Below are 250,262 nucleotides of genomic sequence, written 5' to 3' on the forward strand. Positions count from 1 at the left end.
AGGAGACCACAGACTGGGGGCAGGGGGTGCTTAAACAGCACACTGTTATCTCTCACTCTTCTGGCCGGGAAGTCCAAGATCAGGGTGCTGGGAGATTCGGTGTCCGGTGAGGGCTCATTTCCTGGCTTGCCGACGGCCTTCTTGTCCTCACAGGGTGGAGAGCGACCGAGCTCTCGTGCCCCGTCCTTTTTTTTTTTATAAGGCATTAATTCCACTGCAAGGGCCTCAACCGCAAGACCTCATCCTGTCCCAATTACCCCCCAAAAGGCCTAACTCTTAGGAGTAATACCATCACACTGGGGATTAGGGCTTCGACATACGGACTGGGGGAGGCGGAGAGTAGGCGTGAGCTACAAACCTTCAAGCCCAGAGCAACCGGAAGGACTCATTTTCTTCCCTTTTTTTTTTTTAAAGTTTTATTTATTTATATATTAAAAAAACATTGTTTTAATGTTTATTTTTTGAGAGAGAGAGAGAGAGAGAGACAGAGAATGAGCAGGGGAGGAGCAGAGAGAGAGGGAGACACAGAATCGGAAGCAGGCTCCAGGCTCTGAGCTGTCAGCCCAGAGCCCGACACGGGGCTCGAACTCACAAACCGCGAGATCATGACCTGAGCCGAAGTCGGACGCTTAACCGACTGAGACATCCAGGCGCCCATATGTATGTATCTATGTATGTATGTATGTATGTATGTATGTATGTATTTATTTGTTCATGTATTTATTTTTCAGAGAGAGAGCCCAAGCAGGGGAGGGGCACAGAGAGAGAGAGGGGACACAGGATCCAAAGCCGGCTCTGCACAGACAGCAGAGGGCCTGGCGCGGGGCCTGAACCCACGAACCGCGAGATCATGACCTGAGCCAAAGGCAGATGCTTCACCGACTGAGCCACCCAGGCGCCCCGGGACTCCCTTCCGAGTCCCTACGGCTGCTGACAATTCAGTCCCTCGTGGCCTGTTGGACTGAGAGCTTCGATTTCTTGCCATGTTGTTGGCCGGCTTCCGTTCCTTGCCGTGTGGACCTCCCCAGCACGGCCGCGCGTGTCCTTGAAGCAGCCAGAGAGCGTCTGCTATCCAGATGGGTGCTGCCGTCTTATGCAACATAATCAGAGAAGTGACATCACGTCACCTGTGCCGTATCCCGCAGGGCACAGTCGTCCCACTTAAGAAGAAGGGAAGACATGGGGTGTGAACAGCAGAAGGCAAGAATCGCTCAGGATATTGTCAGAGTCTGTCCGCCAACGCTTCTCAAAGGAAGGTACGGGGTTTCTTTTCTGGGGGTGTTTCAAGAATTGTGAGGGATTTTGCAGCCCGCCCGGCCTGGAGTTCAAGGGTTCTTTTTTTTTTTACCCACGGTAAGCCAAAACCCAGGTCTGCTCACCTGGGTTCGAAGGGCCAGGCAGGGACGGGAGGGAACAGACTCACGGGCAGCGTTCTTTGTGGGCCGGCCTGGTGGTTTGCTAAGCAAAACTCAAGTTGATATGACATAAACAACGTCTGCTGCCTCCAGGGGCCTGCCACAATATTTTCTTTTAAGTGCTACTCGTGCCTGAAATACGCTTCTGGTTTTGAAATGTGGTTCTCCACTCATGCACGGCTACAAATCACTGACTCTCTTATTAAGAGCGCCGTTTTTTATTCTTTACTGGAAGTTTGCAAAGCACATGACGTCATTCCAGATGGGAGACACGCCAGGGCAGTGGGCTGGAGGCCTCTCCTTGGAGGGGGTCACTTTGGAAGACAAGAGTGAGCTTTTTCTTGTTTTAATGTTATTTATTTTACAGAGGGAAAGACAGAACACGAGTGGGGGAGGGGCAGAGAACGAGGGAGGCACAGAATCCCAAGCAGGCTCCAGGCTCTGAGCCGTCAGCACAGAGCCCGACGTGGGGCTCGAACCCAGGAACTGTGAGATCATGACCTGAGCCAAAGTCAGAAGCTCAATCGACTGAGCCACCCAGGTGCCCCAAGAGGGAGCTTTTTCCCTGAAAACTTGGCATCTCATCGATGCAGGACCAGCCCTGTGTGAATGCCTGTGCTCTCCAGAGCCCTGGCATCTGTTTACTCTTTATATTTTCTCTTTTTTTCCCGTTGTTAAGTTTGTAAGTTTTTGCTGCCAAAACAGTGCCTCCAGAAGTAACACAGCTTCCCTTCCTGAGGCCATGATAATAGGAAAAAAAAAATTGGTCCTTTGCTCTGTAATCCCTCTGTACCCCTCACCCCACCTGCACGTCTTCATGATCAACAGCAGGACATGGAGACTTCTGCATGGGATGTGGATGTTCTGGAACATTCTGAGAAGCCAACATAAAAACCTCTGTGTATGGGGCACCTGGGCGGCTCAGTTGGTTAAGCGTCTGACTTGGGCTCAGGTCATAATCTCACGGTTCGTGAGTTCGAGCCCTGCATCGGGCTCTGTGCTGATGGCTCAGAGCCTGGAGCCTGCTTCGGATTCTGTGTCTCCGGCTCTCTCTCTCTCTCTCTCTCTCTGCCCCTCCCCCGCTCACTCTCTGTCTCAAAAGTAAACATTAAAAAAATTTTTTTTTAAAATCTATGTGTATGGATAAATATGCTTATTTATAAGCATATCAGCTAACGTTACCGCTATACAAGATGGACAAATTCTAGAGATCTGTACAACCTAGCGCCTATTGTTAACAATTCTCTTAAGGGGCCAGATCTCACGTTGTGTTCTCAGACACACAAAAGAGCAAAAGGACACAGGAAACTTGGAAGTGATGGTATGTCTCTCACCTTGAATGTGCTGATGATTTCCCAGGTGTGTGCCTATGTCCAAACTCATCAAATTCTATACATTTCAGTATGTGCGGGGGTTTATTTGGTTATCAGTTATACCTCAATAAAGCTGTAAAACCACCTCCCCCAAATGGGGCACAGCTTTTCTTACTAAATGAATCTCCAGGTCCATAAATCAATCCTTCCTTTTCATGGCGGCCCATGACGCCAGGGTATGGATGGATTGCCTTTTCAAGTCCTGGTTGGTGGATGTTTACAATGTTGTCATCAGAAAGCCTCCATCACATGAGAACCAAGTGAGTGTGTGCCAGTCCAATTATAGAATGGGAGAAACTGAGGCCCACAGAGATTAAGTGGAGGGTCCATGGCTCCCCCCCCCAGGTTCTGGTAGATTCCCCCAGCGGAGAGAAACCATGGCGGCCCTGCTATTTCACGCTGCTGCCACACGGTGTCACTGTTGAAGCTTGCTCCCCGTGCAGCCTCTGCTAACAAACAGCCCCTCCTAGCTACCACCAGGAACCTGGGCTCCCTCTTTGCCTTCAGAATTCTTATTTCACCTACTTCTGTCACTGACCATCGTGATCTCTCCTTACAGAGCTCCCTGTGCAAACCCGCCTTTTCCCCAGTGGTCAAGTTGTCACAGAACAAGCACAGCGGACTTCAAGCTGACTTTCAGAAATTCACAGACAAGTTACGGGAACCCAAACATGGCTTTACAGATTCAGGAGCGCAAGTGGTTCAAACCAACACACAATGGCTTGCTTATTCAGACACACCATCAGCTTTACCCACTTCCGTGAAAAGAGGACCCAAACTCAGAATTTGGCTCCCTAGTGTCTGATTCGGCAGCCTGCACCCAGCCGGTTTCACAGCTCCGTGGTATCCCCAGATTTCCAGCAGAGGTGATGATTTTGAGATTCATGTGTAGTCTTCCAGGCTTAAAAACAAAAAACCGGGGCACCTGGGTGGCTCAGTCAGTTAAGGGTCAGACTCCTGATCTCAGCTCAGGTCATGATCTCACCTTTCATGAGTTCGAGCCCCACATTGGGCTCTGTGCTGACGGTGGGGAGCCTGCTTGGGATTCTCTCTTTTTCCTTCTCTCTCTGTCCCTCCCTCACTTGTGCGGGCCCTCTCTCTCAAAATAAATAAATAAACTTAAAAACAAACAAACAAAAAACAGCAAGCACTTCCCCACACATAAATATATACCCTTAGTTTTGTTCAATTTTTTTTTTTGGAAAAATGGTACCTACAGCACATTTTGTAACTTGCCTTTTCCTGAAGCCCATTCATCATGTGGGGCAAAGGAGGGTGGGCAGGGTAGGGACAGTTTTGGGGGGTGGTGAGAATGGGTGTTTTCCTAGGATGATGGCACTGAGTGAGGCTTTACTCTTTGGAGAGAAGGACAGGAAATATGTGTGGACTACTAACGTCCTCCCACCGATACTGGCCTAACTGAGGGGGGCGGGGCGGGGGGGGGAGTGTGGTTTTTTGTTGTTGTTTAATGGAAGGAACCTAAGTGCTCCTTTGTGACACTTTTTTTTTTTTTTTTTTTTTTTTTTTTTTTTTTTTTAGAAAGAGAATGCAGGGGAGGGGCAGAGTGAAAGGGAGACACAGAATCTGAAGTAGGCTCCAGGCTCTGAGCAGTCAGCACAGAGCCTGACTCAGGGCTCGAACCCACGAACCACAAGATCGTGACTTGAGCAGAAGTCAGATGCTTAACCCACTGAGCCACCCAGACACCCCTGTGGCACTTCTTTAAAAAGAAATGAATGACTGCTCCAGGCGAGAGAAGACAACAATCATGATCTGTCTTAATTCTGGATCATTCTAACTCGCCTGCCTCCTAATAGGTTATCTTTGGGTTTGTGGGCTCTGGAGAGATTCTGGAAAAAAAAAAAAAATTCTGCACGTGATACAATCATCTCCTATTAAATCTAAACAGTGTGAAAGTTTTCAGGATAAGAAGTGAAGGAATCCTTTGCACAGATCTCCGACTGGCCAGCTGTTAATTTGATGTGGATCCTTCTACCCTCTGCCCAGTCAGGGAGGGCGGGGCCCAGCCACAGGAGCGTCACCCAGCCGCAAGTTAGAAATGCAGGGTCTCGGCTCCACTAAAGAACGAGAACCTGTCTTTTAAGGCGACCCCCGGGGCGAAGAGAGCTTCTAGGTGTGGTCTGGCAGCATCAGGGCCACGTGGGGGGTAGTCAGGCCGCATCTCGGATTTACCGAATATGCAGAAGCCCCGGAGGTGGGGCCCAGCGATCGGTGCTTAACAAGCCAGGGGATGCTGAGGAAGGCCGACGACTGTGACAGCCGCTGCTGTGGAGTCGGGGACTCTCAGCCCCTGGCCGCTGCGGCTAGGCTCCTCGCTCCCCATCGCATCCCCCAGGCGCCCTCCCTCCAATCCGAGAGAGCCCGCCCCGATGTGGCTCGGTCACCGAGGTACCCCAAGAGTCCAGCTCCACCACGTATCCACCAGGAGCTCCGTTAACGCTCCCTTCGATTAGGAATCTCGGGCCGATCCGGGTTTCCCCGAGGAGGTCAAGCTGGTTTTCAGAGGGCACAAAACCCCCGCGGGTCGAGGCCACTGCACGCGTGGTTAAATGCATTCGAGCAGCCCCGCGGTGCATCCTTTCGTGATGCGAAGAAAACAGGTTCCCTGTGACCCCAGCTCCGTTTCCCGGGGCCGCTTCCACGGCCGGTCCGTCTGGCAGCACACAAACGCCTACAGCTGGCCAGACGTCCATTTCACAGAAGGGCAAACGGAGGCTCAGGCGGGTCTAGGTCGTCACGTCAGAACGGCTCTAGGTCTGGGCAGGATTTCCTCTCTTCATGCAGTGCCTGCAACGGATTTCTTTTTAAAAATAGCAAGCCAGCCAGCAGCTGCCTCTGGGTGTGGGCCCGGCATCAGGCAACGGCAGTCCTCTCATTAGAGAGGATAAAATTGGACTTTCAAGTTCAGGGGAAAAGCTTAGCGGCTCTCGAGTCGAGTGCCAGCAGCTGTGGGGTTTTTGCCGGGGGCCACGGTTTCTGGAGGCCCCTCCGCTTCCCGCGGGGGGCGGCAGGGGGCGCCGTCCGCGGGGAGCGCCGCCCGGAGCGGGCAGAGTTTGCGGACTTGCCGAGGCCGGACCACCCAGACGCTCACCTCCTGCGAGGGCGGGAGCAGAGCTTGGAGCCACACGAGGTGAAAACAGTTGGCCGGCTCCGCACCCATCTGCACCCAGGGGCGAGGCTCTCTGCGCGGCAGGCGGGCGGGGGCCTCTCCGGGGGCCAGCTCTTGAAAAGTGGTCCCAACCCTAAAAAGTCTCGCCGCTAGGGAGGCTCACGCCAGGCACGGACGGGGTTCGAACCCGTGATCTTCGGTTTACGAGACCGACGCCTTACCACTTGGCCACCGCGCCTGCGTTAGAATGGCGGCTCCGCGAGCCTCTATCCTGGCGTCGCTCCCGTGAGCTCGCCCCGCGGGCACGAGCGCGAGCGCGCCCGCTCGGCCCCCGCGGGGCCCCGCCCCCTCCCTGCGGCGGGAGGGGCGGGGCTCCAGCGGGCGCGCGCCGGACGCTCTCAGCAGACTCCAGGCGGCCGACCCGCTGGGCTTGGAGGGTAATCCGGTCCGCGCGTGTGGCGGGGTCCCGGAGTCCCCACGGCCACGGCAGGAGGCGTGTCTGGAGCTCCGGAGTCGGCGGAGCAGTTGTCGGGTTCTCAGTGCCTAGTGTTCGAATCCCAGCTCCTCCAGAGACAGTCTGAGACCTTGGAGGGCGCTCCTCGGAGCCTCAGTTTCCCCTCTGGGGCGAAGCACCCCGGAAGCGGGAGAAGGGATGGCAGTGCTCGTTGCCAGCCGGATTCCCCGGGCGGTCCCCGGCTGCCCTGCGCGGAGCACACGCTCGGCGACGGTTGTTGAATGAATGAGTAAGTGTTTAAGAAATAAGCTCAAAGCTCCTTTCCCCCGATTGCCGCGGTGAAGCCCAGGGTGTCTGCCTCGTCCCGGAGCAGCGCCATCCCCTGGGAGCTTGCCGCCCTGCGACTTGGCGGTTTCACCGGCACCTGCCAAATCACACCCGATGGTGGAGCCAGGCAACGTGGGCTTTCACTAGCCCTCCAGGCGATGCTGATGCGCCGGAAAGGCTGAGCCCGGCTGCGCCAGACAACTGATAGACACATTCATATTTATATACTCAAATGTATGTACGTATTCAAACTTATTTGTATACACGTGGACCGACTCTGCAGTTCTCTTGGATTTTTCATGAATGGATGTATGATGTATTAATACAGCGGCTTGTAGTCATAGAAAATAATCACAAGTGACAGTGGATTATTTAACAAACACTAATCTGTGTTTCGTTAATATTATGCATAACCCAATATTGTAAATTATATATACTACAGTATATACGGTAATATGACCATTCTACAAGGATGGGTTACCTTATTCTCTTTAATAGCTATTAGTGGTTAATTAGCTAATAGTGGTTTCCTTTTGAGTGGCTCTATCGCAGTTGATTTAATCAATTTCTGGGAAGTAGCTTTATGTTGTCCGCAGCTCTTTTGCTGCACAGAACGTTCTGCTATATGCATCTTTCCCGTCTGGTACCATTGATGCTTGTAGGGCATATGAAGACATACAATAGGACACTACTCAACTACTCAACTGTATAGGCAAATAGGAAACTTAAATACCAGGAAGTTGTGTTCACCAAGTTGCTTTATTTTTATTTTTTATTTTTTTTTTAATTTTTTTTTTCAACGTTTATTTATTTTTGGGACAGAGAGAGACAGAGCATGAATGGGGGAGGTGCAGAGAGAGAGGGAGACACAGAATCGGAAACAGGCTCCAGGCTCCGAGCCATCAGCCCAGAGCCCGACGCGGGGCTCGACGCGGGGCTCGACGCGGGGCTCGACGCGGGGCTCGACGCGGGGCTCGACACGGGGCTCGACGCGGGGCTCGAACTCACGGACCGCGAGATCGTGACCTGGCTGAAGTCGGACGCTTAACCGACTGCGCCACCCAGGCGCCCCACCAAGTTGCTTTAAATGTCATGGTTTGGGACGGTGAGTGGAAAAGGCACCAACACTTACCCTCAGACACTGGGACAGGAACCCTGAGACACTGCACCCAGTGTGTGAGATCTTTCTGCAAACCTCACCGCAGCTCCCTAATTAAAAAAAAAAAATTGGGGCACCTGAGTGGGTCAGTTGGTAAACGTCCAAGTTTGGCTCAGGTCATGATCTCCAGGTTAGTGGGATGGAGCCCTGTGCTGGGATTCTCTATCTCCCTCTCTCTCTGCCCCTCCCCTGCTTATTCTCTCTCTCCCTCCCTCCCCTCTCTCCCCCCTCCCTCTCTTTCTCTTCCCCTCTCCCTCTCTCTCTCTTCCCCTCTCCCTCTCTCTCTCTCTCTCTGTCTCAAAATAAATAAATAAAAATTATCAAATTTGGGGCACTTGAGTGACTCAGTCGGTTAAATGTTTGACTTCCGCTCAGGTCATGATCTCAAGGTTTGTGATCTCAGCCCCGTGTCGGGCTCTGTGCTGACAGCCTGGAGCCTGCTTCGGATTCTGTGTCTCCCTCTCTCTCTGCCCCTCCCCTGCTCGTGCTCTGTCTCTCAACAATGAATACATGTCCAAAAAATTAATAATAATTTACAAAATTTTATAAGCATTTTTAAATAGAAAACTCAAGAACATTTTCAGAATTAAAACATTTCTTACTGAGCAATGCCTCTGACTAGTTGAGGATAAATTTGGTGCCAGTGTCTCCCTCCTTTTTTGGGTTGAGCAGTTGGGATGATTGTGCAGAAGTGGCAGAGGCTTAGCCAAAGTTAAAAGAAATTAGCAAATGAAGGAAATTCACATGGGAGCAGAGCCCAGAACTAACGGGGCAGGTGGAGCAGGAATCAGTCTCTTAACAGGTGCTGTTTTTCAGTTTTGTCTTGTGAGGGAAGGGAGGGAGCAGAATAATAGAGGGGCATCTGTAGCTTGTTGGGCAGGTGAGATGCCCCAGGTGTCCAGGATCGGAGGGGCCCTGAGAGAGGCGGGCCCTGAGAGAGGCTGGCCCTCCCACCTTCTGTGAGCTGGGTGGTCTGACTTGACTTAATCTGCCAGGCAGAAGACGCACAAGAGGCCACGGAGCTTGTACACGTGGACGGAGGGTCTGTCCTGGTTCCAGTGTCCCAGAGCGGTACCTGCACAAGGTAGGTCCTCAAAACGTATTATGGAAGGAATTAACATTCAGGGTTTATTTCAGCGCAGTCCTCCTCGTGGTTCTGGGGAACCTCCTTGGCCAGTGCCCTCCAACCACAGTTCCAGGATTGTCCTGACACTGAACTTGTCTGGACTCCTTTTCAGAGGAAGCAGAAACTTTGAATTCCTTGGTGATGGGAGTTGTTCATTGTTCACTCTTGCAGAAAGAGCTTAAATCCAGTGAACGTTTCCTCTTTTCTGCGTCCTAACAAAGGCCCTGGGGCAGATGATGGCACAGAATCAATGTGACCCCAACCCCAGGCCTCCCGCATGCATGTGGGGTGAGAAACCAGGGTCTGCTGATCTGGTGACCAAGCCAGGTGATAGGATGGAATACTTTTGATCTTTTTGTGCCGTCTGTATATTCAAGTCACCTGGATCTGAATAATTCATGAGCATTTGCATTTCTTTTGTGTTGAAATGTCACTTTTTTTTTTCCATTTTAGAAAAAAATATCTAGTTTTAAATCTTCCTCTTTTTTTTCCTGTACTTTTTTTTGTTTCTCTGTGCCCGTCCCCCAGGTTGATGTGGCTTGAAAAACTGAAGTTCTCTCTGGGACCCTTTCTCCTTGCAGGCCAAACTCCTGATACAGCCTGTGCCTGGGTCCTGGCTGCCCTGACTCATGTGTGCTGCCCCCATTTTAGCGGCATTTGATAGTCCGGGAGGGCCTCCACCCACACTTTTTAACGGGAGCCTTCATTGCAACCTTAGCCACACATCTTACTGGGGCCCCCACATCTTGGGAAGACGCAGACCCATATGGGGACCGTGGGGCAGCCTTTCCAACAAACTCCCATGTTACGCTGATGCTGCCGGTCCTGGCCCTCACTTTGAGAACCCCTCCTTTAAAGGATCTTGGGGGCATCTGGGTGCCTCATTCGGTTGAGTGTCCGACTTCAGCTCAGGTCACGATCTCATGGTTCCCGAGTTTGAACCCCACATTGGGCTCACTGCTGGCAGTGCAGAGCCTGCTTTGGATCCTCAGTCCCCCTCTCTTTCTCTGCCCCTCCCCAGCTTGCTGTCTCTCAAAAAAAAAAAAAAAAAAAAAAAAAAAGATCTTGGAGAGACTCATTTGCATGAAGAAGATGGCAGGGAAACCCTTAAGCTTGGATACTTAGGTCACCTGAGTTAATGACATCAGGTTTTTACTGATAACCTAAATCGAGCCTAAACAAAAGCTTCCTCAGCTCCGCTCAGCGTGCCAGCGACTGCGCTGTTAGTCTTGGTGGGTTAGAGCCCAAGGCTGGAGCCAGAGAACACAGCCTGCCTTCATTACTTTCTGGGAGAAAGTCCATGTTTCCCAGCGGGCTGAGCACCTCAAATGCTAGGTAGGGGCCAGGCTGTGAACGGAGCAGGCATAGGACACCCCGAGTAAGGGACCTGGGCTTTTTAATTTTCGCTCTTCTGGTGGGTACGTGGTTGTATCTCATTGTGATGTGCATTTCCCTGGTAAGCGCCTCTTCCTGGGCCCATTAGCCGCTGCATACATCTTCTGTGAAGTGGCTGCTCAAATCTTCTGCCTGTTTTTATAGCTCATTTGTCTTTCTATTACGGAATCCCTAGAGTCGGTTGTATAATCTGGACACAAGTCTTTTGTCAGATGCCTAGGTTGTGACTATTTTCACCAAGTCTGGGGCTTGCCTTTTCAAGTCTTAAAGATGTCTTTCTTTTTAAAAAAAATTTTTTTTTTCAACGTTTATTCATTTTTTGGGGGACAGAGAGAGACAGAGCATGAACGGGGGAGGGGCAGAGAGAGAGGGAGACACAGCCATCAGCCCAGAGCCTGACGCGGGGCTCGAACTCACGGACCGCAAGATCGTGACCTGGCTGAAGTCCGACGCTCAACCGACTGCGCCACCCAGGCGCCCCAAGATATCTTTCAAAGGGCAGGAACTTTTAGTTTCAATGTAGTCGCTTTATCCTTTTTTTTTTTTTTTTTTTTCCTTTTATGTTTCATGCTTGTTACATCCTTTCTAAGAAAGGACTCCCCAGGTCATGTCGAGGTAGGTCATGTGTACCTAGGTCACCAAGGTTTTCTGGAATTTTATCGTTTGACGTTTTACATTTAGGCCTGTGATCGGTTTTGAGTCCATTTATCTGTATGGTGTGAGGTACGGCTTGATGTTCATGCTTTTCCCAGATGGCTATCAAATTATTACAGCACCATTGGTTGAAATGATTATCCTCTCCCCATGGAATTGTGGCGGTACCTGTGTTAAAATTCAGTTTCCTGTGTATTTGTGGTCTGTTTCTGGAGTGTGTGCTGTGTTTTGTTGATGAGAATGCTTATTTGCAGGCCAATTACCCCCCAGTCCTGATGGTTGTGTTTTCCGGTGAGTGCTGAAGTCAAATGTTATAAACCCTCCATCTCCATTGTTCTTTTCCAGAATTGTTTCTTGCATTCTAGTCCTTTGCATTTCCGTATGATTAGTAGAAACCGCTCATCAGTTTCGACACATGCCTGCCGGGATTTTGATGGGGAGTGCATGGAATCTGTAGGTCAGTATGGAGGAAGTTGAATATTTCATTTCACAGTTGCTTCTTGCTGGTGCCTCTGGGTCTTGGAGTCTAAACTCATTTCCTTTGCACTTCATTATGTGAATTTCCTGTGATTTTCAGTGGAGGAGTAGGTGGGATGCTTGTGGTAACCGTGTTCACCTCCTTTTGGCATGCCATCCATGTGAAGGAATGGTGGGGGCCCCCGCAGGACACATCTGGAGGAGAGTTGAAGGAGGATGTGTTGTCAGTGTAATCTTGGTGACAACATTCAGAAGAAGCAATGGTCTCCTGGTTTAGAAAGGGGATCATTGCTTCAACACCCTTCCACAAATAATGCCAACCGTACACCAAAGGTTACAAAGATGTAAATTAAAATTTTCTGCAGAGACATTAGAGTTGTACAGAATGCCCTGGTATCATCTCATCAGATCAATCTTAGAACCTCTAACCTCGGGAAGTCATGTTTCAGTAGATTCATTCCAGAACTAGAGTAAGCTCGAGTTGGCAGCTGTGAATAATAAGTTTTGTTCTTTTTCTTTTTTGGTTTTTCGGATAAGCTCTAAAAAGGTCAGATTATCTGAGGTACAGACATTAGCATGTAGCATTGATGGTGCTTTTATGTATATGTAAAAAAGGCAGAAAGTAATGGAGATGAAAATTGCTATTTATCTTATTATTTGTTCTTTGTGTAGCAGGGGGCCCTACGCTCCCAGCTCTCCCTTCCCCTGCTTCCCCTCGTCTTACTAGGAGTTTATTTTGGGTCATTCTGTATCTTTTTGTTTTGTTTTGTGTTGATGTGTATTTATACATGGGAAGTATAGTGTTTGGGGTGGGATTGATCTTCCCTCCAGCGATACATGTTATGTATCCCTCCTGTTGTACATGTTATGTAGCTCGTCTTTTTAAAAGCTCCACAAAGCATCAGATGTCCAGTGGTATCATTCCCTATGGCTCTAATTCCTTTTAACTGCCGTGCTCTAGTGTGCTGGGTGACTGTAGCGGTTTTATTAATTCCCCTCTGGCTGGGGTTGTTTTGAATTTTTCTTCATTACACACAGTGCTGCCCTTGTATCTTTGCTTGGGCCTCCTTATGCATGTGTGTGGAGGGTTCTTTAGCAGAGATGTCAGGGTCATTGCTTTCCTAACATAACTTTTCTTTTGCTTTTTAGCAGCCTTGAGCAAACATCCGTTTGGTGGCGAGTGAGCTGCTGTCTGTGCTACCAGGCTACAGGAACAATACTGGCTCTGTTTGAGGCTCTCATTAAAAAAATTTTTTTAGCAGTGCCTGGATGGCTCAGCTGGTTAAGCGTCTGACTTCGGCTCAGGTCATGATCTCAAATTTTGTGGGTTTGAGCTCCATGTCGGGCTCTCTGCTGACAGCTCAGAGCCTGGAGCCTGCTTCAGATTCTGTGTCTCCTTCTCTCTGCCCTTCCCCTGCTCATGCTCGCACACTCTCTCTCTCAAAAACAAATAAACATTAAAAAGAAAAAAATAAATAAAAAATAAATATATTTTAAAAAATTATCTAAATGTTGTTTTGAGAGGGACAGAGAGAACGAGCCATGGAGGGGAAGAGAGAGAGGGAGACAGAATCCTAAGCAGGCCCCGTGTTGCCAGCAGCAGAGCCTGATGTGAGGCTTGAACCCACAAATGGTGAGATTGTGACCTGAGCTGAAACAGAGAGTCAGATGCTCAGCCACCTGAGCCACCCAGGTGCCCCTTGAGTCTCTGATTTTTAAAGTCTTTTTTTTTTTTTAATGTTTATTTATTTTTGAGAGAGAGAGAGAGAGAGACAGACAGACAGAGTGTGAGCCAGGGAGGGGCAGAGAGACAAGGAGACACAGAATCCGAAGCAGGCTCCAGGCTCTGAGCTGTCAGCACAGAGCCCGATGCAGGACTCGAACCCACAAATCACGAGATCGTGACCTGAGCTGAAGTGGACGTTTAACCGACTGAGCCACCCAGGCACCCTGAGTCTCTCATGTTTAAGTTTGTGTGGAGTTGGTTGTGAAGAAGCAGAGACAATCAGTCACAAGCTCTGTGTGCCGCATGGCCGAGGTCCTCTCAGCTGGTTGAGACCTGCGTTTTGGGTACGGGTGTGTTGGTGCAAAGTGAACAAACATCTTTGGTTCTTTTCAGTATTATAAGCTTGTAAGAGACAATATGTGAATGTCCCAAACTGGTTCCTTTGCAAATGCTGCACTTTGTGTAAAGTAGTACCAACATCTCCTGTGAATGATACATGGGGTGTGTTTCTCAATGCAGCAAAGAATTTATTTTCCCTTAGCTTTATTAATATTATATGGGTTTTCAAAAACTCTCATCTTGATTCATATTAACCATGAAGTCATTTTGATTGATAGAGACCATTTTCTGGGCCTTGTGTTTGAAGATGACTGTTACATAAATGACACTTGATCTCCTGGGTTGCAATTTTTTTTTTTTTTTTTTTTTTTTTTTTTAGCCAATACAGAGTTTTGGTGAATTTATGCTTGTAATTGGGCCACCTTCCATATACACCCCCTTCCCTTAAATGTAGGAGCAGAAGCAGTGTTTACGTGCTTAAAGATTACATGTATGTTATGAAGTTCAAAGTGACTTTAAAAATGTCATCTCCTGTCATCCAACGCCAATTATCATATCCCCAGATTTGGGTGTGGGAGGTGATTATTCCCAGGGCTGTTCTTGGCAACTGGAAAAGATAAACGGGTGGAAGGAAATGAGAACAAATGTGAAGAGACATCTACCTACAGAGCAGAACATACCTTTTGCGTTTTCCCCTGGTGGTTTTACTTTAGTGCTGTGAAAACATAAATACGTATGTAAAACTTGGGGGCAAAGATGTCGAACGTGAAACGTGACTTTCCCCCCATTTCATTATGGACATGTGCGAATTTCTCCTAGGGAAACATTGAATAAGATTTTACGGGAAACCTTTTAGGGTTGCTCTTTCTGATGGTTCTGTCCCTCACCTTCTTAAAAAGCTGTCGGTGTGTTTTCTTGTGATGCTTTGAGTCCGTAGCTGCTCTCTGGGCACTTTGGTGCTGGAAGTGTGAATGGTTGCTCTGGTGTTTGCCTCTGTGTTTTGCTGGTTGTCATGGTATATTAGTGAGTGCTGCGTAATCTTCTGCTGTCTCTAAAAATAACACAGGGGCAAATATTTGGAGAAAGTACAAACACTACATCCAGACCTCAGCTTATCTCAAATAGAAGCCACTAGTTCCATTCAGGTAAAAACACCTGTGGAAATCGAGAGTGGCTTCTTTCTTTTGAGTTGGGCTGTTTGGTTTTTTGGGGGGTTGGTTGTTATTGTCGTCTTAGAATCTTTCCCTCCCATCTTTCAGCAACTACTATTCTGCTTTCTGTCTCTATGTTAGTTTCCATATCCTGGAGTTTTACATAAATGGAATCAAACAGCATGTATTTTTTTTTTCTCCTGGTTTCTTTCACTCAATATACTTATTTTAAGATTCATCCATATCATGCATGATTTCATGTACAAGAATCCATTCCTTGTTACTGCTGAGTGGCATGGATATTTACGTTGTTTCCAGTTGAGAGCGATTACAGATAACGCTACCATGAACCCATGAACATTTCATGTACAGGCTTTTGAAAGGACATTGAAAGGCTTTCATTCATCTTGGGTAAATAGAAAGGAGTGAGATAGCTGGATCGTGTGTTTATCTTTTTTTCTTTCTTTCTTTCTTTTTTTTTTTTTTTAAGAAGGCGTCATGCCCAGTGTAGACTCCAGTGCAGGGCTTGAACTCACGACCCTGAGATCAAGACCTGAGCTGAGATCATGAGTCATTCATTTACCTACTGAGCCACCCAGGTGCCCCTGTATGTTTATCTTTTTAAAAAATTGGTAAACTGTTTCCCAAGGTGGTTGTGCCTTTCACATTCCCACCAGCTGGGTAAGAAAGTTCCAGTTCTCACCAGTGCTTGGTAGAGTCAGTCTTTTAAATTTAGCCATCCTAACAGGTGTGGGATGAAATCTCATGGTGGTTTTAATCTGTGTTTCTCTAGTGACTAATGATGTTGAGCATTTCTTCATGTGTTACTACTCATTGGTCTTTGGAGAAGTGTCTGTTCAAATCTCTTCTGCCCTGGGGTGTCTGGGTGTCTCGGTCCATTGAGCGTCTGATTCTTGATTTCAGCCCAGGTTATGATTGCACCATTCATGAATTTGAGCCCCGAGTCAGGCTCTGCACTGACAGCAAGGAGCCTGCTTGGAATTCTCTTACTCTCCCTCTCTCTGCCTCTCCCCTGCTTGTTCTCTCCCCCTCCCTCCCTCCCCCCCCAAAACAAATAATTATAAAAAGAAAAGGCATGCTCCTGCCAGGACGTTAAAAAAAAAATCCCTTCTGCATTGTTTTATTGGGTGGTTTCTTTTCTTATCGAATTGAGCAAGTTCTTGATCTATTCTGGATACCATTACGTCATCAGAAATTTGATTTTCAATATTTTCTCCTGTGGCTCTTTTCATTCCCTTAACAGTGTCCTTTTAGGAGCAGAAGTTTTAACTTTTGATGACATCCACTGTGTCTGTTCTTATGCTCATCATTCTTTTTTTTTTGTTGTTTATTTATTTTTGAGAGAGAGAATGAGCACAAGCAGGAAAGGGGCAGAGAGAGGGGGACAGAGGATCCGAAACAGGCCCTGTGCTGACAGCAGCGAGCCCAGTGTGGGGCTTGAACTCCTGTGCTGAAGTCGGAAGTTCAGCCGACAGAACCACCCAGGTGCCCCACACATCATTCTTTTCTTGATGTATATATAAAAGAAATCTTTGCCCAACTCAAAATCACAAAGGTATTTTCCTATAGAAAGTTTTGTAATTTAAAGTTTGGCAAAAATGATCCCTTTAGAGTTAATTTGGTATATGATATAAGTTATGAACTGAAGTTCACTTTTTTGTATATAGAGATAAAATCGTTCCGGTATCTTTTGTTGTAAATCCTGTCTTTTCTCCACTGATTTCCTTTGTACCTGTGTTGAAAATAAGTTGTTCATATTCCTACTTCTGGGCTCTATTTTGTTCCCTTGATCTCTTTTTTTTTTTTTTTTTTTTTTTACACCAATTCCACACTGTCTTAATTACCATAGCTTTGTAAGTCTTGCAATCAGGGTAGTGTTGGTATCCCAACTTTGTTCTTCTTTTTGATTATTTTAGTTCCTTTGCATTTTCTTGTGGATCTGGGAACCCGGTAACAGTTTCTCCAAAGAGCCTGCTGGGATTCCATTGAAACTGTAGGTCATTTTGGAGAAAACTGACATGTTGTCAGTACTGAGTTTCCCAGTTCATGAACATGATACATCTCTTGATTTTTGTTGGTGTTCTTTAATGTGAACAGTGTTTTGTAGTTTTCAGTGTCCACATCTGTTACATCTTTTGTCAGATTTATCCATATGTAGTTCATATTTTTGATGCTATTATAAATGATATTATTTTAAAAATTTCAATTCCTGATTGTTCATTACTGGTAGCTAGAAATACACTTAAGTTTCTTGCATCAACCTGACATTCTGCCATGTTGTCAAACTCACGTATTAGTTGTATTGTGGTACATTCCTCCAGATTTCTACACAGATAGTCATGTCATCTGTGAATCCTGCATTTTATGTCTTCCTTTTTAATCTTTATTTTTCTTTATTGGCTAAAACTTTCAGTACAATGTTGAGTAGAAGTGGCGAGAGGCAGGCTTGGCTAATTTCTGATGTTGAAGAGAAACCATTCAGTATTTCAAATTTAAGTGTGATGTTAGCCGCTGTGGGTTTGCCCTTTATTAGGCGGAGAAAGTTTCCTTCTTTTGCCACTTTGTTGGGTGATTTTTTAAAAAAAATCAGGAATGAATGTCAGATTTCATCATGTTTTCTTCTGCCTATTGAGATGACCATGGCTTTAAATTTTTTTTAGTTTCTTAATATGCTGAATTACATGTTTTTCAAATGTTCAACCATCCCCACATTCCTCAGGTAAACTCCACTTATCTCATGATGCATTATGTTTTTATATATTGTTGCATCCAATTTCCTAAAAATTTGTTTAGAAATTGTGCACGTTCATAAAGATACTGGTCAGTAATTGACTTTTCTAGTAATGTCTCTTTCAAGCTTTGGTGTCAGGGTGATTCTGACATGTAGAATAAAGAAGTATTCTTACAGTAAAGGAAGTATCCCCTCCTTTTCAATTTTCTAGGAGAGTTTGTATGGAACTGGTATTATTTCTTCCATAAACGACTGGTAGAATTCACCAGGAAAGGCCTCTGGGCCTGGGGTTTCCCTTGTGAAAAGGTTTTTCACTCACTATTAATTTCATTTCTTTCTTAGATACCGGTCTAATCAGGTTATCTATTTCTTTTTCTTCTTTTTTTTTTTTTTTTTTTTTTTTTTTTCAACGTTTATTTATTTTTGGGACAGAGAGAGACAGAGCATGAACGGGGGAGGGGCAGAGAGAGAGGGAGACACAGAATCGGAAACAGGCTCCAGGCTCTGAGCCATCAGCCCAGAGCCCGACGCGGGGCTCCAACTCACGGACCGCGAGATCGTGACCTGGCTGAAGTCGGACGCTTAACCGACTGCGCCACCCAGGCGCCCCTCCTTCTTTTTTTTTTTTAAAACCCTAACCTCAATTGTATCTATACTTGGAGCCAGGGCCCTTTTTTTTTTTTTTTTTTTTTTTACTGTTTTTATTTTATTTTTGAGAGTGCGTGCGAGACAGTGCAAGCAGAGGAAGGGCAGAGAGAGAAGGAGACAGAACCTTAAGCAGCCTCCGGGCTCTGAGCTGTCAGCACAGAGCCCGATGTGGGGCTTGAACCCACGAACCATGAGATCATGACCTGAGCCAAAGTTGGATGCTTAACCGGCTGAGCCTTCCAGGTGCCCCTTAGTTGTTATATATTTCTTCTTAAGTTAGCTTTTGCAGTTGGCATCTTTCAAGGAAATTGTTCCATCTAAGTTGTTGAAATACCAACATAAAGTTTTTCATGATAATGCCTTATTATCCACTTCCTGTTTGTGGAATCGGTCTGATGTCACCTCCCTCATTCCTGATATCGGTAATTTGGTAGAGGTTTATCCATTTTATTGATCTTCTCCAGGGGCCAGCTTCTACTTCCATTTTCTTTGCTATTGCTTTCCTGTGTTTCTATTTTGTGTATTTTGGTTTTGACCTTTATTATTTACTTTCTTCTACTTAATTTAGGTTTAATCTGCTTTTATTTTTCCAGTTTTTTAAGATGGACACTGAAGCCATTGATTTGAGACCCTTCTTTTTTTTTATTTAAAAAAATTTTAATTTTTTTTTTTTTTTAATTTACATTCAAGTTACTTAGCATATAGTCCAACAATGATTTCAGGAGTAGATACTTTAGTGCCATTTACCCATTAGCCCATCGCCCCTCCCACAACCCCTCCAGCAACCCTCAGTTTGTTCTCCATATTTAAGAGTCTCTTATGCTTTGTCCCCCTTCCTGTTTTTATATTATTTTTGCTTCCCTTCCCTTATGTTCATCTGTTTTGTCTCTTAAAGTCCTCATATGAGTGAAGTCATACGATATTTGTCTTTCTCTGACTAATTTGACTTAGCATAATACCCTCCAGTTCCATCCACGTAGTTGCAAATAGCAAGATTTCATTCTTTTTGATTGCCGAGTAATACTCCATTTCATATATATACCACATCTTCTTTATGCATTCATCCGTCGATGGACATTTGGGCTCTTTCCGTACTTTGGCTGTTGTTGATAGTGCTTCTATAAACATTGGGGTGTATGTGCCCTTTCAAAACAGCACACCTGTGTCCCTTGGATAAACACCTAATAGTGCAATTGCTGGGTTGTAGGGTACTTCTATTTTTAGTTTTTTGAGGAACCTCCACACTGTTTTCCAGAGTGGTTGCACCAGTTTGCATTCCCACCAACAATGCAAAAGAAATCCTCTCTCTCTGCATCATTGCCAACATCTGTTGTTGCCTGAGTTGTTCATTTTAGCCATTCTGACTGGTGTGAGGTGGTATCTCATTATGGTTTTAATTTGTATTTCCTGGATGATGAGTGATATGTGGAGCATTTTTTCATGTGTCGGTTGGCCATCTGGATGTCTTCTTTGGAGAAGTGTCTATTCATGTCTTTTGCCCTTTTCTTCACTGGATTGTTATTTTGGATGTTGAGTTTGTAAGTTCTTTATAGATTTTGGATATTAACTCTTTATCTGATAAGTCGTTTGCAAATACCTGCTCCCATTCTGTTGGTTGCTTTTTAGTTTTGCTGATTGTTTCCTTCGCTGTGCAGAAGCTTTTTATTTTGATGAGATCCCAATAGTTCATTTTTGCTTTTGTTTCCCTTGCCTCTGGAGTCATGTTGAGTAAGAAGTTGGTGTGGCCGAGGTCAAAGAGGTTTTTGCCTGCTTTCTCCTCGAGGATTTTGATGGCTTCCTGTCTTTCGTTTAGGTCTTTCATCCATTTTGAGTTTTTGTGTATGGTGTAAGAAAGTGGTCCATGTTCATTTTTCTGCATGTCAGTGTCCAGTTTTCCCAGAACCACTTGCTGATTGTTTATTCTCTCCTGCTTTGTCAAAGATGAGTTGGCCATACGTTTGTGGGTCCATTTCTGGGTTCTCTATTCTGTTGCACTGATCTGAGTGTCTGTTTTTGTTCCACTACCATACTGTCTTGATGATTACAGCTTTGTAATATAGCTTGAAGTCTGGGATTGTGATGCGTCCTGCTTTGGGTTTCTTTTTCAAAGTTGCTTTGGCTATTTGGGGTCTTTTCTGGTTCCATACAAATTTTAGGATTGTTTGTTGTAGCTCTGTGAAGAATACTGGTGTTATTTTGATAGGGATTGCATTGAATATGTAGATTGCCCTGGGTAGTATTGATATTTTAACAATATTTGTTCTTCCTATCCAGGACCATGAAATATTTTTCCATTTTTTTGTATGTGTCTTCTTCAATTTCTTTCATAAGCTTTCTATAGTTTTCAGTGTATAGATTTTTCACCTCTTTGGTTAGATTTATTCCTAGGTATTTTATGGGTTTTGGGGCAATTGTAAATGGGATTGATTCCTTGTTTTTCTGTTGCTTCATTATTGGTGTATAGGAATGCAACCAATTTCTGTGCATTGATTTTGTATGCTGCAACTTTGCTGAATTCACGGATCAGTTCTAGAAGTTTTTTGGTGGAACCTTTTGGGTTTTCCATGTAGAGTATCATGTCATCTGCGAAGAGTGAAAGTTTGACTTCCTCCTGGATGATTTGAATGCCTTTTATTTCTTTGTGTTGTCTGATTGCTGAGGCTAAGACTTCCAATACTATGTTGAATAACAGTGGCAAGGGTGGACATCCCTGTCTTGTTCCTGACCTTAGGGGGGAAAGCTCTCCACTTTTCCCCATTGAGGATGATATTAGCATTCGGTTTTTCATATATGGCTTTTATGATCTCAAGGTATGATCCTTCTAGCCCTACTTTGAGGGTATTTATCAAGAAAGGATGCTGTATTTTGTCTAATGCTTTCTCTCCATCTATTGAGAGGATCATGTGGTTCTTGTCCTTTCTTTTATTGATGTGATGAATCACATTGATTGTTTTGCAGATATTGAACCAGCCCCGCACCCCAGGTATAAATCCCACTTGGTCGTGGTGAATAATTTTTTTCATGTATTGTTGTATCTGGTTGGTTAATATTTTTTTGAGGATTTTTGCATCTATGTTCATCACGGAAATTGGTCTATAGTTCTCCTTTTTAATGGGGTCTTTGCCTGGTTTTGGAATCAAGGTAATGCTGGCTTCATATAAAGAGTTTGGAAGTTTTCTTTCCATGTCTATTTTTTGGAACAGCTTCAAGAGAATAGGTGTTAACTCTTAAATGTTTGGTAGAATTCCCCTGGAAAGTCATCTGGCCCTGGACTCTTGTTTTTTGGCAGATTTTTGATTACTAATTCGATTTCTTTACTGGTTATGGGTCTGTTCAAATTTTCTGTTTCTTCCTGTTTCAGTTTTGGTAGTGTATATGTTTCTAGGAATTTGTCCATTTCTTCTAGATTGCCCATTTTATTGGCGTATAATTGCTCATATATTTTCTTACTATTGTTTGTATTTCTGTAGTGTTGGTTGTGATCTCTCCTCTTTCCTTCTTGATTTTATTTATTTGGGTCCTTTCCTTTTTCTTTTTGATCCAACTGGCTAGAAGTTTATCATTTTTGTTAGTTCTTTCAAAGAACCATCTTCTGGTTTCATTGATCTGTTCTACTGTTTTGTTTTTTGTTTGTTTGTTTATGTTTGTTTGTTTTGATAGCATTGATTTCTGCTCTAATCATTATTTTTCCCGTCATCTGCTGGTTTTGGGTTTTATTTGCTGTTCTTTTTCCAGCTCTTTAAGGTGTATCGTTAGGTTGTGTACCTGAGACCTTTCTTCCTTCTTTAGGAAGGTCTGGATTGCTTTATACTTCCCTCTGATGACCACCTTGGCTGTGTCCTGGAGGTTTTGATGTTACCATTTTCATTGGCTTCCATGTACTTATTAATTTCCTCTTTAACTTCTTGGTTAGCCCATTCATTCTTTAGTAGGATGTTCTTTAGTCTCCAAGTATTGGCTATCTTTCCATTTTTTTTTCTTGTGGTTGATTTTGAGTTTCATAGCGTTGTGGTCTGAAAATATGTACTGTATGATCTCTACCTTTTTGTACTTCTTGAGAGCTGATTTGTGTCCCAGTATGTGATCTATTCTGGAGAATGTTCCGTGTGCACTGGAAAAGAATGTATATTCCGCTGCTGTAGGATAAAATGTTGTGAATATATCTGTTAAGTCCATCTGGTCCAGTGTGTCATTCAAAGCCATTGTTTCCTTGTTGAATTTCTGATTATATGATCTCTCTATTGCTGTAAGTGGGGTGTTAAAGTCCCCTTCTATTATGGTATTATTATCAATGAGTTTCTTTATGTTTGTGATTAATTGATTTATATATTTGGGTGCTTTCACATTTGGAGCATAAATGTTTACAATTGTTAGGTCTTCCTGGTGGATAGACCCCTTAATTTTATGATATAATGCCCTTCTTCATCTGTTACAGTTTGTATTTTAAAGTCTAGATTGTCTGATATAAGTATGGCTACTGTGGCTTTCTTTTGTTGACCATTAGCATGATAGATGGTTCTCCATCCCCTTATTTTCAATGAAGGTTGTCTTTAGGTCTAAAGTGGGTCTCTTGTAAACAGCATATAGATGGATCTTGTTTTATTATCCATTCTGTTACCTTATGTCTTTTGATTGGAGCATTTAGTCCGTTGATGTTTAGAGTGAGTACTGAAAGACATGAATTTATTGTCATTATGTTGCTTGTAGAGTTGGAGTTTCTGGTGGTGTTCTCTGGTCCTTTCTAGTCTTAGTTGCTTTTGGTCTTTGTTTATATATATACACATATATGTGTGTGTGTGTGCGTGCGTGTGTGTCTGTGTGTGTATGTATATATGTATATGTATTTTGTCTTTTCTCCACTCAGAGAGTCCCCCTTAAAATTTCTTGCAGGGCTGGTTTGGTGGTCACGAACTCCTTTAATTTTTGTTTGGGAAACTTTTGATCTCTCCTTCTATTTTGAATGACAGCCTTGCTAGACAAAGAATTTTTGGCTGCATATTTTTCCAGTTCAACACATTGAATATATCCTGCCACTCCTTTCTGACCTGCGAGACCCTTCTTTTTTATTAAAGGCTTTTATTACCATTCATTTCCCTTCATGTACTGCTTTAGCAGCATATCATACCCTTTGATATATTGTTTTTATTTTCTTTCAGTTAAAAATACTTATTTTCTCTTTTGACTTATTTTTTTGACCCACAGTTTATAGTTGCCAAATATTTGGGGATTTTCAAAAGGATCTTCCTTTTATCAATTCCTTATTTAATTACATTGTGGGAGGGGAAGATGTGCCTTTGTAAAAAACGCATATTCTGTTGTTGGGTAAAATGTTTCATATGTATCAAATTGGTGGCTAGAATTTTAAAATCTTAAAAAAATCCCTACTCAATTTCTTTTGACTTGTTCTATCAGTTGCTGAGAGGATATTAAAATCTCTGTAATTGTGGGTTTGCCTGTATCTCTTTGAAATTCTGTAATTTTTTTTGTTTCATGTTGTATCTATCTGTTAAGTACATAAACAGAATTGTTTTGGCTTTTTTTTTTTTTTTTTTGTAATTTTTTTTTTTTTCAACGTTTATTTATTTTTGGGACAGAGAGAGACAGAGCATGAACGGGGGAGGGGCAGAGAGAGAGGGAGACACAGAATCGGAAACAGGCTCCAGGCTCCGAGCCATCAGCCCAGAGCCCGACGCGGGGCTCGAACTCACGGACCGCGAGATCGTGACCTGGCTGAAGTCGGACGCCCAACCGACTGCGCCACCCAGGCGCCCCTGTTTTGGCTTTTGATGAATTTATCATTATGATATGATCTTGTTTATCTCTGGTCCTGTTCTTTGCTCTGAAAATCTTTGAAATTTTGTCTCATAAAAATACAGCCATTTCAAAAAAAAATAAATATAGCCATTTCAATAATTGAGTAGTATTATCATAGTGTACCTTTTTCTATATGTTTACTTTTAAGCTATATCTGTGTCTTTATAATTGAAGAGTATTTCTTGTAGGCAGCATAGAGTTAGGTTTGGCTTTTTTAGCCATTCTGAAAATCGCTGCCTTTTAATTGGATTATTTAGACCGTTTACATTTAATAAGACAGTCGATATGGATATGTTTATCATATTCCTGTTTGTTTTCTATTCCAGTTAATGATCCTAGAGGAGATTTAAATACTAAGAAAAGTTGTGATATACTTGTATAGTTACTGTTTCTGGTGTGCTTCATTTCTTTGTGTAGATCCAGAGAGGCATCTGGAATCATTTTCCTTTGTTCTGAAGAACTTCCTTTAATATTTCTTGTTGTAAGAATCCGTAGGTGATGAATTGTTCCAGCTTTTGCATGTCTGAGGAAATCTTGACTTCATTTTTGAAAGATAGTTTTGCAGGTAATAGAACCATAGGCTAACAGCTTTCTTTTCTTCCAATATTTTAAAGATGGTACTCCATTACCTTCTAGCTTACATTATTTGCAGCAAGAAATCTGCCATAATCCATATCTTTGCTCCATTATAAATAATGTGTACCCCCTCCCCCTGGCTGCTTAAACAATGTTTAAATAGTGGTAAAACACACATAACATAAATTTTACCATCTTAGATGTATAGGTCAGTGGTCTTAAGTACATTCAGTTGTGTCACCATAATTATTGTTCATCTCCAGAAATATTTTCATCTTGCAAAACTGTAGCTCTGTACCCACAAAACAATAAGTCTCCATTGTCCCCTATGACAACCTCTGCTGAGTACCATTCTGCTGTCTAGCTGTGGATCTGAATTGTCTTTCTTTGAACTTTTAAGGCTGAATAATATTCCCTTGTATGTATATACCACATTTTGTTTATCCATTCATTCATCAATGGAAATGCGTTTCTTTTACCTTTTTTTGGCTACTATGAATAATTCTCTTATGGACAAGGGTGTATGCAAATATCTCTTTAAGATCCTGCTCTCCTGAGTGTATATGCAGAGTAGAATTGCTGGATCATATGGTAATTCTGTTAATTTTTTTGAGGGAACAGTCAGGTTGTTTTCCATAGTGGCTACACCATTGTACATTCTTATCAACTACACAAGGGTTCCGATGTCTCCAAATCTGCACCCACCAGTAACTGTTATTTTCTCCTTCCCTCCCTTTCTTCTTTCTTTCTCACTCTTTCTTTCTCTTCTTTCTTTCTCTTCTTTCTTTCTTTTCTTTCTTTCTTTCTTTCTTTCTTTCTTTCTTTCTTTCTTTCTTTCTTTCTTTCTTTCTTTCTTTCTTTCTCCCCCTTCCTCTCTCCCTCCTTTCCTTCTTTCCTTTCTTTCTTTTTAGTATTTATCCTAATGGGTGTGAGAGTATACCTGATGGGATTTTGATTTGCATTTCCCTAATGATTATTAATGCTGAACATCTTGTCATGTGCTTATTGACCATTATATACTTTCTTTGGAGAAAAGTCTATTCAAGTTGCTTGTTTATCTTAAAATTGGTGGTTTTTTTTGATTGTTGATGAATTATAGGAGTTATTGGTATATTCTGTCAATGTTTGCTTTATATATTGCATATCTGTGATGTGTGCATATGTGTATAGTCATTATATACTTGTGAATTGACCCCTTTATAATTATTTAGTGTCCTTCTTTATCACTTGTAAAAGTTTTTGATTTAAAGTCTATTTTGTCTGATAATAGTGTAGCTGTTCCTGTTCTCTTTTGGGTTTACTACTGGCATGGAATAAGTTTTTCCATCCTTGCACTTTCGGTCTATGCATGGCCTTGCGTCTGTGGTGAGTCCCTTACAGACAGCATATAACTGGGTCAGTCCTGTTTTTTTAATCCATTCTGTCAAGTTGTGATTTTTAAATGAGGAGTTTCATCCATTTGCAGTTAATTACTGACAGGGGAGCACTTAATATTGCCATTTTATTTATTTTCTGTACTTCCTGTGGCTTCTTTATCCTTCATTTCTATCCTTCCTTCCTGCCTTCGTCTTCAGATGATTTTTTTCCAGTCATGACTAGTTTTGAGTCCCTTCTCATTTCCTTCTATGTATATTCCGTATGTATTTTCTTTGTGGTTACAATGAGGATTACATATAACCTCCTAAAGTTATAACAATGTATCTAAATTGGTTACTTCACTTCACTTACATGTAAAAATCCTGTATCTTTACCTCACTTCCCCCCCTTAGATTATTGATGTCACAGGTTCCATCATATGTTATGAACCCACTAATGTAGATGTAGAATTACTTGCATGATTTTGTCCTTGATATCCTATGGAGGAGTAAAAAATGCAGATAAGAACCAAAATGACATTACAATTTTTTATTTGTCATATATATACCTTTGTTGGAGAATTTTGTATTTTCACGTGACTTTGGGTTATTACGGTCTGTTCTTCCATTTCAACTTGAAGGACTCCCTTTAGCATTTCTTGAAGGGCAGGACTAGTGATGTAGTCCTTCAGCTTTTGCTAATCTGGGGCTGTCTTAATTTCTCCCTCATTTCTGAAGGACAGTTTGTCGTATAATAAAATACTCGGTTGTGTTTTTTTTTTAAGGCTTGTTTATCTTGAGAGTGCGTGAGCATGAGTGGAGGAGGGGCAGAGGGGGAGAGAGAATCCCAAGTGGGCTTCTGTGCCATTAGCTCGGGGCCTGATGCGGGGCTCTAACTCATGAGCCTTGAGATCAGGACCTGAGCCGAAATCAAGAGTCAGAGGCCTAACTGACTGAGCACCCAGGCGCCCCTCAATTGTTTTTTTTCTTTCATCATTTAAATCCACCCCGCCAGCTTAATTGAGGTATTGTGGAAAAATTAAAATCATGTATATTTAAAGGTATACATTGTGATGATTTGATATATATTGTGAAATGATTAGCACAATCAAGCTAATTAACAGACTCATTACCTCACAACGTTCCCATATTTGTGTGTATGTGGTGAGAAAACTAAGACCTACTAAAAAAAAATTTACTCTTTTAGCAAATTTCAGGTACATAATACAGTATGATTAAACACAGTCACCGTGTTGTACATTAGATCCCCATGAGCTATTCATCTTATGCCTGAAAGTTCATACCCTTGACCGACATCTCCCTGTTTCTCCTCCCTTGCTGCCCCTGGCAACCATTATTCTACTCTCCTTCTGTGAGTTTGGCTTTTTTACATTCCACATGTACATGAGCTCATGTGGATTTGTCGGTGTCTGGCTTATTTCACTTAGCTTAATGTCCTCCCGTTCATGTATGGTTTTGCAAATGTCAGGATTTCCTTCTTTTTAAAGGTTGAATCCTATTCCATTGTGTATACACACCACATTTGCTTTTTCCATTCATCTGTCGATGGGACACTTAGGTTGTTACCTTATCTTAGCTACTGTGAATAATCAATGAACACTGGAGTGTAGGTCTCTTTTTTGAGTAGTGATTTTAATTCTTCTGGATGTTTCCTACAGTGGGATTGCTGGACCTATTGCTAGTTCTAATACATAGTTGTATTTTTAGTGTTTTGAGAAAACTTGATGCTCTTTTCCGTAATTGTACCAATTTACGTTCCCAGTGTATAAGGGTTCTGATTTCTCTACATGGTTGCCGATAGCTGTTATCTTTTGACTTTGTGATAATAGTCCTTCCAACAGGTATGAGGGGGTATCTCATTATGGTTTTGATTTGCATTTCCCTGATGATTAGTGATTGGAACAATTTTCCACAAAAACTTATTCACACAAAAACTTGCACACAGCTATTTACAGCATCTTTATTCATGCTTGCCAGAGCTTGGGAACCACCCACCAGGAGATGAATTGATTAATAAACTGGTACATCCAGACAGTAGAATGGTATTCAGTGCTGAAAGGAGACAAGCTGTCAAGCCCCGAGAAGACATGGAAGAACCTTAAATGCATATTCTGAAGGGAAAGCAGTCAATCCAAGAAAGGCCTCATATTGTGTGATCTCAACTATATGACACTTTCGAAAAGGGAAACCATGGAGACAGTAAAAAAAAAAAAAAAAAAAGTGGTTGCCAGAGGTTGGGTTGTGGGGAGAGATGAATAGGAAGACACAGGGGATATTTAGGGCAGTGAAAACACTCCATATGATAGCATGGTGATCAATACATGTCATGGTACTTATTTCCAAACCCATAGAATGTACACCACCAAGAGTGAACCCTAGTGTAAACTATGAACTTTGGGTGATAATGGTGTGTCAGTGTAGGGTCATCAACTGTAACAAATGTACCACTCCAGTGGGGATGTCGATAATGGTGCAGAGGGTGTACAGAACTCTCTATACCTCCCTCTTAATTTTGCTGTAAGCCTAAAACTGCTCTAAGAGAATAATTTTTTTTTAATTGGTCATAAATATGAGAGTTTATTTCTGGACTCTCAATCCTGTTCCATTGATTTATATGTCTATCCTTTTTGTTTTGTTTTTTTTTTTCAACGTTTATTTATTTATTTTGGGACAGAGAGAGACAGAGCATGAACGGGGGAAGGGCAGAGAGAGAGGGAGACACAGAATCGGAAACAGGCTCCAGGCTTTGAGCCATCAGCCCAGAGCCTGACGCGGGGCTCGAACCCACTGACCGCGAGATCGTGACCTGGCTGAAGTCGGACGCTTAACTGACTGCGCCACCCAGGCGCCCCTCCTTTTTGTTTTTAATGTTTGTTCATTTTAGAGAGAGAGAGCGCGCAAGCGTGTGCAGGGGAGGGGCAGAGAGAGAGAGGGAGACACAGAATCCAAAGCAGGCTCCAGGCTCTGAGCTGTCAGCACAGAGCCCGATGCGGGGCTTGAACCCACGAGCCATGAGATCATGACCTGAGCACAAGTCAGATGCTTAACCACCTGAGCCAGCCAGGTGCCCCATACATATCTATCCTTATGCTCATACCAAAGTTTGGATTAATGTAGCTTTGTAGTAAGTTTTAAAGTCAGGAAGTGTGAGTCCTCCAACTTTGTTTTTCTTTCTCGATATTGTTTTGGCTATTCTGGATACCTTGAATTTCCATATGAATTTTATGATCAGCTTATACATTCCAGCAAAGAGTCAGCTGGGATTTTGGTAGGGAGTATATTTAATCTGGAGATCAATTTTTGGAATATTGCCATTGTAAAAATACTAAATCTTCTGATTCATGAACATGGGATGTTTTTTTCATTTATTTGTGTCTCCTTCACTTGTTTTCTGCACCGTTTTATAGTTTTCAGAGTGTGTCTTGCACTTCCGTTATTAAATTTACTCATAAGTATTTTATTCTTTTTGATGCTAATGTAAGTGGAATTGCTTTCTTCATTTTTGGTTTGTTCACTGTTACTGTTTAGAAATACAACAGGGGCACCTGGGTGGCTCAGTTGGTTAAGCGTCTGACTTCGGCTCAGGTCATGACCTCACGGTTCGTGAGCTGGAGCCCCACGTCAGGCTCTGTGCTGACAGCCTGGAGCCTGCTTCAGATTCTTTGTGTGACCCTCCCTCTCTGCCCCTCCCCCACTCACACTCTGTCTCTCTGTCCCTCTCTGTCAAGAAATAAAATAAACATTTAAAAAAATTTGAAAAAAGAAATGTTAGATTTTTAGTGGATTCCTTAGGGTCGTTTATTTACAAGATCATATCATCTAGTATAAATTAACATAGTTTTACTTCTTCCTTTCCAGTCTGATGAGTTTTCTTCTCTTTCTTGCACAATTGTCCTGGTTAGAACCTCTGGCACAGTTTCAAATAGAGGTGGTCAAAGTGGTCATCCTTGTTTTTTCCGTGATCACTGGGGACAAGTATCCAGTCTTTCACAGTTACGCATCATGTTAGCTGTGGGTTTCGTTTAGATGACCTTTATCAGTTTGAGAAAATTCACTTCTAGTACTAGTTCATTATGTATTTTTATCATGAGGGGTATGGAATTTTGTCAGATGCTTTTTTCATCTGGTATAATTATATAGCTTTTGTACCTTATTCTGTTGATACTGAGCATCACGTTAATCATTTTCAGATGTTAGACCAACTTTAGATTCCTGAGATATGCCCCACTGGGTCCTGGTGTATAATACTTTTTATACGTTGTTGGACTTGGTTTGCTAGTGTTTTTTTTTTTAGGTTGTTTGTGTGTATACTCCTGAGCAGTATTGGTCTGTTTCTTTTCTTTTCTGATGACGTCTTTATTTGGTGTTGGTGTCAGGGTGATACCTAATAGAATGAGTTATTTTTTTCAAAGTTGTTTGTGAAAAGTCGGTATTCTTTGAATTTCTGGTAGAATTTACCACTGTGAAGCCAACTAATTAGTTTTTAAAAATTAATTCATGGGCGCCTGGATGGCTCAGTTTAAGCGTCCGACTTCGGCCCACGTCATGATCTCACGGTTCGTGAGTTGGAGCCCCAAGTTGGGCTCTGTTCTGACAGCTCAGAGCCTGGAGCCTGCTTTGGATTCTCTGTCTCCCTCTCTGCCCCTCCCCCACTCACAATATGTCTCTCTCTCAAAAAAAAAAAAAAAAAAATCTGTGTCTCCCTCTCTCTCTGCCCCTCCCCCGTTCATGCTCTGTCTCTCTCTGTCCCAAAAATAAATAAACGTTGAAAAAAAAAATAATAAATAATAAACATTAAAAAATTAAAAAAAATAATTCATTTTCTGTATTTGTTATAGTCGATTCGTATTTCTGATTTCTTAATTTTTGATAGTTGTGTCTTTCTAGGAATTTGTTTTATCTAAGTTAATTAATTTATTGGCATACAGTTGTATGTAGTATTCCCTAATAACTCTCTTTATTTTAAACCTTTTTTTACATAAAATATTTCCAATTCACAGAAAAGAATGGGGGAGAATAAAGAAATCAACTGCCAGTAAGCAAATGTTAATGGTTTTCTATATGGCTATAGAATTCTTAAAAAAAACAGTGAAGAAATAAAATATTCAGTATTAATTGAAACTTACTTTATACCTACTACTACCTAATGCCTTTTCTTTCTAGATGTATCCTGAATGTTGAAATTGATCTTAGAAATTGAAAAATTGAAATCTTGAATCTTTACCAGCCATGTTTTTGTACTTAGTATCTTTGTATACAGAAAACTGCACACAGCATTCTTGTTTTAAAATGTTACTTGCAGGTGCCTGCATGGGTCAGTCAGTTAAGTGTCTGACTCTTCATTTTGGCTCGGTCATGATCTCACAGTTCATGGGTTCGAGCCCCACACAGAACCTGCTTAGGATTCTCTGTCCCCTCACCCCCAAAATAAATAAACATAAAAAAATGTTACTTGACGGGCACCTGGGTGGCTTGGTTGGGCGTGTGACTCTTGATTTTGGCTCAGGTCATGATCTCATGGTTGTGAGATCAAGCCCCATGCCAGGCTCTGTGCTGGGCGTGGAACCTGCTTAAGATTCTCTCTCCCCCTGTCCCTTTGCCCCTCTCCCCTGCAAAAAACAACAAAAAATGTTACTTAGGCCTGCTTCATCCTGCACTTTTTTCTCCTAAGCATTTTGAGATTCTTTTACATGGACACATTTGATGTAGTTCATTTATGTAAACTGCTTTGTTTAAAAGTTCTCCAATTGAAAGGCATATGGGTTGTTTTTCTCATTGGCTCTGTAAACGACGCTTTAGTGTTGATTCTGGCACCTGTCTGGGGGCATGGGTGTTTCTCAAGGAGGTAGACCAACACAGTTAAGTCACAGAGTTTGTATCTCCAACTTGACTAGGTGTTGTAAAATTGTTCTGAAACTCTTGGGCTTTGGGATGTGCTTTAAGTGGCTACAGAAGTCCCAGCCGTGATAGGCAGTGTTGGACAGGGAGTCACTCATTGCGTGTGGCTTGGCCAGCAGGTTCATTTACCACGCCCCAGTCGTGTAATCCAGGTTGTAGCTGGCTGGCCAGGTAAAAGCTGTGCCGTGAATGCCACACACTATTCCTAGGAGTAGCTACTTCATAAAATGTGTGAGACTGAGACTTGAGAGACAGCCAGTTGGGGTGAACCCTTTGACGTAAATGAAGTCAGCTGTGATCAACTGAATCTGCAATATATCCTAATGGAGATGAAGCGTTGTGGGCACCAAGTCTGCAGAAATAGTCTGGGTTCTGGGGTATCAGAAGCGTAGTCTCAAATCCACGCTCTGCTTTCTTTGTCATTTTGGGAAAGTCATTCCCCTCTCGGTCCTCAGTTGCCACATCTGTAAAATGGGGGTAATCACAGTTCGTAGCTCACAGACTTGTGGCTAAATGAGGTAATACGCAGGAAGTGTTTGGCACCGGGTCTGGGATCTTGCAGCATTGACTAGGTTTCTGTCCATGGTTGCATTCCCATTCACCAGTGCTGTGTACGAGGAGCGTGCACAGAAGGGTTAAGTAGCTTTCCGTCATAGTACCTTTTTTTGGTCTGCCCATTTTGGCTTCTGTATCTCCAGTGAATGTGATGTCCTGGTCAGCCTTCCAAGTTGCTTGACAGACATCATTTAAGTAAAGCACATAAAGCTACTATGTCTCAACAGCTCCGCAGACCTTTTCTAGTGCTTTTTTGTTGTAACAAAACCACTGTAACTGCACTCTTGGTCTGGAGAACCTCACCGGCAGACAGCTTTGTTGGCCGTTCTGTTTAGCGTGACTTGACTTCCTTGCAGCCGTGAGACAAGGAGCACAGCAAAGCCTTCGAAGGCCTATACTGGAGTGTCTGATGGGAATTGCTTTAAATTCTTGTGTTTGTGTGTGTGTGTTTTTTTAAGTTTATTTTTGAGAGAGAATGAACATGAGAGGGGCAGAGAGAGCCAGAGACAGAGAATCCCAAGCAGGTTCCACGCTGTCAGCCCTGAGCCTCACCTGGGGCTCAATCCAAGTCATGGATTAGGGGATCATGACCTGAGCTGAAATTGAGTCAGATGCTTATCCCACTGAGCCACCCAGGTGCCCCAGAAGCACTTTAAATTCTTAACTATCAACCTGAATAAAGGCCCCTCCTCCTCATCAGTTAAATTTCAGCTTTGGACACGACGACACTGGCATTTGCTTCCTTTGGGTTTTAGATGCTTTCGAGTCTACTATGTGTAGCATAGGGTGAGTCCACTGGGGTGACCACCTGCCGGGCCATCTTCCGTGGTCCCTTCCTGGATTGATTTGTGACACAGTCCTGCCCAACAAGAGGGTATTCAGAAAGTTGATGAACATCTTTTGTTTTTTGTCTCATGACACAGTATGTGTATGATTTCAGTCACTTGCCATAAAAACTAGCAGAAAAGATGGCCAGGATATCAAAGTGAGGTTTCTTTCTGGAAGCTGAATTTGGTTCAAATTAACAGCCATCAGACTCCTCAGAAGCTAAGCTACGTGTGGGAAGAGCGGTGGGGGAATGGTCATTAGGTGACGAGAAACGCTGGAGAGGATCGTGTGGCCACATGAAAGGGTCGGTGGCATGAAGCTGACATCTGTCACCAAGTTGGGCTTGCCTTGGCTCAGTATGGCTCAGCGCACTTCCAGCCATCGCTAAGCCTGTGTGTATGCGCTGAGAGATTTGGTACTCACCTCGATTCTAGAGCAAATGTGCGTACAGCGTTGGAAAGATGCTCAGGGAGGGCCGTGTCCAGGATCTGAACAGCTTTCCAAGGCCCTATAGGACCCATCCCTGACAGAGTGGTCCACAGAAGATGCTGAAGCCCCTCAAGGCCTGGGACCCTGGAGGGCACAGCTGCCTCCTACCTTTCCAGACCTTGTTTCTCAGACTTTCTGTGTGGAGTGTGTCCTGTGGCCAGACTCCAGCATCTAGCCTGTGGCCGGGTGCAGAGGAGGGTCTCAGCCCAAATCGCTTGTTAACCCTGACCTCACCCAGCCTGCGCTCTCTGCCTGGAGTGTCCCTTCCGTGTGTAAACACCGTGTCTTGTGTGTACCTAAAGCTCCCTGCTCTGTCCTGTGGCCTCTCCTCAAAGGCCGGGGCACTTTCGCACGCTCTCATACGGCGTTGTCTCTCCCGGCAGTGTGGGGGGCTGGGGGGACCTTGGCTGGTAACATGGGAAGTGACAATGTTTTAACCCCTTGGAAGCATCATGTACTTACTGATCTGTTGAGTCGGCTGTCTTGGTCCCTCACTGTCACAGCTAATGACCATCTTGTTGCATTGAGGGAATCAGTGATCTTGCTTTTTCCCTTTTGTGGCTATTGACACGGGGCCTATTTCATAATCAGGTATCAAAATGGACATTACGGTTTCCATCACATTTGCTCATCACCATTTTATTTCCAAAGCAAGGAGGAAAATATAATGCTATTTTCCTCAAAACTTGATTTTAACCATGGGCTTTTGGGTTAAAAATTAGATGCCATCTTACTAAAAGAATACCTAACCCTAAAGACATTTTGTATGGTCTATAAAAACACCTTGTAGTGTTTTGTTTTGTTTTTGTTTTTAAACTTGGTTAAATTGAAGGATTATCTGGGTCTTTCAGGAATTTTGTTGGTGCATTTCCTGCGATCAAAGTGTGCGCGTTTTCACTGTCCACGGATGTCCACATCAACCTCCCCGGGGGGAACCAGGTACTTGATCCTATCTTCCCGTCAATGTTTCCTTAGAAGAATGAACATGGCTTTGGTGTAAATCTTGCCATGTTCAGGTTCGGCCAGTCCTGATTTCTGTCTCGTCTCTCACGTTCCTGGACTTGGGGGAGGGTGGCCCACTTGGCCTGTGAGCTGGAGTTCACCTCGGTGAGGCTACTGGTTTCGTCTGTGGCCAGGTGCTGTGAGGTGTGTGTTTGAAGGTGGGGTCTCCTCCAAACTCCGTGCCCGCGCCCAGCTCTGCGGTGGCTCTCCCAACCCGTAGGGTGTGGCCCTCCCTCTGCACAGCAAGAGCCACAGTACATCAAAATGTTTTTTATTTGAGACACAAAAAATGCAAAATTGCTGAGATATCAAACGTTTCCCGATCGGCTACAATACTGCCACTATGTACAAAAGATCTGACGATCAGTGTGCACACATATAAAAATACAGTATGCGTTGCCTATGTACAGGACATGTGCAAAATGTATGGCGTTCAGACATGATACGGAATTGATTTCAGGGGTGCAAACAGCAAATACAAAGGCATCATGGTTTTTCTTTTAAAAAAACAACATAAAGGCAGTACATGAATGGACCCCCTGATTGCCGTAATTTTTTTATTAGGCTAGTGCTTTAGTAAGCGGGGCTCTGTAGATGGGTATCTTTCTCCTTGTTTTCATAAAGTGAGATGCTAAGACATGATGTGACAATGAAAATAAGAAGAGAAACACCTATCACGCTGTGTTTCTACTGCAAGCAAGAAAAAAAGGAAACTAACCTGTACTTAGGAAGAAACTCTGTATTACTACTAAATATGCATTCTTCTGAAACCAACAAAACAAATCTATACTATTTTACATGAAAACAACAGAGAAATATCTACATCTTTGTGAAAACCATAACCTTAAATGGATAATACCTTTTTGGGACTGATTCTTGAGAGCTCATTAGTCTCAAATTTTAAATAAAAAGTGCCTCCTTTTGGCAAATACTTGGCAATGCCTTTGGTTCCTTTAAAGCGAGTTTGCATTACTACTGGTTACTTGAGGTTAAGTACTTTTGGTAGATACTAAACCCTTCCCTAAATGCTCCGTCTTCCTACCAAGTTAGCAAGTCTCCTTACAGCATCATGTAGAGAGGTAACTGTTACAAGTCTCGGTGATTCTGTGAACTGGGTTAAAGCTTTGTCTAAGTAGTTGGCACAAAGCTCTGTTCAACACAACAGCTGTGCTGATAATCGCCAGTGGCCTGTTTTGATTCCAGACAGCACCTTTGGTCTGAGACCGCCATCCTCGTGTCACAGAACTGTGACCTTTCTGGCTGGTGACTAGCAGAGCAGTGTGTGGTGGGGGGGTGGGGGTGGGGGGGGGGGCGATGAGCACTCTGTAAACGTGCAGCTTTATGAAGCGTGGGCTTCGAATCAGCTCTGCAGGCAGGTTGGCCAGGGGGAGTGGGGAAGACACAGACCCCTCTTGGGTGTCATGCGGGCAGTCACTTCACACATGAGAAAGGCAGCCCGGACGGACGGTGAGTGAGTGAGGGTGGGGACCAGGACAGAGAATTACTGCTTCTGGTGATTTTCCAGTTTTGACTGAAACCACTCAGAGGATGAGCTGATGCGCAGGTAGGATGCTCTCCCAATCCGCATCTCTGCACTTGTAAGCTGTGCTCCCTGATAAACCTGACCTTCCACTTAATGTTCTTTGACGGTGTGGGCTGCGTGGCCTCCAGGGTGGTGGACAGTTTGTGTGGTAGCCCGCTCTGGCGCCAGGAGCCAGCCTGCACACGTCGACAGGGCCGGATGGCGGAAAATGGAGGGTTACTTGTGGATCTGGATAAATGGCCTGTGTTGCTCTGTTGGTAGACACTGGACAGCTGTTCTCCCCGAACTTCTCTAACAAGTCCCTGGTGGTGCCCCAGGCTCCCCCCGGCTCGCCCCAGCCTCCCCCTGCCCCACCGCAGGCAGGAGCCCGATGAGGCCAGGCGGGCCCACTGCCTTCACCGCTTCTCTGTGGCCCAGTCTGTTGGCAGACTAGAGGGACTGTCCCATCACTTGCGGGGACGGCTGCTTTCCGCCTAGGAATTCTGAAAGGGCTCTGAAGAGAGCCGTGTGGCCTGGAATGATTGGGGTTGAAAGGGCATGGGAAGCCTGAGTCAACTTTGGTGACAGGATGGGCAACACGCCGCCGATACGCTGACTGCACAGTTCCGTGGCGCTATCTTATTACCATGACTTTGCTTTCAGGAGGCGGCAGCTGGGAGGCAACACCAGGCTACCTTCGCCCCTGTTCCAAAACCGCACCTCCTCCAGCCTCAGTTACGTGGGTCACAGAACCATGCAGTGTAGAAAGGGAACTGAAATGAGATCTCTCTAGTGCTATAAAAATAGTCCTATGAAACACAAAGCATCCGAGCAAGAAATCCCACGAATTGAGACCGTGTCTTTGTCCAAATAGGTGGCAAATACTGTACAGTAGATTGCACGATTCAGGAGAACGCTAGAACGTGAACCACCAACGACCCGCCTGCAGCGGCTCCCTAGACGCGCTTTGCGGAGATGGACAAGGTGCCCACGTGCCCCTGGGCTTCCAAAGGCTGGAGACGCTTCGGTGTCACTTTCTGTTCGTCCGGCCGCCCAGTGACGTGACCAAGAAAGAACTGCATACACTCCAAAGGCAAGCTTGGTTCTGTCGTGTTTCAGGAACATTTAGGGAAGGAAGCGTGGATGTGAGGAAACGCGTACGTCCTGGAGCCGGCCGTTTCCTTGGCCAATGGCAGTCTGCAAGACGACGCACGACGCGACGCACGACGTCTACGCTACAGGCGTTCACACCGAACGTCCGCCGCCACCCTGCCCTGGGCTTCGATGGCCGTGAGACCCCCCTCGGACAGTAACAGTAGTCCTCTGGACTGCACAGCCTTCCCGTCGTGCTTCGCATCGCGTCCAGACTCAGGTCAGGGGCCTCGTTTCCGTGTCCTCTTTGGTCTCGTCACACGCTGCCCACGTTCCGTGTCCTCCCTCTAACTTGGAACGTGGAGCGGGGACCCCGGGCGGCCGCCCCCAGGCACGGACACCGGGCTCGCCACCCTGGCCGGGCCCTGAAGGAATGGTGCGAGCGGGAGGCCGGCGGAGCCCCGAACGGGAGCCTCCTCGCCTTCCCTTCCGAGGAAGCCCTGCACGTGACAGCTAGAACGCACGTGTGAAGCGAGCACCTTCGCGGTGCGTGGCGGGCAGAGAGCAGGCTGGGGAGACGGCCTTCTCTGCGCCGCGGCTGAATTTCGGAGAGCGGCCTTCCTGGGGCGTGTTTCAAACCCTGTTTGACGAGAGCGAAGGGGACTGCTGAGGGCTGGGACACCCCGTGTGCGCGCGGCTCAGGGTGACAGAAGCCGGGGGGGGGGGGGGCGGCGGGGCCGGGGCACGAGGCGGCGCCACCGTCCCCTGCAGTCCCACGATGTCAGGTGCCAACCTCGTAAGCCTCGTTTCAATCTGAGTGAAGCCCCGGGCCTTGACCTCCTCTGAGAGGAGGAAGGGCCTGCCCGAGCGAACGGCCCTCCGTCCCCAGAGGGCGGCTGGCGCCCTCGCCCTTGCTCACGGGTACATCCTGCTTGGAAGTTTCTAGATTGCATGCGCCGGCCTGCCAGTTCCTCGCCATCTCAACTACTCAGACCACACTGAGCATAACCGCTTCTGCCTCGAACCACTCAGAAGTGCTTTCAACTTGGGAAGTGCCACCTCACAGAGGGCTGCAGTGTGCGGGGCGACCGGATACGGGAAAAACAAACTTTCCTTGCATGTAGAAAGATCGAGAAACCAAAATAAAAATCTGAAAGGAGGTCGGCTCTGTGGCAGAACGCAAACCTGGCAGTGATTCCCCAGTTCTTTCCAGACAGTGGGTCAGGCTGGCTCTTCCCACGTCACTGTGGGGATATCGCCACCTCACGACCCAGAGAGATCAACCCGACCCTCGGGTTCACACAAAGCGAGGCGTAGAGCGTGACAATGGTATTTAACAAACACCTTCACGCTTTTTGGTAGATTGCAGGGTTTTTCTTCAGTTATTTACATTTTATCGTATACTTAAATGACTAGCTTGACCTAACTTTGGAAGTCCTGTGATAGTTGGCATTTTAGAAAACTCTTCAGAAACGACTCAACAAACGTGACAACTTCTATGTAAAAAAAACTACTAAAACCTCCAGTTTTTCAATCTTCGGCCTGATAATATAGCGAGAACTCGGGTATGACATCCAGTTACAAGCCTATAAAATGGGCGGCAGGGAAAAGCGACAGGAGAGGCGGCCAGAGCTGGGGGCTGGCGGCCAGCCTGGTGAGAGTCTAACTCGGAGCCGCTGCAGGAATGTCCCGGCTGGCGACAGCCTTCTCCCCTGCCCTCTCTTTGCAACTCACCAGCTCAGGAGGACCGTTCACACTGGAGCCTCCTGGGTTCTTTGAGATGGGTCTGGTTACCTGAAATCAGTCAGCTTTTCTTTAAATACAGAAATACACATGGCTCAAGTACTCTAGAAATATTCGAGTTATTAAAACAAGTAGAACCGCTGGCTACCCAATCCCTTACCCCAGTGTAGGCTGTACATACCACATGTGAGAGTGTACATACAAGTGTCTAATATACACATGAAAATCAATCTAATCAACCCTGAGGGTTGCTAATAGAATTTTCAGTGTTATCATTCATTATATGTGGACTTTGTACAGTGGTTTATGACCGTATTTTTTTTTTTTCTTTTTTTTTTTACATTGTCTGGTGATGGTGAAAGATCATCCATTTGAATTGAAATTTGGGAATCTAAAGTAAGATTCCCCAAACCACAAAATAAACTACAACACACAAAAAATTATGTTGGTTTCTGAATGGAACCGAAAATCTTCAGCTGGAAGCTGTCCCGGAACTGGCTGGTGCTCTCTCTCCACTGCCTGTGCTGCCTGACCAGGCTCAGGCCATTTCTAGGAAACACCACGTGCAGTGACCTCTCACCTCCCTCAACTGGCATCCTCTTGTGAGTGGAGCCGTCTGCCTTCTATTTGGGGTCTTAAAGCGACCACAGAGGTTTAAATGTAGTTGACGGAGAACCCTCATGTAGTTATCCTGCACACGTCACTCTCTGTCATGTCTTTATCTAAAGGTACTCTGCATTCTTTACTGAAGTCTGGAAAAACGAATGAGTCTTCTTTGACCAGCGATTTTTTCAGAAGGCCCCGTGCTATGTTAAATTGTAGAAATTCACCGCCGGATGCAATATGACATGTTTTCACACTTGGTTTCCAGGCTGTGACCATCTAGCCACCCTTTCTATGACAACATAGTTTAATTGCAACAACGCCGCTATGGATCTGTCTCTAAAAACTGCCCTCTTCAGAACGATCTTCATCTTCTTAGACGTCAGCAACTCGGACGAGAAATCTGTGATGTTAGTCCCATGGCAACGGCAGGTCTTGTGGATCTAGAAAGTCAGTGGAGAACATGCTGGGAGCGGTGGCGCTGAGGGGAGTGAGTCCCGACGTGTTGGGCATGGTAATGTCCAGCCACTCCATGTTGTCTAAGTTTGAGTCAGAGAGGTCAAGTGACAGACAGGGGGTACTTGCAGCAAACTGGGCTTCAGAAGTCTCCATGGGTGAGTGTGAATGGTCCAGCACACTTGAGTGACTCAGCAAGTCATTTTGGAGGTCCTCGATCAGAGAGAAGGGCTCTCTGTCTTCACTGCTGCTTTGCAGGGGAACAATTTCGTTGGCCGAAGGTAAAGTTCCATCCAAGAAAGCTTCTAGCTGGTTCTCTAAGCTGGCAGATAAACTGCTCAGGGGTTCTAAGGAGACGGGTGGTGCCATTTGGACTTGGGGTGGGGGCCGGGACACCACCGTGTTGACTGGCATTGTGGTGATGCTGGCTGTCACTGGTCTCATTTTGGAAATGGGAGAAGGCTCTTCTTTTATAGGGAGGGAAATCTCTGTGTAAAATAATTGAAGTGATTAGTAAGTAAGGACGTGATACTATTTAAACATTTTTATGAATTAGGACAGTTCTTTTGCTATTTTGTGAGGACTTCTACACAGTCCGTCTTAGGGGTAGGAAGAGAATGCTACTGGTCAGATAGAGTCCTTGATCGCCTGTAGGATGATGGCTCTTTTTAGCTGAATGAACATTTTCAGGTTATAACATTCTGATATGCTTTCTAGTCTTGTTTCTTAAGAGCAGTAAGCATGACAAGCAGTGATATGGCACCAGGGAGGAGCTGATGGTTACAGTTATTTGATAATTTGATCTTTGGGTCCTGGTTCCCAGGTACTTCAGGCTTCAGACAGGGTTCACGTCTTGTCCGATACCATAGATCTGCCGTCACAGCAGCAACCACCCTTAAAGTGAACCTTAATGTCACAACTGTGTTCCCAGTTTGTGCAGCCATGAAGTACATTCTTAATATCCTGAAAGCTCTAACTATATTCTCTTTCCTACTGTCATTATAGTTGAACTATATATGTTCTGTATAAAGTTCGAAAGAGATGCAATGCCCACCATCTTTTATTTCTGAATTATAGCTAACACATGGCTCCTTTGACCCTCTTCTTTAAGATGGGTCGCCTTACTTTTCTGCCTTTTTTGTCTTGTTTTCTGAATTTATACAAAATCTTGAAGATCTGGCAAATGTCTTAATAAGCACTAAATATGTGTTATTCCTTGCTGGATCAAGTAGAAAATTAACACCATTTGCATTAGATTGCAGTGTTGCTATAGATACATTTACTTGAATAAAGTATCTTTTTGTACTTTCTTAGGGTATCTGATTGGTTTCGTTCGTATGCAGACACACCAGGAAGGGTGGATTTAGTAACAGCTGTGAGAGCTCAAAGGCTGGGATGCTTAATAAGGGAAAGAACCTACAGGCTGACTCCTGCTTGGGGACTGTCAACCGTGTGTGCTGACTGTGCAACTCTAGGACGGTCTGTGGTTTCTCACTTCCTGTAGTCGTCCCTAGAATTGTTCTGAAAGCTGACAGTGCGATCTCAGTAACCAGGCTCATAATCAACTATTTAAATCTCTGTTCTCATGATTACTGGCCGTGGTTTACAACAGGATAAAATAACATACTCACTGGATTCTTTGCCATTAAAAAAAAAAAAAAACCATGAGGAAATAACTCATTTGATGACTTTGTCACATCTTAATTTCCAAATTTAGGCTGTAAAAATTATTCTTTCTAATCATATAAAAAAAACTTTATTTTCACCAGATTTGGCAAAAAAAAAAAAAAAGAAAAAAAAAAACCATTAAAAGTATCCTAAAATCATGGCCATGAAATGTCTATTTCTTTTATCTCCATGGTGTAGATATACAATGAGTTTAAATTACTTTGTGATGCCAGTATAGTTCTTAGGAAAAGAAAAAAATCTATTTGCACAAGTAGAACTATAGTCAAACATCAAGAATTTCCTGTGTCTTCAAAACCAAATAGTTATGCTATTTAGGGATATAAGCTGCTATGAATGGGGAAATTTTGATCCCTGTTTAAAAAAGTGATTCAAACTCCTTTCACCAAGGTAATTTAACAATACTTTATTCCCAAACAGTATTTGTTGAATTTTTAAAATACTGTTTTTTATATTTGTTTTGAAAGATAGGTTTGTGGAGGTTGAGATACCCTTGATTTCTTTTGTGTGTGGTTAATATCCCTTGTCTCTTTTAAAAAAAAAAATTTTTTTTTACGTTTATTTTGAGAGAGACAGAGACAGCATGAGTGGGGGAGGGGGAGAGAGAGATGCCAAACAGGCTTGGAGCTGTCAGCGCAGAGCCTGATGCAGGGCTCAGACTCGCAAACTGTTGAGACCACAACCTGAGCCGAAGCCAAGAGTTGGACGCTTAACCAACTGGGTCACCTGGGTGGCCCCCCTTATTCCTTTTAAGATGGTACACTATAAAGTCTAAGATTTTCAATTATATGTAGAAAGTGCTTCAAAATTGCCTTTGAATTCTAATAAAGTCACTACAGTCTGAGCTAGGTAACCCGTGGCTGTTAGAGGATTCATGCGTGAAGTAAGTAGAGCACTTTTATCCCATCACATAGGGAACATGTTTGAAAGTTTTTCAGTGTGGAATTTAAATTCGGCTCTCTTTTGCTCTTTTTGAGATGGTCTGTTATTTTCCAAAGGCAGAGATCTATGGATAAAACTAACATTACGTTATTGTTTTAAGCTGAAACAATGGTTTTTCCTCCATTTTATAAGTTTTAGTGTCCTAATTGAACAGATTTAAAACAGTAAATGTAGTTGGAATTAGAAAAATATGTTTCTCACTACTCAAAGATATGCCATGAGCTCTAAAGGAAAATATATAAAAGGTGACTCTGGCGGGTTCTGATGTGACTTGTAACCTACCTCCACTCTTGATAAGTATATCAAAGAGGTCGTCCATCTGCTGACTGTGTGCACTGGAAATCTACAACAAAGAATATAAATTAGCTTTCTTTCATGCGGACCCAGAAGCATTAACAGTTGGGAGAATTAAGGGACCCCTTTCCCCCATTCAGACTTTCTCTCTCAAAAATATAGATTAAAAAAAAAAAACAAACAGCTTCTGCACAGCTAAGGAAACAATCAACAAAACTAAAAGGCAATAGACAGAATGGGAAAAGATATCTGCAAATGACATACTGGACAAAGGGTTATTATCAAAAATCTATAAAGAACCTACCAACTCAACACCCAAAAAACAATCCAGTGAAGAAATGGGCAGAAGACATGAACAGGCACTTTTCCAAAGAAGATGTCCACATGGCCAACAGACACATGAAAGGATGCTCAACATCACTCATCATCAGGAAAATACAAATCAAAACCACATTGAGATGCCATTCCACACCAGTGAGAGTGGCTAACAGTAACAACTCAGGAAACAACGGATGTTGGCGAGGATGCGGAAAAAGGGGAACCCTCTAGCACTATTGGTGGAAATGCAAACTGGTGTAGCCACTGTGGAAAACAGTGTGGAAGTTCCTCAACAAATTAAAAATAGCATAACTCTGTGACCCAGCAATAGCACCACTAGGAATTTATCCAAAGGATACAGGAGTGCTGACTCACAGGGGCACATGTACCCCAATGTTGAAAGGTGTACTATCAACAATAGCTCAGTTATGGAAAAAATGCAGATGTCCATCAGCTGATGAATGGATCAAGAAGACGTGGTATATATTTACCATGGAATGCCGCTTGGCGTTCAAAAAGAATGAACTCTTGCCATTTGCAACAACATGGATGGACCTTGAGGGGGTACTATGCTAAATGCAGTAAGTTAGAGAAAGAAAAATACCCTATGTTTTCACTCCTAGGTGGAATTTGAGAAACTTAATAGAAGACCATAGGGGAAGGGAAGGAAAAATAAGAAAAACAGACGGGGTGGCAAACCATAAGAGACTCTTAAATACAGAGAAGAAACTGAGGGTTGATGGGGGTGGGGAGTTGGGGAGGGTGGGGAAAATGGGTGATGGGCATTGAGGAGGGCACTTGTTGGGATGAGCACTGGGTGTTGTATGTAAGTGATGAATCATGGGACTCTACTCCTGAGGCCAACCTACACTGTAACATACACTGTTACCCTGTAAGTTAGCTAAAGTGATAATAAATTATTAAAAAAAAAAAGTATGCCTCTTCACACCAAGAAACAGACTCTGAACTATAGAAAACAAAACTGATAGTTACCAGAAGAGAGGTGGGTGGATGATGGATTAAATAGGTGATGGGGATGAAGGAGGGCACTTGTGATGAGCACAGGGTAATGTACGAAGTGCTGAATTACTATACTGTACACCTGAAACTATATTTCACTGTGTGTTAACTGGAACTTATTTTTTTTTTGTTTTTTTTTGTTTTTTCTTAATGTTTATTTATTTTCGAGAGAGACAGAGTGTGAGCAGGGGAGGGGCACAGAGACAGGGAGACACAGAATCCAAAGCAGGCTCCAGGCTCCGAGCTGTCAGCAACAGAGCCTGACATGGGGCTTGAACTCACGGACCGCGAGATCATGACCTGAACCGAAGTCAGACGTGTAACCAACTGAGCCACCCAGGCGCCCCTTATTTTTTTTTTTTTTTAATGTTGATTTGTTTCTGAGAGAGAGACAGGGAGACAGAGTCTGAAGCAGGCTCTGCAGTGACAGGATGTGGGGCTCAAACTCATGAACTGTGAGATCATGACCTGAGCAGAAGTCAGTGACTTAACCAACTAAGCCACCACTGCGGTGCCCCGCTTACTGGAATTTAAACAAAAACTAAGAAATTTTAGTTATTATTTTTATCAACCAAAAAAAAAAGTATGCCTCTCACTGATGTATACATTAGTTATGCATTGCTGTATTACACATTCTTCCAAGTTTACTGGCTTCAGATGCTATAGAGTTATCTCCCATTTTCTGTGGGTCAGGAATTTAGGAATAGTTGAGGTGGGCAGTTCTGGTGGGGGCACCTCCATGGGTGTGCAGTCAACGTGCAGTCAACATGCTGGCCAGGCTACAGCCATCTTCCAGCTTGGCTGGAGAGTACTATTGTAAAGATGGTTCACTATATGACTAGCAGGTTGGTGCTGGTTGTTGACGGGGGGGGGGGGGGGGGGGGGGGGGGCTCAGTTTCCCATCGCACGGGCCTCTCCAGAGTGCTGCAGGACTGTCCACATGACAGCTGGCTTTCCCCAGAGCCAGCATCCAAGAGAGAGCAGGCAAGGCAGGAGGAAGATGCCTTTTATGAACTAGTATCAGAAGTCAAACACCATGGCTTCCACCACTTGTATTAGAAGTGAGTCACATAGGGAGAAATGTCAAAAAAAAAAAAAAACCCACAGAAATCTCTTGAAACCACTGCAGGGCGTTTGGTTAGGTTGGGTCTGTTTTTTAGTCATTCTGATAATTTCTGCATTTTAATTGTCTTGTTTACTCCATTTCTGTGTCTTGCATAATCAGTGATAGGATTAAGTGTGGGTTTACCATTTTGTTTTGATTTGCCCTGTTTTTCTTGGTGGTGTTCCTCCTTTCTTGTGTTTTAAAAATACATATTCATTTATTTTTGGAATTCTAACTAAATTTTTCTATTTTGTAAAAGCTGTACTTCTTTAGTTGTATGGGCATGCAATATACAGCCTTCGTGTTTTGTAGGTTACTTAATGCTGTAGCATTGTACACAAGATAGAAAACCCCAGTCAACATCTAGATCCACTTCCACCATCCGTTATTGATATTTTTAAGTGTTCCATCTATGTATTTTATAAACCCCTTTACAATGTTATTTTTTATAGTGCAGGTTTTCTGGTGATGAATTCTTAATTTTTATCTGAAAATATATTTAGTTCACTTTTATTCTTAAAGAGTATTTCTACTTGATACAGAATTCTAGTTTGACAGTCCCTCTCTCCCTTCTATTCCCCACTAAGAACTTTAAAGACATTTTTTGGGTATTTTCTTACTTCAGCAGTTTCTGATGAAATCTCAATCATAAAACAAATAGTTGTTACAGTTGTTACCCTGTGTGCATTGTACTGCTTTTTTTTGGCACTTTCAAGATTTGCTCTTTAACTCTGGCTTTCAATAATTTGACTACGATATGATGAGGCCTTCTATTTACCCTGCTTGATGTTCAGTTAGCATCTGAAAATTACAAACTTGTCTTTCATCATATTTGTGAAAAATTGGATTATTTCTTTTTTTAAACAAATTTTTTTTATGTTTGTTTATTTTTGAGAGGGAGAGAGAGGGTGAGCAGGGGAGGGGCAGAGAGAGAGAGGAAGACACAGAATCTCAAGCAGGCTCCAGGCTCCGAGCTGTCAGCACAGAGCCTGACACGGGGCTTGAACCCATGAACCATGAGATCATGACCTGAGCCGAAGTTGGATGCTCACTGGACTGAACCACCCAGGTGCCCCTATGTATTTATTTTGAGAGAGAGACTGGGGGAGAGACAGAGAGAGAGAATTGCAAACAGGCTCCACACTGTTAGTGCAGAGCCCAACTCAGGGCTCAAACTCAGGAACCTTGAGATCATGACCTGAACCAAAGACACTTAAGCGACTGAGCCATCCAGGTGCCCCTTGACTATTATTTCTTAGAATATTTGGCCTGCTTCATTCTCTTCTTGGAATCCTATCATACCCATCTCAGACTGTCTGCTTTAAACAACAGGTCTCTGAGGTTCTGTTCGCCTTAAAAATAAAATCTTTTCTCTCTTACTCACATTTGGATAAATTCTATTCATCTGTCTTCAAGTTCACTGTCTTTTTACCTGTCATCTCCATTCTGTTAAGGCCATCTCGAAGTTTTTTCACTTTATTATTTTTTCAGTGTTTATTTTGTGAAAGAGAGAGCACGTGCAGAAGCAGGGGGAGGGGCACAGAGAGAGGAGGAGAATCCCAAGCAGGCTCTGTGCTGTCAGCTCAATCCGACAAACTGAGATCATGACCTGAGCAAAAATCAAGAGTTGGACACTTAACTGAGCCACTCAGGCACCTCTTTCATTCTAGATCATGTATTTTTTAGTTTTATTTATTTTTAAGATGTTTATTTTTGAGAGAGAGAGTGAGAGAAGGAGTGGGGAAGGGACAAAGAGAGAGATCCACCACGGGCTCTGTGCTCCCAGCAGAGAGCCTGATGCAGGGCTCAAACTCATGATCTGCTAGATGGTGAGCTGAGCTGAAGTCAGAAGATTAACTGACTGAGCTACCCAGGTGCCCCATATTTTTTAGTTTTATTATTTCCATTTCATTAAAAAAATCATTTCTGTATTTTCTATTTTTTCATTCATTGCAAGTACATTTTCCTTTACATCGCTGATAGCTATAATAGCTATTTTAACACCCTTATCTGCAAATTCTAATACTTGGATTGGCTGGAGTTGCTCTTAATTCACTGCCTTTTGCCCTTCAGAAAGGGTTGCGTTTTCTTCCTCATTTCTAGACTGCATGTGGTGAATGGCTATGAATATCACATAGTGGAGACTCTATTCTGTTACTTTTCTCAGATGAGTGGTTTCTTTTGTTTTAGCATGCAGTCAACTTGGCTGGACTTGGAACTTCTGCCCAAGAAGCATTTGGAAGGTCAGTCACAGCTCACATCTTATCTTTAGTCTGCTCCCATGACCACCCAATGTCTATGTGGCTTAGGAGTCAGCTTGAGATACAGACAGAATTTGGGGATCTTCCCCACTTGTTCCTTTCCTTTTAGGTTGCTCTCAACTCAGCCCTCGGACTTCCCAGGGCATAAAGGCTATGGTTTTTCGACTGGTAACCTCACCACTTAGCTTGATCCCAGAGTAAAAGCAGCAAAAAGAGGGAATTCAGGCCTTTTATCTCCCTTCCTCCGAGTCTGGACTCCTCACCAGAATATGCTGCATCGATTCACTCTTCAATGCCCTCATGTTAGTGCTCTTTGTATTAAGACCAGGCTTTACAGCTGTTATCTGTGGAAGACTTGCTTAGCCAATAGTGAAATTGGAAGTCTGAGTGAAGGTATTTTAAAAACCTCAGCATGCCTGGAGTTCAGTGCTTAACGGTGTATAAAGAACACCAGACAGTGATGTAGAGCTGAGCTCCCTTAGCCTGTAAACAATAACCAGAGACAAACATGGCAGGGATTCCGGTCAGTTGTCTTTGGTTAAAGGGAGGTGAGGTTCGTTCGCTGCTATGGCATGCATCAAGTGAGCAGCACATATGAACCTACACATGAGAACTGGATTTGGAAGGATGCGTCCTACCTATTAATTTTCTCCCCAATTGCAGTTAAGCTCTTTGCCTTTCATTTCATCTCTGCTCTCCTGTGGAGAGAACAGGTGTCACTTCTTACGGACTAATGGGGAGGACAATCTAGTCTAGCCCCGTGTGTTCCCATTGTTTTTGTAAATGTTTAAAACTATTTCTGAAATTTGGTTTTCCCCTCACAGATAAGGGCCCCTGCTGACTATGGAACTGAAGAAAACCTTTTCAACGACAGGGACTGTGTTCCTTTGGCATTAAGCAGTCAGAAGCACATGGTAATTGCACTTCCCGGGAGGCAGGCCACACTGGGAGCATGCCGAACTGTATGCTGCGGCCTGGGACCGAGCAATTTCTGCAGCTGTCCGCTGAGGCGGCTGGGTAGGTCATGGTGACTGCTCACTGCCTGGTTGAGGGGACGGGCTTGTTCGGTGCTTGCTACACAAAGTGTGGATCCTCTGTGAGGCAGGGGTTCTTTCTCGAAACTTACCTTTTGGTTTAGAGGGAGAGGGAGACCAGGAGACCAGGACAAAGTTTAGGGGAAGGTATGACAAGGTTGTTGTTGGGCACCCACTGCGGGCCGGACGCCTTTACCAGTGGGAACTCTCTTCCCATGGCTTGCAATAGGGAGCAATGAGGAAGGCTCGGCGGACAGGGGGACGCCTGGCGCACCGTGCCTAGGAGCACCTGGTTGGGCTGCGGATCAGCGCCCAGCGAAGTCAGGAGGAGGTCGGTCTCCTCCAGAATGCTCTCGCTCAAAACACTAGCAAAATGGTTTGCACAAGCTGGCCGACTGGAGCAGAGGGTTCTGGGGACGCGTGGAAGATGAAGCAGGGTAAGGTAGGGGCTGGGCAGTCCCGATGGCCAGCCAGGTGGAAGACCGTCAGCTGAATGCCCCCGACGAATGGCAGCTTTAGGAAAGAGGGCCCCATAGAGGACTTCTGGGAGGATGGTGGAGTCGAGGACCCTCGGCTCACTTGATCCCACGGACAAAGCCAGATGACAGCCACATGGGTACAAGAGTGACATAGCAGACTTCACACGGGTAATGGTAGGAGAATACATGGAAAAGAGGAGGGGGGGGCAGAGACGCAGTAGGGAATCAAGTTCCTGGTGAGACAGACCACAAAGGAGAGGAATACCACAAGCAAAGAGAAGGGAGGGGAGCAGACCCCACCCACATCAGGCACCCCAAACATCAGGGACCTGAACTGGGAAACGTTGAAAACCAATGGGCCTTAGCTCTGGGAGAGCGGGATGGCAATGGGAAACCGAGTCCCCACCCTTAAAGACCCAGCATAACGAACAACCCCACTGAGATACAGCATAGAAGCAGCAGTTTGAAAAGCGCCTGGGGTATAAGGGAAGGAGATTAATTTTGTATTTACTAATCTCAGAACATGTGCTGGAGAGGCAGGGATCTTTGGCAGACTTCTGCAAGAGCCAAAGAGCTGGTGGGCACCATTCTCCCCCGCCTGCCAAGTTTAGACACCCGACACTTGTAGGAACCAGCGCAAATACTCTCCACCTGCCTTGGTAACCCCACATACTGATTGTCATTCTCTCGGGGACTCACACCATCCGACCTGCCCTGGGCAGACGGGAAGATAACCGCACATACGAAGGCTTGGGGCAGACAGGTGCTCTTATTAGTGGGCAGGGCCGGCAGTCAGAGGCTCTCAGGGACAAAGCAGGGAGAGTGCCCTGCAGGCTGGTATAACCATAGCCCTGTCAACTTGGGCTGAAGGCAGGGATCTGGTCTGATCCAACTACAAGCCCAAGGCAGCCCCAGACTGGCCCTTTAACAGCACAGAGACGAAACCCTGCCACAGTAGGCAAAGTGGGTCACTGCAGCCAACTGGACTAAAGGCAAATGGGGCTCACCCACAACAGTGGGGTGCATGCAACACACGTAAGAGACCCCCTGAAGCAAGTACTTCTGGTGAGCGCGGCACATGGCACTACAGGGTACGACAGGACCTCTTCTTCATGAGGACCCTACTTTCAAAAGCAGGAGACATAGCTGATTTTCCTAGTACAAAGAAACAAACAGGTTTAGACAAAATAAAGAGACAGGGGACTGTATCCCAAAATATAAAAAAGAACCAGAGATTAAGAACTCAGTAAGTGAAATTGATTCCCTCCTGTGTATTTTTAATCACAGAGGAAGCAGAAGAATGGATCAGTCACCTGGAAGACAGAGTAATGGAAAGCAACCAAGCTGAACAACAACAAAATAAAAAATGAGAATAGGTTAAGGGAATCAGCAACACAACAAACCATAACAATATTCAAATTATTGTGATCCCAAATTTATCTGAAAAATTAATAGCCAAAAACTTCTCTAATCTGGAAAAGGAAACAGACAACCAGATCTAGGAGGCATAGTGCGCCCTAAAGAAGGTGACCCAAGAAGGTAAACACTGAGACACATTTCAAATGGCAAAAAGTAGTGACAAAGAATTATAAAAGCAGCAAAGGAAAATGGTTATGTACAAAGGAAACCCCATATAGCTATTGGCTCATTGTCCAGCATAAACCTTGCAGGCCAGAAGGGAGTGGGATGATATATTCAAAGGGTGGAAAGGAAAAAAAAACCTCCAAGAATACTCTACCCAACAAAGGGTATCATTCAGAATAGGAGATGAAGAGTTTGCCAAACAAAATTTAAAGGACTTCATCACCACCAAAACAGCCTTACAAGAAATGTTCAAGGGGATTCTTTGGAAAGAAAAGGCCAGGTTCAGGAATAAGAAAATTAGGAAAGGAAAAAATTTCACAGGTAAATGCAAACATAAGAAAAGTCATAGATTAGTCACTTATAAAAACCCAATTTGGAGGTTAAAGCACAAAAGCAGTAGAATCAATTATATCTACAAAAATCAGTCAAGGTAATTCACAAAATAAAAGGATGTAAAGTATGACAGCATATACATAAAACATGCAGAGGGAAAGAGTAAAAATTTAGTGCTTTTAGATTGGGTGCACACTTAACCATCAACTTAATATATGCCTATGCCATATGCATAGGATGTTATATATCAACCTAATGGTAACCACAAATCAAAAACCAGTAATAGATACGCAAAAAGTAAAGTGAAAGGAATCCAAGCATATCATTCAAGAAAGACACCAAACCACAAGGGAAGACAGCAAAAGGGGAAAAGAACAGAGAGGAACTAGAAAACGAACCATAAAACAAATAACAAAATGGCAATAAGCAGATATACCCATCAATAATTACTTGAATGTAAATGGATTAAATGTTCCAACCAAAAGACATAGGGTGACAGAATGGATAAGAAAGTAACATCCATCTATATGCTGCCTACCAGAGACTGACTGTAGACTAAAGACACATACATTTTGAAAAGTACAGGGATAGAAAAATAATTATTATGCAAATGGAAGCAAAAAGCAAGCTGACACAGCAATACTTTAATACTTTAATCTGTCAGATAAAACAGACTTTAAAACAAAAGACCCTACAGAATGAAATGGGAACAGTCCAATAAGAGGATATAACAATTACATATAGTTACGTACCCATCATGGAAGAATCTAAATACATAAAGCATCTATTACTAGACATAAAGGAAGAAACTGACAGTAGTACCTAAGGGGAGGGGACTTTAACACCCCACTTACATCAATGGATAGATCATCCAGACAAAAAACATGGAAACAGTGGCTTTGAATGACACATTGGACCAGAAGGACCTAACATATATTCAGACCATTTCATTCAAAACCAAAAGAATACACATTCTTTTCAAGTACATATGGAACACTCTCCAGAACAGATCACATATTAGACAAAACAAGTCTCAATAAATTAAAAAAGACTGAAATCCTATCATGCATCTTTTCCAACCACAATGGTATAGAACTAAAAATTACAAGAAAAAAAATATGGAAAGAACAAAAATATATGGAAAGAACATGCTACTTAATGAATGGGTCAACCAAAAAATCAAAGAAGAAATCAAAAAGGAAACAAAATATAAATGGAGACAAATGAAAATGAAAACATAATGGTCCAAAATCTCTGGGATGCAGCAAAAGCTGTTCTAAGAGGGAAGATTATAGCAATACAGGCCTACCTCAAGAATTAGAAAAAATCTCAAACAACCTAGTCTTAAACCTAAAGGAGCTAGAAAAAAAACAAAGCCCCAGGCCAGTATAAGGAAGGAAATAATAAACATGAGAGCAGAAATCAATGAAATAGACTAAACAAACAAAACAAACAAACAACCCCCCCCCCCCCCAAATAACAGATGGAGCAATGAAGCCAGGAGCTGGTTCTTTGAAAAGACCAACAAAATTGATCAACTTTTAGCCAAACTCCTCAAAAAAGAAACAATAAGACTCAAAAAAATAAAATCAGAAATGAAGGAGAAATAACCAACACCACAGAGACACAAAAGAATATAAGAAATACTATGAAAGATTATATGCCAACAAATTGGACAACGTAGAAGAAATGGATGAATTTCTAGAAACATCATTTTCCCAAAGTGAATCAGAAAGAAATAGAAAATTGGAACAGACTGATTACTAGTAAAGAAATTGAATCAGTAATCTAAACACTCCCAACAAACAGAAGTCCAGGACCAGATGGCTTCACAAGTGAATTCTACAAACATTTAAAGAAGAGTTAATATCTATTCTTCTCAAACTAATCCAAAATAGAAGAGGAAGGAAAGCTTCTAAATTCATATTATAAGTCCAGCATTACCCTGATACCAAAGCCAGATAAAGACACTACAAAAAAAGAAAATAAAACTATAAGTTAGTATGATGTCTGATAAACATAGATGCAAAAATCCTCACCAAAATATTAGCAAACCTAATTCAACAATACATTAAAAAGATCATTCACCATGATCAAGTGGTTTTTATTCCTGAGATGCAAAGGTGGTTCAATACGTATGAATCAATCAAGAATGATACATCACATTAACAAGATAAAGAATAAAAACCATATGATCTTCTCAAGAGATGGAGGAAAAGCATTTGATGAAGTGTCACATCCATTTAGGATAAAACCTCTCAACAAAGTAAGTTTAGAGGGAACATACATCAACATCATAATGGCCGTATATGGGAAAAACCCACAGGTAACCTCATACTTGATAGTGAGAAACAGCTTTTCCTCTAAGATCAGGAGCAAGTGAAGGATGTCCACTCTCACCGTGTTTATTCAACACAGTACTGGATGTGAATACACAGCAATCACATAAGAAAAAGAAGTAAAAGGTGTCCAAAGTGGCAAGGAAGAAGTAAAACTTCTACTATTTGCAGAGAGCATGATACTATATAAAGAAAATACTAGAACTGATAATGAATTCAGTGCAGTCACAAGACACAAAGTTAATATATAGAAATCTATTGCATTTCTATATATTAATAATGAAGTAACAGAAAAAGGCATTAAGAAAACAATCCCATTTACAACTGTATCAAAAAGAATAGAATGCTCACGAATAAACTTAACCAAGGAGGTGAAAGACCTGTGGTCTAGAAACTATGAAACACTGATGAAAGAAACTGAAAATGACATAAACAAATGGAAAGACATCCCATGCCCATGGATTGGAAGAACCAGTATTGTGAAAATGTTCACACTACCCAAAGCAATCTACATATTTCATGCAATCTCTATCAAAATACCAACATTTCCCACAGAACTAGAACAAACAATCCTACAAGCTGTATGGAACCACAAAAGACCCTAAATAGCCAAAGCAATCTGGAAGAGGAAGAACAAAGTTGGAGGTAGCACAATCCCAGTTTTCAAGATACAAAACTAGAGTAATCAGAACAGTACTGTACTGGCAGAAAAACAGACACATAGATCAATGGAACAGAACAGTCCAGAAATAAACATGCCTTTATGGCCAATTAATCTATAACAAAGGAAGAGAGAATATACAAAGAAGAAAACATAGTCTCTTCAACAGACGGTGTTGGGAAAACTGGACAGCTACATGCAAAAGAGTGAAACTGGAGCACTTTTTTTTACACCAGGCACAAAAATAAACTCAAAATTGATTAGTGACTTAAATGTGAGACCTGAAACCATCAACGTCCTAGAAGAAAACTTAGGTAATAATTTCTTGGGCTATCAGCCACAGAAACATTTTTGTATATATGTCTCCTCTGCCAAGAGAAACAAAAGCAAAATTAAGCTCTTGGTACTACACCAAGATAAAAAGCTTTTGCACAGTAAAGGAAACCATTAACAAAACAAAAAGGCAGCCTACTGAATGAGAGAAGATGTTTGCAAATGATCTAATTGACAAGGGGTTAATATCCAAAATATACAAAGAACTTCTATAATTCAACACCAAGAAAAACCCAATCCAGTTAAAAATGGGCAGAAGACACGAACCGACATTTTTCCAAAGAAAACATACAGACAGGTAACAGACACATACAAAGATGCTCAACATCCCTCATCATCAGGGAAATGCAAATCAAAACCACAATGAGCCACCACTTTATACCTGTGAGATGGCTGAAATCAAAAACGCAAGACAACAAGTGTTGACGAAGATGTGAAGAAAAAGGAACCCTTGTGCACTGTTGATGGGAATGCAAACTGGTACAGCAACTGTGGAAAACAGTATGGAAGTTCCTTAAAAAATTAAAAATAGAATTACCATATGATCCAGTAATCTCAGCACTGGGTATTTACCCAAAGAAAACAAAACACTAATTTGAAAAGAGACAGGCGCCCCTATGTTTACTGCAGTATTAATTACAACAGCCAAATGATGGAAGCAATCTAAGTGTCCAGTGATAGATGAATGGATAAAGAAGATGTAGTATATTATACACAAGGGAATATTACTCAGCCACACACAAAAAAAGAATGAGACCTTGCCATTTACAACATGGATGGATTTGGCAGGCATAATGCTAAGTGAAGTCAGTCAGTCAGAGACAGACAAACACCAAATAATTTCATTCATATGTGGAATTTAAGAAATAAAACAAACAAAGGAAAAAGAGACAATAAAAACCAGCCTCCTGAACTACTGGGACCTCATCAAGATAAAAAGCTTCTGCATGGCGAAAGAAACAATCAGCAAAACCAAAAGGCAAGCAACGGAATGTGAGAAGGTATTTCCAAATGACGTATCAGATAAAGAGTTAGTATCCAAAATCTATAAAGAACTTCTCAAACTCAACACCCAAAAAACAAAGAATCCAGTGAAGAAAGGGCAAAAGACACGAACAGACCCTTTTCCAAAGAAGACATCTAGATGGCCAACCTACACGAGAAAAAAATGTTCCACATCACTCATCATCAAGGAAATACAAATCGAAACCACAATGAGATACCTCCTCAGACCTGTCAGAAAGGCTAACACTAACAACTCAGGCAACAACAGATGTTGCCGTGGATGGAGAAAAAGAAACCCTCTTGCACTGCTGGTAGGAATGCAAACTGGTGCAGCCATTCTGGAAAACAGTATGGAGGTTCCTCAAAAAATTAAAAATAAAACTACCCTATGACCCAGCAATTGCACTATTAGATATTTATCTAAAGGATACAGGTGTGCTGTTTCGAAGGGGCAAGTGCACCCCCCATGTTTATAGCAGCACTATCAAAAATAGCCCAAGTATGCAAAGAGCCCAAATGTCCATTGATGGATGAACGGATAAAGAAGATGTGGTATATATATATATATATATATATATATATATATATACAATGGAGTATTACTAGGCAATCAAAAAGAAAGAAATCTTGCCATTTGCAACAACACGGATGCAACTAGAGGGTATTATGCTAAGCAAAATTAGTCATTCAGAGAAAGACAAACATCATATGACGTAACTCATATAGATGAACATGACAGAAGGGAAGTAAAAATAATATAAAAACAGGGAGGGGGACAAAACATAATACTGCTAAATACAGAGAACAAACTGAGGGTTGCTGGAGGTGTTGGGGGGGATGGGCTAAACAAGCAAGGGGCATTAAGGAGGACACTTGCTGGGATGAGCACAGGGTGTTAACATGTAGGGGATAAATCATTGGATTCTACTCCTGAAATCATTATTGCACCATATGGTAACTGGATGTAAATGTAACTTGGATGTAAATTAAAAAAGAAAAACACAACAACTAGACTCGTAAATTGCACTATAAGCTAACTAACATGGATGTAAATTTTTAAAAAAAGCAACCAGAGAACCTGGTTTACTGGATCACTATATTGTACACCTATATGTTAATTATACTTGGCTTTAAAAAAATAAGAAGAGAAGTAAAGAGAAACGTGTATAAAACACATGCCCTGGCTACCATCAAGTCTATCCTTAACATGACCCACCCCCCAAGGAGAAGTTAAAAGACAAACCCTGAATTTGTGAGTAAATAGGAATTGCAGGTTACACAGCTGCCGAAATTGTTTGGCAGTCTTCACAGTGAGTGGTATTTTGATTTAAAGTAGCATTTAAAGGAGAAGCATGGGAAATGGCAGAGTAGGTGGATCCTGAGCTCACTTCCCATGGACACATGAAGTGTGTAACTAAATATAGTGAAACTCCCTCTGAAAATGACCTGAAGACTAACAGAACCTCTCCCACAGCTAAAGATAAAAAGAAAGCCACATGGAGAAGGGAAGGAGGGGTGGGGTGTGGTCAGAAACCAAATCCCAGGCACTGTGATCCCTATCACCCATAAGTGGGAGTGAGATCAAGCCCCACAGTGGGCACCCCCAACCTTGGGGATCTCCAATGGGGACATGAACCCCCATAATCTTTGGCTTTGAAAATCAGTGGGGCGAGAGCCAGAAGGCTATAGGGAACTGAGATTCTGCTTTTAAAGGGCCAGTGCATTATATCATTTAGTCTAAGACCCAGCACAGAAGTAGCAGTTTGGAAAGCGTCTGTGGTATATGCGAAGGAGATTTACTTTTTAGGGCATGTGCTGGAAGAGCATAGATCTGTGGGATATTTGTCTATGAATGTAAATACTGGTGGGAGCCAGCTCTGACACTGTCCATCAGTCTTGCTAACGACGCTTGCCCTGCCCTACCAAGTGGGCGGCTTGTTCTGTAGAAGGGTGGGGCCAGCCCTGCCCACCAGCGTACCCACAGAAGTCTTGGCCCAGTCACAACAGCCCACACAGACATCACCCTCGAGTGCATGGTTCTGGTGAGCATCACCTGATTGGATTGTGTCACTGGGCCGTAAGGGACGCCTTCTACACAAAGCCACCACTTTTAAGACCAGGAGATGGAGCCAAGCTACCTAATACATAGAAACAAACACAGAGTCAGACAAAATGAGGAGACAGAGTAATATGTTCCAAATGAAAGAACAACATAAAACCTCAGAAAAAGGACTACATGAAACAGAGATAAGCAATCTACCTGATAAAGAATTCAAAGTAATGGTCATAAAAGATGTTCACTGGATCTGAGAGAAGAATGGATGAACTCAGAACTTCAACAAAGAGACAGAAAATATAAAAAAAGAACCAGTCAAAGCTGAAGAACAAAATAACAGAACTGAAAAATACACAAGAGGGAATCAGCAGCAGATGAGGACGCAGAAGAACAGGTGAGTTATCTGGAAGACAGTGCTGTGGAAATCATCCAAACTGAATAGCAAAAAGAAGAATAGAAAAAAAAATGAGGTTAGGTTAAGAGACCTCTGGGTCAACAACTATACTGACATTTGCATTATAAATTCCTTGAAGGAGAAGAGAGAAAAAAAAAGGGCCAGAAAACTTTTTTGAAGAAAAAATAGGTGAAAACTTCTCTAACCTGGAGAAGGAAACAGATAGCCAGGTACAGGAAGGTGGAGAGTTCCAAACAAGATGAACCTAAGGAAGTCCACATAATAAGTAAAATGTCAAAACTTAGGGGTGCCTGCATGGCTCAGTCGTTAAGTGTAGGACCTCAGCTCAGGTCATGATCTCATGGTTTGTGGGTTCAATCCCCGCATCAGGCTCTGTGCTGACAGCTCAGAGCCTGAAGCCTGTTTCAGATTCTGTCCCTCCCCTGCTCTCACTCTCTCTCTCTCTCTCAAAAGTAAGTACACATTTAAAACATGTCAAAAATTAAAGATACAGAGAAAGGCAACTAATTACATATAAAGGAAACACCAGGAAGCTATACGCTGATTTCTCAGCAGAAACCTTCACAGAAGGTAGCAGCGTAATACATACAAAGTGGTGAAAGGAAAAAAAAAATCTACAACAAAGAACACTCTACTCAGCATTCAGAATTGAGGGAAATTTATAAAGAGTTGCCCAGGCCAAAAAAAGTCAAAGGAGTGCATCACCACTGAACTGGCCTTACAAGAAATGTTAAAGGAACTTCCTGAAGCAGAAAAGAAAAGGCCTTAACTAGAAGTAAGAAAATTATGAAAGGAAGAAGTTTCAGTGGTAAAACAGTTAAAGATAGTAGATCATTCACTTATAAAACTAGTATGAGGGTTGAAAGACAAAGAAGTAAAATCAACTGTATCTACAATAACTACTTAAGGGATTCACAAAATTAAAAAAATGTAAACTATGACATTATATACATAAAAGGGGGAATAAAAATGTAGTACTTTCAGAATGTGTTGGACTTAAGCAAACTGCCAACTTAGAATACTATATACCTAGGATGTTATTTATGAACCTCAAGGTAACCACAAATCAAAAAACCTGTAAAAGACACACAACAAATAAAGAGAAAGGAATCCAAGCACAATATCAAAGTCATCTAATCACAAAGAAAGCAAGAGAAGAGCTATGAGAGGAACTCTGAAAACAACCAGAAAACAAAAAACACCAATAAGTACATACCTTTCATTTTAAATATAAACAGACTAAATGGTCCAGTCAAAAGACACAGGGTTACCTAATGGATACAAAAAAACCCAAGAGCTATCTATGTGCTGCCTATAAGAGACTCACTTCAGACCTAAAGACATATACAGACTTAAAGTGAAGGGATAGGAGAAGATATTCCATACAAATGGAAGCAAAAAAGCCAAGGTAGCAAATATTTAAAAATTTACAACAGACAAAAACAGACTTTAAAGTAAAGGCTGTAATGAGACAAAGAAGGGCACTGCATAACGTTAAAGCGATCAATCCAAAAAGAGGACATAACAACTGTAAATACCCATGCACCCAACACAAGAGCCCCTATATTTTGCAGATACAGTAAATATTAATGGACTAAAGGGGGAAAATTGTCAGTAATACAATAATAGTAGGGAATTTTAACACCTCACTAACATCAATGAATAGATCATCCAGGCAGAAAATCAGTAAGGAAATCATGGCTCTGAATGATGCATCAGACCAGACAGACTTAATACACATTTTTCCAAAGAAGACATCCAGATGGCCAACATAGAAAAGAGTCATCAGGGAAATGCAAATCAAAACCACGAGATAACAACTTACACCAGTTCAGGATGGCCACTCTCAAAAAGACAAGAAGTAACAAGTGTTGGGAAGAATGTGGAGAAAAGGGGACCCTCTTTCACTACTGGTGGGAATGCAAACTGGTGCAGCCGCTGTGAAAAACAGTATGGAGATTCCTCAAAAAATTAAAAAATAGAACTACCCTATGATGCAGCAATTCCACTTCTGGGTATTTTTCCAAAGAAAGCAAAAACCATTAATTTGAAAAGATATCTGTAGCCTTATGTTTATTGCAGCATGACTTACACTAGCCAAATATGGAAGCAACCTAAGTGTCCATGGATAGATGACTGGGTAAAGAAGATGTGACACACACACACACACACACACACACACACACAGAGGATTATTACTCAGCTATAAAAAAAGAGTATTTTTCTGGGGCGCCTGGGTGGCTCAGTCAACTGTTAAGTGTCCAACTTTGGATCAGGCGACGATCTCATAGCTTGTGAGTTCAAGCCTCACATCTGGCTCTGTGCTGACAGCTCAGAGCCGGGAGCCTGCTTCCGATTCTGTCTCTCTCCCTCTCTCTCGGCCTCTCCCCTGCTCATGCTCAGTCTCTCTCTGTCTCTCAAAAATAAAACATTAAAAACAAACTACAGAAAGTATTTTTCCTATTTATGACAGTAGGGATGGACTACGAGGGGTTTATGTGAAGTGAAAGAAGTTGGACAGAGAAAAGCAGATACCAAATGATTTCACTTCTCTATGGAATCTAAAGAACAGAATAAATGAACAAACAAAACAGAAACACTCATAAATCCAAACACACTGGTGGCTGCCAGAGGGGAGATGGGGCGGGGGGATGGGTACAGTAAGTGGAGGTTATTAACAGTACGAATCTCCAGGTACAGAACAAGTCACAGGGATGTACAGTATAGCACAGGGGACACGGTCTGTGATCTCGTAATAACACTGTATGGTGACAGATGGTAACTGCACTTACCTGGGGAACATTTCATAACGTATAGAAGTGTCAAATGACTGTCGAACACCTGAAGCCACTATAATATTGTATGTCAAGTATACTTCAATTAAAAAAAAATAGCATTTCAAATGCAAATGAGGTTCTTGGCTCTGAAATTTGTGTTCGTACAGCGGCGAGCGCATTTTAAACAAGGGATTCAGTGTGAGGACGACACCCCAGGTACAAGCCCACAGACCGTGGCCGCTGGTCTCGCTTACTTACCTCTGGAAGGGAGGACGGGGCACCACGTGTCTGCTTGATGGCCTCCTCGTAGCGGGGAGGGTCTTTTGTCTTGGGGACCGGGCTCCCGAACAGGGAGTGCTGGACGACGCACTGCTGGGGTGCAGGGGGTGAACTAGGCTGAGGCAAAAAGAGGAAGGCACATGTCAGGTCTGGGCAGTGAGCTCAGAGGGCGGCCGAGTCACGGCGCTCCCGAACTCAGGAGCCTTCTCGCCTCCAGCCCGTGTGGCCGATGGCACCGGGGCGCCATCCTGTGAGGGAAGGGTCATGTGTTCCGCGGTAACAGCCAAGCTGCCCCTTAACAACCGTCACCACGGTCTTTGGCTATTTTGTCCCATTAATATTGATACTCAGTCCCTCCACGCCCGAAGCACTGGGTTCTGCAATGCTTTAGGGCCCCATGAGCAAGCACTGTTACTGCTGCCCCGTCCGCACAGCACTACCTTGTTGGAAGCGGTAGGTCCATTCTGCAGGGAGGCAAGTGGTGCGCTTCTGGACTGAAGAACACCGGTGGAGGTCTTGTTCACAAAGGGCTGCTGGACCGCTGGAGCAGGTGGTCTCTCATACGGAAGAACTGAATTTGATGCCGAGTTCGTGAACACCTGTAACGGACAAATATTTTCCATTCAGTCTGTTCTTTGGCTCTTCCTACCGAAGAAAACCGTGTTTTAGGACAAGGCTCGACAGACTTTCCCTGTAAGGAGCCACCACGTGTGCAGTTTAGGGTCTGCAGGCCACGGGGTGTCTGTTGGAACTGTTCACCTCTGCCACTCTGGCCCAGAAGCAGTTTAGACAACGCATAAATCAATGGGTGGGGCTGGCTTCCAATAACTTTATCTACAGAAACAGGTGGGGCGCTGGAGGTGGCCCTCAGGCCGTGGTCTGCCGACCCTGATTTTCCAGCATCCGTGGTCCCTTTACTCAGTGGCCTGTCTTTGATGGCGGTGTGGACTGTACCTTCTGGGAAATCAGCGCTTGCTCAGTATGATTTCTGTCTTAAGCGACAGCTGAATTTCTCATATTCCTCACCAGGGTGGTCTCATCTCCTTTCACAGCTTTCATGTCCACGATTAAGCTAATAATCCCCAAACCCACCTCTTTTCCACCCTTGCTTCCAAGTGCCAAAGCCACATTTATAACCTTTATTTACAAACATAAATTCAGGACATCTCAAATGCCATATATTCCAAACGGAACTTTCCCCTTTCCTTCCACCATCACCAGCCTCGGAGGAAAAGTAATTCTTGGTTTTCCCTTCATTTATTTTTAAAACTTTGGTAAACGGAGCCATCAGTCCTCTGCTCTCTCCCTTCAGTGCTCACACGCCTTACGAATGCCTCCTGAATCAGGCCTCTGTCCTCCGCTGTCCTAATCGAGGTCCCTGCTCCTGATCACGGGAGTACCGTGGCATCCTCTTCACTGTGCCTCCCTCCCCGTCGACCCTCCGCTACAGTTACAGCCTCAGCACACACCTGATGGAGCCCCCACACTCCCTGGCTCCTCTGTCCTTACGGTAAAACCCTCCTCTCTGGCTTGCACAAAAAGCTTCCACCACCCGGCCCCATTTCTGTCCGACCGGAAAGGCCACACAGGCTGCGGCCACACTCAGGTTTTCAGTTTGTTGAAAGTGTCTCCAAATCCTTGCAGGGCCCCGTTTAAAATCTGCCCCCTTCTGAGAAGCTGGCCTCCGCTCTGTCCGGGAGCGGTGAGGACTCCCTCCTGTGGAACTAACAAGTGTCTGTTTAGCCCCCATCACGAGCCAAAGGTCTTACGGCCTTTTACAAATGTATGGTCACTGTGTGATTTTGTGATTGTATTTCACAGAGCTGATTTACTCATAAAAATATTTTATGTACTTTATACCACTAGTATTCTGAAAGAGAAAAACTTACCTCTGCGTTTCTATTGTAAACATACATACGTATTTCTTAAGTGGGCAAGTATATGTGTGTGTGTGTGTGTGTGTGTGTGTGTGAGTGTACACCCCTTCAAAAGGTACAGCTGCTCTGGGCGAGGAGTTCTGGAAGCATACTCCTCTTTGAAAAAGCTGGAATTAATGATCCCTAATTCTAGTATTGAGACTTAGTGAATAAACCCTTATTTCTCCTGGCTATATCCTGTTTTTCTCTCTTTTCTATTAAAGAAAACTGTCTTAACATTGGAATGTTCACTGAGGCGATCACCACCCTAGAATGTTATTGTGAGCCCAAAGTCAGTAATATGCTGCTGTAACTCACTGCATTTCCCAGAGGAGATTCCAGAAGAAAGCACATGATAATGTGACTACTGATGACCTCAGGCGTCAATTTCTATCTGCTGCCCAGACGGTTCACGCTACCTTGGGGCATGTCTACAGGTACACCTAATTATCCAAGTTCTTTTATGTTGAAGATTAACATTCTGGGACTAATAATTCTCAAGGTTAAAAATAATAAGACCTATTTTTGAGGCCTTAAGAGTTTTCTGTCAAGGAGATGTGCACACAGCTCCACCTGCTGGGTAAGAGGGAATTTTTGTAACTTCTGGGCTATTCAACATCACAATTTTTTGGTAGGAACACATGGAGGGGTTACTGAGTCCTAGACCAACACGGTCATCTGAAAGATGAGGAAAATGACACTCAGAGGAAGTAAGTGAATTTTGCATAAGGCCAAATCTGTAGGAAGTGGGGAACCAGAATCCACACACCTGGGCCCCCTGGCTCTTAGCCCGCAAGATGGCAAACTCTTAAATATATAAAGATCTTATTCAAGGTAGACACTGAAAAAGTATCTTTTTCGACTTCAAATATTTCTTCCCAGGGAACAGCACTTCCCCCTCCCCCACAAGATGATTAATTTGAAAAGAAATTTATTTTAAAACTCAAAAAATCCTACATGAGGATTAAAAACAAACTTTTGAAACTTTTACTTGGAAAAGGGCTTTACCTGTTAAGTTGACCAGTCTTTCAGTAAAAAAGAACCCTTTTTCCCTAATAACTGCATAATCTGCAGCCGGATGGCAGGTGGCCTGAGGCCCATCCAGTGGGAGGTGCGTGATACAAAAGAACAAACAGGTGCTTCCCACGGAAGAGACCGCTATGAGGACACTTGCAGAATGGCTGAGCAGATGACAGTCACCATTGGCGACGGCCTGTCACTCGTTAGCATTCACCAACCTTTCTAACTTGCTGAGGCTGACTGAGCACATGTGGCGTGAAAGCTTCTTGCTTCTGAGGTACGGTCTGGGCTAAGCCCGAGGACAGGGTGGTAGCTGCTGTCTGCGGCTGAGTCTGAGTCTGGATTCCTGCTTGTGGTGGAGTCTAGGAAGCAAACAAAATATTGATTTAATTATCAAAATCAAACTCGGAATCAAGAGTGTAGGTGTGGGGGCACCTGGATGGTTCGGTCAGAAGAGCATGGGACTCTGGGTCTCGGGGTTGTGAGTGGGAGCCGCAAAGTTTGGGTTGAGTTTGGGCGTAGAGGTTACTTTAAAAATACATACATAAACTGGAAAAAAAAAAAAGTTTAGATGTGCAACATGCGATCATGTGGGGAACATATCTGAAATGAAGTGATAAAATACTTACAGATAGATACACACTTCATCGACAACACAGTTTGAACCTTAATTCTAAACCAGAGACCTAACACCAGACCAGTTTTTTTCATGCTCTTATTATTTCTTAAGTGGCTAAGATTTTCATTGGGAAATTTTGAGAAAACGGAAAACTGAAATAAAAACGTATAGTGGCTCTACACACAACAGGCCAGGTGTGACAATAATTTTAATAGCAGCAAGAAAATCTGAGGCCTAACTGCCCAAAAGTATGTGCTCCCTCTGGAGACAGTCAGCTATGTGCTGGGGTGCACACGGGCCCAGAATGGAGAATGTCAACTCTAATGAAGATTTGGATGGAAAAATACATGTTTAGAAAAGCTGTGTCACAGAGTAGGCTTTGAATTTCACAGACAGTCTAAAGATCAAACAGGAGAATTAGAATACTGGCACATGCCAAGGACCTCTGGGTCATGCTTCCTAACCTCAGGGGCACAACCCACTGGTCTCTGCCATGAAGAGTATGTGGGTGGGGGGGTGGGTGGGTGGTCAAAGCTGAGGAGCACTGTCCCAGGTGGTTTCTGTTCACCTGTCGCCCACCCACTGTGTGAAAACCTACCAAATGCACTGCATAAAAACAAGGTCAATACACAGGTTATGGAGGAGACATAAAAGAAGGTTTCATGCTTACCAGTGTTTTATCAACTCCCTCAACACCTTCACTCCTAAGTTTGTGGTCACATTTTCCTCAGATGCCCCACATGCCTTAGGCATCTTGACTTCAATGGTGTCTTTCGAGAATTGCGTTTAGGAGGCAGAACACACGAGTGGGCGTAAAAGTAAAGGCCGGGCAGTTAGAAAACCCGGCTCTGTCCTAGAGCAACTTACCCAACGTTTCAAGGCCTCAGTTTCTCTACCTCAAAATGGGTGCCATCACTTAGATCTTCTGGGGGGAAGGGAGAGCTGAAGGGAGTGAGCCATTTAAAATACACGGAGGAGCACGTGACTCTCGATCTCGGGGCCGTGAGTTGGAGCCCCATGCTGGGTGTAGAGATGACTTAAATAAATAAGAAAATAAAGTACGTGATCCTGTGCCTTGCACACAAAAAGCACTCAGCGACACCAGCTATTCTCACGATACTGTAACCGGTATCTCAAAATGTCTGCATGTTCGCTAACGATACTGTGTTCACTAAAGATAAAAGCGATCAAAAGCAGGAAAGCACCGCTTGCTTGTTTTAACTATGTGGAGACAATGCTAGCTATTAACATTTCTGAATTAAATTCCAGGCCCCCGCCCCCCACGCACACATTTTCTGCACCTCTGAGGCCGGTTGGGGTGCATGTATGAGCATTGGGGCGCTCGCCATAAGGCAAGTTTCCGTTCCATGCAGGCTGTAAGGCAAAGGAGTTAGAAGACACACTTCACACCTGGAGTCTGAGGCTGCCTACTGGGAGTTGCACTGAGGTGACATTGGAGCCCTGGATGGACAGCGGCAGCAGCAGCTGAGCGGTTTGTGTGGTCAGTAAAGCCTGAGGCTGAGCGACAACGGCAGGCGGCGGCTGTCCCTGGGAACTCACGTAAAACTGCGGGACGACGCTCTGCTGCTCAGCCTGGGCCACGGGGACCTCCTGCTTGATCACTACGGCCTTTTTGGCAACCAGGGTCTGGCCGCCCGCCGAGACGGGCTGGCCCACAGGATGGCTGGCCAGCGGGCCAGGCCGCCTGGGGCTGGAGCAGTCGGGCAGCGCGGTCTCGTCCTTGACAGGGGAGCCCACGCCGCCATGCTTGGGATCTAACTTGCCGGCCGAGCTGCCCGCGGCGCCGGGCTGGGGTTCCAGCGGCTGCTGCTGCTGCTGCCGCTGCCCTCGCTTTTCAACCTCAAGCTGCATTTTCAGAACTTCCACGAGCTTCTGCTCCTGTTCCAGTTTCCTCTTTAGCTCCTCGATCTGCTTCTCTTTCTCCTGCAGCTTGCGGTCCTTCTCGGCCGCGTCCAGTTCCAGACTCGACAGCGTGCTGCTGGCGGGACTCGGGCTGTCCTCGCTGCCTGTCACTCTCAGCGGCGACGAGCACAGGAACTGCGCGGGAGACATCATGGTCATGATCTCGGTGAACGTGTCTGCCATGCTTGTGTCCTCGGTCCCGAGACTGGACTGCTCGGAGGGGGAAGGCGAGATGGGCAGGGGGGAGCTGACGCTCTCGGCGTGGGCGACGTTGCTGCTTCCGGCAGGCGGCAACTCTGCCTTGAAAGAGGGGCCCGAGCTTGTCACGGAGTTGTGCAGCGTTGTCACCGGCAGTGCCACGGTGACTTCTGGGTTGCTGGCGACGATGGCAGACGCTGGCACCGCCAGGACGCCGCCGGCTGCAACAGCGCTGCTGTTCACTTCCTGGTAGGGCTTCAGGCGTTCAATGAGGTCCGGTTTGGTGCCCGACACCGGAAGACCCCGTAACTTCAGCTCCGTCTTCAGTTCCGACACCTGCAAGTACAAACAAATCACGTCTCTTCTCTCGGTACCGCAACTCCCGACAGATCTACAGGACGCCCAGACGGAAAAGGCGCCTACCGCCTGTCAGCTCCACGTTACCACGTATGGGCAAAGGGGACGGTTTCTCTTCCCGACACACACACGCACACACAGCTACGGACCTGTGGCACTGGGAAGGCTGGAGGTAAAGCAAGGGCTTTTAGAGGGTAATTCCTGTTCTGTCCGAGGATTTACAATCAGAAATCGTGACGAGGACAGTCACATTCATTGAGTAATTACCATGTGCCACACACTGATGGCAGTGCTTTATACTTTGTCTTTTCTCTTCTCTTCTTTTCTTTTTTTTAAAGCAGACTCCATGCCCAGCGCAGAGCCCAACTCGGGGCTCGAACTCACGACCCTAAGATCAAGACCTGAGGGGAGATCCAGAGCTGCACGCTTAAGTGACTGAGCCACTCAGATGCCCCTATTCTTACAATTAATCTTCACATGAGGTGTGGGTGTTATTATTATTATTCCTAGTGCACAGATGAGGAGATTGGGGCAGTGAAAGGCGGACCGTTATGTCCAACCTACCATGGATAACCAGAAGCTGAGCTGAGAGGGGAAGCCTATGCAGGCTGGCCTTGGAGAGGAGATTCTTGACTGTTAACATTTTCCTGCTTCTCCCCAACTCGGCAAGGAGCAGGGAAGAAGAAAATCTCCCTCTGCGGTCACAAGTGTTCTGGTGCCCACACATGGTCTATGCTCAACAAGTCAGAGTTATTACTGATCGTCTTCAAAGAAACTTAATGGACGTAAACAGACAGTACCCCTGAAAAGGTTATCTTACTGTTGGTAAAGCTGAAGGTCTATTGAAAACTTACCTACACCTCAGACAAATGTGGCCCATCATTTCTGTTTTTGTGGTAATTACGGGTGAATAAACTCTACTTTGAAGTATTACCTTTAAGTCATCCAGGCTAGAAGGCAGGGGCCCCGGCTTTCTCACGGAAGCAGATGGATTCTGTCTTGGTGTATTAGGCGTGGTGCTGTTCAGAGCTGAATTCCCACTGTTGTTATTTTTGTCATTGAGTGGCCTTCAAAAGGAAAAGAAAATTAGACTTGATAATAAAATCATGTCTGAATTTGATCCTGCTTCTGCTAACGACTTGACTGTTAATGTGTGAAGAGAAAATCATCATGGTCATGGATTGGAAGACTCAATAGTATAAAGATATCAATCAAATGAGACCCCCCTGCAAGTTTTGCTTGCTTGCTGGCTTGATTGGTAGAAATTCTGAAGGTGATTCTGAGCTATATATGGAAACACAAAGGACCAAGAATGGCCATGGCATCACTGAAGGAAAGCAAAGCTGGAAGAGCCATACCACTTATCAAAACTCATTATAAAGCCAGTTATTAAGATGGTGTGGTGCTGGTACAAGGGCAGAACAACAAATGGAAGAGAACAGAGAATCCAGAAACAGACCCTCACATATAGAGCCTCTTGAGTTATCGCCAAGATGGCACTGAAGTGCACTAGCAAGAGGGTGGTCCTTACGATAAATGGTGCTGGGCCACCCTGGATATTCACACAGATAAAAATAAGGCCCTTAACTGACCCCTACCTCACATCATCTCAGAAACCTAAACGTGAATTATGAAAGCAATAAACTTTTAGAAAACTTAGGGTAATATTTCAGGGTGCCTGGGTGGCTCGGTTGGTCGAATGTCTGACTTCAGCTCAGGTTGTGATCTGGTGGTTCGTGGGTTTGAGCCATGCGTCAGGCTCTGGACTGGCTCGCTCTCTCCCTCTCTCTCTGCCTCTTCCTGACTTGTGCTCTTTTTCTCCCAAAAAAAAAAAAAAAAAGAAAAAGAAAACTTAGGATAATATCTTCATGGCCTTTGGGTAGGGAAAGATTTCTTAAACAGGACACAAAACACACTAAAGGAGACAGCTTTAAGAGTGAAAAGTCAAATCATAGGAGAAGATACTTGTAATACATATTTCTTTTTTTATTTTATTTAACTTTTCAGTATTTATTTACTTTTGGGAGAGACAGAGTGTGAGCAGGGAAGGAGCAGAAAGAGAAGGAGACACAGAATCTGAAGCAGGCTCCAGGCTCTGAGCTGTTAGCACAGAGCCTGGTGTGGGGCTCAAACCCACAAACCGCAAGATCATGACCTGGGCCAAACTTGGACACTCAACCGACTGAGCCACCCAGGCGCCCCTCTAATACGTATTTCTGACAAGGCATCATATCTAGAATATACAAAAAAAAGTCTCACAAATCAGTAAGAAAAAGACAAAACGCAATGGGAAAATCCTGAACAAGCATATCACAAGAAAATCTATCCCAACGGTCCTTAAACGTGTGAACGAGGGCTTAACACCTCATCAGACACGAGGAAAATGGAAAAAGGCACAACAAAACAGCACTGCACATCCAGCAGAACTGCTGCTGTAACGAGTAAGACGCCAATATGAAGCACTCGGAACATCGAGAGCGCTCAATCACGGCTGGGAGAAGTGTGAATTGGTACAACCACTTCGGAGAAGTGTTTTATGTTATCTACTAAAGACAAACCTGTGCCTATCCTCTGACCCAATTCCATTCCTCGAGGGACACCTAACAAAAATCTACATACATGAACCAAAACACACAGGTCAGAATGCTTAGTATGGCATTATTCCTAACAGTCCCAACCGGAAACAACCCAACTGTCCACCAACAGGATGATGGGTGGATAAATGATAAAATACTAGACAGGAATAAAAATTAACTACTTCTCTCTGCACCAGTAAAGATGCATCTCACGAACACAATGTTGAGCAGAAGAACTCATGTGCGTATGTATACCGTAAGACTGCATTTATATAATGTTCAAAAAAAGGCAAAACTAATCAATGGGAGGGAAGTCAGGGAGTCACTGAGGGGGGATGCCAGGGGGCTTTTTGGGGTACTGATATTCTATTTCTGGATTTAGGTGGTGGTTATGGAGGTGTGTTTACTTAGCACTGATTTTCAGTTATGATTTATGGACTTCTCTATCACTTAACACTTCATTTAAAAAGGTGATTTAAAAAATGTGTTTTATTTCTGTACTCATCTTCCCAGCAGCACCAGGTCCCCATCTGGCTTCTTCCCCCTAGGATACTCTTGGCAACAATGACATTTCCTCCTCTGGGTGGTTGACACTGTACAGCCAATTCCATTAGAGCCTCACGCTTTATCCTTATATGAGTCTTGGGGAGAGGTCCCTGCTTAGATGAGCTTTGTCCAGTGGGTTTTTGGAAGATTGTGTTTGAAGCCATTTCTGGCCCTGTGAACAGCTAACTCTTGACGTTCAGCTGGGGTCTTTGAAAACCTGCCTAAATTTTATGGAATTTAAATACTTTAAGTGTTTGCAACGAAGTTTCTTGAAATTTGGGTGGAATGACAAATACTTTATGTATCATTTATTTCCTTTCTAAAAATTCAGTTTTAAAATCTTCTATCAGAATTATGAAAACATTTTATGTAAATCAGAACTTCTCAACCTTACTTATTTTCATTACTGTCTCCACAAGGAGACTTTCTACGAATTTTTTTTCCCTAATCGACCTCCCAGTGAAATCTTAATACCCTCAGGGATGTACTGTGTAATCACCTACGTACCGTATGTGTGTCTGTGCTCTCTTCAATCACAAGCGCAACACTCCCCCCAACCAATTTCTGCTCCCTTGTGAACAATAAATTATTCTATTGGTGCATTTGGTTGAGATTCTCTAATGCTTTACTTGTTACTACGATTAACAGTTCAGTGCTTGCTTCAACATTCGAAATAACGAGAGTAAGTTGGACCTAGGTTCTTTTTGTCCAGATCCACAAAGACAGAAAACATGCTGTGGGGGGACCCTGACAAATGTGATGTCTGTGTGGATGAGAAACCTGAAGTCCAGACACCTGAAAGGACCCTCCAGGAGCCCCCGTCAGTGTGTGGCTACAGCCCCATCTCCCAAGGTACCAGGGGCTGTGTTATCAGGTCAAATCTCACTGCTGTGGAGATACAGACTTCTGCATTCAGCTTCCTGTACTGGAATTTTGATGAAAAGAAACACTGTTTTAGAAAACAACACCTCCACTGTCAGGACCCGGAAATTAAAAAGAAGTGACGTTCAGTCTTTGCGTGGTGCAATAATACACAAAAGTAAGTGACCTTTCCCCCTCTGTGTCCCCGGATCTTTGTGGGTGATGCTCTCCGGGGCTGGGTGGTGTGGCTGCTATGGTGGTGGGGGTGTTTGTGGAGGACAGGGGCCCGGCAGCCTTGGTGGAAAGACAAAGAACCTTTAGAGACCAGATACTCAGCTCCTCAGATGTACTCTTCCCATCTACAAACTGGCCCCACACAGTCATTTTCTTTCATTACAGAAAAGACTGTTTCAAAGATACTACAAAAATCCTTCTATGGGATTTTCAGTTGTCCGGGTTTCCTCACCCGGGAGTGCGGTCAGTAACGTCACCTCCTCCTGGAGGGGCACAGGGATGTCAACGTCGAGCACACTGCTGGTGCATCGTAAGGAGCGCGCACAGGGGAGCCAGTCACCGCTCGTGTCCCGGCTGCCCGATGCCAGAGGAGGGAGGCGGCAGGGGAGGACGCCTCCCTCGGGCCTGGACGGAGCTGCAAAGCGGCGGTGGTCTGCGTCTGATGCGCTTCCAACCCCCTTTGGTCTTCCCTGGTTCCCTTCCAATGTCAACATCTCACTCAGGCCTGCTTGCTCTTAAAATAATAACATGCTACAAAAATTCTTTCTTTCTTCATCTCTGTGCCCTGATGTTTTAGATTTACGTACTTCACAGTAAGGTCCAAATGACTAATAGGTCTAATCTTCCTCGAGATATCAGGATCTTAAAAGAAAAAAGTGCATTGATAATCACTAGCATATGAGGAGACGGTTCTTAACAGAGGAGCTTTTTAGCGGATCTCACTCCTTGTCTGCTCCTAGGAAACAGGGCTCCCTGTGGTGGAATGCTCAGCATACGCGGAGAATATCCGAGTCGAATTTCCACACACCACACGGATCATGAATTGAGTGGCCTGCTCACTGAGAAAAACTTTCAACTCAAATAAACTTTGCACCTTTTTGTACAGTTTGTCTTGTGAGGCCAATGTAAATGTCCCTTTCTCCTGATAACTGAGGGAAATAAGAGACGAGGTATTTTCATTTTTACCCATGTTTCCTGGAAAATGCATACTGAGGACGGAGATCTAGAAATTTCCTTCTGTACATAATTAAAGTTCACTATGGATGTCTTGCTGTGGATTCAGTCTCAGAAGCTGTCAGAAGTCACTTCCTTCTGTCTCTCTCACCTGGGCTCAGACTTTGGAAACATGTTCCTTCTCCACAATTGTTGGTCACCAAGACCTTTAACTGTCTTAGAAACATCTCTCATCTGTTCTTTCCTTCCCCTTATCAATGCCCTCATCTTCTCACATCTCCTTTATTGTGAAATGTCTGTCTTGCCTGCTGCCAGACTCCCCTCCGTGACCAGCATCTCACTGTCCTTTCGTGCACTGTGGCGTCACCACTACAGCCCTCTGAATCACCTACCACGTCAAGATTCAAGGCTGCCCGGCTTCAGATTCCTCTGGACAGCGGCTCTACTCGGTTTTGTCTTCTCCTTTTCATCCCGTTCCTTATTCAGGCTATTCTCCCCGTCATCCCATCAACAGGCATGGCCTGCTCCTTCCTCTGTTCTCGCACGGGGTGGGGGGGGGGTCACTCTCCTTTGCGTGACAGGGCCCCGCCCAAGTTTCGGGCTCTTTCCCACAGAGGTATCCTGCCTGCTTTCATAAAGCTTTCCCTGACCACTCCGGCTTCTACACTCATCCCCCCGCACCCCGCCTTTTTTAAGCTGTTTATAACAAGACTCTCGCTCCTTACACTTTTCTCGCGGCGCCTAGTACTACGTGGCAAACAACAGGCAGATCTCTCCTGGGCGAGTAATTGTGACGAGGCACCGCTACCGTGAAAGGTCAAGGTTCGGAACCTATCTCGGAGGACAAACCCTGGACTCACTGGCACGAGGGCAAGACGCCGCGGGACGGGCTTGGAGGACCAGGCAGTGAGACCGATCGCTGAGCGCAAGCACCCCACGACATCCACCCCCTGGGAACCAGGGACGTGGCCCGCGCCGCCCCTGGCCCCGTACTTGAGCGGCGCGGGCAGGATGGTCTGGTAGTTGTAGTGCTGCTGCTGCTGGCTCAGGATCTGGAGCTGCAGGAACAGCTGCTGCTGCTGGAGCAGGCGGGCGTAGTTGGAGTCCATCTGGGGCTCGCTCTTCTCCCCCTTCTGGTCGGGCGGGATGTACTGGTGGTACTTGAGTTTCTTCACCCGCGGCTTGGGATCTTTGCACTTCTTGCCCCGGTGTTTGTCGTTAGGGTTCTTGGGATGGCTTTGCTGTTTTCGAGAGAAAGACAGGAGCATTTTAAGAGGCGCCATCACACGCGGCCTGTCCTACCGTGTGCCTGAATGCTCTGACGGTGACGTCAAAGAGCAAGGTGCCTCAGAAACTGGCGTAGCCGCTTCGGAAAGCAGTCCGCCGAATACGTTGCCAGAGCTACGAAAGCGTGGGTCTACCTCCCTGGACCGAGCAATCCGGCGCCTGGGGCTCAGCCGGTTGAGCTTCTGACTCTTGATTTCGCCCCAGGTCATGATCTCTTGGTTTGTGGGTTCGAGCCCCGCGTCAGACGCTGAGCGGACAGCGTGGGGCCTGTTTGGGACTCTCTGCCTCTCCCTTGCTCACACCTTCTCTCTCAAAATAAATAAACTTAAAAAAAAAAATCTGGCTCCTAAGAACTTACTTTCTCCTGTTCCTTGTTTTCTTACAGTAGGGGAAGGATATACTCCACTGAGCATTATCTATTCAAGTTCAACAAAGTTACTTTGGGTTTCTTGTTTAGACACACTTGTATCTATTGTCTCCTAGTGAAAAAGAGGCTGTATGCCAAATATACAAATGGGAAAGGATTAGGTATGCTTCCCCCTGTGTCCTGTCTTGCGGTCATTAAAAATATACTCTTTAGAGACTATGTAAAAACAGAAGAGTGCTTCTAATGGAACAAAGCAGACCATAAAGTTGTGTGTTTCTAAGGAAAACACAAACACACACAAAAAATACTGCAGTCTCACAATATTCATCAATTCACTGTCATCTGCTTATTGTGTTATCGACAACAGATTTTACTTCTGGTCGTTTCAAAGTGATTGTAACAATGAGCGGGGTGTGAGTTAAGGAGGCTGGACTCTAATTGTTATGTAATGATACAAGTGACTCAGCCAATGAGGAAGACACCTGTTGGTAAGGGAGGGGGGCAGGCACGTAAGAACCACTGTTCCTCAGACGAAATCTGCTCTTATTTCTTCACTGGCACATTCTCTCAGGAAGGGAGGGCGGGAAACAGCTTTCCTCACAAAAACCCAAAGAACTGTGGTCTGTTTCCCAGTACGTATCTGTCTTCTCCTCTACTAGCAGAGTCCTAGGATCGCCTACCCAGCCTCTGAATGTCACATTCTTAAAGGATGCCTTTTGCCCCAGAATCAAAGCCCTCCTTAAAGAGGCACTCACTAGTGAAGAGGAGAAATTCAGAGGAGAGGAGAGGCAGAGACCTCTTAGGATCCACAGGGAAAGACGCAATGGCATTCAAACAGTCTTTGTGCCATCAGTGGTACGTGTTTGCGGATGTGGGCAGAGGGGTGCGAGCGGGCATTAGCTCAGTTGCCGCTTGCCACACTCTGGAATTTCGGGCTCCAAGAAGAAGTGATGGAAGATGCTGAAATGCACTGATCTGTGCCCTGAAGCCACAAACGCTGGGCCACCCTGACAAAGAGAGGCTGGAATAGAAACAGAGCCTTCTCTGCAGGAGGGATGAGGACCAGGAGAGTGCCAGAGGGTAGCCGGAAGAAGCAAGGAATCCGCCCCAGGTACCTCCCCTGGGAGAGCGCAGCCCTGTGTTCACCTGGAGGCAGAAAGAAGGCTCCGCAACCCTTCAGAGGGCCTGGGTCCTTCCTGGCCTTGTGACTTCTTCGGGCCTCACTTCCTCATCTGGTAGGTGCAGAGAGGGTCAGCTAGCTCTCTGATGTCCTTTTTTAGTTCTAAAAGTTTGAGATCAGGGTTCTGCTGCTTTTGGCAAAAGCTGTATTGGAACTGTTTAGACTATTCCTCTGTTTATCCCCCCCTTTATTTGGCAGCTCTAAATGGACTTAAAAAATTTTTTTTAAGCCTACTATATATTAAAATTTTTAATCGTCCTTGGGGCCTATTCTAACTGAATTGTTTCACCAAGTAAAATTTAGGGAACAGTGCCACCAATGTGCAGGTTCTCGGAAGAACAAAACGAGCTTCAGCGGGCCAAATCTGCTAAAGCAAAAAACGCAGCCGCCTGTCTGAAGCCTCTGACCTGTCATGTGATACATCTGGAGTACCAGGAGCTTGACCTTGTGTATAAACTCCAAAATTACGTTGCCATTAAAGACGTCTGTTCGTGAGGGGCGTGACTCCCCAGTGCTGTGCTGAAGCGACTCTATCCTACTCTCCTCCCAGTGTGTCTTTCATGTCAGCAGCCTGGATGGAAGCAGGATTGGGAACCGCCGACAAAATGTACCCTCAAGCCTTTCCGCGCGGCTCTGGGAGTTTTCTAGAGACCAAATTTTGTGCAATTCTTTGGTGACTACACAACAACAGGGCATCTGCTGAAGGTGGTGGTTTCCAATATTTTTTTTTTCAATTTTTTTTAACGTTTATTTATTTTAACGTTTATTTATTTATTTTTAACGTTTATTTATATTGAGAGAGAGACAGAGCATGAACGGGGGAGGGGCAGAGAGAGAGGGAGACAGAATCTGAAACAGGCTCCAGGCTCTGAGCAGTCAGCACAGAGCCCGACGCGGGGCTCGAACTCCCGGACCGTGAGATCGTGACCTGAGCCGAAGTCGAACGCTTAACTGACTTAGCCACCCAGGCGCCCCAGTGATTTCCAATATTAAGGCCTGACCTAGCAAGTCTGCCCGTGGGTTTTGTCTCCAAGGCTTCATTCAGGCTAAAAGGCGGGCTAGGAGGTGCAGAAACGTGCCTTTGTGTTCCCCGCATGGGCCACAGACAGGCCGCGAGTAAACCAACCTCACACCGGCGCGTGCCGGGAACCCACCTTCACCAGCGACGGGCCAGGCTTTGCTGAGGACACGGTGTTTGTGGGGAGGACAGGAGCGGGGGACCTGGTCGGGGGCTGATCCGGAGCAGGAGTTTTCAAGAATTCAGGAACTGCTGGGGACACTGAAGTAAACTGCTGGAAAAGGCGGAAAGAGAACAAGCGTGTGAACTCGATGGCATAAAATTAGAAAAACCAGAATTATAAGGGAATGACCTCATTTTCTGAACGTCCCCTAGGAAAGAAACAAAAGAAAAATATACTATTGTGTCTGAGACCCAGATGGCAGAATAACAGGCTTTACGTCAACGGACCCAAGTATTTAGTCTTTGCCCCAATGGCAATGAAAAGCAAAAGCTAAATAAGGTAATTCGATTGACTACACCCTAGTAGTGTTTTCTCAGAAATACGGTCAGAACCGCCCTTTTTTTGGCAGAAGCGAAGTCCAAGACTCTTGCAGAAATGATCAGAACGGTACGTGATACTTGTGAGGTTTTCTTGCTGTATAGATCACAGTAATGCCGGCTGATTTAAACGTGGCATTTACTTTCCCTTACGGGCCCGATCAGTCCCCTCCAGCATACCCCAGATCCACGGCCTGGCAGCATTCAGTAAGCAAGATGCCACTCCCTGGAGGCCCCTCCACACACATGTGCTTTACAGCTTATGTCCCAGGGTCTGAGCCCGACTAGCACTCTCTTTAACCATTTCCCCCATTTCTCACAACAGTTGGGCATCTGAACAATGTATTATTCTAAGACGGCCTTGTTTGACTGAGGGCACTCTCACACCCAAAGCAAGAAGCTAATTTATGACCGAGGTCAAACAAGTAGCCACTAAACCTGGGTGTGGTGTCATTTACTAACAGAGGAAGCTACCAAAGGCTTTCATAGCTTTTATCAACAGCCTAAGAGCCTATTTCTGCTGACACTCTACTTTAAGTAGATTTTAAGTATTCACTTACTAGGAAGAGATATTAATTACTATTCTCACAAATCAGTTAAATGTTGCACAGCAATTACTACATGGACTTAACTATTACCAGCCTTAATTTAAGAAAAAAATCTCTTCCTTTATCACTCTGCTGCCCTGCCCACAACTCTCAAATTCATTACAAGAATCAAAATCAGTTCTTTTGCTGATGTACTTGGGTTTAAGAATAGCAGACTGTATTTTCCTTCCTTAAAATAAATGACCTGAGAACTCAGAGGCTATTCAGCAGCAAGAAATATGAAGCTTGGCACATACTAGTTATTCAATAAATATTTGTTTAATGGGTGAATGGAAATTCCTTGTGGATTTACTCATGCTGGGTCACACTCTCAAGGCTGGCTGAGACCGTGAGGATGTGTGTGAGTGTGCAATGAACTGTGCGTACCCATGACGGCTCTCTCCCTAAGCATGGTTTTCCTTTTGCCACTGATTTCCACTTGTAAATAATTACTACTAACAGTGAGGGTTGACAATAAAAAGACGTGACTTTTGAAAGATGGCTATACGGTAACCCCCTTACCCACGGTTTATCTTTCTGCAGTTTCAGTGACCCACGGGCAACTGTGGTCCTGAGGGAGACGATCCGCCTCTGACATAGGGTCACAAGGTCAATGACAGCTTAACCCTACATTACAGGCCTTTGTCATTCACCTCACTTCATTTTCTCATGGAGGCATTTTTATCATCTCACATCATCATCAGAAGAAGGGAGTGTACAATCATGAGATGTTTTGAGAGTGGAAGCCCATATTCACATAACTTTTATTACACTTATAACTGTCCTATTTTTACAGTCGTTAATCCCTTACTATGCCTCCTTTATAAATTAAACTTTACATTGGTATGTACATATAGGAAAAAACCAGGGTATACAGGGTTCTGTGCTATCAGCGGTTTCAGACACCCCCTGGGCTCTGGGAATGCATCCCCTGTGGGTAAGGGGAGAACACTGCACTTGATTTCATTCAAAGAGAAGTGAAAGAAACGAACTTCTCCAGGAGTCTCGACACCTGTACTCCAGGCTGACTTCTGCCCCCAAATGGCCCCGAGACAGCCGCTTCCTTAACGAACCTCTGACATGAAGGGAAGCTGATGGCCAGCTAAGTCACTGCTTTAAGGACATGGTTTTAAATTATTTGTTTTCCTCTCACTTTGCACATTTTTTGGAAGTGAGGATATTTATCTCTGGGTCAATTTTCCCATAGGGAAAAACATTCCTTGGCTGTTAAATAATTGGCATATGAAGTGGAATCACATATTTGTATGTGTGTGTGTGTGTGTGTGTGTGTGTGTATAATATATATGTATATGTCTATATGTATATATATAGTATATTTAAAAATTGTATATACATAGGGGTGTATATTCATATGGGTGTGTGTATGTTTCGTTCCTTGCAGATAAATTCTACTAACCTGGCAAGCTATTTTACCCCTCCAGCCTCCCAATGACTAATGCGATTGCAGTGATGCATTTGACAGCTGTCAGTGTTAATAATCTGGAAAATAATCCAGTAGCATAATGTGCTATCAATTATAATATTTATGAAAATGTTTCTCCTGTATTTCTAAGACCTTGTCTAACTGACTTCAGCCTTGATTACCAGACACTCTCATCTTACTAGCTCTTTTCAGTGTGACTCTGCTACCCAGAAAACCAGAGGCCCCCCCACCCCCCACCCCAGCATTAACACAAGAATGACCCAACTGAGATACGGTGATTATTCACATTACCTTATTTGATGATAAATTCTGGTTAAAATGGGAGAAACGTCTAAACTCTTCTTTACATTTGCCAGTCTTTGTTATGTGCCTTAGAAATGACCCCTTAAATAACCTGACATCCTAGCTAGACGTTAGGATCCTAGTGACTAGAGTTACCCAAAAATCGAGGTATCAGTACTTCTGAAATGACAGTATTCCAAAAAAGATGAAAACAATATACAAGCCATAAAGGACACCACACTTATGTTACCCCATCATAAAGTAAGCAGTATGCTAAAATCTTAAAAGAATACTTCAAATGTTTAAGTTTCCACTGGCACCTAAGGTCACCTTTTGTACTTTCAAAATTTAATCTCGAATGACTCGGAATCTTTCCTCCAAGGAGCTGCAAGCTTTGCTCTGTTTTATTCGATCTGAGTGCTGTTCCCAAGCTACAGGTCTCATGACCGCCAATTCTTCAACTGTCATCATGACACCGTGACAGACAATGTCAGGAAAACACTGTTGTCTAATGAGGGATACTTAGGCTTTAAACAAAACTGAAAAGATTCAGTCTTTGAATCTTAAAGACTGACTTTTCTCTTCTTAGAAATTGCTAAGGGTAAGTTCTGCTACCAAAGAAAAAAATAAGTCAAGGTAAATGTTTAAGCTGATTAAAATTTTATAATGTATCAGGTGTCTGCACTGGTTCCTTCTGAAAAGATGATACACTTGTCAAGGACCAATCACTGTTCTCTGGTAAGTTCCTTTTTTATTAGATTTCTTTAGGCAATCCAGAGGGGCAGAAACTAGATATTTAAAAACAAAGTTTTTTTGGACTGGAGATTTAAGTCTAAAATACATGTGTTTTTAATTTAGGATACAGCACAGATCTTAATTAAGATGGGAATATGCAAATAAGAAATTCAAAATGCAATTATTCTTTAAATATTGTTTCCATACTCTGATCCCCAGACAAATAAAACAAATGCTAGTCAATGAATGGGCTGAATACAAATCAAAAACACATGCTTTGTATATTTAATAGATGGATATTTAATGTAAATTCTAGTTTTGCTAAAATATATCACTTAGCACTGACCACTTTATGTAATACACAGTTACAAGTTAAGATATTTCATTTTTTAAGTTTTTATTTATTTGTTTTGAGAGAAAGAGAGAGCGTGAGCTGGGAAGGGCAGAGAGAATCCCAAGCGGGTTCTGTGCTGTCAGCAGAGAGCCCGACTTGGGGCTCGATCTCATGAACAGTGAGATCATGACATGAGCCAAAATTAAGAGTCGGACGCTTACAATGAGATCATGACATGAGCCAAAATTAAGAGTCGGATGCTTAACTGACTGAGCCACCCGGGTGCCCCTAGGCCTTTTATTTTTAGAACAAGGAGTTGAACATTAATATTTTGGCACAATATCTAGTGAACATTTGGTTGGTATATTTGACCTGGTTAGTAAAGAGGATCTGCATGTATCCCTCATTTAAAAAATCTATTATTTAAAAAGATTGTGGTAAAATACATATAAGTTACCATTTAGGGGCACCTGGGTGGCTCAGTCGGTTAAGCTTCCAACTTCAGCCCCAGTAATGATCATGCAGTTTGTGAGTTCCAGCTCCGCATTGGACTCTGTGCTGATAGCTTGGAGCCTGGAGCCTGCTTTGGATTCTGTGTCTCTCTCTCTCTCTGCCCCTCTCCTGCTCGCGCTCTCTCTCTCAAAAATGAATAAACATTAAAAAAAATTTTTTTTAAGTTACCATTTAAACCATCTGATGTATTAAAAAAATTTTTTTAATGTTTATTTTTGAGAGAGAGAGCATGTGCAGGGGAGGGGCAGAGAGAGAGAGAGAGGGAGACACAGAATCCAAAGCAGGCTCCAGGCTCCGAGCTGTCGGCACAGAGCCCGACGTGGGGCTTGAAGGCACAAACGGCGAGATCATTACTGGAGCTGAAGCTGGATGCCTAACTGACTGAGCCACCCAGGTGCCCCTAAAGCATTTTAAAGTGTATAGTCCTATGGCATTAAGTATATTCCCACTGTTCTGTAACCATCAGTACCATCCACCTCCAGAAAAACAGAAACTCTCTTTCCATCGAACGACTCCCCATTCTCCCCTCCCATCAGACTCTGGCAACCACCATCTACTTAATGTCTATATGGATTTGACTATTCTAGCTCTTAATAAAGTGGAATCATACAACATTTTTCCTTTTGTGATCGGCTTATTTCGTTTAGCAGAATGTCCTGAAGGTTCATCCATGTTATAGCGTGGGTCACTCAGAATCTCCCTTCTCTTTTAAGCCTCCACAACATTCTATTGCATATACACACTGCATTCATTTGTCAGTGGCCACAAGGGTTGCTTCTACCTTTGGCTATTGTCCACAATGCTATGAACACGGCTGTACAAATACCTGCTCAAGTCCCTGCTTTCAACCCTTTGAGGCATTTACCCACAAATGGAATTTCTGGATCATACGGTAATTCTATTTTTAGCTTTTTGAGAGAACTGCCGTGCCATTTTCTGTAGTGACTGTACCGTTTCACAATCCCACCCAGAGGGCACAGCGATTCCAATTTCTCCACATCCTTACCGATGCCTGTTAATTTATCTTCTTTGGATAGCAGCCATTCTAGTGGTGTGGCTTTGATTTGCATTTCTCTAGTGATTGGTGATGTTGGGCATCTTTTCATGTGTTTATTCACCATTTGTTGATCTTCTTTAGAGAAATCCCTATTCTGGTCCTTTGCACATTTTATTTTTTTTAGTGTTTATTTTTGAGAGAGAGAGACAGAGTGCGAACAGGGGAAGGGCAGAGAAAGAGGGAGACACAGAATCCGAAGCAGGCTCCAGGCTCTGAGCTGTCAGCACAGAGCCCAACGCAGGGCTCAAACTCACGAAGCACGAGATCATGACCTGAGCTGAAGTCGGACGCTCAACCGGCTGAGCCACCCAGGTGCCCCTGTATTTCTTAAGTAACACAAAGAACAGCTGTCATTATGAGTTATAACAGGGGGACACGGGAGGATGTGCTAGAAAAGGGTCTTAAGAAGAATCTCAAACCGATGGCGTAATGAGAACAGTCATTACTTTAAATCCTGTGCAGGTCAGACAGATGCTCTCTTAATGACACCTGTAATACACGTAATGTAAGTAGCTCAGCGCCTGGCCCAAATAAGTGCCCAGCAAATGTTGGCCATTCTTTTTTATCCTCATCTCAATTATATTTGATAAACCCTGACTGACTTATGAATACAGAGGAAAGGCCTATTCTGTAGAAAGCATACTTTCCTATTGGTCACAGGAGAACAGAGTTAGGAGCTGGGTTGGAACACAACTTCACAGTTAATGCTGGAAACCAGCTCCAAATCTAAGTCCTCTCAACATGTAAGTTACATACAATGAGATTGGAAGGGTAACAATAGAAATTACCGCCAATATCTTTGATGCCCTAATTTAGGCCTTTATTGATAAGCATTTGTAATAAAAGTTAGTCTTGTTGTAATTATTTAATGTATGTGTACATGACCTTGCTCATTTGGTGAGCTTAAACCTAAGGTGTCTATATTATTTGGGAAAGGTCGTCTAGCTAAAAGTTGCTTGATACAATGGGAAAAAACGTACCAAGCTCCTCTAATCCCGTCTTCATGAAAAGTACACAGAGGATCCGACCCACGAGGTTCCTTCTCAGCCCTACTTCCAATTCAGCACAGGAGTTGTCCCCGCAGCACAGACTTGGAAAATGTCAGGTCACACGTACAGTTAAGCATGTGGGTGCTTATAATAAACGATTAATTAAATGGCTTAAGAAATCGCTGAGGGAGTAAAGGTCTTCAGATTAAAAGCACCAGTTAACAGCTCCTGGTGCTCACATGTAACTAGCTGTTCTTAATTTTCTACAGCTTTCCATTGTTCAAAAATTTCTTAGGCATAAAATAAATTGAGCTCCACCAATGTGTGATGTCTGCTCCATTAATGTTGTGGCAAGTTCCTTTCCATCTGTACTTTGATCGGAATTGAAAAGAAAAGAGAATCATCCAAGGAAGGGCAGTGCTAGTCTCTTACAGACCACACAGAATTACATATTTCAAAGAAGAATTTTTTTTTGGTGGAATGTACATTTTGAAGGAAGGACATGCTGGATATTATGTGTTTTATTATTTTTGTTTTGTAAGGAATCTGTCTTTTATCTGAATATTTTCCCGTAGGTCTCAATCCTCTGGTATCTCTCTGTGTGTTTTGAGAAAGAAGTCGGGAGACAACGTGTCGTAACACATTTTGGAATTAAGCAAGCCATAAAACAATCTTAAGCCTAATTTCCTCTAAAGTAATTATCTGTAAATATAACTTTAAACATTTTTTTTTTCAACGTTTATTTATTTTTGGGACAGAGAGAGACAGAGCATGAACGGGGGAGGGGCAGAGAGAGAGGGAGACACAGAATCGGAAACGGGCTCCAGGCTCTGAGCCATCAGCCCAGAGCCTGACGCGGGGCTCGAACTCACGGACCGCGAGATCGCGACCTGGCTGAAGTCGGACGCTTAACCGACTGCGTCACCCAGGCGCCCCTGTAAATATAACTTTTAAAGAACCAGAAAGAAATTCCCTACACTGGCCCTGAGATTTATATTAGGCCAAATAAAAAAACAATTGAATAGGAAAATTAGAAAAATGTGTTTTAATCATGTGATCAAATGTGTAGCGCGAAGTGATGACTAATTAACATATAAAAAACCCTGGTTCCGGCAAACAAGAAGAAAGCAAAATCTATGACAGTTACTCTAAGTGGGGTCTATGGACTTTTGTTACCTGCCTCCTACAAGTACGGGAAGTCCCACAGAAATCTGGTGCTACCCTACTACTTTCACTGTGTTGTACAAGAAGACTGGTCCACAATGATCTGGAAAACAAGCTATGTAAAAAACACATACTAGTCTTTCACTCCAGGCAATCTGAGGACCACTGGTCTATAGTAACAAAATCCACCATCCAAACTCCTGCCCTGAGTTTCCATTTTAAAGACGAAAAACTAAGACACCTAAGTTATAAGCTGTCTATGTTGTTTTGTTGTCCTGTCTTTATACGGACTGTTTCCATAACAGGGAGGAGACTGACTTTGGGGAAGTACAGTGATAATTCTAAAGCAGGAAAAAAGAAATTACAGAGATAATCTCCCAAGTTTTTCATTCATTCAAGCAATAAGCACTTGCCGTGTGCTGGACCCTGCATGTTCAGGATGATGTCACCAAGATAGAATGAGGGGACATCCCAGCCCTTTGGAAACTTGATGTCTAATGAGAAGCAGTGTTTTCAGGTACTTTTCCCTTGAGCTACGGATGCGAAAGTAATCATGTTTAGGGAAACAAATATATTTTATATATATATGAAGTGAGATGCCTGGACAAATTCATAAACCAACACTAGAGAACAGTGAAAACAATTAAAATACAAAATGTGCCAAAACAGACCCTAATTATCATTTCTAGATGACACAAAAATCCCGAAGACGTTATAGGCGTCACAAAGTTGCCTGTGCAGTTGATTGAAAAACAAACCCCCCAAACCTACAACATACTTAGAATCCTCCTCAAGGATTATTTTTCTTCAACATCAGTAGAGCACAGTTAACAGGGAGATGCTTCTTTAATCGAGTGAATCAAGGTGTGATATAATAATGAGAATCTTTGTCAGATTCTTTCCTTATAAATACTAACACACTTACTACAAGGGAATTTTATGAAGGACATGCCATGTAAGAAGGTCTCAAGGTATGTGGTGCAGAAATTATGTGACAGGTAAAGGTGCGGCAGGCCAGCCTGAGGTTCTAGGTTCTTCTACTTGGATGTCTATGCAGGCAGCATACCCCTCTCTGAAGTGGGGCTTCTGGCGCAGGCCGAGCTGACAGATAAAAAGCAGACTGTTAAGGGTCTGCACGTAGCAGGCAGAGCTGGGGCTGCAGCAACATCAGTGTTCTAAAAGCCAGTGTTTAAGTGCCCGACGACCCCAGGGCTTCACGTGTATTGCACTGGCAATAAACTGACCAGACTGATTCTTCAGGAAACACTGCTATTCCTTTTTTCCTTCAAGGAATTCAGGAATGTCAGCCCACTGGGCGGGACTCTCTCTGGTTAAAGGTTTTCACTTAGAAACTTAGCTGGAGACCAAGTTTCAAGAGCAAAGCAGAAGACTTAATACAAGCAGTGCAGAGACGGGAAAATGCTAATCTCCTACAACACAGGGGGCCTGTCATGAGGCCATCACCAGGCAGATGGCTGACAGGACAAAAATTCCATGTCACTAAAGCCAAGCCCACTCTGATAGCTGTCTGATATCCTGACCTAAACTGAGAACAAACAACCAAGATGGGTAAGTAGAACTGTTTTTTAATGGTATTGACTTGCATACCTGACATTCTTTTTAGCCCTATTTTTAAAGCTCAAACCCAGGGCGCAGCAAATATGTGAGAATACAGTAGGGGCTGGGCTCCCTTGGTCTCCCTGTCTTCCTGCTCAGACCTCAGGCTGTGGGTCTGGTCACTGACCCCACCTCCTTCCAGACCAGGTTCTAGCCAAGCAGAGAGGCCAGGGGCTCTCGCCCTGAAACTCTGATAGGACAATCTGAACCCAGCTGCCTGCACTACCTCGGATGAATCCGAGCCGGAGAGGCTCTGCTCTCAAACGGAAGAACACAAACACTGACTGCTTCTACAAGCCTGGCATCAGTCAGAGCTTGTGCTGAATTCAGTTCAACATTCACTGAGCGCTTCTTCTGTACCAGGCCCGGTGCTGGACGCTGCAGACGCACAGACACATCACACACACACAGACACACACACACAGACAGACACGCACACACACACACGCGCGCGCGCACACACACACACACACACACACACACACTAAAGTAGCTCTCGTCCCTCTCTGAGAGTCAAAGTCCCTCTCCTCAAGGGCTCACAGTTTAGTTGGAGGCATCGACACAATACGCAAACGCATGAATGTATTTCAGATCATGGTGATAAGGTCAGTAAGGAAAATCCTGCGGGAAGACCTAGTCCCTAACAAACAGACATTCAGGAATGAGAAGAAATGCTGAAAGAAAATATGCAAACATTTTTAATCACCAGATTTCCATACCCCTCTGAACCCACGCCTCCCCTGGTGTAAGGGTTAAGGCAGGTAATTGCTAAATTCCTTCCCAACTCAAAAATGCTATCATACTTGGCTGTAACAAGAACATTTTCTACTGAACTTAACCAGTTCCATTAAGTAGTTCAATAGCTCTGGCTTAAAGATAACTAAATAGCATTAAAATTTCAGTAAAGCAAAAAAAGACTATAAGGAGATGAACAACTAACTTATGTGCAGCATAAGACTTCTTACATAACCAAACGAAACATGAACACCCATTGGAAAGTAAGAAATGGGAATTTCCAATGCAATTATTAAAAACTATTTGTTAGATTCCTTTGCATGCCCTAGATTTTCAGTTCCCAAAACAATCTGACACATAATACGTGCTCAGTAAATATTTGTCGAACAAAGAAGTTCAATCTAACCCAAATCAAGAAGCCAGTTACAACACTGAACTCTCCAAACTGTGCGAGGTTTATAGTGAAGGCATTACCTACCTGTGGTAAAGACACAATGACTGTGGGAACCATATTACCTTCTTGGAAGGCAGTTGAGATGCCCATCTTTTACCTAAAAAGGTCCAAATCCATTTCAAAACCTGGTAACTATCCAAAGAAATAATCAGACAAGTGTCCAACAACGTATGCATAAAAAACTATAGAGGGGGCGCCCGGGTGGCTCAGTCAGTTGGGCGTCCGACTTTGGCTCAGGTCATGATCTCGCGGTCTGTGAGTTCGAGCCCCGCGTCGGGCTCTGTGCGGACAGCTCAGAGCCTGGAACCTGCTTCAGATTCTGTGTCTCCCTCTCTCTGCCCCTCCCCTGTTCGTGCTCTCTCAAAAATAAATAAACGTTAAAAAAAAAAAACCTTCTGTGCATCAAAGGACACTATCAGCAAAAGGTGAGGACCAACACAAAGAATGGGAGAAAATATTTGCTAATCATATATCTGATAAGGGGTTAATATACAAAGAACTCCTATAATTTAATAGCAGAAAAACAAATACTCTGATTAAAAATGGACAAAGGACTCAAACAGACATATCTCCAAAGATGACATACAAATGGCCAACAAGCATATGAAAAGATGCTTAACAGCACTACTCAGTAGAGAAAGGCAAATCAAAACCACAGTGAGATACCATTTCATAACACTAGAATGGCTACTATCAAAAGAACATAAACTATTAAGTGTTGGTGAGGACGTGGTGAAACTGAAACCCGTGCATGCGGGAGTGTGAAACGGTACAACCGCTATGGAGAACGGCACGGAGGTTCCTTAATAAACTAAACACAGAATTACCATGTGGTCCATCAATCCCACTTTTGGGTATATGCCCCAAGGAACTGAAAGCAGGGTCTCAAAGAGATATTCCCAAACTCATGTACCTAGGGCGTTATTCACAATAGCCAGAGATGGAAGTCAATGACTGCCGATGAGTGGATACACAGAGTATGGCATATATCCATACAATGGACTGTCATTCAGCCTTAAAAATGAAGGAGATTCTGTCACATGCTACAACATCAACAAACCTGGAAGATATTACGTTAAGTGACATAAAAAGGCAAATATTGCATGATTCCATTTATATGAGGCATCTAAAGGAGTCAAATTCATATGTACGTGTGTACATATTTACTTAAATTCCAGTATAGTTAACACACGTCATATTAGTTTCAGGTGTACAATATAATGATTCAACAATTCTATACATTACTCCGTGCTCATCATGGTAAATGTACTCTTAATAGCCTTCACCTATTTCACCCATCCCCCACCCTAAAGGAGTCAGATTCTTAGAGACAGAAATGCAACGATGGGCGATCATCAGGGTCTGGAAGGAAGGGGGATGGGGCGTTACTGTTTAATGGCCACAGCTTCAGTTTTTTTTTTTTTTTTTAATTTTTTTTTTTTTTCAATGTTTATTTATTTTTTTGGGGACAGAGAGAGACAGAGCATGAACGGGGGAGGGGCAGAGAGAGAGGGAGACACAGAATCGGAAACAGGCTCCAGGCTCTGAGCCATCAGCCCAGAGCCCGATGCGGGGCTCGAACTCCCGGACCGCGAGATTGTGACCTGGCTGAAGTCGGACGCTTAACCGACTGCGCCACCCAGGCGCCCCACAGCTTCAGTTTTTTAAGACAAAAAGTTCTGGGTATTTGTTGCACAACACAAGTGTACTTAACACTACTGAGCTGCAGGTTTTAAAATGGTTAAGATGGCAAAAAAAAGGGGGGGGGAGGGGAGGGTTATATTTTATAGTGTGCGAATTATACTCCCAACAAAAGTTATGTGAAACATTTTAAAAAGCAAGTTACACAACCATTTGTAAAATAAAAGTGTGTGTATAGAACAGAAATGAAATGTAAGAATCTACTGAAAAATGTTAACAGTGTTTGTATTACAGGTGAAAAAGAAGTCTGTAGTTTCCCACACTTTCAGACTTTTCTTCTGGAGAAAATGTAATTACCTTGATATACAAAAAACAGGGCGTGGTCTCTATTAAGGGGCAGAAACAAGAAAGCTGATACCTGGGCTGGAGTGCTTGTAGTCACGGGAGACGGCGATTCACTAACTTTTGGCTCAGTCGGGGAAGCGGCGGACCCCTGCGAGTCCTGGCTGGCTGGCTGGTCTGGAGACAGAGCATCACTGCTGTCTTCGTCAAATGAGAAATCGCCCTGAGTTTGAGGATAGTCCTCCTTCCCAACGCCTAAAGAAAGAAATGATTTTCAACTTAAGTTGACCTTGGAACACCAAGCTTACGATGATAAAGAAGGAGAAACACTGTTTAGTACAAGAACTTAAGAAGCTGGTTTAAAAAAAAAAAAACTGATGGGGCTCCTGGGTGGCTCACTCGGTTGAGCGTCCGACTTCGGCTCAGGTCATGATCTCACTGCTCGGGAGTTCGAGCCCTGCACTGGGCTCTGTGCTCACAGCTCAGAGCCTGGGGCCTGCCTCGGATTCTGTGTTTCCCTCTCTCTCTGCCCCTCCCTGACTCATGCTCTTTCTCTCCCTCTCTCAAAAATAAACAGTAAAGCATTAAAAACAATCGAACATAATGTACTTCCCAGAGGAAGGACACACCAGTCACTACCTACGATGAATACTTGGGGAAGAAAGTCAGATCAGATCAGTCTGAATCAGATCAAGCCTTTGGATCCAACTACCAGTTTCAGGAAATACAGAAGACAAAAAAAGTTTTTAATGACACTGGGAATGCTAATGCATTCAGTAAAATCCAGTATGTGGGCATGGCTAGAGAACAGAAGGCTTTTTCACCAACAAAGTAAGAAAAGTTAGAAGACCCACCCAGGAGATTAAGATTTAAGAGCTATATCAGCAAAGACAAGGTGTGAACCTTGCTTGGACCCTGATGTGGAATACAAGTGTTAAAAAACATTAAGAGCCATGGGAGAAAATGGAGCTATGGTTCGGTATCTGTGGATGAGTCCTACTTCATGGGGAGGCCCAGTTACGCTGATGCCTTGCCTTTTGGGGCCCATTTCTTTGGGACTGAATGTAATCATCATTGAATGTACTACTTAGAATTACTGACTACAAACTGCCTGAGATTTAAACCCATACTCATGCAAAATATGAAGTCCTCAGAGTAATGGAAACAAGACTAGTTTTTATAGCAGGATATTAACTTTTCAAAATTGCTTGCTGAACAAGCGGTATTATTATTTTTTTTTTTTCTGCTAAAACTTGTGCCAGAATATAAAGTATGCGTGGTGAGGAAACATTAGTAACTATGATAAGATCAGGATAAAATGGACAAATTTTACCATTCTTAATAAATACATCTGTCCTCATGTGCTATTTACGTTGTTGAACTAACACTGAACAAGATATTCATCTTTCCTAGAAGTACACAGAATTAAGTAATGAAAAATCTGTACGGATCTTAAACAACACAACAGAAATTAAATAGTATAATGAGTAAGTTGAATTAAGAAAACGTCAGAATGAGGGGCGCATGGGTGGCTCAGTCGGTTGAGTGTCCAACTTCAGCTCAGGTCATGATCTCACGGTCCGTGAGTTCAAGCCCCACGTCAGGCTCTGTGCTGACAGCTCAGAGCCTGGAGCCCCTTGGGATTCTGTGTCTCCCTCTCTCTCTGCCCTTCCCCACCTGTGCTCTGTCTCTGCTGAAAATGAATAAACATTAAAAAAAAAATTAAAAAAAAAAGACGTCAGAATGAAATTGGAACTTAAGGACAGAAACCTCAGACGTGACAAGAGGAACTTCTGTGTTAACTGGTAAGAGATGCTTCATCTACCTTATTACATAAAAAACAAAAAAAAAATCCCAAGAATAACGGGAATTGGTGCAAGTGTTAATCGATTTCGAATTCACCCAGAAAACAATACTCATGATCGGTGCTGGCTTTTTTATTTTAATGTTTATTTATTTTAAGAGAGAGAGAGAGAGAGAGCATGTGCACGAGAGGGGGAGGGGCAGAGAGAGAGGGGGAAAGAGAGAGAGAGAGAATCCCAAGCCGACTCCACACCGACAGCACAGAGCCTGACGTGGGGTTCGATCTCATGAACAAAGAGATCATTACCTGAGCCAAAATCAAGAGTCGGACTCTTAAGTGACTGAGCCACCCAGGTGCCCCTGGTGCTGGCTTTTTAAATTAAATTTGTTTGAAACTTCCAGGTTTCTCTTTCTCCCAGAAATAATAAATTTTTAGAGTCTTGCCTATAATTGCTTCCTTAACACTGGAGTCTACAGGAAGGATGTTTTTCTCTACCAGCTCCATAGGACCAGGTCTTTGAGCAATCTTTTCATTCAGATCATCCGCTAGTCGAGCTCTTTTCAACTTCATCTGAGTAGCCTGCAGGGATGGTTCTGCAAATGTTTCTAAAAGAGGAAACATAGTTTTAACCATTACTTGAATTACTCGGTTCCATAATGTTACTTCTGGCCAAGTGAATCTAATTTAATTTAAACTGGGTTAAACATATTTATGTGTTCTCAACACACTGATGGAAAGAGAAGTAGGCTGTTTAAGAATGCTGTAGTGTACGCTGTATATTTTTAGTCCTGGATACTTTATACCGTCTCTATAATGCCCTTAGACGCAAATTAACATGAACTCAAGCCAAAAATGTGGTACTGCTCTTGTTCATTTATGGTGGCAGGATGACAGTCACATTTGTTAGGTATTGGGAGGTCTGGAGGATGAACACGAGGGATGTGGTCCATCCGTGGCCCAAGAAGTGTCCAGGTGTGATCTGGCTTCACTGCAAAGTCAACTGCGAGACGTGGCACTGTTCTCTTACTTAGTTAGGTCCTAAAGCTTCTCTGCAGGAGCCAAAGGAAGAGCCAGAATCAAATTCTTGGGTTGATCCTTGTGTGTCTCAGTCAATCATCCTCACTAAGAACCTGGGTTTATTTCTGGGTATATAACCTTGGAACATTCAATTACATAGTCCTATGTCATAAAGATAGATGTCAATGGTCATAAAGAAGGCTCGGCTCATCTACTTGCAAACAGGAAGTTGTACAACAAATGCAAAAATAACGTAAGTATCCTAGCTCATTCATCTGGGTAACTGTGTCAATGACTTGGCTTCTGGTACCTCTCATTAACATTTTATTACATTGTTCTAAATAATGTTTAGAAGTGATTAAAAACATGGTGAGGTGCTAACCCCAAATTCTGAGTTGACAGTTGCCTGCCACTTAAATTATATAGCAGAAGGTCTTTTAATGAAAATCCCCATAAGTAATCTCAGGATTAACTGATGTTCTCTTTTTAGTGGGTACAATGTCCTGGCTGAAGCCCAAAGCACACCAAAAGCCCACGGCCCGTGAATTACTCCCCAGCACATCCGAGTGCTTCTCCTTCCACCAGCTGAATTACATGCTTACCAAAACTCAACCTTGATGGTCCACAAAACAGTTCATATCATTTCATATCTGCTGTCAATACATAGTTTAACTACATCTTATAGGAAAATGATAAACTTCAAAAATAAGACTATTTCTAGGGAACCTAAGTTAAATCCTTTGGAATGATTTGATAAAGGTGGGTTATTACAGAGTAAGTCACTGTCAAATTAGGGCAATTAACAACTAAAATATTTGGGAAAAAATTATAAAATCTAGGATTTTCCAACTCAGATTGCTTTTCAAGTGTCTTTATGTTGTTTTTTCCACCCTAAATGGAAATTGTAGATGACGTATGATAGCTGTGCTTCATGCAAGAAAGATGATGCAAACGCCATTCACTTCCCTAATGAGGGCCCTGGTCTTAAATCAGAGTACTGGCTAATAAATGCACATTTCTGTAAGTGAAGATAACATGGGTGACCTCTCATTTTTAACATTTTCCTGTATAACCTTAGGCTGTGGCCCCCATCTTATTACATAAACCACTTCTAACCACACAGGAAGATGACAGGTAGAGAGAATGAGACCATGCAAATCACTCTTAGGGTGATTTTAAATGCTGTTGTTAAGATCTAGGTAGGACAGTCTTCTGCCTTTCTCCTTTCTCCCATCAACATTTCCATATCAGGAATATGTCTGGAATGAAAATATCCCGAAAGTAAATAATTAGACGCTGGGATTTTGGTATGTTTCTGTTTTTGGTCTTGTGATCTCCTCATCTCCACGATGCTGAGGTTAGATTTTAGCTGAACTTCAGAAAAATAATTTAGACTTTTGCCTGCCAAACATCCAATTCAATCAAAATTGGGGTAATGTTAAAAGAAGTTGGGGGGTTTGAAGTTATTTTTTAAAATTACAAATGATATATATTCTTTCTTACTTTAAAAATCCCAACTTGAGAACAGATACTAAAAAAACATCACTTACAGGCCGCTCAGGCACATAGTTGGGTTTTTAACCATTGGGTAATCTTTTCTTCCTCTTCTTCTTTTTTTAAAGCAAATATGATTCTTTTTGATAGTTAAATGTATTTGCTTTGGTTTTAATTATATTAATAAAGCCTGTTACAATTAGAAGGCAAGTTGAAACAGAAGCATTGTTCCTTCAAAAATGTCCTTTATAGGTCAAGGTATTTTTAGGTGCAGAAGGAGCCCCGTCCCCAGTTACTTACCACCACAATTGCTTCTTGAAGATTCACTTAACCCTGACATTTTTTGGTAGCTGTTTCTACCCTACCACTTGAGTTCTGGAAAAGCTTTTTTTAGCCCAATAGACTTCTGAGAACACACTAAGAGTAGTGGAAGGCATATACCCGTCACTTCCCACCCCAGATATGGAGATAGTCACATAATCATAGATTCTTTGGATTAGAAGAGACCCTACTTGGGGATGCAGATACCAACTTGCTACTTGGGATTTGTTTACAACATCCTACTGTGGTGTCATCCTGTGCTTCGTCCCCACCACAACAGCCTGTTTACTGCCATCGAGCCCTTTTCACAATCTGTAATTCATTTGTTTTGCCTGTTTATTATCTGTCTCTGTTACTAGATTGTAAGCTTCATGAAAGCAGGCATCGATCTGACTCATTTGCTGGGTCTCTGGGGTCTAGTTCACTGGCCAATGAATGACCACCTCAAATGAGCATAACCTTATTACTTCTGGAAGAGTTTTAAACATGTCTGACCTTCAGGATATTACTCCTTATGATGAGCGACAATCTAATACTTTGTAATATCAACCCAATTCTAATACTAACTCTATCATTAGACCAGAGGAATAAATATAATATTCCTACTTGAGAAGGGTCTCTGAATCTTTGTGAGAAATTTCCAGATTCTTTCTGTATCATCTCAGGGTTTAACACACTCAAGACTATCACGGGGTCAAGCTCCTAGTCCTTGCTTAATAAATCAGTCTGAGGAGCAAAACAATGAAAGAAAACGTACTCAGGAGCTTACGGGGCGGGGGGGGGGGGGGGGATACTTTCAAGAATGCTCTGTCTTTAGACAGAAAAACATTCTGGTCTGAGTCACGTGTCTCACTAGAGACAGAACAGAACTGTCCCTACCAGCTTCACAAGTGATGAAGCTAGACCACTGAGGAAATCCGGTGGGCTAAGTGGAGAGTATTTATATTAATGGTCAGATCAAGCTGGACTGTTGTGGGTACGTAACGACAAACAAAAATGTTAGGTGTGGGCAGTGCACCACGTAGATATAACAGGGTCCATCCAGAAAGGTGAAAATCTAGGGTTATACTTGTGGCCACTGTACCCTTTATGACTTAATGGGAAAATATTCCTCACTGATGAAGAAATCCTCTGGACCAAAAATGTTTTTCCAGAACAGATGGTAGAGACATCTACAGCACCAGTTGGTGGGGCAGAGTCAGTTCATCAATTGGTTATTTGGAGAATCAAACCTTCCCCATGTATCTAACATAACATTTTAGCTTTGGGTCTTCATGTTGGCTATCCAATTTGGAGGATGTCAGCCTGTGGGGTAAAAAGTTATTAAGATGGGAATAAACAGCAATGGTGGAATTCTCACTTCTTTTCTTGAGAAAATGCAGCAAAATAAGCAGAAATAAACATTTTTACCTTCTAAAATGTGCATCCTGACAAGTTCAGAACGATCTGGTCGGCTCCGAATCTTATGCTTCAAAAAGTTTTCAGTCTTGAGAGAGAGAAAGAGAGAGAGAAAGAGAGAGAGAGAGAGAGAGAGAAGAGAAGAGAGTGAGTCTTACTAGAAATTGTTTATGACTTATTGTGGTTTTGCATTTTTCTCTCAAGGTACTCCATTTAAATAAACTGTATACTCTTTGGTCATGATTTTGAGAAGAAAAGAGTAGCAATTAGTACTTTGAAGAGCTATTATCCAATACATAATTTAAACTGCAGCCTTCAAAACTGCACAGGCACTTGAAATGCATGCTGGCATAAAGTAAGCACTTTACAGACTTTTATTTTAAAACTTGGAAAAGGCAAAGGCTCATAATTTGCACAGACATAGGATTTTGATTATTTAAATATCTAATAGCTACACTTCAGGTCAAGTAAAAATCCACCTAAATAACAAATTTCTTTAAAATCCTAATGTGTTTTCATTGATGAATTCATATCCTTGATCATACTTTCTTACTCAGAAAGGTTCTCAACTGAAACAATAAGGCTTTCAAATGGGTTTTATATTTTATAAGATTCTAAGAGATCATTATCGCCTTCTGGGAAAATTCCTACGGAATTTTTGGAACATGCTTATTTTCATATTGCATGATAGAAGTATTCCCTAAAGCAAAAAGAATGAATGTGCATAATGGTACTTTTAAACAAAAGTAATGAACATGAATTCGATGTGCAAATGGCATGGAAAACTCTCAAAGAATAGAGCGGAGTTGAAACACAGCAACTTCTTTAATTCAGCCAGATTCTCCTGCCCTTGGTCAAACATACAGCTGACGCAGACCCAGTAAGGAAACCACCTAAAGATGTGTGGTTGTCGGGACACCACTTGGGCTGTCGGTCTGCTGGGGTAACAAGCGGCAGAAATACTCCATGGTTATTCTAAAACCTGTTGGTATGCCCCAGCACTGAAATGAAGAAATGCGATTTGTCCTTTATGTACAAAACCAGTTACTGGTTTTAAAAGAACAAAATTTGAACATCATGCATTTTCTACAAACTTCCAAGATTCAACTACCCCAGAATATATAACTCTGGAAGCCACCTGTCCTGAAAATACACTGCATTTTCTCTATGGATATATTTAGGAGTAAGATTGCTACATGCCCACAGGTACTTTAAAATACAAGAGAGAAGCAGAGAAGCAGAACCTCTGAAACTGAAATTTCTTACTCTGGCTCGTTCCAAGCTTTTTATCTGCTCATGGAATGCAGCTGGGCTCTTCAAAGCTGTGAGAAGAATAAGAACCATGTAGACAGACGAGTTAATATTTCAGCCAAACGTTAGGGTACATTATGTTGATGTTCCTTCTTAATCTTACTAGTTTGCATCTACAGTTCCATTTATTACTAGTTCCTTTAGGAGATCTGCAAAATTTGAAACCTTAGACGTTTCAGAATTAAAATCATATATTCACAAATAAAACAAGTGAACAGTGAGGATAGAGTTGTACATATAATGACAATACAAGTACCAGGTCAGACTAGTTGGAGCCAACAGTTGGGCCAAATTACCATCACCAAGGGAACCGTGTGATGACTCCTTGATGGGTCTTTGCTCTTAGTGGCCATAAAAGATACCAGAAAAAGCCCAAATGTCCAGAGGACGTTTAGCCTAGCAGTGGTCTAACCTTGAACACGAGGACATGCTACACTTTCTGTCTAGCAGAGCTGAGTTACCATTCACTGAGACCCCACAATGGACATAGTCCTATGCCCTGTGGTCAATCACAGTTATATCGTGGCTGATCGTCACCACCTCGCAAGGCAGGTATCAGGCCAAGTACAGACGAAAGGCTCAAAGTGGTTACCCAAATTCTCGAAGCCATACAGCTAAATTGTGATCAAAGTGGAATCTAAGTCTAGCATTGTGAATTAGAAGGTGTCATGCTCTTTCTATTGTACCACAGTGCAACTCACCCTAAAGACCTAATGATTCTTTAATATGTTAACTACTAGTACTTTAAATATTCCAGAATCCCAGTGTTTTACTAAAACATCACTTACTACAGTATTTCTATCAATTATCTTTGCAAAATCTTTTGTGTGTATGTCCACCTGTAAGAACTTCAGGCAGTCAGACGCTGTGCATAGGATTTGGGCTAGGTTTACTTGGGCCGTCACCTCTAAAACTTGACTCTCTGGGTAGGATTATTTTCAGCTCTGGTACTTGAAGCACTGCAAAGATTCCCAGGAGACAAGCCCATACAGGTTTCTGTCTAGGGAGCAGCTCCCAAAATCAGACTAGAGCTGGCTTGGCAGTGGTGTTTTAAATATCACTGATACTATTTCATTGATTGGTTCGTCATTGGGAAGGTGGTAGAGAAATCTGGCAGATCGTCAAACCACCTTTTGAGTCTATCATAATACTAGATTCAAAATATTTAGATACTCAATTAATAGTAGTCCAGAAAAGTTTTATTGGGAAAAAAGTCTACTGCAGAGAACAACTGTTCTCATCAGCCAAAAAAAGGTAGGGAAGCATAAATTCATTTTGTAATTTCTTCTTAGTCTTTTAAAAGCCATATAAATTACTTCTTCGAGAGATCAATTTTTAGACAAATATCCATATAAATAATCATAACACCAAAGCAGCCACTCTTCCACCTCTAAAACATGAAATTACCTCCAAACTTGGTGAGCAAAGGTAAGAAGGCAACAGGCGAATATTCTAAAATTAATCAACTCTAAAAAATGAAGGCCTCGAAATACCTCCAAATTATCTACTTGGGCAAGAAAGATTTTATTAATTATAAACAGAATGTGTATTAGTCCTGTAACCGAGATGCACTTAATTACAGACCAGACTGTACTGCATCAAGGATAATTAACTTGAATTAAATAAAGTAGAACAAGTTTTAAAATTAATTTTATCACGTTACTTTCGCGAGTCAAAGTAACACTGGACCTGTTAGGCAGAGAGGAGTCTGATGATTTCAAAACTAAAACGAGGGCTCGTGTTGGAAGTGAGAACTGATTTCAACCTAACTACCCCGTTTTCAAGGTGTTCTTTGTGTAATACAGAATTAATTCAAGCCCATCTTTTACAGTGCATCTGGCTTTCAAAATGTTCTTTGAGAGGACTGTCTTAGGCTGGCAGCGCTGATGCCCGGTTTTCCGTATCAGCTCACGTGGACGCCGTATACTGACTACGTGGACACAACTGAAAGCAGAGTGCGGTCCAGGTTCTTCCCGGACGGGTGCGCTTTGTTACATCACACTGGAGGCGACAGTGACACTGAAATCTTACGTGGCATGATGCCCTGGTCCACCAGCTGTTCTCTCGTCCTCCTCTGTTGGAGCCTCAGCTGGAGCACTGTGAAAAGGAAAGGATCACCACTGAGTTTATCGGCAACTGCAGGTGCCAACAAGCGGATCCCGGAGGAGATACAACTACGCTTTATTAAACCCCTTCTACTTCATAAGCGAGTGAGGATACTACCTGGCACCGTCCAACTTGTAAAAAGAAAACCGATTTGTAGTTTCTGCCAGTTTGGTGAGCTCGGAAGTTCCCTTGGCTTCTTTTTTGTTTAGTTAGTTCATAATCTTAATTTGATGAATTTAGCTAAGTATTTGTTGTTTAAATACAATCACAACATACTCTGCAAATAAACAAAAATAGTTGGCTTATACCTAAGTTAAGACTTGGGAATAAAAAATTTTAACTTGTAGAAATAGAAATGTGAGATTCCTTGACATTAATTGGCTTTTTTTTTTTTAAAAGCAACAAAAATTTATTTTAAGATTGACTTACTCGGAGAGATTTGCTCCATCTGGAACGAGTTTTAAATAGCTTTAATGAAGGCCAAGTATATAACAAAAATTAGACCTGTGCGGTATTACTAATGACCCAAAGGAAAATTTCCAAATTAAGAACTTAAAGTTTAATAATCTTTGCACAAACATCACACCATGTCTCACTCTACAAGTTCTAAAAAAAGCCAAAATCAATCGATATCTTATCTTTTTAGTGAAGAGAAGAAAGAATAAATCATTAGAATTTGTAGAGAATGAAGTATACGTCACAAAATGTGAAAATCCAGTTTGCCACATTTAATAAAAAAAAAAAGTTTCCCCTGTATTTCTCCAGCAGCTTCCTTTCCTAGCATCTATTTTTGTCTGGAAAACGAGCCGATCTTCACAAAAGAATTACGTGAAGTAACTTTGAAAAATACTTTCCTTGGTTTACCTTATGTTCAATTTTAAGTTTCTATTTTGATTTTTGTGGTTTCATCTATGGATGAAAACCAAGGTTAGGATTATTAAGGGTCTGAGTAAGGTTTGCCAATATGCTAAAAAAAAATTACCTCTATGTACTTCTGGAAGAAAGAGAGAGAATTTTCTAGCAAGGGGGTGATGGCTGGCCCGAGAGACTAGCTCAGGCCAGTCACGCACCCAGGCTCAAACAATAAGCAAATGATGGCTCCTAGTTGTAACGACCCCCTGAGATCCAAAGGCACAGGGCCCAGGGCCCTTATATCCTTTGCTTTTTGCTTGCCCTTGTGCTGGGTGCACAGCACAGTCCCAGAGACAGTTCCAAAACAGTCTAGACTGCAAAATGGCTTGTAAACACATTTTCTTATTCAATGCTAGATATGAATGTCATCCTTTACTAAATGCTGAAAATTTTTTTTTGCTTCTTATGGGGGCCGTAGGGATCACAAAGCATCAATGACCTCCCATTTAGAACCAAAGCAACTGACCTAAGATTCTATCACATAAAGCCAAAGAAAAATTTGATGAGTCAAAAAAATACAGGCACATGTTTCTCCCAGTAAAATGGCTTGTGCTACTTTGAATCAATTATGCTCTAACACAAAGATCGTTTCCCTGATAACTTACAGTTTCCTGACGACAGTATGTTCCCACCAAGGTACTTCACTAGGAACAAAAACAGCCAGGGAGATGACCTATGAACAGGATAGCACCCAAACGGCTGCATCCCCTAACATTCTTCTGTGAATGCTAAAGCTAACACTTGTCTGAACTTGAGACGGTCATATTCAAGAGGCCGAATCCCAAGAAGAGGAATACTGAGGGGAGAAAAGGGTCAGAACCATCTCCAGTTCAAAGGCTGACACTTCTGGAACACGGTGGTCCATGTCTGCTGATGTATCTCTAGCAGTGGCAGCCTTCCTTTCTCACAAGGGGGTCCTCAAAGAAAGGTGTAAAATAGAAAGAGTAATGAAAACATCAACAGCCCCCTTCTTTGGTTTAAAACAAACAAGCAAAGCACCGTACTTGTGAGACATTGGGAGACACACGTATCAAACACGATACAGATCTTTAGGGTGCGTGGCATCTCGGGATGATGGACACATTTGCAACAGCTTCATCTGCAAACCACAGTGATGACAGGAAGCCACAGAAAGCCGTGAAGCGTCTCCTGACTGCACGCGGGTCAGCGGCCCTCATGCACTTTGCTGGCAGCCCTGCCCGCCATCAGGTCATTGACTAGACATCACATTCTCATGCTGACATGCAAAGCGCGTGTGCTACCAGGAGGGTACCACACAACGTGGACGCACGTCACCGACGGTGAAGACGAAGCAAACACCAAATGCAAACCACGTGTGTTTTCCATCCGGGTTCCTACGTGGCAAAACAAAGCACCTTTCTTATGCCAAACTGCTTGCAGGGAGGGGAATCATCTTGCCCATCGATTCCGTTCTCGTTGCCTCTATAACCTTCCCAAGAAGCAACATCATCGCACTACAGCGCTACTCAAAGCAGGGGAGGTGGGCAGCCTTCGTCTCCTAAGAGCCACGTACTGGGTGTCTGTTCGTGACTGCACGGAACACGTGTGGGATGCACGGCCAAGGGCGGCAGGAGCAGCAACGGCCAGGAATGGAGGGTGTGTGTCGAACCAGAGACGTGAGGAAGAACATGAATGGAAGAGGCAGAGGTACAGATGACAGGGTGTAAGCCTGATGACCCAGTCTGGCTTAGTTTTCACCTCTAACAGGAGGGGGGCGGCCCTGGACACACTGCACGGACTGTCAGGCACAACGCCCCGTGGAGAGCCTCGGGGACGTTGCCACTTTGGGCCAGTGTTAAAACACAATTACAGTATTTGCCCACATTAAATATAACCAGTCACTCACAACCTGATGGAAGCTCTTCTGAGAATTGATAAAAAGTACAAATAGGTACAGGCTCATGATTCTGGGAAACAGCAAACCTCCTTTGGGTACTTCCCACTCAGCCCATCAGTAAAAAAGTTCACGTATCATAAGCGACAACCAGTCCGCACCCCAAAGGCAGAACGTCCAGCCCAGGAGAGGCGAGGATGGAACGATGCACACAGTGTGGCTGTCCCGCGGCACTGGACAACCGGAGCTGGCAGAACCGGAAGCTGAGCCAGGGCAGCGAAGGCGCGAGGGGTCCTGAAGACAGAGGACCGGACTCTGTTAGAGCACCACTCGTGGTTGTGGGATCAAGATGCTTTCTCGACTTTCTCCGGGGCCCTTATGAATCCGGCCCGGAGACCATTTTCCTCCCTTGTAGGCTCCACACTCGTGCTCCCGTGGACACAGGGAAGGCCCGGCCCGCTGACCTCTGCCGGGCCTGCCGCACGGTTGTCGTTCTTAAGACAAAGGAGTAAACTGCTATCCCGGCTGGTCTCTGGAAAAGTGACACACTCTGCATGTGTCGGTCAGACTGCACTTCTGTAGCCACGAAGGCAAGACTAGAAGCTGGTCCGACGGGTACTTTCTTGGGGTGGCGGCGGGTGGCCGAACAGTTGCCTAAGAAGCCAACGTCCCGGGCAATGGCCTTGCGTCTGAAAACTGAACCTCACGGCATCCTCCCTGGTGCCGAGATGGGCGGATCAACTGAGCTACTGGGCTGACACCACAGCCTCCATCCTATGAGGAGATTAACTAAAACTGAGGGCTCTCCAAGGCTATTTTGCAAATACGGCATGCAAGAGAAGAAAACATGTAAATCTAGAGAATTCTGAGGGAGAAAAAACCATAGTTCCAAACAGTCAGCGAGTGGCGACATCGTTTCAGAAAACAAAGGACACGGTAATAACAGAGCAAATAGAATTCACGTTACCATTGCTCTTACTTGAACATTTTCAAAGAATGCTTTTGTCTTTGAAAAATGTAGAAATGAAAACAATCCAACACATGATCCTGGTAAGTCCTTCAGTTTAAAATTGTTGAGTTTAAACTCATTTGATTTTCTCAACAACGGAGGGGGGGGGGGGTTAGATATAAAAGATACGTATCTCATTATACAGCTAGCACTGTAGTCTCTGCGTAAAAGCAAATACCTCAAGTTGAGAATTCTACGACAGCTCTGTTTCCTGATGACAAGACTCACAAGAGGTGCTCAAAGGACCTCCATCAACGAAGGGAGAGGAAGTGACAGAGCCATTTGCATACTGTATGTGGCACGTCTTTCTTAATTAGCCGAGTCCAAGTCTTTTATTTTTTATTAGAAGAAAAACTTTTCATCTAAGAGTCAGATATGTTCATTACACAGGCTAAGGAAATATACCAAAGGAGGAGGAAGAAACTAAGCAACAAAATCCCTGAGTATATCACCCACAGACACACAACTACTGCAACCATACTGGTGTATTTCCTCTGTCTCTTATCTAGGCCTAAGTTTGGACCCTCTGCTTCCACACATCATACCGTACATGTAATGAAAACTACTCCTTTTTTAATGACTACACATTCTTTGGTGTGCACACTCCATGGTGTACTAAATATCTAGCACGGAGGTGCTTTTCCGATTTATGCAACTATATACAATGATGCTATGGTGGAATTTTTGTGTATAAAGTTTGTTCCTTATTTCCAGGTATTTCCCTAATTCCTAGAAGGAGTAATACCTCTAGTGGTCCATAAAAGGTATGGCTGTGAAGTAGTGAGATGCATTTCTTCGGGGGCAAACCAGCATCTTTGGAAATAATAGCAGATGGGGGAGGGCGTGAATACAGACTACTTTACATCTACTTCATGTAGAGAAAAAAATTCTTAATTATTGAATTTTCCCAAGGTGGACAGGTCTTAATACTTTTTAAGGCTAACCTTCAGGGCTTACTCTTATATTTCAGCAGAGAGAAAAAAATACAAGCAAATTTAAAAATTCTATTTTGTGCTATTCTTTACTACAACAGATGAAAACAATAAATGTGTCAAGGGAAGTGCTGGAGGCTTGCTCTTTTTTTTTTTTTTTTTAAAGAAATGTAAAACTTGGATTTTTAACCAACCACCATTCCAAAAAATGAAAGGGAGCTTACTCAATGTTAAAGAGGAAATGTCTCTGTTATACGGCATCACAGATACTCTACACATTGAAGAATATTTTCTTTTAGTTCCTTTCCCCTGCTTTTTGTTAAATGGATTAAAATGCTTTTGGAACAAAATTTCCAGGTTAGTTTCTAATAGAAAAAAAAAAAAGAAACATAATATGCAATAATGTCTTTCACATAATACTTACACCCCACTTCAAAATTTTCAGCCGCTTTATGAACCAAGGCGATTTGTCTGTTCTCTTTTTTTTCTGTAAGTAGAACGTTTGAAGTGCTTCTATAATATGACATAAAGTGCTTTTTCACTCTAAAGGAAAAAAGCCCCATATTATGCAGCATTTTAATAACTTACGACAGTTCAGCATGAACTGGATAAGCCAGAGCAACGCGCAGTTTTGGCGCAAAGGGCTTGCGAGGGGACATCCGAGGACTGTATACTACAAAAACAGGGCAGAAATGACCCTTTCTGGGAAGTGGTGTGGCAGTGGGCCATGATCTTGGAAATTCTCAATAAATAGCCAGTTTCACTTATGGGGTACGAAGGAGGGTGGGACAAGAAGGGGAGGGGACATAAGCAGCTGTTGGTGCGTCAGAGAACCCGACTGTGGGACATCGGGCAGGATAAACCGCAGAATCACGGGGAATGAAAAACCCAAAATCCTGAGCAGTCAAGGGAAGGCCGGCTAACCAGAGGCCAAAGCAAAGATGGAAAACCAAAGAATACTCTGGAATTGATGATGTATCGACTCTGAAATCAATACCAGGCAAAAACCAGGCCCTGGTTTCAGTTTTTCAATTTAATTTTATTTTTTCAAACAGATGTTTGAGTAAAGGGAATAAAGTAATTGGGGTCTGGCAAAAATCTATTATGGACCGTTTAAACTGCATTAACTTAGGGGCCTGGGGTGCCTGGGTGGCTCAGTCTATTAGGCGTCCAACTACGGCTCAGGTCATGATCTCACAGTTGGTGGCTCTGAGCTCTGCGTTGGGCTCACTGCTGTCAGCAGCCCACTTTGTATCCTCTGGCTCCCTCTCTCTCTGCCCTTCCCCCACTAGGACTCTCTCTCAAAAATAAATTAACATTTAGGGGCGCCTGGGTGGCTCAGTCGGTTAAGCCTCCGACTTCGGCTCAGGTCATGATCTCGCAGTCCGTGAGTTCGAGCCCCACGTCGGGCTCTGTGCTGACCACTCAGAGCCTGGAGCCTGTTTTGGATTCTGTGTCTCTCTCTCTCTCTGACCCTCCCCCATTCATGCTCTGTCTCTGTCTCAAAAATAAATAAACGTTAAAAAAAAAAATTAACATTTAAAAAAAATTAGGGGCCTGATGCTATGAAAACAAGACAATGTTATCATCATAACATCTTTTCAACAGATATGGGAGGGAGTGACAGGCCCCTAAGTCACATCTTAGGACAGTGAAGCCTGAGGGGCCCCATTCAGTCCTGGATGCGGTGGTTTATTAAAGTGGCAGTTGAGTGGTAAAATGTACAACTACATTTGCTTACAGGTAAGGCCGAAAATTTGAAGTCTTGGAAAAATGTGATATTGAAATAGCAAAAGATTGATGAACTTTTCCTTGTCCTTAAAAATAAATGTTTAAAAAGGTGGTAGTTATTAATACTGTACTATGACCACTATTACTCCAGATGCTTGGGAAAAATTACCATTTTTCCCCCAAATATAAAACCATAAAGATTGTTAAAAAGACTTTATTATTTTTTAAAGCAGTTTTAGATTTACAGCAAAACTGAGAGGGAAGGACAGATTTCCCACATACTCCTGCCCCCACACATACAGTCTCCCCCATTATCAGCAGGGTTTTAAAAAATTTAATCCCACCAAGATTCACATGTTCTTGGTGTGGACGGGTACTCTGTAGTCAGAAGGTAAGCAGTCACATCCTGAGAATTCCATCTGGGCCCGGGTCTCAGAAATACACCATTATATGTACCACCAATGCCTCTATTCAAAATCCATGTTTTAGGAGAATCTTTTCTATTTATTTGTTGAAATAAAAGTGACACACACACATAAAAAAGGCATTAAAAAGAACAGTGAACGTTGGTCCATCCCACTCCCCACCTCTAGTCCTCCACCATAAAGGAAAGCACTGGGAAGCTTCCACGGCTCCAGAGGGTGTTCTGTGAATATTCCCAGAATATTAAATATAAAATATGCAAAGGAGATGTATGGGGTGAGATCTTACTATTCATGTAGTTTGGTGATGTGCTTTAAAACACCCCACGAAATCTAGCTCATTCTTACCAGCTGTGTTAACGGCTGTACCTAACGTGTGGAGGTCTCAATTGTATACACGTTAAGTCTCTAGGTTTTTTGCTATTATAAACCAGGCTGCGGTGATTGTCCTCATTCATTTTTTTGGTATCCTTTCATGATGATGATGATTATATAAAACGTATGATAACAGAATATGCATTTCAAATTCTGATAGGGGCGCTTTGCAATCCAAGTGGTTTCAGCACTCTGCAGTCCCACTTACGACGTAAGAAAGGACACTTCTGTTCGTCCCTTCCCCAGTATGTGCGTCATTGTGTCTTAAGAGAAGTTTAAATTCAGAAACAAAGATCACTTCCACTCACCCCAGACCACTGGCAAATATCATGCCAAAAATAATAGTAAAATTTGATATAACTAATAAGGAGTAAAGGACCAAAAGACATCAAAAGAATTAGGGAGGGTGATGGGGCAGGTTTTTGACTGAATGTGGAGACATTTACGGTTGTCAGAAGCTCTAGTTAAGCTTTCTGTTGCAAACCTCGTATTTATTCATAAACCTGGAAGAATTTTCTGATGTTCCTGGGTAGAAACCTCAAGCACAAGACATCTCATTTTTTTCCCCTTCAACACAGCTGAGAGATGTACTAGACAGATATAAGATATATTTAGAATAAAATCAACCAGTACGTGGTAAGAGACTGGATGCTGGGCTTGCAGAAGGAAGACACAACCAAGATGGCTCCTGGGTTTCTGGCTTAAGCACCTGGGTAGACCGGTGACTGAGACAAACGACGCAAGTTGGCCATTTGGGAGCTCGGTCTCGGACGTGTGTGAATTAGAAGTGCAGATGTCAAAGTGACGATGGCTCTGGGGGTCCAGATTTCAGAAGGCAGGTCTTGGAAGGAGACTGAAACTTGAAAGTCGTCACTTATGTGGCATTTAAAGCCCCGAGAGTCCGCTGAGCTGGAGAATACAGAAAGAGAAGGCAAAGGAAGCCCGGGACTCAGCAACAAGGAACAAGGAACGCTAACAATTAAAAGCCCACTTATGGGTCAGCGAGGGGATGAAGAAGACCCAGCAAAGGAAGTCGAGGAAGCCATCTGTGAAGGAAGAGGAGCCTGGAGAGTGGTGTAAAAGTATTTTCTATAAGGGGGTCATGAGGAGCTACTACTCGGAGGGATGGATGTAAGTCAGACCAGAGGAGGCGTACGGAGTAAAGGAGGGGCAAGGGTGTGAATGACGTCAACGGAAGCAATGCTTTCAAGATGGTGCCCATGAAGGCAGGAGAGAAGGCGCAAAGCTTCAGGCCGGAACATACTGGAGCAAGTCTATAACAGATGAAGAGCAAGAGAGAGGAATGGGCAGGGGAGGGGAGGGAAAGGGGAGAACGGGGCTGAATGAACAGGAAGGAGAATGAACAGGAGAGTAGGAGGCGGCAGGTCCCTTGAAGGGAAGGGCGTCCAAGCACACAGAGACAGCTTCTGCTAAGAGCCGCTCCTTCTGGTGCAACAGGAGGGCAAACAGAACGGGGCAGAGCTGCAGGTAGGTATACAGATCTGGATTGGGCTGTCCAGAGACTTGCCAATGACGCCTTCTATTTCCTTGAAGGAGGAGGAGGCCAGGCGACGTGCTTAAAGTGAGGCGAGGGAGGAAAAGGTCAGTCTGAGGCCAGTGCAGGAGGTACGAAACAGTCACTGTGGACGGTGAAGAGCAGGGTGAAAAGAAAAACAGGTTATTTGTTCCCGAGATGCTCCGACTAATGGTGGCAACAGCTTGGGGGACAGAAGTCACTCAGGAAACTGGCAGGTTGCTCATCAGCTCTGAACGTTATCACTGTGATCAGAGAAAGAGACCACGAGATACAAAATCACGACGTCTGGCAGTTCTCCCTAAAGCTCAGCAAACCAAGTTTTCGTCACGAGCAGTTGTAGCCCAGCAATTCCCCGTCTGGGTGACCCGGAAAGAATGGACGGCGGGGGCTCAGACACACGGGTGCATCTGTGTGCGCGGCGGCACCGCTGACAGTCCGCAGAAGTTGGGGACGGTCCCCAAGTCAGCAGCGCATCAATGGATGAACGCGCTGCGGTCCGTCCACACAACGGAACAGAATCCAGCCATAAAAAGGAATGTAGCATGGACAGGCGCTGCCACACGGACGAACCTGGAAAACACGATGCTCAGTGAAAGACGCCAGACACAAAGGCCACTTGGTGGACCTGTACCGCGTGTGAAAGAGCCACCTGAGACAGAGTTCAGAGTGGTGACTGCTACGAACTGGGGTGGGGGTTGGGGGGTGGGAGGGGGGTGTGGGAGCAACTGCTTAACAGCTGCGAGGTTTTCTTTGGGGTGATGAAAATGTTTTGGAACCAGAGGTGTGTCTGAGCAACCTGGTGAATACTACTAAATGCCTCTGAATCGTTTACTCTAAAATGGTTAAGTTTTTGTTATATGAATTTTAGCTCAATTAAAAAAAAAAAAACAAACACGTCAGCAGAACAAGAGACCTTAAGACACGAATAACTCAATAACCAAATTTCTCATTTCTCACCCACTCCTAGCTAGCCCTCACCACAACTCCATTAACCACTAACGCTGACTCCATCTTTTAATAATGTGATAACTATAGTCACAGCTACATTTTACACTCGCTGTCACACTGAATTCTAGGTTGTCCCGGGGCTGTTCTGGCCCCTATTTCCCCTTCTAGACCACATCCCTATATTCTAGCATCTTCTGCAATGCTCACAGTATAGAAGTTTCAATCAACACGTTTTACTTAACTTTGCACGGTAGACTTACAGTATGTAACGGAGTTAGAGTTTCTAAGGAAAGAAAGCTCTGCCAATTTTTTTTTTAATACTAGGCCAAATTTAAGAAGAGATCAGCAGAAGAATTTTCGAGGGGCAAGGGCTTATCATGGGCAGAACCAAGATTATTTCAGTTTGTTGTAGGAGTCTGAGGCTTGGGTATTTTTGAATTACTGTGGGTGGTAGAACAGAAAATAAAATTTAATACAAGACGACTAATAAGGGAAGGTGAAGGCAAAGGAGTCAAGAAAACCATGAAAACCTGGCAGATACCAGTTTGTTTTCATCTCCACTTACAATGACTGTAAAATTCATGATGCATTAAGGAAGAGAAAAAGCACTCAAGGACTCTCACACATGACAAAAGGGAGCAACCAAAGATCACAGACCTCTGGCTTTATTTTCAGGGCTCTAACTTGCCAATTACAAAGTAAGCCTCTTCTTTAAGTGATGCTACAAACTAGAAAGCACAAAGAGGCCCCAAATAAAGTGGTGGCTTGTCTTCTAAGAGCCACGTCATCTGCACTGACGCGCAGGCTTCCCGGACCACGGCTTCCTTTCTGGAGCAACGCAGTTACGTACGGAGCGTATGTAAATCGACACTCCGACATGACAAAGGGCAAGCAGCACTGTGATCAGGAATTTTTATATTATGATTATTTTCCACTGAAGAAAGGGAGACAACATCAAATTCACTAAAAAAAAAAACTGCACAGGGGTGCCTGGGTGGCTCAGTTGGTTAAGCGACTGACTCCGGCTCAGCTCGTGATCTTGCGGTCTGTGAGTTCGAGCCCCACGTCAGGCTCTGGGCTCTGTGCTGAAAGCTCAGAGACCAGCGCCGGTTTCGGATTCTGTGTCTCCCCCTCTCTCTGTCCTTCCCCCACTCGCACTGTGTCTCTCTCTGTCTCTCAAAAATAAATAAACTTTAAAAATTTAAAAAAAAAACTGCACATATTAGTGTTTGAAAAAGTTCTTAGACGACATAGGAAATACTGCCTTTCTTTCCAATGTCAGAAAGCCCACTGTAGCCTATGAACTCCCCGGGGGTGGGGGATGTGGGAAGGGGCAGGTGAGACAAACTTTGGAATTCTAAACTTGCTGGTAAGGAGGTCACAGTCTAAAATGCACCATTTAGCCTCTATTAGGAATTAAAAGCAAAAATGAAGTAGAAACGAAAATGCGAACAGTCCAGGCCAACATGAGATAGGTTTCCTGAATTATTCTGCAGCATGAGGTCAGGAAGACCATGTTTTCAACATGCAGCTTTGGAAATTTACAGGCACTTTGATAACTCCGTGGTTGGCTGCTGCTTCTGTTACCATGGAAACAGACTGCTAAAAATGGGGCATGTTTCTTTAAACTGATCATACCTTCACACAAATTCCCTTCTCCTTTTTGTCAAAAGTTGGAATGAATTTAAAGTATGCCTCTCGTGGTATGACAACGTGATGTCAAGCTGGGGGGCCTGGTACAGAACAGCAGGGGTAACATCAGTCTGTGGCACGCATACAGAAGGATATTACACACATACGCGTTTTAAAACATCTCATTTGGTTAAAGAGTGGTGGAAATAAAGTACCTAGTGACATAAATGGAAGTATAACGCAAATATCAGGCACTTTGAAAGCAACATCATCCACTTAACTGCCTCATCACCAGCAACGTAAAGAGGTTAAAACAATACTTGATTTCTTTCTTGTTGACAACGGATTTTTAATCTGTAGGACCCTACTGGCTCTATCCCCGAACTTCCACATTTCTTACCCTACATGGTTCCCAGAGAAGATAATATTTTTCTTATTTTGGGTGCAATCAGAACTTCTCTATTCCACCACCACCACATCAGAATTCCAGTGGGCAGCTCTCGCTAGAGGTGCCGTTGAGTAAAAGCATCTTCCTAACTGCTCTAAGCTGGGAAGATGTACGTGGCATAAAACATTCTGAAATGTCTTAACGTAAATGCCTGAGGCAGGTTCTCTGAGTAAAAGGACAAGTGACAATGAAACAGGACAACTGTGGCATGTTAGGTACCTCCGATTTTTCCCAGACTAGAAAGCACGTGCCACTCTTTTGAGGTCACTTGATCCTGGCTCAATGGCTTGGTTTTTCTGCCTACTGTGTGGATTTAGAAATGGGCCCCCCCCCCCCCCACACGCCAATCTGCCCAGGAAAACAAGAGAACTGAGAAGTGGGCTAACCTGTGTGCTCTCCTAGCACCCCAGCGACTGTATGTGATGGTGCAGACGAAGGGGTGAGCTGCGGCCCATCAGGTCAATAGAGTAGGGTGGGGTGGGGAGGAGAGGCATTCTGGGAGAAAAGAGTGATGGAGGGACAGAAAAATGTGACCCGCTTCTGGACACAGGGGAGGGGGCCTCACTTGACGGAGAGGCCCGATTGGGTGGGGCGAGATGAGGAGGCAGCTTTTGGTCTACTGGAGTCAAGACCCCTATAAAGACTGTATTTGAGGAAGGGGACCTCAACAAGGGTGTGGCTGTGGTGCAATAATGCTGTGGATAGGAGAAAGAAATACTGTTGAGGTAGAAGTGACAGATCTGGTGACAGGACTCGGTGACAGGTTATGAGGAGGAGGTCAGGGATCAGCCCTATTCAGGTGTCCGCCATGAGTCAACAGGTCGACAGAGGTGCCTTCAACTGCGACAGGACACTGGAGGAGTGGGTCTCATGGGAAGGAGAAGCTGGCTGGTGTCGCCAGGTCGAGGACTGCACAGGCCTGGAACCCGTGAGAGAGGCTTGACCATCCCTCACTGGACAAAAGTACACATGAGTTTCTTCTTTATCTTTTACGCATGTGTGCTCATTTTTACTCCTATATTATCATTTACTTTCTCACTTTTTGGGCTGTGAGTTCCTTGCATGCTGGCATAATACTATGCCTGCTCAAATTTCTGCAAAACGGAATTATTTCTAATAAAAAAAAATTAAATAATTTCATCTCAAAAAGAGCACGCACCCATTTTCTTTTTAAAAACACTGACTCATGTCTGGGAAGAGGGACCTTTTACCTTTTCCATCACACCTGTATGTTATTTCAATATCTGTAAAGGACCATATCCTACTCTTTGAATTTATTTTTTTAATGTTAATTTAGTGATATCTCACTGTACAACACTTTCAATTTTGTAGAACACTGACAGAAAACAAAGAAAGGAGACATTCCCAGAGAAATCAAAATTGTTGTAAAATTCAAGTGCTTTTACTGTAAAGCTTTGTAGCATTCTTTATTTCAACTGCCTATTTGTCTGTCTCTCCCACCATGGCTCAATAAATGTATTTTAGTTAGGTCAACAACAGAATCAAGATTGCACTATTACATTTTGTTAATTTTTGCTTACTTTGAAGGAGCTTAGACAAAGCCTATCTGAAAAGGGAGAGCGGCCAGATTTTGGCAAAAATCAAACAATAAATAACAATGTTAGCAATCTAGTGATGGTCCAGGGATCACTCTGTATATCTCCACAGTGCCTTAAGGAACCAATGCATTCCACTTGGGGGTTACTAGTTTATAGCTAATTATAAATTATATCTGATGGGAATAGTTCAAATGGTATTCTGCTTAAGAAGGCAGGGAGGCAGATAATACTCTTTAAATCCTTGTTGCATAATAATGTGTCTATGAGATAGATGCAGGACACTGGGGGTGAGGTATGAAAATGATCCAAATAAGGATTCTATCCCCCCAAATCATTACGGCCTAACAGTGAAGATTAAATAAAGATACAATAGCAAAAGGTAAGGGATGCCTGGGTGGCTCAGCCAGTTAAGCATCTGACTTCGGCTCAGGTCATGATCTCACAGTTCGTGGGTTCGAACCCTGCATCGGGCTCTGTGCTGCCAGCTCGGAGCCTGGAGCCTGCTTCTGATTCTGTGTCCCTCTCTCACTCTGCCCCTCCCCTGCTCATGCTCGATGCTCGCTCTCTCTTGCCCTCAAGAATAAACATTAAAAAAAATTAAAAAAAAAAAAACCCCAGCAAGACGTAAAATGCCATAGACAGACGCAGATCAAGTTATCGGGAACATACAGAGGGAGGAAATTATTCTTAGCTGATAGGGTCAAGTGACTTTCTTTAGGAAATGACCTCGGGATTGGGTTTTCCCAGACTCAGCCTGCAGAGCTGAGGTGAGAGGAACATGGTGAGCAGGGGCGTGGAGTGGCGAGGGGAGAGCAACACCATCTTTCACAGAACTTTCGACACCGGGGGCAATCTTTTATCATCTGCGCTGCTCAATACGGCTGGCTCTAACCACCTGTGCCTAATGTGATGAAGCAGCTGGATTTTAAACAAAGTGTTTCATTTTAATTACTTTAGATTTAAAGAGCCGCACACAGCTAATGGGCAGCGCAGGTGCAGCACATATGAGATGATTTCCAACATTTAGAAAAGTTCTGGCGTTTAGGGAAAGGTATTTGTTTCATCTCTCCTCCCCAGCATGGCCTGCTTAGAGGACTTCAGACAAAGGTGCACTATCTTCTTACACAGCCACGGCCCAGCACACCGCGTCGATCCCCCCCACGGTTTACTATGCCACCTACCATGAACTTTCACACCCTTTATCTCTACTGGGATTCACCGGCCTGTGACAGAAGTGGGAACGTGGCCCCCCAGTCTGGAAGCCTTCCCCCCGCCCACACCCACGGGCTGGACAACGCGACAGGAGCCCAGATCCCCCAGTCACCGAGAGGACAGCTGACCAGGGTGGCAGTCTGATCCACCTTGGGCAGTGCTGAGTGAGAAATGCACTTTGGTTCAAACGCTGAGTCTTGGGGCTGTCAGAGCAGTCCGTTTTGGTCAAAGGAAATTAATAGCCCCGTTTTCTTTCTGTGGTTTTTATTCTCACCATTAGAGAGCTCTGGAAACTGGACATCCATTTTCCTGTTTAATTGTAACTAGCTGGTAGCACCGGTATCATGGTTCGTTACCTTAATAATGACTCCGATTAAACCACTCAATTGAATTAAAACACCTCAACTTATTTGATTTTTCTTCAAAATCTGTAATTATTAATTCTTCAGTTGTCAAGTCAGTGATCTGTAACGTCCTTTAGTTCTAGAACCAGAAATGAAATTTAAATCTCATCCATGTTGCACACAAACAGAAAATGTTCAAAGCCTTCTGTGGACAAGTCAAAGGCCGAGGCTCCCTGCTGCTGCTTTGACAAAACAAACTAGTCTAAGGAGAGTGTTCTGTTTTGAATTTCACCAGGAGAATCCGCGATGCTTACGGCTAGCCTCACTTAAAGCAACTGATGATGAAATTCCCCACTACGCACACGGACTGGTATTTACCAGGAACTTTACATAAGCATTCACAAAGCTGTGACGTCATAGGCTTCGTCATCCCAACAGTTCTTTGGTATGTGATGACAACTCCTCATAGGCTGATGGTACTTGGAACATCTTCCTCTTAACTTTTCAGCAGGTATTACTACCTTTTCTTGTTCAGAGGCTGCAGAGACTCCCTGAAGCCCGACACTATTTGCTAATACGTCTGCTTTTCCCCCTAATAATAATTCTGGCTAACCAGCACTGTCAACGGCAACAGGAATTCTGCGATATCCTAATGTAAGTAAGAAACAGGGCAACACTGGACTCCCAAGCCCTTACAGTCGACACACATCAGAAACACCACAGAGACCGAGCAGTGTCCATGCCGTTAGAACTAAATGGACCAAAATCCATCGTTCCTCATTACCTGGAAACTCGCGGTCTCCAAAAAAAAAAAAAAAAAAAAAAAATACCAGCAGCCGTTCTTTCAAATAAACCAACTTTGCCAAAAAGGAGTGGAAAATGAAACACTACTGATGTTAAATATCCTAAGTATTTTTAGTGCCCTTCACACGTGAGGCAGAAACCTTCAGACACTAATAGTCACTTGTCTATGTGTCTCGTTTGACAGAACGGCGTAGGATCTAATGAGACTCCAGGGCATTTTTGTGTTTCCACAACTGCTGCTGTGTCAGTCAACTTTCACGGATCAATACAACTAACATATGGTCCGAGGCCGAAAAGCAGAGGAAACTCAGCAAAGGGCTGTCCCAACGTCGTCCTCTAGAGTCTGATGAGCTGACCACCGGTACTCATCGGCGGGCAGGGACCGTGACACCGTGAATTCCAGGAGTGCGATCTTGCACAGGAACGTTATTTTCATACTACTCCAAACAAAAAGGGCTCTCTGCAAAATTTCTCCTATTTTTTCCTGTTCTAATTAAACCCAGGTCTAATCTCTCTTTCACTGTCACTAACTTGGAGGTAACAGATTATCCTTGATATCTATGGGTTTGCTTGTCCCTCCCCTCCCCCCCCCCCCACCCCGCCACCACCCAGCCCTATCTCTGGCAGAAAATGAGTAGAAATGTAATCTCTTGAGGTATGAAGAAAACCCTGTTCAATGCACCTGTGATGAGAGAGACTAATTTGATCCAAACACATCTGTGAAGTGTTTTAAAATATGAAAGTTCTCTCCCTTTACCTCTTTATACCTATGAGCTTATATGACAGTAACATTTCTCTTTGTGATAAATATATATATATATATATATATATATATATATATATATACGGAATTTTAAAAACTAAAATTTAAATAGAAGGAAAAAGTAACAAAGGGCTGAAAAAAAGACAAGAGGGATGACAGAATGGCATCAAATTGGACATCTCATAAAAACAGTATCAGGTACGTACTGCTTTTCCTCCTTGTACAAATGAGGACAGAAATTAAGGCTCAGAGCAGTGAACTTGTCCAGGGTCACAAAGCTAGGAAATGGTGTGCCTGGGACCTGATCCCAAGTATATCTCACTTGAGAGTCCATGTTCTTGCTCATGTGACATTACGCTGTCACACAAGTTTAAATGGAAGGCACGGTCACAATCGTTAGGGAAACAACCTGTACCTTATGTAATCATGTCAACTCTGCTTTGCTGTGCTTGTTGGTAATTCTACCCGGTTTTCATATTTTTAATCCTTGCTTCCAGGCTCCTTTATCAAGCTCTGCGGTTGTGACCTCTCCATTTTCCTCCACTTCCTCAGTTTTCAAGTAGCACAAAAATTGTTTTTAAATTTCAGATATTAATAGGAGCCTAACACACGAACTTGACTTAAATGATACACACACAGCTAATTCTTAACTTTTTTTTAAGTTACAAATTAAAAACCTTAAGTTCCCTCAGGGAATCTCTAGAATGTGTCCTAAAAACCCCACTGGTATCGATTTTAGAAGAATCCACAGTAAGGCTTGCTGCGCACAAGCAGAGGCGACCCCATTGTTTGATTCCTGGTAACAGCTATTTATACACGATTGTGTTTGTTTTGATCGAAAGGTTTTTTTCTACCTGTACTTAAAAGTAGTTCAACTTTAAAAAGTCCCACTGTTGTTTCTTCTTACTATCTTTCAATTCTGTAACAATCCCTACCATCACATTCTCATATTCTAAGTGAGCAAAAAAGGAGGCAATATGCTTTTGGAAGAAGCTCAGACTCCTGCTCAGGCAGGTAAGTCTACATTTACCCTCTGGGTCTAGGAGGTGAGCAAGAGTGAGTGGAGAGGTGAGGGGGTGGCTGATGGCCGGAGCTGAAAGCAGATAAAACGAAAAGAGGATATTGTGGGGTTTTTTTTTCTCCCAAAGAACACTAGAAAATCAAACTTCAAAGTCAACAAGCATGGCGAGGGGTGGCCTTCAGGATCCCAAATTCAGGAAAAAACTTCATGTCAGTAGGTCCTCTATTTCCTGAACCATGGCCCTTGCTCTCCAGCTGCTGCAGCGGAGCACAGATGGCACCAGCCTTGCCACACTTCAGTATATGCCGGGACGGGGGACAGCAATGCTCACACCTTTGGCCATCTTCTCACGTCAGTCACTGAGGTGCTGTGCAGTGGCCATCAACAGTGATCGCCGGCATTCACAAGCTTATCTTATGCCTTGTTAAAAACCCCCACGAAACTAAGCAATGCGTTTTTAAAAAACAAAACAAAACAAAATGATGCACTGAGCATTACAACCAAACAAACCAATCATTTAAAGACATGCTTAAGAAAGCAGTAGCTACCTTCCTGGCTTTAAACAATAAAAACCATGAACGTGTCAACTGGAAAAAATTAATTTTCCTGGAATTATGTGTTTAAGCCTAAAGCAAATAGTGTGCTAAAGACTATCGAAAGGGAAATGGCCTCTCCTAAAGGGGTGGGGGCGGGGGGCATGAGAAAATGCACGAAATGGACCTGGCAGGATTTCACTGAAATCAGGGCTGGCCTGCTAAAGTCCCCTTCCTGCGTGAAACCCTGCAACACGCCTAGAGGTCTGTGAGCTGGGAATGGTTGCAGAGAGCCACCGAGCACAGCACTGCGCTTTCATTTCCAGGAACTCGGAGCGTGTGAGGTACAGGAGTGAGCACAGAGAGCAGACACACCGCACGGTAGGCAGACGGGCACACGGACGTGCACAGCCTGGCCTACGGGCAACAGAGACCCGGCACTTGTGCCCCCGGCCACAGACACACTGACCTTCCTTGAGACTTTTCTGGTTGCTCCCCTCAAGGCATTCCTTCTCTTTGACCGGTTCGAAATCCCCAGCAGTTAAAATCTCCGGGAAGCCCTGTTGCTGCTTCTTGGAGCTATCGATCATGGTGAGAGGCTCCTGGAGACGGGTAGCATCAAGCGGGAGAAAAGCGCAAGGTGCAGAGCACGCTCCAGTCCGCTCCCCGGGTCCCGGGTCCCTCCTCGCAATGCCTCAGGCACCGGCTGATCAGGTCTCTAAGCAGCCGGAGGCAGCCATTCCCCTCTAGCTCCCGGCCCGACCCGTGCACACACACACCCGCGCTGCGCGGCAGGAAGCCCTCAACTCTCTCCACCTCCCACCAGAGACACCCGCAGGCACGATGCTGAAATCCCACCCCTTTTCCCAGCCAGCCCCCTCTCCCTGCCATTCCGGGTGCCCCCTCCCCCCGCCTCCCCCGCGCGCCGGGTCCTTCCATCTGCAGTTCGATGGTCCGAATCATCTGACAAACACTGAGTCAAGCGGTTAAAAATAAATCCTGTAGTTGTTAGAAGAGAAGACTTTGCTGATACCTAAGAAGACAAAGTGTTGCCTGCAGTCTCTCCCCGGCTCTCTCAACACACCCGCAGGCTGGGGGAACACTTTCTATCAGCCAGACAGGCACATTCATTACTCATTAAGTTCTCCAGCTAGACAAACGGCGGTCTAGGGCATCAGAAGGAAGCGGGTCTTATCTCAGCGCAGGCACCACACTCCAGAAACGCGCTACCAGCATAACCGGCCACCAGCGCACGCATCCCTCTCCCAGGGGTCTTTGGCTGGGGGCTTTGCCCCACGTCCCGCTCTTCCGGGCAGAGCCGGGGCTCTTGGTATCAGGGAAAGGCGCTGGAACTGCAGCTCTCGGCCGTCACCAACTCAGACCCGGGCAGCACTTTCCCTTTGTGCCGCTAGTCGGCCGAGAGAGTTAACATCGCCATGATTGTGCGAAGGGAAGGTCTCCTCCCATGGATGAGAAGCAGACGCAGCGGGAGAGCTTCTGTCTCCTACGGAGCGGAGCGGAGCGGAGCAGATTCGGCCGGCCAGCGGCCCGAGTTTAATCTCACGTGAGTCATTTAATCTCACGGGCACCCCTCCCGTGTGTCACAGACTGCTGGCTGTGGGTGCCGCTTGGAGGGAACCACTAGGTAGGGCACTTCCAGGCAAACGTGGAGAGGAGCCTGTTTTCATACATATCAAATACATATCTACCCATAGCTACAGCCAAACCAGTCTGGGTTTTTTTTTTTTTTGTTTTTTTTTTTACAGGTTCAAAGTATGCTCCTTTGCAAAGGGTTCCCATAAAACCCATGAGAGGCTGTAAGAGCAGTGGATGGGATCCTCTTCCATGAGGGCTATATTTTGCTCACTTTTTTTTATAAGCAACATCCAGCAAACTGCCTTAACTATTAGTTTTCAATAAAACTTGTTGCATGATTAAGGGAACGAATGAAAGCTGAAGAAGCTCCAACAGGAAAACTTGTTTTGATAATACTCACAATTCTAAATCAGTCCTAGATCAATGACTATTAGTCACTGATTTGAGATGAAATGTTCTCTAAAAGAAGCACATTCTCTCTTTAGAAGAAAATATACACATACATTTTGAATGTGCATCTGACATGATCCTTCCGTGGGATAAAGGATTACGTTTTTGAAGCCAGAAAAATCGCTATCGTCTTCACCACTGAAAGACAAATGGGGACTGGATGAGGATTCTGTCCTTTGTCCCTGGGTCCAGAGCTGGCATGCACTAAACCCCGTGGTGTTCTAGAAAGATAGTGATCTACTCTCCTCCAGCGTCTCTCGAGAATGGGATTACACAACACATGACATGCTTCTTGTCAAGTCAAATTCCTTCTGAAGCACCGTAAGCCCGGTGCTGGGAGTCTAAACCCCCACAGCACAGACAACACTGAGCTTATCACACACAGTTTGCAAAAATGTGCTCAAAGGCTCCGCCACTATTTCCGATTCTGAGGCCTCTGTTCATCTACGTTGACTGTGTCTGCATCTTTAAAGGAGCAAGAAAAGTAACCATAGTTTTTTGAGGACATTCTTTAGGTCAGTCGCCTTTTTAGCAGTTTGGTGAAGTTTATCTCATCTAACCCCCAAAAGCCCTTTCTGACCACTATGATTTTTGGTTCATTGCAGACATTTTAGAGACCCAGCCCCAAGTTACAAAGCTTCTAAGGGGCAAGTCGGAAATTTAACCAATCTTAGCTCTCCAAAGCCTGAGTCTTTGATCTTGAGACAGGTTTTAACAGCAGAGGCCATAACTTTTATGGCGTCCTAGCAATTCTACTCCTGGTGAGGGAGAAGGAAGTCGACATAACCATATCAGAATGTTTTCGTGAAAGCATTTCAACTTTCCTGAAATTACTATTTCCTGAAATAATAAGAGCAGTAGCCAAGTCTGTTTAGTGCTTACGGTGTGCCCCAGTCCAAGTGCTTTCCATACGTCATCTCATCTGTCCTGCTGCCAGCCTGGGAGTTCAACATTATCGCAATTTACAGATGAGGAAACTGGGGCCTAGAAAAATTGACTATTTTGTTGGAGCTCTCATGTCTTCTACGTGGTGGCCGGGATCTGTGACAAGTTGCTTGGCTGCAGAGACTGTATTCTTAATTACTTTTCTAAAAAGAACAACAACAATAGATCCTAATATTCTCTTTCTCATAAAGCTGCTTTTGAAATCCCGCTCAACTGTGTTCAGGCCATAAGTTTAGAAATCTGAGTAGATACGGAGCTCAATCAGCCACATCAAAATTCTTTACTGGCTGTGTGTGCCTGCCTATGTGTGCTGAGTGGGTTAAAAACTGATACAGTTCTCTTTTAAGGATCTTCTCTAAACTGATTATTTTTGTATCTGATAAAGATAAAAAAATCTCAATAAGGGAACACATTGTCCTGCTGTAGGTTTCTATCTCAAGTCTTGCTTCTGTAGTTTTGAGAGAAAATAATAATTTCCTTAGTGGTAAATATGCCTGAAAGAACATTTATTTTGTTATTTTTAAAAATCTGAAATAATTTCAAATTCACAGAGCATTTTTTTCCTGAACCATCTGTGACAAGGCTCTGACGTGATGCCTCTTTACCCTAAGCACTATGGTGTGTAATTCCTACAACAAGGACATTTTCCTAGAAAGCCCCAACATTACCACCAATATCAGAAAATTAACACTGGTTTATCACCATCTAATCCACAGACTCAGTTCCACTAATTGTCCCAACAAAAGGATCCAAAAGAGGATCACGTGTGGCCCTGAGTTATTTCAAGTGTCTTTAGCATTCTTCCATTGTGAATAGTTCCTCAGTCTCTCTTAACTCTTCTTTCCTTAAATTCTGAAGATTACAGACCAGTTATTTTGTAGAATCACCCTCGGTCTGGGTTATCTGGTGTGTCTTCATCATCAGACTCACGATCAGGCTATGGCAGGAGTATCTTAGGCAGGAACATCACAGAAGCAGTGATGCGTTCTCTGCGTCCTGTCAAGTGGTATGCAAATTCAATTTGTCTCATAACTGGTAAGAGTTATTTTGATGAACTGATTAAGACGGTACCGGGCATGTTTCTTCATGGTAAAGTTAGTTTTTCTCTTTGTAACAAATTATTGTGTGGGGCTGAATTATTTATTACTATGATGGTGGCCAAACGATGATTTTGAAAAGTCTATCATTCCTTCTACGTTTATCAGCAGCACATCCTACTGTAAGAATAAGAATTCCCTGTATCTCGTTTATGTTACCTGTTTCTATCACCATGGACTCCTGGGCTCCTATTTTATTTAGTGGGGGAGTGCATGTTCCTTTCATTTATTCTGATGCTCAGATTCTTGCAGATTCGGCCAGCGGGGGGGCCCCTTCAGGCTGGCTTCAGCTCCTGGCTGTCATGGCCCATCCTCTGCGTACTTTATTACTTCCCGGTACAAGGCATCCCGGACTCTTTAACTTGTCCCACCCCGCTGAGAAAGCAAGGGCTGTGTACCAGGTGCGCTCGTTGCTTTTGGGGTGACAGTGTTCCCAGGCCTCCTTTGGAGGAAGTTAGGGAATATGTCTGTGAGATTATGTGTGTGAATGTACACACACACACACTTACTTCTCTCTCTATTTAAGCATGTATGTCTGTATTTATTTATATATGTTGAAAACCACAAGTTTGCCCTGATGCCTCCAATTCTGATCCAATGCCAAAGGTTCTTTCTCAGTTTCTCTCTTTTATACACTTGTAACCCCCTTCTCTGACAGCGAGGCTCTGGTCTCCCACGGTCTGTGCACTCCGTTCGCAGATATCCTGGTCACCTCCTTACTATCAATGATGACCAGACCCGACGCAGGTGTCTCCTCACCCCACGTGGGCTGGAACCCTACCCTGGACTGCTGCCCCCATGTAGCTCAGCCCCACAAAATGTCTTTTGGATTCAATCAGGGACAAAGGGATGAAGGATGTTTGCATTCTCTCTGAGTAAAAGAAGCCCACAGTTATCAAGTGAACTGCTCTCAGTAGGTCTGTCCTTGTTCGTTACTACATGTACTGCATCATCTTCAGTGTCATTTGGCTCTACTGTCGTGGGGGGCATTTAACCTCAAATGACAGGTGATTAGAGTCACTTTGGTTGTGATAAATCTGCTTCTAGAGTCTTTGTGTGTACACACACGTAAAAGAGAGCTGTTTCAGTACGAAAGATGGTACCGTAAATCAAGTCATTTTCCCACTACTCCAAGCATAGATATCTAATAAGCGTGAGAAAAACCGTGTGGCTTGGAGACCAGGAATAATCCAAGAAAGGCTTCAGGGACTCGAAACAGAAACAAATGCGGCTCAAGGGACCTCCACAAAAAATTGGCAGAGTCAACATATGCTCATAAAGCTGCTGATAAAAAAGAGATCGCTGTGGAAGACACTGCGCTTTGATAAAGACAGACTGGACGGTACCGCTGATCGGGCAACTCTTCCGCAACCTAAGAGGCCGAGGGTGATGAACGCTGTAATTAGAAGCAGAACGGAAACAGGTTGCTAAATACTGTGTCGTGCTTCTCCTGTAGCCTTTCTGACAATGGACTAAGAGAAGATGCCTTTCCTTTTCACCTCCAGTATCCTGGGACTTTGAAACAGGGCCTCAAGGAGCCTGTCACTGGAGCAAATGAAGGTGCATCCTGGGGCTGGCCTCCACAAGGCCTGAGCCATGGTGTGGCACAAGTCAGGCACACGTGGACAACTAGACTGGATGCATGTAGGGGGAAAAATGGCAGTCTAGGTTACGCCTAATTTTTTCCCCAAGGGTACCGTATTTTTAGTAAAATACAGATATGATCCTTAATTTTCCCTCTTTTAAAATTATAAGACCAATATAAAAATATTGTATCTTTTAAGGATGCCTGGGTGGCTCAGCTGGATGAGCACCTGACTCTTGATTCCGGCTCCGGTAATGATCCCAGGGTCATGGGATCGAGCCCACATCAGGCTCCATGCTGAGTGTGAAGCCTGCTTAGGATTCTCTCTCTCTCTCTCTCTCTCTCTCTCTCTCTCTCTCTCTGTCCCTCTCCCCAGCTCATACTCTAAAAAAAAAAGAAAAAAATATATAGTATCTTTAGATAAATAACTAAATGGTTATGATAAATTCTAATAACTGTATAATTATTAAACCCAATTTAATGATCCTGGTAATTAAAATGATATATTTTTGTTAAAAAAAAAAAAAAAAAAGGACAGAATGCCATCTCTGAAATCAGAGGACATATCCCAAAAGTCCTTCCTTTTTTTTTACATTTTAAATACACGGATATCAAATGTGTAGTACTTCAGATATAAAGAGATTAACAAATAAGCCCTATGGAAACCAGTATTTTATAAGGAGGGACAAGTTTTCCTGTTATTTCTCAGACGAAGGACCGTCAACAGTCTGAACAATTAAGCACGGGCGTAAACGAATACTGCGATCGGGTAAAAGAGCCTGATAACTTGGCTTGTAAAGTGTGTTCACGCTCCTGAGGACAGGAACCTCAGCAGGGGTGTTTGGGACTGGAATGTGACCATCTCACCATCATCGGTGACCACTGATTAACCTCTGCTTACGGGAGAGGCAGGAACTTTACCAGGGATGGGTGAATGGCAGGGGAGGCCGAGGAATGCAATTCCTAGCTCCTTCTCAGTCCCCATCACGTAATGATGGCATCGGTCAAGAGCAGTGTTGGATGCACACAAGTGACCGGTGCCACGGGTCTCCTCCTGCACAAAGCTGCAATATGGATGATGAAGAGATGACAGAATACACTTTATCAGCTTTAAAACAAGTCATCCAAATCCCTGCTCTATTTCTTTTTAATTTTTTTTAACGTTTATTTATTATTGGGAGACAGAGAGACACAGAGCGTGAGCAGGGGAGGGGCAGAGAGGGGAAGACACAGAATCCAAAGCAGGCTCCAGGCTCTGAGCTGTCAGCAAAAAGCCCGATGCGGGACTCGAACTCACAAACTGCAAGATCATGACCTGAGTCGAAGTCGGTCACCTAACCAACTGAGCCACCCAGGCACCCCTCCCCCCCACCCCCCCACCCCCGTTCTATCTCTAAGCTGGACCGTTACTTATGAACATGTGAAGATTTACAACAAAGCTTTCCTTAGATCATATATCTTCAGAGTAGTGTTCCATGAATTCGGAGTTACAGAATAGAAGGGAGAATGAAACGGCCGCACCTTCGAAGGTTTGGCACAGACAGAAGGGAGGAGGGAAGAGTGAGAGGGTCAAAGCCCAGCAAAGGTGGGAAGAAGCATCATCAAGCTACGGGCAGCGTGATGCTGAGGTCAGCACTTGTAATAAGAACACTGTCTACAGGAGTGTCTCTTCACCTTTTTTGCATCATTGTCCCCATCGCCCGGTCCTAATCATTTTCCATGAAATTTTAATACCACAGATTTACTACGTATCTGTTTACGTACTTCATGTGTATCTGTGCCTTACACATAAGTGATTTTTTTTTTCCGCCCATCCCTCAAGAACCAATCTGTACCCCTATTGGGAACGCTCAACCCACAAGAGGGAAAAACCAACGTCCCCTGTTTTGCTGAGGGAAAAAATAGTAAGAAAATAAGAGTGAGCTCTATGTAGGAAACCCTCAACGGGAAAATAACAAATGTCCCCCACCCGTGATAATGATTTTTAGGTCACAAGTAAATTTAACATACCTTTGAGGGTCTTAAAGATCTTTCGATCCTTAGCAGCTCTGAGGTAGGGGACACGCGCACTGACATTTGTTTTAGAAAACAAAGAAAAGAAACTGCAGTTCAGCTATGAAATACTGTGTTTTAAAGCTGGCCTGCTGGTGAGCGCCTGTCTTTAATCCTGGTTTTCTGACTCCAACATTATTTTCACCAAAAGCAAAAACCTGTATGGGTTTTTTTTTTTTCTTTTTGCTAAATCTACATATGATTTTCAAAGGCATGTAATTAAGGAAAGTGGGTAATTTAATTTCAGGGGGGTGACAACATCCCATATGGATTCATGAAGGGTACAGGCAGGATGGCTTTGTGGAAAGAACATGACTTCGGAGGTGAACACAACTGGGCTCTGAGGGCTCGGAGACCCTGGGAAAGCGCCACCATCTCTGTGCCACGGCCACCTCGTCTACAGAAAGGCAGTGACGACAAGGACGACAATGGGTGTTTTCCGTGGTTATGAAAATCAGGGGGAAAATGCATATAAAGTACCCAGCAGAAGCAAGACGGGCATTCCCCAAACAGTGCAGTCCGTGAGGACTCCTTTCTGGCACGATCCCCCTCGTCGGCTATCCTCCGTGGCTGCGCGTTTGCCAGGTTAGGGGTTTCTCTAGCAGGAGGCGCACACAGATGTCCGCGGGGAGCAGCACGCTAACCACACACGTGTTCTCCGGGTGCGACCACACCCGATCGGGCTGCCCCTGGGTCTGGGGAAAGTTCACAGGGTTTTGATTTGGTGCTTAATATCTTCTGGTGTCTTCCTACCACTTTAGATCTCATTTATTAGATTAAATTTGAAGTTTTTATACATGCGGAAAACCCTGCCGATTCTTCTTCACTTCACTGGAATAACGAAATAGAAAAAACGCCCCCAGGTGACTGACCACGGTCACGCCGTGAGCCATAGGGTCTGAGAACTGAGAAGAACACACACTCAGACATGGTCTCAGGAATCCAAGGATGTATTCTCCAGTGAGCTCTTCATGGAAATTTTTAAATTCTGTGGTTTTGTTTTGTTAGCCTTGAAAAAACGATCCTGAGTCGCCATGTAAGAGTGAAGAGTAAACAGAGCTGGACATCATGGTGACAACACACGCGGAAGCCCACAGAAGGCAAAACGGTGCCGGGCCAGCAGTGGTCCGAACAGAGCACAGGTGGCGGGGAAGTGCGCCGACAGCGCGCCAGGCAGCCCAGGCCCGGAGACACAGGACGGCAGCGGGCACCGCGGTCGGGTCCAGCAGCAGCCACTCTGGGGCAAACACGCATCGTGTCACAGCCAACTGACACTGATGCGAATTTCGCGAGCTTCACAGATTTTACAACTAATATGCAAAAGTGTTTCTGTTTTGTGGTTGTGTTAAGTGCTACTAAACCTAAGTGTATACTTTTCTGTATGCTTTTATATGTTTATGGTTGTACACAATTTAGCAACATGAGACTAGTAAAAATTAATTCTAGTAATTGTTTTTATTTTTCTTTATTTTTTAAACGTTTGTTTGTTTAGAGAGAATGTGAGCAGGGAGGGGGCAGAGAGAGGGAGAGAGAGAATCCCAAGCAGGCACCACGCCATCAGTGCAGGGCCCGACGCGGGGCTCAAACGCACAGATCGCGAGATCGTGACCTGAGCTGAAATCAAGAGGTGGATGCTTGACTGACTGAGCCACCCAGTCGCCCCTCTAGTAATTGTTTTTAAAGGGTCAGTACCTTTCTTGAGTTTGTGAAATACTGCTTCACCCTACAACTCAAATGGGGAGAGGGGACCCATTTACTCTGCTGCTTGGCTTCCACACAGTTACCCTGAGGAATTAAACATTTGCCATTACACAATCTGTCTGGATATCCAACCTGGCCATCTCGGGGGTCCTGACACAGGTGGAGGTAAAAGAGTTCTAGAAGACTGTCCAAATCTAACGTGAAACCATGTCATGCCATCACACGTGTTCCAAAACGTTTCCTGGGTCTCTTCTCAAGTCTATTTTGAGTTAACTGTGCCACTGTTTCAAATCATTTCCATTTTCTTCAAGACCACACTACATCACCACCCACACACCCTTCTTAGCAAGTAGCGTGGCCCCTAGATTTCCTAATACTGAGGTCTTCACACACAAGCCCCACTCCGCCTTCCCACTCCCATTCTGTCACCTGTCTTTATGGGGAAGTTTTTTTTTTTTTTTTAAGTTTATTTATTTTGAGAGAGCGAGCGAGCGAGCAAGCTGGAAAGGGGCAAAGAGAGAGAAACAGACAGAGACAGAGACAGAATTCCAAGAAGGCTCTGCGCTGATGTGGGGCTCAAACTCACGAACGCTGAGATCATGACCCGAGCGGAATTTGATGAAGACATAATCTTTCTTCTTGCCCAGGGGAATCCAGACACTTTGTTTAGGGCTGTAGTTCCTTCCTACCTACTTACCAAACTGTGATCAAGAAATTATACTTCTCCACCAGGATCCTTTGTACTTACCAAGATACCCACATTTCCCCCTTTTCCCCGCATTTCCTAAGATTTTGACTATTTCTGAATGTTCTCCCTTAGCAATCTTATCCTTTGCACTGGTACCAACCATTAACTCCAAACATCCACCAACACACACATCAACACAAACCCTGCCTCCGGATCATCATGCACTGACTTTCTAAATGGCAGTTTCTAAATGAGTTTTCCTTCCGCAGTTAAGGTATCCTTGATTTTAGGATTACATGCTATGTACTGAGGACAACATCATCTATAATTTGATAACATAGTCTTTGCCTGACTTTATATTTTTTTAAAGCTTGTTTATTTTGAAAGAAACAGAGACAGAGCGAGCGTGGAGGGGCAGAGAGCATAGGGGAATCCCATGCAGGCTCCCCACTGTCAGCACAGAGCCCGAAGTGGGGCTCGAGCCCACCAGATGGTGAGATCATGCCCTGAGCCAAAACCAAGAGCCAGACGCTTAACTGACTGAGCCGTCCAAGCGCCCCTCTGTGCTCGACTTTAATGGAGAAACAAAGATTAATGCTGCCTGAATGAATAAGTCAATGCCACTGGACCAAAACTCCTTCAGGCCTCTCTACCCACCTGATTCTGCTCACATTTGTTAGCTTGGCATTAAAACCACCAGTGTTTTGTCTCCTGATTTCCTGAGCAGCATCACTAACCCTGACAACGGTCCTTACACTTCAGCTAAATCAAACTGCTTCATATCCCCGAATACGCTCTGAGTTTTCCTGGTCTTTATTCAAGCTTTTTCTTCTGCTTGAAACTCTCCATCTCTGCTGGAAACAGCACTCGGGCACTCTTCAAGAACCATGTGCCGCATCAGTCACTTTCAGAAACTTTCCAGGATGTGTCTCAACGCTTCCAAGGAGTCCGGTCTCTTTCCTCTGCTCACCGTGACCACTCCTGGTACGGGCCACGGGAGGACTTAGCATTCTGGGAACGATGGTGAGATGATGCTGACTCTGGTCACTAACAGGGATCTGTTGCTTACTGTGTCCTGAGCACAGACGTCACGCGTGGTGATGTCATGTCAACAACCCTCAATAACACCATCTCCGTTTCACCGCAAGGCACCAGGAGGTGAAATAACCTGTCCAGTGACACAGCTTTTAAGGAGAAGAGAGACTTTTGATGTAGGTGGCAGGCTTCTGGCCACTAGCTTTTCTCCATGGGTTCTGCGAAAGAATTAAGCCCTAATGCCCAAAAGCATCCACTGTATTAACTTCTCTCCTATGTATCGAAAATGACACTAGCTAGGTCTTCCTTGGGATAAGTGAGAAGACTAAGCACATTGGTAGGAATCCATTTTGTCACGAAACTTGGCTGAGAAAGACAGGATGCTTTTAGCTACTGCATGGTTTTTCTCAATGCCTGTCTAGATCGTTTGCACATTCCTGATACCCCTTCACCATTTTAGTAAATTTTACTGTCTTCAAAAGCTGGAACTTCACCTCATTCACCTTTGTATTTCCTGTGAGATCTGTTCCAGTATTTTAATCATGTTCACAGGGTCAATTTCTCCTTAAATGACTCAGTTCTTACATTTAGTAGTCCAGGCTGGACGGTAAGTATCTTCCTTAAACTAAAACTACCTGCTAGTTTTTTTTTTTTTTTTTTTGGTTGTATCTGACAGACACTTAAAAAATCACTATTACTAAGGTATAAAGACAATCAGATACATCAATTTATTTATTTAAAAAAATTTTTTTTTAACATTTATTTTTGAGACAGAGAGAGACAGAGCATGAACGGGGGAGGGGCAGAGAGAGAGGGAGACACAGAATCGGAAGCAGGCTCCAGGCTCTGAGCAGTCAGCCCAGAGCCCTACGCGGGGCTCGAACTCACGGACCGCGAGATCGTGACCCGGGCCGAAGTCGGACGTTTAACCGACTGAGCCACCCAGGCGCCCCCAGATACATCAATTTAAAGTGTATATGTGTGGCAAGTTTTGATGGAGGTATACGGCTATGAAGTCACAGTCACGTTTGAGATACAGAACATTTTTGACATTCCTAGAAGTTTCTTCTTGCCCCTCTACAGTCCATCCTTCTGCCACATGTAGCCCCAGGTAATCACTGATCTGCTTTCTATCACTAGAGATCAGTTTGCCTGTTCTAGAATTTCAAGTAAATGGTACCAGGTAATGCACAGGCCTTTGTGTTTGAATCCTTTCACTAAGACAGGACTCTGAGATCCATCCATGCTGCATGTATCAGCAGGTGGTTCCTTTCTACTCCAAAGTAGGAATCTAGTGTATGAAGACACCACATTTTGTTCATCCATTCATCTGCCGATGGACATGTGCGTAGTTTCCAGTTTTGAGCTACTATGGATAAATCTGTTATGAACATTTATGGTATAAATCTTTGTGTAGATGTTTATCTTCTTTTGTATAAAGGCTTGGTCAGATAGTAGGTGGATGCTTAGCTTTTGAAGAAACTTTATTGGCAGCTTTATTTTTAAAAGCCCAAAACTACAAACAACCATCCATACGCAGGTGACTGAACAAGTAAATTGTGGTATATCCACAATGAAGTACTATGCGACAATAAAAAAGAATAACATACAACAATATGGGTAAATATCAAAATAATTATGCTGAATGGAAGAGGCCAAACAAAAAGGAACACATGTATATATGATTCTATTTTTTAAAAATGCTAGAAAACGCAAACTAATCTATAGTGACAGAAAGCAGATCACTGTTTGCTTGGAGACTGGTGGAGAGAGGAATGGTTTACAAAGGGGCATGAGGAAATTGTTACGGGTGATGAACATGTCATCTTGATTGTGGTGCAGTCAAAATTCCTCAAGTTGAATACTTAAAATATGTGCAGTTTATTGTATGTCAATTATATTTTGATAAGGTAAAAAAAACCCCACAATGATACTTATGGGAACAGAGAAATTCCTTTATGTAATATGATAATTGTGAAACAGTCTATTTACAAAACTTGAATACAACCGAGGATTTACGTGGGTGTCTAAACTCTAAAACAGCTGAGCCAAGATTGCTCTAGAGAATCTTAAAAACAACAACAACAACAACAACAACAACAAACCCACTCAAACAGACAAACCCATTCATCCATTAAAATAAGTAAAATAAAATGAATCCCACGTGGGATATGATAACTGAATGAGGTTTCACACGCCTGCCAGAAGTGCAGCCTGGCGCGCTGTGACTAACGGGCACGTGTGAGTCTGGTGAACCAGCACGTGTAACAGACCAGGATGTGGAGAGGCAGTGATCCTGAACACAAAACACAGAATTCAAGTTAGAAACACTGCATGTGACAAAGAGGACACCTCTTAATGTGAAAAGCCATAATCAACAACAAGACTGTAACAGCTATGACGAAGCACAAAACAACGTAACTACTCTCATACAATAAAAAGCCCAGGAGGCACAACGGGACGCTGACAGAAATGCACAAAGAATAGGAGACGTTAATCTGTCTGTCTCGATACAAGACAGATGAAGTAGACAGGATAAGAAAGGATATACAAGGCCACACCAGCATAACCAATAAGGAGATCTTATCACTATGCAGTGAACTTTATACCTTGATGACATAGAAGACACATTCTCAACTACACATGGAATATTTAAAAAAAAAAAAAATCACCTATTAGGGCACAAAGAAAACCTGAGGAAGTTTCATAAAATAAAGAATATAAAGAACACTCCAATCTCAATGTAGTACTAGAAATTATTAATAAAATAGAAAAAAAACTTTTTAGTAGCCTGCCTACCCAGAAATTAATAACATCTCCTATTAACTTGTAGAGAAGAGGAAAAACCCAGACTGAAATGAAGGAACTCCTCGCCAGAATCTATGGCATTTGTACAAAGCAGTGATCAGAAAAACATTTAAAAATGTCTATAAAAATAAAACCATCAAAATCCTAGGAGAAAACAGGCAACAACCTCTTTGACCTCAGCTGCAGCAACTTCTTACTAAACATGTCCCCAAAGGCAAGGGAAATAAAAGCAAAAATGAACTATTGGGACCTCAACAAGATAAAAAGCTTCTGCACAGCGGAGGAAACAATCAACAAAACTAAAAGGCAACCGATGGAATGGGAGGAGATATTTGCAAATAACATATCTGATAAAGGGTTAGTATCCAACATCTATAAAGAACTTCTCAAACTCAACACCTAAAAACCAAATAATCCACTGAAGAAATGGGCAGAAGACATGAATAGACACTCTTCTAAAGAAGACATCCAGATGGCTAACAGCACATGAGAAGATGCTCAACATCACTCATCAGCAGAGAAATACACATCAAAACCATGATAAGATTCCACTTCACACCTGTCAGAATGGCTAAAATGAACCACTCAGGCAACGACAGATATTGGCGAGGATGTGGAGAAAGGGGAAAACTTTTGCACTATTGGTGGGACCGCAAACTGGTACAGCTACTCTGGAAACAATATGGAGGTTCCTCTACAACCCAGAAATTACACTACCAGGAATTTATCCAAAGGATACAAAAATGGTGATTCGAAGGGGCATATGCACCCCAATGTTTATAGCAGCACTATCAACAATAAGCCAAATTATGGAAAGAACCTAAATGTCCATCAACTGACAAATGGATAAAGAATAAGTGGTACATACAGGGATGCCTGGGGGGCTCAGTCAGTTAGGTGTCCAACTTCCGCTCAGGGCATGATCTCATGGTTTGGGAGTTGGAGCCCCACGTCAGGCTCTGTGCTGACAGCTCAGAGCCTGGAGCCTGCTTCAAATTCTTTGTCTCCCCCTCTCTCTGCCTCTCTGCTGCTCATGGTCTCTCTCTCTTTCTTTCTCAAAAATAAACAAACATTAAAAAAAAAGACGTGGTGTGTGTATGTGTGTGTGTGTGTGTGTGTGTGTGTGTGTGTGTGTGTATATACATACACACACAATCGAATACTACTCAGCGATCAAAAAGAATGAAATCTTGCCATTTGCAACAACGTGGAAGGAACTAGAGTGTGTTATGCTAAGCGAATAAGTCAGTCAGAGAAAGACAAATATCATTTGATTTCACTCATGTGGAATTTAAGAAACACAACAGATGAACACAGGGGTAGGGAAAGAAAAATAAGATAAAAACAGAAAGGGAGGCAAATCATAAGAGACTGTTACAGAGAACAAACTGAGGGTTGCTGGCGGAGAGGTAGGTGAAGGGTGGGCTAAAGAGATGATGGGCACTGAGGAGGGCACTTGTTGGGATGAGCACTGGGTGTTGTATGTAAGGGATGAATCACCGGGTTCTACTCCTGACACCAATACCACACTGCGTGTTCACTACCTTGAATTTAAATAAACAAAAACAATTTAAAAAATATAAAAATGAATGAAAATAAACTATGTGCCTCAGAGAAAAACAGATTCAAAAGACAAAGAAAAGAGCCACCATGGCACACGTCTGAGATCAGAGAGTCTACCTTATGAGCAACGTGAGTTCCAGGAGGAGGGTGGCGAGAGAGTAAGCCACGAAACATACCTGCAAAAATGATGCCTGAAAATTCCCCAAATTTGATCAAATACATAAATTTACAGATTCAAGAAAACTGGCAAACTGCCAGCGGCATACATTCAAACACATACAGTCTTCAGATACACAAAAAATAAGCTAGAGAATATAAATGTAGACAAAAACCCACCAATAATAGCAACAAGAAGGTAAAAATACTCAGGAGTAAATTAAAGAAATGTGTAAAACTCCTGAAAAACCTGAAAGTGGGCTTGAACAAATAGAAAGACAGTCCTTGTTCCTGGATAGGATAACATCACATCATAAAAATGCCATTTTACACATTTAACGCAATGTCAATAAAAACAGCAACGAGCTTTCACTTTAATGGGGCTAAAGACAAGTTGATATGTAAGCTCATTTGGAAAAAAATGAAAACACCCAAGGCAAACTGAGAAAACAGAGAAACACAGAGAAAACAAAGCACCATGTAGGGGAGCCTTATTAGATTAAAACAGACTCAAAGTAGATCAGAGATAAGCAGTTAAACAAAAACATCCAACCATATGAGTACTTCACGTAAATACTGATGGGACCCTTCTGTAACTAAGATATAGGGAAAAGCTTTCTAATTGTGACCCCAAATCCAAAAGCAGTAAAAGGAAAGACTGATAAACTTTGGCCACATTAAAAGAAAACAAAACAAACACACTGAAGAGGAGGGGCTGATCTCTCGGACACATAAATTAGTTATTTAAAAATGAGACTGAAAAATGAGCAGATAATTTACACTCTCCTCCAAAAATGATTCTGAAATAGTGCTTACAGATATCAAAGGATGTTCAACCTTGCTCATAGTTAGAGAAAGGCAATTAAAATTACATCAGAATACCTGATGGCAAAAACATATAACATGTTCTGTTGTGAGGCTAAAATAAACATTCTCATACACTGATGATCAGAACGCAAACCGGTACAGCCTCTGGGAAAAGAATTCGGCAATATGTAACAAAACTACAAATGCATTCACGTTTATTTATTTCTTGAGAGAGAGAGAGAAAGAGAGAGCACACTAGCAAGCATGAGAGCAGGGGAGGGGCAGAGAAAGAGGGGGAAAGAGAATCTCAAGCAAGCTCTGAGCTGTTAGCACAGAGCCTGACACGGAGCTCGAACCCACAAACCGTGAGATCATGACCTGAGCTGAAACCAAGAGCTCGATGCTTAACTGACTGAGCCACCCAGGCACCCCACATTCACCTTCTGACCCAGCAATCCTCTCTCTATCTAGGAATGTACCTGTAGGATAAGCCCCCAACATTATAAAATGGTATGGGTCCAAGGTATTTACTGCAGCACCATTTGTAACCGCAAAATGCTCTAGACAACTTAAATGCCTCTCCCTTCCAAACAGGATTGGTTGAATAAATCATGGTGCATCCGCGCCATGAAATACTACACAGTTGTGAAAAGGAGGACCATCTCTTATAAACTGGGATGAAGCAGTCTTCAGAAAATATTAAATGAAAAAAGCAGACTACAAAACTGTAACAAAGAAAGAAGGGGAAGCAAGACAACATATTTACAGCTGCTTATATGAGGGGGAAAAAAATGAAAGGAAGGAGAAACCAGAAACTATGGAGGCTGATTACCTTCGGTGGGTGGGGAATCAGGGTGGAATGAATGGGGGATGGGAAAGGGACAGGCGAGAGGGGCAGGTAGTGACACTTACCCAAGGACATCTTTTTTTAGATATAATTTTAACTTTGAGAAACTGGTTAATACATCACATTCCCAAAACTATATTAATAAAATCGGCAAAGATGGAGGAACATCCAAATTTGAATACAAACACAGTAAATGAACCCAACTGTATTTCAAATAAATAACATGAATACGCTAAAGACGAGACAGAACCAATCTTGGGAACCTCTGAATATAATATTTTGCCTGTACACCTTTGGGCTAAAGACAAAAAGAAGGTAAAGAAATATTCAACTCCAGTTAGCAAATTTTTTTTTAATGTTTATTCGGTTTTTTGGTGGGGGGGGAGGGGCAGAGAGAGAGAGGGACATATAATCCGAAGCAGGCTCCAGGCCCTGAGCTGTCAGCATAGAGCCTGACGTGGGGCTTGAACTCACGAACCGTGAGATCATGACCCAAGCTAAGTGAAGTCAGGCGCTTAACCAACTGAGCCACCCAGGCGTCCCAGCAAATATTTTTTAAACAGGTTTACTGAAATATAACTTAGAAACCGTAAGGTTTGCCTGTTTCTGCTGTAGTGGATTTACTTTTCCCAGTGGCATGGGTTAGCAATTTTGGTACTATGTGTATTCTGGAATTAAACACAGAAGAAAATTCTATGTGTACCATGCGAGCAGGATGGGAGTAGTCCCCCCTGCACCCGGGTCAGATGAGGGGGTTACAAATATGGGAAGGAGGAGGCAGTGGATAAAAGCAGAGGTGTCAGTAAAGATGCCTGATTTTCAATATACGTAGTGATGCAGGTAGACAAGAATAGATACACAGGTGTGTGTGTGTGTGTGTGTGTGTGTGTGAATAAAAACATGCATTTCATATTGAATTCCTTCTCTCCTGAGAAGATCAAGAAGCAATGAACAAACAGTAGAATGGACACCCCCGGCTCCCAGGTCTTGGTCTATAAATACTGCAGTGAAATCAACCAGACTTCCTAAGAGAAATGGCTGACGCCAGGGCAAGATGAGCAAAAGCTGAGCCGGGAGCACACTGCTGTATGTACTCAAAGACGATGGGAACCTGTCAAAAGGACACGGAAGCCAGCTTGAGGGAGCACCCCCTGGCCAAACCTAAGACAATCTGAACATCAAAATAAATAATAAGAGAATTATTAATAAATAGCATGATTTGCTAATAAATAGACTAAGACTCCATGATTCCATGCTGATATAAATTCATAAATAAAGGGGGCACAAAGGAAAGCTTGTCTTTAAAGCAGAATGTCATCGAATAAATGTAAGGAATGATGGAATTAGAAAATCACTGCTTAGCAATTACCAGCATAAGAGTTCTAGGCAAGAATTACCAATGGGTACTAAAACAATTCAGTATAGGTGAGAGTTTGAGAGGGGCAAGATTTTCATATAATGGCAAAGCATTTCCTCACAATATACTTATTACTTACAAAATTACAAAGAGAAAAACAGTAACTTTGCCGTGGAGGAACCTGGAAGATAGATACTACCTTAACCATATGCCCGAAATTAACACCACCAGTGACAGGTCAAAATGATATCCTTTGCCACCGAGAAGCCACAACACCACTTCTGTGCTCTTCCTGCCCAAGGGGCCCGGCCTAATCTAATCATGAGGAGCCAAGAGACGAACCCAAGTTACTGACTGTCATTCCACAAAATGTGATAAAAGACTTAAAAAAAAAAAAAGAAAAGAAAAAAAAAGAAAAAGAAAGGAATAAGCCTACAGAACTGTTCCATTCTAAAGAAGACAGAGAAACCTGACAAATGTAACCTGTGATCTGGGACTGGAACATGAAACATGGAAAACATATTTTTATTTCTTTTGCTATAAAGGATATTATTAGTGGGACAACTGGCATAATTTGAATAAGGTCTGGGGTTAGTATTGTATTGATGTTAATTACTGATCTAAATAATTATACTGTGGTTACATAAGACTGTCGTTATTTTTAGGAAACACACAACCAAGTGTTTAAAAAAAATTTTTTTATGTTTATTTATTTTTGAGAGAGAGACAGACAGAGCACGAGCAGAGAAGGGCAGAGAGAGAGGGAGACACAGAATCCGAAGCAGGCTCCAGGCTCTGAGCTATCAGCACAGAGCCCCATGTGGGGCTCGAAGCCACAAACCGTGAGATTGTGACCTGAGCCAAATCGGGCTCTCAACCGACTGAGCCACCCAGGCAAGTGTTTAGGGGTAAAAAAAGGCATCCTGTCTGCAACTTACTCTCAAATAGTTCTGGGAAAAAAACATTATGTATAGAAATGGGAAGAGCAGGGTAAAGCAAGTGTGATCATCTGGGGAATCTGGATATAGGCTATACGGGAATTCTTGGTACTATTTTTGCAACTTTCCTGGAAGTCAGAAATTATTTCAAAATAAAGTTTCAGAAAATGAATCAAACTGGACATGATGGACCTGTGTGCATTACAGTGAATGTAAAGTATCACTCAACCTTTAAAAATTTTAGTAACAAAAATTCTTCAAGTAGGTAAGAATGCTGTGAATACACTGCCAATAAATGCATAAAGTGGTATATTTTAGAAAGCCACTGGAACTATGCTAAAGAATGCAGAAAGAGGTCTGAGATGTTTGAGCCTGTAATTCAGTTTGAGCCTTTCATTCTAAAGAAATATTCTGGAATACACACACACACACACACACAAATATACATATATCTGTATGAACAAAACCATGTGTGTGCGGTGCTACTCATCCCAGTACTAAACACAGTGGTAAAGACACGATCCAACTGTTAATCAACAAGGGAGTACATAAATTGGGACATATATATAATGACATCTTGTACAGCCACTGAAGTAATGGCTTCAAAACTGGAAAATAATTACTGGGTGCTCACAATGAGCCAAAGAAGTAAGAGGGATTTCTTTTTTCCACAGGAATATTTAACAACGTGGAAAATATTGGGGCGCCTGGGTGGCTCAGTCGGTTAAGCGTCTGGCTTCAGCTCAGGTCATGATCTCGCGGTTTGTGAGTTCGAGCCCCGCGTCGGTCTCTGTGCTGACAGCTCAGACCCGGGAGCCTGCTTTGGATTCTGTGTCTCCCTCTCTCTCTGCCCCTTCCCTGCTCATGCTCTGTCTCTCAAAAATGAATAAACGTTAAATTTTTTTTTTAAAAAAAGAACATGGAAAATATTTACTGTAAGATGAAATGAGAAAAGGCTGCCATAAAAATGCATGCTCAGTATAGTCTCCATTTTCTTTCTAAAAATTATATGAATGGAGAAAAGATCAGGACAAAATACTGTGAATGACAGGACTTACAGTTTACTTACATGCTTTTGCTATTTATCTTTCCAAATGTGAAAAATGATCTAAATAGAGCATACATTGTATTTATGATGAAAAAAATGCTAAACCTTAATAAAATATTTTCTGTAGTAAAATATCCTGAATTGACAATCCAAACTATCTTGTCACAATAATAGCCTATATGTCATTCATTTAAACAAATTCTAAGCTGTCAGAATTCTAGATAAGCAAATACATAGCTCCACGAAAAGAAGCAAGACAGCCATTTGAGAAAGCAATTAACAGTTTTAAAGCATTTCTACAAATTTAAAATTGAGAATAAATGAGTACTTTATTTCATCAGAACTGTCAGCAAATCATTATATTCTGACACTTTGCAAAATAAATATTTCCTTATCTTATGATTCTGATACTGTTCTAGGAAATGACTCTGACATATTACACACTATTGTCATTCTTTGTTTATTATTTGTATTAAGTTGTGCCTGACATTTCTTTTAAAACATTAAGAGTGAAGTCACTTGAAAAGAACTAACAAAATTAAAAAAACAAAAAACAAAAAACTTTTTGGGGCGCCCGGGTGGCTCAGTCAGTCCAGAGTCTGACTTCGGCTCAGATCATGATCTCGTGGCTGGTGAGTTTGAGCCTCATATCAGGCTCTGAGCTGTCAGCATGGAGCCTGCCTCAGGATCCTCTGTGGCCTTCTCTCTCTGCCCCTCCCCTGCTTGTTCTCTCTCTCCCTCTCTCCCTCTCTCTCGGTCTCTGTCTCTCGCTCAAAAACAAATAAACATCAAATAAAAAACCTTTTCTACTTAACAAACATCCCATCTAGTTTGAATGTCTGCGGAACAGATGACATAACATGCTCCCAGCCTCCAAGCCACATTCTGGTAGAGCAACCTCATAACGCTAATGAGACAAGACCATTTTCATGAAGAGTTTATGACGTACGAGTAACAACCATTCCAGAATTTCAAACTATAAAATTCATTTATAATAACTGTGCCATCTCACAAACTGGCATTCTCTCATTTACCCCGTACACATCTTTCCATGAAGCACACAATAAGGGGGGATGGCATTTTAGGTATAACAGAGGAATGAGAATTACATCTTAACTCTTCGAATCCAATAAAACACAACCAATTCAATGACAATCACTGTAGCTATTTACTGAGCACTCGCTGTGTCTGAGACACTGCTAAGAACTTTGTTTGTCTCGTTCCATTTACCTCCCTCAACCACCCTAACGACAGGCACGGTTACCGTACTTTCATCCCAGGTCCCTGATGGAGAAACCAAAAGGGAGGTAAGGTAACTGGCTGCGATTGTGAAACTCCGAACTAGCTGTCCAGAGAGTCCAAAGTCCATGCTCTTAGCCAGGAGACGTCTTAAGACTACATGAGCTAACTAAAGAAGAGACACTTTAACAAATGGAATTAAAATGTATGTGAAGAGTCGCAAAAACGGTAGTGTATTTTAAAGAAAGATTTTAGTCTATGGGAAAATAAATACATAGCTAAAAGCGATTTAAGTGTCCAAGAGTAAAGATTTGGTTAAACTATACCTGATGTACTCACTTGAGGCAGTATGCAATAATTAAATTGTTGCTTATAAAGCAAAAAATTTTTAAAAACTACAAAAAAGTATGTTAAATTGGAAACAAAACAAAACAACTCAGGAAACAACTGTACATAAGTGACGTTTTAAAACCAAAACGGACTGCACCTAAGAAAGATTAAGACGGTACTACACAATTTAACTGTGGTTACCTGAGAAGTGGGAAAATGTATTAACCTTTTTGTCTTTCCTTTTCTTCTTTCTCATCAATTTGCCATAAGTATATGTTACTGCCATTTTTAGGACAGTCCAGCTATCTTCAAAAGCGCTAATAGGCTAAGTGTCTAAGCAGCACAAAAAGACCAAAGAAAACACAAAAACAAGCATGAGGAGTGTCAACAATGACTTACAATAAAAGCACTTCTCGTACAAACTGGTATCGGCTATTTATTTACGTATGATCACAGTGCTTTCCTTTCCAGGCTACTGTGTTTGCTGGAGTTTCAATTTTTCCCCTAAACATTATTTTTGGAAACATGAAGATCTTCTTTAAACCTCGAAGAACAGTGCTAACACGTTAGCTTACGAAGCGTCAAAGGGGAGGGTGAGAACGCCTCACCAGGAAGAGAAACAGGAAAGAAAATAGGAAGCAGAAAGGTGAATTTATCTCAAGCGTTGTCAAGGAGAAACCTTTTCTTAGTCATAACACTAGAGACGATACACAGAAAACAAATGTGAATGAAAGAAATCCAGAAAGAAAATGAGAAGTGGGATATCCGTTGTATTCAGATTTAATACATAACACATTTTCGTAAGTAAAATTTATTAAGGAAGGACACCAAACCTTGGGAAGTAACACGACAACGCACATCTCTGCTGTATCTATGAGATGACAATTTCAAGTGAACCAAGAAAAAAAGGCTGGGAAACCAGAATATTCTAGGAATAGTCTTAAAATAACAGGCAAATTCTTGGACACAGAGATCTGTAAAGCACGAAACTGCATATAGCTAAATTAAATGCAGCTGACAATAACATCAGCGTCACCAGCAACCATCAATTCCTTTCAAGGTCAGGTTTATTACCACTTCAGAACATTCTGTCATAGCATGGAACTTCATGAGCATCAGAGAGCCTAAAAAATGGATGGGCCCTCTCGGCCCTCAGCAGGGACTCATAATTTCCAGAGGCTGGTGCTGGTACTATAAATCAGAGGGGGCAAAAAAGGAGATTTCCTCAAGTATGTGCCAGTTGAGTGACAGTAGTTTTCAGTCACAAAGGGCAAGGCTGCTGGGAGAAGATGTTCACTTACGGTATACTAGGTCACACATACGCAATGAAACAAGAAAAGTTAAAGAAAACAGTATAATGTCAGCAATCACATAGAAGCCCCATTTTTTTTTTTTTAATTTTTTTTTTCAACGTTTATTTATTTTTGGGACAGAGAGAGACAGAGCGTGAACGGGGGAGGGACAGAGAGAGAGGGAGACACAGAATCGGAAACAGGCTCCAGGCTCTGAGCCGTCAGCCCAGAGCCCGACGCGGGGCTCGAACTCGTGGACCGCGAGATCGTGACCTGGCTGAAGTCGGACGCTTAACTGACTGCGCCACCCAGGCGCCCCAGAAGCCCCATTTTTTTTTTTTTTTAATTTTTTTTTTTCAACGTTTATTTATTTTTGGGACAGAGAGAGACAGAGCATGAACGGGGGAGGGGCAGAGAGAGAGGGAGACACAGAATCAGAAACAGGCTCCAGGCTCTGAGCCATCAGCCCAGAGCCCGACGCGGGGCTCGAACCCACGGACCGCAAGATCGTGACCTGGCTGAAGTCGGACGCTTAACTGACTGCGCCACCCAGGCGCCCCAGAAGCCCCATTTTTAAAAAAATTAGATTCAAGTTAGTTAACATACACTGTAGTCTTGGTTTCTAGAGTAGAACCCAGTGATTCATCACTTCCGTACAACACCCCGTGCTCGTCCCAACAAGTGCCCTCCTCAGTGCCCATCGACCATTTAGTCCACTCCCCGCCCAACACCCTGCCTGCAGCCCTCAGTTTGTTCTCTGTATTTAAGAGTCTCTTGCGGTTTGTCTTTCTGGTTTTGTATTATTTTCGCTTCCCTAGAAGCCCTATTTTTTTCAGATAAGGAATATTTTCAAAAACATGGGTTTTTCTTGGGTTTCCTTAAATCTGGCTGCTCTGTTTCTACAGCAAATACAATACCAATAAACACTCATCAGTGACTGTGGAATGAGCTGAACTTCTGGATTACTCCCTGAGAGAAGAGACTGTGGCTCCCCCTGTACAGCCCTAGCATTTGGCACAGAGTCCAACACTTAACAAAAACACACTGCATCAATAAACAATGATCACAAAACCAGTGAGGTCACAATGCATCCATCAACAATGGCAACATAACCGCCACCTATTGTCGCTTTCTTTAACATACACACGTGTACACACATACTCACACAAGACCCTAATGTAACATACACAAATAAACTCACTCGGGGGCGTTTCTAGCAGTTTTGGCATAAATAAATCCTTACCTGAATTGATGCAGAATGAAATGTCTTTTTTTTTTTTTTTTAACTTTTAAATGTTTATTTTTGAGAGAGAAAGGGTGTGAACGGAGGAGGGGCAGAGGGAGAGGGAGACACAAAATCTGAAGCAAGCTCCAGGGTCTGAGCTGTCAGTACAGAGCCTGACGTGGGACTGGAACTCAAGAACTGCGAGATCATGACCTGAGCCGAAGTCGGATGCTCAACCAATTGAGCCACCCAGGCGTCCCCAGAATGAAACGTCTTTTAAAGGGATTTTCACCTCAAATTTCACAGAAACAGATTAGTATGTAGCAAGTAGCAAAGGGTTATTAAAAGTCTACCAAGTTATCAACAAAGCAGAGCAGAAAGCTATGTTTAGGTCATGAAATCAGAGTATGTAAAATGAGTTTTAAAAATCAATTTTATTTACAACACTGTCAAAAACAGATGTATGTACAAGATTTCTATATGAAAAACTAGAAAGCATTGCTGAGAGAAATTGAGGAAGGCCCATATAAATGGAGAGAGATCATACTGACCAGCTGGAATTTAGATGTCAGTTTACCCCAAAGTGATCTACAGATTCAGCACAGTCCCAATCATATTCCATCTAGTTTTCTTTTTTTCAGAATATGACTCTAAAATAGACATGGAAATGCAATGGATCTAGAATATCCAGAGCATTCTTACAAAAGGAGAACGCAATTGGGGGGCTTATCCTACTCGATTTCAAGAGTGACTATAAAACTGCAGTAATCGAGACTATATAGTACTGGAATAAGAATTAAGAAACAGATCGATGGAACAGAATGAGAGGCAGACACACATCCACACTTAAATGGTCTTTGGATTTCAGACAAAGGTGCCAAAGCAATCCAATGGGGAAAGGGAGACTTTAACAAATGGTGCTGAAAACAATCAGAAATCTGTATGGAAGATGAGCTTCAACCCCTACCTCACACCAGACATAAAAGCTAATCTGAAATATATCACACACATACACGTAAAATCAAAAACTAAAAAAGCCTTTAGAAGAACATAAAGGAGAATACTTTCATGGCACGCGGGTAGGCAAAGGTTTCTTGGCAGGGGTGGGGGGAAGCAAAAATCATAACAAATTGATAAATTAGACTTGACCAAAAACGAGACCTTTCCTCATCAAAAGACACTTTGCGAAAATGAATAAGGAAGCTGTGCACTATGAGAACATGCATGAAATGCTTACCTGACAAGTATCAAGGGTATATAAAGAACTGCAACCATTTCATAATAAGAAAGCTGGCTTAAAATTAGGCCAAAGTGTCTTAGACAGTACTATTACAAGAAATTTTCTGAATGGGACCTGAGTGAGACTGTCATCTCAGAGAGCACCTGGGGAGAAGCACAGGCGATGGACTGGGGTGGAGAAACTCAAGAAGGAGAGCGCAGGTGACGTGCTCTCAAAGTAGGCTCGTTTTATAGAAATACTGAACCCTGATGATACACACGTTGACATCTGCAGGGAAACATGCACAGATGCTTTTTGAATCACCAAAAAAAAAAAAAAAAAAAAAAAAAAGACAGACTGATGATTGGAGGGAGGGCGATGATTACGCCTGAGATCAAACAAGCACGAAGAAGTAATAATGGGAGAGCGGAGGTGGGAGGGGGAACAGATGAGACGTCATCTTCCTGTCGTTTCTCAGGTAATGTTTGTATTACTTTAAAAATTATTATTTTTTAATTTTTTAACTTTTAATTTTAACATACATACTAACAAGCCACATGTCGTAAGTGTATTACTCGCTGGATGTTCACGAACTGGACACGCTCACGCAACCGGCCGCAGGGAACCCAACATCTCCTGTACCCTAAGAGCTCTTGCGCTGTGCTTCCTTTCCAGTCACTTCTCTCCTGATAGGGGTGGCTGCTGTCCTGGTTTCTAACACCACGGCATAGTGTTACCTGGTTTGGGGCTTCGTTAGCAGAATCGTAGCATATACAGTCTTTTGTGACTAGCTGCCTTTACTCCATGTCATTTTTGCGAGAGTCACACATATTGTCACACGTAGGTGCGGTGTACGCATCCCCAGAGCTCTACGCCACCGTGTGGTATGTCACTAATGAACCGGCTTCTGCGGGGGGGCATCTGGCAGCCTCCAGGCCTTCCCTCTAACAGGCAGCGCGGCGGTGAGCATCCCCGTAGACTGAGCCGCGTGAAATGGCTCAGAGAACCTACAGAAGATGACACCTCCACATCACTCAGATTAATACATCAGCTTCTGATGAACACAGCTAGAGATGTCCCCTGAGTAAAATCTAGGAGTGGACTTGCTGATACTTAGAATTATGCACAGGTTCCCTATCCAAACTTCCTTCTGTCGTTTAGATTTTACTTTTTAAAGTTTATTTATGTACTCTGAGAGAAAGGGGGAGGGACAGAAAGAGCAGGCGTGGGGGAGGGCCAGAGAGAGGGAGAGAATCCCAAGCAGGCTCTGTGCTGTCAGTGGCAAGCCTGACACAGGGCTCGATCCCACAAACCGCGAGATCATGACCTGAGCCGAAATCGAGAGTTGGACACTTAACTGACTAAGCCATCCAGGCGCCCCACATGCAGAAGTTTTCTAAAATAGTTACCCCAGTTTACACATCCACCACCTGTTCCGTACACCATGCTCCTTGGTACGCCTAGTGTGTTCCTCTCCCTTTTTGCTGTCCTAGTAGGCATGTGGTAATGCCTCACTGAGATTTGCACCCGTCCTGCTTTGATGACCCATGGACACACATCTATATATATGCACACCGTTTGATTCCCTCTTTTGTGACGTGTGTGTCAAGGCTTTTGTCTGGTTCTTTATATTGGCTTGTAGGAGTCCTTTTTATGTTCTGGAAACGAATCTTTTGTTAACCACATCCATTAAAAATGCTCTCTTCCCACTCTTCTGGGTTGCTGTTTCTCTCTCAATGATGCCTTTGGTGCACAAGAGTTATTAATTTAAATATAATGCAATCAATCACGTTTTTCTTTTATGAGTAATGCTTTCTGTATGCTGTTTAAGAAATTTTTGTTCATTTCAAGGTTATGGAGATGTTTTTCCCTAACAGCTTTCTTGCTTTACCTCTCAGAGTTGGATTTTTTTGCATGTATGTATGATTTAAATATCCAATGAATATTTAATCCAGAACCACTTATTTAAAAAGACCACCCTTTCCCACGGCATGTACGTGTTCCCTTTGTAGCGAGTTAAGTGACTAAATACTATCTATTTCTGATTTCTCTATTCTATTCCACTACTCAGACTGTTTATCTGTCTAGACTAGTGTTATAGCAGGTCTTGATATATGGAAATGTAAATCCTCTGGTTTCATTCATATTCTTCAGACTGCATGGCTTCTCCAGCTGTAACTAATGATTAAAAGAAAAAAAAAAATGTGCTAGCTCCATCCACTGAAAAGGCTAAGAAGCAACGACACCCAAGTAACAATGAATGTGCTTAGCTCTCAGATCTTGGTTTCTAAAAACTATACCTTAATAAAAGGAACCAGGGATCCTTAGAGAAAGGGCTAATTTCAGGACTGGGGCATGAAAGTATAAGGAGATCCTGACATATTCTTTGCCAGGAAGTAGGTAAGGGCTCAAAAATTAAGGGGGATGGGTCAAAGGGACACAAAAGCCCCATGAACAAGGCTCTCATTGGCCAAATTTGGGACAATGTGTGTATCAGAAATGATGACAGAAATGGATAATACCTTTCCCAATATACAAAATAATCTATGAGTCCATAGTGATACTTCCCTTAGAAAAGAAGGTTCTAGGAGAATGCCAGCTAATAGAAAAGGAATGTCAGAATTAGAAAACCATCAAGTACCTTTATAATAATTTATTTAAACAAAAATTGTCATTAAAAGCATGGGTGAAAGATGCTTGTGAAAGAGAACAGAAAGTCTCAAGGTACTATCTCACATACTACTTTATAACTAATCATACTGTAACTGATAATATTTACAAAAAGGAAACAGGGCATTTACGTAGGAGAAGTAGACGGTGAACACTACCTTAAACAAGTGATCAAAATGAGCATCACAGTAATGGAACAAATGTCATGTATCTTCTGATGTGATTCACTGAGGACATAATGTCACCTATGTGATATTCCCACTGAAATGTGTAACTTGAGCTGATTAGAAGGACCTAAACAGACAAATTCAACCTGAGGGTCATTCTGCAAAATAAATGGCCTCAACTTTTAAAAAATGCCAAGTCTGTGAAACATTAAAAAAAACAAAAAGTGGTCATGAATGCAAAATGGTGTAGCCACTTTGGAAAATAGTTTGGTGGCTTCTTATGAACCTAAATATACTCTTACCATACAATCCAGCAATTATGCTCTTTGGTTTTTACCCTGAGGAACTGAAAACTTACGTTTACACAAAAACCTGCACACAAATGTTTACAGCAGCCTTCTCCATAAATGCCAAAATTTGGAAGCAACTGAGATGTCCTTCAGTAGGTCAACTACTGAACGGATAAACAAAGTGAGGTATACCCAGACAACGGAATATTACTCAGCACTAAAAGGAAATGAGCTATCGAGCCATGGAAAGACACGGAGGAACCTTTAAATACATATTATTTTTTTTTTTTTTAATTTTTTTTTTCAACGTTTATTTATTTTTGGGACAGAGAGAGACAGAGCATGAATGGGGGAGGGGCAGAGAGAGAGGGAGACACAGAATCGGAAACAGGCTCCAGGCTCTGAGCCATCAACCCAGAGCCTGACGCGGGGCTCGAACTCACGGACCGCGAGATCGTGACCTGGCTGAAGTCGGACGCTTAACCGACTGCGCCACCCAGGCGCCCCTAAATACATATTATTAAGTGAAAGAAGCCAGTCTGAAAATGTTACCTATTGTATGATTCTAATTATACGGCATTATGGGAAAGGCAAACTATGGAGATAATAAAAAGATCAGTGGTTGCAAGGTTGGGGGTGGGGCGGGGCATGAAGACATGAATAGACAGAGCACAGAGGACATTCAGGGCTGTGAAAATACTGTGTGTGATATTATAAGGTGAATGCATGGCATGATACTTTTGTCCAAACCCAGGAAACATACAGTAAGAATCAACCCTAAGGTAAACGATGGACGTTTGGTGATTATGCTGTGTCCATGGAGGGTCAGCCTTGGTAAAATCCTTCTGGTGAGTGACGTTCGTCATGGGGGAGGCTATGCATGTGTGGGGCACATGGGAAATCACTGTACCTTCCTCTCACTTCTGTTGTGAACCTCAAACTGCTCTGAAAAAATTAAGTCTTAGAAAAAGTAGAGAAAGCGTTCTAGAATAGGGGGGGTTAAGGGGTTATGACAGCTAAATGCACAAAATGATACAAGATTAGATCCTGGTTTAAAAAGACAATAAAGGACGTTCATTACTGGGAGAAGTGGAGAAATATGAATATGGGGAATATATTAAGTATACGCTGTATCGATGTTAAGTTTTTGAGGGTGATAACAAATGCGGTACACAAGAGAAAATATGTACAGTTAGAAGATGCACGTCCTACTGACACGTTCGGGCATGCCTGCAACTTACCATACACTGTTCTTAAATAAAGAGTTGATAAACTGCTCTAAGTTTAGAAGTTAAAAAGAACATGTAGAAAGATTATTATCTACTATAGGAAATCAGAAAAATGTCCCTTTATATTTTTCCACAGCAAAGATACAATTGATTTACAGAATGAGTAAAAGGAGATTTTTATTCTAGTCTTTAAATGTCATACAGTTTAATATGACATAAATTGCCACCAACAGCACGCTCTATTATCAGGCTCTCAATCTTATTGGTAAATCCGAAAATACATTTGTTTAGAAGGTTAAAAACAACAAAATGACTAGTTGGGCATCCACCACTAGAAGAATCTTGAACATTTCTTCATTCACTCAGCTGAGTACCTTCAAAAGCACGAGGCAGGAATGAAGAGACACACACCAAACTGCCCGAGGTCTCTGCTCCGGGTGACCACGGTGCCCGGTTGTGTGGCTGGCTCCTAGCACGCAAGCGTCTGACAAGAGGGTGCGGTGAGCTGTGATGTGGAAGAGGGGACTGACCACGTCCCGGGGCCCCTATTTGTGGGAGGGACCGTGGGCACAAACTCCCCTCACACCCATCACTCGTGCTGGGTAAACTCCAACGGGGCTGTCCGGCACACGCCGAGAGGGTGACGGCGACTGCACAAGGACCTAATGTCCAACAGGCTTTTAAAGGGCGCTATTCCGCTCAAGTAAAATCCTAATTAGAATTTTAGCTTTATATGTGATTATATTTATACGTTTGCAACTATTTTCTGTATATAAAAGTTGAAAGAGTCTACTTTAGAAATACATTTTATTTAGAAGAAAGAGAGTCAAAATAAAGGTATCTTTCCTGTTCTAACAGTACCCTTTATAACTGGAGAGGTAGCCTGAGAACCAACTGTATCTTTAAAACTTCACTCTGTTCCTTTTTAGCTGCTTGTCCTTGCATTATTTAATCTCTCTTTCAGTTTATAGTCCTATAAAATGAAAACACCTGAAACCCACCTCATAAGGTAAAATGCCTTGACCTATTTCAGGAAGAAACCCTCTCTCTACTGGTAGAATTTAGTATTTCAACTTGGCTATTTGCCAGGTTGGGTTCCAGGCCTACAGTACAGACAACAGGGAAGAATGTAATCATAGGCAGAAACACAGAGAAAAACCTAACACGGTGCCTTATTTGCAGGTGGATTTTAAAAAAAAAACATACATTGATTCATCATAGCATAGAAGGAAGTAAGAAATGAACTGTTTTGTTTTTGTGAGAAGACAGAGTAGCTAAGAAGGTCAGAATATAAGTGTTATGTATTTAATTTACATGATTATAATCCTTAAAAAAGCAAAGGCAGGGAACAGCACCTTATAAAAAGCATAGAGTTTAAAAATAAAAATTCTATTGGAAAAGATTCTGCATTCACGTACTGAGACCACTCACACATAATTCGAATATGTTTTCAAACATTTGGGCTAATCAAATGGAATTGTATATATGAAACTTATTTGACAAAAAACAAATATATTCTAAAATGCACAGTTTGAGTATATATTGATGATTCTAATTTTCAGAAATAGTCTTTTCACTTTTCATTTATTCAATGGTGTCTTATTTTTTGGGTTTCCACATCTTATTGTTTATGTATCACCTGGATGAAACAAGACTGAGAACCAGTCCTGATGGCCACTTAGTGGAGCTGCAGACCTGCCCCGGGCTCTGTTCTTCTGGGTCTCGGGGGCCAGCTCTGACACACAAGCCTCCTTCACCCCGCCCACGACTAGTGACACCCCGGGTATCTGTTCTTTCTCTCCTAACCCACTTGGGCTTCTCAGCAACTGTAAGACAACCACATGACGGCACACAGGGACAGCCAGGGTGGCCGTGTGAACCAAGGTGGCAGCTTTTGACCTCTGGACCTCAGGGTGAAGCAGGAGTACAGACCATGGGACCCAGATTACGGAGACTGATCAAATTGCGTTTCTGTGATCCTCAGGTGACCCCAGTAATATTCGACTTCACATCTATTATAGCACGCACAACTCTTTATCAACATAAATTCTCCTTTAAAGCTCTGTCCACAAAGGATGAGAATCTGTGATGTGCTGTGAACATTCATCCCAGCTCTGAGCAGAATCTGATTCTAAGTAGAATCTGATTTTTTTTTTAATTTTTTTTTGATGGTTATTTATTTTTGAGAGAGACAGAGACAGAATGCGAGTGAGTTGGGGCAGAGAGAGAGGGAGGCGCAGAATCTGAAGCAGACTGCAGGCTCTGAGCTGTCAGCACAGAGACCGATGCGGGGCTCAAACTCACAGACCGTGAGATCATGACCTGAGCAGAAGTCGGACGCTTAACCGACTGAGCCACCCAGGCACCCCAGAGTAGAATCTGATTCTAAGGAGGACCCCCCCAATACCATAATATAATCATGAGCTACAAATTACTCTAGTATTTCCCATTACGTAATGTGGCATATTTTTTAAAAAAGGTTTTCTCCTTCCTTGACATCCAAGCAGCACACGTGCATTACGAAAAATGCACAGCACAGAAAAGCAAGCAGGTGACAGTAGTGTGTGTAGATAACTGGATATAATTCTTTGCAGGGTGTTTTCCCTCTGCACAGGCTCTCTTTTCTGAAGGGCAGGACGTGTTGGTGGGATAAGTGAAGAGGAGGGTGAGCTGCACTCACGGTGAATTACCATGAGGACCACTTAATTCTGTGCTTTGCCATTCGATATATCCTAGATGTTCTTGAGGAGAAAATTCCATTAATTCACACGTAAGAAGAAAAATGTCATCTTTAGTTATATTTTCTAAATCTTCTATAGGCTGACTCTTTTGCCAAACTGAGTCAAATTCAAATACTGATGCAAGGAGAAGTTTTCTTAACTTCAGCATCCCTGTGCAGAGAAAGTAATATGTAATCATGTCTTTATTAATGAAGGATGGCTTCTGCCAACCCGCGAATCCTTCCCTCCTCGCGGTCGAAGCCCGATGGTCCCATGAGCCCCCGAGTACCTATGCTGCTGGCTCTGAGCGAGCCAAGAAGGCCTAGCATGGCACCTTTCCCCATAATCTTGCTCGCCATTCTGCGCCCACAGCAAAAGCTGGAAAGCTGGTTGGTGTGGGAACCCCACTAACGATCAGCCTCGGCCTTTAACCCACAATTTGGTTTCCTTCATTCAGCAACCCACAAGAGGGGAGCAGCCCGCGTGCCCAGCACCGTCTGAGTGTCTAGGGGGGCTCCCAACGCAGAGCGGCACGGCTGCAGCCCTGTCAGAAGGCCAAGGTGCAGGCGTTCGGAGAGGAACATGTCTTCGTGAAAAAGCATGGGCCTTGTGCCGCGTCCCCAGGTCCAGACTCCGGTTTGCAGCTGTGCTGGAAGAACGTGCACTGCCCTTCACCTGTCACCGCAGGAAACCACACAACTGGACAGAACTCTCTCCTACACTGGGACACAGGCCGTACAGAACTCCTCCTATGGTAAAGGCAACGACGGCAGTGAGTCTTACAGCCGCCCGAGCTTTTGGCCTGCAGGTAACTTCCAGACTGGGGGCACAGCCCTCAAACAGAGCTGGTCAGGCTTGCGGAATCGATGAGCCAGAGAGGAGAGCTGAAGGGGAAGTTGGGACAGCTGGGAGCCGCCGTGCAGATTTCCGAACTGGAGGGACCCATGCCGAACAACGGCTCCGGAGAGTGAGCTGCACAGGAGCGCCCTGAGTCTTGGCTGAGGCCTGAGCTGGATGAGCAGGGCGCACAGCTACACAGGGCCGGGCAAGCAACAACCGGGAGCCGTATGCTCAACATGTGTCAAAGTGCACACAAGGTTGGGGTGTTTGAGCTCAAAACGAGCCCGAGCGACATGATCTCCCTGGGGCATTTACGGGGGCATTTGGCAGAGATCCCAAAGGGGGTCAAGGCCTGATAGTTAACGCACCATCCCTGGTGGGAATGCTACCTTACATCTTTCCTAACAATGCTTTAAAAAGGCCTTGAGAGTGACCCGAAAGCTCAGCACTCTTACCAGAGCAAAGTCCCAGCACTTAAGGAAGACAACGCAAAATGCAGCCACTCAGCAGTGTAGCACTCACAACGTTCCACCCAATGAAAGGATTACCGGACTCTGTGCTAAGAGGTAGGAAAATGTCTCTTTAACAGGAGAGAAATTTCTCAGTAAAAACGGACTCAAAAATTACTGAAAAAATAGAATTAACAGCCATAACTATGTACAAGTATTTAAAATCTTTAAGTTTCTTTATTTCGACAGAGACAGTGCGAGTGGGGGAGGGGCAGAGGGGCAGAGAGAGAGAGAGAGAGAGAGAGGGAGAATATGAATTCCAAACAGGCTTCGTCCTGCCAGTGCAGAGCCCCATTAGGGGCATGAACTCATGAAACTGTCAGATCATGACCTGAGCCGAAACCAAAAGTCAGACGCTTAACCGACTGAGCCACCCAAGAGCCCCACTATGTACAAGTATTTAAAGGAAAACATGAATATAATGATGAGAGAAAAAGACAATGTAAAAAAGAACAAAATGGAACTTCCAGAGATAAAAATAAATTAAGATTAACGTTTTATTGGATAGGATTAGCAGCATATTAGACCTTCATTCGAAAAGATCAGTGAACATTTGAAAAAAAAGTAAAGCTAATAGGATGTTGTAAAAATAATAATACACAAAATGCTAAAAAAAATTTTTTTAAAGGCAAAAAAAAAAAAAGGAATAAAGGAAGAGTGAACTGACTAGACAAATACAATATATAGCAAAATAATAGATTTTAAATTCAATTGTGGCAGGTGGCCTCTAATGATCCCTGCCTTCTGGTATTTATGGTCTTCTATAATCCTTTCCCCTTGAGTAATTTGCTTCTAAACAAAAGAATAGGACAATGTTGAGAAAATGTTGGGGAAAAAAAAAAGATCACTTTGGTCCTACTAGCACACATCTCTCTTACTGGCTTTGAGAAAGTAAGATGCCATACGGGAGAGGCCCATGTGGCAAAGAACAAGGCTCCAGCCAGCATCCAGCATCCAGAGAGGAACTGAGGCCCTTGGTCCAATAGTCCCCAATGAACTGAATCTGGCCAACAACAATATAACTAAGGTTACAAGCAGATCCTTCACCAGTTGAACCTTCAGATGAAACCCCAGCCTTGGCTGACACCTGACTGCAGGCTTATGAGAGACAGAGGTATCCAGCTAAACTGTGCCTGAATTCCTGACCTAAGCAAACTAGGAGATAATAAATGCGTCTTGTGTTAAGTTGCTAAGGTATGAAGTACTTTGTTCCACAGCTATAGATAGCTAATATGCCACATAAATCAATAATGACCTTAAATGTAATCTATCTAAACACTGCAACTGAAAGACAGAGACTGTCAGACTAGACTAAAAAAAGAAAGATCCAGCTCTATGCTATCTGAAAGAAATCTACTTTAAATCTAAAGGTGCAGATGAGTTAAAGGTAAAAGCTGGGTAAAGATGTACCGTGCAATCCGTAAGAAACTCAGGGGGCCTATATTAGTACCAGACAAAGTAGACTTTGGGAAAAGGATCATTACTAAGGATGCAGGTATTTCATAATATAAAGGGATCAATCCAACAAGAACACATAATAGACCCTCAAAATATGAAAAGGAAAAAATTACTGAAAGGAAAAATAAACAATTCCACAATATTAGTTGGGGTTTTCAACATACCTCTCTGGGCAATTGACAGAACAAGAGGTAAGAAAATCAGTAAGGATATATGACTTGAACAATCTTATAAACCAACAGGACCTGACATTTACAGAACATTTCGCCCTCAAGGATACATGAAACATTCCTGGTCACTTAAGAGATGTATACATTTTTATGACAGAGTACATGTTACATAGTTTCAATGTAATAGAACAAAAACCAAATTATGTCTAAACCCACTGGATTCTGAAATTCACAGTTTAGGACTAAGTTCTTGGATTTCTTTAAATTTCAATTTTTTTCAATCCTTGCTCAATCTGCTTGGTTTAAGTGTAAATTCTTTTATCTGGAAAATCCTCCAAATTATACTTGGGTGTCCAAATAAAATCTTCAAATTCTTGAAGGTTGTAAACTTTGTTTCTGTTGAGGGTTCAAAAAGCATTCAGCAAGCAATCAAGCAGCTACTCTAACTCTACACACAAGCAAACAAGCACACAATTATACAGGCAGAAATTTCACTAGTTTATCAGCAAGTTATTGAATCAAGTTCCATTGTTTTGAAAGATGAAGAGACTACCTAACTGAAACTGACAGTGAGAGACAGAAACATCCATGTTAGAAAAATACATTAGAAAAGTACTACTTTGTCATATTAAGAGTATGTCTAGTTAAATATCACTTTGTTATTCTCGGCTTGAGAAAAACAGTAATATAAGCACATAGATCTTTTTCATCATATACATTTTATACATCAGTCAAGAGCCACAAAATACTTTAGTACATTCAGTAACTACCTGTGACCGGTTACTAAGCACCTTGTAACGTCACTTTGGTTTCCATTTTCTTTTACCAAGGAGACCTCTAAAATATGCTGGGTTTCTAAAAGCTTCCTAGAATGTGATAAAAATGAGGTTTATTTGTACCACTAATATTAAGAGGCTTGGTTGAAATCATATACCAATTATTTCCTGCGTCCCATTTTAAAATTTGTTTAAAACATATTGCAATCCTACACCATAATCAGATATCAAATTACAACAAAGTTCTCATTGTGTAGGATTCATTTGTTAAATACTAAAAACTTTGTACTTTCACCCAAAGGATTAACTCATTAGAAAGAAACATGCAAAGAAGGAAACAAACCACACAACCCCCGCCCCCCACCACCTCCAACAAACCTGACCCTTCAAATGCAGACCGCTGTTCTGCCCTGGAATTTCATACATGCTCCAGACTGGAGAACCATGAGGCTGGTAGCATTTAAGGCCAACTGTAAACCAAATAAACCCCTATTACCCATTTCCTTAGGTTGCTCAGACTCTAAATCTCTTGGCTTCTGGCCCTCTCATTTATTTTTTGCACTACGTTGCTTTTTTTAAGAAGTGTATAATACTGCACAATAGAATATTTTAAGAGAATTCAGATTAGTTGAAAAACTTCTAGACCCGCCCCCCTTCTAAATGACCTTAAAGCATCATCTAAACAACTGCCATCACACCAAGATTTCACAGAAGAATATTCTACAACACTAAAACTGTTTGTTCTCACATATGCCAAAGGTCATTATGAAACATGTCATTGTATACATACATGTTTATTTTTTAAAAGGTCATTCCCGAATTTAGTCAATTTCTTTGCTAAATAATTGGGTTCTTAATGAAAAAAAAATTAGTTGCGAGATGTGATTACGACATAGATTTCCAGGAATCAGAAGGAAAAAGAAAAAATTTAAAAGTCAACTCAGAGCAAGAAATCTCTTTAAACAAATGACTGTTTTACTACCTCAAAATACCACAAGTCTTCTGTATAATACTTATCATATACATCAAATGCCTTAAAAGCGTCTGAGCAACCATATCTACTATCCTAATCTCTTCAGAGTAAGTACATAAGAAGGAGAAAGATCTATAAATCAGTCCTTGATGACAGAGGGTTTGTTTAGGAGTTTACCAACTGGAATGGCCCTGCTGGAATTCCTTCAAGCAGCCTGTGAAAATGTCAGAACGGAGTCTGTTTTGGAGGTCATGGTCCCTAGAGAGCTCTGAGTTTTGGCCTGTTTGTCTTTTCACATGCTTTAATATTTGAAAATCATTCCTTGCAGACACTGACTGATGCCCAGGGAATGCTAGGATTGTGGGAACTGGCAGTACCAACAAGACAGACAAACTCCATGGGAAATCAGTGCCTACTGCACTTGCCCTGTGAGCTCTCATCAGATAAGCTGCTCTTCAAGTGTTGTGAAGGTACATGGAGAGACATTAAGAAACTGCATGTCATTTTGGTATCTTTAAAAAGAAATACTTGTGGAAAACGGGCGCAGAAATGACTGGGACTATTGAAAGAGACACTAAAAGCTATTAAAAAAAAAAAAAAAAAAAAACCCGTGGTGGAATCCTGAAAACTATATTCACTTAATATGAAGTGGAATACAGCATGGCAGTCGAAAATTCACAAATAACGTTCGACTCCCCCAAAACTTAAGTGCCTACCGTTGACCTAAGACATCAACAGGTAACACACATTCATATGTTATATGTGTTACATGCCGTAGTCTTACAATAAATCTAGAGGAAAAAATGTGATTGAGAAAATCGCGAAGAGGAGAAAATACACTTACGGCACGATACTAGCTATCAGAAACCACCTGCCTATGTGGGGACCCGTGCAGGTCAAACCCATGTTGTTGAAGGACCAACGGTACTACATGCTCAAAACATACGTAACAATAACAAACAGTCGTAAAGTGCTACTTACTTGCCCTTGTTGTTCTAAACACTTCACTTATGTGAACTCATTTAATCTTCCTAGCAACTCTGTGAAGCAGGTCATAGTAGGGTCCCCATTGTGCAAATGAGGAGACCGAGGCAAGGGGAGGATAACTAATTTGTCTAAGTTCAGTGGTGGTGTGGCCAGGATCTAGACTCAGACCACCAAAGCCAGTGGTGGTGTGGCCAGGATCTAGGCTCAGACAGGCTGGCTCCAGAGTTGGTGCTCTTAACCACTGTGCATACTGCCTCTTTCGTGGTATTTTTACGTCAGGCAGGCAGTGCTGGGTACCTATACCATGTACTGTGTTTTATGATGTCCCAAGTACACGCCAGTTTGTACAAGCTCTAGTATTTTAAGCCTCTCAGCGATTTATGAGGTACATCTAACATGATTCCTATTCACGGATGAAAGACACAGACTTTGTGTCTGACACCACACAGCTAGTACAAGAGAGCGGGCTCTATGCTTGGCTCCACAGCCCTCTTTACTTTTTATTTTATTTTTTCACAGCCCTCTTCCCTAAAACTAGGTTCTTCTTCCTCTCTGTTATCTGCAAGAATCGTCTCCGAGTTACTTTTCTGTATAGAGTTGAAGATACGGCTTTCAAAGATCTACGTGTCCAACAGTTTTATGAGGATACACTACACTAAACCGTGAACTGCCAACGTCGTACTAGAGGATTAAAATCTAAGAACTATTCTAGGGTAGGAGACACAGTGATCATTCAGTAAATGTTTTCTAATAGTAAAAGAGTCCCTACTTCCACTCCTGAAATGCTGATTTTTAGGCTACTTTGGAGAGCTGAGTATCCCGTATGGCAAACTTTCCCTTGTATATACTGCATGCTGGTGCTTTCGTCAAACGGTCAGTCAACACACTTCCTCACTGCTATGTTGGGATCATGGCTTCTGTCAAAGAGGGTTTCTTATCTTGAAGCTATGAACCTCAAATCTTCAGACAGTACTGACAAATTCTAGTATGTTACTTTTTTAACTAGCCCACAAGAACCAAAGGCAAGTTGTTGATCAGATTTTCTGCTTTTCTTGTTATATCTTCATTAAACATAGAGATCGTGTATCAAAAATTTAAGTTTTGTGAAACAGACACCCAACTGTTAGCATTTCCTTGATGCAGACAACCACAAAGATGACCAGAATAGAACATGAATAATTTGGACTTTAAACAAAGCTAAAAAATTGTCTTTTGATAGTCTGATGCTTTCTATAAAAACGTTAACACATACCTGCCAACCCTTAAATACCATGAATAGGAAGATACTGCATGTCCTAAATTAGATTAAAAAAATTTTTTTTTAGGACAACACAATTGAGTCAATTTCTCTTTCTTTTTAAATATGGGGGGAAGTCTGACTAATTGGGTGAGCTGGCATGTATGCTTAATAATACACCTTGAGGAATGGGATACACAGCGACATCATTAACTTGTATCTATGGAAAATTCCACCTGCTGAGACGGAAGTCATCTTCCATTCTTCCTGGTTCTGCTGCCCAATGAACAGCACAGGCAAGAGTGACAATGAGATATAAGAGCACATGATGCAATGAGGAAGGGCAGCCAGAGAAGGACACATGGGCTGAAAGCTACCATACAGGTACTACAACGGGCACACCGTGACACAGAGCGCTTCTGAGACTTACCCATGCTCACAGACTGAGTCAGCAGAGGACACTGGAGTCCTGACTCCCAAAAGACTACACTTCCTGTTAATAACAGTGAGGGCAGCAGGTGAGGGTAGCCAACAGCAGGGGTTAATTTAAAGGAGTTAGAAAAACACTGGGTATGATATTTGCTAATTAGTCAGGGTGATAATTAACTAAAACCCAAAGAGAAAATTCCAATATGTCTGGTATTCCAACATATTTGTCTTGCTGGTTTCTGTCTCAAAAGTGCTTTGTTACTGATATCTTAAAATAAAATAACAAAGGCTGAAAAAAAATCACGACCACTTTTCCCCACTCTATTCCCTATCCTTAACAGCTCTTTCCAAAGAGTCACAGTAGACAGCAGGTATCCAGTATCTATCCTCTCTCTTCCTTTTTAGCTAAAAGAGGTCACACTGTAGTTGGCTTAGGGGGAGCACACAGGTACAAAGAGCCCCTACTTAATTTTAATGAAGTCTTTCGGCCTCGCACAGGGTCTGATTATAAACCAACTATTTAATTCCAAGTACCTTGAAAGGTCTAAGTAACTAGGGTACTGTAGTTGAGTAATCTTTATTAACTAATCATTTACATTGTATAGGTAATTAAAATTACCCTCTGACGGACAGGAAAGCCTGTTTCTTAATAAATTAGTGTCAGTTTATTTGCTGATCCAGTGCTTGATATAAGTCATATGGTAGACTCTAGTTTTATGAAAATTATCTCAAATTATCTATATATGAAATAATGCACTTTTAGGACTCTCGTAACTTTAGAAAATCCTTATAAAAATTTCAGGCAAACATTTTAATAATTTTAAGATAATGCTAGATTAAACTGATAATTACTATTAAGTTCTAAATCTTACTTTTAATAAATACATGAACTGTCAACACTCGAAGGGCATGTTTGCAAGAGGACACAATATAAAGACTGGATAAATAACTCAAAATGGGGCTTCGCTCGTGCTGAACTGGGGCCTGCCATCTTGCTGATGCACTCCTGAAACCGTAAGCTTCATCCACCCGGTCAGCAATGACTCAGTAGGCCTCTGGTAGTGCTCTGACCCTGCCAGCTGCAGATGGGCGTGTGTGAGATTAAGGCCCAGCCCCCTCCCTCCACCCGCACACTGCTTGGGTGTGTTAGGCAATGCACTAAAGCCAGCTAAGTCCTCAGTAACAAGAAGCCCAGAGTAGAAAGAAAGGTGATGGACAGGGTTATAGGTGCTCATTTACACTGTGAAACAAAGCACGCTGTTTAATAGGAGACTTTGTAAAGAGCGTTGCGAAAGAGAGTACCTCACCTTTAAGCTACTTATATGACTTTGTTTTCATGGTGAAAGGTTCAAGAGATTGTCATAGACAAAACATACGAAAACCACCTTAATTAATCAAGAATTTCTTTTACGGTGGCCAGGGGGCTCAGAATTGGCTTTTAAACTTTATAACTGTGTTAAGTATTTACCTGTAAAGGCTAATGTCAGAAATGTATTAGAAACTAAGGAAAATTAATTAAGGAAATTATACCTATTTCTGTTCTCAGTCTAAATACTCTTAAGTAACATCCAAAGCAGAAAAGGAAATTATCTAAATGTATCAGACTGTTTATTAATATCACTGAGAATTTTAAATATTTAAGGTCCTAAAGATGTTAACAGTAAAGCCAAGGACAAGAGAATTTTACAGAATCTTACTTGTTTCAATTACCTCCAGTTAAAGAAAGGGAAAGCAAGAATCCTAGAGTTAACATGTTTTGGTTATTTAGCATCTATTTATTTCCTTCCCACTTATGACACTCTGAGAATCTTATGTCTGGCTGTCTGCTCCAGAGAAAAATAGAAATATTCTCCCTTTTCCTCACCAATCTCCAGATGGCCACCCCATCTCATGTATACTCTTAAGGAACAGGGTTCTGGTCCAGACAAATGCTTACCACCTTTGTGCATTTCCAAACACCTAGAGTGACAGTAAACCTAACAGGTTAATGAGGAATGAGGAAATGTTGCATGAAGAAAAGATCAGCTTTGAACAAATACCACTTATTTTCTATAGTACAAGGCAAGCAATTTTCTTTAGCCGAGTTCCACGGCAAGGCAAAGTTATCTGTGTGCAAATGTATTGATACCTGTATTGAATCTAATGCAAAGAACTCCCTTGTGTTCCCTCGTGTGCAACAAACTTTTGAATGAACTATTTTCTCTTTAGTATAATCATCCAAGAGCAGAACAAGAGATGGTCTAAAACTGTCCATTGTGATAAATTTAATGGATGAAAAATCTTAGGGAAAAAAATTCAAAACGGGACCATGAAATCAAAAACCCAACGAGTGCGGTAACTAGAAGCGTCAAAGTTTAAAATAAGAATGACAAAGTCTCCTCTTCACTGAGGCCTAAAACACGCTGTTCCCAAGTAAACACAGTTTCAAAAAGTCTGCTAATAAACGGAAGAGAAAGTAGCAGACACTATTTTTCCACCTACTCCATACTACTGACAGCCGGCCTGGGGCGTTACCTGTGGCCATGTGAACACGACTGGACTGTGCCTCATTTTCAGAGCTGTCCCAAGTGTTAAAATACCAAACTGTTGTGCAAAAGGGGAATCTATGTCAACTTATCTGCTTTATTGTCAGTGCTGGGAGTGACTCAAAAGCTTGCATTCACCAACCAGCACACTTCTCGGTCTTGCAAATGACCTCGGGAACCAAAGCCTTCCTGCTGTGGTCTCCCCTAGTGCGGGCACAACGCAGAGGGCTGGAGCTCTTGGAGGCCTGTCGGTTCCATCTACTTCGCCTTTCCCTGCCTTTACGAAGCTGTATTCAACTTACGGCATCTGAGCTTTTCCCACGTGAACAATAAAAAACAACTAACTGTCCCTCGGACTGATTTCCCCTTTACTGCCAGTGTTTACCATCTGAAGGAACGTTAATACCGTGTAAAACATCAAAACAAAGCTCAAGTCCTCTGTGTGTGCGCTGTTTCAGTAAAAGTCTGTCATTTATGTGTTCTGTATATCCACATTTCTTTTAGGAAGAACTCACTTCTTGGGAAGAATTAATGGCCTAATTGGTGGCCTTACTTTGGAGGTGCCACCGGCCACACGTTCAGGGGTAAAGAACAGCCCCAGCTTATCTTTCACATGTGCTACAGTAGTAGGAATGTTCTGCTCTGCCACTACATTGCCAACATAAGTATCAGTCAAAACTAAGGGAGGATCCTGGAGTCATTACTTAGATGTCAACTTCTTTCTCATTAAGTTTATTTATAAACTATTTGGTGACATGATCCTTCTACACACTGATCCAGATTGAAGTGTCTTCATTTTCCCCCCAACTAGAAAGGGAAATCATTCAAACAAGTGAAATTCAAATGCTTAGGGCTAACAATGAAACACAATCACAAGAAAATACCTAAATCGGACTATTTCATAATACTCTAAAGAGTTTTTTGTATTAATTAATTTTGAGGCTAAGATTCACATTTTGTATATGATATAATCTAAACAGGGCATTAAGAAGACTTAAAAATGAAGCATAAACATGAAAAAATCAGTAGGGTAAGAAAGTTATGCTTCTTCTAATTCCATAATTGCTTGATGTGATTCCACTTGACTCATATAACTATCAAAAATGTAGATTTCTGATAGCTATACAAAGGATTCCATGTATGCCTTGGAATATATATGTAAATCAAGCTAATATATCATAAGCCTGACATTAGAGTATATGCCTGAATATAAGGTAAGCTTTTTAACTGCCTGAAGTCACTTATTAAAAAAGAAGAGATTGGGGGGTGGGAGGGAGGGGAAAGTAGGGGATGGGCACTGAGGAGGGCACCTGTTGGGATGAGCACTGGGTTTTGTATGGAAACCAATATGACAATAAATTTCATATTAAAAAAAAAAAAAGAAGAGACTGCTATTTGAGTCTTTACATAGCATTTCATAAGATATTCTTTCATTTACTCAATATTGAACAAAAAAAGTACTTGAGGAAAACATTTGCTTAAAAATTAACTTCATTTAAAGCTAGTTTTAGGATGTTTATAAAAATATCTTAGTAGAATCATAAACGGGGGGGGGGGGGGGGCGGAGAAGGCCAACACATTAATTATTCCTAGGTTATAACCTTAAAATCGGAAGTACTAAGTGTCGTTGCAAAGAACAGTTTCAAAAACTCATTTTAAAAAAGTAGTCAAATACAATTCTGTCAGAAAGGATACAAATGACAATAGTGAACTCCAGGAAAGGAATCATGTAGCTCAGGGGAAAGACTGGGAAGTGACTTTCTTTTCACTGTGTACCCATTGGTACCCTGTACATTTTAAGCCAGTGAATACGTTACGTACTCACAGAAAACAGATAATTACATTCTAAAACAGGAACTGCAGCCCCATAAAATGTTATAACCAATCACAAATCACAAGAGTGATTATGCTATAGAGATTATGAGTATATGACAATACACCACACACACACACACCATTTTGTCAATGGTACTTGTGGTTTAGACAGAAAATCTGTGGTATCAGGTCATACATATACTCAAAAGCTGCTGTAACTCAGACGAAAGAGACAGTAGTGAAGACGCACCGTGGATTTTAGCACTAGGTGCATGATGCCAAGGGGTTCTGCTGATGATGAGGAAAAAAAAAAAAGCATTTCCCCCAAAGATTCATGGATAGAGTCTGAGCCAGATGGTTCTATGAAATATTAGTGTGAATGAAGGAATTCTTCTATATTATTGCACTGCATCATAAAAATGTGATTTTAATTATGGACATGTAACTAAATTCAATAATTAAAATTCTTACCATTTACTCCACTTCGCAAAAGTTTATAAGGGGAGGCTACTTAATATTTGGGCTTAGCTTACATTCAGGCATACATATTCAAGGCAACATTCTTGCAAGAGAACATGGTGCGCTGTGTCAAGCCGATCACGAAGTACAGATTTGCCCGATACATTTCCCTACCATTTTCCTGACGAATTGTGTGTTATTGCAATTTCATACCAGTGCAACTCATTTTTTGAGGATAAGAATCTCAACACTATACAGGCCCAAATGTGCAGTGTGAAGCTGATCGCATTTGGTCATGCTTCAGTAAATGTGGTCATACTCTCCAAGCCACTGTCTAAGAAAAATGGAAGATTCTAAAGCCACTGCTCAACGACAGCCTCCTGAAGGGCCTGACAGCACCTGAGCCAGAATGCTGCTTTTCACCACTCACAGCAGACAAGGGTTATGCCCAAGAACAAGTACCAGAAGCCTTATTTGAAGAGAGAACAAATACACTCCAAACACATGTACTAAAGAACTAAGAATCATAACATACATCTTTTCTCCACTTTCCTGAAGAAGGTGAGGCCAATAATGAAAAGGCCTGGTTAGGACTCAGAACCCAGAAAAACAGTAACCAGGTACAAAAGGAAGTGTTTTACAAGGGAACGGTTTTATTTCCTCAGGCTTTTAAATCTACAATTTTTAAAAACTATTATTTGTAAATGTAAAACTCATCAGAACGGTGGAAAGCATAAGAAATTCAGCTGTAATTCTTAATGTGGCCCTTTTAATGTAAGTGCTTGATGTGTTTATAAATTTTAACATTTTGTTAGTTTTTATGTTTTAAGTATGAAAAATAAGTGTCTACCATCTATCCTTACTCATTTACATTAAAAATGGGCAGTATTATGTTTTCCAGAGAGGATGGGAAGCCTTTGTGATCAATGAAAATTTCCTGAACAGATACCAAATGGATAGAAAATATTCATTTTGTATACAACGATAGGCAGAGAATGACAATATGGTCATATCCTATAACGATTAATAGAAAAACACTCCAACAAAAAATTCTTGCTTTCTTAGTAATCATTAGGATAGCTTAAATTTTATCAATCTTGAAATTAAGGTGCAACACACTGGAGACGGGAAAAATGGGAGGAGAATCTAGTCAAATCCACAGTCAACCTTCCCTAGGATCAGCGCAGGAAGCTACTCTCCAGTATCTTCTAGCATGAAATCTGCTGGTACTAAAATGGTTGAATCTAAAGCTTGTTTCCAAGGAGAATACTGCTACCAGACACTTATTGGGGAAATAAATGAAAGAACTGGATGGAAAGTGAAATTCTGCCTGTTACTCAAAACCAGCCAATAACCCACAAGGCTCTCTCCGCCATGACAGCCTGCCCAGGGTAACTGACAAAAAAAAAAAAGAAAAAGAAAAAGAAAAATTACTACCAAACAGGAATCAATTGGACTCATGAAGGGGTGAATCTTTAAATCCAGCTCCCACCACACATGCTGAAGAGCTCACCGTTCTTCCTCTCGTTCAGCGGGGGCAGGTGCTGGCTGGGCTGCAGGGACAGCTCCTGGAATTCATGGGCAACAGCTTCGCTTTGAGGACTTGGGGCAAGATGGGCTAACGGCCCCACTTCATCCTCCGCGTCCAGTGCCCCTGGGGGATCCATCGTGCTCCAGCCACCGGCAAAAGGTGTATGAGACCTCTCTTAAATGCGGCCTGCTGAAGAGACTGTCAAATTAAAAACGTGTAAGTAGACAGTACATTTATTTTGCTCCAATTTACACAAAAATATTAAAACGGAAACCCTGGGTTCTAGTTTAGCTTCACTGCTGTGTAGCAAGTGCCAATTTGTTTACTCTCTCTGGATCTTGGTTCTTTGTCCAACACACAGGAATAAAAGACTAAAAATAGCATTTACCAGGTAAATACAAGTTGAGAAGTATTTTAATTTTTTGTGCTGTGGATTAAAAGTTACAGTTACTGATGTCATTAAAGATTTTAATGCACCCTACAATAAGATAAAACTCAACTAATGATGATGGGACAAAAAAGCAGTCTAGCTTGAAAATCTGTCTTAACTCCTACGAATCAAAACTTTACATTAAGTCAACATTCACAGCAACCAGCAATGTCTCAGAGGAGGGCCCCTCCCTCGGCAGGGAATAGAACTCATAGCTGCACCAAAATGGACATGCAGTTCACGACAAAGAAACCAACCTTTACTTCAAGCCACTGGGATTTAGGACTATTTATTATCACAGCATAACTGGTCCATTCTGATTGAAACAGAAATCAGCAAGAGAAATACCAAAGACATAACCAAACCATAAATACGTGACATGGGCTTAGGAGCTGAAGAGTGGGCAGCAAGAAAACGGTTACAGAAAGCCAAAAGCTAAAAGGATGGTGGTCCACGTTGGGCAGGGGAGAAACATTTCATGAGACTGCTATCTGCTTAGCAACATTCTGGACCACAGTTCGTTGATGCCTTCGCCTACTGATGGACATCTGAGTTGTTTCCAGTTTCTGTCAGAAATAAAAATGCTATGAACATTCTTGTCCAAGTATATATAGGAATGTAAGCTTTCACTTCTCTTGGGTAAATACCTAGGAGTAAGTGGACCATAAGGCAACGGTGTGTTTAAATTTTAAAGAAACGAACAAAGGATTTTCCAAAGTGGTTCCACCATTCTTATTAGCAGTGAATGAGAATTCCAGTTGTTCTACAACCTCACCGACACTTATGGTCAATCTTTTTAGTTTTAATTATTTTAGTGGGTGTGAAATGGTAACTTAGTGTGGTCTCACTTATTTATTTATTTTATTAAATTATACTTGAGATATTATATTAGTTTCAGGTGAATAAGATAGTGATTTGATATTTTTATTTTATTTTTTTATGTTTGTTTATTCTGAGAGAAGAGAGAAAGAGTGAGTGTGGGAGGCGCAGAGATAGAGGCAGAGAGAGAATCCGGAGCAGCTTCCCCACTGTCAGCACAGAGTCCAATGCAGGGATCAATCTCACAAACCATGAGATCATGACCTGAGCTGAAATCAGAGTCAGATGCTTAATCGACTGAGGCATCCAAGTGCTCTGGTCCTCTTTTAATAAACAGGGCCCAACATGGGGCTCAAACCCACCAACTGTGAGATCACGACCAGAGCCAAAGTCAAGAGTCAGACTGAGCCACACAGGTGCCCTGATATTTTTATATATCGCAAAACGATCACCATAATAGGTCTAGATACCATCTGTCACCATACAAAATCATTACAATATTACTGACTATATCTCCTGTGCTGTATACGACGTGAGACTTATTTTATAATTCTTTACCTCTTAATTCCCTTCACCTATTTTGTCGGTTCCCTCTCCCAACCACCAGTTTGTTCTTTTTATCTATGAGTCTGTTTCTGTTTTGTTTGTTCATTTTGGTTTTTTTAGATTTCCCATATAAGTCAAATCATACAGTGTTTGCTTTTCTCTGACTTATTTCACTTAGCATGATATCCTCGAAGTCCAACCATGTTGTCACAAATGGCAAGATTTCATTCTTTTTGTAGCTGAGTAATATTACAGTGTGTGTAATATTCCAGTAATATTCCACTGTGTACACACACACACACACACACACACACACATACACACACACACACCCGCCACAGCTTCTCTGTCCACTTATTATCTATTGATGGACACTTGGGTTACATCTATGTCCTGGCTATTGTCAATAAGCATAAAGGTAGTACAGCTTTTTGAACTGTTCTTTTCGTTTTCTTCAAATACCCAGAAGTGGAATTCCTAGATCACATAGTAATTCTATTTATTATTTTTTGAGGAACCTCCAAATTGTTTCCATAGCGGCTGCACTAATTTACATTCCTACCAAGAGCGCACAAGGGTTTCCTTTTCCTCACATCCTCAGCAACACGTGTTATTTCTTGTCTTTTTGATAACAGCCATTCTGGCTGGTATGAGGTAGCACCTCACTGCTTTTGATTTACATATCTGTGATGATTAGTGATGTTCAGCATGTTTTCATGTGCTTGTTGGCCATCTGTATGCTGTCTTTGGAAAAATATCTATTCAAGTCCTCTGTCGGTTTTTTAATCGGGTTGTTTTGCTGTTGTTGTTATGATTTGTGACATATGGTTGTTGATGTATTTTGGATATCAACTCCTTATCAGATATATGGTTTGCAATCATCTTCTTGCATTCAGTAGGCTGCATTTTCATTTTGTTAATGGTTTCCTTCACCCTGCAAAAGCTTTTTAGCTGATGTGGTCCCAGTCGTTTATTTCTGGTTTTGATACCCGTGCTTGAGGAGACGTATCCAAAAAAACATTGCTAAGAATGATGTCTTACTGCCTTTGCTTTGTCTAGGAGTTTTAAGGTTTCAGGTCTTAATCCATTTCGAGTTTATTTTTGTGCATGGTGTAAGAAAGCAGTCCACAATTTCATTCTTTTGCATGTAGCTGTCCAATTTTCCTAACACCACTTATTGAAAAGATGGTCGTCTCCCCATTGTATGTTCTTGCCTCATTTGTCATAAGTTACTTGATCTCATAGGTGTGGGTTTATTTCTGGGCTCTCCATTCTGTTCCACTGATCTATGTGTCTGTTTTCGTTCAAGTGCCATATTGTTTTGATTACTATAGCTTTACAGTACAGTTTCAAATTTCAGAGCATGATACCTCAAACTTTGTTCTTCTTTCCCAAGCCTGCTTTGGCTGTTTTGGGTCTTTTGTGGTTCTGTGCAAATTTTAGGATTTGTTCCACTTCTGTGAAAAAACATTAACTCTACCAACCCAAAAGCACAGCATATCTTTTCATTTATTTATGTTATCTTCAATTTCTTTCATCAGTGTTTTATAGTTTTCAGAGTATAGGTCTTTCACTTTCTTGGTTAAATTTATTTCTAGGTATTTTATTGTTTTTGATGCAAGTGTAATTGAGATTGTCTTAATTTCTCTTTCCAACAATTCATTATTAGTATGCAGAAATGCAACAAATTTCTGTGTATTAATTTTGTATCCTGTAACTTTAACTGAATTCATTTATTAGCTCTAATAAATTTTTGGTGGACTCTTTAAGGTTTTCTGTATATGGTATCACGTTGCCTGCAAATAGTAACAGCTTTACTTCTTCTTTTCCAATTTGGATGTTTTTCTTTCTTTTTCTTGTCTGATGGCCGTGGCTAGGATTTTGAATACTACGATGGATAAAACTGTCAAGAGTGGGAATCCTTGTCTCGTTTCTGATCTTAGAGAAAAACTTTGCATCTTTTCATCCACTGAGTATGTTAGCTGTTTGTCTGTCATAAATGACCTTTATTGAGTACAGGCCCTCCCTACCCACTAGAGAGCTTTTATCATAAATGGATATTGAATTTTGTCAAATATTTTTGCTGTGCCTATTGAGATGATAATATATATTTTTAATGTTTATTTTATTTATTCTGAGAGAGAGAGAGTGCTAGCACAAGCAGGGGAAGAGCAGAAAGAGAAACCCAAGCAAGGTCTGTGCTGTGAGTGCAGAGCCCAACGTGAGGCTCACTCCCACGAATCATGAGATCATGACCTGAGCCGAAATCAAGAGGTGGACGTTTAACTGACTGAGCCATTCAGGCGCCCTGAGATTATATAATTTTTATTCTTCATTTTATTAATGTGTTGTATCATGTTGAGTGATTTGCAGATGTTAAACCATCTTTATATCCCTGGAATGAATTCCATTTGATTCCAGTGTATGATCTCTTTCAATGTTTTTGATGAGTTCAGTTTGCTAATATTTTGCTGATAATTTTGGCATCTGTGTTTATTAGGGGTGTAATTTTCTTTTTTATGATGGTGTCTTTGTCTGGTTTTGGTATCAGAGTAATGCTGGCCTTGTAAAATAAATTTGGAAGTATTTCTTCATCTTCAATTTTTCATTATAATTTCTGGGATAGTTTAAATGTTTGGTAGAATTCACCTGTGAAGCCATCTGCACTTGGACTTTTGTTTGTTTGTAGTGTTTTGATTACTGATTCAAATTTCATTTTAATAATTGGTCTATTCAGATTTTCTGTATCTTCATGATTCAATCTTAGAAGACTCCATGTTTCCAGGAACTTATCCATTTCTTCTAATCTGTCAGCATATAACTGTACACGGTATTTACTTATGAACTCTAGTATTTCTGTGGTATAGGTTGCAATTTCTTCTTTTTCATTTCTGATTTTATTTATTTGGGCCATCCTCTATTTTTTCTTGAGGAGTCTGGCTAAAGGTTTGTTGATTTTGTTTATCTTTTTAAAGAACTAGCTCTTAGTTTCATTAAACTTTTCACACGTGTGTGGATGTATTTCATTCCCCCACTAACACTCTGATCGGTATTATTTCCTTCCTTCTATTAACTTTGGGCTTCTTTTTCTAGTTCCTTTAAATGTAAAGTTAGATTGTTTATTTGATATTTTTCTTGTTTCTTTTTAAAAAAAAATTTTTTTAACATGTATTTATTTTTCAGACAGAGAGAGACAGAGCATGAACGGGGAAGGGGCAGAGAGAGAGGGAGACACAGAATCGGAAGCAGGCTCCAGGCTCTGGGTCATCAGCCCAGAGCCTGACGCGGGGCTCGAACTCATGGACCGCAAGATTGTGACCTGAGCTGAAGTCGGACACTCAACTGACTGAGCCACCCAGGTGCCCCTTTCTTGTTTCTTGAGGTAGGCTTGTATCACTATAAAAGTCCCTCTTAGAACAGTTTTTGCTGCACCCCAAAGAGTTTGGAATACTGCGTTCCCATTTTCATTTGTCTACAGGTATTTTTTTGATTCCTCATTGACCTATTGGTTATTTAACAGCATGTTGTTTAGTCTCCATGTGTTTGTGGTTTTTTTCCAGTTTTCTTCACATAACTGACTTCTAGTTTCATGCCACTGTGGTTGGAAAAGATACTTGATAGGATTTCAATCTTCTTAACTTTACTGAGACTTGTTTTGTAGCTTAACATGTGATCTATCCTGGAGAATGTTCCATGTGTACTTCAAAAGAATGTGTATTTAGGTTTTGGAAGGAATGTTTTGCATGTATCTATTAAGCCCATCTGGTCTAATGCGTCACTCAGGGCCACTTTTTCCTTAATGCTTTTCTGTCTGGATGATCTATCCACTGATAAAAGAGGTATTAAAGACCCCTACTACTGATTACAGAATGCATTTGTGATTACAGAGCACTGAGTGATGTATGGAATTGCTGCATCACTATATTATATACCTGAACTAATACAACACTGCATTTTAACTAGAAATAAAATAAAAAATTAAAAAGAAAAAAATAAAGTTCTCTACTATTACTGTATTGCTATTTCTTCTTTTACTTCTGTTAATATTTGATCTATATATTTAGGTCCTCCTATATTGGGTCCATACATTTTTACAAATGTAATATCCTCTTGTTGGATTTACTTCTTTATCACTATGTGATACCCTTCTTTGTCTTTTCTTACAGTGTTTGTTTTAAAGTCTATTTTGTCTGATATAACTATAGCTACTCCATTTCATTTCCATTTGCATGGTATATATCTTTTTCTAACCCTTTATTTTCAGTCTGTGTATGTCTTTACATTTGAAGTGAGTCTCCTATTGGCAATATATAGAAAATTCCTGTTCTTTCTTATCCATTCAGCCATCCTATGTCTTTTGACTGGTGCATTTAGACCACTTACATTTAAAGCAATTATTACTAAGTATGTTCTTACTGTCATTTTGTTCACTGTTTTCTGGTTGTTTCTGAAGTTCCTCTCTGTTCTTTTTTTCTTCTCTCCCTCCTCCCTGTGCTTTATTTTCTTTATGTGGTTTTATTCCTTTATCCTTTTGTGTACTTATGTTTCTTCTTTGTGGTTACAAGATTTACACACATCTCATGTATACACAGTCTCTCTTATTAAGTCGATAATAACTTAATTTTAATTGCATTCCAAAGCTTTGTAATTTTAGTTTCCACTCCATGTTTTATATATTTGATATCACATTTTACATTTTTATTTTACATATTCCTTAACTAATTATTGTAATTTTAATTAAACTACTGTTGTCTTTTACCTTTCATACTTGCTTTTCTAAGTGGCTGATCTACTACCTTTATTATTTATTTACCTTTTCTGGTAGGATTTTTACTTTTATACATTTTCTTATTATTAATTAGTGACTTTGCTTCAGAATTTAGAGAAGTCCCTTTAACATTTCCTACAAGCTTGGTTTAGTGGTGATGAATTCCTTTAGGTTTCCCTTTTCTGCAATCCTCTCAATCGCTCCTTCTTGGTTGGCAGTTTTTTCTTTTCAGTACTTTGAATGTCTCATGTCACTCGCTTAGGGCCTGTCAAGTTTCTGGTGAAAAATCTGCTGATAGCCTTATGGGGTTTCCCGTGGATGTAAGATGTTGCTTTTTCTCTTGCTGTCTTTAAGATTCTCTCTATCCTTAACTTTTACCATGTTAATTATAATGTGTGCCAGTTATTTTTCTTTTTGGTTTCATCTCATCTGGAACTCTGTGGAATTCCTGGACCTAGCTATTTGTTTCCATCCCCAGATTAAGGACGTTTTCACCCCTTATTTCTTCAAATAATTTGTTTAGTCTTTTCTCTTTCTTCTCCTTCTAGAACCCTTACAGTGTGAATGTTAGTATGCATGAGGTTGTCTCAGAGATCCATTAAGGTATCCTCACTTTTTAAAATTCCTTTCTTAATTTTGCTGCTCTGTCTGGATGTTTTCCAATGCTTTGCCTTCCAGTCCACACAGTCGTACTTCTATTTCATCTACTCTGATGTTGAACAACTCTGGTATATTTTTTCAGTTCTACTATAACTTCTGTTTGGTAGTTTCTTGTATTTTCTATTTATTTGTTGACGTTTTCTCTGTGTTCATACCCTCTTCTGAGATCAGTGAGCATCTCTATGACCATTACTTTGAACTCTTTCTCAGGCAGGTTACTTATCTCTATCTCTGTTCTATTAAGGTCTCTTTCTGGGGATTTGCCTTGTTCTTTGGTTTGGAACATACCCCTCTGTTTCCTTATTTTGCCTGTCTCTCTCTCTATATGCATTAAGCAAAACAGTTACCTTCCTGAGTACTCAAAGATTGGTCTTGTGCAGGAGCTTTCCTGTGTGGCCCAGATGCACAACCTCCCCTGGCTACCAGAATCAGGCACTCTGTGTGTGTTTCTTGCATGGGTTGTGAGTGCCTGCCATTGTTTTAGGGATGTGGCTGCTGTGTGTGAAGGGTGGGGCTCAGGGCACTCACCCGGCCTGGTTGCCCTGGTTGTCCCAATTGTGGTTCTAGCACTGCACAGGGAAAGAGGGGTTTGAGTTGCTTGTTCTTCCTGGTTGTGGCTTTGGTCATTGTGTGAGGTGGGTGGGGGCTCAGGGAGCTCACCCAATCCTGTTGCTGCTAAGATGCTGAGCAGGGTGGGTGGGGCATGGGGCACTTGCCCAGGCCAGTTACAACATGGGGTGGCGAAGAGCACACCCTCTGGTGCTAGGAAGCTAGAGAGAGGGCACCAAAAATAGCACCAATCAGCTCAGTCACCAGCAAGTTAGGATGAGATCACAAAAATGGCATCTACTAATACTTCTGACCCCAGATAAAGTTCCTGCAAATTCCTGCCTCTCCAACAGCTGCTTTTAAATTAGTAAAGGGATGTCCCTCATTTAAGGTCTAGATGCTTTTCAACCTGTTGCTTTTGTGCTGGATCTCAGAGTGAATGGGTTTGTATACAAGCCCTTTAAGAAAGGGATCTCCATTCCCTATAGTTCTATGATTCTCCTGGTCTTAATTCCCATTGATTTTCAAACACAGACATTTTGGGGGCTCATCTTTCTGGTACTAGTTCCCAGGGTTGGCATATCCGGTGTGAGGCACAATCCTTCAATTCTTTGAGGGAGTATTCCATATTTGAGGAAATCCCTCCTGCTGTGAGGTCACCCTGTCTGACTGCCTCTCCTTCCCTTGTTGATGCGTCTCTTTCACCTTTTGTTGTGGAGGCCACTGTCTATCTTATTCTCAGGTCCTTTTCAGAGGAAAATTACTCCACATGTAGCTGTAAATCTGTTGTGTCTGTGCGAAGAGGGAAGTTTAGAATCTTCCTATGCTACCATCTTGAGCCCTCTTTATCAGTGTGGTTTTCATTTGTATTTCCCTAGTGATGTTGAGCATCTTTTAATGTGTTTATTTGTCATCTGCATATCTTCTTTGGTTAAATATTTTGTTCATTAAAAAAAACTTATTTATATATTTTGAGAACGAGAGAGAGAGAGAGAACACACAGGGAAGGGACAGAGAGAGAGAATCACAAGCAGGCTCTGTACTGTCAACATGGAGCCCAATGGGGGACTTGAACTCACAAATCATAAGACCATGACCTGAGCTAAAATCAAGAGTTGGACACTTAACTGAATGAGCCACCCAGATGCCCCATCTTTTGTTCATTTTTAAAATGAGGTGGCTATTTTCTTATTATTGTTTTGAGAGCTCTTTATATATTCTGGACAAAAGTCTTTTATTGGATATGTGATTTGCAAATATTTTCTCCCAGTCTACAGCTTATTGTTTTATTTTCTTAACAGTGCTTTGTAAAAAGCAATTTTTTTTTAAATTTGATTAAGTCTGACCTATCATTTTTTTCTTTTCTGAATCATGTTTTAGTGTTTTAGTGTTGTTGCCAAGAAACCTATGATTAATCCAAGGTTACAAAGATTATCGCCTATGTTTTCTTATAGACATTTCATAGTTTTGTGTTTTAAAGTCTACAATTCATTCTGAATTAATTTTTGTATATGCTATGAGATATGAATCAAAGTTTTTTGTTCTTGGCATAAAGATATATGACTGTTCAAATACCATTTGTTGAAAAGGTTATCTTTTCTCCACTAAATTGCCTTTGCACCTTTATTGCAAATCAACTGACCATGTGTATGTGGATCTACTTCTTGACTCTGTATTTAGTTCCCCAAAAAGAAAGAGCCTCAAAAGAGAAGTCCCTAAATCCTGTGTATAAACTCTGCTCAAGTCTCTGGGTGACCCCTAAATGATGCACATGCAGACAGACTCCCAAAAGTCCAGCTAAGGAAAAAAACAAATAAAAAACAAACAAACAAACAAACAACAGAATTGAGATTTCAGTTGCTGCTCACCACAGGAAAGGGAGTTTGCAAAAATAAGTTCACCAAAGTTAATTGCTAAATAAAACAATATTGTTAAGATGGAACCTCACAGAATCCAGAGTCTACAACTGTCCACCCAGAATTCCGTATCCAACAAAAATATCCTTTAATAATAAAGGCAAAATTGTCAGCAGACACACACTACAAGAAATGCTAAGAATTTCTTCAGGCCTTAGGGAAGTGATGCCAGATAGAAACTTGGGTCTGAGGAATGAAAAGCATTAGAAATAGTAAACATGTAGATAAAAACCAAAGACTAGTTTTTCCTCTTGCTTTCTTAACTATTACTAATCAAAGTAGCATTTATATAACACTATGTTATGGGAACTATAATGTATGTATTTGTACCATACAGTAAAACCTTGGTTTGCAAGCATAATTTGTTTTGGAAACATGTAATCCAAAGCACTCATATATCAAAGCCTATTTCAAGAACCATTGGCCCAGTTGTGATCATGTGATGTTCAGCATCATATACGACTCGAAATGCAAGACACTGTTGTTTATCAAGTTAAAATTTATTATGTTTGCTCATCTTGCACAACACTCTCAGAACAAGTTACTTGTAATCCAAGGTTTTACTGTATATGACAATGGTAGCACAAAAGATGGGGAAGGATAACTATGACATTATTACATTTCTATACATTATAAGAAAGATGTACAATTTTAACTTGAAGTAACCTGAGAAGTTAAGGTTATTTATGGTAATTCCCAGAGCAACCATAAAAATATGCGAATAGGGAAATTAAAAAGGAATTCCCAAAATACTCAATTATCCTAAACAGAAGAAGTAGAGGGGAAAAAAGAGAGAGAGAGAGAGAGAGAGAGAGAGATGGGACAAACAAGAATAGTAAAATAGAACAAAATCCTATGTTATCAACAGCTATATTAAATGTACATGGACTAAACATTATGAATAAAAGAGACTGACAGAATGGATTATAAAAGTGTAAAAACATATGCCTATAAGTGGCATACTTTAAATACGAAAATATAAATAGGATGGAGGTAAGTAGATAGAAAAAGGCAGATCATGCAAACAAGAAGCCTGAGAAGGCTGAAATGGCTACATAAACATCAAATAAAATAAACCTCCAAAAAGATGTGTTAGGTAGGTACATTTGCATGGAAAATGACTTGTTTCACCACAGAATATTAAAACACGGCTCCCAAGTTTCTTTCAACACTATGAATTTCATTTCAAATTATTTATTCACATAAAATAAAATATGTTCACAGTAAACTAACTCGAAGATACTGGGGTAACATACTGTCCTTATAAGGGCAAGAAGTGCAAACTCTGAACATTAGTGCTAATGATTTGGAAGATCCTTTAGGCACAAGATTTTAAAATATTTTCATGCAATATTATTTTTTCTTCATGTTGAAGAATTTTGTTCAACCTATTATTCCTTGACATTATGATCACCTTAAACTCCCACACATTCCTCCAAATTAAGAAAATTATAAGCTAAGAAAAATCTTCAGAAAATGTAGCAAAAGGAGAAGAATAAGTGTTCAAAAATTGTTAAGTTAATATCCATGAAAATTTTTGATGGAGTATAGACTATTCCCACAACCTACTACCAAATTTGTAAGCTGTCACCCAATATCCACTTAACTGCTTAATTTTCTTTTGAAACTGAAATCTAACATCAAACACAAAAAAGCATTCTCCGTCCAGAAGTCTCTAACTGAGATGTTAAAGAAACAGCATTAGAATGGATTCTTTCACTGGGTCATAATTTAGTTGTGAAAGTAAAGCTCTCATTTAGCTCTAACTAGAGAAAGTGTGATAAAAGATTAATGTGTCTATAACTGACAGAATGAATGAATATGGAGTTAATACCCATATTATAGTGGAACTTCATTCCAAAATGAAACTAACCCAACAATTATCTGGCACCAGGTCAAAGCACAACACAACAGATAACCCCGGAGAAGAAGGTGGCAAAGGACGCTGGGCTCACCACGTCCTGCTGATTGCTTAGGTTCCACCCACATCTGCCGAATTTACCCAGATAACCACCAGAAGAGGAGCAGAACGGACTCTCCGGAGCCAAGCGTAGATGAGAGGCCCACGGAAGAGGATAGGAAGGGCGGAGAGGTGGTGCGCCCTACACGGACTGGCAGGAGGGAGCGGGGGTGGTGGAGGGGCAGCCGGCCGGGCAAGGCAGAGCCCCCGAGTCTGATTTGCAAAAGCAGAGGGGCGGGATGGAGTGTGTTCTGACAGCCAGTGGGACTTAACATCTGGAATGTTATAAGTCAACAGCTCTGCTCGGAGAGCGGGAGGGAGAGTTGTTGAGCCCCGGAGGACAGAGCTCAGCTTGGCGGGGAACAAAGGCGCTGGGAAGGGCCTTCTCCCTTGCCCATCCATCAGCCAAAATCCCAAAAGGAACCAGTTCCCCTCACGGAACTTGCTTGCACCGCGCAAACACACAACGCTGTGCTTCTGCAGATCCATCCCTCTGAAGGGTCTGCCTCCCACCCGGTGCTGCAGGGCCCCTCCCAAAGCAGACCACCTAAGGCAAAGCCAGCTGAGCCTACTCCTCCCGCCCCTGTGCACCTTGCAGATCCACCTTGGCTAATACGCCAGATCCCAATGAAGTAGCACCACAAGCCTGGCAGTGTGCAAGCAGCCCAGACAGAGGCCACACCACTCCACAGTGAGTCCTGCCCCTGGGAGAGGGGAAGATAAGGTACACACCAGTCGGACTGTGGCCCCAGTGGTGGGCTGGGGGCAGACAACAGGTCTGACTGCGGCCCCGCCCACCAATGCAAGTTACTCCAGACAGCACACAGAAAGAGCCCTGCAGTTCCCTGCCACTCCAGGGACTATCCAAAATGACGAAACGGAGGAATTCTCCTCAAAAGAAACTCCAGGAAGTAGCGACAGCTAACGATCTGATCAAAAACGATTTAAGCAATATAGCAGAAAATGAATTTAAAATAATAGTCATGAAATTAATCGCTGGGTTTGAAAAAAGTATAGAGGACAGCAGAGAATCTATTACTACAGAGATCAAGGGACTAAGAAACAGGAGGAGCTAAAAAATGCTATAAATGAGCTACAAAATAAAATGGAGGCGACCACAGGCTCGGATTGAAGAGGCAGAGGAGAGAAGAGGTGAATTAGAAGATAAAATTATGGAAAAAGAAGAAGCTGAGAAAAAGAGAGATAAAAAAAAATCCAGGAGTATGAGGGGAGACTTAGAGAACTAAGTGACATAATTAAACGAAATAATGTACGCATAATTGGGATTCCAGAGGAGGAAGAGAGAGGGAAAGGTGCTGAAGGTGTACTTGAAGAAATAATAGCTGAGAACTTCCCTGATCTGGGGAAGGAAAAAGACACTGAAATCCAAGAGACACAGAGAACTTCCTTCAGATGTAACTTGAATCGATCTTCTGCACGACATATCATAGTGAAACTGGCAAAATATAAGAATAAAGAGAGAATTCTGAAAGCAGCTAGGGATAAACATGCTCTAACATATAAAGGGAGACCGATAAGACTTGTGACTATGTGTCTACTGAAACTTGGCAGGCCAGAAAGGAATGTCAGGAAATCTTCAATGTGATGAACAGAAAAAATATGCAGCCGAGAATCCTTTATCCAGCAAGTCTGCCATTTAGAATAGAAGGAGAGATAAAGGTCTTCCCCAAAAAACAAAAACTGAAGGAATTCATCACCACTAAACCAGCCCTACAAGAGATCCTAAGGGGGGATCCTGTGAGACCAAGTACCAGAGACATCACTGCAAGCATGAAACCTAGAGACATCACAATGACTCTAAACCAGTATCTTTCAATAAGAACACCGAATGTAAATGAACTAAATGCCCCAACCAAAAGACAGAGGGTATCAGAATGGATAAAAAAACAAGACCCATCTATTTGCTGTCTATAAGAGACTCATTTTAGACCTGAGGACACCTTCAGATTGAAAGTGAGGGGATGGAGAACCATCTATCATGCTACTGGAAGTCAAAAGAAAGCTGGAGCAGCCATACTTATATCAGACAAACTAGACTTCAAATTAAAGGCTGTAACAAGAGATGAAGAAGGGCATTATATAATAATTACAGGATCTATCCATCAGGAAGAGCTAACAATTATAAATATCTATGCACCGAATACGGGAGCCCCCAAATATATAAAACAATCACAAACAAAAGCAATCTTATTGATAAGAATGTGGTAATTGCAGGGGACTTTAATAGTCCACTTACAACACTGGATAGATCATCGAGACACAGGACCAATAAAGAAATAAGGGCCCTGAATGATACATTGGATCAGATGGACTTGATAGATATATTTAGAACTCTGCATCCCAAAGCAACAAAATATACTTTCTTCTCAAGTGCACATGGAACCTTCTCCAAGATAGATCACATACTGGGTCACAAAACAGCCCTTCATAAGTATACAAGAATTGAGATCATACCATGCATACTTTCAGACCACAAAGCGAAGAAGCTTGAAATCAACCACAAGAAAAAGTCTGGAAAACCTCCAAAAGCATGGAGGTTAAAGAACACCCTACTAAAGAATGAATGGGTCAACCAGGCAATTAGAGAAGAAATTTAAAAATATATGGAAACAAATGAAAATGAAAATACAACAATCCAAACGCTTTGGGATGCAGCGAAGGCAGTCCTGAGAGGAAAATACATTGCAATCCAGGCCTATCTCAAGAAACAAGAAAAATCCCAAATACAAAATCTAACAGCACACCTAAAGGAAATAGAAGCAGAACAGCAAAGACACCCCAAATCCAGCAGAAGAAGAGAAATAATAAAGATCAGAGCAGAAATAAACAATATAGAATCTATAAAAACTGTAGAGCAGATCAATGAAACCAAGAGTTGGTTTTTTGAAAAAATAAACAAATTGATAAATGTTTAGCCAGGTTTCTCAAAAAGAAAAGGGAGATGACCCAAATAGATAAAATCATGAATGAAAATGGAATTATTACAACCAATCCCTCAGAGATACAAGCAATTATCAGGGAATACTATGAAAAATTATATGCCAACAAACTGGACAACCTGGAAGAAATGGACAAATTCCTAAACACCCACACACTTCCCAAACTCAATCAGGAGGAAATAGAAAGCTTGAACAGACCCATAACCAGCGAAGAAATTGAATCGGTTATCAAAAATCTCCCAACAAATAAGAGTCCAGGACCAGATGGCTTCCCAGGGGAATACTACCAGACATTTAAAGCAGAGATAATACCTATCCTCCTCAAGCTATTCCAAAAAATAGAAAGGGAAGGAAAACTTCCAGACTCATTCTATGAAGCCAGCATTACTTTGATTCCTAAACCAGACAGAGACCCAGTAAAAAAAGAGAACTACAGGCCAATATCCCTGATGAATACAGATGCAAAAATTCTCAATAAGATACTAGCAAATCGAATTCAACAGCATATAAAAAGAATTATTCACCATGATCAAGTGGGACTCATTCCTGGGCTGCAGGGCTGGTTCAACATTCACAAATCAATCAATGTGATACATCGCATTAATAAAAGAAAAGATAAGAACCACATGATCCTGTCAATCGATGCAGAAAAAGCATTTGACAAAATTCAGCATCCTTTCTTAATAAAAACCCTTGAGAAAGTCAGGATAGAAGGAACATACTTAAACATCATAAAAGCCATTTATGAAAAGCCCACAGCTAATATCATCCTCAATGGGGAAAAACTGACAGCCTTCTCCCTGAGATCAGGAACATGACAGGGATGTCCACTCTCACTGCTGTTCACATAGTGTTGGAAGTTCTAGCATCAGCAATCAGACAACAAAAGGAAATCAAAAGCATCAAAATTGGCAGAGATGAAGTTAAGCTTTCACTTTTTGCAGATGACATGATACTATACACGGAAAATCCGACAGACTCCACCAAAAGTCTGCTAGAACTGATACATGAATTCAGCAAAGTTGCAGGATACAAAATCAATGTACAGAAATCAGTTGCATTCTGATACACTAACAATGAAGCAACAGAAAGACAAAAAGAAACCGATCCCATTCACAATTGCACCAAGAAGCATAAAATACCTAGGAATAAATCTAACCAAAGATGTAAAAGATCTGTATGCTGAAAACTATAGAAAACTTATGAAGGTAATTGAAGAAGATATAAAGAAATGGAAAGACATTCCCTGCTCATGGATTGGAAGAATAAATATTGTCAAAATGTCAATACTACCCAAAGCTATCTACACATTCAATGCAATCCCACTCAAAATTGCACCAGCATTCTTCTCGAAGCTAGAACAAGCAATCCTAAAATTTGTACGGAACCACAAAAGGCCCCCAATAGCCAAAGTAATTTTGAAGAAGAAGAAGACCAAAGCTGGTGGCATCACAATCCCAGATTTTAGCTTCTACTATAAAGATGTAATCATCAAGACAGCATGGTATTGGCACAAAAACAGACACATAGACCAATGGAATAAAATAGAAACCGCAAAAGTAGACCCACAAATGTATGGCCAACTAATCTTTGACAAAGCAGGAAAGAATATCCAATGAAAAAAAGACAGTCTCTTTAACAAATGGTGCCGGGAGAACTGGACAGCAACATGCAGAAGGATGAAACTAGACCACATTCTTACACCATTCACAAAAACAAACTCAAAATGGATAAAGGACCTGAATGTGAGACAGGAAACCATCAAAATCCTAGAGGAGAAAGCAGGGAAAAACCTCTCTGACCTCAGCCGCAGCAATTTCTTACTTGACACATCCCCAAGGGCAATGGAATTAAAAGCAAAAACGAACTATTGGGACCTCATGAAGATAAAAAGCTTCTGCACTGCAAAGGAAACAACCAACAAAACTAAAAGTCAACCAACAGAATGGGAAAAGATATCTGCAAATGACATATCAGACAAAGGGCTAGTATCCAAAATCTATAAAGAGCTCACCATACTCCACACCCGAAAAACAAATAATCCAGTGAAGAAATGGGCAGAAAACATGAATAGACACTTCTCTAAAGAAGACATCCCGATGGCCAACAGGCACATGAAAAGATGTTCAACGTCGCTCCTCATCAGGGAAATACAAATCAAAACCACATTCAGATATCACCTCACGCCAGTCAGAGTGGCTAAAATGAACAAAACAGGAGACTATACACGCTGGAGAGGATGTGGAGAAACGGGAACCCTCTTACACCATTGGTGGGAATGCAAACTGGTGCAGCCACTCTGGAAAACAGTGTGGAGATTCCTCAAAAAATTAAAAATAGACCTACCCTATGACCCAGCAGTAGCACTGCTAGGAATTTACCCAAGGGATACAGGAGTGCTGATGCATAGGGGCACTTGTACCCCAATGTTTACAGCAGCACTCTCAACAATAGCTAAATTATGGAAAGAGCCTAAATGCCCATCAACTGACGAATGGATAAAGAAATTATGGTTTATATACACAATGGAATACTACGTGGCAATGAGAAAGAACGAAATAGGGCCTTTTGTAGCAACATGGATGGGACTCGAGAGTGTTATGCTAAGTGAAATAAGTTATACAGAGAAGGACAGATTTCATATGTTTCCACTCCTATGGGGATCCTGAGAAACTTAACAGAAGACCATGGGGGAGGGTAAGAAAAAAAAATGGTTAGAGAGGGAGGGAGCCAAAACGTAAGAAATTCCTAAAAACTGAGAACAAACTGAGGGTTTATGGAGGGTGGGAGGGACAGGTGGGTGGGTGATGGATACTGAGTTGGGCAACTGTTGGGATGAGCACTGGGTGTTGTATGGAAACCAATTTGACAATAAATTTCATAAAAAAAAAAAAAAAAGCACAACACAACACTAGTAAGATCAACCTGGGATGTGGCTTCTGCTCTCAAAAACAAACCATTTCATTGTCAGATACTCTACCAGAGACAGAAAACAAACAAAAAACAAAAACTCAAAAACCAAGAGACCTCTTGTTCATCTATTGATTCACTCCTATCTTTTTTCCTGAATGGAGTCAAGATAACATCAATAATAATCTTGTATTTTAAAAGATGCTGGGCTCTTGGGCTAAGGTAGTCTCAAAACCAATGCTAACATCTGTTCTAAAAAGAGTGAAGTCCAAAAGCCGAAACTTTTCCTACTGTACCTTATTGTTCCCAATGACTAACTCACATGAACTATTAGTAAATAAAGTGTGTATTGATTTTATAATCAATGCTATAAGGAAGTAAATAATAAAGGAGTCCAAAGAATATCAATATCAAAATTAAGAAGTTTAATATATAACCAACCAAATGCAGACAGAATATTCAAATATACTCAACCAGAAATGATTCAGCAACAGCATAACTGTCATCCCTGCCCTTTAACGCATCCCTGAATTACAAACATTAGGAAAACACCTGGCAAACAGCCAGGAAAAATAAATTTCTAAATTCAAACAAGATAAAACTTGAATCAAGAAATTCAAAGACAAAGTTAATCACACACACAAATTCCCTACGTTAGAAGCATTATTTACTATGAAGTCCTATGATCAACCAAGTTGAAAATTTCAAATCAAATGCACTTTTGAGAAACAGAATCTTATTTGGGGTTGGGTAAATTAGTGATATCAGCACAAGATTATTTTGTTATCTATTCTTCCTCCAAAGTTCCTGATGGCAATCTGTTAAAAACCTAATGTTAGGGTTTAAAATTTATTTAATAATTTAAGAACACACTCTCACCAAGCGCATATAAGAAAATACTTCCTTAATAATATATTGCTGTTTCTGTATTATCTTCTAAATGAAATTTCTTAAGGATACCAAGAATTCAGTCAAATCTGTTTACATTTTTATATAAATAACATTCACCTCCCTGTTTTATAATTAGGGGAAAATTACAGAAAGAAACATTTTACCCTATTTGTCTATATTCAGGTTTAACAATTAGGAAAGAACCAGAAAATGAGAATTTCTATACAAATATTATTTCACAACATATTATTCTCACTGACTCTTACCATGAATTATTTTTGTTTCTGTATGTGTTTTCTAATTTGGGGTTTGATTACTTGAATGCTCTTATATGTAAAAAGACTGTTTAAGTTCTAGACTAAGAGTGTATTTTACTTGAAAGGTACCTTAGATATGATGTCTAGTGAAGTACTTCTCAACCTTCCTCACAATATGATAGTCCCTTGAGGAACTTAAAAAAAAAAGAAAAAAGAAAAAAAGGAAAATCCTGGGTGGGTGGGGTACAGGGGAAGGCTCTCCAGAGATTTTGATGTAAGTGGTCTTCAATAGACTGACTCTAATGTGCAGCCAGGGTTGAGAGTCACTGATCTAGGGGAACCCTTTAAAGAGAGAAGAAATCATTTGCTCAATGAATGGGAAGGGACACCAGGAGCGAATTACTAAAATGAGACTCTAAGTAGGTAGAAGGTGCTGCAAGAAACTGAAGAATCCAATGTGTAACTGCAGCCGGGCAAGAGAGCAAAGTCTTCAAGGATGAACAGGAGTTTGCAGGCACCAATGTTTTCTCAGCGGTCAGAGCACTGCGGCTGGAACAGTTCTCGCCTAAGCGCACAGCTTGATGGTGCAGGACAGAGAGGGCATGTCATGGTGACAGGAGGTCAGGCTGGTGTGGCTAGTTAGAGCACAACTGTGAAGGAGTGTGCACTGTAAAGGACAGTGATATGATCTGATTTGTTTGTTTTTTTAATTTTTTTTAACGTTTATTTATTTTTGAGACAGAGAGAGACAGAGCATGAACAGCGGAGGGGAGGGGCAGAGAGAGAGGGAGACACAGAATCTGAAACAGGCTCCAGGCTCTGAGCCGTCAGCACAGAGCCTGACGCGGGGCTCGAACTCACGGACCTGAGATCATGACTTGAGCCGAAGTTGGAAGCTTAACCGACCGAGCCACCCAGGTGCCCCAATCCGATTTGTATTTTAGAAAGATAATTCTGGCAGAGGCTGCTTACTGATAAAATCTCAGGCTGAAATGGGGAGGAACCAAGTTAAGGCAGTGGAAATGCAGAACAGGGAAGAAGTTCGAAAAATATGTAAGAGGTAAAACGTCCAGGCTTGGTGATGGGCTCATTTGAAAGGTAAAGGAGAATAAAAAGAGTTGAGGGTGGCTGAGATGTCCAGATTCAGGCAGGCAGGAAAGCTGGTGGTGTCACCAAAAGGCAGGGGTGAGTAGTGGTGAAGCAGAGTGCTCACGCTGAGAAACACAGGCCTTTAGGAAGGATCCCACGGGGAAGGGGAAATGGTGTGTCTAAAGAGATAGCTACTGAATTGTAGGCAAATCACTTCACTTCTTGGGGATCCTGTTCCCTTATTTAAAAATGACAGATGAGGGGCGCCTGGGTGGCGCAGTCGGTTAAGCGTCCGACTTCAGCCAGGTCACGATCTCGCGGTCCGTGAGTTCTACCCCCGCGTCAGGCTCTGGGCTGATGGCTCAGAGTCTGGAGCCTGTTTCCGATTCTGTGTCTCCCTCTCTCTCTGCCCCTCCCCCGTTCATGCTCTGTCTCTCTCTGTCCCAAAAATAAATAAACGTTGAAAAAAAAAAAACATATATATTAAAAATGACAGATGAAAAGAAGAAAATGGAAGAATATTTACATTTCTGCTCAGCTTGGCACGAAATCTGTTCTTTGCTTTCCTTAATGTTATCCTAATGACCACTCTGTAGGCAGGCAGTGTTCTCATTTCACAGATGAGAATATCAAAGCTTGGCAATATGAAGCATATCTGAGGGACTAATGTCAACTAGACCAGGATTTCAATTTCAGAGGCCATATTCCTTCCCCAGTAACGTGACGTTTATGTGCCAAAATGCAAATAAATTAGAGCAAATAACTGGGAGACACTCTACTGTTGGGGCGGAGGGAATGGCGAGGACGAGGGAGATGTCGCTGCGAGAAGAGCCACGTGTACAAATCTTTAACAGACATACTGAAGGGGGGTCAGTCTCTTGAGCGTCGGACTTCAGCTGAGGTTGTGATCTCACGGTTCACGAGGTCGAGCCCCGCACTGGGCCCTGCTGTCAGCGCAGAGCCCGCTTGGGATCCTCTGTTTCCCTCTCTCTGCCCCTCCCAGGCTTGCTCGCTGTCTCTCAAAATAAATAAACATAAAAAAAAAAAAAATACATACCGAGGGCCCAGAACATCAGGCCCTGTGCTGGGCACTGGGGTTGTAGTGACAACCTAGGCATAAGCCCCCTAGCTCCTGGAGGTAAAGACCTTGTCAATCAGGCAATGATACCACAACACTGATACTTAACAGGAGAAAGCACAACACGCCAACTTTGTGGCAGGTGAAGGAAACACTCTCCTCTTATTGTTCCAGTTTACAGCAAACACTGAGAGTGTGAGTGGAATTAACTCCAGACCAGAAGAAAATGAAGTCTAGAGTCGTAGATGTACTGCACATAAATAGGACATGTTTTTGACATCAGCCTACAATTCTTTCAAATAAACAACCTCTAGGCATGGTTTTTATTTGTAGCAGTTGGATTTTTATGTGTAGCCACTAAACACCTAGCAAAAAGGTACTATAAATATACCAAATACTGACAATACACTGTATAGGAAAAGTTATAGAGCTGTTTCCTATGCTTGAAGTGGCTGTGAAAGTTCTACACGAGCCAATGTGATTTATTTTTTGACATGTTTACTATAGATTTGCTTCAACTGACCATAAAACATGGAGCAAACTGCATACTTAACACCCTCCAAGATAATGCATTCTTAAGTACTATAACTAATACTTAAATGAACAGCGTTTCTGAAATATTCATTGCCATCCATTTATAAATAAAAATTTGAATTAGCATAAGTCTAAAACACATGTGGCTTTTAAATTACTATATAAAAAGACATGAAGAGCTAGAAAATATTATTTGTTCTTCAAGCAAAATGACCAAAATTCATGTTTTTTTTTTTAGTGTGAACAACTTCACTTTCCAAGTTTATTCAAAATGAATGATTCTCAGAGAATAAGAACTGATTGGAAGATTAATTTTAAACTGAGATGATTTCCATATTTAGCAAACACTGGGTTAAAAACAAACTCTAATTTTGTTGAATCATAAATTAGCACTCTGATTTTGTTGAATCATAAATTAGCACGGTAGGTTTACATGCTACAAACTAAATATTTGTAAACAGATTAAACAAATGTTTTATTTAACAGATAAAAAATATACTGGACTCCTACTTCTAGGTTCGGTAAGGCAGAGAGGGAAGGTGGAAGAAAAAGAAAGGGGAAGGGGGAGAAAAGAGCACCAAGAAGAGGGAAGTCTCTCTCTCTCTCTCTCTTTTTTTTTTTTCCTAGCTCTTCACTCTTTGTGATGGTAGGAATCAGTAGAATTTAAACTTAAACACAGATATTTTACTAAATTCAAAAGTATCGCTAACATACGAAAACAAAGCCTGAAGTTTAGTTTACTTGTCTAAGGTATCGGGACTAGTTAAGCAGCAGGTGGGGCCACGAGCCCCCTCATTCATAACCCAGTTCTCTTGCCTGAGGCAACCAGGCAGGTGGTTGTGAGGTGGGTAGGTGGTAAATTGAAAAACTCAGGTAAAAGAGGAGTCATTACCTATAAACACAGAGGACAAACCAATGGTTGCCAGAAGGAAGAGGAGTGGGGGGCTAGTCAAAATGGATGGAAGGGCGTGGGAAGGACAGGCTTCCAGTTCTAGAATGAGTAAGTCATGGGGATGAAGGGCACAGAGAGGGAAATACAGTCGACGCTTCTGTGGTGGCGCATTGTGCGGTGACAGGAGAGCTACGCTTGTGGCGCACAGAGAGTTGTACAGAGTACAGACTTGTTGAATCACTACGTTGCACACCTCGAAGTGACGTAACGTTGTGTCTCTACTGAAAAAAAAACTTTTTTAAAGGGTCCTTAAACATGATACACATAAATCTTCACACATTCTCTTTCCAATCAAAGGGCATATGTGGCCTTTCATTTTGCCAGTCTTCCACCACAGGGTCAAGGCCTTCTCTTTGCACATGTATCAGCTGTCTGGCATAAGCCACGACTGTCTACGATTTCAAGTTTCGATTTCTTTAGAGTGGAACCCAAATTGAAAGGATTTGAAGCATAGAATGCTTCCACATTTTTACAACTTTTAACCCAATTTTTTTAGTTTCTCACTCACGCCCAATTCAACAGCATTCAGTAACATGACTTTGTGTTTCCAAACATTTAACTTTTTTTGCACTCATATTTCATCAGTTTATATAATATTTAGTTGAACTATATAATTATGATTACTACTGCTATTGTGCTATTGGCATGAACAGCTTTGGGAATAAACACAGCTGACTTGTGGTCAGCATACAACTTAACTAGTGAGAACAGAAATGTATCACCAGACTTTATTGTCACCTCTTACAACCCAAGACAAACGGACTAGAAAAGGTTGGTAAACCAGCAAACTGGACAAGTAGAGAATGGATAAAGAGAGGTTCTACCAGAAAGAATATTAAAGATTTACGTTGCTACCAAAAGGCAGCTCAAATTGGAAACTTGGGTCTTTTTATGTTTTCTGGAGTCTGTTAATACAAATTACTACTGAGATATTATTTCATTCCCATCTCACTTTATGCAAAATATGGTCAGACTATACTTTGAGACAAGCATTCAGAGTACATGCCAAATAAAAGTTCATATTCAGAGAATTGTAACAGCACCCTAGCAGCTAGTACCACTATAAATAAGTTTCTAATGCCATGATTAAATATGAAATCTATTCTCCTTGTATCATAGTCCTTCAAAATACTTGTGAATTCGTCTCTGCCTTAAACACACGTTGGCACATATCATCAATCAGCAATTTCAAACATCTGCCAAAATTTTATTAGTTTTACAATGGTTATAGATAAGGAGTCTTTTTTGTTAATTGCGATATAATTCACCTGCCATGAAATTCACTGTTCTAAAGTGGACAGTTCAGTGATTTTTAGTATATTCACAAGGTGTCCAGCCATCACTAATTCTAGAGCATTTTCACCACATTTAAATCCCATGCCCGTCAGCAATCACTTCCTTGCCTCCCCTCCCCCAGCCACCACTCATCTACTTTCTGTCTCTAAGGATTTGCCTGTTCTAGACATTTCAGATAAACAGAATGTGTGGACTTTGCGTGTAGCTCCTCTCACTTAACATAATGTTTTCAAGACTCATCCGGGCTGTACCAGGTGTCCACATTCCATTCCTTTTGATGGGTAAATAATATTCCACTATGTGGATCTACCATATTTTGTTTATCTTCTCATCAGTGATGGACTTTGAATATTTCCACCTTTTGGCCGTTATGAATAATGTTGCTATGAACACCATGTTCAAGTTTTGTGTGAACATGTTTTCAGTTCTCCCGGGCATATGCATAGGAGCAGGAATACCACAGAGTAACTGTGTGCTTAACTATTTGAAGAACTAACTATCCACCTGCTGTCCACAAGTCTGCATGCATCATCTTCCATTCCCACCAGCAAAAGAGAATGGTTCCAATTTGTCTAAATCTTTTCTTTCTTTGTCTTTCTTTTTCTTTCTTTCTTTTTCCTTTTTCTTTCTTTTTTTTTTTTTTTGTCACAGTTATCCCAGTGGATATGCAGTGGGATCTCACTGTTGTTTTGATCTGCATTTCCCTAATGACTAATGATATTGAGCATCTTTATGTGTTTTTATTGGCTACATATGTATCTTCTTTGGAGAAATGCCCATGTAAAAGTTGGGTCATTTGTCTTTTTTACTGTTGAGTTGGAACAATTCTGTCACTATGTGTGCTTGAGAAGAGACGTGACACACTGCTGGTGAGAATGTAAAACGATACGGCTACTTTGGAAAGTGGTTTGGTATTTTCTGAAGTGTTAAATGTAATTTTACCCTATGGTCCAGCAATTCCACTCCCAGATGTCTTTTCAAAGGAAAAGGAAAACCTAGATCTGCACAAAGACTTACAAACACATGTTGACAGCAGCATTATTCATAATAGCCCCAAACTGTCAACAATTTAAATGATCGTCAACCAGTGAATCAATTAGCAAAAAGTGGTATATCCTAGTGGAATATTATTCAGCAACAAAAAAGAAATATGATATGACATGGATGAAACAAAAAAAAAAATTATGCTCACTGAAAGAAGACCACAATATGGTATGATTCCATTTATGTGAGATTTCCAGAAAAAGCAAATCTATCTATCTAGGAAGAAAACAATGGTTTTCTGAGGTTGGGGTAGGAATGGAAATTACATGTACATGGGATGGGCGTAAGGCTTCTTTTTGAGGTGATGAACATGTTGTAAAAGTAGAATGCAGTGATGGCTGCCTGGCTCTGTAAATTTACTAAAAACCACTGAAGTTTACACTTTTAAATAAGTGAAACCTAGGATACAGAAATGACACCTCAATGATGCTACTTGTGAAAACTAATATCATCTGTAGGTAAATGTTTATAGCAGCGTTACTTCTAATTGCCAAAAACGGGAAACTCAAATGTCCTTCGATTCGAATGCAAGAGGAAGCCGTGGTGCATCCATACAAGGGAACACCAGTGGTCAGTAACAGGGCTGATTACTGATACCTGCGACGGTATGGCTGCATCACCAATGCACGCTGAGATGGGAAAGGAAACCATCCTTGAGGGCTTCACTTACCGGGAAGCCAGTTTTGTGGAAAAGCGAAAGCACCAGCGGCTGCCAGGGGTGGGGCTGATAATAAAAGGGAAGCCAAGGAAATGTTGGGGGAATCTATAGAACGGTTATACATCTTTTTTGAAATTGTTGTCATGTTTCTTTATTTTGGAGATAAAGAGACAGAATGTGAGCAGGGGAGGGGCAGAGAGAGAGAGAAGGAGACGCAGAATCCCAAGCGGGCTCCAGGCTCTGGGCTGTCAGCACGGAACCCGATGTGGGGCTCGAACCCAGAACTGAGAGATCATGACCTCAGCCAACGTCGGCGCTTAGCCACCCGAGCCATCCCGGCGCCCCGGAATGGTTACAGATCTTGACTGTGGTTACGCGACTCTATATTGGTCAGAAACTAGAAACGTATGCCCAAAGCAGTGACTATTACCACAGGTATATTAAAAATAAAATTTTAAAGATGATATTATAAAAGATTATTTTTAATATAATCATACTGTAATATTTTTCACATAATAAGAAAGAATGAGAAAGCTCTCCAGGCGACAGTGATAGGGAAAGATGTCAGACAGAAACTAGAAAAAAAGAAGAAGAACATCAACATATCCACTTTTGCTAAAAGGAAACTCTAGATGCAGACACGAGACAGCAGTAGAGCACTTCTCCCCTGTGGGAGTGAGCGGGTGGTGCGACGGAGTGGCTGCTGCGGAGGGAGAGCAGATTTAGTATCGTGTTACTACCGTCCCTGAACATGTGGAGAGGTCACTCACGTTTAAAAAGGAACATGGGGCGCCTGGGTGGCGCAGTCGGTTGAGCGTCCGACTTCAGCCAGGTCACGATCTCGCGGTCCGTGAGTTCGAGCCCCGCGTCGAGCTCTGGGCTGACGGCTCAGAGCCTGGAGCCTGTTTCCGATTCTGTGTCTCCCTCTCTCTCTGCCCCTCCCCTGTTCATGCTCTGTCTCTCTCTGTCCCAAAAATAAATATAACGTTGAAAAAAAAAATTTTAAAAAGGAACATAACTGGGGCACCTGCGTGGCTCAGCGAGTTAAGCGTCTGACTTCAGCTCAGCTCATGATTTCATGGTTCATGGGTTCGAGCCCCACATCGGGTTTTGTGCTGAGAGCTCGGAGCCTGGAGCCTGCTTCCGATTCTGTGTCTCCCTCTCTCTCTGCCCCTCCGCTGCTCATGTTCTGTCTCTCCCTGTCTCTCCAAAATAAATCAATGTTAAAAAAAATTCTTTTAAAGGAAACATAACAAATAGAACTCACTGAATACTGTTTCATCCTCCAATATACGCATATACTCTCTCTTTGTGTCCTGTGAAATTTGTCTTTTGCATCTTCATCTGAGTCAATGATGAAAGTATTGAGCTGAACAGAGCTAAGGCAATCCTTGCAATAAAGTAATAGAAATCTTTCTTAAACTGATGCTAATCCATTACTCCACACCGTTTCAAATGCACGAGTTACAAGAAGGACAACTAAGGGCAAGTTACCTAACCTCCCTAAGCCTCTTTGTAAAATGGCTGTAAATATTATCTCCCTTGAAGGGTGCAAATTACCCTTCAACGTATGTGAGACAATATACGTTGCGTGCTTGTAGCCATGCTTGGCACTGACTGAGTAGGCATTCAGTAATCGCTCACTGGCTTCATTTTTGGTTACAGCTGTATCCTAGCCGGTGTATTCACCTCACTGTCACCAAATTCAGTCCATATTTCACGTGATCTTGTCACATAAGACCTGCATTAGTGAAGGCTTTCTTCTCTCTTTGCTGGGCTGCTTGGGTTCCAGTTCCAGCTCTGGGATTGTCTAACTGGTGGGCAAGAACTTTCAAAGCCACAGGATCTTGAGGTATAAATGGAAGTGACAAAGACTTACTGTAAAGGACTAAAGGGAGAAGTGGAGATATTAGAGATGTCAGGTGCACAGCAGGGCTGTGAGCACACAGGACGTAGTCCATAAACATTAGCAACTGGCGGTATGATTTTGTCTACCACACTCCTGCTTCCCTAGTACATGAAGTAACATAAAGAGTATCGCAATCCTTATCTGAATTTGGTAAAAACCTCAAGCTAAACTTCATTTCTAGCTTGTCGTAACTTTCTAATTATACTTCAAACTTCCAAAAAAAGTTTATTCCTACCAACTGTGCAGACACACAAAAATATTCTGATGAATAAATGATAATAGGGTTTTCAAATCTCCCTAACACAGGCTTATGGGCTAGCTCTAAAAGGAACAGAAGTTGAAATCAACATGTATATGTCGTATTGTCTTCTCTGACATTTGGGACTTAACAGGCTTTCCGTTTCTAGAGATCTGGCAGTAGAACACGGCTATATGTATAAACTAAAGTTTTCTGAAAGAAAAGAACAAGCTCATTTTTAAAGAAAAGGCATTGTTCTTACATCACTTCTGACATCTAGGTACCCAAACTAATCTCAATGGATTACAAGAATCCAAAAGTTGTTTGTTTGTTTTTTTTAAAGTACTATCAGTAAAAGGTCTCTGGGTACCTTTTTATTCCTTGTAACGTTGTTACCTCTTTAGTGTTTTCTTAAAGTAGGCAGAGAAGTTCAGGATTTTGAATTTAGTCCTTGAAAGTAATTATTTAGGGTTACAATATCTGTACTGGAAATGACTAACTACTGAAGGGGAAGGCAGCTCAGATTGCTGTGTTCCACAAGCCCTTTGTTTTTCAAGCAACGTTACTTTAATTATTTCCTATAAATACATCATTGTCCTTAAGAAAAATATTTTTCAGATAAAGATTAAAAAAAATCTTTAATCATCACTTGGAACACAGAACTTGGATCATCACTTGGAAATGACCTCAGCATATTATAAACCTTCTGAAACAGATTTAGTGCATAAAACCCATTTGCCAAATAAAAGTAACTATTACACGGAATTTCATTAAACAAGTTATTTTTAAAAGACTTAGGAGTTTTTATCTTTTATTTGTGGCAACAGAATATTTTTAGAAAATTCTGGGATATGGTGAAAAAAAAAAAAAAGCCAACCGGACAGAAGTGAGTTGTTAGCCAGGGAGGGCTTCTGCTCACCCTCAGCCATCCATGCTGCCACCGCCCCCTCTCTGAGGCCTCCTTTCCAAAAAGAAGCCTCTGGCTGACACGACCATGGTCTGCTGGGCCAAGCTTTCCATTAAACCATTAAGATTTCCTTGTGAATCCCAGAGAGACCTGGATCCGAAAGGATTTATCCCCAGTGGAATTCTGACCATGAGGCAGTGGGCAGTGATGGCCTTTCTGGACGGGCTGGGCAGAAGGGAGGCTGGTGCCGCCGTGACATGCCCTCTTGCCAAGATGGCTCAAGGAAGGTAAAGGCAGTTGCCCCCAGCTGACTTCTCTGAGACAGGCAACGGTGGGCAGACACTCAGGTCAGTGTAACGTTCCAAGTCGCTTTCTTCCCAGCGAATCGCACTATTAAAAGCTATAAACCTTAGTATGGTCTTTGAAGCTGCAGGCAAGTGGTCTGGGGCCGGCGGGGGGGGGGGGGGGGTCTTGATTTGAAGTGCTAAGGCAAATCCAAGAGGTACCACAGAACAAAACAAAGGACAAATTTCACAGTTTTGAACAACCCAGCCCTATGCACAACAGCAAAGTACTCAAAGAACATACAGGAAAAACTATAACAGGACAAAGTACAGTGGTTACAAACAAATATTTATAGAGAAAAAATGAAAACAACCCATTGCCCATCAGTAGGTTAAATAAATACTGGTACATGCATTTCACTGAAATGCTGGTATAAGTGAGGGAAAAAGACAGACCTTGGTATACTCAGAGGGGAAAAAGTCCATGACACAGATTTAAGTAGGAAAACGTGGCTCTAGTGAACAGCAAGGATCGCGTATGCAGACGACACATGGGAAGACCGGGCAAAGAGACTGGGGCAGGTACAGAGAGGAGCAGGGAGGCTGGCAGGCAAGAGAAGGCAAGGACAGTCTGTGCGAGGCAGGCTAAAGAAAGAGGGAGGTGGTGAGAGGAAGAGAGACGGGGCAAGAGACAAGAGAAGAAACGGGAGGGCAGACACAGAGACCAACAGACACACAGGGACTTAATCACAATGGTTATTGCTCTGAGCGCCCGATGCAGGAGCCACGGACCACAGATATCTGCTTAGACTTAAATTAAATTAAATTAAAAATTCAGTTCTGCAATCATCCTAGTCACATTTCAAGGGCTCAACAACCACATGTGGTTAATGGCCACCACCCTGGCAGCATGGAACAGAGCGTCTCTGGCACCACACAGACATCTCCTGGGTAGTGCTGCTCTGTACCCTTTGGTATCGTGTAAACTTTTTATAGTGAGCGTGTTATACTTTTGAAGTCCGCAAGGAGAATAAAGACATTTCCAATCTGAAAAAGAAACACACAGGGTTTTGGTCCCACTGTCCCATTCCGCATCTCTCTAACAGTTCTTTTTCAAACAGCACAGAAGGAAGTTCAAAAGGGAGTTCATAAGGGCTTAATGATCTAGTTGCTGCCAATTTCTCGAAGTTCGTTGATTGTTACTAAGTCAGTTAACTACTTAACAAGAGTTCAGATGCCACCAAAATAAGGAAGACAACACATATATTTGGAACGTCGTGACATCGCTCTTATTCTCTAAAATCTAAAAAAAAAAAAGGTCATGTTACTCATTCTTAGTAAAGCAAGCACAGTTGAGAGAAACCTCTTACAGTTTAGAACAACATTTTAAATTGAAGCTTTTCTTCAAAAGAATAATAGCATTTAAAAATAGTATTCATTTTTTTCTGATTCAATTCAGTACAAAGTAGAGAAGAAAAAATAAAGCCAAAAGTTAACAAAGAAAAAGTGCCACATTAACTGTAAAAGAAAATGGCAATGCTAAGAACCAGTTTTCAAATGAAAGCTGTAACACCAAAACAACAGTTTCTAAAGACTTTCTCATGTAATAGAAGTTTGGATCATCTGGTGGGGTTTTAAGAAAATAACACTTTCCTAAAGAAAAGTTAAAGTCCAGAAAAACATAAGGCACATATACGTTTATGGGAAATGCACAAATAACATTTTGAGACCCTCTGTCCGCTCCAAAAAAAACCACTGACTGCTGCTGAAAGATTACAGTCCCAGTCCCTCCTGCTGTCCCCAGCAGCATCCACTCACCCACTGGGTCCAAGGGCAGATCTAATCTGGGCCCTCAAAGTTCTCCTGAAAACCCTGCACAGTATCACATCCACCTTCCTTCCTAGGTAGCTACCTGCTACTCTCCTGCCGGACCCTAAGTTCCAATCACAACCATGTATCCAAGGTTCCTACCATGGGGCTTTGCATAATACAAAAATATACAAAGTCCCAGTAATTAAGATGGTATAAAATGACACAAGAATATATTGTAGAGCAGTAGAGCAGAACTCTTGCACATTGAGCAATCCAAATACAAGACAAAGTGGCAATACATATCAGTGGAGAAAAAGACGGGACTATGCAATCAGAGATGCTGGTTCGTGCCACTGGTTTATTCGCATGGAAAATTATTCCCTATCTCATACCACACACACAAATAAATTCCATGTGGATTAGACTCATGCTAAAGAGCAGAACAAACTTTTACAAGAAAATATGGTAGGATCTCTTTATGACCCCAAAGTACTCAGAGTACGCTGGGATTTATTAAACATGATGCAAAAAGCCAACCATAAATGAACAGACTAATAAATGTGACTTGAGTAAAATGTAAACTTGCACACAACAAAGCACATCATAAAAGATAAGCCACTGGGAGAACATACTTGAAATGCAAAATATCAACAAAAGATAAGTAGCCAGAATATATAAAGAACTAAAGATATATAAGCGGGGGAAGCAATCCAATAGGAAAACACACAGAAGAGAAACAACTCACTGAAGAGGAAACTGAAATAGCCCAATAAACATAGAGAAAAGATGCTCACACTAGAAAACAAAAAAATGTACTACAAATTAGCAAAAAAAAAAAAAAAAAAAAAAACAACCCCAGAAATTTGACAATACCAAGGCTTGGCAAGGATATGGAACACGAGGAACTTTCAGACATTGCTATCAGGAGCTGTACTTGGTACACCTGCTCTGGAGAATGATCTGGCCACATCTCGTGAAGTCAAGGATGCACATGCCCTATGAACCAGCAATTCTACCTCTAGGAAACTCGAAAGAAGATGTTAAATATGCACAAGAAGACAGTACCACATGCTCATAGCAACACTGTTTAATAGCAAAGCATGGAAATAACCAAAACTCCCACCGACAGCAAATGAACAAACTATCATAATCCTAGAATACCAGAAGCAAAAATGGTTAACAGTAGCGAATGACAGGAATTCTTGCTACACACATCTGTACGGATATATCTCACACACAACAGTTAAATGAACAAGTTGCAGAAATATACACAGACTATGATACCATGCTGCACAAAGTTCAAGATGCACAGAGTAAATACACTGTTTATAAATATACACACATGTATCGAAACCCATGTAAGGGAGTAACACACTCTCACTTCAGGATGATGGTTCTTCTGCAAAAGGAAGGGGGGGGGGCGGGGAAGCATCTGGCAGGGCTACAGAAGGGGCCTCAACTATTTGCAAGACATTTTGTATCACTTTAACATAAAGCAAAGCTAGCAAAATGTTAAGATTCCACTTAAGCTATGCAGAGATTATATTATTCTCCGTATTTTTCTAAATTCATATATTTCAAAGCTTCAAGGAACCTGCATTTAAAAAAAAAGGCAGCAGAGGCTGACATCTACAAAGTGGCTGTCTCCTAACATCAAGCCTGTGGTAATGGACAGCTTTTCTTTTTTCTTGCCTTCTATATGTATATATATTTTTTTTCCCAGAAAGTCAACCCAGATACTTCTAGTCCAGTTTCTTCTCCTATCTTACTCCCAAAACCAACACTGTATTTTCTTGCTCTTTTGGGTTCTTGGAGGGCCTACTGGATGCATTCTCACTTGTCTATAAATTATGCATTAAATGCGTACAATGGGGGCGCCTGGGTGGCGCAGTCGGTTAAGCGTCCGACTTCAACCAGGTCACGATCTCGCGGTCCGTGAGTTCGAGCCCCGCGTCGGGCTCTGGGCTGATGGCTCAGAGCCTGGAGCCTGTTTCCGATTCTGTGTCTCCCTCTCTCTCTGCCCCTCCCCCGTTCATGCTCTGTCTCTCTCTGTCCCAAAAATAAATAAACGTTGAAAAAAAAAATTAAAAAAAAAAATAAAATAAAATAAATGCGTACAATGTGCGAGTTCCTGTGCCAGGAGCTGGAGAAACATACACTGTCTCTTCCTCCACAGAGGTTAGCCTCAAGGAACAGGAACGTTAAATAAACATGGAGAAACCTATACAATTAAAATTGTGGGAACATTATGAAGGAAAAGAACAGGTGCTCTGGGCCCATATAATAGAATGGCGCAGTTTAACCTAGGTTGCATAGGAGGCATACGCAAATGCCAGGAAGGAAAGGATGGAGGGGCGTTCCGGACAGAGACAGAAACCAGCCAAGTGTCGTTCTCACTAGGCTGGCGCAACTCAAGGGCAAGGATTGCCTCTGATTCTTATCTGTGCCCATGACTTCGTTGGTGCTTGAACAAATGCTCTCTGGCTGATTCTAAGGCAGCCTCTGAGCAATCAGGAGATTCTGTGCCTGTAGCTCTAAGGCAGGAAAGCAGTCCCTTGGGGATGGCCCAGGAGGTGAAAGGAGTAACAGAGAAACCGGTGGAACAGAGTCTGAACCCACTGTGTATAGAAACTCACACACATCATGCTCCACATCGTGACAGAGCTGAGCCTTTTTCTTCATGTGTCCATCGTTTATCCACCTCCTTCCTTGTACAGTACCCTCCCCCCTACCCTCTTCATCAATTCAATTCAATACTTTTAAGGGGATCTATGGGTGCCAAGCTAGGGGCATTAAGACCCACATAAGCATAGCCTCTGCCACCAAGAGTTTTCCTTCTAGACCAGTGGAGCACAACCAAGGGTGACTGTGTCACCCAGGGAACAATGTCTGGAGACATGTTTGATTGTCACAATGCAGCAGGACAGGAGGTGTGCTACTGCCATCTAGCATGTAGGGTCCAGGGATGCGGCTAAGCATTCTATGATGACTCCTGCAGCGACAGTCTCCCACAGCCAAATGTTAGCAATGCCAAGGCAGGAAAACCTGGGGGAGATGTTTAGAACCGTGTAGAAGTTGACTGCTAAAGCAGGGCAAATGTCAGGGGTCAAAAGCCAGAAGCCAAGGAAGTCAAATGTCAGAGGCGTAGGAGAGTGGTAAACACCAGGTCATTGGATAAGCAAAGAAACAACGTCAAGAGTGCTAGGTTGAGGAACTTGCTCTGGACAATGAGCAACGTAATCACACCACAATGCCAGAAAAGGATAAAATGCCGTCCAAATACAAGGTGCAGCATCTAATCTAGAATCAGGGGTGCAAAGGTGCCCTCGGAAGTGACATCTAATTCAAAACCTGAAAACCAGATGAGTTCGAAAGGGATGTGAAGACGAAGGCAGGGTAAAGGGGCCATTCCAGACAGAAGGCACAGCCGGCGGCCAAGCGGGACTACGGAACGGAGGAACACATCTGTATGGCGGAAAGTGGGAGGGGCTCCGGGGCTGGAGAGGCGGCCGGCCCGATCATAACGGGCTTGTGTGATGGCTTAAGAAACACAGACGTTATCTTTAAGGCAGTAAGAAGCCACCGAAAGAATTTACACAGAGGAGTGACACGAACAAGCTTGTTTTAGGACAAAGGACTGCTAAGAAACTGAGTGGGAGGGAGCTCCTGACATCCAGACGACGGTCGTGGCCTAACGCTGCCCCTTGGAACAGAGGGGAGGCATTCAAGAGATGCTCAGGTATTAAGCACCACTCCAGTTCTCTGCCGAGTAATTCCAAGCCCCCCAGACTCCAAAACCTTAAAGTTTTTACATAATTCATCTGTGGCCCAGCCTAACCAGAATTATGTGGCAGCAAACCCAGAACCTGAACTTACTTGAGGCTATTAATAGCACATTTATCCTATTTAATGTGAATATTTCAAGACAGGACAAATGCTTGATTATGGGGTGATGTCCCAGACCTCACTGGGTAGCATATTAACTTTTTAAGATTCAAAGAAGTCCGTATTCCAAAATGCAGCTGGGCCCCAGGGTTTACGATAAGGGATCGGGGACTTACACAAGGTGCTAAGTAAACCGTTGTCAAACTCCAGTGAACTGGCCAAAGCAGTTTTCTGGATGATTATTTGTGCAGAATATTTTTCTAAGTCACTATCCTTACTATCAACAGCATGACACTTCCAGATACCACATATATACATACCACATGATTCATTTTATGTAACTTTCCCTTAAAAACCTAGAAATTTGACATGCGATCCTAACAGACACAGCAGCAGGATATGGGGAAAGAACTAAAATTATTTCACCAAAATTTATCTGTTGACTTCATCATTCTCCATCCTCCCCAGGACCGCCACACAGAAGGCAGAGTAGGTACACTCAGTCACAGTGAACCAGACCTTCACCTTAGTACAATAATTCCAAGTAAAGCCAGTTAGGAGTTGCAAGAGCCTGAGGTCACCGCCCAGTCACCGCCAGCACAGCCACAAACACATCAGTGACCGGACACTTTCTCAGCAGAGGAGACCTGGCCCCTTTGTACTTGTGCCAGGTGGTCACTGGGCACAGCGGCAGTGGCGAGGAGGGCGGGCCTGGGTCCCGCTCTCATTCGTTCCCTGCTTCCCTCCACACGTATCTGTGTCCCAGGCACTGTGTATTCTAGGTGCTCAGCATCTAACACTTCGTGAGACAGACGTGGTCCCTCAGAGGTTATGACTTTTACCAGGGCACAAGGAGATGACACATGTAATTACAACCAGGTGTAAGAAGTTAGGATGGGAAAGCATAATGATGACAATATGCAGCAGAGGGACCCAACGAAGTCGGAAGGGAAGACTCTAGAAAGACCTCTTTGAGAAAGTGATACTGAAACGGAGACCTAATGTATAGTTAGAAATTTTGATCTGAAGGTACTAGAAAGAGAGGAAGAAGTTGAACTGAAGTAAACCAGACGACAGGAGAAAACAGTGGTTGAAAACTAAGGGTGGGAGGGGAAAGCCAGAGAAGGCCTGAGCCAGCAGAAACACGGAGGAACACAGCCTCCAGTGCGGGCTGGACACGAGCTATCGTCTATTCATCCTCCTGGAGATGGGACGACGCTCACTCATGTTCTGAAGGTACTTTGCACTTAAAAAAAAAAAAACACCAAACAAATGCGGGAAGTGTTTTTAAAATACTCAGACACTTATTTTATGCTTATGTGAGTGAGGGGAAGACGACCCTTCGAATGTAATAAAGTACACCTAAAATGCACTTCAAGTGGACAAAATAAATAGTTGTGTACTGAAACACTGAGAACACTGAGAGTGAGTCTGAATGGTAAATTAGGTCAGCAGTATGCTGCCAACCTTGTAAAGCACTATGGTCTCTGGCAGGGTATAAGAAAATCCTAAATTTACCAGAAACGTAACTGAGATACTCGGATGTCAATGGAGACGACTTGGGCACATTAAAGTTTCCAACCACAAATATACCCGTGTAAATCATACTCTGTATTTTGAACCTATGACAGCCAGAAAAGCAAACGCTAGTGTTCTACCCCAACGACCCCAAGGAACCAGCCATTCACTGCCACCATGTTTATTCAGAGGCCCTCGTCATCCCACGCCAGAGTAGCAGACTTTTAAAAACTAGTGTTAGTTGGGCGCCTGGGTGGCTCAGTCGGTTAAACATCCAACTTCAGCTCAGGTCATGACCGCACGGTTTGTGAGTTCGAGCCCCGCGTCGGGCTCTGTGCTGACAGCTCGGAGCCTGGAGCCTGCTTCGGATTCTGTGTCTCCCTCTCTCTCTACCCCTCCCCCACTCACACTCTGTCTCTCAAAAATGAATAAAAGTTTAAAAAAAAATTTTTTAAAGAACTAGCGTTAGCCATTTTAGTTCTATCTGTGTAATACTTTTTATCCTGTAATTCAAGAGACCTTCTAAACCACAAGAGCTCTCAGCTAACTCAGTACACCCAGGAGAATCTGGGGGAAATGAAGCCTGCTGCATGGGGAGGCAACGCCTCACAACCTCACAGGTGTTACTTAGTTTCTCTGTGAATAGGCTTTTCTTTCTTTCTGTCTGTCTTTTGTTAACTCCTCCTCAGCCTTTGCTAGAGTCCCGTACTGACCACGCAGCCCCTCCTGAAGGCCTCAGTGACTGGGCCTCGTGTGTACTCTCCTCTCTGCATGAGCCCTTGCCGTCGGCTGGAGACGTTGGACTTCCCTCTCGCTTTCCAGGGTCCCAGAAATTCAGCTTCCTCGACAACGGGAACCTTCCCACCCTCTCCAACCCCCCACGAAACAATCCCGTGCCAGACGCACCCCAGAACCCGAACTCTGCGACGACACGGCCTCCTCGTTCTTGATGTCCCTTGTACCTCTTTGTTCAGCCCACCTGCACTCCCCCCCTCTCTCCCTCCACCAATTCTACCTTCAACTAATAGTCACCAAATACTTGCCTTTTGCCAAGTTCTGTTCTGGGTATGGGGGGAACACAGCACTTAAAAATTAAGACATAATAACTCACAAATACACGAATAAGGGAATAAAATGTATACCGTCAAAGAGTGACAAGTACTGCAGAGACAAACAGAAAGGCAGAGAATGGGGATGTTAGTACTTGGCAAGAGAAGCCCCATTTCAGACAGGGTGGCCAGAAAATCCCTGGGAGGAAGACACCTGAATAACCCCATCCCTGAAGGAGGTGAGGGATCAAGCTGTAAAGAATACTCGTGGGGGCGCCTGGGTGGATCAGTTAGTTATGTGTCTCTTTTTTTTTTTTTTTTTTTAATTTTTTTTGATGTTTATTTGTGAGAGACACACACATATCGTGTGAGCGGGGGAGGGGCAGAGAGCCAGGGAGACACAGAATCGGAAGCAGGCTCCAGGCTCTGAGCTGTCAGCACAGAGCCCGACGCGGGGCTCCAACTCGCAAACTGGGAGATCGTGACCTCAGCCAAAGTCGGATGCTTCACCGCATAGGCGCCCCCATGAGTCTGACTCTTTTTTTAGGCTCAGGCCATGATCTCACGGTTCGTGCCTGTTTGGGATTCTCTCTCTCCCTCTCTTTCTGCCACTCCCCTGTGCCTGCTCTCTCTCAAAATAAATAAACTAATTTAAAAAACAAAGAGTACCCGGAGTACAACGGGACACAAACAGTCAGACTTCTGCTACAGACTGACCCTCTGGCTGCTGCGTGAAGCACAGGCTGCAGTGGACAGAGAAACCCTGGCTCGCTCTCACCTTGCTTCCCCTGAAGCCCCATCAGGGTACTTCTCTGCCCCACAGCCCTTGAGCTACCGGACTTGGAGAGGGGGTAGGTATCATCCCTGCTATCCACCATCACTCCCCCACCTCCCCGGAGGCCCCTGGCTTCTAATGTCCTGTCATCAGACCGCCCCCACTCCTGTGGCTGCTATCCAACACCCCTCACCCCCATGACCACCTGCCAAACCAAGAATGCTCCTCGGTCATCACTTTGATGCACCTACCCTCTGACCACCACCTCCTAGATTTCCAGCTCACTTTCGTCCATAACCTGGATCCGACAATCCATTCACCCTCCCGGGGCGTCCACGCCACTGATCCTACCACCCTTTTACTGTCCGCCATTCCTTGATATGGTCACTTCCCTCTTCCACTTAACAGCCAGTCCCTTCAACTGCACTGCTGCTTTGTGCCTGCTTGGCAGACGGTCGATGACGATTATATTAAATCCCACTCTGCCCCTGCCCAGGGAACAGCTGATGGCGTGGAAGGAAGTCCAAAGACTTCAAGAGCAGAGGACAGCTCTTGAGTAGGTGAGAGGGGCTGGTATCCAGCACAGAAGGGGCGCCGCAGACGGGGCCTGCAGGGGGTGGGGGAGGGAAAGCTGAGCGCAGGGCACAGGTTCTGCTGGGCGACAGCGTTTGGCAGAAGCTGCCTTCTGGTTGCTTCTACGTTCCCAGTGGGCGGGAGCCAGGCCACGCAGTGAGAGTGAGGGAATGACAGTGGAGGGAGGATGGAGGAAAGGAGAGAGCAGCAGAGCAGGCCAGCGAATGACGATGCACGGCCCGTCTTGGGTTACCCAGCCCTCCTCTGCCCTCACTCCTCTCTGCCAACCTGGAACCGGGCAGGGGCAGCGGAGGGGAGACGGCCGCTTCACCGATACCAGTATTTAACTCCGCTCCCCCATCCAGATCCCTAAGGCCAAGCACTGCTGGACACAGTCCGAAAACACAGAGGATTCTGTCCCCGACGCCCGCAGGTTAGTTCATTTCAGGTGGACTCCCAACGCCCCTCAGTAAACCCTTTACTCACCGCTGCTTAATGACAATGCCAGAGCCCGCAGCACGTGAGGATCCCTACTTTCTTTAGGTTCCCAGCAACACCCCTTCACCCTGAGCAGCTGAACGTGGCTTCTGTTTTATCGAGGGCAAAGGTCACTTGATGTGAGCGAGCTTCTTCACAACTTCCTTTCTCTAGGGCTCAAACCCCCTGCGTGTGTAACATCGACTGTCCTTTCCTCTTGGCTCACAAACGCTCTTCCCTTTGTTGTCCGCCGGACCCCACCTCTCTCGCTACTTCTCTCAGCCCCAACCTACAGAGCTTTATTCAGTCATCCTACCCTTCCTGCCTCTTGAATTTGTTACATGTACAGGTTATGAAGAGAAAAAGGTATTCCAGATAAAAGAACCAAAATCAACAAATGACACGAGCAGGAAGGAATATGGAAGATGCGCGAAAACAGCTAGAAACTGGTCTCACTACACAGCAGGGTGTGCTGGAGAGTGACAGAAAACACAGGTAGATGGGGAGGGTGGGACAGGATCACAGTGCAGGCTGATCATTTCTGAACAGGGAAACACTCCTGATGGAAACAGCGTTTAAGGGAGATGAGACTCCGCACAGGATGGGATGGGAAAGGAGGGACTCGCACCGACAACAGGAACAGGATGAGGGGGTTGGGGGCAGGGAGGGTGGAAGGCAAGAGAGTGAGGCAGTCATCCTGACAAGTATACTGAGAGTCTGGTCAAATGCAGAGGCGGTGAGAAGGAAGAAAAGACAAACGGCATTTCCCTTTGGGGCGCCTGGGTGGTTCAGTCACTTAAGCGTCTGACTCTTGGTTTTGGCTCCGGGCATGATCTCACAGGTTCGTGGGTTCGAGCCCTTACATGGGGCTCTGCACTGACACCAACGAGTGGACTTGGGATTTGCTCTCTCTCTCTCTCTCAATAAAGAAATAAACTTAAAAAAACAAAACAAAAACCAAAAGGCATTTCCCAGGAAGGAGTGGACAGCACCTGGTGGCTGACAGCACACCGTGGCTACACGGCAGCCCGAGTCCCGTGAGAGAGGGGTACAAGCGCTTGGGGATGGAAGCAACGGTGCTCCACTGGTGACCTCGTCAAGGTCACTGCACTCAGAGGCCGGACGGGGCCAGAGCCTCTGACACCATGTGATTCAGCCCCCTCACTTTACACATGAGGAAGCAGAGCCTAAAAAAGCGCAATGATTTGCCCAAAGCCTCCAAGCAAGTTGCCAAGGGCTGGAACTGGAGCCCTGACCCCTGCCTCCATCTACTCCACCTTGCTGCCTCCCCTAGAAACAATGCTGTGCTTCCGATTTGCCCACTGAAACCCCTGGGGGCCCCACCACTGCTGATGCAATTCGCCCGATGGAAGCGGCCGCCTGTGGCCGACCGTGGCCTCCGCACTTACCTGATCCAGGAGAGTCAGCTCCTGACCATCAGGCGGACAGCCGCTGGGCTGACTCTACCCCAGGACGTTCCTGAAGATGAGCCTGCCTTGCCCTTGCATGGCTCGCCCAGCTCAGACTGTGTCACGTCTTTGGACGGTTTTGCAGTTTCTACCAAGTACCAAGATGAGAGAGTACACACGACATAACCCTACTCCAGGGATCATTAACGTGATTTGGAAACTAAAGGGCAAACTATTGACCCTTATTGTTTTCTTCTTCCCCTCCTGTTCCTACTCGGTGACAGAAGTTCGGATACCGTTCGCCCCTTCTGTGTCGGCAATCTTAAACCTTGTGTATGCTTTCCTGGCAAAGACTGCAGTGGTGCTTGGTATTCTTCACAGTGTCAGCTCACAGACCTCCGCTGATAACAAAAAGTCACCCATAATATTACTAGCAAGGCTTCTACATTTTCTTTTTCCCAGACGATGTTGATTAGCAAGACAGAAGTTTCTAGGTAATTTCCCGGTGAACTTTGAGCCTCGACAGAGGTTAACATGAGTATAGCTTCCAGTGTCTTATGGAAAACAAGCACAATTATTTACACTAAATAAATACGGACAACTTACTTGTCTCATTTCCTCTGTCAGTGTCAAAAAAAAGACTTCAACAGACTAACACAGACTTCAGCAAGCCATCCATATTGAAAGAGATATTTAGAGCGGACTATCCTGAACTACTTGAACTTATTAACAGCTACCTGAATGAAGTCAGTAGATAATCCGGAATAATTTTATCACAGAGGAATTTAGTATTATTATTTTTTTCTCTTCTTGCTATTTCAAAGAGCTGCAGTGACAAAAAAAATTTTTTGAAGAAAAAAATGATAAAATCTGCCAAATGCTTCCTTGGAAAATACTGACAATTCTGTGTTTTCAAAGAAGTTTTCAAAGACTAGCCCCCACAGAAACGACAGTAATGCGATTAAAAGGTACACAATTTAGGTACTGAACTTGACCCCTCAGTTTGTTTTCTTCCACCTTTATTTCCTCATACTATCCACTCTGAAATTTATTATTTTTTACCACAGGCTGTGAGCACCTCAAAAGCTTATACTGAACCTCTGTTTGCTTAGCAGCCTCAAGATTCTCCTTTGTGACTAAGTGTTCAGTTTATTTTCACACACGTAAACTAAGCCCTTGAACTTGGGGTGAGGAAAAGCATTGGGCTCAAAGTTTGGAAAGGAAGGAACTACACAACAGCTTCCTTTAGAACAGCCTGCATTTTCAGCTTCCTGTATGAAAATAATATTGTATTTTTATAGTAATTGCTAAGAAACAATGAAGAAATTATAATCAAGCCTTTAGATAGTTAAGCCTCAAATCCCTTAAAGAGCAAACAATTTCTTCCAGTAATTTAGATATTTAAATCAAGCAAAGAACAGGAAAAGAGACGAATAAATAGAAATGTGGTACAAATCTTAAAGTGGATTATGCAATTTTCGGATTACTATAAGGAGCTCACATGTTCTTTCACTGAATGACAGGCATTAAGACTTTCAGCTTTAAAAATCCCAAATATCAAGCTACTGCATTTAGTAGAGATGACGGGGGAAAGGTTTTCTTTGTCAGTGCAGGGGATGCGACCGTTGTTGTGAAACTGTTTTGATTCAAACACATAAACACACATGCGTGCACGCACGCACACACACACACACCACATTTATTATTAAACACAGCTTTTCAGACTCTAAGTGAAGCAGAGATAATTGAGTATTCTGTTTAAAAATAGAATTCAAATGCCCCCGGAACCTGGGATCCGAGGGGAGGGAGAAGGCGCCTCCTCGGGGCAGGCTCTCGCGGGCCTCTGTGCCACAGCACAGCCACAGGCCTGGCAGTCGGCTTCCACGGCCATCCCTCACACACGGGTTTCAACAGCTAACACGTGCACCGCCAGAAAGCAGCTTCTGCTGTTCGTCACCCTGGGTTCTCCGCGCGCATGATTCAGTATGTTACTACCATGCATTTAGAAGTTTCCTACCAAGGGTCGTTAAACGAACGGAAGCTCATAACGAAATCCAGCCTCTTGTTCTCCCCGTATTCTTGCCTGCATGCTGGCGCTTCGTCTTATTCACGCATTCGAGATTCAAGTGTGGGAGAGAACGTCATTCCCCTGGGCCATTCAGGAAAGAGCAACACAGATGTAGAAAGCTCTAGAACAATTTCCTGGATGTTATTTAACCTGCCCTGATCCCACAGCATCCAGCAGCCGACCTAGCAGCTGATTCACAAATCCACGGCCCTGCGGAAGCATACGAACCCTGTCTAGGAGACCAAAGCCAGGCGGACAGCAGCCCGACTCACAGGAAGCTCCAACACGGCCAGCGCCACAGTCCACTGCTACGGCCCAAACTCCGCCAAGGAGAGGGGTGCCTGGAGGAGAAGCCGTGGTGGCCAATGTCTGGAACGAGCGCTCAGGGTTCCCTGTCCCTACCTGGCATCAGACACCTGGAAAAGACGACGAAGGAAGGTGCGCCTTCACAGTTCCCAATAACCCTTACCGTGTCCTCTCCCTGGAGCACCCTGTGCCGTACTGCCCCCGGCCCTTCTGCACCCTCCTGGCCGGTGACCGCCACCCCACGTGCACCTTATTCACTGGTTCACTCTATCTTTTCATGCGCCCACGAGGGTCTCGGGTCAGCGGGGTGAGGAAGGTCATCTGCTCGCCTCTGTGTTTATCCCTGGTTTCCAGCACAGTAATTGGCACGGGGCAGTCCTTCAGTATTTGTTACTGAACTTTTTGTTGGCGAGTTGTCAGAGACCAAAACGAAGTCTATTTTCTAGTACGTTCACCTCCTAGCCCCGCCCCCAACCATGCCTACCTCCTACTCTATGCCTGGTGCTTATTCCTCATATCTGATGAAAACTACTATCAGGGAAGGATATAATAAATCCCTTCAACGTGAAAGGAAAAAGATATGTGGTTGACCTCTCCTAGTGACCCTACAAAACGATGGCATGTCAATTACCTAGATGTGAATGGAAGAGACTCCCGGTGGCAGCCCGGAGGCATACCGCGGGCAACTGCTTCCCTCCTACACACAGCCAGACCACTGCATGAAGTTTTCAGGTTCGTTTTTTCCCTGCGTCTTCGGCACGGCTGGCTCTGTCTGCCATCTCTGTCCCTGGTGCCCTAGACCCACCTGAAAACACGACACAACTTTAAATAACATGCTGAACAACTGCATGACAGCCATACAGTACCCTTCACTTCCTATCTGTCCCTTTACATTCTCGGCAAAGGCGGGAGCTGCCTGAGGGCAGGAGCCACGTGTACTTCTCTACACTGGGTCCTAGCCAATGCTGAGCACACAGTAGGCATGCAACAGGGCGTTACACACAAGATTTGCCACCCAGCAAGCATGGGAAATGTTTTACAAACAGACTACCCTCACTGTTACAAAAGCATCCAAAATAACCAGAAATCTGGAATGAGCAATGATAATATTGATGCCGTTAAAAAAGCAACGCACGTTTCCTTACAAGCTTTACTAAATGTCAGACTCTGAGCTACGCCCTCCACTAGACAGTCTCTCATTTAATCCTCATGACGTTTGGAAATGTCCAACACCTCAGTTACACTGTGAACTGGGGCAGTCGGCAGACTGACTGCAGAGAACATTCAAATAAATGGCTCATGAATTCAAATATTTAGCATCCCCCAAATATTTCCTAACAGTATGGCTAAGAAGATGTAAAGCGATTTAAAAGAACTGCTTTAAAATACCTTTTCATCTCTGAGCCCAAACCCATGCAGTTTCCTTTGTGGGCACACCACCTCTGTCCCACCTCCCTGTCTGTCAGACAAATCTCGCACACCCTGAAAGTCCGCTCAAGCATCGCCCAGCTCCTGCAGTGCTCTCACGGCACCTCGCACATGTCCACATTCTACCAGCGGCCCTGATCTGGTCCCTGTGTCTGATTATTTCCCCGGGAGAATCTGAGCTCCTGGCGGCAGAGAACCTTGTCTTTCCATCTGGGTACCCAGGTCTCTAGCACACCATCTACCGCACAACAAGTGCACGGTCACTGTTTGTCTTCGAAATAGTTCTAAGAGTAGCTTTACAATTTTTAGTTTGCAACGCCTATCTCTCACAGAAGATCTGTATCAAGATCAACATCATAACTTTCAACTCAATAATTTAAATCTGTCTCCATAGCAACTCGGCAAAGTGCTTCTTACAATACTGAGAAAGGCAGGCTCTAACTTCAGGTTCAATGCACTGAAATACTTCACAATCATTTGCTTTTGTTCTTAGCAGGAAGAGACAGAATGACAGCATTTAACTCTCTGTAACTTCTAAGAACACTCTAACTTCACCATTAACAATAAATCAAAACTTATTTTTTTCTAACATAACTAGACTGTCATCTCCATTAATAAAGAGCCAGCATCTTATTACTTCCCAAATTGAAAGTATCTGTAAGAGAACAATACATCTAATGAGGGCCATAGCTGTATTTCAGACTCTGACAGACCAAAAGATATAAATTGTGACACTCTATTTTTAAAGTAAACATCACTTCTTTCTGACAGTTGACCTTTTATAAAAGATGTCATGGACAATTCTAGAAGAGATTAGAGGAGAGACTTCTATGGGCGAATGTAAAACATGGCCCAAATTAGGCAAGGGGGTGGCATAAAACAACTCAAGACCTCTATCAGTTCAGTAATTTTAACTCAAAGGCAAGGTAAAATGAATTCGACTTTTCATCTTTCATTATAATGGCTGCGTGCTTTCTGAAAATTTGCTGATTTCCAGGATATTAAATTTCAAGTTCTGGGCATTTGTTCACTTTTTTCCCCCCCTTAATACTTGGTTGGTTCCCTTCCTTCCTTCCAGACGCTCCCTCCACCCCTAAATATTAGACCTCTAAAAACGACTGGTGGTACCCTGACGGCCCTAAGTTCTTGTAAGGGTAACAAAGCAGAAGTGTAAATATACCTCATGGATAGGCTAACTCTACTAACTATACACTCCTATTTCTTTACTACAGGTGCCAAAGAAACCTAGATGATGACCACACATCCTAAGGGGAGTTATCAAACCCTAACGGAGAAGATCTCATCCGAAATTTAGTATCTTTCAAAGCTTACGTTGAAAAGCCCGTCCTCAAATTTTACTCCCGGAAATAATGGTATATTAACAGAAACAATACTCATTTTTTTTGGTTTTGGTTTTTTATGACAAATAGGATGCTCCGCTTTATGGTTGAAAGCTCAACAATTTAGATAATGAAGGCCTCCGATAATGCAGAGACTCACTGATACACTTAAAAGGCAAGATTCAGCTGCAGGAATACACGAACACAAATTCACCGCGCTGTCTTGGTGAGTGCAGAATACACAGACATCAATCCACTGCATGAGCCTCATTTATCATGTTTACTCATGAATGTTTCTGCTGCTTTTGAGCAGCATCCGAGGAACATGAATTTCAGCAGTAACTTAGGAGACCAGGTCACCTGGCTTCCAGAAGCCTCTATCAGAAACTGTAAAAAATGGTGAGAAGAATGAGCAAATAAACTTGGCCCACACATTCAAACAATTTATCCTTTTATAGGCCCCTCCCACCTGAATAAGTAATGTTCAGTCTTTTGGGCTGAACTATGGTTCAGGACCTCACACCTCAACATTCTCCTGGCTACATACCACGTTAGAGTTCACTTGTAATTTGTGCTTGTCAGTTTTTTGTTTTTTTTATTCTGGCTCAAGAGCACCCTTTGAAAAGAAATGGTCATCCATTCATCAGGTAGACTACGTATGAATACGTAACATCATCAGGTAATTTTGTTATTTTTTTTTCCAGTAGCACATCGTAGTAGTCTCTGTGCCTCAGCATCCAGAAACCAGACAGAACTTAGCCCACAGGGAGGTTCAGTACCACATGACTGACTCAGCACAGCTTTAATTCTGTGTAGTACCCTACAGTACAGAAAGACGAAGCAGGGGCCAGTCGCCTCTTTAAAAGTGCTCCTTCAGTTCCAGTAATTTCAATTTCAGCACCTAATTTGCTGTGGCTCTGCCAGACTGGCTTTGTGAAGGCATTAAAAGCGGACTGTGTTTGTAGCCAACTGGCCTGTGTACCTAATGTAAAAGGGCAGCTACATCACAGTGACATCCCATTCTGATTGCAGCGGTGAAAATGGGACTCCATGGAGGTACCCCAGGGATCCAAACAAGTCTGTGGACCTAATGAGCACAAGGTAATACCACAAAGGCTGTCGATAACACTAAGAAAACACCTCAGCTCATTCTTCTCGCTCAAATGTTCCCGGAGTGGAAAAAGAGAGAGGAAGACAAAGAGGGAAAGATTCAAAGAGAGAGATGAGAGAAGAGAAGGGAATATGAATGCATTTATTAGATAAACAGTATATCCTTACTCTCTGAACATTATGCATCAAACTCAATGTTTCCTATATAACGCCATCTCCCTGAGCACTTTTTTTTTTTTTTTAAATGTTTATTTATTTTTGAGAGACAGAGAGCAAGCAGGGGAGGGGTAGAGAGACAGGGAGACGCAGAACTCAAAGCAGGCTTCAGGCTTAGTGCTGTCAGCACAGAGCCTGACACGAGGCTTGAACTCACGAACTGAGATTAATGATGTGAGCTGAAGTCAGAGGTTTAACCCACTGAGCCACCCAGGTACCCTTCCCTGAGCACCTTTTAAGTCAGGAGTTCTGCTGGGCGCTGGGAAACGGAGATGAATAAGACCAATTCCCTGCCTTTAAGGTTTGTTAGGGAGACAGACAAGAAACCATACAGTCACAACACAGTGTGGTAAGGAACATTAGATGAGAGCAAGGTGTTATGGGAAAAGGGAGGGGGTCTTTAACACAACTGGGCAGGAGGATTGGCAAAGAAGCTAAATCTTAAGAGAATAGATAGGGAAAGGATAGGAAGGTGGGGAAGGAGGGCAGGGCATTCCAGCAAAGAGAGGGATGTGCAAATGATCCCTCTACTCCAATACTTTTTATCACCCAATAATCTCCACCTCACTATCTTCCTTTAACCTGAAGAAAGCTAACGCCTCCACACAGAGAAAAATGGACATTTCCGGAGAGGGAAAACTGCACACATGCATGCTGTGGGAATGTTTTATAAACAGGAAAACTTGTAATGACAAGAAGCAACACTTGTTTTTGCACATATTGTTTGTTGGACACCTTGTTACAAAGTTTGAGACCAAACAGAAGTGCTAACAGGTTTAAAAAAAATTTTTTTTAGTGTTTATTTATTTTTGAGGGGGGGGGAGGGAGGGAAGGAGGGGGGAGGGAGGGAAGGGGGGGAGAGAGAGAGAGAGCGCGCGCGCGCACACACACACACACACACACACACACACACACACACACACACACACACGAGTGGGGGAGGGGCAGAGAGAGAGAGGGAGACACAGAATCCAAAGCAGGCTCCAGGCTCTGAGCTGTCAGCACAGAGCCCGACACAGGGCTTGAACCCACTAGGCATGAGATCATGACCCGAGCTGAAGTCGGACACTTAACCCCTGAGCCACCAAGTTTTAACAGGTTTTAAAGCAATTATAAATGTATGAAAATCAGGTGCATTTGTTTAATTAGAAAAATATATATATAACCTAAAAACAGATGAAGTGGATGAGGTTGGAGTCACTCTGGAAAACAAAAACTCTAAGTAGATTCTTATGTCCATGTGACTCTTAATTATTTCCTTGAGTCCCTGAGAAAGGAAAAAGGGTTCCCTTGTCAAATAGTTTTAAACATTTACTAAGTACTAACTCATATATTTTCTCATTTAAACCACAACCAGAGGAAAAGTGTCTTCAGGCTAAGGTCCCAGTTACAGAGTATAAAGTAGGGAGGCAGGATTAGAATCCAGTTTTTCTGACTCAAAGTCTGGGCACCCTTACAAACTAGACACTTAATCCCGCTTAATCTCATCGCTGTTTTCTCCTCTAAAAAACTAATTTTGAGAAACAAACTGTTAAAGGAATAACGTGCTCTTTCAACCATAAATTATTTTAAAATGCTCAGGTTCACAGTGCCCACCCTCTCCTTGTAAGAGAAACTAAAATAATGCACATAATAACTCTCTGCCCTCATGGCCATTTGAAAATAACTCCATTTCTTTCCCTTCTGTTTCTTCCCTATAGTTGACCACCAGCCATGCTACTGCTGCCCCAGCAAACAGCTATTACATATTTTTCAAGATCCTAAATACAGTACCTTGATTCAGATTCAACCTTATATGGACACTGAGAAGATATTATTACAATATGCTGGCTTCACTCCATTTATAAAATAATTATACAATTAAGCTTTTTAATGATAAAAACTCTTAAATTCTGCTTAAAGTTTTTTATTTTATTTAAAGTTATAATGTGTTTAAGAAGAGAGAAATACTCCTCAATGAGACTAAGTTTGCAGCGAGATATTGATATCTTTATAACAATGCCCCCACTTCCTGCCGCCAGATTTTCCTCCTATTCAACAGTAATCTTGTCAGCAACACCTGCCGCTACTGCTACAGCTCGTTACCATGACCAATGCCAACATTCTTAATAGAAACAAAAAGCAGGTTTGTCAATTAAACCCAAGGGAACATTTGCTATACGCAGACTTCTCCTAGAATATTCTAACTCATTTTTCTGAATAAAGCAACTAAGGAGGAGGTCTGCAACCAACGCAAAATAAATTTTAGGAACTACTACTTTGGATTTGATGTCATCGATTTTATTTTTTTTAATTTTTTTTAAAGTTTATTTATTTTTGAGACAGAGAGAGGCAGAGAGCATGAACAAGGGAGGGTCAGAGAGAAATGGAGACACAGAATCTGAAGCAGGCTCCAGGCTATGAGCCGTCAGCACAGAGCCAGACGTGGGGCTCAAACTCATGGACCGTGATATCATGGCCTGAGCCGAAGTCGGACGCTTAACCGAATGAGCTACCCAGGCGCCCTGATGTCATAAATTTTATCTTAGACTTCAACAAAGTAAGATGACTAAGTCATCAAATTCTCCAAAAAGGCCCTCTTATCCCACTCTTTACAGGCTAAGTCTCTTTGCACTCTTACTTGCCTGTGTCACAGCATTTACGACCCTGTAAGATAACAGATACAAGGCTCTGCATATTCACTGTTGACTCTCTTAACTTCTCAGAGCCTCGATATCTTCACTGTCTTGGGGAGGAAAGTTTAAAGGAAGACCTTAATGGAATCATACTGTATAAAATTAGAAAAATTTAACAAAAGAAAAACTAATTAAAGTTACAAACACACACAGAGTAAGCAGAAGAAAGGAAATAATGAAGATCAGAGCAGAAAATCAATGAAATTTTCAAAAAAAGAAAAATGAAGGAAACCAATAGTTGGTTCTTTGAGAGGGTGGAAAAAAAAAATTGAGAAACTTCCAGCTGAACAGCTCAGGAAAAAAGAGAAGATACATATCGCCAGTATTAGTTCAAGAGAGGTGACATCACCATACAGATCCCATAGACATGAAGACGATAATAAGGAACTATTATGAAAAACTTTATGGCAGTAAATTCAACAGTGCCCTGAAATGAAGTCTGTGAAAGATACAAAGTACCAAAACGCACTCAAAAAGACATAAATACCTGGAATAGCCACAGATCTATTTTAAAAAACTGATTTTGCACTTTAAAATCTTCCCTCAAAGAAAAATCTGGATCTAGATGGCCTTATTGGTGAATTCTAACAATTAAGGAAAAAAACAGTACCAACTCTACACAAATTCTTTCTGAAAACTGAACAGGAGGAAATACTTCCCAACTTCTTTTATGAGACCAGCATCAACTTGGCACTAAAGCCAGACAAACACATTACAAAAAGCTATTACATCCCTCATGAACACACATGTAAAAATTCTAAACAAAATCTTAGCAAATCAAATTCAACAATACAAAGGAAGGATAATATATCATGACCAAGTGGGGTTTATCCCAAGAATGTAAGGCTGGTTTACTGTTCGAAATATACTCAATGTAATTTACCATATTAGCAAACTAATAAATTAAAACCATGTGATCATCCCAATAAAGCCAGGAAAGTATCTAACAAAATCCAAAAACCATTCCTGATTTAAAACAAAAAAAAAAAACTTAGCAAACTTAGAAGAGAATTTCCTCAACCTGATAAAGGGAATCCACAAAAAATTACCACTAACATCACACTTGATGGTGAAAGACTGAATGACTGCTGAGACAAGGATGTCCGCTCTCACCGCTTCTAATATTATACTAGAGGTTCCGATTAGTGCAGTAAGACAAGAAAAAGAAACAACAGGCATCCATACTAGAAAAGAAAAAATGAAACTGTCTTCATTCAAATACGACATTCTTTATGTGAAAAAAGCCAATGGACTTCACAAAAAAGCCAGAACAAGTGAGTTTAACAAAGTTGCAGGATGTAAGGTTTATACACAAAACTGAATTCATATACAAAACTGTATTTCTATCCTAGTAATGAACAATTTTATGTTGAAATTTTTAAGACCACCACTTACAATAAATAATGCCACAAATATGAAATACTTAGGGATAAAACTTGACAAAAGATGTGCAAGTTCTGTACTTCAAAATGTTGCTGAGAAAAATTAAAGACCTAAACAAACAGAGAGAAATAACATGTTCATAGGTTGGAAGACCAGGTATTGTTAAGAAGTCAGTTGTCTCCAAAATGATAATACAGATTCAATATAATCCCAAACAAAACCTCAGCAGGCTGTTTTGTATTAACTGGTAAGCTGATTCCAAACTTCATATGCATATGCAAAAAATCTGAATAGTCAAAACAACTCTGAGGAAAAGTTGGAGGAATGACAATACCAAATTTCAAGACTTATTATAAAGCCATAGTAATACAGTGTGAGACTAGCGTAAAGGGAGACAAATAGATCAATGGAACAGAGGGTCTCAAATGGACACAACACTTATGGACAACCAACTGATTTTGGAAAAGGTGCAAAGGCAATTCAGGAAAGAGAGTGGTCAGTTCAACAAACGGTGCTAGACCAACGAGACATCCTCACGCAGACAGCATGAACTCTGATCTGCACCTTGCACCACATGCAAAAATTAAGTCAAAATGGATCAGATATCTAAATGTAAAATCTAAAACTGTAAGACACCTACAAGAAAATGCAGGAGATAATCTTGATGACCTAGGGTTAGGTAAAGATTTTTTAAATAGGATACCAAAAGCATAACCCATAAAAGAACAAAGTGATAAACTAAACTTCAGAAAAACCAAAAACATCTGCTCTTTGAAAGGCATTGTTAACAGAATTAAAAGACAAGTTAGACTGAAAGAAAATATTAACAGATGATATATCTGAAAAAGAATCCATACCCAGAATATAAGAAGAACTCTCAAAACTCAATAAGAAAATATACAATCCAATAAATGAGTAAAAGATTTGGCATTTCACAGAAAAATGGCAAATAAGCACCGGAAAATATGCTCAACGTATTAGCCATCTGGAAAATGCAAATTAAAAGCACAATAAGAAACCACGACATGCTTATTAGAATGGCTAAAATTAAAAAGACTGACCGCACCAACTACCGACAGAGATGTGGAGCAAATGGAACTGCCATGCAATGTTGGCAAGGAATGTCAAAGGACACAACAACATGAAAAATAATTTGGCAGTTCTTAAGAAGTTAAACATATACCTACCATATGATCCAGCCATCCCACGGCTAGGTACATGCCTAAGGGGAAAGAAAGCGTATGTCCATACAAAGACTTGCATATAAAATGTTCAGCTAGGTTTTATTTGTAATAGCCAGAAATTGGAAAGACCCAAATGGCCATCGACAGTGAAGAGATATATAAATTGCAGAGTATCTGTATCCTTCAGCGATAAAAAAGGCATAAACTACTGATATACTCAACAATATGAACAAATCTCAGCACAATTATGCTGAGTGAAAGAAGACATCCTATGAAAAATCCACTTCTATAAAAGCCCACGATAGGCAAACTAACCTATAGTGACAGAAAGCAGATCAGTGGTTGCCTGGAGACAGGGGCGAAAAGGTGTGAGGGTAGAGTTCCAAAGGGATACAAAGATACTTTTGTAGTTACGGACATTCCCATTATCCTCATTGTGACGATGGTTTCAAAGATGCAAACGTGTCAGGAGTGATGGCACTGTACCCTTTAAACCTGTGCCATTTACTTGTGTCAATTATGCCTCCATAAAGATGGGGGGAAAGTAACTGCCTAAACTTTATAATATCCATTTCGAATTGTCCTTTTTTCATTGGCATACTAAACCTCTTTCACTGTAGCAAAGCAACTGATTTAACTGCTTTCCTTTGACCTTTCCTCTATATAAACAGCACTGTAAAAGCAAATTACTATTGGATGGAAAAGTGAACCAACTGGTCTCCCTGGATTGCACAGTGGTCTGTTTACTGGCTTCAAATGAAGCCTGAATGTTTAGCTCAACTACCAGTACAGAATGTTGCTCACTTAATAGTGAAAATATTATAACCACGAGCCACTCTAGAGCAATTCATGAATTCAAATTGGCATTTACTGCACATGTACTCTGTCTGGCATCGTTTTAAGTGCTGGATTTCACGCAGAATGGCCAGCACCAAATTACAAACCCATTCTGTACCTACCCTGGAAATGCTCGGTAAGTCAATGCATTTAAATAACACAACTAAAGAAAATCGACAGAAACAGGCTGATCCTTCTAACACAAAGTTAAGATAATAAATGCTAGTGATAAGATTATTAAAGAGTTGTACATTGACAGTTTAGAATTCCAGATAAAGGTATCTCTTGAAACCTAAGTGAATTGAGGACAAATATGCACAAAGTACTCTCACACATAGCTGGAAGAGCAGAGCCTGTCAGCTAGAAGAGGTCCTGCCAGCTTGGAAATAAAAAAGATGCGAAAAACTTAGGGAGACAGAGACAGAGGAAGACAAATACCATATGATTTCACTTACATGCAGAATCTAAAAACAAACGAACAAAACAGCCTCTTAAATACAGAGAACTGGTGCTTGCCAGGGAGGAGGGAGGTAGGGGATGGTGAAATAGGGGCAAGGGATTAAGAGAGACAAGCTTCCAGTCGTAAAATAAGTCACGGAGATAAAAAGTACAGCATAGGGAATATGGCCAATAATACTGTATGAGGACACATGGTGACTACACTTCTCTGGTGAGTCCTGAGTAACGCAGTGAATTGCTCAATCAATAGGCTGTACCCCTGAAGCTAATACAACACTGTATGTCAATTATTCCTCAATAATAATAAAACTTAGGTAAACAGATCCAAAGTGATTTAAACTAAAATCATAACTAGAAACCTTTAAGTAAATTCTCTAACTGCTCACATCAAAGACAACAAACACACTATACCATACTGTATACTCTACAGTCAATTATAGAGAATTCTAAGCTAGCTGCACCAAGGATGCTAATTACAGCTGACAGAAGATGTAAACTCATTTACTCATCACAAATAAAACTCAATGGGTCCACATCTCCTGCCACAAATACAGGATAGTTTACCGCTTATCAAGGCTATCCATTTGAAAACCTTTTACTCTCTTTTTCCCCCCTGCAGTGGTACTTCTCTTTCAAGCTTTTTCTATAAAAGGATCCAATAAACTCATGCAAGGGCCATAAAATCAACGAATATCCCTTGTTAGGGATAATTGTTGATGACATTATGCTTCACCTTCCCTTAGAAACTGTTATTCCTTTCCCAAAATTTTCAGGTTGCCTCTGAACTGTCATGTTTTTATTCTCAAAGGAACAATTTTACTAAATGATAAGCTTTTAGTGAATTTTGACTGACATAATGATTCCTTGTCACATGTCCTAAACACATCATACCCAGATTTATATCCACATTAAACACTGCTAATCTCCCAAACACTCTGTTATCATAGCATTCCAGACCAGGTTCTGCGAGCATAGTTTGTAAATATTCTCATTCCCACAGAGAAGCAGTAACCATTAAAACAAAAGATGAAAAAACAAACCAGTATTTGGTCATTTCACCTTCTGGTTTTTGTTTTTCAGGATTTTAAGCACAAAATGGTTCCATTTTAGGTAAAATTGTAAGAAGCACCCAAAAGCAGCCACATTCAAGTGCTGGTCAGTAACAACAGGTCCCCATCAAGGGCTCTTCCAGTACCTAGATACCTACTTTCAATAAAATGTGGAAATGACACCTGTTGACCAAATGTGTGTTTTTGCAGGACAGCTCCACTGTCAACGGCTGCCCTATTATCACATTTCCTCTTGGAGGAACATGTCCCATCATGCCCCATCTCCACGCGCCCTCACAACAGTGCTCGGCTGGAGCACTTTACAGCGAGGTGCAGGGCGAGGAACCTTAAGTGCTTGCTCCATGTCACAGAGCTAATTCCTAATACTCCCAGCTCGAAGGTCTTTCCCCCTTGAGGAGCAAGTCTCCCAAGCGAGGCTCCCAGCAGGACCACACTTGCCTGAGAATGCGGACTCCTACCCATCAAGCCGTATTGGACTGGACGCCCTAACAAGGAAAAGAAACTTTGCTGCGAATGGGCGAGGTGCACGTGCCGGTTTGTCTTCCACGCCTTGGCTCTCGTTACCCTTGGCTCCATAATCTTGCAAGTCAGGCAGGTCTCTTTTGTCAGAAGACAAGACTGTTGTACCACGATGGACCAGCCCCACTAGGAGTGTGATTATTGCTCCTGATGACGTGTAAAGTGGTGTTAAATATTCACAACAATCCTGATTTCAAATCCTATTGGTGTTTATCATGCGAGCAAGTGATACAGTATAACGTTATAACAAATAAGACGCATAAATGAGTAATTCATCCCTCCTTCCTCCTAGGATTCAACATTTCATTAATGACAGCATGGAACAGTGGTTTCAAACGGTGATCCTGGAGTGCCTGTGAGGCACTTGTCCAGCCTTCCACAGCCCTCTGAAAATAACCTATTTTATCATCGGGGTTTCATGGATAATACATTCATAAAAGAAGTCTACGAAACACATACTCCCACCCTTACAGAATTTCTGTTTACGATTTTGCTACCTTTGAGATGCTGAGTAAAACTTACTTAAGTTCAGACTTCACTGACACAGGAGCAAGAGCTGACTGAATAGCTTCTGCATTACGATTCAGTAGAGAAAATAATAAGCAAGACTTCTCTACTTAAACGACAGAAGCTACAGCTGAAGCACATTAGAAAAGTCTATTTACATACACAATACATATAAATTACTCAGAATCACTTCACAGATTGTTTACAACTGCGAGGCACCTTATCAGCCTAAACCCTGCACCCATCTACTGAGAAGGGCATTTCAATTGTTTTACACCTTTCTTAACTCAAATTTGTCCCCTAGTTACACTGAATCTAGGTAGAAACAGGACATTTGCATCCCCCCCCGCCCCCATTATTTAATGCTACCTGTTGAATTATATTTATCAGTGATCAGAAAAGCCAAAATTAAAAGTGGAAATCCTGTGTCTGGGAAAGTGATGTTGTCATTTTAGGGGATGCAGTAGAGGAGTGAGCCTCACAAGCCCAGAGACAACGGCATGAGGGATGCAGGCCTCTCTCTGCAGGGTCTCCTGTTTGCCACTGTCCGTAAGAGCTGCTTACTCTCTGCTGGACATCTAGGCTGTGAGCTTTTCTATTCTGAATGATGCTACCTTCGAAGAATTCATTAGTAAAGAAGGAAGCTAACTACCTCATAAAGAATAAAATCATTTCAGAATACAGAATAAGCTGTACTATATCAGATGCATTTTAACCATTTTTTTTCTCCAGGCGGTGATAAGGGGTGCCTCCAGAAATCAACATTCTTTCATTTCGGCTCTATAAACTGATTTCAAAAGGGTTATACAATTTGCAGGGATCTATGGTCTCAATACAGAGATTTTTTTCCATGTAATTAATAACTTTCGATGCAGTTAATAACTTATGCAGGAAATTAAAAACCTATAATATTGATCTCATTATCATTAAAATCCAAAACATTTCTTTCCCAGCCTTTGAACAGTTTTGGTAAAATTCAAAATACACAAATTCTTAGCATATTAGGTATTTGTTGAAACTCTTATGTGAAATAATAAGCATCAATCTATAAGCCAAAAGAAAATCATCTGAGTTATATTATGTATATATACACATAAACATACATATATATACATATATACACACACATATATATGTGTGTTTGTGTGTATATATATATGCGTGTGTGTGTATATATATGCATATATGCATATATATGTATATATATGCACACACACACACACACACACACACGTATATATGCACACCACAGTAATTTTAAAAACCGAGATGCTATAAGCTACTCAATGTGAGCTCTTAGAGAGAAACACTCTATTAAATTACAACTTTGCTTAAAAGACACTGGCCTGGGGTGCCTGGGTGGCTAAGCCAGTTAAGCATCTGACTCCTGATTTCGGCTCAGGTCACGATCTCACAGTTCACAGGATCAAGCCCTGTGCTGGGCTCTGCGCTCACAGCACAGAGCCTGCTTGGGATTCTCTCTCTCCCTCTCTCTCTCTGCCCCTCCCCTGCTCACTCTCTCTCTCTCTCTCAAAATAAATAAGCTTAAAAAAAAAAAAAAAAAAGACACTGGCGTGCATTCGTTGTATGGTGAATTTAGTCAAAGTTCTTTAATGAAAAATTAAGTAAAAATGCTCCTCTCTCTACTGAGGCAGGTGTGGGGAAGAGGAATCTAGAAAATAAAGATACTTAAAAACATATGCAACTTACTATAGTATCTTCTCATATGGCAGGATGATAAGAGGGTGTTCAGCCTACAAAAGTAATACAATGTATTTATGCCTTAAAATGAAACAAACCACCTCTCCCAAGTGTGAACATAATATTACTATTTTATATAAACATGCCTATGTTTTTCTAATATTTAAATAATAAAAAATACGGCATATTCAAGCTACAGAGGCATGGTTTTCCTGAATACAGAGGGAAGACAGGGTTGGAAGCATACTCATCTCAAAATTAAAGGGTAAAAAACCAAAGTCAAATTCCATTTTTAGCCTAGTGTTCCAATGGTTATTAAGAGATAGGAATCAGGAGTCAGATTTCAAGATGCCAAGATTTGAAATCTGCAATTCATTTTATTTTTATACAGAAGAGGAAACTAAGTTAACATCTGCTATCCAGAATATAAAATTTAAAGTCTGGATGTGAACCGAATTCTTACTTTTAAGGTGAACTTCGAGTCCTTTTCCATTCACAAATGCGACTTGATTTATTAAGTTCCCTGCTTTGTATCTCGAGTTGATCAAAGCACATTTTCTTAGTACAATCTGTATTGTTCCAAGTGTTTTATAAACATCTTTTGTGAGAGTTTACAGGAGTGATCTGAAATCATATCCAAGGTTTCATCCTATGAGTCAGTTATTCTTAAAAGGAAATGGAATCTCCGTCTTTATCACCTTTATTTCCTGATCTATCACAAATCTAATTCTAATCTGTCTTGGAATTTGGAAAAAATCATTGGTAGGGTTATCAGTAGAAATTACTGGCATTAAATACTAGGCAGGGCAAAGGAAAAAAAAGGCACAATATCATTATGTGGATGTGGAAATTACAGGTCTACAAAGTATCTGAACTTTCATAAAAGTCCCTTAGCCAATAAGGATAACTCTCACGGCTCGTCTACAATCCAGCCCTACACTGATACCCCCAAATCTGTATTCCCTGTCCTCATCTGAGATCCAAGCTGTCCATCCAGCTGCCTGCTGGACTTGTTCACGTGAATGCATTCATTCATATAGATACTTGCTGAATACCTACTACATGCCAAGCACATTATGGTAAGCTCTGGAGATTCATAGCAAAGAAAAGAGAGAGTCCTGTCTTCACGGGGCTTCTAATTGTGAAGGCCACACCAATCAAATAATCACAAAAATACATAACATACAAGTTGTGATTAGCCCTATGGACCAGTAGAAGCTAGTCTAAAACTGAACTGAGCCCTTATTATCGGATGGAAATGGTGTCTTCACAGGTTACCAAAGCCACACACTTGGGAAGCATTCTTGACCCGCCCTTCCTGCTCAGATCTTCCTTCCCAATCTCTGGATCCTGCCTGTATTTCCAGAGTTGATGTACATGATTGGCTCTGCCCAGCATAACCTTTCCCTACTTCTTCTGGGAAATCCCAATGTGATGGTGGTAAAAGTTTCAACAGAGACCCCTTCTGATAAAGGCACAAAACCCAAGGCCAAGAGAGCCCCTGGGATTTTAACAACTAAATCTGAGAGGGAAAAGTTCTTTTTTCCTTTTAGTTGAAGAGTGTGAAGATGGCCCCTGTCCTGTGGAGAAGCTGGAGGCAAGAGACACAGGGGGGCAAGAGTCCCTGTGATAATGAGTGCCACTTCCAACCCTTCAGGCCCCTGAGGTTGTCCTGGCTTCTACAGCATTTCATTCCTTTTGGACCTTCTCCAGGAATCTTCTAATTAATATAGTGTGAGCATGGTTTCTGTTACCTGTAGCCAGGATTCCTAAGAGCTTCTAAACATTTCCACCCTGTGACTTACCCAACTCTGCCAAGAATGCCCTAGTTCAGGTCCCCATAAACTCCCACCTGGACCCGCTTAACAGCTTAATGGGGTCTTCTGTCCCCAGTCCTACCCTTTGCATCCAGCATTCCCAGTACAGTCACCAGAGTGATCGTATCACCTTCCCTGTGCTGGACACGTCAATGGCTCTCCTTAACATGGACAAAATCGAAATTCCTCAAAGGATACATCCAACTCTCTATAATCAATTTCCTCTACAGCCAAGCCAACTATTACTCCCTCCTTCATATTTTACGCTGATTATGTGGAACTATGTGGGCTTCAGCTTAGACAAAGAGACAAAGACACACACACACACACACACACACACACACACCATGCTGAACTAATTGGTAAGTAGGACATTTCTGAAAACTTTGAAAATCTGAAGACATTAGAGACAAGTTGTTTTCTTCAGGTTCAGTTCCAGTCATTAAGGCATCACATGTACATCTATATCTCATCAGGTCGATAATCCTAAACATGGCTGCTGCACAATGTCTGGCACCGGGGCACACGGCACGCACAGCAGCAAGCAACCCTAAGAGGAAAGTCCTCACCACCGAACCATCTTTGTGGATGGAGCTCAAGTGTCTACTCCTCCAAGACCCGTCCTCACCCAGACAGAGGGAGGTCCTCCCTCCTCCTTTCCGTATTCCGTTACTGTCCGCTGTGAACACTCCTCACACGGCACCTGTGTGCTTGTTCCTGGAGGACAGAGCCACATTCCACTTACCTCTGGCTCCCCCAATGCAGTCAAGCCCTCAGTGCATATGACACGCTTATAAACGTTCACAGAACGATGTGCCCATTCTGAGCTATACAGAACCCTGAAAGGCAATTTTCTAATTAAAAAGGGGGGAGCACTTTGGTATTAGGCTAGGAAATTTGGTCTTCTCACACGGAATTTGAGAACACTTGATGTTTAATGTCTCCGACTCACTATACACAGTTAACTGGTGAGCCACTTAATTTTGCACCGATGTTTTACACGGGAGAGGTCTAGAAATAAGGTATGACTTTTTGACTTCTAGAAAATTACAGAGAGAAGACCACACAAGCAACCAAAATAATTAATTTATTAAAATAAATAACTTATTAAAATAAATAAATAAATTGGATTTCATCCAAATGTAAAACTTTTTGCCTCAAAGAATAAGAAAGTGAAAAGACAATTCACAGAATGGGAGGAAAATTGTACAATTTGTATTTTTGATAAGGACACGTGAGTGTGCGTGTGTGTATCCAGAATACATAAAGAACTCTTATAACTCAACAATAAAAAGACAACCTGATTATTTTAATGGGAAAAGAATCTGAATAGGCATTTCTCTAAAAAAAAGATACACATGTGGCCAACAAGCACATGAAAAGATGTTCAGCATCATTAGTCATTAGGGCAATGCAAACCACAACTACAAGATACCACGTCACACTCTTTGGGATGCCTACTGTGAAAACAACGACAACAACAACAACAACAAGAGAAAATGACAAATACGGGCCAGGATGTGAAGAATTTGGAATCCTGCCAATATTTGGAATCAATACAGCCGGTAAGAATGTAAAATGGTGCAGCCACTTTGGAAAACAGCTTGGAAAAGAGTTGAACATAGAGTTATCATAAGACCCAACAACTCTACTCCTAGGTCTATAACCAAAAGAAATGAAAACATACATCTGCCCAAAAACTTGTACATGAATGGTCACGGCAATTATTCCTAACAACCAAAACATGGAAAACACCCAAATGCCCATCACTGGATGAATAAACAAAATACGGCATATCTATGCAATAGAATATTATGTAATTACACAACAGAATATAATTCTGATGCATGCTACAGCATAGGTGAACCTCAAAAACATGCTAAGTGAAAGAAGCCAGCAAGAAAGGCCACATAATGTAGGACTCCATTCCTATGACAAATCCCAAACAGGCAAATCCACAGAGAAAGCAGCTCCGTGGTTGCCAGGGGCTGGAAGGCGGGAAGAATGATGAGAGACTGCCAACGGGGATGGGCATTCCTTCTGGGGTGATCAAAGTGTTCTGGAATTAGAGAGGGAGGATCGGTGCACAGCTCTAGGTATACTAAAGTCCACGAAACCGTGTGCCTTAAACGTACTAGCTGAAATGTATGGTATGTGAATTATATCTCAATAGAGCTATTGTTAAAAAAAAGTGACTGCACAAAATCATATAGTGACACCTCTGTGCAAAGGCCTGGCTGAACCACTCTGCCTGCTAAGGATAACCTGTTGTAAAAAACACACAATCTGTCCAGAGGAGGAAATGATTTATTTTCCTACCACTAGATCCCCACGGCGACCAACCATACAATCCAATCCAAAGGAAAAAGAGGAAAGAACAAAACAGCACACAATTTGCAATCTGCTGGCAGGTACGAAACGGAATTAGCAAAGACTGAACAAAAAAAAAAAAAAAAGTTCAGCAGCACTGCTTGCTTCCCTTTGATTACACAGATTTAAACAAGTCCAAGTCCTTTTTAACTCATGAAAAAATGAAAAACAAGCATTCCCTCCTGTAACAAAATTAACATCCCACAGAAGGTCTGTTTGTACTTGGCCGTCATGAACCTTTCATCTCCAAGCACTGCTAAATTAAACAAGCCTATGTTGTATTGAACACAGTGAGCCAGACACCCTGGCAGGCTCCTAACTTCATCCGTTGATGCTGAAGAACATTCAAAATAAAGAGGATGGCGATGGTGGTGATAAAGTAGCCTCCTCTTCGCTCTGTCCAACATAACAATTATCTACAATGATGAAGCACTCCAACAACTGTGAGACCCCTTTCCCTGCTAGTGCAGAGAAGAAGAGAGCACACTTTGGAGCCAGAGACGTATGAATTCAAGTCATTGTTTTGCTTTGTTTTTTAACACACTAGCTGAGTGCCCAAGGACAACTTTCATAACGAAGGCATTCTGTGCTCTAAAACCGGGTGATTTATATCTATCCTCCGAGTGTTGTTAAGGTCAAAACGTGGGAACGGCCAATGCTCAGTATGCCAATCCCTACCACTCTCAACTCTTCACAGCAAATGCTCATTTTAGAGCTTCTATCACAGTATAAGTAACTGACATCAGCCATCCTTTTTCTACCCTGAGGACACCTAAACAACCAAAAGATCCTGTGAAGATTTCATATTAAATAAATTACCCCCTTCCATAGAACTGAAAGGAAGAAAGCCATCAATAACGTCTGCTTTAAATGTATTAAATCAGGGCATGACACAAAGCATTCATTCACCTAAAAGGTATTTAAAAGTACTGAACCGAGTGAGACATACCAAGAGAAACACGTACTATTAGGGAGAAATGCCTATTTTTCAGTGCAATAATTGGTAACCTTTCTGTAAAGATTGACGCCATCTGATTATAATTCCCAAGTGGCAGTAATCAGTTCTTAAGGTAAAAGAAAAAGGAAGTGGGATGGTTTCAAGCACTCCAGAAAAGATGTAGGAGGATATCCTTTCCCAGTGACAGCAATTAATGTTTGAGTGATGGCTGCTAGAACATTCAGACTGAAAAACTTTGTCACATTAGAACAGACCAAAATCTACTTAAAACAAAACTTAGTGGGTTTAACAAACACAAACACGACCCTCGCCACTAAGTGGGCATCCTCTCTGAACAAACCAAACGGGCACAAAGGCACGAAGCGTTTGTGCAGCTCCCGTACTGGTCACCACACCGCTGGGACAGGATCAGCCATACTCCCGTGCTGGAAGTCTATTTAAAGAGAGTCTCTGGACCCTGCAGTAACAGACAAGAGTCAGACTCCCTCTGCCCCGCTCCAGACAAATTTCTATCAAGCCCAAGACGAGGCCAAGCTTCCGGCATTAGCAAGGAAGACTTCTGGAGGAGGGTGGACCGTTCAGAGGCTGGAGATTTCCCGAGGGAGTTTCTCTAAGCCCTGTGCTCATCGTGGAACTTGAAGCCCAAAGCTACCGCTCTCCACTGCTCTCTGCCTCTCTGGGGTGATAATAATGCCTTTGTGAGAGACCAACTCAGGTATGCACACTGCAGAAGTAAGCCCAGGGTGCTTACTAGGGATTCAGCCGCACAGAAGCACTGAAAAATCGCTTTCCACTCTTCCATACCCTCACCCTGACCATGAAACCATTTCATGTGAATAGTCTACCACCACAAATTCTGGATATGAAGACAGAACTTCTCCTCTTTCCAACTTTCCAATCAAATAGCCACTTATACTGCCAGTCTAAACTTTAAGCGGTACGCCTAAAATAGGAAGAAATTGTTACAAATGCACAAAATCCAACCCATTAATACATAAGAATGTCTTAAAATCTGTTGAAATGCAGAACAATTTTTACAAATACAGCTAAGAGCAGAAATAAAAGATAAAGTCTTAATTCTAATTAAGACTTTGGTTTAAGTACTACTGGTAATTCCTCACTTTTCAGGAGTATTTTTAGATTTAAGGTTTTAAAGCATGCAATTACAGAAATTAGCTCCTCAGTGAAATGAAAGCTACCATGTAAGCAAATTCCTATACTACCACAGAAAAAGTTTCAAGAACCCAGAACTTTGGTGATTTTAGAAGACAATTACAAGGTTATACCATTAGCCACACTAAAATATCCAAGGAAAAACTCCAGGAAATCTCATTAATTTCGACCCCACTAATGAAGACTCAATAATGTCCTTTCAGGTCTGCCTAGATTTCACTTTGGACTATTTATTTAGTAAGGGGTTGCTAAGGAAATTAAAGTACAAATAAAAATTGCTAGGGGGTTATTTAATCGATTTAAAATTTTTTACATGCAAATAACTGCTGCTAAAATGCTAATTAAAACTAGCTCATGCATTCTCTAAAACCCCATAATCCAGTGGAAACAAAATGTATGAAACAAAAGTCCCCAACACTGCTGAAATCTATTAAATGCTTGTTCCATCTGCTGTGTTTATTTTGGCCGTGAAGAACTAGTTTAGGAGTCAGAAAAGCTTAAAAGGCAGGATACTGGACAAAGATTTACACAGTCTTCTCAATGGCTGGCAATCTGTTTCTCTACTTCTATTTTTAACAAATGCTGAACCACACAATTAAAATATAACTCAATGTCTTTCCATCATAGTTTTTTTTTTTAATTTTTTTAATCTTTTATTTTTTTTTGGAAAGAGAGAGACAAGCCCAAGTGGGGGAGGGGCAGAGAGGGAGGGAGACAGAGAATCTGAAGCAGGCTCCGGGCTCTGAGCTGTCAGCACAGAGCCCGACGCGGGGCTCGAACTCACGAACTGTGACATCATGACCTAAGCTGAAGTCGGACACTTAACCGACTAAGCCACCCAGTGCCCCTCTCCATCATAATTTAAAATATATTCTGGGGTATCCTCTTTAGCCTTGTCTACAAATAACAACTGAAAAATCATCCCATGTCTATAATACCAACATCATAGGATTCTTGAATTAAGATCTAGCATCTTACCTAGTTTAGATACTTACTATGCCCTTAACAGCAACAACAACAACAACAACAACAACGAAATGGGATATAATCCAAACCAACAGTCCAAACAAAATGTCACAAAATGTTACTGTAGTAAGTGTCACTATAATTATGCATGTCTAGATTTAGGTGCATTTAAGAGTCACAGATACTAGCTTTCGTCTCCAAGAAATTAAATGTCTTCATTGAAACCTAAGGGACTCCTCACTTACATCTTAGTTCTAACTCAACGATGCCAATACACACCAATCATTAATTCCCTCAAAAACCACTTGAGCGTCTGCCACATATGTGCCAGGTGTCACATTAGTTGCCAGTTATAAGCTGGTAGATAAAACACACTTGGCTGCAGCCTCAATAATGTTAACTTGGAATGAAAAGAAAAGGACCCACATGAAACACAATCCAAATTATAAGAAGATCCATTTTATACATAAGAAAAAAAGATGAATTTTAATACGCTTTTCATACAAAGAACAAACAGTAGGACAATGACATGGCTGGGGTCTGTTTCATGGGAGACCTTCCTTAAGAACTCTCATTTGATTGAAATAAAATCTAAAACAAACATAAAATCAGAGCTCACATTCACATCAGAAACTGACAAAACACTCTGGACAGATGAGACTCCGTATCGATATTCACAGGTTTACTGTTGAACAAGTATTCGTGTAATTGACAAGTTCAATACAGATGCCACTGTCACCCAAGTTTGTGAATCACATTCTCTATGCTAGTCTGCAACTGGGATCTGTGTTTGAAAGATGTTAACGAGTCAGTTTTTAAAGCTTCTTCAAGCTCCACTATGAATGAATAAAAAACAAAGTACTGCTCCCTACAGAGGAAAACGTCCAGTATCCAAAACAATTAGTTAGTTGCCAATAATTGAAAAATATTTGTAATGAGGTAATCAGGGAAACAGAACTAAAAACAAAGGACTCAACATATTTGAACATTTTCCTCATATTCAAGTCCAAGAGAGTGTCTCACTCACACAGGAGAATCACAGGTCTGTTCTCACGTAAGGAAATTCTTCATGTAAGTGAGAGTATCAGATGAAACAGGTCTTTGAAAACATAAAAGGCTTATTTAGGTCAAAACCTTGCTATCTCAAAGATACTATTTTTTTCTCCTACTGGATTGGCAAAGATTAAAAAGGTTAACAGAACTCGGTGTGGGCAGGCGCATGGAAAACAGGACTCTCATCAACTCTGCGGGGCTGGAGGGCAGGTGATCAACTGGTAGTCTTTACAGAGGGTAGTTTGGCCAAATGGACCAACGCTGAAAATGTGCGTCATGTCTGACTCAGCACTTATACCTCCGGGGAGACAAATGAACAAGGACACAGCGATGTGAGTACAAGGCTGATCAACACACCACTATCCGCTAGAAACGGTCTAAATGGTCATCAAAGGAATGATTAAAGTATGGCGCCTCCCAAGAATGAAATATCACACAGTATAATCATCATGTATGGTTATGCACGCCTCGTACAACTCGTGGGTAGAGAATGATATAAACTACATTGTTGCATTAAAAAAAGACTACATCTACAGCGTAAACCAATTTATTTAATGATTTGTATACGAGTACTTCTAAATCCACTGATACATTTCTGAAAGTACGTTCAGCAAAATACTAACGGCAGGCATTTCTGTGTGCCACTATCTCCCTTGAAAGCAGGCTGTGGAGAGAAATTTAAAAAAAAAAAAAAAATGGTGCTGGGGAGGGGGGAGGGAGGCTGGGAGGTTGGAGGAGGGGGAGGTTTCCTTTTGAAAAAAATTAAATCATAAAAAACTTACCTCAGTAAAAATATTTAATTATCTTCCTGTCTTACATCCTCTTTCTTAGCACCTTTACTGTGAACCTGCGGGGGGGGGGGGGGGTGCGGAGAAAGTAAAAATTACTTTTTCCTGACCACCTACTACATGCCTGGCGGGGACAGTCAGAGAAAGCCTCCTGGAAAGCATGAAGTCTGACATAAATTGGAAAGAACAAAACAGAAGTTACTAAAATGGGATGGCTGGGAAGGAAAACGGCAAGTTGCAAGTGTGATTAAGTAACTTTTCCTAAATTGTTCAAGAACCTATAAATGGCATACTCAACAAACAGGTGGAGAACACTGTAAAAGGTTAAGGGTTGGGCTGCTAGACTCGGAACGTCTGTATTTGAATCTCAGCTGTAGCACTTCCTAGCTCGTGCACCCTGGTTCCTGCACAGAGATAAATAGCACCCAATTCTAGGAATGCTAAGGATTATAGGAGATAATCCACATGAGGGACTGTACAACAGTTCCTGGAACATAATAAATGTTCAATAAATGTTAATTTCGGTTTTTACTCTTTTTTTTTTAATGCTTATTATTTATTTTTGAGAGACAGAGACGCAGCACACGCGGGAAGGAGCAGAGAGAGAGGGAGACACAGAATCTGAAACAGGCTTCAGGCTCCGAGCTGTCAGCACAGAGCCCGACACGGGGCTCAAACTGACAGACTGTGAGATCATGACCTGAACCAAAGTGAGACGCTTAAGTGACTGAGCCACCCAGGTGTCCCTGTTTTTACTATTATATGCTCTTACATAACAAGTCTGTTTGCCTCTCACCACCATTATTACTGTTGTTATTAAGAGATGATATAATCCTTGTCCTCAAGGGGCTTACAGTATAGAGTATAAGAGTTACCCAGATACTATAAGGCTAAAGAAAGATCAAAGTCAATGATTCATTCACTTATTTAACAAATACCTGAGTGTCCATCCTTTGCCAGGTATTTTGTGGGCATCTTTGGATGAATGGACAGATATGGTTTCTGTCTTCGGTTTCCAGTCGATCACAGGCCAAGCTATACGGCAGATGAACTGCACAAGGAGACAGATACTGTTCTTCACTGGCTGAGGGGCAGTACGTATCCGAACCGGCAGACACAGGTAGCAGAACATTCTGGGTGGAAGGGATGGTGTTACAGGATACACAGGGCCTTCAGGGAAAGCTAAGTAGCCTTGCTGTCAGGGTGCGTCTACAGGGCAGTAAGTAGTAACGCCAGAAAGTAGGAGGGGCCTCAAGTGCGGAGCTGGGTTTGTTTCCTATCTCAAGCACACTGATTATCCCGTTGGCATTGAATCAGAGCTTACTTTTAACTTCAATCCCAACACCTTACTGTTTTCCTCCATGGTTTCCTTTTTTCCTCTTTCAACGATGAAAGGGGTAAGAGTGGGAAAAAGAAAAAACCCAGTGGCCTCAACCCATGTTGGCCTTGGTGGTGGAAGCAGCAGTAAGTGATGAGTCTCTTGCGTTCTTGTTTAATTCCTCCAACATCCTTACACAGAATGCTTCCTTGTACAGGTTCAGAAAGTGAGGCTAAGAGAAGTCAAACAGACCTCCTCAAGTCCAAGGGCTAATAAATGCAGACACGGATTTCAACTGCAAGCTTGACCCTCAAAGCTTTCTTTCTCTTGGGCGAAAATGTACAAGGGAATTTGCAGAATTTGAAGTCTCTTAAAAACTACTTGTAACTTCAGGGTCTGTCAATTTCTGTACTCATACAGAAAAACAACCTCCATACATACAGGCAAAACCACTTAGAAAAGATAAAGAGAAGATCTCACAAAAGCAACACAAAAGATAAAATACGTGGGGCGCCTGGGTGGCTTGGTCGGTTGAGTGTCTGACTTCGGCTCAGGTCATGATCTCACAGTCCGTGAGTTCGAGCCCCGCATCGGGCTCTGTGCTGACAGCTCAGAGCCTGGAGCCTGTTTCAGATTCTGTGTCTCCCTCTCTCTCTGCCCCTCCCCTGTTCATGCTCTGTCTGTCTCAAAAATAAATAAACGTTAAAAAAATTAAAAAAAAATAAATAAAAATAAAATAAAATACGTAAAATAAATTTTTAAAAAATTGGTAAAATGTATGTAAGAAAAAATTTTAAATGCTCCAGAAGGACTCAAAAGTAAAACCAAACAAATGAAAAAACTACACAAGGTTCTTGGATGGGAAAATTCAATATCAAGGACATACAAATTCTCTCCATAAAATTAGTTTATAATTTTAACATGATCTCAATTTTTCAAAGCTTTTTTTTTTCTGGAACTAGACAAAATGATTATAAAGTTAACATGGAAAAGCGAACAAGCAAGAATTTCCAGGAAAATGAAGGGCAACAGGGGAAACTAAAACAGTTTATAAAACCAATAACGTGAACTGGTGTCTGAATACAAAGACTAATGGAATAGAACAGGGAGTCCACAGATGGGCCCCAATACACATGGAAGTTCTAAACACAATAATGGTGTATTTATTGTATTCTGAAACAAATGGGAAAAGATAGCTGGCAGCTACATGAAAAAAGATAAAGTTGAATCTATATACCATCCCTGAACACCAGAATAAATCCCTTATACTGTATATCAAAGATTTAAGAGTAAAAATGAGGGGACCTGGGTGGCTCAGTCGGTTAAGCGTGCAACTTTGGCTCAGGTCATGATCTCGCCGGTTGGGAGTTCGACACACTCCCCCCACCCCCTTCAGGCTCTGCACTGACAGCTAAGAGTCTCTGGGACCTGCTTCAGATTCTCTGTTTCCCTTTCTCTCTCTGCCCCTTCCCTGACTTGCGCGCACTCTCTCTCACAAAAGTAAATAAATAAACATTTTTAAAAAAGGAGTAAAAATGAAATCATACAAGCACTGAAGGAAAACACGAACAAATTTCAAATTCTTGGCGGCCTTTCTGTGACGCAAAATCCAGACACCGTAAAAGATTAGAAAAAACTACCTAAAATTTAAAGAAAAATCTTTTAACCTTTCTCTATGCCAAAATATATGGACATAAATTAAAAAACAAATAAACTGGGGGAAAGCGCAACTCACATCCCAAAGGGCTAATCTCTCTGATTTATACATTCCTAGAAACCGGTAAGAAAAAGGCAATCCAAAAGAAAAATTACAAAGGGTATGAACAGGTAGTTCATAGAAAAGGAAACAGAAATTGCCTTTAAGCATATGAAAAGATGCTCAGCCTTATTCATAATCAAAGTAAGGCACATTAAGACTACAGTGTTATCATATTTCACGTATCAGAATAATACAAATCTAAAGGTTGGGAAACACTGCTGGAGAGCCCCTGGAGGAACGGGTACCATAAATGCATTACTTGCAGGAGTTCAAAATGTACAACCCTAAAGAAGGGCAGAATTTATCAAAATTATCAATGCATTGCTCAACGAACCAGTAGTCTCACTTTGGAAAGATATCCCACAGATATACCTCACATACATGAAATGTGTACAAGTTTATTCACCATGACATTGTGATTGTTAAGGGGCTGAACAAAACTCAAATAGGCATCAATAGTTGATGCACAGGGGCTAGTTCAATAAACTATGGCACAGGCATACCCTGGAATATTCTGAAGCTATTAATGAAGTGTTTTCTACACATTAATATGGAAAGATCCCAAAGGTATGTGAACTGGCCAAAAAGCAAGGGGCTGAATAATTTACAAGGTATGCTATATTTTATATACAAAGAAGGAGGTATGTATACTCTGCTGGTATTGGCTTGTGTCTATACAAAGGAAGATCTGTAACGATACAAATAAAAGAGATTATTTATGGGAAGAGAGGACAGATTAGATCACAAGAGTTGGAAACCAGACTCCTCCAAATAAGCTGTTTTAATTTTTGAACTACACGAATATTTTACCTATACAAAAATAATTTTAAAGCATTACAAGTGTAACCTGGGGCACATGGGTGGCTCAGTCAAAGCACTGAACTCGGTTTTTGGCTCAGGTCATGATCTCATGGTTTTTGAGTTCAAGCCCTGAGCTGATAGCCTCATGCTGTTAGAGCAAAGCCTGCTTGGTATTCTCCGTCTCCCTCTCTCTCTCTGCCTCAACCCGACTCTCTCACATGCACTCTCTCTTAAAAATAAACATTAAAATAAATAAATAAATAAATAAATAAATAAATAAAATAGATTGTATCTACCTGTTTTTTTTTAAGGGTAACTCATAGAAAGAAGAGAAAGAGAACTACTCATTAGCCAGAGTCAAAATCCAACAAGCATTAAAAAAGAGAATTTTCTCTGAAATTAGATATCGACATGCAATTTTAGTGTGGCCATCACTAAAAGCTATAAAAGACAACGTAATCTTTTTCCCCAACCAGTCTGAAGCCTACAATTATAATAATCCATAAAAAGAGCTATTTAAAGGGGTGAGGAGTTACAAAGGAGAGAAAAGGAAGGGGCAATGAAAAGGATGCCTTCGCCTAATGGTTCTCATAGTATGGCCCTGGCCCATCAGCATCAGCATCACCTAAGAACCTGGGGAGAAGGCCCCGGCCCCGGCACCGAGTTACTGAACAGGAAAACCCTGGGAGTAGTGGACAAACATAGCAATTCCTATAATGCACACCCAAGTCTGAGAGCAACTGATCTGGTCCAGTGCTTCCCACACATTCATGTGCATCACTTGGAGTAGGATTTTGTTAAAAGGAAGATCCCAGTTCAGTAGGGTCTAGGACGGGCCCCAGAGTCTGCATTTCAAACAAGCTCCAGGATGCTGCTGGTTTGGAGAACCACACTTAGAATAGGTGAGGTCCACCTGGGGGAGGAGAGAGGCAAGCCGACTTCATTGTGACTGAGGGTCCTATGCAACCTGCCCTCAACATCAGATGGAAAAAGTCCTTACACAGGATTTCTGGCTGAGAGAAACCGTGCAGCCTCCCATAAAAAAGCTGTACCTGGGGCGCCTGGGTGGCGCAGTCGGTTAAGCGTCCGACTTCAGCCAGGTGACGATCTCGCGGTCCGTGAGTTCGAGCCCCGCGTCGGGCTCTGGGCTGAAGGCTCAGAGCCTGGAGCCTGTTTCCGATTCTGTGTCTCCCTCTCTCTCTGCCCCTCCCCCGTTCATGCTCTGTCTCTCCCCATCTCAAAAATAAATAAAACATTAAAAAAAAAATTAAAAAAAAAAAATAAAAAAAAAAATAAAAAAAATAAAAAATAAAATAAAAAAAATAAAAAAAATAAAAAAAAAAAAGCTGTACCTAACATGTAGTAAATATATTTTCAAAAATATTTCTTATTAAGACAATAATAACTATGAACTGTTGAAATCCACTTTAAGGATGTCCCATCCGAAGAAACTGTCAATTATGAGTGTACTTATGACCATTCCAAAATGGAAAAAAACGAAAACAAAACAAAACCATATTCTTATATCTGTTGGGTTACACTGATTAACTTTACCGCAAATTCATTAACCACACCATCTATTCTCCATGAAAAATCACCCAGCATGTTTCTTTCTAAAAATCTTATATAAATTTGTTCTGGGGACACCTGGGTAGCTCAGTCGGTTGAGCCTCCAACTTTGGCTCAGGTCATGATCTCATGGTTCATGGGTTCGAGTCCCGCATCGGACTCTGTGCTGACAGCTCAGAGCCTGGAGCCTGCTTGGGAGTCTGTGTCTCCCTCTCTCTCTGCCCCTCCCCCACTCGTGCTATGTCTCTGTCTCTCTCTCAAAAATAAACATTTAAAAATTTTTAAGAAAAGTTGTTCTTATATTTATAAGTACTGATTTTTCATTTGCGTTACATGGGGGGGGGGGACTTTTTTTTTTTTTAAATAGGAATCTTCTGAGTAAAGGATTCTAGTTCAGATGGAAGTATCTAGAAATGTGTCCTTTCATTTTGCAAGTCATGCTTGGGGTAAATTTTTTGGCGTTAAACATTAATCAAGGTGCTGAAATTTGTACACATTCCCTATGTCACTGAAGGAAGACACCATCAATTCTGAGACATACTATTATTTCATGTGCCACTAAGAAAAGTTGCCAAATCATGACATGCCAATTTTAAGATACCATTTCATTTTAGAGATGCATCTTAAAAAATAATGAAATAGCTTAATTATAAAGCCCAAGGATATGTGCATAGTAAGTCACTCTTTTTCATCTACAAAGGCATGATTTTTGCCCATTCAACAATGTATCCCTACACCTAAAAAGTGGAAATTTCAATATCTATGCAATTCATATTATTTGTTCCATTTTTGTACATATATTTTTTTTAAGTAGTGATTAAAAAAAAAAAGTGAGAAAAAAAAAAAGAGGGATGACCTCTTTTTACCCTGCAACATGATACGGCTTGCTCAAAGTAATAAAAGTTAATTACTCTCAATCTGGAGGATTTTCCCATCTGTAAGTATTCAATTTATCTATCATTAGTCAATTTAAAATACATTATCATCCTATTCTGACAAGAGCCTTTACTTACATGTTTGTTTCCACCTTTCAAAAGTAACAAGCAATGAACAATATGCATCATACAGCATCTTCTCCATTCAACAATAAGAAAAATAAATTGGTTTTGCAGATTTAACAAGAGTTGAAGAAATGTACGGTGTTACACTATAGCGATATGTGACTCTGAGTTGAACTTTGTGACTCAGTTGCATTTTCCTCCTGGCAACAAGATGAACAGTTTCAAACGAAAAGACGATTTCTAACAAATCACACTCGGAGGACTTAGGACCTATGTGATTACAGGACATTCTACACCTTTGAATTTGCACCTCTGAATCCACCTACATCTTCTAAAGTCTCTATTGTGGATATTAGCAAGAAAAAAGTTATTTAGTAAGTGGTTACACAGTGTATATTTTACTTTAACTCAGACCTCTTTAGTTATTCTACACATTGTCACTGTCACTTCCCAAATCCATCCTACCTCACACTGCTCACGGATTCAGGGGTTTAGTGTCAGCGTTTCTAACGAGAATCACAATTAAAATAAAGCAAGTTTTTAGGCAAAGGGATATAGGTATGAACCTCATCTCCCGTCTGAGATTCTAGAATAATCAATGAGAGCGTTACTAGCCAAGAGCCTGCCCTTCTGATATGTCAGATGCCTCAGAAAGAATAGGGGAAAAATTTTTGTCCCCACAAAAGTTGTCAGTTAAAATCTGCCCCCTTTCCTGTTATAACTGAGTAGACCATGGACTGCTGTTTAGAGTGGATCTCAGGGTGGGGTTGTTAGTGTCCCTTAAGAGACATGTTTAGATATAGAAGTAACTGGGGGACACCACTGGCATTTAGTATTTGGGGACCAGGATGCTGGACTGACTTCACACAACGCATGCAACAGATAATGAAGATCCATCCTGGCCCTGAGAATCTTTTAAATGTCCAGCCAGATTAATCACTATAAACAGGCATTACTTTAGAACATACTACCGAAAAGTTTTTAATAAGGAATTATGGGGAAACCCCAGTGATTTAGGAGAAGGTAGCTAAAATGAGAAAAGTTGAGATAAAATATGTCTGAAATTAGTGGCCACAGCCTGACATCACACACTGCTAACGTATAGTTACAAGGTCACAATACTGAGCATATTAACTAATGAGATATCAGCACTGAATCCAAAAATTTCGATCTAATATTTTATTCGTTATCAGTGATAAGCGGCAGGAATCCAGCACCGTGCCTCAAAGCTTGTGACACAAAAGGTGCCATTCAATGTGGACTGAAAACACAGCATCCATGGAGGGCTTATATAATATTATTTGCGTGTTGGCTGAATCTGTAATTTACCTTGACATGTTATCCTTACTGCAACCTAGGCTCTTTCTCCCTTTATTATCATAAACAGGTTATCCCCACACTTAGGTGTCTACCCGCCACCCCTTCCCTGCCCATGCCAGGGTCCATCTATAGCTTCGCTCTTTCCTTTTCTTGTGTGAAATCGCCCCTGATATTTCTACTGCTGTTCAATCTAAACATCTTCACTGGAAGCAGCTGCAAGCACCCGGTACAAGCCCTCTTCCAGCACAGCAGTGTGTGCGAGATGTAAACGATAACGGCAATGTGTGTCATAGATGGTTCTTTTATTTCTCCCTTACACTTAAATCGGAGCATCACAGTGATGTTCAACTACGTGTGCAGGTAGATTACACTGTCGATGAGTTTCATGGTAGGGAGGTAAAGCGGGCTTTGCGAAAGTGTGCTGCAAAGGGGAGGGGTCTTGGTTCTAACAAGGCTGAGAGCACCACAGCTTCCAAAGACTGTAATCATGTGCTCAACGACAATCAAACTTCAAAGTTTCCTTTGCTTACAGCAAGCCCTGGGCTCCAAAAGTCCACTTCCATTCAGCCTGACAACCCATCCCTGGCACATACTCGCTGCTCTAAGACCTCTTCTGGGGTCGTGCAGGGCCATACAGGAGTTCTTGACCATCTGGGGGTCAGGGACCCTTCTGGGAATATGACCAAAACCAAAGACCCTCTCCCAAGACACTGCTATACCATGCTGCAGCCAGTTCCGGGGGGTGGGGGTGGGGGGCTCCACACACCTACTGCAGCCCAACTCGGACCCCAGGAAGACTTCAAGCCCTAAAACCCTGAGAGTGGGGGTGGAGACAAGGATGGGAGGCAAGGACGGGACGTGGGGGCTGGAATCGGTGTGCCTGGGTGTGAACCCCCACTCCGGCGCTTCCCGCAGGGTGACTCTGGGCAGGGCGCTTCGCCTCGCTGTGCAGCCCCGGCGCGGAGCAGCGCAAGTTAAGTGCCCGGCATACTGTAAACGCTCAATAAATCGTGCTGCCGCGGCCAGCGGCACCGCGTCCTGGCGTCAACCCCGCCGCCGGAGGGCACCGAGGCGGGCCCCGGGGTCGCACCCGAGCGCGAGGACCGGCTGCGAAGGGGACTGGCCCTGGCGGCTCCGCGGCCCCGGCCCGGCCGCCCCGCCCCGCCTCGCCCGCGCGAGTCCCGGGACGGCGCGGACCGGGCGGCTCCGCTGCGGCCGCCGGGCACCCCGCAGCGGCCGCCCAGGACGCGGGCCGCTCGCCGGGCCCGCTCCCCGACCCGGCCTCGGCCTCCGCCGCTCTCACCCCCTTCTCAGTCCCCAACGGCCGCCACCGCCGGCCGCAGCTCACCTCCAGGGCCGCCGCCGCCGCCGCCGCCGCCGCTGCCGCCACCGCGCGCGATCTCGCGAGACTTCGCTCCCTTCGGCGCTCCCCCGCCCTCCCCGCGGCGCCGCGCCGCAAGCGCGGACCCCGGCCTGGAACCGACACGGCGCGGCTCTCCAGAAGCCGCCCCCTGCCGCGGGGGTCAGGCGTAGCAGTGCTCGCGATCCCCCGCCCCGGCTCCTGCAGCCGTTCCCCTAGGTCCGTGACCGCGAAGGGTTAAAAGCCAGGTGCGCGACGGTCGACTCCCCTCACCTGGCCGGCCTGGTGCGCTTGCGCATGCGCATGCCCGGGGCCCTGGACCTGCGAGCTTTTGCAGAGTCTCGACCACGGCGACAGCAGTAATCCTAACCACCGGTCTTGGGGTGCTTACTGTGCCCCGAGTACTTATGCAAGTCCCCATGGGTCCTCACAACAACCCCACGAAGTGGGCATTACCATCCTCCCCACTCCAGAGAGGAAAAAACGACTAAGTAACTAGCGCCAGCTCACACTGCGAGGAGCCTGACACCCAAGCCAAAGCCCCATTTTTCTGCCTCCGTGACAAACCCAGGCGCTGGCCTTGGCCATCCTTTGGCTGAGGGCGCCGAATCTCATCGCCCGGTCTTTACTTACCTCCCAGGGTTCACCAAGGGGAGAGGGGCGCTCCTAGGTGGCCAGTTGCTACAATCTATGAGCTGCTATCCAGAAAATGCTTCTTCTCATGACACGAGCTCCCTAAGGCCTCCCCGTGCCAGACTCAGTATAGGGCCCTGAAAACTATGTGACTATTTATATTCTTATATTCAGTGGTCTCCTTTTTAGACTGGTGGCATTTTGATTGTAGAGAGCACCGTGGAGTGGGACACAGGTCACAGACCTAGAATGTACATGATGTTAGGGGGCACAGAGAAAGGTGTGTCTCTTTCCTAGGGGTAAACTCTTCACGTATAATTGTTTCTAAAGCAAAGGGGCTAGGATTTATTGAGGACATTTCAAGGGTGAGGACATTCCAAGTTAAGTCCTAGGAAAATGGAGCCCGGGGAAATGGAGAAACTGGCCTGAGGCTCCGTAGTGAGACAAGATGTAAACCTAATCCGGAGTCCAGAACCCAGTACTGCCTTGCACCAAAGTCCCGTGAGTGAACATGGGCGGGCTTATCTGGGCCAGCAGGCCGCTGGGAAAGCAAGAGCTTTGGAGGTTCTAGAAGCTCCTGCACGTCGCATCAGGGGCCACACGGGCTTACCCAGCCGACCTGACAGTCACATCCACATTGGCAAACATTGGCCTGCCCATTCTGCAAGCCTGTCCACCCACTCTAGCAACAATGCCATTCTCTACAGGCCAGATGTTATGGGTGCCCCTCCGTGTGCCCAAATAACCCAATCCACCTGATGGAGGAAGAAGTGAGAAAGGCAGGGAAATCGCCCCTCCTGGGAAGCTACAAGGTGCCAAGTCCTGCTCCAGGTACTATCCATTCATTAACTCATTTAGTCCTCCCCAAAACCCCATGTGGAAGGTATGGTTGTCCCCACTGTAGATAAAAAAATCAAGGAGCTAAGAGGGGAGTGAAACTGCCCAAGGATATACAGTTAGTAAGTGGGAGGGCTGGGGTTGTACCTTAGGTGGGTCTGTCCCCAGACCCACAAACTTTGGCCTCCATGACTAACAACGTTCTTCAAGACCCCCAAATGCCTGCATTCTCACAAAGCTGAAAACCTAGAAATCTCCTGAGCTCAGGGCTCCAGTAGAAGATACTGTGTGAGATACAATATTCTCATCTAAAATAAGGATATAGGGGCGCGCGGGTGGCTTGGGCTGTTAAGCGTCCAACTCTTGGTTTCAGCTCGGGCCATGAACTCATGGCTTGTGAGTTTGAGCCCTGCACTGGGCTCTGTGCTGACAGTGCAGAGCCTGCTTGGGATGCTCTCTTTCCCTCTCTCTTTCTGTCTCTGCCCCTCCCCTGCTCGTGTTCTCTCTCTCTCTCTCTCTCTCTCAAATAAATAACTTTAAAAGTTAAAAAAAAAGGATATAAAGAGGTTGTTGGGAGGACTAGCCAAGTTAATATATATGAAGCACGTAGAAAAGTACCTTGCACAGATTAAGCTCTCAGCAAATTGTAGCTATTGTTACCATAGGTGCCATATCTGTGATGTTTTATTCTTTCCCCATTTCCCAATATAAACTCCCAATCGAGTTGGAGGATATGACCTTATTTGCTCAGGCATAGGAAGAAAATTAGTTTCTAGCAACAATAAATGCTCTTTAATGGACAAAATTACCCCCACACTTCCTCTTGATGGTGGAAAGAAACGAGACTCTTCTGAAGCTGTGATGTGCTCTCTCTTCCCTGTTTCCTGGGGGGCTGGGGGCCAGTCCTATAACAGGCTCCCTCATTAGGAAAAGCTACCCAAATATTTTTAAGTTGTTGGCAAAAACAAAAAGAAATCCGACTTCGGCTCAGGTCATGATCTCACAGTCTGTGGGTTTGAGCCCCGCATCGGGCTCTGTGCTGACAGCTCATAGCCTGGAGCCTGCTTCGGATTCTGTGTCTCCCTCTCTCTCTCTCTCTCTCTCTCTCTCTGCCCCTTTCCCACTCGCCCTCTGTCTCTCTCTCTCAAAAATAAATAAACATTTTTTTAAAAAAGCCCTGGGGTGATTCTAATATGCACACCTCTGAGGTATAATTTTCAAAAAACACTATTAAAACGCCTTTTGAGGGGCGCCTGGGTGGCGCAGTCGGTTAAGCGTCCGACTTCAGCCAGGTCACGATCTCGCGGTCCGTGAGTTCGAGCCCCGCGTCGGGCTCTGGGCTGATGGCTCAGAGCCTGGAGCCTGTTTCCGATTCTGTGTCTCCCTCTCTCTGACCCTCCCCCGTTCATGCTCTGTCTCTCTCTGTCCCCAAAATAAATAAACGTTGAAAAAAAAATTTTAAAACGCCTTTTGAGGAGCACCTGGGTGGCTCTCTCTGTTAAGCGTCTGACTGTTGGTTTCAGCTCAGGTCATGACCTCATGGTTTTATGCGTTCGGGCCCTGCATCCGGCTCCATGCTGGTGGTGAAAGCCTGCTTGGGATACTCTCTTTTCCTCTCTGCCCTTTCCCCACTTGCACTTTCTCTGTCTCTCTCAAAATGGTGGAAATAAATAAATAAAACTTAAAAAAAATAAAATGCCTTTTGAGCCAGGAGAAATTTTATAATGCGATTTATTTAATGCTCATTCATTCAATAAAAATGTATTAAGCACTTAAGTATCAGTTACTGTGTTAGTAGCTGTCAGCAAGACAGGCACAGCCCATGCCCATGTCACATCGATGGCATAGAGGAAGAGACAGGTTTTAATTAAATAATTCAACCAACAGGTGTTGAAACATTGTGTGATAAATAGAATGAGAAAGAAGAGCAAATGACCAAAAGAAGAGAAGAAAGAAAGAAAGAAGAAGGAAGAAAGAAAGAGGAAAGAAAGAAAGAAAGAAAGAAAGAGGAAGGAAGGAAGGAAGGGAGAGAGGGAGGGAAGGAGGAAGGAAGGAAGGAGGAAAGAGGAAAGAAAGAAAGAAAGAAAGAAAGAAAGAAAGAAAGAAAGAGGAAGGAAGGAAGAAAGGGAGAGAGGGAGGGAGGGAGGGAGGAAGGAAGAAGGAAAGAAAGAAAAAGAAAGAGAGGAAGGAAGGAAGGGAGAGAGGGAGGGAAGGAGGAAGGAAGGAAGGAGGAAAGAGGAAAGAAAGAAAGAAAGAAAGAAAGAAAGAAAGAAAGGAAGAAAGAGGAAGGAAGGAAGAAAGGGAGAGAGGGAGGGAGGGATGAAGGAAGGAAGAAGGAAAGAAAGAAAAAGAAAGAGAGGAAGGAAGGAAGGGAGAGAGGGAGGGAAGGAGGAAGGAAGGAAGGAGGAAAGAGGAAAGAAAGAAAGAAAGAAAGAAAGAAAGAAGAAGGAAGGAAGGAAGGAAGGGGAAAGAAAGAAGAAAGAGGAAGAAAGGGAGAGAGGGAGGGAGGAAGGAAAGAGGAAAGAAAGTGAGAAACAAAGAGGAAGAAAGAAAGAAAGAGAGAGAGAGAGGGAGGGAAGGAGGAAAGAGGAAAGAAAAAGAAAGAAAGAAAGAAAGAAAGAAAGAAAGAAAGAAAGAAAGAAAGAAAGAAAGAAAGAAAAAGGAGAAAAGGCAGGATGGATGGAAGGATAGGAAAGAACTGGCTTGAATGGAGTTCTCAAGGATCTATCCGAGTGAATGAGGTAAGGAGAGGGGAAATCATTCCAGAGACAGTGACAGCATGGATCAGCAAAGAGTAGCTAGATAAGTGTTGGTAGCCGGGAAGGCAGGGGGGACTGGGGATTTAAGAGGCATCCCAGACCTGTACATACTGTGAGTACATGGGGACAATGGAGAGGAGAGAACCCGAGTGGAGGTGGAAGAGTGTGGTGAGCTATGACATTGGTCCCCACATACACATCCTGCCCCGTTGGTCAATTCAAACTCTTTATGGAATCCTATCACCCTGCCCCGACCCCCACCCAGTGCTTGGTCAAGGATGGGCAGACTGTAGTGACACAGCTGTCATATCGCTAGCCAATCTGTATTATAAGCCCTGGCACCCCAGAGTGGAAGCAGGATGCCAATCTCCTGCCTCCCTGCAATTAGGACAGGGGATATGACGCAGGCCCGGGTGGCCAGATGCATCACGTGAGACGGAATCCGCTCATGAGCTTCGGTTCTGTTCAAGTGACTGGTGGCCAAAGCAGCCAGGTTTGGGCAGGGCAGCTGCAGGGTTGAACTCCCGATGGAGAAGCTGACGGCAGTGGTGGTTGTGGTGACAGCATTAGCTCCTGGGGCCAGGCCTGCAGTGTGGTTTGGGGCATTTTTCCTAGAAGCTTAGCCTCAATCTCTTTTCTCCCGCCCTTGCTATGATTCTGTGGGATACCTAACTTCCTTTATTACATTCCCCTTTCTGCTTAAACCAGCCAGTGTTCCCACCAGGAACGCTGACCCCTCACAAGCCAAAGCCAAGTGGAGCCAAAGAGACTTGGAAAGAGACACACTAGGGCAGCAGTGAGCAGTGAGAAAGCATCAGGAAGCCAGTTCACTCTCCCTGCTTTCCATTGCCACCCATGGTTCTCCCCACAGCTGGGGTGGATAAGTAGGACTTACAGGGCAGAGGAACAGAGATGCCAAAGATCTTGGGTCCTTGACTACACCACCAAGCTGCTGGACCGACCCCAGACTTACAAGGCCCTGGATGTCCCCTTCCCTGAGCTAAAGCGTGTGGTTAAATCAACCTGAGTTGGCTTCTCTGTTCCCCACAGCCCAAACATTCACACTGGGGCAAGGAGGAGAGGAGCTGCTTATGGGGAACAGGCATACCTCTTCCCTGGCTGTGTCAGGAGCCATCCCAAGTCCTGAGCGACTTTTAACATCTATCCCTCCCACCCCTGTGCAGTTTCTTTTTTTTTTTTTTTTTTAAATTTTTCAATGTTTATTCATTTTTGGAACAGAGAGAGACAGAGCATGAACGGGGGAGGGGCAGAGAGAGAGGGAGACACAGAATCGGAAACAGGCTCCAGGCTCTGAGCCATCAGCCCAGAGCCCGACGCGGGGCTCGAACTCACGGACCGCGAGATCGTGACCTGGCTGAAGTCGGACGCTTAACCGACTGCGCCACCCAGGCGCCCCTACAGTTTCAATCCCACTCAGGCAAGCGCTACCCGATTCCGAACACTTTATTCCAAGAGACACATCCTTCCTTCAACCCTTGCCATCCTTTAACTATCTCTTTCATGGGCGCAAAGTGGTTCTGATCCTTGCCCAGATCCTACAGCTGGTAAGACAGAGCTGAAGTTCTGGAGGATCCAGATTTTTAACCACTAAGTTTAATGTCATGCACCCATCCACCCTGATTACAACATAGATATATGTGCTTCTTGGCTAAATATACATTTATATTTCTAATATATATTCCTGGCTAATATACTAATATATATATATATATGTATGTATACTAATATATATATATATATGTATGTATCACTTGGGATGTATATATATATACACTTGGGATGTATATATAAATATATATATACACATATATACATGGGATATTACTTTAGCTTGGAATGTTATAACATCCCAACATATATATGTGTATATATGTGTGTATGTGTGTGTGTGTGTGTGTGTGTGTTTATATATATGTATATATATAGCCTTTAGCCAGAAAATAAAAAAATAAAAAGAACTCAAATCCAGCTCCTCTCTCTGGCCTTGAGCAAGCTTCTGAAGTCTCACTTTGAAATGAAAATGAAGTTAATGATGCCAGCTTCATAGAGTCTGGCAGTCAGCTGTGCCATTCACCCGTGACTTCTGGCTTCCCACCTTCCGGGCTCCTGCAAGATGGGTACTTCCTGGTAGGGTCATGTGACGAGTCCCGGCCAAAGAGTGTTTTCAGAGGGATTATATGTCTGCTCTGTTGAGCAGAGCCCCCCCGCCAATCCACTGAGGCCATATAATGTGAGCAAAACCCAAAACTTTACAGTTGGAAGCCACTGCGGATTGGGGGTGGATGGTTGTCCTCGCGTGCGCTAGCCTATCGTGACTGATGCATACGGTGTGGCCATTGGCTCATTTATCCACCTGCCATGGTCCAAGCCCCAGCTAGACACGCAAGAAAGGTCAGGCCGCGGTCCTGAAGATTCTGGCTCAAGATGTCTGGGGTGGAGCCCGGGCCTCTGCAGTTAGGTGGGGCTTCCGGGCGATTCTGATGCACTGGCAAGCCTGAGGTCTTTGCCTTGCTACTGGCTCATCATGTGATGGGAGAGTGAGACAGGGTCCCTACCACCGAGGGCCACACAGACTGCTATCTCACACCTCTGTGCTTTGACTCATGCCGGTCCCTCTGCCTGGCATGCCTTCCCTCCATGCCTACCACCATGCCTCCAAACACCAGCCAAGTCTTCAGACACGCAGTTTGATGACCCCATCCTAGCGGCTGTGGCCATTCCCCACAGCGTGGGCCTACAGACAGCCTGGCATGTGCCTCCTCCCTTAGATTGCAGCCTTGTGGAGTGGGGCCTTGGCTTCCTTTCTCTGGGCCATCTGTCTTGCACTGTGGAGGTGGGGAGGGACCTGTGCTAAAACATCAGCCATAGCCACCTTATTACAGGGCTCACCAAAACCAAAGCCCTACAGCTGATGAGAGAGACCCTCCCGGAAAGACTACCAGCAAAGCATTTTCGAAAGCACGTTCGGGATTCTAATCCAGCCCCTGCCGCTTTGTAGCTTTGTGACCACAAGCACCATATTGAATCCCTTCTGAGCCTCAGTCTCTTAGACATCAAATGGGATGAATCACAGTACCTGCCTCACACAGCTGTTGTGAGAATTCAGTGAACTACAAGAACCGAATTAAACTCCAGCCACCTTCATCCCTGTTACCATTATTGTCAGTCTCCTTCTTCTTACTACCTCCTACTGCTACTGAGCATGCCCCCATAGCTGTCATTATTAATGTAATTACTCACCACATTTTCCCTCCCTTCCCGCCAACCCTGAGTGCCTGTGCTAAGCATTCTTCCAAGAATGGAGAGTATTCTTGGAATTCTCGAAATGAGTTCTTCATTGTCTTCATTGATGGTTCAGTGCCCACAACGGTTTAGCATCCCTAGTTCCCCCCAGGGAAGTTGGCCAACCTCAGGAAGTTGGTGGCTGTCAATACCTTTCTATCCAGGCTACGTGGATACAGCTAAGAAAATACAGGCTCTCCTGAGACTCCTTCCCTCACGGACTTGCCTTCCTCCGGCCCTGGGACACTCTGGGTTCATTCCTGGTTGGCCCAGCCACTGTGAAGCTGGCCCCCACCCCTTGCTATGGGAGTGGCAGGATCCCAGTGAAATAGGCCTGTGGACTTCTGGAATCACCGATAACACTAAAACTAATCCTAACAATAAGAACACCTGAAACGGGCTTACTTCTTTCTTCCCAGGGAGAGCTAAAAGAGGCAGGCTTTTGAGTTTCCGATCATAAATGCTCCTTATGCCATGAGAGTAAACAACTCCTGCCTTCCTTCCTTATCTTTCATACATCCGGAGCATAGTGGGCAGAAGTTGGGTTTTGAAGAAAACATTCCTGAGGTTTCATGCTGAACAACTGTCCAAGCTGGTATGAAAAGGAAGGGAGAAACAAAATCCCCCCACACCCGAAGTGTTACAAGAGCAGGGAAGTGACCGAATAAAAACCAAACCTCCGACGACAAAATCAGGGAAGATGTCAGCTAGGTTTTTCCGACTGAAGAGTTTCTGCGGACCCGGCCGGCCATGCAAGGTTTCTGCTAGGATCCCCTTTCAGGTGAAAGGCGACAAGTTCTGTGAAGAGGGAAAGAAAGACGGGAAGTCAGAGGAAAAGAAAGCAGTTCACATGTTGGGAGCAGGAAGGCCTGAGATCAACGAGGCAATAAGAAGGCAGCCACAAGAGGCAAGATGCTTGCAGCCAGGGCAGCGGTCAAGGTAAGAGGACCACTAGGTGAGATTTTTCTCTAGAGGGCTAGAGCGGAAAACAGGAAAACTTCCTTCCTCCTCGCCAGCTCCCCAAGACTTTGTTGACAGATAGCTGCTCAAACAAATTTGTATTCTCATTTCAACTGACTCATTTGGCTGGAACAATAAGCTTACACTCCAGAGCCTGGGCTGACCTCATGCACCCCACTGCCCGTAAAATATTAACTATGTAATTAGTGCTTTTTGCACTAAGAAGACCATGAAATCTGCTGGGTTCTCTTCTGTCTCGCTTCCGACAGCAGCTTTCGGCATTCAGGGCTGTGTTCTCATGTCAGTCGTTCCCAGGGGAGAAAGGAGGGAGGAAGGGATGGGACAGAAGCATGTTTTACCATTTATCCAGATTGAAGGATCAGCCCTCGAAGGAAAAAAAAAAAAAAGTTGCAAATAAAGAAAAATACAAAGATGGAGGGAGGCTGTGGTGATGAGTTGAAATCAGTAGTCTGGTTACAAACTGAAGTTTTAAAATAAATAGACAGATAAAGATATAAATGCAGAGGTGTGTGTTTGCACGGACCGATACACATATTTCCAGGCTCTGAACACTGAGAGGTCCTAGAAGCAGGGATGCCTCAGTAGCAATGAGCACCCTTAACACTCGTATCTTAGTTTCTAAGCACCATACTCCAATCAAAGGAACCAGGGCTCTGGGCAGAAGCGTTTGCTTCCAGAGCCGGGGCAAGGAAAATACAAGACAAGCCAGGAACACCATGCAGTGCCAGAAAGCAATTTAAGCAACAAAAATAACAAAAGCCAATAGTATTGGATTATAAGCCTTGAAGGGAAATAAATACCCTTGAGTTCATGTTGATGGAAGGAAGGAAATATGGAAGGGAGGAAGGCAGCATGGGAGGGGGGTCTCCTTAAAGAAGAATGACAATAAATGGAGAGTGAAGGAAGGAAATAAATAAAAAATCACCATGAGAAAAGCACAGGAAATAATTGCTACAGTAAGATCCACCCACGGGATGCTAAAATTTAAGTGGGCCAAAGTTTGAGGAGAAACAGGGTAATCTTGAAGTATCCCTTCCAAGATGTTTATTAATTATAACGGAAATGCTAGTAACCTCACGGCAAAGAAATCCTACAAACACCACATGAATCAAGCGATTGAGGTTAACGTCACTAGTACTAAGTTATGTTTTTATGTACCCCTGATACAGTTTGACAAAAAGGGCACTTCATCTCTGTGGCATCCTCACCCAGAACTTGTAACCCCTGTCATATACGGAAGAAAACATCAGATGCACCCAAACTGAGGGACATCCTACAAAGTACTTGGCATGCATTTTCTTTAAAGTGTTAAAGTCATGAAACTAACATAACACTGCATGTTAACTATACACACAAAACAAAACAAAGCAAAACAAAATAAAACAAAATAAAAAGTGTCAAAGTCATAAGAGATGAGGAAAGCCTAAGGAATTGTCACAGACTGGAGGGGACTAAAGAGACATGACTGCGGTGGGGGACCCTGGACAGGAATAGGACCTCAGAGGAAAAAACTAGTGAAATCTGAACAAAGTCTATAGGTTAATTAATAATATTGTACCCATGTTAATTTCTTAGTTTCGATAATAATGCTATAGTTTAAAAGATACTAACATTCGGAGGTGCTGGGTGAAGGGTATAGGGGAATACCCTGCTGTTCTTGAAAATTTCCATAAGTCTAAAATTGTTTGAAAATGAAAAGTTTTGGGGGCTTCTGGGTAGCTCAGTCAGTGAAGTGTCTGACTCCTGATTTCGGCTCAGGTCATGATCTCACAGTTTGTGAGATCAAGCCTCACATCAGGCTCTGTGCTGACGATGTGGAGCCTGTTTGGGATTCTCCCTTTCCCTCTCTTTCTGCCCTTCCCTGCACTCCCTCTCTCAAAATAAGTAAACACTAGAAAGAAAGAAAGAAAGAAAGAAAGAAAGAAAGAAAGAAAGAAAGAGAAAGAAAGAAAGAAAAAGAAAGAACAAAGGCCCTTAAGAGCTATCTGTTTCAAAAATTAAAAAAAAAAAGGAGGGGGGGAGGGGGTGCCTTGGTGGTTCAGTGGGTTGGGCATTCAACTTTGGCTCAGGTCATGATCTCACGGGTTGTGGGTTCAAGCCCCGCATCGGGCTCTGTGCCAACAGCTTGGAGCCTGGAGCCTGCTTTGGATTCTGTGTCTCCCTCTCTCTCTGTCCCTGTCCCACTCATGATCTGTCTCTCAAAAATAAATAAAAGTTTAAAAAAAATTAAAAAAAAAAAGAGCGATCTGTTTCTTGGGGGAGGGATTTGAGGGGGAGTTTCATTTGACAACAAGAGAAGATTCCCAACCTCAGAGAGCTTACTCCCTAGGGGAGGAGAGCAGACTCCAGATAAGTACCAAAAAAAAAAAAAAAAAAAGAAAAGAAAAGAAAGAAAGAAAGTAACGGCAAGCTGTGCCAAATGCTGTGAAGGAAGTCAGTCAGGGGGATCTGGGAAAAGCATTTTTAAGGTAATGACTCCATGACTGAGACCTAAGGAATAAGGAGCTGAACCTACCAAGAACAGGAGAAGAAGAGCCCCCAGCAGAGAGAACAAGACGAGCAAAGCCTGGAACCAGGAAAGATCTTGGCGTGTTAGAAGAGATGGGGCACAGATCACCAAGAATACTAGGTCATCCTTTGACTTCAAAGGAAATCCTAAATCCACAGTAGACACCACCACCTCTACCACCCATCCTGTGTCACAGGGTCCTCCCCCAAATCCTACCCTACTGGGTAGGGATGAATGAAACCATCACCATTACCTACAAACCCTCTCTAAACGGCAATAACGAATGGAGTGTAATCATGGGCTGCGGTCTCAATGTTTGTGCCCCCTCTCCCCCCCCCCCCCAATTCATACATTGAAACCTAACCCCCAAGGTGAAAGTGTTAGGAGGTGGGGTCTTTGGGAGGTGGTTAGGTCATGACAGTGGCGCCCCCAGGAGTGGAATCAGTGCCCTTCTAAAAGGACCCCCACGGGCTCCCTCGCCCCTTCCGCCAGGTGAGGACGCGGAGAGAAGATGGCCGACTCCGAACCCGGAAGTGGTTCCCTCCGGACACCGGATCTGCCGGCGGCGCCTTGACCTTGGGCTTCCCCGCCTCCAGAACCGGGAGAAATAAACGTGGGTTGTTTGGGAGCCACCAAGTTTATGGTATTTCCGTGAACAGCCTGGAGGGACCCAGACACCTCACCAGGATTTTAAGGTCGCGTGAAGGCGCGTGGCTTAAGTCACAGCGGTGGGGAAATCAATCTCTGTGCTGTTCTTTTCCCCTGGCAAAACCCGCCGTGAGAGGAAGAGCCCGAAGAGGAGGACTGTGTCTCAGCAGAGCACACTCCTGAGAGGAGAGGCCCCTGCATGCCATGTCCAAAGCGGTTTGCAATTCCAGAGTTGAGAAGTAACGAACTGTCCAGAGAGGGAAAACTAGTGGAGAAGAATATTTGGGAGGGAAAGTAAAAGCAAGGACGGAGGGGAAATTGTGCAAGGGGACTCCGAAGATACCTGACGACCGTTTGTAAGTTGTCTGTATTGGAAGTCCCTTCCAGAACCCCGGCCCCTGGCCAAGCTCTACCGCACGCTCGGGACTGGTGTGCCTCTGCATCTGTGCGCGTGTCCGTGAGTGTGCACGTGTGTCTGTCTGTCTGTGTCCGTGTCTGTGTGTGTCCGTGAAGGAATGTTTGTGTCGGTCTGAGTCTGTGCGGATCGCGGTGCCTGTCCAGGCTTGGGCATGTCTTTGTTTTTACGTGCTTCTGTTTCTAAGTCTGTGTGTGTCCACGTCTCTGTGTGTCCGTGCCTGGGT

At 42.7% G+C, this 250,262-nt stretch overlaps 1 protein-coding gene, 2 long non-coding RNA genes and 1 other non-coding gene across 14 annotated transcripts; 2 read left to right on the forward strand and 2 right to left on the reverse strand.

Annotated features, from left to right (window-relative positions):
* The first annotated feature begins 850 nt into the window (after positions 1-850).
* LOC123589411 lies at positions 851-3,733 on the forward strand. The gene is made up of 3 exons (XR_006708317.1): positions 851-1,256; positions 2,964-3,048; positions 3,348-3,733. It is a non-coding gene; the product is annotated as an uncharacterized LOC123589411 (long non-coding RNA).
* Positions 3,734-6,084: 2,351 nt separating this feature from the next.
* Positions 6,085-6,156, reverse strand: TRNAT-CGU. Its single transcript has one exon. It is a non-coding gene; the product is annotated as a tRNA-Thr (tRNA).
* A 28,763-nt stretch (positions 6,157-34,919) lies between these two features.
* On the reverse strand, positions 34,920-237,993 carry MRTFB (myocardin related transcription factor B). 11 transcript variants are annotated; one of them, XM_045461472.1, is made up of 17 exons: positions 237,940-237,993; positions 229,762-229,956; positions 162,725-162,940; positions 97,868-97,933; positions 95,792-95,847; positions 94,538-94,613; positions 90,739-90,900; positions 88,568-88,746; positions 76,194-76,331; positions 73,199-73,446; positions 67,969-68,101; positions 65,967-67,013; positions 64,156-64,299; positions 61,442-61,600; positions 60,981-61,118; positions 42,991-43,051; positions 34,920-40,568 (listed from the first exon to the last, which is right to left on the reverse strand). In XM_045461472.1, the coding sequence occupies exons 3-17, from the start codon at positions 162,876-162,878 to the stop codon at positions 40,036-40,038; spliced, it is 3,294 nt and encodes a 1,097-aa protein (XP_045317428.1). In that variant the 5' UTR covers positions 162,879-162,940; positions 229,762-229,956; positions 237,940-237,993; the 3' UTR covers positions 34,920-40,035. The 11 variants fall into 11 exon arrangements, with proteins under 11 accessions (XP_045317428.1, XP_045317434.1, XP_045317433.1 ...); XM_045461478.1 differs by having other exon boundaries at positions 66,117-67,013; positions 237,940-237,974; XM_045461477.1 differs by lacking the exons at positions 229,762-229,956; positions 237,940-237,993 and adding an exon at positions 156,414-156,476 and having other exon boundaries at positions 66,117-67,013; positions 76,194-76,328.
* Positions 116,893-125,153, forward strand: LOC123589414. The gene is made up of 2 exons (XR_006708319.1): positions 116,893-117,543; positions 124,713-125,153. It is a non-coding gene; the product is annotated as an uncharacterized LOC123589414 (long non-coding RNA).
* Positions 237,994-250,262: the final 12,269 nt, after the last annotated feature.

This window comes from Leopardus geoffroyi, chromosome E3 (assembly GCF_018350155.1).
Source record: "Leopardus geoffroyi isolate Oge1 chromosome E3, O.geoffroyi_Oge1_pat1.0, whole genome shotgun sequence".
NCBI lineage: Eukaryota > Metazoa > Chordata > Mammalia > Carnivora > Felidae > Leopardus > Leopardus geoffroyi.

Coding starts and splice junctions, on each gene's coding strand:
- MRTFB (XM_045461470.1), bottom strand. CDS start 162,878: ATGGATCCCCCAGGGGCACTGGACGCGGAGGATGAAGTGGGGCCGTTA. Junction 156,477..162,724: donor GCTGAACGAGAGGAAGAACG/GTGAGCTCTTCA, acceptor TGTTATTAACAG/GAAGTGTAGTCTTTTGGGAG. Junction 95,848..97,867: donor GGACCAGGGCATCATGCCAC/GTAAGATTTCAG, acceptor TTCTTCTCACAG/CTTTGAAGAGCCCAGCTGCA.